Source organism: Magnolia sinica, chromosome 15, assembly GCF_029962835.1.
Source record: "Magnolia sinica isolate HGM2019 chromosome 15, MsV1, whole genome shotgun sequence".
NCBI lineage: Eukaryota > Viridiplantae > Streptophyta > Magnoliopsida > Magnoliales > Magnoliaceae > Magnolia > Magnolia sinica.
In genome coordinates this window covers 75,242,608-75,527,942 of record NC_080587.1, presented here as the reverse complement: position 1 = coordinate 75,527,942, position 285,335 = coordinate 75,242,608, and the positions used below count along the sequence as shown (strand labels likewise).

The 285,335-nt window shown below is 41.4% G+C and overlaps 10 protein-coding genes and 2 long non-coding RNA genes across 39 annotated transcripts; 7 read left to right on the top strand and 5 right to left on the bottom strand.

Annotated features, from left to right (window-relative positions):
• Nucleotides 1–34,570: 34,570 nt before the first annotated feature.
• On the top strand, nucleotides 34,571–35,270 carry LOC131227196 (uncharacterized). Its single transcript, XR_009162096.1, has 2 exons — nucleotides 34,571–34,644; nucleotides 34,783–35,270. It is a non-coding gene; the product is annotated as an uncharacterized LOC131227196 (long non-coding RNA).
• Nucleotides 35,271–80,445: 45,175 nt separating this feature from the next.
• LOC131227222 (S-formylglutathione hydrolase) lies at nucleotides 80,446–92,037 on the top strand. The gene is made up of 7 exons (XM_058222975.1): nucleotides 80,446–80,636; nucleotides 82,261–82,378; nucleotides 85,545–85,592; nucleotides 86,852–87,048; nucleotides 87,167–87,265; nucleotides 87,385–87,450; nucleotides 91,664–92,037. The coding sequence occupies exons 1-7, from the start codon at nucleotides 80,493–80,495 to the stop codon at nucleotides 91,844–91,846; spliced, it is 855 nt and encodes a 284-aa protein (XP_058078958.1). The 5' UTR covers nucleotides 80,446–80,492; the 3' UTR covers nucleotides 91,847–92,037.
• An 8,386-nt stretch (nucleotides 92,038–100,423) lies between these two features.
• LOC131227781 (peroxisomal (S)-2-hydroxyacid oxidase GLO4-like) lies at nucleotides 100,424–117,565 on the top strand. 2 transcript variants are annotated; one of them, XM_058223600.1, is made up of 12 exons: nucleotides 100,424–100,559; nucleotides 102,606–102,754; nucleotides 103,040–103,164; nucleotides 103,248–103,294; nucleotides 105,504–105,581; nucleotides 106,607–106,731; nucleotides 107,603–107,660; nucleotides 108,686–108,748; nucleotides 110,311–110,380; nucleotides 110,523–110,623; nucleotides 111,588–111,692; nucleotides 117,014–117,565. In XM_058223600.1, the coding sequence occupies exons 2-12, from the start codon at nucleotides 102,612–102,614 to the stop codon at nucleotides 117,191–117,193; spliced, it is 1,095 nt and encodes a 364-aa protein (XP_058079583.1). In that variant the 5' UTR covers nucleotides 100,424–100,559; nucleotides 102,606–102,611; the 3' UTR covers nucleotides 117,194–117,565. The 2 variants fall into 2 exon arrangements, with proteins under 2 accessions (XP_058079583.1, XP_058079584.1); XM_058223601.1 differs by lacking the exons at nucleotides 106,607–106,731; nucleotides 107,603–107,660.
• LOC131227779 (peroxisomal (S)-2-hydroxyacid oxidase GLO4-like) lies at nucleotides 100,425–144,530 on the top strand. 6 transcript variants are annotated; one of them, XM_058223596.1, is made up of 12 exons: nucleotides 100,425–100,559; nucleotides 122,689–122,837; nucleotides 123,152–123,276; nucleotides 123,360–123,406; nucleotides 123,701–123,778; nucleotides 124,541–124,665; nucleotides 125,452–125,509; nucleotides 125,911–125,973; nucleotides 128,649–128,718; nucleotides 128,878–128,978; nucleotides 140,350–140,454; nucleotides 143,976–144,530. In XM_058223596.1, exons 2-12 carry the CDS (start codon nucleotides 122,695–122,697, stop codon nucleotides 144,153–144,155), a joined length of 1,095 nt encoding a protein of 364 aa, XP_058079579.1. In that variant the 5' UTR covers nucleotides 100,425–100,559; nucleotides 122,689–122,694; the 3' UTR covers nucleotides 144,156–144,530. The 6 variants fall into 6 exon arrangements, with proteins under 6 accessions (XP_058079579.1, XP_058079578.1, XP_058079577.1 ...); XM_058223595.1 differs by lacking the exon at nucleotides 140,350–140,454 and adding an exon at nucleotides 130,417–130,521; XM_058223594.1 differs by lacking the exons at nucleotides 140,350–140,454; nucleotides 143,976–144,530 and adding exons at nucleotides 130,417–130,521; nucleotides 131,149–131,681.
• On the top strand, nucleotides 100,444–160,623 carry LOC131227778 (peroxisomal (S)-2-hydroxyacid oxidase GLO4-like). Of its 4 annotated transcripts, none has more exons than XM_058223590.1 (12): nucleotides 100,444–100,559; nucleotides 150,186–150,334; nucleotides 150,677–150,801; nucleotides 150,885–150,931; nucleotides 151,222–151,299; nucleotides 152,027–152,151; nucleotides 152,930–152,987; nucleotides 153,392–153,454; nucleotides 157,592–157,661; nucleotides 157,802–157,902; nucleotides 159,345–159,449; nucleotides 160,085–160,623. In XM_058223590.1, the coding sequence occupies exons 2-12, from the start codon at nucleotides 150,192–150,194 to the stop codon at nucleotides 160,262–160,264; spliced, it is 1,095 nt and encodes a 364-aa protein (XP_058079573.1). In that variant the 5' UTR covers nucleotides 100,444–100,559; nucleotides 150,186–150,191; the 3' UTR covers nucleotides 160,265–160,623. The 4 variants fall into 4 exon arrangements, with proteins under 4 accessions (XP_058079573.1, XP_058079576.1, XP_058079575.1 ...); XM_058223591.1 differs by lacking the exon at nucleotides 100,444–100,559 and adding an exon at nucleotides 149,146–149,162; XM_058223593.1 differs by lacking the exons at nucleotides 152,027–152,151; nucleotides 152,930–152,987.
• On the top strand, nucleotides 153,461–156,550 carry LOC131227782 (uncharacterized). Its single transcript, XR_009162493.1, has 2 exons — nucleotides 153,461–153,765; nucleotides 155,814–156,550. It is a non-coding gene; the product is annotated as an uncharacterized LOC131227782 (long non-coding RNA).
• Nucleotides 160,624–164,241: 3,618 nt separating the features above from the next.
• On the bottom strand, nucleotides 164,242–182,077 carry LOC131227523 (peroxisomal (S)-2-hydroxyacid oxidase GLO4-like). 9 transcript variants are annotated; one of them, XM_058223307.1, is made up of 12 exons: nucleotides 181,970–182,077; nucleotides 180,409–180,557; nucleotides 179,987–180,111; nucleotides 179,857–179,903; nucleotides 179,530–179,607; nucleotides 178,920–179,044; nucleotides 177,970–178,027; nucleotides 177,632–177,694; nucleotides 175,660–175,729; nucleotides 175,415–175,569; nucleotides 165,526–165,630; nucleotides 164,242–164,709 (listed from the first exon to the last, which is right to left on the bottom strand). In XM_058223307.1, exons 2-12 carry the CDS (start codon nucleotides 180,549–180,551, stop codon nucleotides 164,530–164,532), a joined length of 1,149 nt encoding a protein of 382 aa, XP_058079290.1. In that variant the 5' UTR covers nucleotides 180,552–180,557; nucleotides 181,970–182,077; the 3' UTR covers nucleotides 164,242–164,529. The 9 variants fall into 9 exon arrangements, 8 of the variants coding, with proteins under 8 accessions (XP_058079290.1, XP_058079291.1, XP_058079292.1 ...); XM_058223308.1 differs by having other exon boundaries at nucleotides 175,415–175,515; XM_058223309.1 differs by having other exon boundaries at nucleotides 175,415–175,494.
• A 10,258-nt stretch (nucleotides 182,078–192,335) lies between these two features.
• Nucleotides 192,336–207,817, bottom strand: LOC131227572 (uncharacterized). 8 transcript variants are annotated; one of them, XM_058223382.1, is made up of 8 exons: nucleotides 207,468–207,816; nucleotides 202,077–202,283; nucleotides 201,596–201,901; nucleotides 199,551–199,644; nucleotides 198,352–198,470; nucleotides 197,768–197,920; nucleotides 195,269–195,355; nucleotides 192,336–192,687 (listed from the first exon to the last, which is right to left on the bottom strand). In XM_058223382.1, exons 2-7 carry the CDS (start codon nucleotides 202,242–202,244, stop codon nucleotides 195,302–195,304), a joined length of 894 nt encoding a protein of 297 aa, XP_058079365.1. In that variant the 5' UTR covers nucleotides 202,245–202,283; nucleotides 207,468–207,816; the 3' UTR covers nucleotides 192,336–192,687; nucleotides 195,269–195,301. The 8 variants fall into 8 exon arrangements, with proteins under 8 accessions (XP_058079365.1, XP_058079361.1, XP_058079363.1 ...); XM_058223378.1 differs by lacking the exon at nucleotides 207,468–207,816 and adding an exon at nucleotides 195,801–195,920; XM_058223380.1 differs by lacking the exon at nucleotides 207,468–207,816 and adding an exon at nucleotides 195,831–195,920.
• A 2,280-nt stretch (nucleotides 207,818–210,097) lies between these two features.
• On the top strand, nucleotides 210,098–222,371 carry LOC131227571 (DEAD-box ATP-dependent RNA helicase 17). 3 transcript variants are annotated; one of them, XR_009162366.1, is made up of 11 exons: nucleotides 210,100–210,479; nucleotides 213,997–214,069; nucleotides 214,404–214,513; nucleotides 215,237–215,380; nucleotides 215,570–215,678; nucleotides 215,816–216,180; nucleotides 216,634–216,707; nucleotides 218,268–218,572; nucleotides 220,567–220,813; nucleotides 221,567–222,112; nucleotides 222,172–222,371. XR_009162366.1 is itself a non-coding variant. In XM_058223375.1 (10 exons), the coding sequence occupies exons 1-10, from the start codon at nucleotides 210,275–210,277 to the stop codon at nucleotides 221,807–221,809; spliced, it is 1,860 nt and encodes a 619-aa protein (XP_058079358.1). In that variant the 5' UTR covers nucleotides 210,098–210,274; the 3' UTR covers nucleotides 221,810–222,371. The 3 variants fall into 3 exon arrangements, 2 of the variants coding, with proteins under 2 accessions (XP_058079358.1, XP_058079357.1); XM_058223375.1 differs by having other exon boundaries at nucleotides 210,098–210,479; nucleotides 213,997–214,082; nucleotides 214,394–214,513; nucleotides 215,275–215,380; nucleotides 221,567–222,371; XM_058223374.1 differs by having other exon boundaries at nucleotides 221,567–222,371.
• Nucleotides 222,372–223,570: 1,199 nt separating this feature from the next.
• Nucleotides 223,571–237,159, bottom strand: LOC131227720 (protein PHYTOCHROME-DEPENDENT LATE-FLOWERING). Its single transcript, XM_058223523.1, has 12 exons — nucleotides 236,773–237,159; nucleotides 234,685–234,766; nucleotides 234,538–234,602; nucleotides 234,144–234,224; nucleotides 231,594–231,674; nucleotides 228,936–229,097; nucleotides 228,730–228,828; nucleotides 226,804–228,230; nucleotides 226,161–226,399; nucleotides 225,925–226,070; nucleotides 225,338–225,376; nucleotides 223,571–225,216 (listed from the first exon to the last, which is right to left on the bottom strand). Exons 1-12 carry the CDS (start codon nucleotides 236,932–236,934, stop codon nucleotides 223,768–223,770), a joined length of 4,032 nt encoding a protein of 1,343 aa, XP_058079506.1. The 5' UTR covers nucleotides 236,935–237,159; the 3' UTR covers nucleotides 223,571–223,767.
• Nucleotides 237,160–241,065: 3,906 nt separating this feature from the next.
• LOC131227096 (20 kDa chaperonin, chloroplastic-like) lies at nucleotides 241,066–249,530 on the bottom strand. 2 transcript variants are annotated; one of them, XM_058222805.1, is made up of 6 exons: nucleotides 249,366–249,530; nucleotides 248,961–249,137; nucleotides 246,479–246,658; nucleotides 245,484–245,627; nucleotides 242,775–242,852; nucleotides 241,066–241,546 (listed from the first exon to the last, which is right to left on the bottom strand). In XM_058222805.1, exons 2-6 carry the CDS (start codon nucleotides 249,129–249,131, stop codon nucleotides 241,373–241,375), a joined length of 747 nt encoding a protein of 248 aa, XP_058078788.1. In that variant the 5' UTR covers nucleotides 249,132–249,137; nucleotides 249,366–249,530; the 3' UTR covers nucleotides 241,066–241,372. The 2 variants fall into 2 exon arrangements, with proteins under 2 accessions (XP_058078788.1, XP_058078787.1); XM_058222804.1 differs by having other exon boundaries at nucleotides 245,484–245,639; nucleotides 249,366–249,529.
• A 3,810-nt stretch (nucleotides 249,531–253,340) lies between these two features.
• Nucleotides 253,341–262,959, bottom strand: LOC131227314 (3-ketoacyl-CoA synthase 10-like). Its single transcript, XM_058223089.1, has 3 exons — nucleotides 262,472–262,959; nucleotides 258,470–259,095; nucleotides 253,341–254,036 (listed from the first exon to the last, which is right to left on the bottom strand). The coding sequence occupies exons 1-3, from the start codon at nucleotides 262,880–262,882 to the stop codon at nucleotides 253,490–253,492; spliced, it is 1,584 nt and encodes a 527-aa protein (XP_058079072.1). The 5' UTR covers nucleotides 262,883–262,959; the 3' UTR covers nucleotides 253,341–253,489.
• Nucleotides 262,960–285,335: the final 22,376 nt, after the last annotated feature.

The following is a 285,335-nucleotide window of genomic DNA, read 5'->3' as shown; positions in this document are numbered from 1 at the left end:
TTAGACATGCGACCTGTTGATCAGGTCACGCGCAAATATCAACTTAATCCAAAACTTTTGTGGCCATAAGATGTTTTTAATGGTGAGTGTTCGATCACCATTCTCTCCTATGGCGTGGTCCATATGAGATTTTTATCTGACTCATTTTTTGTCTCGTGGAATAAAATATTATGAAAAAATGGGTGAATGGTGTTGAAATGACAGATACACCATGATGGGAGCCACAGAGCACTGTTTCTAGCCACCCATCCACATCCGGAAGCCGATTGGCTACTCCCCTTGCCACCAACCGATGGCTGATGGTCGGTGCTCTGCGAGCTCCACCATGATGTATGTGTTTCATCCATGCTGTCCATATATTTTTATAGATCATTTTATGTTATGAAAATAAAAATAAAAATTGAGGTATATTGAAATCTCAATTGGACCACATTACAGGAAATAGTGTTTAATGAACGTTGACCATTAAAAACGTTTTGGAGACTATAAAAGTTTTGGATCAAGCTGATGTTTATTTTTTCCCTTCATATGGATCTTCATGACCTAATCAACAGATTGGATGTCAAATAAACAGTACATTGGGCCTTAGGATGATTTTAATGGTGGATATCCAATCATTATTGTTTTCCTATGGTGTGGTCCACCTGAGATTTATATCCCCATAATTTTTTGTATAAATCCATAAAATGATCTGTAAAAATGGATGAAACAAATACATCATGGTGGGACCCACAGAGAACCGACCATCAACCACGGGGCTGGTGCCAGGGGGAGTAGCCAATCCGTCTCCTCCACATCCAGCTAACAAACAGTACTACGTGTCTGTCTGTATGTTATTAATGATTCAGAATGTTTGTAAAACGTTTTTAATCGTTGATATTAATTTTTGAGCATTTTAAATCATTAGAGCAAATGATATAAAGGCTAGATCATCAAAGCCCATCCATTTTCGGACTATTGTGGCTTTTAAGGTTGCTAGTCGTTCTCAAAAAAGCTGACCATTTCAAATCCATAAATCTAATCGTTCTCTGTAATTTATAAAATTCAGGCTTATCTCACACCCCCACACCACAATTACACCGTCTTTCAACGGTTCACCTAAGGTCGTGAGGGAGCGTTCACTCTACAATATGACGTGTAAAGTGTGTCATCTAGTGCCACTAGAGCCACTACAGTCACATTACCATACTGCCCACGCCCCGCGCCCACACTTGTGCCCGTGCTCGAACCCAAGCGCGAGCATGCGCAACCTATCAAAATATCTTTTTTACTCGATGATATGACCAAAGAAATACTGCACTTTTCATTTAAAAATTTCGACATCCTTTTGATAGGAAAATGAAATTTTCAAATATTTTATTTTTTTCATAACCAAATTTTCAACGGAAGCATGTCCACTTAGTCCATCCATTTTTGGACTACAATGCCGCACGAAGTTGCACCGCAATGTTTATTTGCCATCCAACCTGTTGATAAGGTCATACACACCTAGGATCAAGGGAAGACACAAATACCAACTTGATCCAAAACTTTTGTGGCCTACAAGAAGATTTTAATGGTGGGCATTCAATCTCCATTATTTCCTATGGTGTGGTCCACCTGAGAATTTGATCTACTTCATTTTTGGTATCATACTTTAAAATGAGCCTACAAAATGGATGGACGGATCGGATATACAGTAAATACATCAAGGTGGTCCCCACCCCGACGGCTAGACAGAACCCACTCTGGAGGTGAACTGGTGCAATCAGACGATCTGAATCGTTCGATCAACGTGCTTCGAGCTACAGTATCAGAAAGGACAGGAATGCAAATGCAACTAGCTAACAAGGAACTCGGATTGCGTACTGACAGTGTCAGTAGCAAGGTGGCAACTAGCAATGTTTTGTGGGCCCATACAATGTATTTGTATTATATCCAAGCTGTTCATCTATTTTTCCAAATCATCATAAAGCATGTGCCGAAAAATGATTCAAAATGTTTGTAAAATGTTTTTAATCGTTGATATTAATTTTTGAGCGTTTTAAATCATTAGACCAAACGATATAACGACTAGATCATCAAAGCCCATCCATTTTCGGACTGTTGTGGCTTTTAAGGTTGCTAGTCATTCTCAAAAAAGCTGACCATTTCAAATCCATAAATCTGATCGTTCTCTGTAATTTATAAAATTCAGGCTTATCTCACCCCCCCACACCACAATTACACCGTCCTTCAACGGTTCACCTAAGGTCGTGAGGGAGCGTTCACTCTACAATATGACGTGTAAAGTGTGTCATTTAGTGCCACTAGAGCCACTACAGTCACATTACCATATTGCCCATGCCCCGCGACCACACTTGTGCCCGTGCTCGAACCCAAGCGTGAGCATGCGCAACCTATCAAAATATCTTTTTTACTCGATGATATGACCAAAGAAATACTGCACTTTTCATTTAAAAATTTCGACATCATTTTGATAGGAAAATGAAATTTTCAAATATTTTATTTTTTTCGTAATCAAATTTTCAACGGAAGCATGTCCACTTAGTCTATCCATTTTTGGACCACAGTACCATACCAAGTCGCACCGCAATGTTTATTTGCCATCCAACCTGTTGATAAGGTCATACACACCTAGGATCAAGGGAAGACACCAATATCAACTTGGTCCAAAACTTTTGTGGCCTACAAGAAGATTTTAATGGTGGGCATTCAATCTCCATTATTTCCTATGGTGTGGTCCACTTGAGAATTTGATCTACTTCATTTGTGGTATCATACTTTAAAATGAGCCTACAAAATGGATGGACGGATCGGATATACAGTAAATACATCAAGGTGGTCCCCACCCCGACGGGTAGACCGAACCCACTCCGGAGGTGAACTAGCGCAATCAGACTATCTAAATCGTTTGATCAGCGTGCTTCGAGCTACATTATCAGAAAGGACAGGAATGCGAATGCAACTAGCTAACAAGGAACTCAGATTGCGTACTAACAGCGTCAGTAACAAGGTGGCAACTAGCAATGCTTTGTGGGCCCATACGGTGTATTTGTATTATATTCAAGTTGTTCATCTATTTTTCCAAATCATCATAAAGCATGTGCCGAAAAATGATTCAGAATGTTTGTAAAACGTTTTTAATCGTTGATATTAATTTTTGAGCGTTTTAAATCATTAAACCAAATGATATAATGGCTAGATCATCAAAGCCCATCCATTTTCGGACTGTTGTGGCTTTTAAGGTTGCTAGTCGTTCTAAAAAAAGATGACCATTTCAAATCCATAAATCTAACCGTTCTCTGTAATTTATAAAATTTAGGCTTATCTCACACCCCCACACCACAATTACACCGTCTTTCAATGGTTCACCTAAGGTCGTGGGGGAGTGTTCACTCTACAATATGACGTGTAAAGTGTGTCATCTAGTGCCACTAGAGCCACTACAGTTACATTACCATACTGCCCATGCCCCACGCCTACACTTGTGCCCATGCTCGAACCCAAACACGAGCACGCGTAACCTATCGGAATATCTTTTTTACTCAATGATATGACCAAAGAAATACTGCACTTTTCATTTAATTTCGACATCCTTTTGATAAGTAAATGAAATTTTCAAATATTTTATTTTTTTCATAACCAAATTTTCAACAGAAGCATGTCCACTCAGTCCATCCATTTTTGGACCACAGTACCACACCAAGTCGCACCGCAATGTTTATTTGCCATCCAACCTGTTGATAAGGTCATACACACCTAGGATCAAGGGAAGACACAAATACCAACTTGATCCAAAACTTTTGTGGCCTACAAGAAGATTTTAATGGTAGGCATTCAATCTCCATTATTTCCTATGGTGTGGTCCACCTGAGAATTTGATCTACTTCATTTTTGGTATCATACTTTAAAATGAGCCTACAAAATGGATGGACGGATCGGATATACAGCAAATACATCAAGGTGGTCCCCACGCCGACGGGTAGATCGAACCCACTCCGGAGGTGAACCGGTGCAATCAGACGATCTGAATCGTTCGATCAGTGTGCTTCGAGATATGGTATCAAAAAGGACAGGTATGCTAACGCAACTAGCTAACAAGGGACACGGATTGCGTACTAACAGCGCCAGTAGCAAGGTGGCAACTAGCAATGCTTTGTGGGCCCATATGGTTTATTTGTATTATATCCCAGCTGTTCATCTATTTTTCCAAATCATCATAAAGCATGTGCCGAAAAATGAGGGAGATCCAAGTCTCTTTGGACCGGAAAAAAAAAAAAAACACCATAGAGATGGAATGCCTACCATTAAAAACTTACTAGGGCTCGATGCAATGTTTATTAGGCATCCGACCCGTTGATCAGGTCACGCGCAAATATCAGCTTAATCCAAAACTTCTGCGGCCATGAGATGTTTTCAACGGTGAGTGTTCGATCACCCGTCTCTCCTATGGCGTGGTCCATATGAGATTTTTATCTGACTCATTTTTTTGTCTCGTGGAATAAAATATTCTGAAAAAATGGGTGACTGGGGTCGATATGACAGATACACCATGATGGGAGCCACGGACCACTGTTTCTAGCCACCCATCCACATCCGGAAACGGATTGGCTACTCCCCTGCCACGAACCGATGGCTGAAGGTTGGTGCTCTGTGGCCCCCACCATGATGTATGTGTTTCATTCATGCTGTTCATATGTTTTTATAGATCATTTTGTGTTATGAAAAAAAATTTTAGATATATTGAATTTTCAATTGGACCACATTACAGGAAATAGTGTTTAATGAACGTTGACCACTAAAAACCTTTCCGAAGCTATAAAAGTTTTGGATCAAGCTGATGTTTATTTTTTCCCATCATGTGGATCTTTATGACCTAATCAATAGATTGGATGTCAAATAAACAGTACAGTGGGCCTTAGGATGATTTTAATGGTGGATATCCAATCATTATTGTTTTCCTGTGGTGTGGTCCACTTAAGATCTATATCTTATGATGTTTACATTGAATGTTTAAAATGATCTGTAAAAATGGATGAACGGAATGGATGAAACAAATAAATCATGGTGGGACCCACAGAGCACCGACCATCAGCCACGGGGCTGGTGTCAGGGGAGTAGCCAATTCGTCTCCTGTATGTTCAGACGTGGCCATAAAAGCTTCAGGACTTTTCCGACAACACACGCAGTAAATACACAGCGGCCAAAGGGAGAAGAGAAAATCTTTGATACTCTGGCGGACTATGATTGATGATACACAGGCCCTAGAAATTAATTAGAAATCTCATGCGTTTGGGTACAATAAAGTCAAATCAAAACTTCTGTGATTATATTTCCCTGTTTACATGTATTATGAACCAAAAATTACGGTTATTTGGGTATCTAAACTGTCGGATTGGTGGACATTCATTGGACGGTTAAAAATAAAATGTATCCAATGGCTGTATTTCAACAAACAAGTGTCCACTAATCAACGATTAGGATTCTTCAACTAATGTCATTTTGGGACTGTGACTTAGAGACAGCGGGTTCCACATTTTACTCGGCTTAACGTACGCGATGGTACAATTTATGAGTACCCGCGTATCAGGCTTTATTCACTGCCAGAGTATCAAATAATTCCGCTGAAACTCGACATGCACCATCCCTGCCGTACAGTAGTCGTGTGGATTGTGATAGGGAGACCCACATAGTGGGCTACTAGAGGTCAGACCGAGCTGGCCATCCTAGCCGTTCGATGATTGCCCATTATTCCTTAGATGTCGATAGTTGAGAGCGGATTGGGCTGGTGACTCCAACACCACTCAGTGACCGGACTCCGCGGGGCCGGAGGCATTGACGTATGTGTTTTATCCACGCCGTTCATCTGTTCTGCTAACTCATTTCAGGGCATAGCTTGAAGTGAGATTAGTTGTATGTAAAACTGTCACAGAAGATGTGGAGATTAATTCCATTTTCCTATGGAAAGTTACGGGCGGATTGGATATGTAAAAAGCACGAGAAAAGAAATAGTATTTCTCAATAAACTTTATTTTTAAAAAATAGTAGGAAAATATACATAATTTTCCTTGTTTATTTTTTTATAAGATTTAAAAAATATATTAGATTTTTTTTTCAAATTTATTGTTTGATAAAATAAAAATTTCTTTTAAGATTGTACTGATAATTATCAAGGCGTGTCAAATTAGCACAGTTGGTATGTGGTGTTATTTTTGAGGTAGAAAATAGAAAATAAATCACCCTCCATTTTAAATTCAGAAGATGCTCCATTTATCAAGAAGTATTACCGTTCACACTAACAATCACTAAAGCCACAATCTTCTTTTTTTCAAAATAAAATTTCTTTTCTTCTTATTTTGAAAAAACTCAACATATGAGACACTAAAATATGAACAACTACACATGCAACATATTAGGACACTTGAAATTGAAATGTAGTAGCACATGTGATGTTCTTGGAGTGTATGGTGGAGCTTGTAGCATAAGAGGCGCATTTGTGCATCTCGCATGCTGCCACTTCAAACTAGATGGTAGCATTTATGGACATTAGTGTATTGGTACTGTAACATATATGGACCAACCAAAGATAGACAAAGGCAAATGTTTCATATCGGCATATGTCCGTTGTTTTGCACATGCAGGTGTAAGGGATGCCAATTACTAGCAACTCTGGCTAATGGGTCCCTTCTAACGTCCAACTGTACTATAATGAAAAGGCATCAAGTGATGGCATTAAACTTAGGTTGCTAGCGAGCGGCTAAGACTTTCTCATGTGAGATGATGATGTTCCCTTTCCACTATTGGGCCTGCATTTGACACTTGCATGTGATGTAATAATTGTATCATTCACGTGCAATAATTGTATCATTTAAGTCACACAACTTGCAGGGAGTATTCAATTTTTGGATAAAATAATGATTTTTATTTATTTATTTATTTTTGTGCAGTGAAAAGTTAAGTTATTCTATATTGATATCCCACGTACTAGAGATATAATATCATGAGTTTCAGGTCATCTTCATGAAATTTAATATTTTAACAAGGATTCTAACATCCTATGAGAAGATGAACTTGAACTATTCATTATACATGTGACTGCGTATCTTAATTGAATACCACACCTAAGGGCTCGTTTGGATGGACGGATTCGCCCGTATTAGGAGGGATTACACGGGATTGGATTGTCAAATCCAGCAGCTACCGTATGATAGCCCGTTTGGGCGATGAGGGATGTCTGGTGGATAGGGTATAGTGCTGGATTTAAGCTGATGAGATGAGGGATTCTTTGGTTTTCTCGATGCTGGCGATATCTTCTCGAGCCCATCTCTGGATCGTCCGCAGTCTATCGTACGGACTGCGGGATGGGATTGGAGGGAGTCATTTGCTAGTGGGAGTCATGGCGGGAGGAGGATTTTAATGCGAAATCCTCCTATAAGTAGGGTGCCTTCAGGTCGCGATGATCATATTCATCCACCGGTCGGAGCCATCTGAGCTGACGGACAGTCTGAGGGCCGAGGTAGGTCTTTTTCCTCGCCCTGGGCATGAAATACCCTGGTGTTCCTGTTGAGTAGTCCTGCATGTTCTGTATTGTTATATTTTTGTGGTTTCTACGAGGCCAAGTGGAGGGGTTTTTCATGCCTATGATGTACCCCTATTATCACTGGGCCATGGCCCTCCGAGATGCATCTGTGCTGTCTGGGAAGATGTCATGGCTTCCGGTTTTGAATCAAATAGGTGTGCATGTTGGATTTCTGTATCACACATCATATATACTGTCTTTTTTCTTCTCCATATGCTTTAATCTTTCTATAGGTCAATGGCCGGTTGTGTTTTCTGATATTTCGCATTAGGGTTTCGCATATTTGAGAGTTTTCTGAATCTTTTTCTTACATTTTATACCATATCAGAAAATTGGGGGTTTTGCGTAATCTCAATAAATTTGTGGATTTTGGCCATTTGAGTTTTCTGTGTACTGCTGTTCATGAATTCTGTTAACTTCTTCAAGCCTTATTTCGGATACATGGCATATGTCGATTCATTGGACTGCAAGTTCTGCTCTTTCTTGTTGTTGCATTTGTAGCCTGGATGATGGTTACTATTTGCAGCCTGTCAAGAGGTATCTACCATTTACAAAAAATGGTGGATACTAGAGAGGTTCTTTCCATTTTTTCTTTTCTGTTTTTTCTTTTTTGAAATCACGCCGGTATTGCTTTTTTAATTTATCCCAATGAGCTAACATTTGTGTGTTTTAGTTTTCACATTTCAAGTTATGGGGCAAAAATCATGCCACTAAGGTGATTTTAAGAATTTTGGATCCATCACAAATGGAGAACTAAGATTAAAGGAGAAATGAAATATGTTTATTCCTTAAATATTTCTTATAATTTTGAAAAAAACACCTTGGTCTACAATGATTTTTCAAAATTGTTTGCTCATGTAAAATAGATGGTTACAACAAATTGACTCCATTTAAAAGGCTACGATGATCTAATTGCACTGTAACATGACTCATTTTTGACACATTGCTCATAGTTTTGATGGCCAGCTGCCTGGACTTGAACCCAAACCAATTACTTGCTGGGTCCAAAATGACTTCAACCTATACCAGTTAGTATTTGGGAGGGTCCATTGTTTTTTCGTTAATGAATCATGCTATCGAAATTCTGGTGGAGCATACCCGTTAAAATCTAGGTTTGTAGAGGAATTTGTTGCTTATTTGTTCTCTATGGATCTCTGGTATGGTTACTCTTATCTAATTTGTTAGTTTGGTGTATCCTTTGGAGTCCAAATAGATATGTGCAGGTGGATTCCTTCTTTATACTTCAAATATACTGACTTAATATACCTAATGTTATAACCTTTTTATGGAAATCTATTGGTTACTCACAGCATGGTTTCATTGACATGAAGGTCACTGATCTCATCTCTTGGATTAGAGACAGATCTCTGGTATGGTTACTACAATCTATTTTGCTTTACAGTTACTCAGAATGTCATATAATCTGGTAATTTCTCAGAATTTGCATGGATTGTTCCTCATGTATTTCTCTTTACTTCCTCGGAGAGTTATTTTGTAGATATCATGTGTCTATCCATTAGACTTGAAATTCTGCCTTCTCTTCTTGTTACCAGTGATTTCAGATGGATATACTAGTATTGGTTTCACTTGGATGCCAGTTATGAAATCTTAGGTAAAGTAGGTATATTAATCTTTGTTGAAAATGAGCTATCTTCATTTGCTGAAAGATGCCCATGTGAGCTACGTTTGTTTCCCAGTATCGATAATTGGTGTCCATTTGTGGTTTGGTGTATCCTTTTGATTCAATCTATACATGTGTAGTTGGATTCCTTCTTCATACTCCAAATTTACTAACTTTCAAAACCTAATGTTGTAAGGTTTCTGTGGAAATCTATTGGTTAGTCGCAGCATGGTTTCATTGACTTGAAGTTCACTGATCTCATCTATTGGAGTTGGGACCGATCTTTGGTATAGTTACTCCCATCTATTTTGTTGTATTGTTTCAACAAATGTGGGTAGATGGTTTCTGTTTGTTAAATTCTATGCAATTTCAGCTTCACATTTCAAGTTCGGGTTCTCATGCCATCTTTGAATATGTTGTCATACTGTTTTCCTTCATAATGCATCAAGGTCACAGCTCTTATACTCTAGTGTTTTTTTTGAAATTGATGGTACACACATTCCTCATGATTTTCTGTTTTTTAATTCTCCGCAATCTCATCTTGCCCAATGTTTGGGTTCTCTGACTATCTTTGAATTTGGCATGGACTGAACTTCATGATTATCTGGTATTTATATTCTGTGCAATTTCATCTTACCCAAAGTTTGGGCTATTGAATATCAATGAACTTTTTGTTATATGGGTTTTGATTCAATATGCATGGAGGTGGCAACTGTTATACTCTAGTAATTTCTCTGAAAATCTGTTTTGATTCAACATCTGCTCTCATGCCATCTTTCATATATTTTGTCATTCTGTTTTGATTCAACATCTGTTTTTCTGCATGTTCTGTGTTGATGTGCAAAGATTGCTCAGGATTTTCTGCCTTTTAGATTCCTTGGCAATCTCATCTTATCCAATGTTTGGGTTCTCTGACTGTCTTTGAATTTGGCTTGGACTGTTCTTCATGAATATCTGGTTTTCTATATTCTCTAGTATTTAATCATACCAAAAGTTTGGTTATTGAATGTGAGTGAACTTTTTGTTATATAGATTCTGATTCAATATGCATGAAGGTGGCAAAATTATATACTCTAGTATTTTCTTTAAAGATATGTTTTGATTCAATATCTGTTATCATGCCATTTTGAATATTTTGTCATAATGGTTTCCTTCATTATGTATAAAGGAATTAGCTCTTATACTTTAGTGTTTAATGTTGAAATTGATGTTCAAAGATTGCTCACGATTTTCTATTTTTTAGATCCCCTAACAATCTCATTTTACGCAATGTTTGGGTTCTTTGACTGTCTTTGAAATTGGCCTGGACTGTTCTTCATGAATATCTAGTTTTCTATATTCTCTAGTATTTCATCTTACCAAAAGTTTGGTTGTTGAATATCAGTAAACTTTTTGTTATATGGGTTCCAATTCAATATGCATGAAGGTGGCAGCTGTTATACTATAGTATTTTCTCTGAATTTGGCCTGAGCTGTTCTTGATGAATATCTGGTTTTTTATATTATGTGCAATTTCTTCTTAATCAAAGTTAGGGTTGTCTGACTATCTTTGAAGAACAAATTTTTTTTTTTTAAATATTATTATTCATATGATCTTTCTTCAATTTGCATACAGTTGGCAAATATTATAATGCTGTTAGATGTCTGAAATTGATGTGTCCCATTCCTCATGAATTTCTTTTTTTTTTTTTTTTTGATTTAATCCTATGCAATTTCATCGAACCCAAAGTTTGGGTTATCTGACTATCTATGAATATTTTGTCATATGGGTTTTCTTCGATATGCATAAAGGTGAAAGTTCTTATACCCTCGAATTTTTTATGAGTTAGTTGTCTCGTATATGGTTAGTGGAGTGATCTGACTACCTTTTTTTTGGTTACCTAAAGCAATTCAAGAATCTAATGGATTAGGTCTACGAAGATAATTATTAGGAATGCTAATTTTTTTTCGGAGGTGATTTCAATATTGTGCGGTTTATTTATGATAAACTGAATGGCAATTGGGTGACATCTTCTATGAGGGGGTTTTCAGATTGGGTGAGCAAATATGAGTTGTTGGACCTTCCAATGGGGGATGTAAATTATGCACGATCTGACGATCATTCCTCCCCTGCTATGTGCCATGTGCTTTGTCTTTATTAGATAGATTTTTCATTCGGAAACTGATTTTATATTTCAGCCTTCCTGCATTTTTATTTTTATTTTTGAATTGGATCTGATTTTATTTTCTAAATCGGGTGGCCACCTTTTTTTACGATGCACTAATTGGGACATAATGACAGGTCTGTTGTGGAATTTGTAGCGGAAAAGATTACAGTCTGTGAACATCAGGTATGACCATTTTAAGTTTGTTTCGTACAACATTCGAGTTTTATAAGATCATTTATGTATTTTATCCACTCTGCCCATACATTTTATAAGATAATTTTAAGGCCTTGACTCAAAACCCGTAGATTATAAGGCTAGAACCGACCACACCAAAGGAAACAGTGTGAATTGAATTCGTACCGTTGAAAGTTTGTTCTCAGCCACAGAAGTTTTACACAAGATTATATGTGTTTTCCTGCCTTCCTTTCCTATTTTTTAATACTTTAAAAAGTTTGGATGAAAAATAAACATCACTGTGGGGACTGAAAAGGATTCAGCAGTGGAACTTATTATTTCCATTGTTACCTGTGGTATGGTCCAATTGAGATATTTTTAAGCTTCAATTTTGGGCTCATTGCTTACACTATGATGGAAAATTAGTTGGAAGGTGTGGATAAATCACATATACTCACAGTGGGTCAACCTAATGTTTCTCATTTGACAATCCGATTTCTTGGCCGAGTGGGTATCCGGATGATGTAAGATGCAATTGTGTATAAAAGAGCAGTTGGTACTTCCTATTTGATGTAAGAAGTCATTGTCCACTAGCAAGAACACAGCAGCACTTGAAATACCAAGTGTGAAGTTTGAAGCAGCCTTAACACAAATTTTTTAAATATAAAAAAGGTCCTGTTTTGGTCTCTTCTCTTTTCTACGGAACAACTTTTATCCTAAGTTGTGCTAAGGCTTTGTCAAGCTAATATTTCTAAAATCTGTTCGGCTGTTCTTTTAACCTAATAGCAGATGTATGGATGTATATATATAGACATATATAGTATATATACATATACCATATATCAATCCCGCCACTCATACCTCAAATCCTCGTGTGTATATGGATTGTCTATACTTCGAATACACACACACACACACACATTTGTACCCAGTCTTAGTTACAGAACGTTGATGTATGTGAAATTTGGAATCAGAGAGTGTAGGTTATTAGTTGACGATGAATTCTTCAGATGAGAATGAGATGGAGAGGGTAATTGTATTTCAAGCGGTATCAGCTTGTGTATAGGTTGTTGGGGAATATTGTCGCTCTTACATGTTCAAACAACCGGCGCGTTATGCGATGATGAGCAAGCGAGGTTTATCAATTCTATTATTCGGGCTAGCGACGGAGATTGTCTAGATCAACTTAAGATGAATTGAGATTCATTTTTTGAACTATGTACGCTGATACACGAGAAGACATGGCTCCGTGATACTCATAATGTTAGTCTTGAAGAACAAGTAATTATTTTTCTACACACATTGAGGCACAATGTTCGCAACCGGGTTTTAGGTCACAGATTTATTCGACTAGGAAAGACTGTCAGTCGACACTTTCATCGTATTTTAAAGGCAATTGTATCACTGCACCCTGACTTAATTAAACCAGCCGGAACAGAGACGCCGTCGGAGATCCAAACAAATCCAAATTGGTCTGCTTACTTTCAGGTAATTTTTCAATAGGTCTGTTTTCTAAGCCTGTAATTTTCAGTTCAATTTGACGTGCAGTCCTTTCACGATAAGTGATTCTTATGGTTTAGGATTGCATTGGTGCAATTGACGGAACACACATTCCCGCACATGTTCTAGCGGTTGACCAGGCGAGTTTTTGCAATTGTAAAGGGGTCATCTCTCAGAATGTCTTGGCAGCATATTTATTTGATATGAAATTTACACATATGTTGGTCAGTTTGGAGGGTTCTGCTTTGGATGCGAGGGTGCTATACAACGCAATGACTCAATTAGATGATCCCTTGCTTGTCCCAAATGGTACTGCTTATATGTTAAAACAGTGTCAATATAATTTATAACTATCACTGCATTCGGTTATTCACTTAATAGAACTATGATTTGAATGTGTAGGAAAATATTACGTTGTCGACGCTGGATACCCTTATTCACCGGATTTTATGGCTTCATATCGGGGTGTTCATTATCACCTATAGGAGTGTTGAACTGGGAGAGCACCCGCAAACATGAAGGAGCTGTTTAATTATCGAGACGCACAATTGCGTAATGTAAATGAACGTTGTTTTGGTGTTTTGAAAGACAGATTTCCCATATTGAAGAGCGTTGTGCAGTACGAATTTCAAAAACAAGTCCAGATTGTGATAGTCTGCTGTGTCCTACACAATTATATATTATCGAAAATGAGTCTCAACTAAACAGTGATTTCGTTGGTATATCTGCTGTCGATGGAGTGGCTATCCCAACGCCTATAGAGTTATTAACTAATGACGAGCGTCAATCGTCCATTCGAGTAACTCAGTGTGAAAAAGATGCTTGAAATCGAGTGCACGATGACATTACAGCCAGAATGTGGGCAGATGCTCAACACAATAGTAGGAGTCGATAGTCGATACTTCCTATTTCATTTCCATTACATTAATTGGTTATAGTGTATTTCAGGTTTGGCTAACTTCAAATTTTTGGACTTATAATCACCCAGTTACATACTTGGTGATTTGTTAGTTACTGATAATGATCAATGAATTTATACTGTGTTCGTATATGTTAATAGTTGTTGTTTTCACGATTATGATTGACATTGGTAAAATATCATACATACTATCATACATACTCCGTATTTAGGTAAAATGACAGACTCCTTCTTTAATGTTACATTAACACCAACCCAATCACCTGAAAAAATACCGCCGATGCCCACTCGAAGTTCTCCGCGTAGGAAGACGGTGAAATCTCTAGCGGAGCCTCTATCTCAAGCCGTGAAGATCAAATGGACTACTGTTATGGATCGGATTCTGTTATTGAACAAGTTGCATTAGGGCGTAAAGCTGATAATGGTTTCAAGTGGGAAGCGTATCAAATTGCGGCCGAAGAAGTTAAGAAACATACTGGCGTAACCATCCAGTGGAAAAATGTGTCGAATCAGTTGAGATATTATAAAAGAAAGTATAATGAAGTGAAAGACATGCTGGCGACGAGTAGGTTTGGTTGAGACAATGAGAGGATGGTGGTCATGGCTCCAGATGAAGTCTGGGAGGAGTATTTTAGGGTAAGTGTTATTGGTTTTTAACATCCCATCATACATCTCTATATAGTTTTAGTCCTTAATTACAACTGTCTTATTTATCTGGCAGTCTCACTCACGTGCTGAATGACTTTGTGGGAAATGCATCGAAAGGATGGATGATGTAATACCCCTGGTTTTCAGGGGCCGTGTAAGAACTGGGCTCCCGAATTCTCAGGTATCATGGGTGCCCTAATGGGCTTCATATTTTAATTACATTTGGATGATCTCATAAACAATGAAGGATTTAGTAAGGCATGAAGCAGAAGTACGTCATAAGCAGTATCAATTGCTACTAATTATAAAAATATCTAGACAATGAATCCAAAGTCATATAAATAGGGAACTAGTCCCACCCATACACGACCCAAAGCGACTAGGGCCCTGGTTCATACCCTGTGGTAGCTCGAATTCAACTAAACGTGTCCGTCAAAAGTCTGGAAGCAGAGAAGCTCCTCTTCCTTATCCTTACTCACCTCACTCGGCTCATCGAGCTCAGCCTCACTTACATATAGAAAAGGGTCTAGTAGGTGTTTTAAAACACCGTCCCAGAGTGGAAGTGAGTGATCAACTCAGTGAGTACTATTAGTCTTAAGTTGTAACAGACATTAATTATATTATGAATTTAATGAAAGACAATCATTCATAAACACCTAACTAATCTTATTAATGCGCATGCATGATGAATGATATGATGTATGGCCTCACCACAACACTCCCTCGAGCGACTCCATCTGACGATCGCGTATGACCAACACTCCCTCAGAGCGACCTCGACTGCCGAGTCGCCACCCTAGCTAATGCGATGCAATGATAATGTTAGCGGATTTATTAGTTAAATCCATTCATCTAACAGGTTGGAAAAACTGATACACCCCACGTATCAATGCCCCAACTGGTTGCAGGCCAAGGCTCCCCAACGTGTGAGGTCGAGACCCCGCAGTCCTTGATCCCATTGAGTTTTTCATCCGTGACTTCAAGCACATGGGGAGTGCCGAAAGAAAGGGATCGCTCGCGGTCACTATGGGGAGGCGCGACACTCCAGCGTAAAGCGACAGCTCGGACACAATGTCACATTCCACCATACCCGGCTTATGAGGCGGTGGACCAGTTTCAATTTGGTTATTGATGGGTTATAAAGTTGTAGGGTGTTCCAAGTTCTATACATATGTGAGCAAACAGGGTTAACAAACAGGGTTAGTCAGACAGTAGACTAGACCGCACAAGTCTAGGCAAGTACATGACGGAACGACATCAGGTGCAAGCGACCCATGTAGTCTAACTATTGTCGCCCACACTCACTCGCCCACATCCATGGGTTTAACTTCAAGGCGATCTTACCAACGGGGCCGCCTTTGCTCTCCTCGTATTCCTAACCAACCCAAGGGTTTAGGTGGTGATTCATAACATGTCAACTATCAATGTATCATCTAGCATAAACAACATTATGTTCTTATACTTCTTAACATTCAATTCTAAATTTCTACTAACAAGTAAAGCTAATAATATCATGAATAAGGTGCGTATGTGTTGTGTGGGTTGGTGAGGAAGTTAAGCACTTCCTACCTCCCTTAGAACCAAAATGCACAAAAATCAATGAATCATACATGTTATAGGGCACATCATATGAGAAAATCAAAAAAGGCATGAGCATGTAATCATTCATACACAAAATCATGTGAGAGGCAAGAACAACATCATATGAGAGCCAAACATACAATTCCATACAATCCCAACAAACATACAATTCATAGGGTTTCTTTAGATTATTCAAATATAGTATCTAAGCAATCAAAATCATTAAACTCATACTAAAATTGGTTTTAGGCTACCTAAGAACAATAGTCCATACCTTGTGACGTTTCGCCCAACTCATGGCGCTTCTTGAGTTAGAAAATTGGGAAAAATGATTCCTATATCAATTTATAAGCAATTAGGTAGGATTCATATAATTTATTTTAGAAAAACCTAGGTTGGGGAGTAGGTTTTGTTTCTTACCTTCCAATCGCAAATGAGGCGGATTCGGCGGAGGGAAATGATCGACGCTAGGGCTTGATTGGAGGAGACCGATGAAGGGAAGCACTAAAGCCTCCCCCACCTTACTCTCTCTTCTTCTTTTCCTCTCTCTCTTCCTCTTCTCTCTTTCTCTCTTTCTTTTCTCTAGGGCAAAAATCGTATGGGGAGAGGGGATGCCCAAATGAAGCCTTTTATAATGTCAGATTTGGTGTAAATGGCTCCAAGGGATAGGTTTTTACTATACTAGACCTATGGGAGGGTCTTTCTAAGTTATAGGGCCCACTATGGGGTGTGCATATTGATATATACCGTAAGATAGTTTGTAAGACCCGTGTCCTAATCCGTACCATTCCGTTGGCTTCCGCGGTCCTTCCGGTCAAATTTCGGCAACCTTCGCACCGAATTCGGTGTTTGCGCACGATCCTAAGCCAGGTCCCGCGCACCGACGTCGGCTCGATCTGAAACTTATGTCTTGACGATCGCGTCGTCGCCGCGGTTCCAACGCCGTGACTTGCGCACCGAACCGATACCCAGGTAAGAAGATGCCGATCAGCGTTTATTCCGAAGAAACACCGCGCGTTGCGAATTTCGAGGGAATCTCTACGCAATAAGTCCCATCAATCATCATTAAATGCAACCTTATCTCAAGTACAACAACCCATACCTCTTTCTTCACAAAGTCAACTCTCTCTCTCTTCACCCATCCCTCCTTTACTCACTTTTCAAACAAACCCATGCTTCATTAATTACACCCATCACTCCATCACCTCATATCACTCCCATCCTCTCATTTTCTCTCTCATTTTCTCAAATCTCTCCAAGCAACCAAGCCTCTCACGTCCAACACTCCTCTCCCAAACCACAAGTGTGGTCCACCTTCCATCATCCATCTACACCCTCCCATCTCTCATCCACACCATTAATCCCCCATCATCCACCATCCAAGGTATAGGAAAGGTGCATTTGAAGCCAAGGGAGCAAGGAGGAGGGTTAAAGGTGGGTGATCCACCGTCATTTCTCCTATATTTTTGGGCCACATGTGGTGGGACCCGTTTGATGTATGCATGTATGAAATGGAGGGCCCATAGTGGCGGGGTCCCTCCTCTATCTCACCGTGTAGCTCTCTCTATTTCTCTCTCTTTCCCTCTCTTTCTCTCTTCCTTAGAATGAAGTGGGCCCCACCAATATATTAAATCTACTCCATCCATCAAATAAGGTGGCCCACCTCATTTTAGGAAAGATCCACCCCCCCCCCCCTATTTAGAGTAAACGATATATTATAATATTTTATTAATATTTATATATATGGTAGGCCATGATCATGTGGGACCTACCTTGATGAACAAGGGCCACTCACGCGTGGGACCCACCATGAGGCAGTGTTTACCCAAACCGTCCAGCGTCCAGAGACGCTGGACGTAGGCATGGCTAGCAAAACAAAAAAAAAAAAAAAGCAAAGGAAGAAAAGGTTACTTTTTAGTGGACTGCTCATGCAGGCCCCACCTTGATGTATGTATGTGATCCACACCGTCCAATCTATTCTCCAGTCTTCTTTAGGCGTTGAACCAAAATTTTAATGCGATCTGATCATCAGGTGGGCCATAGCATCTAAAACTATGTAAAGACATGCCAGATCATAAAAAAATACTCGGTGGGACTCACTTGAAGTTCGGATGCAGGTGAAACTAGTTCTGGACGGGTAGAACAGTGGGATACACATGATGGGTGGGCTGGATTGTGAATCACATCTCGGTGGGCCTCAAAACAAAAAAAAATATAGTAATAAAATTTTTTTTCAAAGCAGCAGTGCTGCTGCTGCTGCAGCGACGAGCGGGCGGACGCTGGGGCCTCACGGCTCCAGCTGTGGGCCCCACGTGATGTGTTTCGAACATCAAGGCCATGCATTCGGTGGGTCCCCACGTACCACCCATCCATCTCAAAAATTAGCCGTAAACAGAACTCGGGCGGGCCATACCATCTAGAATCATGTGAAGACATGTCTAAACATATAAAATCGCTTGGTGGGGCCTACCTGAGTTTTGGATGTAGCTGAAACTTGGCATGGACCGTCAGTTAGGTGGGACTCACATAATGGATGGGCTGGATTTGTGAACCACATTTCGGTGGGCCCCACATCTGCCCCAAGGTCCAATGACCTCTTCAACAGGTTGGACGTGAAATAATTATTGCAGTGGGCTCGCTGCCCACGTGAACCCCTCAACAGGATGTATGGAAAATAAGTATTTCAGTGGGCCCTTGGCCCACACAACCCCTCAACACGTTGTATGGAAAATAAATATTTCAGTGGGCCCTATCCAGGCCCATATCACCTCATGAATAGTTTGGATGTCAAATGATCCAGGCCCACGTGACCTTATGAATAGATTGGGTGATAAATAAAAATTGTAGTGGGCCCTACCCGGGTCCACATGACCATATGAACAGTTGGTTGGAAAATAAACATTACGTTGGGCCCTAGGTTGCTTGGAAAAATAAACATTTCTGTGGGCCCCGATCTGAATGACCTTAACAATGGGTTGGATGGGAAATAAACATTATGGTAGGCCCCTCATGGGACCCACTGATGTATGTGTTGTAAACCATACCCTCCATTAGACTGGGCTCCATCATGATGCATGTGTTTCATCCAACTGTCCATCCATTTTTGGAGATAATTTAAGGCCCATTTTATGAGGCCCATTGTGATGTATGCAGGCCCATGTGACTAGGCCCACGTGGATGCATTTGTGGCCCGTCATTGAGGCCTACCTTGATATATGCATACGAGACCCATGCATGGGGTCCATTCGATGTATTAGAGGCCCAATGGGATGTACATGAGGCCCATTTCTTGATTTATGTGTTGACCCCTATAGCGATAGTGCCTTGGGAGCAATGTTGGTTTGATGTCCACATTGAACGGATAATGTTGGTTAAATGTCCGCATTATAACTCTCCCTAAGGCCCACTGATAGGCCCAAACTTGTGGTAAGTAGGCCGTCTAGGCCCATCTCCACTATATCTAGAGCCCATCCCTTTATACATGTTTAGTATAGATCCATGATTCATGATCATTCGCACCATATGTATGCTCGATGTGAGGGTGACCGATCATAGCATATATCTTTGGATAGACTATTTATGGGCTCCCCGATAGGCGGAGTTGCCTCGTATAAGTGCATGGTATATACAGGGATGTTGCATGAATGATAGTGTGACTCATGCATTTGCATTTGTGTGATTGTAGTTCTTGTATGCCCTAACGACATCGGGGCCATAGCCTCCATATAGACACATCGTGGATGGTCAGGTTGGATACAGGAAATATTTGGTTCTAGCATACGGGCGCCATGGACGTCCTGGGTGAAAATCCCTAAACCCGATGGTACTGAGGATGACTCCAACGTCGAGACCGAGTGGATGTACGAGCGCACGAGGGCCGAATACCGAGGAGGCCGCGTCTCCCACCGTGTCGTGGTCGGTTGGAAAGGAGTGTGGCCTTACTCGCCCGAGGATAGGGGCAATACTAAGCTGAGTTTGACCAGTTCATGAAGGGGTCAGCTATCGACGTGCCGGATAGGTATTGACAGACTATTGGCTAGGCGGATAGTGAGGTTTCTTACGCTCACTTGGACTGTGCGGCTAGGAGAGCGACAGTGCCATTTGGAGTGTATTGAACCCCGGTGATTATCCAGAATGAGAACTGTACTGATACATGATGAGGATTGGCATGCTTGAGTTGCATCTTGCATCGCATGGCCGTGTTATGGCCGATAGCATTCATATCTTGCACCGCATAGCCTTGGTACGGCTGATTGCATTCATGTGCTCATTACCATGATTTCCGCATTACTCTGACCTTGCATTTTGAGCACGTTTATATTGCGCACACACTTACACCACCCTCTAAGCTTTCCATAAGCTTATGCACGATTGATGCGTGCAGGTGACGCCAGGACGCAGCCGCAGCTATAGTCTCGCCGTAGTTGGAGCGTGCAGCTGAGCTTCTGGAGTTTTGCTTCTTTTGTTACATTGTATTTCCCCTTTCTGTCGCATTGTACTAAAAAGTTTTTGATCATAGTGGATTTTGTAGTGGTGTTCTTGTGCTTATTGTTTGTGGGTTATGCTTTTGTTATGCTCATTATGAATCAGACTAATGATTTGAAACCCTCCTTGTAGTATCCCAGGATCGGAACCTGGTAAATGGGTGTCGGGATCCGAGAATGGGGTTCTACGGAGGCTGTCGGCGCCGGATTCGGCGATCGGGAATTTTGTGAGCCCGGTTTCCGAGTTCGGGGCGTGACAGAAGTTGGTATCAGAGCATAACTCGGGAATAACCAAGAACAACATTACATGTCTGCTATGAATGATTAAGTCCTAAGTTTGGATAGCCTAGCGATCTTTTATTGCAGACCCTTAACGTGTGTGCCTTCGCGAGCCTTTAAGTTGATAGGCACCTTCGCTCTTTCCTATAGGACATGGCGCGTAGGAGAGTGACCCGATCGACTCCCGCACCATCACCGGATACTTCAGCTCCACCACCTGCGACTCCCGCACTACCACCTACGACCCCTGCTCCACCACCAGAGATTCCTACCGCTCAGCCTGAGGATGTCGCCCCTTTACCAGAGATTCATACTGTCCATCCTGAGGATACTGCTCCTCCGCCAGAGACCGGTGCGGACCCGACCGTATCTGTGAGTGCTTCTCAGTTGCAGGCTGTGACGGCCGCACTCCAGGGGCAGAGCAGACACTCGGTTGTTTCACCGGCCCAGGCAGAGCAGGAGCGCGCGAGTGCCCTACTTCGAGAGTTTCGACAGTTTGATCCTCCACGATTCCAGGGCGAGCCAGATCCGACAGCAGCTGAGAGGTGGCGCTCTGATGTGGAGAAGATTTTTGATACCATGTCATGCACGACCGAGCAGCGAGTTCGGTTAGCAGTGTTTCTTTTTCAGGGCGAGGCCGAGCACTGGTGGACCTCGGTTACCCGCGTCGCAGGACCCGACTACGTCTGGACATGGGATGATTTTGTAGACCGATTCGAGGAGCAGTACTTCCCTGACCACATTCGACGCCAGAGGGCACTAGAGTTCGAGACTTTGGTGCAGGGAGATATGACCGTGGCTCAGTACGCGGCTCGTTTCGTGGCGCTATCAAGGTTTGCGCCTTATATGGTTGATGATGAGGGGCGGAAGGCCCGCCGTTTCGAGAGCGGCTTACGTTACGGTCTTCGAGGCCGTGTGATTGGGCACGAGCTTCCGACCTTCAGTGTGTAGTGCGGAGGGCTCGGATCTACGAGGCGAGTGGTGGCGCGCAGCGACGAGAGATCGAGGGAGGGGACAAGAAGGCGAGACCCCTCTAGTAGCTCCCAGGCGGCGGCGGCGACCACGAGGTATAGGAGCCACCCGCACTGCTAGAGCACAGCAGCCCAGCAAAGACGTCTGCACCCAGGCGCCGTTTGCGGGGACTTGTTTTGGATGTGGTGGGTCAGGGCTGCCTGTCGAGTGCCCTCGCCCTCATCTGCGGCAGTCGAGAGGATCACAGCAGCCTCACCTACATCCGCCGAGAGCACCACGGCGGCCTCCCAAAAGGCGGCGACCTCGGCCGGCTCAGGCACGCGGCCCCCATCGGCCGAACGGCCACCTCGGCCCACCGAGGCCCCAGCGGCAGAGAGCAGAGAGGCGGTATAGGCCGCCGCAGAGGCGGCAGCAGCACCAGGGACCTCAGAGAGGACAGGCACCTCCCCAGCCCGGCTCAAGCTAGATTCTACGCGGCTCAGCGGGACCAGTCATCAGGAGGAGTTGTCGAGGGACTTTCCGTCTCTTCATCCATCGCTCGAGTATTATTTGATTACGGCGCTTCTCACTCATTCATGTCCGAGGGTTTCGGCCGATCGAATTGCCGACCGAGTCTACTAGTGAGGGATTGACCGTATCGACGCCCTTGGGGAGGACCGCAGTATTGGGCGTTTCTGTCCATCTTGCCGGTTCTTGTCGGTGATATCTTTTTGCCCGATGACTTGTTTGTTGCCGATGTCTGATTTTGACATTATCTTGGGCATGGATTGGCTTGCCGAGTACCACGCTATCTTGACTTACTGCGAGGACGGTCACATTACTGCATACCAGGCTTGCGCAGATTCGATTCATCGGGAGCCCAGGAGGAGCCGTTGTCTCGCTTGATGTCCTGCGCAGTGTAGTCGAAGAGCCTATTGCCTTGTGTATTGATCGGTTGCCGGTTGTTTGCGACTTTCCCGACGTATTCCAGGAGATTCCGGATTGCCTCCTCGCCGTCATATCGAGTTCAGATCGATCTTGTGCCATCGCGCCTATCTCGAAGGCCCTGCATCGTATGGCACCGATGGAGTTGCGTGAGCCACAATGTCAGTTGGGCGAGTTGCGTGAGTTGGGATTTATTCGTCCGAGTAGTTCGCCTTGGGAAGCGCTACTCTTCGTTAGGAAGAAGGATGGCTCGTTGAGGCTCTGCGTAGATTACCGCGAGCTCAACCGGGTCACGATTAAGAACAAGTACCCGCTCCCAAGGATAGATGATTTATTTGATCACCTGCAGGGTGCACAGCGTTCTTTTCGAAGATTGACTGCGTTCGGTTATCATCGATTCGTGTCCGAGAGGAGGACATCCGAAGACAGCTTTCGACGCGTTATGGTCATTTTGAGTTTGAGTCATGTCCTTTGGATTGACCAATGCACCCGCGGTCTTCATGCGATTGATGAGCGAGGTCTTTCGTCCATATCTCGATCGGTTTGTTGTGGTCTTCATCGACGACATTCTCGATATATTCGAGGACCCGTGAGGACCATATGCAGAATCTGGAGATCGCATTGCGACCCTCCGTGCCCACCGGCTATATGCGAAGCTGGAGAAGTGTGAGTTCTGGCCGGAGGAGGTGAGATTCCTCGGTCACGTGGTGACGAGGGAGGGTGTCGCAGATGGACCCCTCGAAGGTTGAGGCGGTGCGTCAGTGGGGTCAGCCACGAACGCATCCGAGATCCGCAATTTCCTTGGTTTAGCGGGATATTATCGGCGTTTCATTGAGGGCTTCTCCGTATTGCAGCCCTATTGACCAGTGACTCGGAAGGGCGCCGAGTTTATTTGGAGTGACGCCTTTGTGAGCGAGCATTTATGGAGTGAAAGGACCCTCACGGTCGCTCCTGTCCTCACTCTTCCCTGGGAGTGATGGATTCGTGGTATTTACCGATGCTTCGCGTATTGGATTGGGTCTTTGTCCCGATGCGAGGGTGGAACTGTAGCATTTGCGTCTCGTCAGCTCAAGGTCCATGAGTGAACTACCCCACGCATGACTTAGAGTTGGCAGCTCTTCGCACCGAAGGTGTGGAGACACTATCTCTATGGGGTTAGGTTCGAGCTCTTCTCGACCACAAGAGCTTGAAGTATTTATTCTCTCGGTAGCTGAACATGAGACAGAGACGCTGGATGGAGCTTCAAGGATTATGATTTTGACCTCCAGGACCACACCCAGGCAAGGCGAATGTAGTGGCGGATGCCCTTAGCCGTCAGCTACGAGGCCGGTGGCACATATGATGATTCAGGAGTGGAAGATGCTCGAGGATATAGCAGAGTACGACTTTGATTTTGGTCTCAGCCCCTTAAATGATAGTTATTGAGCTGTCGATTCAACCCTCTCTTGTCGCAAGGGTGATCGAGGCTCGGCAGACATCAGTCGTTGCGGGATTACCGAGCAGATGCGGCATCTGAGAGTCAGCAGATTGGCAGATTGGTGCCGATGGTGGACTTCGCTTAGAGGCCGATTGTGTGTCCGGATATTCCCGAGTTGCGCGAGATCTTATGACCGAGGCACATCGATCGCGATTTTCTATCCACCACCGGCTCGACGAAGATGTACCGTGATATGAGGCGATGGTATTTTTGGGATGAAGCGCCCGATTGCTAGTTTTGTGGCCGAGTGTGACACATGCCGGCGTGTCAAGGCCGATCATCGGAGACCCCCTGGTCTTTGCAGCCATTGAGTGTCCGATGTGGAAGTGGGAGCACGTATCCTGATTTTATTATGGGTTTGCCGAGGACTCGGCGGTCATGACGCCATCCGGGTTGTCGTGGACGTCCGACGAAGTCGGCACATTTTCTTGCGATTCGTGCGACTTGGCCTTTGGACCGGCTTGCGAGGTTATTCCTTGAGGAGATTGTGAGGCGCACGGCGTACCGGTCTCGATCGTTTCGACCGAGATCCGAGATTCACATCTCAGTTTTGGAGAGCTTTCAGAGAGCTATGGGCACCGATTTGCAGCTCGACACCGCGTATCATCCGCAGGCCGATGGGCCAGGCCGAAAGGGTCAACCAGATCTTTGAGGATATGCTTCGGCTGCGTGATTGACTTCGGTGGTACTGGGATGAGCATCTGCGATTGGTTGAGTTCGCATACAGCTATCAGGCGACCATTGGCATGGCTCCTTTTGAGGCATTATATGGCAGACCGTGCAGATCTCCGAGTTGTTGGACCGAGGTTGGAGAGCGGCGTCTCCTAGGTCCTGAGCTTGTGCAGGAGACATCAGAGGTTATTGATATTATCAGGCAGAACAGCTCAGAGCCGGCAGAAGAGTGTTGCTGATCGCCGGCGTCGTCCCTTAGAGTTTGATGTAGGGGACCGTGTGTATCTCAAGGTCTCGCCCATGAAGGGCATAGTTAGATTTGGAGCAAAGGGGAAGCTTGCCCCGAGATTCATAGGACCTTTCGAGATCACTGAGCGCATTGGCGCTGTGGCCTATCGGCTTGCCTTACCATCTCAATTGTCTGGCGTCCATAACGTTTTTCACGTCTCTATGTTGAGGAAGTGTGGGTCAGACATAGTTCCTGTTATCGATTGGCAGCCGTTGGAGGTTCGTGAGGACGCTTCTTACATCGAGCAGCCAGTTCGTATCCTTGATCGGAAGGAGCAGGTCCTCCGAACCAAGGTCATCCCCTTGGTGAAGGTTCAGTGGGGTCACCATTCTGTGGATGAGGCATCTTGGGAGCGCGAGGCTGAGATTCGAGAGCGCTATCCTCATCTCTTTGATGATTGATTGTATGTTGTATGTCATAGGTTGTCTCTGGTATTTATATGGCGATGCCTTGCTTCCTCTTCTATTATGATTTATGTTTTCTTGTGTTGATTGTTTAAATTTCGAGGACGAAATTTTTATTTGGTGGGGAGAGCTGTAAGACCCGTGTCCTAATCCGTACCATTCCGTTGGCTTCCGCGGTCCTTCCGGTCAAATTTCGGCAACCTTCGCACCGAATTCGGTGTTTGCGCACGATCCTAAGCCAGGTCCCGCGCACCGACGTCGGCTCGATCTGAAACTTATGTCTTGACGATCGCGTCGTCGCCGCGGTTCCAACGCCGTGACTTGCGCACCGAACCGATACCCAGGTAAGAAGATGCCGATCAGCGTTTATTCCGAAGAAACACCGCGCGTTGCGAATTTCGAGGGAATCTCTACGCAATAAGTCCCATCAATCATCATTAAATGCAACCTTATCTCAAGTACAACAACCCATACCTCTTTCTTCACAAAGTCAACTCTCTCTCTCTTCACCCATCCCTCCTTTACTCACTTTTCAAACAAACCCATGCTTCATTAATTACACCCATCACTCCATCACCTCATATCACTCCCATCCTCTCATTTTCTCTCTCATTTTCTCAAATCTCTCCAAGCAACCAAGCCTCTCACGTCCAACACTCCTCTCCCAAACCACAAGTGTGGTCCACCTTCCATCATCCATCTACACCCTCCCATCTCTCATCCACACCATTAATCCCCCATCATCCACCATCCAAGGTATAGGAAAGGTGCATTTGAAGCCAAGGGAGCAAGGAGGAGGGTTAAAGGTGGGTGATCCACCGTCATTTCTCCTATATTTTTGGGCCACATGTGGTGGGACCCGTTTGATGTATGCATGTATGAAATGGAGGGCCCATAGTGGCGGGGTCCCTCCTCTATCTCACCGTGTAGCTCTCTCTATTTCTCTCTCTTTCCCTCTCTTTCTCTCTTCCTTAGAATGAAGTGGGCCCCACCAATATATTAAATCTACTCCATCCATCAAATAAGGTGGCCCACCTCATTTTAGGAAAGATCCACCCCCCCCCCCTATTTAGAGTAAATGATATATTATAATATTTTATTAATATTTATATATATGGTAGGCCATGATCATGTGGGACCTACCTTGATGAACAAGGGCCACTCACGCGTGGGACCCACCATGAGGCGGTGTTTACCCAAACCGTCCAGCGTCCAGAGACGCTGGACGTAGGCATGGCTAGCAAAAAAAAAAAAAAAAACAAAAAAAAAAAAGCAAAGGAAGAAAAGGTTACTTTTTAGTGGACTGCTCATGCAGGCCCCACCTTGATGTATGTATGTGATCCACACCGTCCAATCTATTCTCCAGTCTTCTTTAGGCGTTGAACCAAAATTTTAATGCGATCTGATCATCAGGTGGGCCATAGCATCTAAAACTATGTAAAGACATGCCAGATCATAAAAAAAATACTCGGTGGGACTCACTTGAAGTTCGGATGCAGGTGAAACTAGTTCTGGACGGGTAGAACAGTGGGATACACATGATGGGTGGGCTGGATTGTGAATCACATCTCGGTGGGCCTCAAAACAAAAAAAAATATAGTAATAAAATTTTTTTTCAAAGCAGCAGCGACGAGCGGGCGGACGCTGGGGCCTCACGGCTCCAGTTGTGGGCCCCACGTGATGTGTTGAGAACATCAAGGCCATGCATTCGGTGGGTCCCCACGTACCACCCATCCATCTCAAAAATCAGCGTAAACAGAACTCGGGCGGGCCATACCATCTAGAATCATGTGAAGACATGTCTAAACATATAAAATCGCTTGGTGGGGCCTACCTGAGTTTTGGATGTCGCTGAAACTTGGCATGGACCGTCAGTTAGGTGGGACTCACATAATGGATGGGCTGGATTTGTGAACCACATTTCGGTGGGCCCCACATCCGCCCCAAGGTCCAATGACCTTATCAACAGGTTGGACGTTAAATAAACATTACAGTGGGCTCGCTGCCCACGTGAACCCCTCAACAGGTTGTATGGAAAATAAGTATTTTAGTGGGCCCTTGGCCCACACAACCCCTCAACACGTTGTATGGAAAATAAATATTTCAGTGGGCCCTATCCAGGCCCATATCACCTCATGAATAGTTTGGATGTCAAATGATCCAGGCCCACGTGACCTTATGAATAGATTGGGTGATAAATAAAAATTGTAGTGGGCCCTACCCGGGTCCACATGACCATATGAACAGTTGGTTGGAAAATAAACATTACGTTGGGCCCTAGGTTGCTTGGAAAAATAAACATTTCTGTGGGCCCCGGTCTGAATGACCTTAACAATGGGTTGGATGGGAAATAAACATTATGGTAGGCCCCTCATGGGACCCACTGATGTATGTGTTGTAAACCATACCCTCCATTAGACTGGGCTCCATCATGATGCATGTGTTTCATCCAACTGTCCATCCATTTTTGGAGATAATTTAAGGCCCATTTTATGAGGCCCATTGTGATGTATGCAGGCCCATGTGACTAGGCCCACGTGGATGCATTTGTGGCCCGTCATTGAGGCCTACCTTGATATATGCATACGAGACCCATGCATGGGGTCCATTCGATGTATTAGAGGCCCAATGGGATGTACATGAGGCCCATTTCTTGATTTATGTGTTGACCCCTATAGCGATAGTGCCTTGGGAGCAATGTTGGTTTGATGTCCACATTGAACGGATAATGTTGGTTAAATGTCCGCATTATAACTCTCCCTAAGGCCCACTGACAGGCCCAAACTTGTGGTAAGTAGGCCGTCTAGGCCCATCTCCACTATATCTAGAGCCCATCCCTTTATACATGTTTAGTATAGATCCATGATTCATGATCATTCGCACCATATGTATGCCTGATGTGAGGGTGACCGATCATAGCATATACCTTTGGATAGACTGTTTATGGGCTCCCTGATAGGCGGAGTTGCCTCATATAAGTGCATGGTATATACAGGACTGTTGCATGAATGATAGTGTGACTCATGCATTTGCATTTGTGTGATTGTAGTTACTGTATGCCCTAACGACATCAGGGCCATAGCCTCCATAGACACATCGTGGATGGCTGGGTGGATACCGGAAATATTTGGTTCTAGCATACGGGCGCCATGGACGTCCCTGGGTGAAAATCCCTAAACCCGATGGTACCAGAGGATGACTCCAACGTCGAGACCGAGTGGATATATGAGCGCACGAGGGCCGAATACCAGGAGGCCGCGTCTCCCACTGTGTCGTGGTCGGTTGGAAAGGAGTGTGGCCTTACTCGCCCGAGGATAGGGGCAATACTAAGCTGAGTTTGACCAGTTCATGAATGGGTCTGCTATCGACGTGCCGGATAGGTATTGACAGACTATTGGGTAGGCGGATAGTGAGGTTTCTTACGCTCACTTGGCTATGCGGCTAGGAGAGCGACAGTGCCATTTGGAGTGTATTGAACCCCGGTGATTATCCAGAATGAGAACTGTACTGATACATGATGAGGATTGGCATGCTTGAGTTGCATCTTGCATCGCATGGCCGTGTTATGGCCGATAGCATTCATATCTTGCACCGCATAGCCTTGGTACGACTGATTGCATTCATGTGCTCATTACCATGTTTCCGCATCACTCTGACCTTGCATTTTGAGCACGTTTATATTGCGCACACACTTACATCACCCTCTAAGCTTTCCATAAGCTTATGCACGATTGATGCGTGCAGGTGACGCCAGGACGCAGCCGCAGCCATAGTCTCGCTGTAGTTGGAGCGTGCAGCTGAGCTTCTGGAGTTTTGCTTCTTTTGTTACATTGTATTTCCCCTTTCTTTCGCATTGTACTAAAAAGTTTTTGATCATAGTGGATTTTGTAGTGGTGTTCTTGTGCTTATTGTTTGTGGGTTATGCTTTTGTTATGCTCATTATGAATCAGACTAATGATTTGAAACCCTCCTTGTAGTATCCCAGGATCGGAACCTGGTAAATGGGTGTCGGGATCCGAGAATGGGGTTCTACGGAGGCTGTCGGCGCCAGATTCGGCGATCGGGAATTTTGTGAGCCCGGTTTCCGAGTTCGGGGCGTGACATAGTTAGCGCTAATGATGATCTACGTACGTATATGATCGACCCGCCATTCGGATGCGCCGATCGACAGATATGATTATAAGTTTGTTCAACGGTCACTGATAGTCGATTAGAGCCGCGACTATACGGATATGAGAAGAAAAATATCCTTACTCCATGGGTAAATTTTAGTCGTAAACTGACGGTCCGAAATCCTCAACTTTGCATAAGAGTGGACGACCCAATTCACTTAAGTTTCAGCTTCTTCCTTTAGGGTATTTGCACTTCTCATGCACTCGTCCTTCGGCTCAAGTTGAGCGGTTCTACACAGTACCCTGGTCCAACTCCCGCAATGGGCGTCAAGCCTAATAAGATGGACATTATTCTATAGTTTTGAAACTAGTGGCCCACTAACGAGCGGTCTAGAGCTTGTTTGGAGAATCGGGGCATTTTTGAAATGAATTAGGTATTGAGATTTTTCGTGGGCACTGATTAGGATTTGGAATAACTATGTTTATAGTATGACCTAGTTATAACTAGTGAAGGTGGAGATTTGGTCATGACTACTCTAAACCGTCGGTTTTAGGCTAAAAGAGTAATGGGGTTGATTTGGTCTATTAGTTAAGATCCGGGCTTTATCTGACTCAGCTTCGGTTGGATATTTAATTTAGTTATACTTGTCTTGATTAGTTAATGATAGGTGGATTAGATTTGGGTCCTATGTGAGTAAATCATGAGGCTACACCTGATGTTCAAGTGATCGGGTGGATTCGTTGGCTTCTTACGGCTGATTAATCGGACTTGCGCGGTTTTTTACTGGTACCACCCTCGCTAAACTAACATTGAGTGTTAATGGTCATTAAGTGATATTATAAGTTAATTAAATAAAAATAAAAATAAAATTAAAGGAATTTCGAAAATCTAAAACAGTGAAAATTCAGGACGTTATAGATGACCTTGCAGTGATTTGCAGATCCGACCAGGCCACATGTAATGACCCGAAAAATTTTGTGCCAAGACCCGAGTACTACCTCTATTTTTCCTTAGAAGTTATTTGTGGGGTAATTAGCGCTAAACTCGATTGCTTGTGAAATTAGCATTAATCACTTTAAATTTGATTTGCAGGACTCAAAACCTATAGAATAGTTAGCGCTATGTTACTCTGAAATCTAGGATTCAACGCTAAATTTAGTTGTTCTTGAGAATTTTTAGAAGCTTTGGATCGGACCTAGACCGTGCGTCAAAAGTCCGATAGCGATGATCTTAGACTTTTATGGTTACCATGTTAGGCTTGACCATCACCTCAAAAATCAAGTCCAGATGATGTCCTGTGTCGATTTGATTAAGTCCGGAGTGAAGAGTGTGAGAACGGTGAGAAATTAAGTATATTTTTATGAAATCTGAGTCGTGTCGCTTGCGTGACGATTTTAAGCAATCTGACCGTTGGATTCTGACTCAATTTCATCCTCGGATCAGGGAAGGTGGCCCAGGCATGTCTTTATGCTTGTGGACCTGATTGAGTTTCGGTGACCGTTGAATTGAGTGTGGTCCGCCATGATTGATCTGTAAATCCGATCGGTACGAAAACTTAGCCTGACCTAGATCCATGGTCAGTGAGCTTAAGTCTGACCGCACGTGGAAAAAAGACCACCGGAAGTGCTCCGTTGGATTGAGAGAGGCCTGATTTGGTTATAACCTAAGTATACCTTGGCCCTGGGGCTATTTTCATCAATATTAGGCCTATATAAAGACCTTAAAATCCTCACTCTCTTTTCCATACGAATTTTCTAACCCTAGCTAAGAAAGAGAGATAAAAGAGAAAGTGAGAGAGAAGTTGGTGAATCATCTTCAGATTCCTTCCTGTTACTCTACATCCTTAAACCATCACTTTTGAATCGTTATTTCGGCGATTCTAAGTTCCTTCTTGGGTAAGTTAACCTAACCCTAATCTGTTTTAGAGCTTAGAATAGTCTATGTGTTGTTGTAGCTTATTTCTATTCTTGCTTTAGGTTATCTTGTCGCCGTTGACGAAAACATATCGTCTGAATCAGTTCGGTGTGCTATTTTTGGGTTAAGGTGCGGACTATATTCGTACAGGTTATGGTTTCCAAGGCTTTCAATGCCAGTTAATGGTTTATTCTTGTTATGGATGTAATTTCACATGCTAAATGTTATGTTTATATCGTATTCCTGATATATATGCCATGTGTTGAGATTTGTGTATTCTATGTATATGTAGGAAGTACCGTATACGTATAAAATATGAACATCTGTTTGACATGATTATTTGTCGTGTATTTGTGCTAGATGTATGTGTGTCAACTCCTTGGCAAAAGGAATTGTCCAAATGCGTGTATTTCAACATGCGTCATGTATGTTGAACTATGTATTTTAAGTGTTTGTAGAAATGTCTGTATGGTCTAAAGGGTAGCATACTATCCTATTTGCGGGCGTTGAGAAGCGATCCTCAACTCTCCTATTGGTGTGTATGATTACCCACATGCAAGTCACATTCCTTGTTGTTTAGTTTCAAGTACTACTTATGTTTAAATCCATGCTAAGTTGATATTCTGCAAATGCTCACATACTACATGATTTGAATTGTTGTTCCATTACTATTCTAAATTGTTGATATGAATATCTGTTGTAGCGGAATGTGTTTGGGACTAGGAAATAGTGCAGGAAATCGGTAATCGGCCTTGAGTTCGTGGCTGAGGTTGCTTTCGTCACGAAGGACGTGATTTGACGAACCCGAGTCGTATTAGAGTTGTCAGCAGTGGTTTGGTCACATGGAGTGTTTGCGCACTCTATGTCGTTCAATCCAACGTGCGCTTGTGCTAGTCGAGTTCGTCAAGTAACCCGATTGTCCGATATATGTTCACCATGTATGGACGCTATTGTTTGAATCTATGGTACCAAACTTACCGATGAAATCCCATTACCTGTTGTACCTTGATCCGCTAAGACTCATGAGTCGGACATAGTGGTATGGAACACCGTGGTCGAGCTGTCGGCCTACGCTAGGGTGACGAGCCTCCCCATAGTGACCAGTGAGCAATCAAACTCGTGAGCCGATTATGGTGGTATGAGACACTATATTCGTGCTGTTGGCCTACATTGATTGGTGATGAGCCCTTTGTAGTGACCTCGAGCATACCTGAATACTGCATTGAGGTGACGAGCCTTATTGTAGTAACGAAGGTATGATAGGCGTGCATTGATTGGTGACGAGCCCTTTGCAGCGACTTAAAACCATATGATCGTATGAGATTGTCTAGGACTGACGACCCTAGAATGGATCACTATGTGGAAAGTGATATGAGGAAGGTACCTTAGCTTCCCAATCCTGCTATATGAAAATGACTAATAACAACTTGGTAAGCATGTTCATGCACCGCATTGCATGTGCCTGGAAGAGGTGGAGCACTTGAGGTGATGCCATGCGTAACGTAAGATGAAGACGCTGAGGGTATACAAACGAGGGCATGCATCATTCTACATACATCCTTGCACTAACAAGAGTAATTAGGACATGTTTGATTATTCCGCTTTATCATTACTGCTTGATTGAATTGATAACATGTTAACCTTTGCTTTATTGTTCCACTGAGTTGATCACTCACTCTCATGTTCTAGAGTAATGCTTAAACACCAACCAGACTCTGTCTTAGTTGCAGATGTTGATGCTACCTCTGAGGCAGAGCAGGAGTTCGAGGATGATGAGGCCGTATTTTCCTTTATGCAGTTTTCAGGCGGGTCCTTGTGAGCCATGTCCTGATGTGCGGGGATTCTGAATTTTCTTCTGGGAATAGATAATGTCTTTTAATACTTGTATTTTCGATAACAACACTTGTAATATGACCTGGTATGTATACGTATTTCAGGAATTTACACATGTACACTTATGTTGCTTTAAGTCTTCCGCTTATGTCTTTCACTTATCCCTGAATTATGTTTGCAGTTTGGCTTAATCTATCCCATGTTTTATGTACTCATACAGACAACATACATCCATCATTAAATATGTTGTATAAGTAATGTTTTGAAACTCGGGAGCTGAGTTATGCTCGACCCCCGAATTTCAGGGCGTTACACCACAGGACGGTATGTGTAAGCCAATAGGAGTATGGCGGCATCAGCATCATCTTCTCGTCTTCAGCGAGATCTCAATGAAGCATGGAGAGAGATTGATGATACGGATGATACGATTGACTTATCAGAGGATTATGTGACAGACTCCACAGGGACCATTCCATTACCATCGGACAGTCCTGCGATGAGACATCATGACTCCCGCAGCACTCCCACTCGCACTCTTGATTCCGATGGCAGCCGAGGAGGGACAAGAATACGGAAACGATCGCGCCCTCTTCATCCCTGTGATGTACTGAGGACCTCTCTACAGACTGTTGCCGACTCAATGATGAAATTTGGGCTTGGCAAAGAGGTCAATCGCATAAGCAAGGTACTTGATGTGCTGGAAGAGGTGAAAGTCCAGTCCAGCTCTGAATTTCTCGAAGTTGGTCGGATCCTGAGTAATGACAAGTTACTGGTGTCGTTCTTTGTCAGTCTCTGACCTAAGCGTCGAATGGAGTGGTTAAAGAAAACACTCTGTGATCACTTTAGTGATAGAGGTGTTGGATCTATCTGACAGGGTCTGGTCATTGCGTTTCTTATGATTTTTTCTTTATCTGGGCATGTAATAACTTATATTGTTGTGATGTTGTTTATTTTTATTTGGATATTTTTTGGATGTTGATGTACTGCTATATATGCGTATTGTATATTATATGTGACTGATGTGGTCTTTGACTATACATGTTTGTTGACATCTTCGGTAAATATACTCACATGCTTGCACATAATGCTCTGAAAGAAGGAACGGACCACACACTTGATTTATCAGAGGAAGGGTACGTATATACAAGTTTTATAACTCTTGTAAAGGATTAGTAAGGGATAGTTGAATTCCTTCTGATTGTTATGCATCATTTCACAATCCGAATCCGACTTTCATATATGTTGTTCCTAATCCCTGCATGTCATTGCAGATGGATAAAGATAAGTACTATGTTGTGCTCGTTGGATGTCATCCGGGAATATATGTCACATGGGACGATGCTCGAGTAGAGGTGGAGGGCTTCAGTGGGGGCAGACATCGAGCCTTTCGGAATTGGAAGGAAGCTGTGGCTTACTGGAAAAATTATTTCGGTAAAGCAAGTCAACCGTCTAGACCTCTCACAGATTCTCCATATGTTGAGGTTGCCGCTACATCTGCGACGATGGACATCCATGACGCTACGACCTCGTCTATCCGGCAGGTGTCCCAGACCAACAAGGAAGTGGTGGAGAAGTCTACGTCAACTGACGATCTTGCCCCATCAAATGGCGAGAGAGTCGTCGCCATTTTGGTTGGCGTGTTGGTTATTTTCTTTACCTTGCTTATAATTTTAAAATTTTAAATAGTATTGGTGTTGTAACTTTGACGATATTTTTGTTGGATATTTGTGTTTTTTGTGGTCATTGACCTTGGGTTCAATCTGTAGCAAAATGTTTCTAATGATGGACGCTCAAACAACACTATTACTGGAATCTGGTATAAATGTGTTTGGGATATACTTCATTTTTTGGTATCATACCAGAAAATGATCTGTAAATATAGATGGCCTGAATGGATGAAAAAAATATACATCATGACGGGCCCCACAGAGCACCCACCATCGTCCATTGGACGGTGTCAAAGGGAGTAACCAATCCATCAAAAACCTGTACCACGGATGGTGTGGGTGCGGAATGAAGACTGACAAGGTCAGTAGCCAAATCGCTACTGACATGCCGTCGCCAATTTATGTGGACCCCACCATGATATATGTATTGTGTCCATACCGTCCAACCATTTATATAGATCGTTTTATGGTTTTTCAAAGAGATTAAGGTAGATCTAAATTTCAAGTGGACCCCACAGGGGAAAATGGGCTGAGGACAATGACATCCTCCATTGAAAACTTCTTATAGGGGCCACAGTAGCTTCCTTTAAAAGCTGATATTTTTGTTTTCACTTCAGCTATCTGTATGTTCACAATTGAATAGGATGGATCTCAAAAATACATGACTGTGGGCCTTGTAAATGTTTCAACGGTTGGTGTTACGGCTCAAGCGATTTTATGTAGTGGGTCCACTTGAAATTTAGATCTATCTTAATCTCTCTGAGAAGCCATAAAACAATCTCTAAAATTGGTTGGACGGTATGGATACAACACATGCATCATGGTGGGGTCCACAAAGATTGGTGACGCTACGTCAGTAGCGATTTAACTACTCACACAGTCTTCATTCCGTGCCCAGATGCAATTAAGCGTGCTTTAATCCCGCCCCACCTAATGTAGGCTTCCCAAACATGCCATCCATACGCAGTAGTTAGGATTGCATTCAATTCTATGCCTATCCAAACAGGACAACTGAAATGAATCCCTGGATGGATGACCCTTCCCAAACAGGCCACCTAAACAGACGCTGAATTTCTCTTTACAATGGGATTGCAGACAATCCACTGACAACACATTAATTGCATAGTTATCTGTGCAATCCAATCGGATCCCATCCACTACACTTCAATCCGCCCATCCAAATGGGCCCTAAGAGATTATTTTTTGGATTTCCACCATCCATCCCAAGGACCATGAGATAAACGGTTAAGATCATTAGAAAATGACACCAAACCAGAAGGTTAAAGTCTTGACATATCCTGATACATTAGGAAGCATGTAGTCTATCAAACCTAGAGTTGTACACAGTTAAACCTAATCGAGCTTGGCCTAGCTTGGCTTGGCCAACAGGCTACCCCATCTCAAACGCAGCTCAACTTGCTACACGAGCCTATTTGTGCGACTCAACTCAGTAAGCAGCTCAGGCCAGCTCGAGCTAAGTTCAAGTTGAGCTTGAGCTTAATCTTTTGAGCTGAGTTCGAGTTCGAGCTTACGAGTTGAGTTTGAGCTTAGGTTTTAAGATTTTAATACATATTCGAACCGAGTTAAGTTTAAGTCAAGTTCCGAGTTGATGGAGTCAACTCAAGTTCAGCCTCGTGTGGGTCCTTGCTCTTGCTCAGGTGGTAGACTCTCTGGAGTTCCAACTCCCGGTCAAGGGTTCGAGTACCCATAGGTGGTGAAATTCCACTAGCGTGAGTGTGTGTAAAAAAAAAAAAAAAAGTTTAAGTGCGAACTTGACTCGAAATTTTTTCCAGCTAAAAAAATTAACTCAAACTTAGATCTAACTCAGTTTCGATTCGAGTCCAGTTAAACTAGTTAACCGATCTAACTTGGTTCGTGTATCAAACCTGAGAAGTTGGTTAATGAGTAAATTGCGACTGTACAACCCATTTATGGCCCATTTAGGAAACTACGCCCACCTCATTTTCCTTCGCGAGAATACGCCTGAGCTGTACAGAAGGCTTGCCAAAGGTCAAAAATGCCCCTGCTTGTTCCTTCAAGCGGATATGTGGCGCTCGAAGACAAGCGCTGACACTCCTCGAACTCCGAGTTGTACGAACGGTTCAAAAGATATCAGAGTTACATGGGCCCCACAGTTACGTATTTATTATATCCACACCGTTCATCCATAGTTCGAGATCATTTCGGAGCATTATCAAAAAAAAAAAATCCTATCCAAAGATCAAATGGACCACACCACAAAGAGCAACAGGAAAATTGATTTTAACCGTTAAAAATTTTGTAGGGCCCACCATAACATTTATTTTCCATCCAATATATTCATAATGCCACATAGACCTGGATGAAGAGGAAAAACAAATTTTGTAATGGTCCAAAACTTCTGGGACCCCTAAAAGGGTTTCAATGGTAGACGTTCAATCTTCCACTGCCTTTTACAGTGTGGTCCACTTGATAGCTAAATTTGTCTTATTTTTCTTCCCAAGCGTTAGTACGAGTTCACAAAATAGATGGACGGTTTGGATATAACACATACCTCATAAAAGGACCCACAGAGGCGGTGGGGATTACAACAAGGAAATAAAAGAGCTGGTATCTTTGGCTACGGATTATAACCGTAGCGATAACCGCAACCAATGCTTTTTCAATATGTCCTCTACTATACATCGAAGGTCTTTCGATATATACTTCGATATATCGAATGTCTTTCGATTAATCGGAAAAGGTCCAAAACTGTCCAGCAACTTTGCATAAAAAATCCTGCAATTTTCGATTAATCGAAGTGTATTCGATATGTATCGAAGATATAGCTACAGATTATAGCTGTAGCCATAACTGTAGTCCGTAAAAGTCTATACAAATTTTTTTAATTTTTAATTTTTTATTTTTAGTTTTTATTTTTTACATGGAGAACTTTATTCTACCTACAATTTTCTCTAATACATATTTATATAAATATGTATATATAAGCATATAAAAAAAAAATTCTCTTTTTTTCATTTATTTCTCTATTCATTCAACAAGAATATCTTATAAACCAAAATTAGTTACTTGATGTACCCTATATGATTTTGGGGTAGGAGAAGATACTTTAGCCAACTAACCTAGTTATTTTCTAAGATTCCATCAGGTCGATGGTCGAAAATCCATTTCATTCACTTTGCGGTCAATTTCAATCAGTTCGTGGTCATTTCCATGCATTTCACCGTCAATTCCCTCCACTTCACGGACAATTCCATGCATTTCACGGTCATCCCAAACTATTTCGTGTTGATTCACGGTCGTTTCAAGGCATTTCGCGGTCAATTCCCTTCACTTCACGATCATTTGCATGCATTTCGCGCTCAAATCGCTTCAAACCATGATCAATCCCATGCACTTCACGGTCATCCCAAACAATTCCGTGTTGATTCACGGTCGTTTCGAGGCATTTCGCGGTCAATTCCCTTCACTTCACGGTCGATACATGACTACTGATCATGAATTGATGCGATTTGAGTGCTAAATGCATGCAAATGACCGTGAAGTGAAGGGAATTGACCGCAAAATGCCTCTAAACGACCGTGAATCAACACGAAATTGTTTGGGACGACCGTGAAATGCATGGGAATGATCATGGTTTGAAGTGATTTGAGCGCGAAATGCATGCAACTGACCGTGAAGTGAAGGGAATTGACAGCGAAATGCCTCAAAACGACCATGAATCAACACGGAATTGTTTGGGACGACGTGAAATGCATGGGAATGATCATGGTTTGAAATGATTTGACTATAAAATGAATGCAAATGATCGTCAAGTGAAGGGAATTAACGTGAAATGCCTCGAAACGACCGTGAATCAACACGAAATTGTTTGGGACGATAGTGAAATGCATGGGAATGATCATGGTTTGAAGCGAATTGATCGCGAAATGCATGCAAATGACCGTGAAGTGAAGCGAATTGATGCGAAATGCCTCGAAACGATGAATCAACACGGAATTGTTTGGGACGAGTGAAGTGCATGGGAATGATCATGGTTTGAAGCGATTTGACCGCGAAATGCATGCAATGACCATCCAGTGAAGGGAATTGACCATGAAATGCCTCGAAACGAGTGAATCAACACGGAATTGTTTGGGATGATAGGAAATGCATGGGAATGATCATGGTTTGAAGCGAATTGTGCGACATGGAAATGACAGTGGAGTGAAGGGAATTGACCGCCAAATGCCTCGAAACGATAGTGAATCAACACGAAATTGTTTGGAATGACGCGAATGCATGGGAATTATCATGGTTTGAAGCGAATTGACCACGAAATGCATGTAAATGGCCGTGGAGTGAAGCGAATTGACCATGAAATGCCTCGAAACGACGATAGTGAATCAACACGGAATTGTTTGGGACAAGTGAAGTGCATGGGAATGATCATGGTTTGAAGCGAATTGGCCGTGAATGCTGCAATGGCTGAAGTGAAGGGAATTGAGAGCGAAATGCCTCGAAACGACAGTGAATCAACATGGAATTGTTTGGGATGACAGTGAAATGCATGGGAATGATCATGGTTTGAAGCGAATTAACCGCGAAATGCATGCAAATGTGGAGTGAAGCGAATTGACCGCGAAATGCCTCGAAAGCGACCATGAATCAACACGGAATTGTTTGGGATGACAGGAAATGCATGGGAATGATCATGGTTTGAAGCGAATTGGCCGCAAGTCATGACCGTGGAGTGAAGGGAATTGACCGCGAAATGCCTCAAAACGCAGTGAATCAACACGGAATTGTTTGGAATGACCACGAAATGCATGGGAATGATCATGGTTTGAAGCGAATTGACCGCGAAATGCATGTAAATGACCGCGAAGTGAAGGGAATTAACCACGAAATGCGTCGAAACGATTGTGAATCAACACGAAATTGTTTGGGATGACCGCGAAATGCATGGGAATGATCATGGTTTGAAGCGATTTGACCGCGAAATGCATGCAAATGACCATGGGGTGAGGGGAATTGACCGCGAAATGCCTCGAAACGACCGTGAATCAACATGGAATTGTTTAGGACGACTGTGAAGTGCATGGGAATGATCATGGTTTGAAGCGAATTGACCGAGAAATGCATGCAAATGGCCAGGGAGTGAAGCGAATTGACGAAATGCCTCAAACGACCGTGAATCAACACGAAATTGTTTGGGATGACAGAAAATGCATGGGAATGATCATGGTTTGAAGCGAGATGATGCAAATGATGGAGTGAAGGGAATTGGCCGAAATTCACACAATGAATCAACACGAAATTGTTTGGAATGACCGCGAAATGCATGGGAATGATCATGGTTTGAAGCGATTTGACTGCAAGTAAATGACCGTGGAGTGAAGGGAATTGACCGCGAAATGCCTCGAAACGACAGTGAATCAACACAGAATTGTTTGGGACGACCATGAAGTGCATGGGAATGATCATGGTTTGAAGCGAATTGACCGCGAAATGCATGCAAATGACCGTGGAGTGAAGGGAATTGACCGCGAAATGCCTCGAAACGACCGTGAATCAACACGGAATTGTTTGGAATGACAGCGAAATGCATGGGAATGATTATGGTTTGAAGCGAATTGATCGCGAAATGCATATAAATGACCGTGGAGTGAAGCGAATTGACAGCGAAATGACCAACGACAGTGAATCAACATGGAATTGTTTGGGATGACTGCGAAATACATGGGAATGATCATGGTTTGAAGCGAATTGTCTGCGAAATGCATGCAAATGACCGTGGAGTGGAGGAATTGAAGCGAAATGATGCAAATGGTCGTGAATCAACACGGAATTGTTTGGGATGACGCGAAATGCATGGTAATGATCATGGTTTGAAGCGAATTGGCCGCGAAGTAGAATTATCCGTGGAGTGAAGGGAATTGGCCGTGAAATGTCGAAACGATAGTGAATCAACACGGAATTATTTGGGATGATCCGCGAAATGCATAGGAATGATCATGGTTTGAAGCGATTTGGCCGTGAAATGCATGCAATGTGGAGTGAAGGGAATTGGCGAAATGCCTCAAACGCGTGAATCAACACGGAATTGTTTGGAATGATGCGAAATGCATGGGAATGATCATGGTTTACAATGTGAAATGCATGTAAATGACCGTGGAGTGAAGCGAATTGAAAGCGACGACCGTGAATCAACACGAATTGTTTGGGATGATTTGTGAAATGCATGGGAATGATCATGGTTTGAAGCGATTTGATGAAATGCATGCAAATGACCGCGAAGTGAAGTGAAGGGTATTGACGCGAAATGCCTCGAAACGACCGTGAATCAACACGGAATTGTTTGGGATGACTATGAAATGCATGGGAATGATCATGGTTTGAAGCGATTTGACCGCAAAATGCATGCAAATGACCATACAACTTAAGAGACTAGAAGAAGCACACTATGAACACAACTTGGAAAACATGGAGTGTGTACCGACATGGGTGTGTACTAACAAGCTAACCTAAAAAAGTAAAACAAAAAAAATAAAAAAAATAAAAAAATTGCACTAAAAAAGCAGTTCGACGCTGGACATTTTCTGACAATTTTCGATATATTGAAATCTAGTCGATATATCGATACCTCGATATATCGACATATACTCGATTATATCGATAATACAATTTAAAAAGTATTTTGTCATTGTGACTATTTTCGATCAATCGAATAATAGTCGATATATCGGTCGGTTGTAAGGATGACTTACTAATATTATATCGACTAGATTTCGATATAATCGACAACTTACTCTACCATTAATCGATTAGGTTTCGATTATATCGAAGAGTTTCGATATATCGTGTTCTATTCGATATATCGAAGTGTAATTTTTCTGTTTTTTTTCTAATGTATTTTTTTTATTTATTTTTTATATATTTTTTTGTTTTACTTTTTTAGGTTAGCTTGTTAGTACACACCCATGTTGGTACACACTCCATGTTTTTCAAGTTGTGTTTAAAGTGTGCTTCTTCTAGTCTCTTAAGTTGCATGGTCATTTGCATATATTTTACGGTCAATTCACTTCAAACCATGATCATTCCCATGCATTTTACAGTCATCCCAAACAATTCCGTGTTGATTCACGGTCGTTTCGAGGCATTTTGCGGTCAATTCCCTTCACCCCACGATCAGTTGCATGCATTTCGTGGTCAATTCGTTTCAAACCATGATCATTACCATGTATTTTCCTATCATCCCAAACAATTCCGTGTTGATTCACGCATTTCGCTGCAGTCAAATGCTTCAAACCATGATCATTCCCATGCATTTCATCATCCCAAACAATTCCGTGTTGATTCACGCTAAGTTTCGAGGCATTTCACGGCCAATTCCCTTCACTCCACGGCCATTTACATGCATTTCGCAATTCGCTTCAAACCATGATCATTCCCATGCATTTCGCGGTCATTCCAAACAATTTCATGTTGATTCACTGTCCGTTTCGAGGCATTTCGAGGTCAATTCCCTTCACTCCATGCATTTTGCGGTCATTTCGCTTCAAACCATGATCATTCCCATGCATTTCATGTCATCCCAAACAATTCCGTGTTGATTCACTGCCGTTTCGAGGCATGGTCAATTCGCTTCACTCCACGGCCATTTACATGCATTTGGCAATTCGCTTCAAACCATGATCATTCCCATGCATTTCGTCATCCCAAACAATTCCGTGTTGATTCACAATGATTCCGAGGCATTTCATGGCCAATTCGCTTCACTCATGGCCATTTACATGCATTTCATGAATTCGCTTCAAACCATGATCATTTTCATGCATTTCGCATTCCAAACAATTCCGTGTTGATTCACTTTCGTTTTTTCTCGCTCAATTCCCTTCACTCCACTGTCATGCATGGGCAATTCGCTTCAAACCATGATCATTCCCATGCATTTCCTGTCATCCCAAACAATTCGTGTTGATTCACAGTTGCATTTCACGGTCAACACCCTTCACTCCACGGTCCATTTACATGCATTTCGCGGCCAATTCGCTTCAAACCATGATCATTCCCATGCATTTCGCGTCATCCCAAACAATTCCGTGTTGATTCACTATCGTTTCGAGGCATTTCGACCAATTCGCTTCACGGCCATTTACATGCATTTCGCGGTCCATTCGCTTCAAACCATGATCATTTCCATGCATTTCGCTCATTCCAAACAATTCCGTGTTGATTCACTATCGTTCCAAGCATTTCATGGCCAATTCCCTTCACTTCACTGGTCACATCGCTTCAAACCATGATCATTCCCATGCATTTCTCGTCATCCCAAACAATTCCGTGTTAATTCACGCTCGTCGCGGTCAACACCCTTCACTCTACGGTCATTTACATGCATTTCGCGGTCAATTCGCTTCAAACCATGATCATTCCCATGCACTTCACTCGTCCCAAACAATTCCGTGTTGATTCACGGCCGTTTCGACGCATTTCATGTCAATTCGCTTCACTCCATGGTCATTTGCATGCATTTCAATCGCTTCAAACCATGATCATTCCCATGCATTTCATCATTCCAAACAATTTCGTGTTGATTCACTATTGCTTCGAGGCATTTCGCGGCCAATTCCCTTCACTCCATGCATGGGCAATTCGCTTCAAACCATGATCATTCCCATGCATTTCTATCATCCCAAACAATTCCGTGTTAATTCACGGTTTTCGAGGCATTTCGCGGTCAATTCGCTTCACTCCACGGTCCGCTTCAAACCATGATCATTCCCATGCATTTCGTCATCCTAAACAATTCCGTGTTGATTCACTTTTCGAGGCATTTCGCATCAATTCCCTTCACTCCACGGCCATTTGCATGCATTTCACCAATTCGCTTCAAACCATGATCATTCCCATGCATTTCTCATCCCAAACAATTCCGTGTTGATTCAAGGCATTTCGCGATCAATTCCCTTCACTCCACGGTCATTTACATGCATTTCGCGGTCAATTCGCTTCAAACCATGATCATTCCCATGCATTTCGCGATCATTCCAAACAATTTCGTGTTAATTCACTGGTTTGAGGCATTTCGCGGTCAATTCCCTTCACTCCACGGTTAGCTTTCTTCGTCAATTCGCTTCAAACCATGATCATTCCCATGCATTTCCCTGTCATCCCAAACAATTCCGTGTTGATTCACGGTCGTTTCGAGGCATTTCGCGGTCAATTCGCTTCACTCCACGGTCAGTTGCATGCATTTCGCGGTCAATTCGCTTCAAACCATGATCATTCCCATGCATTTCCCTGTCATCCCAAACAATTCCGTGTTGATTCACGGTCGTTTCGAGGCATTTCGCGGTCAACACCCTTCACTCCACGGTCATTTACATGCATTTCGCGGTCAATTCGCTTCAAACCATGATCATTCCCATGCATTTCGCGGTCATCCCAAACAATTCCGTGTTGATTCACAGTCGTTTCGAGGCATTTCGCGGTCAATTCGCTTCACTCCACGGTCATTTACATGCATTTCGCGGTCAATTCGCTTCAAACCATGATCATTTCCATGCATTTCGCGGTCATTCCAAACAATTCCGTGTTGATTCACGGTCGTTTCGAGGCATTTCGCGGTCAATTCCCTTCACTCCATGGTCAGTTGCATGCATTTCGCGGTCAATTCGCTTCAAACCATGATCATTCCCATGCATTTTCCTGTCATCCCAAACAATTCCGTGTTGATTCACGGTCGTTTCGAGGCATTTCGCGGTCAATCCGCTTCACTCCACGGTCAGTTGCATGCATTTCGCGGTTAATTCGCTTCAAACCATGATCATTTCCATTCATTTCACTGTCATCCCAAACAATTCCGTGTTGATTCACGGTCGTTTCGAGGCATTTCGCGGTCAACACCCTTCACTCCACGGTCATTTACATGCATTTCGCGGTCAATTCGCTTCAAACCATGATCATTCCCATGCATTTCGCGGTCATCCCAAACAATTCCGTGTTGATTCACGGTCGTTTCGAGGCATTTCGCGGTCAATTCCCTTCACTCCACGGTCATTTACATGCATTTCGCGGTCAATTCGCTTCAAACCATGATCATTTCCATGCATTTCGCGGTCATTCCAAACAATTTCGTATTGATTCACGGTCGTTTCGAGGCATTTCGCGGTCAATTTCCTTCACTCCACGGTCAGTTGCATGCATTTCGCGGTCAATTCGCTTCAAACCATGATCATTCCCATGCATTTCCCTGTCATCCCAAACAATTCCGTGTTGATTCACGGTCGTTTCGAGGCATTTCGCGGTCAATTCCCTTCACTCCACGGTCAGTTGCATGCATTTCGCGTTCAATTCGCTTCAAACCATGATCATTTCCATGCATTTCGCGGTCATTCCAAACATTTTCGTGTTGATTCACGGTCGTTTCGAGGCATTTCGCGGTCAATTTCCTTCACTCCACGGTCAGTTGCATGCATTTCGCGGTCAATTCGCTTCAAACCATGATCATTCCTATGCATTTCCCTGTCATCCCAAACAATTCCGTGTTGATTCACGGTCGTTTCGAGGCATTTCGCGGTCAATTCCCTTCACTTCACGGTCAGTTGCATGCATTTCGCGGTCAATTCGCTTCAAACCATGATCATTCCCATGCACTTCATGGTCGTCCCAAACAATTTCGTGTTGATTCACGGTCGTTTCGAGGCATTTCGCGGTCAATTCGCTTCACTCCACGGTCATTTGCATGCATTTCGCGGTCAATTCGCTTCAAACCATGATCATTTCCATGCATTTCGCGGTCATTCCAAACAATTTCGTGTTGATTCACGGTCGTTTCGAGGCATTTCGCGGTCAATTCCCTTCACTCCATGATCATTTGCATGCATTTCGTGGCCAAATCGCTTCAAACCATGATCGTTCCCATGCATTTCACGGTCATCCCAAACAATTCCGTGTTGATTCACGATCGTTTCGAGGCATTTCACGGTCAATTCCCTTCACTGCACGGTCAGTTGCATGCATTTCGCGGTCAAATCGCTTCAAACCATGATCATTCCCATGCACTTCACGGTAGTCCCAAACAATTCCGTGTTGATTCACGGTCGTTTCAAGGCATTTCGTAGTCAATTCGCTTCACTTCACAGTCATTTGCATGCATTTCGCGATCAATTCGCTTCAAACCATGATCATTCCCATGCATTTCACGGTCGTCCCAAACAATTCCGTGTTGATTCACGGTCGTTTCGAGGCATTTCGCGGTTAATTCCCTTCACTTGACGATCATTTGCATGCATTTTACGGTCAAATCACTTCAAACCATGATCATTCCCATGCATTTCACGGTCGTCCCAAACAATTCCGTGTTGATTCACGGTCATTTAGAGGCATTTCGCGGTCAATTCCCTTCACTTCACGGTCAGTTGCATGCATTTCGCGCTCAAATCGCTTCAAACCATGATCATTCCCATGCATTTCACGGTCGTCCCAAACAATTTCGTGTTGATTCACGGTCGTTTCGAGGCATTTTGCGGTCAATTCCCTTCACTTCACGGTCATTTGCATGCATTTCGCGCTCAAATCGCATCAATTCATGATCATTCCCATGCACTTTATGGTCATCCCAAACAATTGCAAAATGCCTCGAAACGACCGTGAATTAACACGGAATTGTTTGGGATGACCGTGAAGTGCATGGGAATGATCATGGTTTGAAGCGATTTGAGCGCGAAATGCCTCAAAACGACCGTGAATCAACACGAAATAGTTTGGGATGACCGTGAAATGCATGGAATTGTCCGTGAAGTGGAGGGAATTGACGGTGAAATGCATGGAAATGACCACGGACTGATTGAAATTGACCGCAAAGTGAATGAAATGGATTTTCGACTATCGACCTGATGGAATCTTAGAAAATAACTAGGTTAGTTGGCTAAAGTATCTTCTCCTACCCCAAAATCATATAGGGTACATCAAGTAACTAATTTTGGTTTATAAGATATTCTTGTTGAATGAATAGAGAAATAAATGAAAAAAAGAGAGAATTTTTTTTTATATGCTTATATATAAATATTTATATAAATATGTATTAGAGAAAATTGTAGGTAGAATAAAGTTCTCCATGTAAAAAATAAAAAAATTTGCTTAGACTTTTACAGACTACAGTTATGGCTACAGCTATAATCTGTAGCTATATCTTCGATATATATCGAATACACTTCGATTAATCGAAAATTGCAGGATTTTTTATGCAAAGTTGCTGGACAGTTTTGGACCTTTTCCGATTAATCGAAAGACATTCGATATATCGAAGTATATATCGAAAGACATTCGATGTATAGTAGAGGACATATTGAAAAAGCATTGGCTGCGGTTACTACTACGGTTATAATCTGTAGCCAAAGATACCAGCTCTTTTTTTTCCTTGTTGTAATCCCCACCGCCTCTGTGGGTCCTTTTATGAGGTATGTGTTATATCCAAACCGTCCATCTATTTTGTGAACTCGTACTAACGCTTGGGAAGAAAAATAAGACAGATTTAGCTATCAAGTGGACCACACTGTAAAAGGCAGTGGAAGATTGAACGTCTACCATTGAAACCCTTTTAGGGGTCCCAGAAATTTTGGACCATTACAAAATTTGTTTTTCCTCTTCATCCAGGTATTTGTGACATTATGAATATATTGGATGGAAAATAAATGTTATGGTGGGCCCTACAAAATTTTTAACGGTTAAAATCAATTTTCCCGTTGCTCTTTGTGGTGTGGTCCAGTTGATCTTTGGATAGGATTTTTTTTTTTTTTGATAATGCTCCGAAATGATCTCGAACTATGGATGAACGCTGTGGATATAATAAATACGTAATTGTGGGGCCCATGTAACTCTGATATCTTTTGAACCGTTCGTACAACTCGGAGTTCGAGGAGTGTCAGCGCTTGTCTTCGAGCGACACATATCCGCTCGAAGGAACAAGCAGGGGCATTTTCGACCTTTGGCAAGCCTTCCGTACAGCTCGGGCGTATTCTCGCAAAGGAAAATGAGGTGGGCGTAGTTTCCTAAATGGGCCATAAATGGGTCGTACAGTCGCAAATTTCTCGTTGGTTAATTCCATATGCGTGCAAAAGCCGTACACATTCACAATTGGGGCACACGTGTAAATATAGAACAATTGTGTAAGATCGGAGCTTTCCATAAGATTGGAAATAATGATTAGTTATTGGCTTAAAAATCTGGACAGTTTCGTTCCTCAGATGGGCCACAACATTAAAAGTAAATTGATGGTTATGAGTAATTTCTAGCCATTCATTTGGTTTGACATGCTGTGGCCCACCTTAGGTATCAAATCGCCTGAATTTATCCCAAAACATCTAAAGAGTGTATCTCCCCATTGGAAAGCATAGATCTCATGCACGTGTCACTTGTGACCCTTGCACCCGCACGTGGATGTATATGGCTCCCACATGCGTGTGAAATTAGCAAACCTAATACAGAATACAGATTGAAATTGAAGTCTACACGCGCCGGCAACGTGAATGTCCTGATCCTTGAATCATGAAGGCTGGCTTGGGTCGACTGAGCCACTGTACACTTGGCATACACGCATACGACTCTAGGTGGACCGTCCAGATTGTGGGCCCCATTTGTGGATTGAGAATAGCCGTCCGTTAGGTATGTTCTAGCTTTGTTGGTATGTTCTAGCCGTCCGTTTGGTTGGCATGTGTGCTGGGTGTGGGACTCGCAAACGCCTCCTCATCGGGAGCGGATTGGGTGCTGAGCGCTTCCGTAGCCAAAAAGCTACCGAAGTGACGTGATGAAATTCAATCGGTTGAATGCCATGAGCGTGTCGCCTCACAAAACGCTACGTGATGAAATTCAATTGGTTGGATGCCATGAGCGTGTTCCGTAAGACCGTTCGCTCCGTTTGCCGGTGAACGTACTCGAACAAATAAGGGGTGAACGTTATTTTCAACTCATTTCTTTTCTTAGCTGACATCATCACTTTCAATGGGCGCCACCATGATGTATGTACTGTATCCACGTCGTCCATCCATTTCGTCGTATCATTTTAGGGCATAATGGAAAGGGTGAGAAAGATCCAAATTTTAAGTGCACCGCAGCATAGAAAACTATAGAAATTGAATGCCTATCATTAAAACCTCTTTAGGCCACATAAGCTTTTGATTAAGCTAATATTTATGCTTTACCGTATTCCATGTCTTTCTTAACTTATAAAAAGGTTAGATCTCAAATAAACATCATGGTCCGCCCCAGGAAGGTTTTAACGGTAGCTGTCACCTCCTACTGTTTTCTGTGGTGGGGTCCACTTGAGCTTTGGATCTGCTTAATTCTTTTGCTCACTCCCTAAAATGATCTCTCCAAATGGATGGATAGTGTGGATACAATACATACATCATGGTGGCCCCAAAGAACGCGGTGAGGTGACATCGGTAGCAAGACTAATTACCGTCTGGTTCGATGGCCAACCGGGCGTTCCAACTCTATTTAATTTAGGGCCCGTTTGGCCATATTAGGGTGGATGGAATGGATTTCAAGATAATGATAGTGATGTTAGTGGATTGTCTCAAGATCCATGGGATTGCTATATCCCAGGATTGTTATATCGAGTCTGTTTGGCATGCCCGGCCAATCACAGGATTAAACCTTTCATCCCTTCCAATCCCTCGAACCAAATACGTTCTTAGACAAATTTGAACGAATTCGGGTGGATTGGATGGGATTTAAGGGCGTGTTTAGGCAGTGAGATTAGAAGGAATTAGGTGGAATGGGATTCATTGGGTCCTGTTCCACTCCATGTTTGAGAGGAATGGAAAAGCTTGGAATTAGATTAGATGGAATTGCATTGGGTCCCGTGCCAATTTAATTCAATGTTAGCAAGTTGTGTAGGTCCCACCATCATGTGTGGGCTATGTCCATACTGTCCACCCATTTTTCGAGGTTGTTTTAGAGGATGGGCTAAAAAATCGGGTAAATCTAAAGCTCCAGTGGACCCCACCATAGAAAGCAATGGAGATTGAACACTTACCTTTGAAAACTTCTTTGGGGTAACATAAGTTTTGGATCTACCTCATTTTTAGGCCCATGCTATAAAATGACATTACAAAACAAATTAACGGTTTAGATATAACATACGTGTGGTATTCTCAGTAATTTCAAATGATGGTGGGTATATCCAATCAATGTACCACTGTATTACCAACAAACCATGGCATTAATCTTATCCCATGGCAACAGGTACAATCTCTGCAATGGATAATAATTATGTTTTTTGAATCACATCCCACCTAATCCCACCGCTATTGTCTTAAGATCCATGGGATTTCGGGATTAGATCACCCAGTCCTTGGCCAGTCTCGGGATTTAACTTCCAACCCCTTCCAATACCATCCAATCCGGCCGGCCAAACAGGCCCTTAAAGAATTAAAAGTCCCATCCTCTGCAAGTTACGAAAATGCAGTCACATGAGTATTAAAAGTAGTAACATGTCCAAGTGGCACCCACCGTAATGTTTTTGATAAATCTATCTCCGCCATCAATTTTTCTAGATTATGTTACAACATGGACCTAGCAATGATATTGATCCAAACTTCTAGTAGGCCACACAATAGAAAAAGGTGAGGATTAAGCTTCCGCCATTGAAATATTCAAGTGGCCACAAAAAATTTTGGATTATGTCAATGTTTTTATAATTTCAGTTCATCCCCGTATGAATGACCTCATGAACCATATGGATGACATATATACATCATGGTGGATCCAGGAAATTTTCAACCATAGGAATTCCCCCACTTATTGTTTCAAAGCCGTATGGCCCACATAAGTTTTAGATCTGCCTCATTTTTTAGCCTACATTATCAGATGATATGGAAAAATTGATGGACGGAGTGGATTTTTACAAATATCATTATGTGCTCCACCCAACTTGTCGTCGAAGGTAGTTCATGTAGATGACTTTGGCCGCAATTGGAAACGGAAGCGGGCTGGCTTCTGAACCAGACGGATGTTACGTCACCAAGTTCTTTGGGCCCACCATGATATATGTGTTGTATCCACACCATCCATCCATTTGGAGAGATCATTTTAGGGAGTAAGCAAAAGAATTAGGCAGATCCAAAGTTTAAGTGGACCCCACCATAGAAAACAGTGGGAGGTGACGGCCACCGTTAAAACCTTCCTGGAGCCGGCCATGATGTTTATTTGAGATCCAACCTTTTTATTAGTTAAAACGGACATGGAATAAGGTAGAGCATAAATATTAACTTGATCAAAAGCTTCTGTGGTCCAGAGAGGTTTAATGGTACACGTTCAATCTCCATTGTTTTCTGCAGTGGGGTGCACTTGAAAGTTGTATCTTTTTCACTCTTTGGATTATTGTAACATCCTGGATTTTCATTGTTTTCGATTTCCAAAAATCCTTAAAAAAATTTGGTGTAATTAACTTATAATGTCACTTACTGACCATTAGCCTTCAATGTTAGTTTAAACACGGGTGGAAACAGTAAAGAACCGTACAAGTTCAATTAATCAACCGTAGGAAGCCAACAAATCCGCCCGATCACTTGAACATCAAGTTTAGCCCCATGATTCACTCACATTGGACCCAAAAATCTAACCAACCTATCGCTAAATAATCAAGACAATCATAACTAAATTAAAGATCTAATCGAAGCCGAGTCAGATAAGGCCTGGATCTTGACTAATAGACCAAATTAACCCCGTTACTCTTGTAGCTTAAAACCAACGGTTTAGAGTAAACATGACCAAATCTCCACTTTCACTAGTTATAAATAGACCACACTATAAACATAGTTAATACAAATCCTAATCATTGCCCATGAGAAATCTCAATACCTAATTCATTCCAGAAATGCCTCGATTTCCTGAACAGGCTTTAGACTGCTCGTTGGTGAGCCACTAGTTACAATACTATAGAATAATGTCCGTCTTACTGGGCTAGACGTCCATCGCGGGAGTCAGACCTGGGTATTATCCAGAACCGCTCAACTTGAGCCAAATGACGAATGCATGAGAAGTGCAAATACCCTAAAAGAATAAGCTGAAACTTAAGTGAATTGGGTCGTCCAATCTTATGTAAAGTTTAAGATTTCGGACTATCGGTTTACGATCAAACTTCACACGTGAAGTAAGGATATTTTCCTACTTATATCCGTATAGTTGCTGCCCTGATCGATCATCGGCGATCGTTGAACAGACTTCTCATCATATCTGTCGATCGGTGCATCTAAATGGTGGGCCAAACATGTCTATACATAGATCATCATTAGGGCTAACTATCCTATGATGTATATCAATATGTGCACCCTATAGTAGGCTCTAGAGGCTAGAAAAATTCTCCAATAGGGCTAGTATAGTAAAAACCCAATACTTGGGGCCATTTGTACCAAATCTGGCATTATAAAAGGAGCTTCTTTTGGGCACCCATCTCCCCATATGAATTTGCCTTAGAGAAAGGAAAGAGAGAAGAGAGAAAAGGGAGAAAGAAAAAAGTAAGAAGAGAGGAAAGGAGAGTGAAGAGGGGAGATAAAGTGGGTCATAGTTAAAGTGGGGCCCAAGAGAGCTTAATCTTGCAACTCCTTACCTCTCCTTCAAGAAAATTCCTCATCCACAACCGGGAGAACCCCTCTCCGCCGTTTGGGAAGGTACATCTCTCATCTTTTGAAAACCCCTCATGTTGAGGGAGGGTTTGCATGAGATTCTAACATGCTAGTATATTGTCTTAGGGTTCCGGCCGATCGACACCGAGTTCGGCGCTTCTAGGTCGTTTTACGAGATCTCAACGATCCATAGGTGCGGATTATTATTCTTAGGTAGCTTAGCACTAATTTTACTATGAATATAATGATTTTGAATGTTTGGATGATGTATTTGCATGATTTAGAGAAAACCTAGGTAAGACTTTACATTTTTGACCCTTTTAAATTACATGGAATGATTATGGTATGTTGTAGTTCATCAACATGATTAGGTACGAATTTGGTGAGTATATGCTTATTTATTACTTAATTCTTATGTAATGTTCCTTGTAGCACATATGATTTATTAACCCTTGTGTATTTTTGTGTTATGAATTATATGTAATGCTTGGCCTCCTCATTAACCTACACCACACACATGCACATTAATTCTTAATATTGTTAGTAGTTGTAATTATAGAGAAATCTGAACTTATGTTAGAAGTGCGAATGCATGACATTTCTCGTATTAGTTGATGAATTCTGAGTTGTTGAAGCGTTATTGGACATCACCAAACCCCTGGGTTGGTTAGGAAACCGAGGTGAGAGAATGTGGTCCTGCTGGTAGGACCATCCTACGGCTAAACCAGCGGGTTCGGGCGGATGCGAATGGGCGACGGTAGTTGGACTACGTGGGTCGCTTGTACCCGATTTCATCTGTCACGTACTCGCCTGGACTCACACGGTCTAGCCCAATTACTGACTAACTGTAATTGTTAATCATGTCTGCTCAACGCCTGAACAGAACCTGGAACACCTTTCGCCCACTGAAGCCCATGTATAACCATTTGAAATTGATCCACCGTCTCGAGAGCCGGGCATGGTGGAATGAGACACTGTGTCTGAGTAGTCGGCCTACGCCGGGGTGACGAGCCTCCCCGTAGTGACCGCGAGCGATCCCTTTCCCAGCACTCCCTATGTACTTGAAATCGGAGATGGGGAACCCGATGGGATCAAGGATTGCGGGGTCTTGGCTTCGCGCATTGAGGGGCCTTGGCCTCGTAATTAGTTAAGGGTATTGATATCGTGGGGTGTACTAGTTTCCCCAATCTACTGGATGAACAGAATTAACTAAATACTCGGTTAACATTATTCATGCATTGCATTAACTAGGTTTTGGCGACTCGACAGTTGAGGTCACAATGAGGGAGTGTTGATCATGTGCGATCGTTAGACGGAGTCGCTCGAGGGAGTGTTGTGGCAAGGGCATACATCATATCATTCATCATGCACCTGCATTAACAAAATTAGTTAGGTGTTTATGAATATTTGTCATTCATTAAATCCATAATATAACTGATGTCTGATGTAACTTAAGATTAATAGCACCCACTGAGTTGATCACTCACTCCCACTCTGGGACGGTGTTTCAAAACACCAACTAAGCTCTTCAGTAGTCGCAGTTGACGCTGATTACAAGGAGCCTTACGGTGCGAGCCTGGATGAGGATGACGAGCTGTCCTATTTTCAGTTGATGGGCGGTTCGCCATAGAGTTCACGGGCGAATTTGGATCTCCTAGTAGGGGTTCAGCGCAACGTTCTCTTTGGACATATCATTTTTCTTTTTGTATTTTTGTTGGGCAACGCCTTCTGTGACCCGTTTGATATTCTTGTAGACTTGTATTTCTTAGGTGTATTTGTTTTAGTGGATTAGTTGTAGTTGTGCTTCACATTTCAAGTAATTCCATGCTGCGCATCTAAACCTGATTAAACGCAAATTAGTAAAAATCGGTTATAAGCGATACCCGGGAACTTGGGAATCGAGTATATACACGACCCACAATTTTCAGGGCGTTACAATTATGCCCTAAAATGATATCACGAAATGGATGAACGGTGTGGATACAAAACATACATTATGGTGGCGCCCATGGTAAGTGGTGACGTCACTTCGACAGGGGAGCAAAGAAAAAAAATGACTTGAAAATAAAGTTTACCATTGTGTGGTCAAGTGCGTGCACCGACAAACGGAGAGAGACATCTAATGGAACTCCAAGGAAAAGAGCATTAATTGTAAGGAAACATGTTATTAGTATTCAACCAATTGTATTTCACCACGTCACTTCAGTAGGTTTTTGGCTCCTGAAGTGTTCAGTATCCAATTTGCTTCCCTCCTTGTCTAGCCAGGTGGTGTGGCCCCGCATGTGGAGCCCGCCTTGATGTATATATTGCATTGTACATCCACATGGATGCGGATTGCGTCCTAACCCAGCCCGTCTCTAGCCTGGAACGGGCAGTTCTATGGGCGGGCCCACCGTGATGTATCTATTTATCCAATCCGTCCATCCATTTTGTAAGATCATTTTAAGGCATGATCAGAAAACTGACGCAGATCCAACGCTCAAATGGACCACCCCAAATAATAAGCTTGGTTACATTAAATGTAGGAGTCGAGCATGGATTTGGAACCCCTGGATTGACAATCCTTCCAATGTGTTTGGCACTCAAAGTGTGTATCAACTTTAATTTAAAAGTGCCTATTCATGGTATGTTTGCGGGGTTTGGGGTTTGAATTTAATTATTAAATCAATTTTAATATCATTAATTAGTGAGATATATAATTTTTGACACTATGGTTGTGATAAGCCTGCTGAAATATATGCTTTTCCGAAAAATGATGAAATTCCAAGTCTCGGATGAACAACAAGCACAATATTATGTTTGAGTGACTAACCAACGATTTTTAATCATTGATTAATATAGACAATGTTTGGATGGTGCTTATCATCATTAATGGGCTGTGTGCCCAACAGAATGATAGTGTATAGTGACACACATGATATACCTGCAACTATTAAAATGATTTTAGGTTTAATCCAAGCTCTCAGGATTGCAAATAGGGCTTTCACGAGTCGAGCTAGCTCGACTAACTCGCTCGACTCGGCTCCAGTTAGCTCAGATTGACTTTGCTTGAATGACCAACTCAGGCCGAGTCAAGATGATTTTTTGTAGCTCGAGTTGAGTTCGAGCCAAGTTTGACCGGGGGACATTTCAACTCGACTCAGCTCGGCTCGAAGCTTGAACTTGAGCTCGACTCAACTCGTTTAAGCATATTAATTTATTAAATATTATAAATATATATATATATATATATATATATATATATAAGTTATTCGAACACCACGCCTACCTGGCGCCCGACCAGCAGAAATCCACCGAACCATCACCACCGGCACACGACTAGCACATTGCCTGCCCGCTCGATCTCGCCAAGCGAATAAGACCACACGGCTGTGTGCCCAATCTCGACTCGGTTAGCACTTACCTGTCTCCTGGCACATCCATACATTTATTTTAAGAAATTGCTCTGTTTTTTTTTTTTTTTGGTTTTCCCATCTCATAGTTTCCAAATCATCCTCTTTTTTGCCTTTTTTCCAAATCATCTAATGCAGCCATGATTCGGATTTGGACATGGTTGAACAATTAGAGATGGATTAGGAGGATGACCGGCTGCTCTTGTTACAACACTGGGTCCCCTGTAACAAGGAGATGGAAATGCAATAGGGATTTTGAGAAAAAATAAAATTGGGTTTTCATTGAAAGTTAAACTTGAGGAATTATCAGGTTGGATAGTTAGTTTTTAAAAGTAGGCCCATGATTAACATATAAAAAAGCTCGAGCTTGACTTGAACTTAACTCGACAACTTTGGGAAACAAGCTAAGCTTCAATGTTAAGCTCGAAGCCGAGCTTGAACTCGAGTACAACATGGACAAGTAGAGCCGAGCTTGGCCCACCTCAACTCGACTCGACTCGATGCCCACCCCTAATTGCAAAACCTCCTCGAAAAGGGGATTAGAAACCCCACTTTGAAGAGGGGATTAGAAACCCCTGGATTTGAAACGCTCAATTACTTTATCCTACCAAACAACTGGGGGATTTGAAACCCCCTCCAACCCACGGTGCCAACCGACCCCTGTATAGTGTGGTTCATTTGAGCGTCGGATCCGCCTTAATTTTATGTTCATGCCTTAAAATGATATTGGAAAAGATATGAACGGCCTGGATAAACTGCCTGTTCGAGGCTAGAGACGGGCATGGGTAGGACGCAATCCGCGTCCATATCCACACCGTCCATCAGTTTTGCCAATTAAGATTAGGGGATGGCCCATCAGTATGGGCCCACGGTGAGGGCTGCACCCACCTGACTGACTTCGGGTTACCACCTAATCCACGTTCCTTGAAACTATTATTATTATTATTATTTTTTCAGAACATCGTGTCAAAAAAACGGAAACGGATTGGCTACTCCCCCTGACACCACCTCCGTGGCTGGTGGTCGGTGCTCTGTGGGCCTCACCATGATGTATGTATTTCATCCATTCCGTTCATCCATTTTTACAGATCATTTTATTGTTTGATCCCAAAAATGAGAGGGATGTAAATCTCAGGTGGACCACACCACATGAAAACAATAGTGATTGGATTATCAACCATTAAAATCCTCCTATGGTCCAATATACTGTTTATTTGACATCCAATCTTTTGATTAGGTCATACGTGCCCAGATGAAGAGAAAAAACAAATATCAGCTTGATCCAAAACTTTTATGGCCCCCAAAATGTTTTTAATGGTCAACCCTCATTCAACACTGTTTCCTATAATGTGTTCCACTAGAGATTTGGATATATCTCATTTTTGTACTTAAACTGTAAAATGATCTGTAAAAACAGATGGATGGAATGGATGAAACACGTACATCATAGTGTGGCCCACATAGCACCGACCATCAGCCATTGGCTGATGTCAGGGGGAGTAGCCAATCCGTTCCCAGCAAAAAACGGATGCGGATTTCCTGCGAAATCCTTTGGCAGCAAGTTCCTGCGCAAGGATGCTGGGTGGAGCCCAATGCAATTTATGTGATAAATCCATTCCGTCCATCCGTTTTTAGACATCAATTTACAGCTTGAGACAAAAATTGAAGTGGATTCAAAACTCAAGTGGGTCACACGAGAGGAAAATTTGGAAAAAGTTTCTCCAGCTCATGTTAGAACATGATCTCAAAAAAAAATTAGGAACATCAAAAACCCAAGTCGACCACACTACAAGAAATAGTGGGAGTGGAAAACCCACCCTCAAAACCTTTATGCGGACATAGAAGTTTTGGATCAGAATAATATTTTTGCTTTCACTTTATCCCAATTAAAATGACCTTAGGAATGTTTTGGATGGCATATAAACATCATGGCGCTACGGGAAAGTTTCACTACTGGGCATTTTCGTCCCACTTTTCCTGTAGTATAGTCCACTTTAGTTTTGGATCTGCTCATTTTTGCATCATGTCCTAACCTAAGCTAGAGAAATGATGGACGGAGTGGATTTCTCACCGACATCTTGGTGGGCCCCATGTACCTTACGACCATGGGTTTACAGGAGCTGGAGTGGCCAATCCAAAACTCAAGTGGGCCACACCTACCATTGAAACTTTCCTGGCATTATATTCCATTCAACCAATTCATGTTGTGAGTCTTACTAGGATAAATACAAAACACAAATATTAGCCTTCTTGACGCGAAAATTTGGTCATCCGTTGATAGGTTAAGGAGTAATTGCAAAAATAGCCAAATAACATAGGGACCTTAGTATAACAGGTGATCTTCTTATGCCAAAGTTAAAACATGCACGATAGGTCAAATCGAATTAAGGCCTCCTTGCATGCATTTTTATCGTAGACAATGTACTTATATAACCTTTCAATACATCTTCTGTGTTTGGTAATGAGCCTGGGAGCGTATGGTGCGCGGAATGTCTCATCCGCATAATTCACGATAAGGATATAGAAGGTAATACTTTTCAGATATGAATGAGACATCGATATCTGAGGAGACTGTGGTCAGTTTCTAAGGGACCTTTCTCTTAAATTATGTTGGTCGAGGTCTTACCGGCTGATGCTGGTTGCTAAAGTTGGTGACCGAGGTTGGTCTCGAATCCTGTTATCTGGTCCTCTGGTTGTTTGCTCTTAAGGTTGGCTTCCATAGTCGTTTGCCCGTTGCAATATTCATGTGCTACCTAGAGCCGAGGTCATTGCTTATGATTAGTGCTTGAGCTGGTTGTAGAGGTCATACTCGGTATTCTGGACTGATATCTCATCAAAATCTCCACTGTACAACTACTTCCCTTTATTTTCCTATCTCATCCTGGCCGTTTGGTACCCCATAACAAACCCGGTCTAACACTTCACTGTGCCCCATGAAGCTTTTTCATGTGATGTGGGTCACATGAGTTATAGTTCTGCCTCAGCCTAACATAGAACTTTTTGTTGCACGCTCATGGTCCTGTCCAAGTGCTGTAACGATGCCAGAGCAGAGCAACGGTTCAGGACCTCCCTCACCCCCTAGAACTTCACTGAACCATAAGAAGGTTTTTCCTGTGGTGTGGCCTACTTGACTTACAGAGCTCTCTGATTTTCAACCTCATGAGTTAACACAAGTTAATGTAACTGATGGACGACATGGATGTCACATAGTCACCATGGTGGACCCTACAGAGCTTTTTGTTGCACATGCTCCTTCCACAAGTGTTGTATAAATTCCCGTCCATCTACTCTCATGGTCTTGCCCCAAGTGCTGCAACAACGCCCGAGTAATCAGATCAGGTCTTCCCTCTCCCACCCATAAATAATAATAATACGAGGTGGGTGATCCACTGGTTGGTGTGATGTTGCTTGTTTGATGTAACATGTTATTGGATGGAAATCAACGGCTATCCTGTAGTTGAGGTGGGCCACTGCCACTAAATCATGTGGACGGTGATTTCAACTGTCCCACGGTACGACACGTGTCCACACATCAAAGCGGGCCGCCAGGTGGGTCAGAATATTAGAAGTAGGTGGACGGCTTAGAAGACTTCAGCCATATATTCGTTATGTAGAGGCAGATCTGATTAGTGGACTGACCTGATTTTTAATCCAAGGCATCTAAACAGTGGGACACGTGATGGATGGATTGGATCTCATAGACATGTGCCATGCTGGCACATGTGGTGGTATGTACACGAGCAGTCTTGTACTCGTGTGTGGGTCCCCCACTTTATAAAGAGATAGCGAGAGGTCGCTTAGCTGATCGGCTTCCTTTCCAGATTCCTTGAAAGATTGTCTATCATCCACTTATTATACATACATACATGGGAGAAGGTTCTATTCGGTCGAGCTCATGGGAACTTACCGTGAGGTCGAGCTGTGTGGGCCCACCGTGATGCATGTCAAACATCTACCCCATCAGTCAGATGCACCATTCCATGGTGGGTCTCGACCTTAAAATTCAAGTCAATCCGTGACTTGTGTGGGCCACACCACATACAAAAGTTGAGAGGGGTTACCCTTCCATTAAAACATTCATAATCATTTGTTTGGCTCACCGAGATGTGGTTCACAAATCCAGCCCATCCATTATGTGTGTCCCACTTGGATGAGGGGTCAGACCAAGTTTCAGATGCATTGAAATTTCATGTGGGCCCCACAAAGTGCTTTTATATGTTTTAGGCATGTCTTCGCATGATTTTAAATGGTATGGCTCACCTAAGTTCCATAAACGGCTGATTTTTGGGATTCCGAAAATTTAAAGGGGACCCATCAAATGCATGGCGTTGATATTCGACACGCATCACGGTGGGGCCTACACAGCTCCATGAACTCGACCTCATAGAACCTTTTCCATATATATATAGAGAGAGAGAGAGAGGTCATTAATAAACAATGGTTAGAACTGGACAATTCTAGCCATTAAATAAGTGGGGCTTTTTTTCAGCTGAAGGTGACTGATTTGCTTTTTGTTTGTCTTTTTTTTTTTTTTTTGTCCGTTTATGGTCTGCTTGTTTGCCACATGATAGAGGCTAGGATCCACCACCCCAATTGTCTATTGCTTATGAGGGCTTATTCACTATCAACATATCAAATGAAGAGTTTTGATCTGGTCCATTCATTGTAGGGCCGTCAATGCATCTGAGTTCGGGTGAAGATTAGACCCGGATCTAATTGGGTTTGGGCACCAGTCGGGTACCCATCTGGACTCTTAACCTCAGTTCCGAGTTGGGTCCTGATCAGGTTAGGTTCAAAATGAGAGAATACATATGGTTGGGCCAGATGACTTGACCTACTGGATGAGCCTAACACAACTTTGGCCTGGGTTTAGACCTATTAGCTTGGCATGTGGGCTGGGCTTAGGCTAAGCATGCATGGTTCAAACTGATCTTGGGCTTGAGTCATTTTAGCCTGGCCTAACCTGTTGTAGTTTTAGGTGTAAACTCAGTGGAAACTTTTTTTTTTTTGAAGATCCAATCAATCTTTTACTCCAAAAATTTCATTTTATATTTCTAAAGAGATCAAAACTTAAAAAGAATGGATGAGATCTTTACCACACGTGATTGAATTACGGGCGTGTTTTTTCATGATAATTTTGTTGATGTAAATCCTCTAATCAAAGTGGTCTTTCCCCGATGTTTGTAGTTGGAAAGAGCTAAGAGAAGCACTGTCTACAACTTTGGTATGAGCCAAGGAAGACATGAACCTTCCATTGAGCGAACCACACACACTACACGTGTGAAAGAGAGATGAATGGATAATAATTGATTATGTGAGAAGGCTCTCTCTCTCTCTCTCTCTCTGAGATGACACCAAGGGGAGAATGTCAAAAAGTTTCTCTTTCTTAGTGAACTCCTCTCACATTCAAGCAACGGGCATATGACTATCTATTGCATCATGATTGTCTTATTATGAAGCTTAGTTTGCGTTGGGCAATGAACAAATTGTCATCCATTAAGCCGATTGTAAGTGCCAGTATTATAAAAATCATTAATAGAATAATATTTTTGTCTTCTCTTCTTTCTCTATTATTGTTATTGTTGAACTATAGTTGCAATCACGCTGAAAGAGAAAAGTACTTGAGACGCAAGGAAAAACTAATCCATTAATAAGGACTAACCCCTGCCCTTCTGAAAATCGCCTGATCAATGTTACAATCAGTGGTTGAGAGGGTTACTGAGTCCTAGAATTCGGTCTTAAACGGTTCTTATCAACATGGGAGTACGAGCCTTCAATTAAACATCGAGTCGAATACAACTCTAGCATGCTCGCACTTTTCTAATCGGACATGAAAACTGAATACAGACTCTCACTAACATGTGTGGCATTGTGTTTGATTAAATACCCAAACATAATATTTGGTAAGTCTAGTGGGATGCATGTGCAACCAAAAGTTCAATAGTCTAACAATATAGTTTGAAGATCTAAACTCAAGAAAAAGTTACAAGATCTGGAAAGGCTTATGCAGAAGGATATGGCATTAAAAGGTAATCGTTCCCCAACACATGCAAATCCATGAGTCTATATCCTCCTCCCAATAATCATTTACTGAAAAGCATTATTGGGCACTTGGAAAACATGTTTGCTATTTTAAAACATACGAGAAAGCAAGTCATTGGCAGGTTGACAAATTTGTTAAATAGTCTTACAGAAAGAATATCACTTCTTAACAATTGGCCTAAAATACTCTTCTAATAATTAAGGCAGGTGTATGAAGAATAACAAAGTCCTAATCAAGGCTTGTCCGATTAGATTATATCATCATTTTTCAAATCAATTAAGGAATAATAACTGGTGGGTGACCATATGACCAATACAACTAGTATGACCACATATAACTCATACTTCGAGAGGCAATATTATTTTAGCGCTCACGATGGAAAACTTCTTGGGCATATGATGCCATACATTTCTGTACAGGTGTTGAATAGCTCAGGGGATAACCTCCTTTGTCGTTGACATCCCATAAAAAAAGGTAAAGTTGGTCATAAAAAGTAAAACAATTGATATACACTTGGGTATAAAGTGATTGATTGGGTGTAAAATGGCCAGGGCATAAAATGGTCACTTGAGTATAAATCAATGAATTGAGGTATAAAAATGGCCAATCGGGTGCAAATTGGCCAGGTGTAAAAACATCCATGGTATAAAATGGTTGGTCAGGTGTATAACAGTCAAAGATAATGAAAACGGTCGGGATATACTTGGCTGTAAAATAGCCATTGGGGAAGAAGAAAAAAGAAAAAGAAAAAAGGTATCAAAACAAAGACCAAAATTATCAAGGTTCCTTTATAATGAAAATCTTGTAGGGGTAACAAAAAAGACGTCCATCCCAATGGTTAATTAGACAAAAAAATTAACATTATCAAGAGCCATTTAATGTCACTTTACATTCTCCGAGTACATTATCCAAATATGTGAGAGGGCATTATTTATACCTATTTTTTTCATACCCTTGTGGACCAATGAGATGCCGCCACATATTGGCACTATATGCTAAATGATGGATGACATCATACTCGTGTATCGAGGATATCCTTCACCCTATACCCTTCGGTGCCACATCACCCGCCAAAAACAGATCAAATGATCAAGAAGACGTCACGTGACAGTCGTGCCATATATTGTGTAGGTGACTTCAAAAAGAGAAGTTAGAGACGTGCATGTGGGAGAAAGCATTAAATACTAGAGTTTTATAAAAAAATATACATTGTAAAGCAAGAGTTTCATTATAGCAAGTCTCTCTCAGCATTAAATGTCAAAATATCATCAAAGTAAACATATATCAAGCATTAAATGCTAGAGTCATACCAAAAGCAATTATCTACGAATGTTAAAATAGTGACATAAGGACTCCATCACTTTTTCTACGTGGAAATCCAGTGACGTGAGGACTCTGTCCAATACACGATTTGAATAAGTAAGAGTCTTACTCTTGTACACATAGCCGTATGTCATAAGCTATGCTTATACAAAGAATCAATGAGATTCGTATGAACAACTATTTAAGTATCTCACAATACAAAAGCTTATGCACGACCATCGCCTCCTAGAAAGCATGCAATGAATAATTCTAATGCTCACGCCATTGTAATCAAACCCACCTCCATGTTACTCGTCCACCATGGACATTTTTTTTTTTTTTTAAACTTTATTTTTGTTTAGCCCCCCATTGCTGCTCATAGCATGGGGATATAATTTTTAATACTTATTTTATCTTTCCACCATTCATTCACGGTATCCCACCGTATTATAAGGAAAATCGCTCAGTTTTAAACAAAAAACTACAGGACTTTCCTCTCATGTGTTAGGTGATTTCGCTGGTCATTTCATCATAAAGTTTGGTCTATACTAGCTGACGAACGGATAGTCGAATCATGACTTTATTGCCACGTGCTCGGTTTCCACTTAGACCAAGAACAAACTGTCACCTCACCAACCATCTCACCATGAAGCCTAATTTTGACCAAGTAATGAATAAATTGTTGAAGATCCGCTCTCCATCAATCATCTTGTATAAGGCCCAGTTTCCAATCGAGCAACTAATATATGAGTATCTCGCACATCACGACCACCCCACTATGAGCTCAGTCTGCACTGGGTGATGGACAGATTGTTGTCTCTTAAGCCGATCACAAGTACTAGCATTGCAAAAATTATTAATGGAATAATATTTTTGGCTTTTATTTTTCTCTTCTATTATTTTTATTGTTGAACTATTGTCATAACTACACTGAAAGAAAAATGCTTAAAATACAAGGTAAAAAATAAAATAAAATCAATTAGAAATGACTAACCTCTACCCTTCTGCAAATTGCCTGATCAATGTTATAACCAGTGGTTGAAAGGGCGACCAAGTCTTAGAACTCGGTCTTAAATGGTCAATTTTAACTCAGAGGCACTAGCATTCAATTAAACATTGAGTCGAGTACGACTCTGGCATGCTCACACTTTTCCAATCGCACACAAAAACCAAATCGAGACCCTCACTAACATGAGTGGCCTCATGTTTAATTGAATTGTGCAAACAATACCTCAAGGCCTGAGTGCGCACTGACACTTGAAATCTAAGGATGGTATCCACGCTACATAGGTCATTCACGCATGACCTAGTCTAATCATCAAGTGTGTCATTGTTGTTCAAAAGAATGAATGATTTGCCATTTCTATAAAGCAAGACCATAAATTTAATTATTTTCCTTACGTAGGCCCTCCTATGTGAACCAATACAAGCCCACCACAAACATCCCTTAGTAGATACATCGTTATAAGGTTCAATATAATGAATGCTAGAGTAAATGGGTCTAGGTTTAAATAAATATGCAGATGGACCATATGTAAGGCTTCATTCAATATTATATTGATTATGAGTGATCCATCTACATGTTATTTAAAAGAAGTCTTATTCATGTTGGGCCATGTTTGCATTTTCCAAATAATTCATACGACGTGACTTTTCTTACACCCGGGTGTAGATAGCGTCGATAAGCTTTTTATATTTAAAATACTTTAAAAAAATTTCATCGTATCAATCTTTTCATTATGAGGCGGACCCTCCAGGGGTACGGCTCAAGGGACCGTAGCCGAGCACATGGCCACACCCACGTCACGTGGATGAGGTGGTGTTGCCAACAGGGAAGCAGATTGCGTACTGAGTAAAATCTGTGGGGCCACCATGATTTATTTATTTTATCCACACCGTTCATCCATTTTATCAGATGATTTTAGGGCTTGAGTCCAAAAATGAAATATATCCAAAACTCCAGTGGACCACACCGCAGGAAAAATTTGTGAATTGAATGTCTACTCTTGGAAAATTCTTGGGGACCACAGAAGTTTTGTATCAAGCTGATATTTGTATTTTGCCTTTATCCATGTCTTTTTGATCTTATGAAAATGTGGACGACAAATAAATATAACCGTGGGCCTTAAGAAGGTTTCAACAGTAGAAATCATTATTCCCACTGTTTCCTGTGGTGTGGTACATTTGAGATTTATATATATTTCAATTTTGGTTTCAACCCTAAAAGTGAGATTTAAAAACGGATGGACGGTGTGGATAAACTAAATAATTTACGGTGTCCCGACAGAGTTTACTCAATACCCTAAAGCATTCTGAGTTAGCACGCGGTCGGATTTCGCCGACACCACCTTCGGCGGTGGTGTTTCGATGTGTTAGACGCCGTGGGCCCAATGTGATGTATGTGTTTTATATCCACGCTGTCCATCTATTTTTTCAGCTCATTTTCGAGCATGAGCCCCAACATGAAACAGATCTCAAGCTCAAGTGGGCCACACCACTAGAAACAGTGTGATTAAACGCCCACCATTAAAAACTTCTCAAGGGCAATAAAAGTTTTAGACCTGGCCGACATTTTTTCTGTCCTTCATCCAGTTCTAATCGACCTTATCAACATGTTGGATCAGAAATAAATACTACGGTGGGCCCTAGAAAGGTTTCAACGATGCGTGCCATTATCCCCATTGTTTCCAATGGTGTGGTCCACTTGAGCCTCGGATCTGGTTCATTTTTCACTTCAACGCCTACAATAAGGGGAGAAAACGGATGGACGGAGTAGATATAAAGCATATGCATTATGTTGGCTCCACAGCGCCCGACACATCAATACACCATTGCTTTGGGGTGGTCCACCTAATCTGGTTCCAAAATCAGGCCATTTCCAATCCAGGTCAAATCTAGGAAAAAAAAAAAGAATCTATTTTAACTGTCACTTTACTTTGTATATTGTGTCCACGTGAGTGGAAGTGACTGCCTGTTTAACAAAATATATTATAAGCATTGCACGTGTGGAAAGTTCAGATCTATGATGGAAAGTTCAGATCTAACATGTGATCCATGCTGACACGTGTGCCTGCATGTGGATGGTAAGGTTTCACGCGCGTGAGGAATAAGCAAACCTTTATCTAACAGAACTTTGCTAAGCCCACACGAGTGCACAAGTTAGTTCACGCACCACCACATCTGCCAGCATGGCAAACGGGTGCAACATCCAAACCATCCATCAGAAGGGTATCATCATCTTAATTCCATCTATCAAGAATCAGTTTCATCCACCTCTCAAATGGGCCACGATTAACTAAAAACAATTACCATTGTAAATCAATAGTTCCAAGTTTTTTAAACCGTCGACCTATTTCTAACATCATAGCACACGTCTAATGAGTGGACCTCATTTTCCTTTGGGCAATAACATCTAGCTTTGTGATCTGCCTGATGGATGGTTAGGATATTTAGCCTTTCTGCCATGCTGGCATATGTAGTACCACGTGCGTTGGCTGACTTGTACACGTGTGTGGGCTTAGGAAAGCTTTTCTAGAACTTGCTTCCGGACCACTGATTTGTGGGGCATGGACATATAGAAAGCTTGAATATGACATCACCCCGTCTATGTTAACGTAACATCAGCCATTGATTATCATTGATTAATGGATGGACCACAATCTACATTCAATATCATTTATTAACGGTGGTGATACATTATTGTCTATGTTGTTTTCCAACTACCGCGTTCGGATAGTAAGCCCACCTAACAGTGACGCTGCCATCAGCCAGGTGGCTAGTGGTCGGTGCTATGTGGACCCCACCATGATGTATGTGTTTTATCCACGCCGTCCATCCATTTTGAAAGATAATTTTAGGGCTAATCCCAAAAATAAGGTAGATAAAAATCTCAGGTGGATCACAGCATTGGAAAACAGTTGTGATCGAATGTCCACCGTTAAAAATCTCCGAAGGCCCGCTGTAATGATTATTTGACATTTAACCTGTTGATTAGGTCATACATACTCCAATGAAGGAATATATATATATATATATATATATTAGCTTTATCGAAAACTTTTGTAGCCCCCATGAAGTTTTTAACGGTGGGCCGGCGTTCAATCAACACTATCCGGTCTACTTGAGATTTGGATCAACTTCATTTTTGAGCTTATGGAAGAATGGGTAGATGGTATGGCTGAAACACATACATCATGGCTAGTGGCAGGGTCAGTAGCCAATTCGTTTCCACCTAACATAAAGCTAGTGGGCCTACCTTAATTTCCGTGTGATATCCAATCTGATGGCATATAAACATCATGATAGGATTTAATGGTGGGCATCCCATCCCAATTATTTTCTTTTGAAATTTTTTGTTAGCATTTTGACCTAGGGGATGGATCACACATGGCATTCATAATCAGATGATCCATTTAGACAGCTTGGATTGACATAATTAGTTTGGACGGTTTGGATGGATATAATGAGCATCCAATAAGCCCCACATAGATATTATATATTTTATAAGAATTTGAAATACCTTCAATTTGGTCACGTGGGGAGTAATAAAGTGAACCCTGGCTTTGAAATCCTCCTGGGGCCGTTTGGCCGGGTGGATCGGAAGGGATTGAATGGTATTAGGGTGAATGGCATGGATTTCAAGGTAATGATGGTGTTGTCAGTGGATTGTCTTAAGATCCATGGGATTGCTATATCTCGAGATCAGATCACCCAGTCTATTTGTCACGCCTAGCCAATCCTAAGATTTAATTTCCATTCCCTTCCAATCTGCCCGGCCATGTGAATCAACTTTAATCCAAAAGTAGTTATGCATGGTATATTTACATGGATTTGAACTTAATTACTAAATCAACTTTAATATCTCTAATTAGTAAGATATGACTTTTTGACACAATGGTTGTAATAATTTAGCTGAAATATATGCTTTACCCGAAAAGCATATGAGCAACTAACCAACGATTTTTAATTGTTGATTTACATGGACAATGTTTGGACCATGTGGGACAATGTTTGGATGATGTTGATCATCATTAGTGGGCCATGTGCCCGATAGAATGATAGTATAGTGACACATGTTACACCTGCAACTATTAAAATGATTTTAGGTGTAATCCAAGCTCTCACTGTGCATTTCAAATCCCCTCTTTGGGGGGATTTGAAACCCCCAATTACTTTATACTGCTAAACAACCACGAGATTTGAAACCCCCTCAAATCCCCTCGAATCCACGGTGCCAAATGACCCCTAAGTATTTCCTTCATAATTAAAGGTGTGGATCATAAGGTGAAAGATGTCGATTATGGGTAAATCTCTTATGGTTAATCTACCCATAGTGTTGGTCTCTAATTCATATGATGGTTTAGATATGGAGCTCGCCCAACAAAAAACTCATAAGCCTGCCTTGATGTCAGTGTGAAATCCAGTTCATCCATTGTTGCACTATCTCCTACTAGGAGCTAAGCCCAGACCAACCTGGAAGCCTTTTAGGTTCAAAGAAGTGTTAGGATAGGCCAATATTCGTGTTTCCCTTCATTACATGTGACTCACCTTTATAAAAGGTCCAGATGGCATATAAACATCATGGTAGGATTTAATGGTGGGCATCCCATCAGTCTTTCCTTCATAATTAACGGTGTGGATCGTAAGATGAAAGATGTCGATTATGGGTAAATCTCTTTCAGCCAATCTACCTATAGTATCAATCTATAATTCACCTTAATACGCAATCAATGTCCCATTGACATTAGGAACCCGAATTACAAACATTAAGAAGCATCATCTTTTCCTTTGAGGAACGATAATGGAAGGTTCGGATGTATCTTCGGTGATTGATCTTTATGATTTAGTGTTTAGTGAATTCTAGTATAAATAATGACAATTGATCAAAAGGTTACATGATATTTTGGTTTATGTCCTAACAATTTTTTTTAACACACGCACAGACACACCACCACACACTCATGTCGTAGTGAGATTTCACCACATACGAGTACTTGTACCCTTGACCAGGTGTTCAAAATCCTGAGCGTCTATTACCCGAGCAAGAGCAAGGACCAGTTTCATGTCCTAACATGGGTTAGTGCAAATATGGATAAAGTAGATTGATCAAAAAAATTATGTGACTCTTAAAAATGTGGGCCCCGTTCTTGATGAAAAATATCTCAAAAATTCGTTATAATTTTCAGTTCTTAAAAAATGTGGTGTGAAATATTCTAAAAATTCCTTATAAATTTTCAATTCTTAAAAAATGTTGGCACCCTTGTTGATGGAAAATATCCCAAAAATTCATTATAATTTTTCTGTTATTAAAAAATGTGGGTCCCCTTGTTGATGGAAAATATCCTAAAAATTCCTTATAATTTTTATGTTCTTGAAATTTGTTTGCCCCCTTGTTGATAGAAAATGTCTTAAAATTTCCTTATAATTTTTCTGTTCTTATAAAATTTGGCCCCTTGTTGATGGAAAATATCCCAAAAATTTCTTATAATTTTTCTTTTCTTAAAAAACGTGGGGCCCATGTTGATGGAAAATATCCCAAAAATTCCTTATAATTTTTTAGTGCCTGTGTATTAATTAGTGACACAGGCTGCATAAGTATGGCATAACTCCTCTAGTTATAATGCTCATGTGGACAGCCAATTATCAATCTGGCCTGTTCATTAATTGCTGACGTAGATATCACACCGGTGGTTAGCCTATAAAATGGATAGTTAAGATTATTTTTAAAAATTCATGGAAAAAAAAATCAAAGCCATTTAATTATTATGTGGTGGATCACATTTTAAAAATCACTTTTGTTACATTATGCTAGGGATAATGATTATTACTTTTCATAACTATTTGGAAGAGAGGGAAATTATGGAGTAATTATGCCTTAAAAACAAAGATTGCATTGGATGGGATTGCATACGGTAAAAATTGTGTGTCCCACCATGATGTATGTGTCTGATCAACATTATCCATCTGTTTTACCATGCCCTAAAATGAGCTAAAAAATGAGGTAGATTGTAAGTTCTAGTGGGCCACACTACATGAAACAAGAGGATAATGACGTCCACTGTTAAAAGTTGAAATTTGAATAGAGCCCATGGTTGTGTATCTATCATCCAACTTCTTCACAATGTTAGAAAGACTTGAATGAATCAAAAAAGCAAATATTAGCTTCATCTATAACTCTTGTGGCCTTAAGAAGTTTTTAATGACAGGCATTTAATGCCCACAGTAGCCCATTGTGTGGTCCACATGAGCTTTGGATTTGCCTCATTTTTGGACACATGCCCATACGGATGAACCTCATAGACACATACATCACACTGGGCTCCGCAAAATTTACATATCTTGTTCATCTCCTCCTAATTTTTATTGTAGCTGGCAACATCATAAGAGCGTCTTGCATAAATTTACCATGGTAAATTATAATTACCCATTCGCCGTAATTTATCATAGTAAATGGTGAAACAAACATGCTCTAAATATCTGATTGATGGCTTAGAAAATGGATGGTTGTAGAAGAGATCTGCATATGGTAAGGTCTTTGCATGGTACACCAATAACGTGTTAGACCATATAGACAGTCTGGATTAGTCGATTGGGGTATCCAAGTGTCTTTATGTACCTAGAAGAACTGGACCACTTCCTCATTAAGATGTACATGATGAGTGCCAAAGGGAGACATGTCAGTCCATTTTTTTAAATGGCAATAAAAATAACACCTACCAAGGCCTCCTACATAACTTCATGTAACCACAACTTCTTGGGACATGCAACCAAATGGGTCCACTAAAAGCAAGAACATCTATTCCTTTTAAATATTTAGAATAGGGTATGACATGTGTGACTCCTGTGGGGGAGAGAAATAGGGGAGAAAGGGTGAGGGCCACATGCCAAAGATAATGACATGCTGCAGGCTACAGGCAGAGAGAGAAATGGGTGCAGGCTACTACAGGCTATACGCGGAGAGAGAAATGGGTGCTATACGTAGAGAGAGAAATGGGAAATGGGTGCAGACTACTACAGGCTATAACGCAAAGAGAGAAATGGGTGCAGGCTACAGGCTATACACAGAGAGAGAAATGGGTACCGGCTACATGGGGAGAGAGAGAGGGTCCACCCAACAAGCTTGATGCGAGGAAGGACGTGAGGTCGAGCACCGTCTTTCTCAAGGGATATAACGTCTCCCAACACTTTGGACTCCTCACAAAGACTTCTCGAATCCACAAGGAAAAGATATAAAAATAATTTTAAAATATATAAAAGAAACTTGTTGATTGATTGATAAACGACTCTACGACCATTTAAATAAGAATACCAAGACTTAGAAGAAGTTTATAAATTAAACTATAACTAAAACTCCCTAAAATTCGTAACTTATTTATAGTTAGTGTCTTATGTGGCTTAACCACGTTATTTTCCTGATTATTCTATGCATTTTTCATGTTGGACACAACTCCTAAAGCCCAACGGATGAAGAATTATAACCAAACTAAAACTTATTAAAAATAGTAATAACGGAAATAAACATGGAATTCGACCGTTCATCTAATGGAATCTCGTAAATTTGGCATGGGACCGGGTTGGTTGGCTAAAGTAGTTAGTCCTACCCCAAAATCATATATGGTACATCGAGTAACTCATTCCGGTTTGCGAGATATGACGAATTTAAGGTTCTGACGATCTCGATGACTTCTGTCTCGTATCGGGCCTTATCTGATCCATCTTGGACATGAAAGTGTCCGCGACCCGCTCTACATCAAAGCTACACATATGGAAAAAATGTAGGTAGGTAGGTAGGTACAAAGAGAGAGAGTCATTGCAATGAGAGTAGGTGTGGCTTTTTGCGGCTAAAATCTAAGCCATTGAGTGACACACCTCCAAATTGCCTAAACAATCCTAGCTTTCATCTAATGATTTTCCATGTCTCAAAGTTCCACGTTCTCCTACAACTACATGGTGCGCCCATGCTCTTCTTAAAAAGTAGAAGTGGCAAGCTTGGTTCGCCCAGCATCGTTTTGTGCTTGAGCCGATCAATCTTTGGGCTGGACTTGAGATCAAGTCATTTCAGGCTGGCCCAACCCCGACTTCATTTATACCTATTTTCTATCCTACAAATATGTTCTTCTAATAATTTGTTAGACAACAAGGCGTCATGAATTTAAAACATTGGTAAATATCAATTTCTTTATGCATACGCCGGCCACTTGATCAACGGATGGATCAGGAACATTCATGTGGGAAATAGGGATTCGATCAATTTTTGGGCCATGTTCAATCGGGTATTGGACCAACCATTTTTTTCGGCTTTAGCTTGGGCTTGCTTTACTAGGCCCATACCGAGTTCAAGTTGAGTTTGGGCATGGGCTGGATCAATCCCAGCTCATTTCCACCACAATTAAAGTTGGGACCCATATCATTTTTAGTACCATCGAAGAGAGAGGAATTGTAGATCTATAGTGCACCCATTTTCAACAAGTGGGACCCATGATTCATGGATCCAGACCGTTGATATTCTCACTTTCATTTTCATACTCATCTTTTGAGGGGAAATAAGAGAGATAATCTCAATTTAGGCATTTGTGGAGGTTTTGAAAGCCAAAGCTAGTGAGTATGACACCTGATGTGAAATTTTGGATGCATCCTCAAAAGAGGTGTTTGATGCGTGAATGAGGTTTTGGGGCAAATTCCTTTGGTGTTGTGCATTATTGGCGCTGAAAATTGCAGTAGCTAAAAACTAGTCAGTCGAGCCCTTGTTTTTTTTTCCAAAGAAGTTTCATGCTTAGTTATCTTGGAGAACTTGAGAAGCATGTTGCCCATAAAATTCAAGTGGGTGGAAGAAACGAAGATGTGCCTATGAAATTTTATGTAATTATTGAGAACCACTTAAATTGTAAGGAAATTTTTATAGGATGGTTATAAGATCATCAATTTTTGGGACAAAATGTTTGGCAGTTAAGGAATAACATATTCATAAGATGAGTGAAGTTAAAATGAGGGTGTTGAGATTGATGAGTGGTAAGAAAATAATGGAAAGAAATAGAAATAAATGCATTTTGGAGAATTTAAATACCAATTAGTAAGACGAGGAAAAATAAGCTTAGGTGTTTTTTTTTTTTTTACACCTGGTCTGACACATCGACGCTCACACAACTCGCATGATCTCAATGCTGAAATGAAGTCTGTCTACTTACTGCGTCATGGAACCAGACCCACTTATATGGTTTGATCATTTGCAACAGATAACAAGAACTGCGTCAGTTAGAAGCAAGTTGGTACATGTTAATTAAAGGCTTTGAAAGGATAAGGAGAAGGCCACAAGGGACATGAGTGGAATGACAAAAAAAAATAAAAAATCATATAGCTAGCCTAATTAGTTAGGATAAAGCTTACATGATGATGGTGATGGTGATATAAGATCGATCTCACGTAACTGCATAACATGTGAGTTCTCTTCTAGATTGGGCTCCATGGCTAAGTGGTAGTCAAACTCTGTAACGCTGAGATCATGGGATTGAGTGCCAGTGTGGTGTTGGTGTGGGTAAATATCTTTCTTATCTCCTTATTTCTACTGATTTAAATGTCTCATTTTAAATGTTACGCAGAGTTGCAAGTCTTTTGCCAATGTGATCAATATTCCTTTAAATATTATTTAAGGACATTGATCAAATGGTTAGTATTGTATGGTATTGTTGGATTGTTTGTCAGGTGCACCTCTCTTCTGCATATATAAAGAGAACTCAAACATGAATGCAAGGAAGGGAAAGAGAAATTGAGAGAGAATTTTAAAGAATTGAGAGAAACAAAAGAAACTAGTAGCAGGTAAAATTCAAGCCATTTGTTTAGTTAGAAAAAGCTAAGCCATTGGTTTATAAATTAAGAGACTTTCAAATTTTCTATAAAAAAAAAATCTTTTATCTTAAAAATCTTATTTAATGTTCATATATTGCCTAGGTTTTAGTGTCCACCAAAGCACTTCCATTATGACAATTTCTTGGGACTTATCATGGTGTATATATGCCATCTAACCGTTCAAAACATGATTCCCACAAGGATGAAGGGAAAACAAAAATATCGGCATAATTCAAAACTTTTGTGGGCCCCAGTAAGGTTTCAATGGTGGGCATTTCCATCTCCACCATTTCCTGTGGTGTGGCCCACTTAAGCTTTATCTCTGTATCATTTTTGGGATCTCATACTAACATGAGCTGACGAAAATAATGCATGGAGTGGTTCACATGGACATTCAGGTGGGCCTCACTGGGCTTTGTGTTGCAGGAACTCCTTGCAACAAAGGAAACTCGCGTACAGAAGCAGCCACCGGTTTCATATTTCCCTGCGAAATAGCAAACTAAGAAGTGTTAATTTGGACGGCTGTCATACCTCATACGGTGCCCACATGCATCACTACATCTGCCATCCTTGCACATGTGCTAAATGCAAACTGTAGATCAGATGGACCCAATATCTACCGCATCTGGTCCAAAATTTGTGCTATTCTTATTTCTAAGGGCCAGCAATTGGACGGTTTGGATTGACTGCGTGTATGCCATAATTGGCGGCATGACTTCTTCTTTCTTCTTCTTATTTTTTACGCGGTCGACCTCATGGTAACTTCCCATGAGGTTGAGCTGTGTGGCCCCACCGTGATGTGTGTCGAACATCAGCACCATGAGTCAGATGCAGCATTCCAAGTGGCCACATTTATTTTTTAAAAAACCAATCCATAACTTGGGTGGGCCACACCACATACAACAGTTGACGAGGTTATCCTCCCATTAAAATATGCATAATCATTTATTGGGCCCACTGAGATGTGGTTCTCAAATCCAGCCCATCAATTGTGTGTGTCCCACTACGATGAGAGCTCATACCAAGTTTCAGATCCATACAAAATTCAAGTGAGCCCCGCCATGTGCTTTTATATATTTTAGACATGTCTTCACATAATTTTATATGGTATGGCTCACCTAAGTACTTTATACGGGTGATTTTTGAGATATCCCATAATCTAAAGGGGACACATCAAATGCACGGTGCTGATGTTCAACATACATTACAGTGGGACCCACACAACTCAGCTTCATGAGAAGATCCCATGAGGTCGACCTCATAGTACCATTTCCCATACACACGGTTGATGAAAAGACTGGGACTAGAAATAATAATTAAATTAAAATTTTACAATGAAAAGACTGGGACTAGAAATAATAATTAAATTAAAATTTTACAATGAAAAGACTGGGACTAGAAATAATAATTAAATTAAAATTTTACAATGAAAAGACTGGGACTAGAAATAATACGTAATTTAAAATTTGTAAAATTAGCGAAAAAACTGTGAACACTATTTTAAAAATAATGTATTCTTGGGGAATTAATATTAATATATAGTCCATCCATCAAGCATCTAAAATATAATTGTACCATCTCATGTTGGTCTATGTTCCATCTAAAGCGGACCCATTATTCAGATGGTCTAATTTGAGTTACATGTTTCTCATGTGTTTGGTTTGTGATCCATCTAAAGTGGGGCCCACTATTTGGATGGTTTCATTTTGATTTATGTATTCCTAATGTGAGGTTACGGGCAACGGTAGCAATTAGCCGGGTGGTCGGATGAGCTCGACTTAGCTCAAGCTGGCCCATGTGTTGGGCTTGGTCTAACATGCATGGCCCAATCAATGATTTAAGCTAGACTTCGGTTCAAGTCATTTTAGTCTGACATAATCCGGCATAACCGCTTGATCCAACTTCATATGTACGTCTTATATCCTATAAATGTCATATTAATATTTAATTAGGCAACCCATGCATGTGAATATAGACCATTAATTTGTTTCTATTAAATGATTTTTGTGTATGTGTGGCCCACTTCATCGCTGAATAAATTAGGAACATTTATGTGAGAAATAGAGATTTTACCAATTGTCCGGTCGGCCATGGTTGGTCATGGGTCCAGCCAATTTTTTGTTTTTGGGCTTGATCTTACTATGCTAGGTCCATGGTAGGCAAGCTCGTGCATAGGGCCTTAACCGGACCCATTGCCACTCCTAGTCGTATAGTTCTGGGCTTGAGCCCTTTGAGTTATAGTGTCCCATTAGACCGGGCCTAGCTCTGTTTTCTTCATCTGGTGGGCCCTACTAGGATTTTATTTTTTTATTTTCCCCAAAAATCAGGCTTATTTACATATGAAAAGGTTGGGTCTGCTTTATTTTTGTGCTCCTGTCTTAAAATGATACGAGAAAAGTGATGGGCGGCATGAATAAACAGATATCCCGGTGAGGTAAGGTAATGGATGAAGCCCCTGAAAGTGGGGCCATCTTTATATATGTGTTGTAGTATATACACGCCGTCCATCCGTTTTTCCAGATCATTTTAGTGCAAGTACCCAAAAATGAAGTAGATAGAAACATCAGATGGACCACACCACATGAAAAAGTCGTGATTGAAGGCCCACCATTAAAAACTTCCTAGGGTCCACGGTAATGTTTATTTTCCATCCTGTTGATAAGCTCACACAGACCTGACCTGGATGAAGGAAAAACACATAACTTTCGTAGCTCATAAAAAGTTTTTGATGATAAATCACCTCTGGTGTAGTCAACCTAAAGCTTGGATGTGCTTCATTTTTCTTAATCATGGTATAAAATGAGCTGGAAAAACTGATGGACGGCATGGATATACATATACACATCAATGTGGGCCCCACTTTCAGGGGTCTCATCTAGCAAGCTGTTACTCACCTCACGTAATCCGCGCTCCCGTCCTGCATCTCCTGAATCGTCACCCAGATGCGCTGGGACTTGGTCTCGGATTCGGTAGTGAACCCTCCATTTCAGAGATCTCGTTACTGGTTGGTGCTGTGGGACCCACCAAGATGTATGTCTTTCATCCACTCTGTCCATTCATTTTACCAGCTAATTTTAGGATCTGATCCAAAAATGAATAACATCTAACTCTCAAGTGGACCACACCAAGAAAACAGCGGTGATTGAATGACCACCATTGAAAACTTCCTAAGTCCCACTATAATGTTTATTTGCTATCCAACCTTTTTTATTAAGCTATACATATCTGAATTAAGGGAAAACACGAATATTAACTTGATCCAGAACTTTATAGCCCTAAGAAGTTTTTAACGGTGGACATTCAACCACCACTCTTTACTGTGGTGAGGTCCACCTGAGATTTGAATCTGTGTCATTTTAAGCTTGTGACTTAAAATAAGCTGGCAAAATGGATGGTTGACATGAATAAAATATATACATCATGCTCGGCCCAGAGTTTTTCGGGCACCCTCTTGGACCGGTAACTACCTCGGTTGGATATCGAATCCGAATCCCGGGACTTGAGCCGTAGGATGAGAGGGAGCGGATTAGGTGCGGCCTAACCTCATCCAATATGATTGGGCCCTTAACTTTGGGCCCACCTTGACTATGTATTCCATATCTACATTGTCCACTCATTTTTAAAGATCATATTAGAGTATGAATCTAAAAATGAAAAAAATTCAAATCTCAGGTGGACCACATAAGATATTGTGGTGATTGAATGCTCCACTATTATAAAATTTTTAGGGCCCATCATAATGTTTATTTGCCATTCAAATTGTTGATAAGATCATGTAAGCTTGGATGAAGAGAACGGATAAATATCAGCTTAACTTAAAACTTTTGTGGCTCATTAATGATCAATTACCGTTGTATCCGGTAATATCATCTAGTTGGGAATTGAATTTGCTTAAGTTTTTGTACTCATGCTTTAAAATTATCCAGAAAAATGGATGAATGATATGGATATATAATACATATATCAAGGTGGCCCCACGGTAAAGTCCTGGATGTGATTTGTCCAATTACCCAACATCAACAAGCTAATTAGTGTGAAAGTACTATGGACCCCACCATGATGTATGCGTTTTATTCGTGATGTCGGTCCGTCCATTTTAAAAGGAAACGGATTGGCTATTCCCCGTGGCACCGGCCAATGGCTAGTGGTTGGTGCTTTGTGGGCCCCACCATGATATATGTGTTTCATCCATGCTGTCTATCTATTTTTATAGATCATTTTAAGGTATGAGACCAAAAATAAGATATATCACAATCTTAAGTGGACCACATTAAAGGAAACAGTATTGAATGAGTGTTGACCATTAAAAAGCATTTTGAGGCCATAAAAGTTTTGGATCAAGCTGTTTTTCGTTTTTTCCCTTCATCTGTGGCCTGTATGACCTAATTAACATATTGGATGTCAAATAAAAAGTACAGTGGGCCTTAGGAGGATTTTAATGGTGGATATCCAATCACTACTGTTTTCATGTGGTGTGGTCCACCTGAGATTTATATACCTCTCATTTTTGGGATCAAGCCATGAAATGATCTGTAAAAATGGATGAAACACATACATCATTATGGGCCCCACAGAGCACCGACCACCAGCCACGGGGCTGGTGTCAGGGGAGTAGCCAATCCGTTCCCATTTTTAAAAGCTCTTTTAGGGCATGAACTTAAAAATGAGACGGATTCAAATTTGGTAGACCACGCTACAAGGAAAACTGAGAATATAAGTTCAGGTCGAAACTGATATTTGTTTTTACCTTCATTTAGGTACGTGTGACCTTATCAACAGGTTGGATGACAAATAATCATTATAGTGGGCCTAAGGAAGCTTTTAACGGTGGATGTTCAATCAACATTGTTTTCAACTGGTGTGGTCCACCTGTGGTTTGTGGTTTGGACATGCCACATGCCCTAAAATGAACTGTCAGGAACAATGGTCGGCATAGATAAAACACATAAATAAATCATGGTGGGCCTACGGAACTTTGACACCAGCTAGCTGGGCAGTGCTTGGGTTAGCAGCCAAAACCCGTCCGAAGAGAGTGGATTAGGTGCTGCCGGCACACCGTAGACGGTACGGCCCTTATTGTGGGGCCCACATTGATGCATGTATGCTATATCCACTCCGTTCATCCGTTTCTCCTTATCATTCTAGCATATGTGCATAAAAATGAAGAAGTTCTGATTCTCAGGCGGATCATGTTATAGGAAACAGTGGTGATTGAACACCCTATTATTAAAAACTTTCTAGGGCTTACCCTAAGGTTTATTTGTCATTCACGCTGTTGGTAAGTTCAGGTAAATCTGCATTTAAAAAAAACAAATATTGTTTGTTCCAGAACTTTTGGGGACCATTAGTAGTCAATCACCACTATTTCCTAAGGTGTGGTACAGTTGAAAATTGGATCTGCATAATTTTTTTATCACATGGTCTAAAATGATCTGGAAAACGGATGCACGAAGTGGATATAGAATACATGAATCAAGGTGGGCCCTACTGAAAATACCGCACCTAATCAGCTTCATGGAAGAAGGTGACTCGGATTACGTATTTGCCCCTCCATCACCGATCTCAGTACCGTTATGTGCGATCTGTGGGCCCCACAATAATGTATAATAATGTATATGTTTTATCCACACTGTCCATTCATTTTCCATATGATTTAAGGGCACGGATTAAAAAACGAGGCACGGTACGAAACAGTGTTGATTGAACGCCCACCGTTAAAAACTTCCTAAGGGCCACAGAAGTTTTGGATCAAGATGATATTTATTTTTCCCCTCTATCCAGGCCCATGTGACCTAATCAACAGATTGGATGACAAATAAACATTACAGTGGGCCCTATGACCTTTTTAATGGTGAGGGTTTGATCAGAAATTTTTCGTGTGGTGTGGTCCATTTGAGACTTAGATCTATCTTATGTTTCGTATTATTCTATAAAATGATCTGGAAAAATGGATGGACGGAATAGATTAGATATATAAATCATGGTGGGGCTCACAGACGTTTTCAAGCACAGATCAGTACCGAGCTCGGTACTGTAGTATCACTACCGAAACCTAGCCCCGTACTCCGGAATCGCGATTCTTTGATATGATTAAAGAACCCCAGAGATATCGAGAGAGAGAGAGAGTGAGAGAGAGGAAAAATGGAGAAGCCAGAAGAAGTAAGCAGCTCAAAGATGTATGGAGGATACAACAAGAGATACAAGCACTTCAGTCCAACGCTCGGCTGCTCCATGACCTTCCACATTTACTTCCCACCTTCATCTTCACCACAGCTCAAGCTCCCTGTAACCGATCTCTCTCTCTCTCTCTCTCAATTTTGATTTTAACGCATTCTTTCCTGAATTCATGACTATTTCATCTAAATTCTAAGTTATGTAGGGCTTCACTCCAGTGATCCGCTGCTGGATTTATCTTTTGGTATTGTGAAATCAACTGAATGTAATTCATCTGTCACGGATGGATAATTGTTGATCTGGACCGTCCGTCCGCCTAGTATAGATGTACAGATCAGGACTCAGCTCAATCGCCACGGTTAAGAAAATTATTCTTCTTTTTATCATTTTTTTAATGTTTTATTGTAAAATATAAGGGAGTGGATTAGGTGCGGTCCTTACTTTGGGGCCCACCTTGATTATGTATTCTATATCCACGCCGTCCATCTGTTTTTTCATATTATTTTAGGGAATGACGCCAAAAATGAGCTGATCCAATTATCAGGTGGACCACACCATAGGAAACAGTGGTGATTGTTCATTAATGGGCCACAGAAGTTTTGGATCAAGCTGATATATATTTTTTTTCTTTTCATCCAGGTTTATGTGACCTTATCAACAGGTTGGATGGCAAATAAACATTATGGAAACTTTACGGTGGGACCTAGGAATTTTTTAATTGTAGGGCGTTCAATCACCACCGCTTACTATGTTATGGTCCACTTGAGTTTCCGATTTGCTTCATTTTTGGGTTCATGCCCTAAAATGATCTGGAAAAATGGATGGACGGCGTGGATGTAGGATACATATATCAAGGTAGGCCCCACGGCAAGGGCCACACTGTCTTGGGTGAGGCCGGGCGCACCTAATCCACTCGTAGAATATAAACCTTCATGGGATGCTAACAACATTGCGGCAAGTGGATTAGATGTGCAGCACTGACCCTGGGGCCTACCTTGATGTATGTATTGTATATCCACACCGTCCATCCGTTTTGCCAGCTCATTTTATGGCATGACCCCAAAAATGAAGCAGATCCAAATCTTATGTGGAACACACCATAGGAAACAGAGGTGATTGACCATTAAGAATTTTGTGGGCCACAAAAGTTTCGGATCAAGCTAATATTTGTCCTCCCCCTCAACCGGGTCGGTATGACCTTATCAACAGGTTGTATGGCAAATGAACATTACAGTGGGCCCTAGGAGGTTTTTAATGGTGGGCGTTCAAGCACCATTGTCTACCTCATTAGCTTCACATAGCATGTGCCTAAATTGAACATCTATTGTCTTATAATTGTCCAATACTTGTGATTAAAGAAGCTAATCTACAAAAGCCTCTGATTTTTCTTGTTTTTGTCTTTTTGATGATATTGCAATAGCCGAATCTCCTTACACTGTTATTTTCTTTGAACCTTGAAGAATTCCTCTTACCTTGAATCATTTGAATCTTTCGACCCATGGTTCAGTGGTAGACGGAGTGCATTTCGACATTGAGGTCATGGGTTCAAGCCCATGTTACCTTTCAATTAAAAAAAAACCATTTAGATCTGAAAAATGTCTGTAACACAGACTCATGGTCCTTTATCATCTCCTAACACTCCACCAATTCCTACTGGGACCAGATTATTATCAAACTGATATTAAGTTTTAGTTTGGTGAACTGGCTCTTTACTAGCCCTCGAATTTCTTGACAGGTCCTTTACTGGTTGTCTGGCCTTACATGCTCAGATGAAAATTTTATTGTCAAGTCTGGAGCCCAACGTGCTGCTTCTGGTGAAGGAGTTGCGCTAGTTGCCCCTGATACATCTCCAAGTAAGTTATAGACTGTTTCCAAGCTATTACCTAGCATAATTTGTAATATCCAAATAAGCTTTTTAGTTTTGTTGCTAGTAGTGTACCTTTTATTTTGTTTATTATTATTATTATTTTTAACGCACACACCCTCACACCCTCACACCCACACACACCAACATGAGTACTTGAACCCATGACTTTAGCGTCGAAACTCTTGTGAGTCTACCACTAAGCCATGAGTAAGGACCCAACTAATATTGTAACTGACTGTTAAGAACCTAACCAATACGCCCAAAGCCTTAGGACTGATGGAACGTGTCAAGTTAGGCTATTAAACCCTTAGGATCTTAACATTACACCATGCTCCATGGCCTACGTCTGTAGTAGTCTACTCTGTGCCAGCACTCACTCTGGCCTCTTTTCCAGGTAGCCCTTTCCATAGGTTGCCCCTTTATGACTTGAACACAAGATGTGGTGTTGGCTCTGATACCAATTGTTAAGAGCCTAACCAATAAGCCAAAAGCCCTAGGACTGATGGAACGTGTCAAGTTAGGCTATTAAACCCTTGGGATCGTAACATTCAACCATGCTCCACAGTTGACATCCGTGGCGGCCCACAATGTGCCAACACTCATTCTGGCCTCTTTTCTAGGTTACCCTTTCCATAGGTCGCTTCTTCCATGACTTGAACACAAGACGTGGCGTTGGTTCTGATATCAATTGTTAAGAACCTAACCAATGTGCCAAAGCTTGGGACTGACGGAACACGTCAAGTTAGGCTATTAAACCCTTGGGATTGTAACATTCCACCACGCTCCATAGCTGACGTCCGCAACGACACTCACTTTGGCCTCTTTTCCAGGCAGCCCCTTCCACAGGTTGCTCCTTCGTGATTCGAACATAGGAGATGATGTTGGCTCTGATACCAACTGTTGAGAACCTAACCAATATGCCAAAAGCCCTAGGACTGATGGAACATGTCAAGTTAGGCTATTAAACCCTTAAGGTCAGAACACCAACTCCTTTGCTTGCTACCACTAGTCAGCTTCTGTTCTTTTCTCATGTTTGTACCACACGTGGGTATTGCATGAAATGAAGTTGGTTCATGTCTTTCAAAAGAACTTCATAGGTACTAGATGACTGATTTGTTAAGAGATGATTTGCACTATTGTGCTATGGTGGCGCACATGTAATTTTCTAAATGATAGCATTATTGTAGTTTTGAAGATATTCTAGTGTGTGTTCGGACTGGAAATTTATTCTTAATGCTAGTTTTCCTAATTGCAAAATCTTATCTTTTGGACTAAATAAGTTTGTGTTTTCTTTTTTAGCATTTCTAGATCGCTTGTAAAGGCATAAAAAATAACTTTGTTTTTATTTTTATTTTTTTATGTTTTCAGTTTCTTCCATGTTCTGCTAGCTGTTCAAAATTTACAAGTTTGCAGTAATATGTTAATCTCATGATGGATAAATAAAAATAAAAAAATTGTGCAGCGCATGACTTACCTAAGTGACACATAGCATCATCTACGAGCTTGTCACTGCTCATTGGCAGGCTCATCATGCATGGACCGTAGATGGAAAACCACAGCATTGAATGAACCTAACCGCTCAGTTCGAAACACTAACTAGTGATTTAATCTTTTCCATTTTATTGATGGCCGGCTTCATTTTATAATGCCAATTTAGCATTTAGGATCATCTAATTTAGACTATTTAGTGGATTCATCACATCAGTTGCAAGTATTTTGCCATTCGAATGCCCTGATTATTGGTCGTTTTCTAACGGTCTGTATTTTGACTCATACATGACACATGGCATACCAAACAGTCTCAATTGTGGGCCTCATTGTGGATGGACACAGTTTTCCCATTATAACATACAGTCTCACAATCTTGGGCCTCTTTGATAATGGGAAAAGAAAATCAGAAAAAAAAATGGACGACTTTTCCCATGATGGGACGTTTCACTACGTTTAGATAACAAAAGAAATATTCCATTTCAAAAGACAATCATTACCTAAATACCATAGACAAATTTTCATGCGCAAGATGTGAGGTGACTATTATAATTGCTTTATGAGTTTTCTATTTTATTATCCAAACAAGACCCTCCAAAAATGAAATTCATGGGAATACATGTTTCATTATTGGCCATGGAAAATCTTGAAAAATCATCATTAGATAATTGTTGCAATTTTCTTTTCTTTTCCCACTATCCAAACAGGCCCTTTATGGTCATCAATTGGAATGTTTGAATGATTAATAGTGCCCACGATTAGGAGGTTAGGATTATTCTTTCAATCTGATTTCCAAACATGCCCTATTTAAAGTGGGGTCCACTATTTGGATGCCACATATATGTGTGCATCCCATTGGATAATCATAGTTTGCAAGTAAGAATGTTTTCTCTTACTAAGAAAATGCCTTCCCATTCATGGGAGATAATTGAGTGTGAGAACCATATCATGCACTCAACCATTGCACATGTACTTATTGAGGAAATCTTAACTGTCCAAAATGTGGGATCCATTGCAAGGCGTATATGGGGCATTTGGTTCCAAGCATTATTTTATTTTATTTTATTAAATTGTTCGGATCCCACTCGAATTCTCCTAGATAGTCTTGAAAGTCAACAAATTACCTTGCTCTTGTACTTCTTCTTCACCAAGTAATATAATTCTTTTGTTATTTTACATGGTATTGATATTAGATCTATCCTTTGATCTGGCTTAAAGATTTTGTCTAAACAAATCAGAATTATTGAGGAAATCAGGATATTTTAAAGCATTCAACAAAGTAGTCTTTTGTCAAGTACTGTTCTGATTTAACATATCATCATCATTGTTGTTGCCAACACCATCATCATTGATCATTTGTCATATAGAGCCAATCGGCATTGGATTCAAGAGTCTGTACTTGTGCTTCCATGCATGGACTAAACTCATATAGACTTCCAAATATAAAAGACCTTCATGGATAATGCTTGTGCATATGCATATAGTTGCATGCCACGTGCATTTGCTTACAATTCTGTACTACTGATCTGTTATGGTGCTTATACCCTGAGAAGCATTTAATTGTGTTTTTTCATGTTTGTAGACCCTAATTACAAGAAACTATAATTACAAGCAGATATGGTTGATAATGTCTTTACATTATCTTTTCCTTTCATGCACTGTAGGAGGCCTTAATGTGGAAGGAGAGTCAGACAGCTGGGACTTCGGAGTAGGTAAGCAACTGTTATGGAGCTGTGTGCAATTTAATCTTTTGATTGTTTTACGACATTTACTGATATACCTCTACAGGAAATATGGTGCATGCAATAGTTGATCAGGAACACTGGTAACACAAATAAAAGTTAGGTTACATGCTATTCACAAAGATTGGTACATGACACCAAAATTTGAAAATATATACCAAAAAATTTATGGTTTCTGAGTTCCATGATGCCAGCAGTTTTTGTTTTGTTTTGTTTTTGTTTTTTATTCTCTCTCTCTCTATATATATATGTGTGTGTGTGTGTGTGTGTGTGGGAAGCTTCCTACGTGGTTGAGCTCTGTGTGGCCCACTGTGATGTGTGACGGACATCCATCCCATTAATCAGATCCACCCTTCAGCCATGGGCCTAAAAATCAGGCCAATCCTTGACTTGGGTGGGCCGCATGATGAACAAAAGTTGGGAGTGGATGCCCGCCCATTAAAATCTTCCCGATTGTATATAGGGCCCAGTGAGATGTGGTTTAGACATCCAGCCCATTCATTGTGTATGTCTTAGGCCAAATTTTAGGCCATTTCCAAAGCTCAAATGGGCATTAGCAAGTGCTTTTAGATGTTTTAGGCATGATTTCAGATGGTGCGGCCCACTGCTCACCTGATTTCTGGATACAGCTGATTTTTTTGCACATCCCATAACCTAGAGGGGACCTACCAAATGCACTGCCTGGATGTCCATCACACATCAGGTGGGGGTCACAGAGCTCGACCTCATTGGAAGCTCCCATGAGGTTGACCTTATAGTTTCCCATATATGACACGATGCATCTAAATCTGTCTGGTCAACAACTCCTTTCTGAATGTAGAGGCTTTCGTGATGAAGTTGTGGTTTCTGAGTTCCACCATTCAATGCCAGCAGTTTGTATTTGATTCGATTCCATTGCCCTGCAATAGGATGCTCTATCTAATTCTGTCTGTTCAACTTCACCTTTCTGCCCTCATGGATATGCATGTAGGTCTAAAAATTTTCTTACGCATGAATATTCAAATATGTTTATTCTATACAAGCCCTTGCCACCCCAGGACTTGGCAAACTAATGAAAAGTAATGTTCTTGATAGTTGCATAAAAGCAACGAGTGTGGTTTATTGGTGATTGTAATAAGCAACAGATGCATATCCATTTTTTTGAAAAGCAAAACATTATGTTTGCCAAGGAAAGTTCTGGCCCTTCACCTACATCTTAATTGTCATTCAACTTGCATTTCTTCGACCAGGTGCTGGATTTTATCTAAATGCTACCCAAGAGAAGTGGAAAAATTGGCGTATGTATGACTATGTTGTCAAGGAATTGCCAAAAGTTCTTAGTGAACATTTTCAAGAGCTTGATACTTCACGTGCATCCATTTCTGGACATTCGATGGGGGGACATGGAGCCTTGACAATTTACTTAAAAAATCTTGACAAGTATAAGGTACTCTCTTGAGTTTGATCTTCATTTCAAAGGATTTCTTGCAATGCACTAATTCAAAATATTTCATTTAGATGTTGGCACTAGCATGCTTTACATTTGCTTTTTCTATGTTATCCAGTCAGCATCTGCCTTTTCACCAATTGTGAATCCTATAAATTGTGCTTGGGGTCAGAAGGCTTTCTCGAACTATTTGGGTAGCAGTAAATCTGATTGGGAGGTATCTTTTTATCCTTATCATATTGCATATGATTTTCAATGCCCTTCACATTTTGTTTTTTTAATGGGTTTAAGCTAATATGAAAGAGGGAATATATATTTTAATTTATGAACATGCAGGAATACGATGCCACTTGTCTAGTTGCGAAGTTCAGCAAATTTTCGACTCCCATCTTAATTGATCAGGTGAGAGCATGACCTCAATTTCTTAGATGATAGTCAATTTGTCAGATGATAGGCTAGTGTAAGTAGGAATTGTGCTCCTCTTGCTGCTTTGTAGTAAAGACGAAAAAAGTAGTATATTTGAGTGTAATTTACATGTGGGAGGATGTCTTCCTAAATTGGAATATGCTGTTATAGCGTAATTTTCGATGGAGAAGTGTTCCAGTGCTCTCAGAGCAGAATAATCATAGTGCTCCTAGCTGCAGTGGGACATGGACTGTACAATCCATTGATCTAGACTGTTCACTAGGTCCAGCACACATTTTATGGGCAACCATGCAAGCATCACATCAATGCTCTTTAGTATCGATGGTTAAGATCTGTAAACATATGAGAAATATGGGCTTTACCACCTAATGTATATGGATGTGGGCCGTATAGCTGTACGGCCCACCTAGCTCCCTCTCTTGTCTGTTCTTTAGTTAAATTGTATTAGGATTCCTTGGTTGGGACTTTAGGGGAATGTTCGCTTTTGTTACTTAAAGGTGTTTGTCTTTTTTACTAGCTTATTATTAATATAAGTATCTTTAAAAAAAATTATTAATATAAGTAGGAGGAGGGGAGATGTTCAGCCCAACAATCCTCTTTTCCTTTCTTTTCATAACTCTTTCTTCTCTCTTCTCTTATTTCTTCTTTCTTCCTCTTCTAGTTTACAAATCTAAATGTTATCAGAGCAATCTTGTTTCTGATTTTAATCCATCTTTCTCCTATCTACTTTATAATTGTTTCCTCCTTTTATTTTTGGGCTCTTCCATCCATCTTATGCTAAAATCTTTTAAGAAACCTAAGAGTTCTTTTCTTTTTGTTGTGTCGGGGCTTTTTAATGGTCCATGTGTGAGAAGGGGATGAAGTGTTCGTGATCATCACCTCTTGTGGGATGCGTGAACGTGTGGGCTTGATTGCCTTCGTCGGATGCCGTGTTCGTAAGGATCTTATCAATAGTTGCTGCCCAAAGTTTTGCCTTGACACAATCGGTAGCACAAGTCCCCTACACGTCTGCCCATAAGGGGTATTTGGGTCTTAATTAGGTAGAACTCCTTTACGAGTCTCTTAGAAGAAAAACATTTTTGCATGGAGAAAGACCAAGATAATTTCTTTTCGAGTGGCTAACAATCCCGGATCCACCCCAAGAGGAAGACCAAGATAATTTTTAGGGATTAATGTCGCTCTTCATCCCAAAATTGAAGCAAGCTTCTTCACTCTCTCGTGATTCCAAAATCCCACAATCAGACTCTTGCTAAAGTTAATCCAAAGATAGGATGAAACTTCAAACCAATCATGTATATATGTGTGCAAGAGATGAGATTTCTTCCATGTCATCAATTTCTTTTCAAATTGTTCGATCACTAGGTCACAAGTGGCTAACAATCCTGGATCCACCCCATGAGGAAGACCAAGATAATTTTTGGGGATTAATGTCGCTCTGCATACCAAAATGGAAGCATGCTTCTTCACTCCCTCGTAATTCCAAAATCCCACAATAAGTCTCTTGCTAAAGTTATTCCAAAGATAGGATGAAACTTCAAACTAAGCATGTTCATATGTGTGCATGCATGGGTGGATGGACGGATGGATGGATCATGCATGTGTGTATATATGTTTGTCATTGTATGCACGCATAGATGGATGGATCCATCATTTTCCCCATGTTTCCACAATGTCTACCTCGGTCAATGATACATGTTTTTCAGCCCCCATTAAGGGAAACTTATTATTTAATTCCTGAATATGTAAACATTCACCTTTTTTGCTATTATGTGATTCTTAAATAAGCAAATGTGTTTATTTTAGCATCTCCTGAAGTATCATTGAAAAGTTCCACAATTTCCCCATGTCTCTCCAATGTTTCCCTAAGTCAGCATTACATACTTTTAGGCCCCCATTAAAGGGAAACTTATTATGTGTGCGTTATCTTTGCAATTATTTGCAATATGCAAATATGTGTATATTAGCATCTCCCGAAGTTTGATCTAGAAATTCCACAAAATTTCCCACGCTTCTCCAATGTTTTCCTCAGTCAGTGATACATTTCCGGGTATTGGCAATATCGATATATGCTTCCATATCCTCAGCCAATGATACATATAACAATACTAATACTACAAACATTGGATGCATATGGTTATCCCTATCACATCCAATCTCTCTCTCTCTCTCTCTCTCTCTCTCTCTCTCTCTCTCTCTCCCAAAAAAAAAATAAAAAATCCAAATCTTCTCTTTCGTTTGAATTTAAATTCAAATTCGAGCTTCGAGAGAAAATGGAAAGAGGGATATCTACTTGGAGATGTTCTGAGGAAAAACCATGTGGGACCCACCCACTAGTGGGGCCCCACATACGCATATCCTACAAGAGCGACGCACATGATACTACCCTTGGTGTTGTATTCAAGAAAGCAGCACACTGTGTGCCCGTTCCTGCACTATGTAGCGGAGTGATCTGGATCTTGTTGACCTTGAATTAGATTGGCTGTGGCATTTCTGTTGCCACCTTTAGTCTCCTGATTCTCACAAATGTGAAACACCAATTGGGTGATTAGTGCCTGTACTTGGGAATAATAACATCCACAACCTCACCGAACGTCTTTTTTTTTTTTTTAACCTCACTGAACGTCTTGAAATATCAGTAGAAATCTGGTGAATATTATTCTCCATGGAAGCTCTTGACCAAGCAAGAAGACATCCCTGAGAGCTCTTGGTCATTTATGATTTGTACTTCTGCTTCCGCTACTCCCTCTTCGTAATGGAGTCCTAGCACCTCATCAATGTCCAACATCATCTTCACCATGCCCACAATAATATACCATTTGGATGTAGAAAACACACTCCAAAACACCATCTACTGTTCCAGTTTCTCTTCTATTTAGCGAAGATTCTCTCTCTCTTTTTCAATCCGACATTCAGAAAAACCTCGTTGTGGCCCTTGGACACCGGATTTTAGCAGACAATCCAATCCACCAGAACCTCAGATTCCTTTGTTTCGGAAGGAATCTTAGTACAGAAGGTAGTCCCTGGGTGTTTTCAAACATTCGAATCTGAATAGTGAATCCAAGGTATTCTGTATCCGTAACGGAGGCTGTAACAGTCATCACCATTACCGATACAGGTATTGGCCATAACAGCCGATACGGGGGCATAACGACCGTTATGACCCCCGTAATGGTCGACAATTTTCTTTTGCTCGAAAAATTCTGAAAAAATATATAGAAAATCCAGAATAATATAAATATTCCAAATATGTGTTCATTTTTTTTGTTTTGAACATGTTTATGGTAGTATAATGGTCCACTCTTTGCTGAGAGTGTTGTATCGGGTTGTCTAGTGAATTTGTGAACAAGATTATATGTCTCTAATGTTTATACATCACAATCAAGCATTAGAACTAGAAATCATTAAAAAAAAACATAAATACTACTTTCTTCAATTTTTTGAAAAAAAGGCCCTCAAAGCTTCTATTCACTCAAATCACTTCAATCTACAGTTTTAATCTTAAAGCTGTAGTAAGAGTGGTCGAAAGCTATTGTAAAATTGTATACAAAAGTTTTTGGAATGAGAAAAGTGAAAAGAATGAAGAGAAAAATGGATTTAAATAGAAAAAAAAAGTGATTCAACCGTTACGGGGCCTTGCAGGGGTAATGGTCATTATGCCCCATAATGGCTTTTATGGCCTCCGTAACAGCCGATACGATCCTCAAAAGCCAACTGGCCCGTCTCACCCCCATATCATGTAACAGTCATAGCCGTTACCTATACATATCGGCCTTTACAAGTGTATTGTAATGGATATGGAACACTTTGAATGAATCCACAATCATCCAGAACCTGTTTCGTTAAATAATGTGCTGCTGATTTCTGTAGCATTTTTGTTTGTGCCAGCATCTTGTACAGGCAGCACCCCCATTTCAGCGACCAAGATTTTTCGTACAGTAGTCCTATTAACATTGGAACACATCAGATAAATGGTCTGGATTGCTGAAAGTGGATTTTACCTGTACGGAATTCCACCCTGAATGAATCTGTTTACGGTATGTGTTTTGCAACTGAGAATATTTTAAAAAATGAAAAAAATAAAATAAAATCATGGACCCTTATATTTTTTAATATCTTAGGACATTTCAGTAAGCATTTCTTTTTGTATTTGAGATTTGTGGGTTCCTAGTGATGTGTTGTTTCCTGGCAGGGGGAGGAGGATAAATTCCTGCATGATCAGCTCTTGCCCCAGAAATTCGAGGCAGCCTGCAAGAGCGTAAATGCACCGCTCATCTTGCGGATGCAGCCTGGGTATGATCACTCCTACTTCTTCATTGCGACCTTCATCGACGATCACATCCGTCACCATGCCAAAGTTCTTAATTCCAAGTAAATTATAAATTCGGGGATTACTTACATGAAACCTCGCGTGGATCTTGGATTGCAGCATGTGGATTCTCCTGTTTTTATTTTATTTTCTTTTTTCTGGATTTAGAACTGTCCAACCCATCTAGATATGTGCTACTCGGTTCTACTTTAGACCATGATCACAAGTTGAGAATAAACTTATGGTGATTGCAATAATATCATGTTAATGTCTTCCATCCCTTCAGGTGGCAATGTGGATGAGTGGATGATAATCTTGATTCTCCACTTGGTGGGCCCCACTCTAGATAGGTTATGTGGTGAAATTGCACTGCTTGATTGTTCCACATGCTGATCGTGGATTCTTAACAACTTAATGCGGCGGTTGCCGTTGTTTCTTTTAACCAATGTTACCTAAACTGCCAACCCCCCTACATTTTTCTGTTTTGAATCCCCCATGATAGTGTGGGGTTTGCCTTTGTTTCTTTTAACCAATATTACTTGAATTGATATATATATATATATATATATATATATATATATATATATATATATATATATATATATATATGAATGCTCACATGCGCACCAGTGCTCTGGAGAACTCCTGATAACTTTTTGAGAACTCATTTCCCATGATATGAGCTCAAAATCTGAACCATCCATGAGATACACACACACACACTGGGTTATCAAAAGTGTTTATTCATTCATGGAAGTAGGAGCAAGCCGTGGTGCAAAAATCATGCCAATTAGGTGATCCTAAGCTGCTGATAAATAGCATAGAAATGGACAATCAATACGACTCATTGAAAATGGATGGCTGTAACAAATTGGCCCCATTCAAAAGGTTAGAATCATCCAATCGACATGATTTTTTCACCGGGGCTTACTGCTAGTTGTATGAATGAATGAATGGTTCAGATTGATGATGGTTCATTCCCTTTGCCTAGTTGCATGAATGATTGAATGGTTCGGATGGATGATGGGTAATTCCCTTTGCCCTTTAAAAGGTTTAACGACGTTGTTAACATTCCGTGAAGGTGGAGACATTAGCAAACAACCCCCCACTTAGTGGGTCTCAAGTCTGACCGGTTGAACCACTGGTTATGGTCTGCCCTGCAAATAACTTCTAACTTGCCAGGCGCATGGGGCATCCAACCCGTCTAATGGATTCACCCTACCATGAGGAACACTTCATGTAGAAAATCAGACCTATCTACTGGTAAAGGGGACCACATTTGTATTTTGCTATTTATCAATGGCTATACACTGTTTTCTATTATATACACTTGATGATTGGATGGGCTGATTTTTTCACTAGGTGATCATGGTGGTGGGGCCAACCTATTAGGAGGAATTGGATGTCACAAGCACGTAACTGTTGGAAGTTATCCACTATGTGGACTGTAATTGTGGCACAACCAGTTGGACTTGAGACCATATGTGGGAAGCGGATTGGCTGGTGTACCACACCACCAACCTAGCTGGTGTGGGTACTTGCCGTCTGAAGACCAGCGCTGAGGCTCCTCGAGCCTAGTTTTAGGAACGGTTCAAAGGAGATGAAAGTTACATGGGCCTCTGGGTCCTTACTCTTACTCCGGTGGTAGGCTCCCGAGAGTTTCAACACCTGGTTGAGGGTTCGAGTACCCATAGGTGGTGAAATTCCACTGCGGCGTGAGTGTGTGGTGGTGTGCGTGCGTGTGCTTATCATATCCGCACCGTTTAATCAGTTGGCGAGAACATTTAAGATCTTGATCCCCAAAATTAGTGATACCCAAATCTGAAGTGACGTCACCACATTCTGTGGGCCCTACCATGATGTATGTGTTGTATCCACATCGTCCATCATTTTAGGGCATGAGCCAAAGAATGAGGTAGATCCAAAGCTCAAGTGGACCCCATCACAGAAAACAGTGGGGATTTAATGCCTACCATTAAAAATTTCTTTGGGCCATAAAAATTTTCGATCTAGCTGATACTTGTGTTTTCCATTTGTTAACTTATAAACAGGTTTAGATCTATAATAAATATCATGGTGGGCTTAGAAAGATTTCAATGGCTGGCATCATTATTCTCACTGTTTTCGAGTCCACCTGAACTTTGGATCTTCCTGGTGCTTTGCATTATGACCTAAAATGACCTCTCAAAATGGATGGACAATGATACATGATGTGGAGTAGGTTGCAGACACTTTCATGTCCAAGATTGATTAGAGAAGGCGCGATCGGAGGCAAAAGTCATCAAGACCATCGGAACTTTAAAACAGACATATCTCACAAACCGAAATGACTTACTTAACGTACCATGTATGATTTTGGAATAGGACGAGCTACTTTACCCAACCAACCCAGCTACTTTAGCTATAGTTGAAGTCCTAAACTTATTCCAAGTCTTGGTATCCTTATTTAAAAGGGGTTGTAGACTCATTTATTTCAGCTATCAATATTCAACAAATTTATTTCGACTTTTTAGAATTATTTTTAGTTTCTATTTTTTGGTTTCAGTTTCTGTGAGGAGTCCAAAGAAGCTATGTGGATTTGAAGTAATGATCCCCCTAAGGAAGATGGTGATTGACCTCATCACTTTCATCCCTGCGTCATTACAACACATATATCATAATGGAGCCCACATAATGTGGTCACATCACTTTAGTAGTGATACTTGCCATTGTTGGGTTCAGTAGGTAAGTTCTTACTTTGGGGGTGGAATACACGTCTCCCTCCTTATCCCGAAAAAAAAAAAAAAAAGACCAAAAAGTAGTGTTCAAATGCACATCAACCAGCAAAAAGTCCAAGAAATATTGCTCAAATACACATAAATCCACTCCCATTTCTTTATTTATTTTATTTTATTAATGCACCCATTACACATTGCTTCTGTCATGGAATGTAACCTTTTTTTGGGAGGAGTTATTAAAAGGTTTTTCTGACTGTACTCTTCACTTGTAAGCCATCCACCCTTTTCTTCAAATCCAAACTTACTTTACCAAACAAAGCCTCTGCTGTAAGGTCGCACTTTTCTGGACAAAAACGCCCTTGGTTTAGGTGGCACCGTGTAGCCGATGGCTACGAATTATAACCGTAGCCATTGGCCAGCACTCCACTCTAGAGTCATTATGTTTTCCAATGGCTACGGTTATAACTGTAGCCATAGCTTACGCGGTTCCCCTCCAACTATATCATTTTATTTATTTGATATATATCATTAAAATGACCATTGAAAAAATAAGAAGAAGAATAAAAGTAAGATATTACATGAAATAAAATTTACAAAGAGTAAAATAGAGGTGATTATATATATGAGAAATGGTATTATGAGGTCCACCCCACGAGAACTTCCCATGAGGTTGAGCTGTGTGGGCCCCACCGTGATGTGTGTCAAATATCAACACCATGAATTTGATGGGTCTCATTTAGGTTATGGGATATCCCAAAAATCAGCAGTATATGAAACTTATGTGGGCCATACCATCTAAAACCATGTAAAGGCATTCCTAAAACATATATAAGTGAAAGAAATTCACTGCGAATTGAATGTAATTCACCACAAAGTTAAGGAAATTGACTGCGAAGTGTCAGAAATTGATCGCGAAGTGAAGGAAATTGACCGTGAAGTGTAAGAAATTGACCGCGGAGTAGATTAATTGAATGGAATTCACTACGAAATGAGTGAAATTCATCACGAAGTGAAGGAAATTCACCGGGAAGTAAATAAAGTAAATGTATTGACCACAAAGTAAAGGGAATTCACCACGAAGTGATGGAAATTCACCGCGAAGTAGATGAATTGAATGGAATTCACTGTGAAATGAGTGAAAATCATCGCAAAGTGAATGTAATTGACCATGAAGTAAAGGATATTGACCGCAAAGTATATGAATTAATGGAATTCACTGCGAAATGAGCGAAATTTATTGCGAAATGAGTGAAATTCATCGCAAAGTGAATGCAATTGACTGCGAAGTGAAGGAAATTCACGGCGAAGTAGATGAATTGAATGAAATTCACCGCGAAGTGAAAGAAATTGACCGTGAAGTGAAGGAAATTGACCGCGAAGTGGATGAATTGAATGAAATTCACCGCGAAATGAGTGAAATTCACTACGAAGTGAATGAAATTGACCGCGAAGTGAATGAAATTAACCACAAACTGATTGAAATTGACCGCGAAGTGAATAAAATGGATTTTCGACCATCAACCTGATGAAATCTTGAAAAATAACTAGGTTGGTTGGCTAAAGTAGCTTCTCCTACCCCAAAATCATATATGGTACATCAAGTAACTCATTCTGGTTTGGGAGATATGCTTGTTAAATGAATAAAAAGTGAGAAAAATATTTTTATATGCTTATATATACATATTTACATAAATATGTATTAGAGAAAAATGTAGGGGGGAAAAAAATTTCTCTTTGTAAAAAAAAATATAAAAATAAAAATAAATAAAATAAATAAATAAATGGACAGACTACCATGGCACTACCGCTGCATGTAACATGAAGTGGATTGGTTAGTGCAAGTTTTGTGGGTCTTATCATGAGGTATGTGTTATATCCAAACCATCCATCCATTTGGCGAGCTCATATTAAGGTTTGAGATGAAAAATAAGATAGATCTAACTATCAAGTGGACCACACTGTAAAAAGCTGCGGGGGATTGAACGTCTACCATTGAAACCCTTTTAGGGGTCATAGGAGTTTTGGATCAATATGAAATTTGTTTTTCCTCTTCATCCAGGTCTTTGTGACCTTATGAATAGATTGGATTTATGGTAGGCCCTACGAAATTTTTGATGATGAAAATCAATTTCCCCGCTATTTGTGGTGTGGTCTAGTTGATCTTTGGATATGATTTTTTTTTTTTTTTTTAAAGCTCTGAAATGATCTCAAAATATGGATGAACTTGTGGATATAATAAATACATAACTGTGGGGCCCATGTAACTTTGATCTCTTTTGAACCGTTGGTACAACTCGGAGTTCAAGGAGCATCAGCGCTCGTCTTTGCACACCAACCAATCCGCTTCGGAAAGGAAGGCATGGGTATTTTAAATGTTGGTGGGCCCTGCACCTATTGGAATAATTTTGAGGGGCCCCACACATATTGAATTGTTTGTTGGGCCCCACACCGATTGAAAGTTTTGGTAGGCCCCACACATATTAAAACAAGTCTCTCTCTCTCTCTCTCTCTCCCTCCCAGGATTAGATAAAGTTGCTAAGAGCTACTTACCATTATGAAAAAAAAGTTACTAATAGATTTCTTTAATGGTCCCTTGATTGACTGCGTAGTGAAGGAAATTCACCGCAAATGAATTTGACCACGAAGTGAATAAAGTAATGGAATTGACTGTGAAATGAATGGAATTCAGCGCGAAGTGAAGGAAATTGACCACGAGATGAGTGGAATTCACCACGTAGTGAAGGGAATTCACCGTGAAGTGAATGGAATTCACCGCGAAGTGAATGAAGTGGATGGAATTAACTGCGAAATGAACGAAATTCATAGCGAAGTGAATGGAATTCACCGCAAAGTGAAGGAAATTGACCGCGAAGTGAATGGAATTGATCGTGAAGTGAATGGAATTGACCGCGAAGTGAAGGGGATTCACCACGAAGTGAAGGAAATTGACTGCGAGATGAAAGAAATTCACTACGAAGTGAATGAAATTTATCGTGAAATGAGTGAAATTCACGGCGAAGTAAAGGACATTGACCAAGAAGTGAAGGAAATTTACCACGAAGTAGATGAAATTAATTAATACATGAACAAATCACCATTCATAATAAAATCACTATTAACAAGATATCATCTTATACAAATTTACAACAAAATATACAAGATATCATTTACAACAAATTACATCATTTCACCTTGAATGTTTTACAAGATATCATTTATAACAGATTACAACATTTCATAAAATTGCAGGGATGTATTCCACTCAGTTCACAGTGATTTTCACTCACTTCGCATTCATTTTCTCTCACTTTTAGGTTAGGTTCACTCACTTCGCAATAAATTTCACCCACTTCTCGGTTCTAAAGTGATTGAAATTAACCGCGAAGTGAGTGAACTTGACTGCAAAGCGAGTGAAATTGACTGCAAAATGAGTAAAATTTGACCACGAATTGAGTGAACTGACCGATGAGTCGGTCATATTTGAGTGAAAATAATGGATAAATGTGTAAAATTTACCGAGAAGTGAATGAAATTGACCAAGAAATTCATTAAATTTACCGCGAAACATCGCAAATTGATCATTCACTTCTTGAAGTTGACAATAAAATGCATGAAATTGATTGAGTAGTGCATGAAATTGACCGATAAATTCAATAAATTGATCGAGAACTTCATGAAATTTACTGTGAAACTTTGTTAAATTGACCACGAACTTCTTGAAGTTCATGAATAACCGCGTGAAATTAACTTAGAAGTGTATGAAATTGACTGCAAACTTCTAGGTAAATTCTTCAAATTTTAAACATCCTTACCTCCCACAGCTACCATATCAGTGAAATCTGTGTTCGAGAAGAATAAGAGTACATTGATATGAAACAAGATCTTTGGAGAAAAGCTTTCAAGATTTCATGTTTATCAATGTATCCATGTCCTCTCAGAAAAAAAATGAAGATAGCTTTGTGTAGGATGGAAGATGAAAGATATAATGTCATAGTAGAATGGCAATACTACGTGGAGATTTAATGAAGAAATTGAGTGAAAAGAAGAAATATGCATGATAGAGATGAGTTTGGATGTGGTCCGTATGGCAGGGGAGTATTCGTGGAAGCTACGTATGGAAGGGCTTTGTAAGGTGCGTGGCTCAAAAGTGAGGATGGAAGGGCTTTCTAAGGTGCGTGGCTCAACAGTGAGGAGCGCCTGTTAGTACACACCATGTGTGTACACACACTCCATGTTAGCCACCCCCACTAGGGATCGATACCAAGACCTCAAGTGATGAAACGGGGTATCTCCACTCAGTCTACCAGTTGAGGATCTGGGTGTAATATATTTTATTTTTTTTTACACACGCACACACGCCCCACACACTCGGTTATTAATACTTGTCTGAAACTTGATATACAGGCACCCAGAACCTACCACGTGGCATGCACTAACTCAAACTAAACCGTTTAAACTATGGAACCCACTGTCTGCAAGTGACAAAACCAAAATAGTATAATTTGAAGAATCGAAACCTCTGATTTCCGGACAGTTGTATGTTGAAATAAGACCATTGGATACTATTTATTTTCAACCGTCCAATAAATGTCTCCCAATCTAATATTAATATAACAAAATAATATTATTTTTTGCTTATTTTATACATATAAAATTTATCTCATAATATTGACAGTTTAATTTTGCTTATTTATATTCCAAATATGCAATTTATAAGTGCCTGCGTATCGCCATCACACTCTACTAGAGTATCATTTTTTTTTTAAAAAAAACTTTCTTTTTATTTTATTTTTTGAGTTTGAGCATTGTGATGATACAAGCTCTAGTGATATGCACGTTACACAGGCATTTAGCTACATCCACGCGCGTGTGCCAATTAGTTAATGTTGACGCCACACATGTGCCACCATGCACATTGACAAGATCCGGTCGATTCATCAGTCTTACTATTGTTTAGATTCTCAGATATCATATTTTTTACCTTTCAGGTGGGCAATAATTTAAGAAAAAAATGTATGGCTGGAAAGGGCTTACCTAAAGTTTTCATACCCGTCCAACTGTTTCTAAAATCACATCCCACTTTTTGAATGGACCAGATTTATTTTGGTTACTTAAAATGTTCGAGGTCAGGAGCACCTGGTGAACGGTATAGATACTACACCTGTAGGCCACGGTGGCACATGTGGTGGCGTGTACACGAGCTACATTGTACACGCGTGTGGGCTTAGCTCAAACTAAAGCGAGGCAAATGGAACAGGTAGCACGGTGGATCCCTGACTGTGGGGCCCACCTTGATGTATGATCCTTACATCCACTCCGTCCTTACGTTTTTAAAGCTCATTTTAGTAAAAAATAAAAAACATAAATAATATCCAACTCTCAGGTGGACCACACCACAGGAAACAGTGGTGATTGTATACTCACCATTAAAAAATTATTGGAGGACTAATGGAATGTATATTTTCCATCCAAACTTTTGATAAGGTCAAAAATACCAAGATGAAGGGACGACATAAATATCATATTGATCCAAAACTTTTGTGGCCCAAAAAAAGTTTTTAATGGTCAATCACTACTGTTTCCTGTGGTGTGGTCCATCTAAAATATGGATCTTCTTCATTTTTTGGTTCACACCCTAAAATGATCTGTGAAAAAGGATGGACAGCGTAGATGTAACTCACATGCATCAAAGTGGCCCCCACTATCAGGGATCCACCCACCTCTGGTCTACGGAGATCCACCGAAGCCGAGCCCATTCCTAACCAGCTCGAATTAGTAAAAACAGTTAACGGCTTTAATTCAAGACGGAAAGGTGGGAGAAAGGGACGGATACGACTGTCGTGTCTTCTGATTTTTGAATCATGGACCATCAATAGCAGATCCTATTACATGAACGGTTCCGATTGAACATCTGCCTTCAACTTGTACGGCGGGAGGTAGCTCTACCATATAATAGTAGATTCGTCTCAATCGTATCATATCTCCTTTTCTCTTACAAATATCAAGACCCTCGCCTGGCATCTTGATAGGAGAAAAGTGGCCCATTTCTTCTTCAATCAAAGGTAAGATCTCCCTCTCTTTTTGGTCCATCTATTTCCAATGGAGGGTTTAAATTGTATGTATTTAGCTTTATTTTCTCAACCATTGGGGGGTTTAAAGTCATTTTTATGTATGATGGTTTCAAATTGTTGGGTGGATAAGTTTCAACTTCGGGGTTGAGATTTGAGGGCTGTTCTCGCGTGGGGCCCACTGTAGTGAACGTATGACATCTAACCTTTTCATCAGTGTCTCCACACGTGAAAATTAGATGCCTCAAATACCACGCCGATCCAACCATCTTGTGGGCCACTAAGGAGATTTTTGGATGGTTGTCCATTGATTCCTTTGGCGTGGCCCACCTAATGATTTTTAGGGCTTATGTTTTAGGACATCCAATCATCATGGCTGGGATTATGAAATTTACGGATTGGATGGAATATGAACAAAACGGTGGGGCTAATCCAAGAAAAAAATGGACAACCACCCAAAAATATCCAAAACATATGGTGGCTCACTTGATGGTTGGATCTTCCTGATTTTTGGAGCGTGTAACTTTCACGGTGGGGCGACCCTGATGGACAGTTTGGATGTCATCCAAACCTCGGTCGGCCCCAGTCCCAGCACTTGTAGAATAAGGCTATTGTACGAGGAGTTGTAGGGGAACCGACATCTAGGAAGAAGAGGGAGCGGATTAGGTGAGACCCCTGAGTGTGAGGTCCACTGTGATGTATGTGACTACATCCACGCCGTCCATCCGAATTGAAAGCTCATTTTAAGGCGTGATTAAAAATAAAAAAGCAGTTCCAAATCTCAGATGGACCATAGTACAGGAAAATTAAAAACTTCTTGTGGACCACAAAAGCTTTGGATCAAGATGATATTTGTGCGGTCTCTTCATGTGGGTGTTTGTGACCTTATCAACGGGTTGGATGTCAAATAAACATTCTGGTGGAATCCACGAAGTTTTTAATGGTGGGATTCAATAACGGTTGTTTCCTGTGGTGTGGTCCACCTAATATTTGAGTCAGCTTTATTTTTGGAATCATTCTCTAAAATGAGCTTTCAAAATGGTTCGACAGTGTGGATTTAAGGAATAGACATTACTGTGGGCCTCACAGTCTGGGGTCCCACTCACGTGGGTGGATCCGGGGTCTCACCTAATCCGAATATCCGATAGACACGTGCTGGAGATTCTGAGACGCAGAACAGGGACGCGGATTTCTTGCTAAAGGCTTTCGCAGGAAGTTCCTGCGCAAGGATGCAAGGTGGGGCCTGCCGAAATGTTTGTGAGAAATCCACCCCGTCCATCAGTTTTTCGAGATTATTTTAGGATGTCCAACTAAAAATGGGATGGATAAAACACTCAAGTGGGCCACAAAATAGGAAACAGTGGAAATTCAGTGAGCACCATTGAAGCATTCTTTCGACCATAAAAGTTTTGTATCAGGTTATATTTTCAGTGTTTTCACTTAATCCAGTTGTGAATGATCTCATAAATAGTTTGGATAAGCGTATAAACATCAGGGTGGAGCCTAGGAAGGTTTCAACCGTAGGAATTTCTTTCCCCAATTTTTCCTCTCGTGTGACCCACTTGAATTTTGTATCCATCTCATTTTTGGTCTGATGTTCTAAAATGATCTCTCAAAACAGATGGACAGAATGGATTTCTCACATACATTTCAGTGGGCCCCACCCAGCATCCTTGCACAGAAAATCTGCGTGGCCCATAGCTTTTTGTTCCAATCGGGTCCTGGGCCTGAATCTCAGAGTCATATTTCAATGGAGGGCTGCGGGCCCAGACCCGTTCCTATAAATCCAGTCATGTAATGACAGTAACTGTATTAACGAGAATGACACTAGTGTATGAAATTTTAAGACTCAGCTATTCATCCCAACTCGTTCGGTCCGAGTTGAGTCACGACCCGCCCGAGTTGGGGTGACTCGAACCAGATCGTCTCAGGCTGAGTCTGAGTCGACCGAATCAACCAGGACGAGTCTCATCTGACTCAACTCAGACTCTAGCCGGAGTAATTAATCCATGAATGTACATGATGGGAAGAGATGAACAGGAAGAAATGGCGGGTGACCCGGTTAATATCAATGAGTTCCAAGAACTAGCCCGGCAAGCTCTGCCCAAGATGTACTACGACTACTACAGCGGAGGAGCTGGGGACGAGCTTTCCTTGAAGGAGAATGTTGAAGCATTTCAAAGAATCACGTACTGCTAATATCTTACCATTGTTGGATAGTCAGTTTGTACAAGTGGAGCCCGGTTATGCGATCTGGACTGTTAATCTAATGGCCATCAATATTGGTGGACCATTCCAAAGAACTTCCTTGATCAGACAATCCAAACCATCCATTCAGGAAGTATTGCTATGGTCTACATTTATTTGAAAAGAGGCCAAAGATTGGTTGGCTAGTACTTCATGTTCCAATCCAGATTGCAGAACTGTGGCCCCCAGTTTTATGAAACTGATCATATGTATGCATGGATTTTCAGGTTTCAGCCAAGGATTCTTGTAGATGTGAACAATGTAGATGTTTCATCGTTGATATTGGGGTACAATGTTTCAGCCCCGATCATGGTCGCCCCGACCGGAATGCATAAACTGGCCCACCATGAAGGTTTGAATCCAGAGTTCTGATTTCAATGGTGTGGATTTCATGTGTGATTCTGATTTTCTGATTGCGGTTTTATCTTGTGTTAGGAGAGGTCGCCACTGCTAGAGCTGCTGCAGCATGTAACACCATTATGGTATCAAAATCTTACATTCTCTGGCTTCTTTATCTGACCATGTCCAGCAATCTGGACCGTTGATCTGGTGAGCTACAATTAAAATCCACAAGTGGCCTGAAGGAAATGTAGCTGTGAACTGGAAAAAAAAAAAAAAGGAAGAAGAGAGCAACTGTCCACATGCAGTGGGTGAACCCCACTATGATTGGATTGTCAAATTTGTGCAAACACTGCCATTTATCCATGTGATGGCCCGCTAGATGATCGGTTGCGAAAAGGGTCATGGTAGCATGTTCTGTTGTGAGTCCCTCCTCATGCAGAGGTGGTACCCACATGTCTGAGCTCAAGTAACCTATTTTTTACCACGTGTGCGGGGGTATTTTGGCCCAATAAAGTAAAAGGTGAAAATGGCCTTTTGCTTAGAGAGAGTTCTAGCAACATTTTGGGGTTTTTCTTTCTTGGCGAAAAAGAGGAGAAAGACTAAGAGAGAAGGGTTTTGTAGAAGGAGAAGATTAAGAGCCTTCTACCATTGAAATTTTCGTATTTGGGTTCGTGAGGGTCCATCCACAACTTCGGTTTATTCGATTGTCTTCTAGAAGGGTCGTGTTGGGGGTTTTCTACAATCCTTAGTTGGTGAGAAATTCCTTTCTTTCAATGTTGCTTGTAATCTTCCTTTGAGTGATGTAGTTGGGACTTGGGATATCCAAGAGTGGTCTCTTGATGATTGTACTTCCATTATTTCTATTATAGTAGATTTTTGCCAACTTTGATGATTTATTAATTGTGCTGCATGGACTTGTACGCACCTGTAGAAGGGGTTGGGGCAAAACCGAAAGATATAACCGATGATGAATAGAAGAAAGTAGATCAGAAAGCTGATGGGTTTATTTGGCAATGATTGGACGATAACATCTTTCGTTATGTGTCTATAGAAACTTCGACATAATCACTTTAGAAGAAATTGAAATGGTTGTATGAGAGGAAGACAATGAGAAATAAGGCTTTCTTGATTAGAAAGCTTGTAAATTTGAAGCATAAGAAAGTCCACATTAGGGTACATGCTTACATTTGTGGGGCGAGCAGTGTTATAGCAGTCTAAGTTACAAAAATGTGTGGCTTTTTCTTGTACAGAAACTGAGTGTTGTAGTGACAGAAGCTTGTTAGGAAATGTTGTTGAAGAAGAGGTTCTTTCAAGAACTTGGCTTTATGCAAGATAATTATATTGTTTATTGTGACAGTCAGAGTGTTATCCACCTCAGTAAAAATATAAGTCTCCATTCTAAGTCTAAGCAAAGAGATGTAAAGTATCATCGGATTTGGGATGCTCTTGAAGAAAAGTTGCTATAACTTAAGGAGATTCATATCGGCAAGAATGACTTGAATATGATGACCAAGGCCTTATGTACAGAAAAGCATGAGTTTTGCAGAAGCATGGCGGGTTTGGGCATGGTGGAGCTGGTGGAGCCCTCCTCATGAGTTGAGAAAGGGAGATTGGTGGGGGTCCCTCATGTGGAGGTGAGACCTGCGTGTGGGCTAAAGTAACCTGTTTTTCACCACATGTGTGGGGATATTTTGGTCTTTCGGCCAAGCAAAGTAATGGGTGAAAAGGACCTTTTTCTTAGAGAGAGTTCTAGCAATATTTTGAGGGTTTTCTTTCTTGAAGAAAAATAAGAGAAAGAAGGAGAGAGAAGGGTTTTGTAGAAGAAAAAGATTAAGAGCCATCTATTTCCGAAATATTTGCATCCGAGTTCGTGAGGGTCCATTCATAATATCGGTTTCTTCAATTGTCTTCTCCAAGGGTTGTATTGGAAATTTTCTACAATCCATAGTTGGTGAGAAATTCATTTCTTTCATTGTTGCTTATAATCCACCTTTGGGTGATGTAGTTGAGAAATCCAAGAAAGGACTTTTGATGATCATACTTCCATTATTTTATTATAGTGGGTTTGTGGTCTTTGGATGATTGTACTTCCAGTATTTTATTATAGTGGATTTATGCTAGACTTGGTCCCATGGTTTTTCCTTCACATCAAAAGGTTTTCCATGTAAAAATCTCGGTGTCTCTTGCACTCTACATGTTTGATGATTTGCTTGCTTATGTTGGAAGTAATTATCATCCATTAATCACTTATATTGTTAATCCCATTGATTTGCACATAGAAGGGAAAGATGTGTGGTTTCCCAACATGTTCTCGTATGTGATATGGTGTTAGAGTTGTTCTGTTTCCAGGTGCTATCATTTGGATCTAGTTGCACAATTGAGGAGGTTGCTTCCAGCTGCAATGCAATTCGTTTCTACCAGTTATATGTATGCTTCTATTTCTTACCATTATTGAATTCCTAATATATTCAAATTTCATGCCACGTTTGGATGTTTGGATGTCCAATTGATCAAATTGCGGTAACCCAATTCACTAAATGGCAAATAACCAAAGTGGGGCCAGCCACAACTTGATTTGTGATGACTAATGATAGGGTCGCCCTCCAAATTGCATTTACAACTGTTTCAAATGTAGGTTGTGGGGGTTTCGTTGTCATCATGAGTAGAAAGAATTGCAATTCAGTTCAATCCAGATGTCTTTTTAGGTAGCCTAATATATTCAAATTTCATGTCACGTTTGGATGTCCAATTAATCAAGTTGTGATAACCTATTCACCAAAGAGCAAATGATAAAAGTGGTGCTGGCCACACTTGGTTCATAAGTATAGAGTAACCTTCCAAATTGCATTTACAACTGTTTCAAATGCAACTTGCGGTGGTTTCATTGTCATCATGAGTTCAATGAATTGCAATACAATTCAATTGAGATCCAAACATGTCTTTCGTTAGCCTATTATTTTAAATTTCATGTTGCATTTGGATGTCGAATCGATCATATTGCAATTACTCAGTTCACTAAAGAGCAAATGACAAAAGTGGGGCTGGCTGCACTTGATTCATGATTATGGACTAGCCCTCCAAATTGCATTTACAGCTGTTTCAAGCATTGTCATCATGAATTGCAATTCAGTTCAATTGAGCATCCAAACACGTCTTTGGTTAGCCTAATATTTCAAATTTCATTTTTCATTTGGATGTTGAATCAATCATATTGCAATAACCCAATTCACTAAAGAGCAGATGACAAAAGTGGGGCCGGTTGCACTTGATTCATGATTATGGACTAGCCCTCCAAATTGTTTTTACAACTGTTTCAAATTAAGCTTGTGGTGGTTTCATTGGCATCATGAATAGAACGAATAGCAATTCAGTTCAATTGTGCATCCAAACATGTCTTGGTTAGCTCAACTCTTAAGTACTCATTTAGTTGTTTGGCATCCCTCTAAGAGTAGGTATGCCAAAGACGAGATGTTTCAGCAACGTTAGTACAGAGAGCCGAACGGAATGGATTCAAGGCTATCGTTCTCACCGCCGACACTCCAAAGCTCGGCTGGAGGGAAAGGGACATAAGGAATAAGTGAGAACTCTCTGATATCTATTGTTTTCAATCTCTCTCTCTATTTTTTTTTCTGTAGAGAGACGGCGAGGCAATTTGTGAGGACATGTGCCAACACTGCCTGGTACACGTGCAGGATCCAGACCACTCATCTTGTGGTGCTGCCTTGAACATTCCCTGGGCAAAAAAATCTCAGTAAAGTTCATTGGTCAGGCAGTACCCCTGTATATTGAATATAGACGCTTGGTCGTCTTTTTTTTTTTTTTTTTTTTTCTAACCCTCCATTTTTCTCATCCATGTGTGGGGTTACCTGATTTTTGGGCCAGCGCATGTTCATGGTGGTCCCCACCTCATTAGTCATATGTGCCGCGGATTCATACACACATGCCACATTGGCATGTTGTGCGGATTGCCACCTCAATTTCTCCTTGAGAAAGTCATCCTCTGGCTTCTCTTTTCTGTTACTAAATTCGTTGCAAATAACTGATTGGTTGTTCTCCTGCCTGAGATTTCGTGGCAAACTAACAAATTTCAAAACCCAAATTGAAGTTACATTTTCTCAAAGTATAGTGTACTCTATTTTTTGGTTTGTACAAGTCCGTCCCATGGTCTAGTAATCCAGATCATCGATATAATGGTTCCAAAGGTGATGGACCATGCCACAGAAACGTCCCAATTAGGAAGATCTTGGTTATCCAATGTTTGGCCCTTCTACAATTGAATGTGGACTTTCTATATGCAGTCCACCGATCAAAGGGCTAGAATTGCCTGATCAAGAGAAAATTTTGGGCCCATCAAGTCAATGGTATGGATCACTCAGCAATGGGCGCTATCGAATTGGAAATGTTTCACTAGTGGTGATCAGAGAGTTTTACATTGATCCCCTTTGCAGATTGGTTGTGCCTATGTCAAAGAATCTCAAAGGCCTCTTATCGGTGGAAGTCAATTCTGTGAGTAGAATGCATGCTCTAAGGGTGTGTTTGGTTGATGTAAATATCATGAAATTTCATGGTTAATCAGTCTAATTCGTTGCAGAATTTCATGATATTTTGTGATATTTGGTGCAACCAAACACATCCATCATGATTGTTGGTTATCAAGACTATTTTCAATCCTTAACTAAAATGAGATGAACTTATTTAAGTGGGCATCCAAACAGGCCTTGTGTGTGTGTGTGTGTGTGTGTGTGTGTGTGTTCAGGGCACACACACGTAATCGGGATGTCCCGTATATATATAAAGAATTTTAGCTGTTGAAAATGATGAAGTGCTCTTGAAAATGTGTTGTCATTCATATCTAGATTGAAAGTTTGTAGTGAAAAGCCTTATTCCTGTAGTGTGCTCGAAGAAGTTTTCAATGCTCGAAGTCAAATTCCCACTGTTTCCTGTAGTGTGGTCCACTTGAGCTTTGGATATATCTCGTTTTTTTGGACCATTTTTTAAAATGATCTGGCAAAATGGATGGACAGTGTGGATCTGACACATACATCATGGTGGGGACTACAGAAGTTGCACACGTTGAAACTTTGGTTGCTATGCCAGAGACTCTTGAACTCCTCTCCCCATACTTCTCTCCTTGGTGTGCAAATAGCCCACCAGTGCATAGGAGAAAATCTCTCAATATCCCTCTCTCTCTCTCTCTCTCTCTCTCTCTCTCAGAGAGAGAGAGAGAGAGAGAATTTTAGCTGTTGAAAACAATGCAATACTCTTGAAAATGTTCTGCCATTCATATCTAGATTGAAAGTTTGTAACGAAGAGCCTTTTTTTATTTTTATTTTTATTTTTTTACACAATCAGCAGTATGGATCACGGAAGTTGGACCACACCCAATTACTGATTCCTATTGATTGCTTCGTCTTCGATGTTAGGACTAGAAGTGATCAGAACTCCGTTTTCTTCTAACGAAATGATAAGGGGTTGAACAATAGTGCTGAATTTGCTACTCACTTTTTTCTTTTTTCTTTTGGTAAATACAGGAAGGAGGCTCGAAGTTTGAAGCCTTTATATCACAGACCATGGATTCTTCTTTGAGTTGGAAGGTATTTACTGATCGATGATGTTCTTTTCTGGAATAAACAGTTTGGATGCTACCCATTTTTCATTTTTCATTTGGGGTGAGTTAGGCCTTGCTTGTCCACTTATCTCGCATATGTTAAAATATGAGATGTTTTTGAAAATCTGAACCGTTCAAAAGCCTCACTGTCACAAAAAACATGTAGGCATTAAATTTGAGGCCAGTTGGATACTTGAGTGGGTCACAATCTCATATTTATTCCAGCAGTCAGTATGTGAACCCTTGTGAGAGAAAAATGCATTAAACTACAATTTTAGTGCCATCCAAACATACCCTTACATTCCAATGTGCCATTGCCATTAGCAAGAAATAGGCATTGACTAACTTACCTTTGAGGGGCATGTTTGGGTGCCACATAAGATGAGCTCCATCTCATTTTAGTGAACATCAATTATGCATTGGAGATCATAGATCAGGGTGCATTTGGTTGCACCAAATATCGTGAGAGTTTTGATTGGCGCCCAAACGGTCCCTAAGGCATGGATTGGTCAATCTCTTTATCATCTATCTTTTTTTTTTTCTTTTTTCTTTTTTAAATGCACTTTCATTTCTGTTGATGGCTCCTGTTGCGAACCAATGAATTAATGTGTGTTTCGATGTCAGATCTACTTCTTTTCTACATTTCGTTTTGAGAAATTCACTATTTGGGCTACTTTTGTTATTTTCAATTCTGGTAGGAGCTGTTTTTCATCCCCAAATAATGAGTGGCGAAGGTTTAATGTTCTCTGATCTTAATTTGGACAAAAATGCATCCAATCTTTCATCATTTAAAATCCACCCAAACAGGCCCTTTTATATGTGCGCGCATGTGTGCCCGTGTGCGTATGGTTTTGCTAAGGTCCCCACCGTAATGGGGCCGCTAGCAACATGCCCAAATATTTTGAATGCCACGTGGGATGCCCATTCATCGATTTGGATGGTTCATTCAGTAGTACTGTTGGGAGAAATCCATGCTGCAAGAATGATGCTTATCAGATGATCCGAGTGGGGCCAATTTGTTACAACCATCATTTATGAGCCATAGATTGGTTAGAATAAACAGACCAAAATGCTATTTTGGAATCATAAGCAATACAAAGCGGGATCTGTCTACTAGATGTTTCAGATGATTAGACCTATTTTGTTTCTCTGCTCAATCTTAACTGTCCATTTCCATGCTATTCATCGGATGCTTGGAATCACCTGATGGGAAATTTTGTATGAAAGGATGAAGTACTGCAAACGTTTCCACAAAAATTGTGGTGCATATGGCCTTTATGGGCCTCACCATGATGTATTGATGACATCCACTCCAACCCTTACGCATGCCCTCCCATGTTTGGCCTTGGGCCCAAAAATCATGCCAATCCATGATTTAGGTGGGCCATACCAAAGGGAACACTGGAGAAGGCATGTTGTCCCCCTCCCAACTGTTCCTGCTTGTGTTGCCTACCTGAGTCATGGATTGAATGAAAACAGGCAAGAAAGATATTATCTTCGAATCAACTCTCATGTTCTTGTCGATTTATAGTGGCATAATCTTTTCAGGACATCGGATGGTTGAAATCTATAACGAGCTTGCCGATTCTTATCAAGGGTGTGCTAACTGCAGAAGATGGTAAGTTGATGCTGTCCATTTCGTAGTAGATTTCATAGTAGAAATGTTCAACTGGTTTTTGAGTTTTGACTGGCTACGAAAGAACGAAACTTTGTTCATGGCCGAGTGGGCAAGTTGGCAATTTTCTCTGCTGATTTTGCAGCTAGAATGGCGGTCGACGCTGGTGTATCTGGGGTGATTGTATCAAACCATGGTGCTCGCCAGCTTGATTATGCGCCAGCTTCGATATCTGTTCTTGAAGAGGTGATGATTTGCTTGTAGTAACTGAAAAAACCGATGGCTCTTAACGAGTCTTGCTAATCACACATGCATGCACCAGTGTGGTGAACATCCAAGCTTTTCTTCAGGTGGGCCCTGCTGTGCACATAGTATAAATACCCTGGCCTGAAAATGAGGTGGACCAGGCTACAGAACAAATGAACGGCTAGAGAGCTTGTTTGAGCCACCTTCCATTTGTTTTGTATCCTGGCCCACCTCATGAGTGGACAGTGGATATAGAACTTCCGGCAATCTTCCATCTATATGCGCGCACACATGAGAGAGAGAGAGAGAGAGGGGTCTCACATTATGACAGTTGGATTGTCCAATCTATCAACTGGAACTGTCCATTAGGCCTAGAACATATTTCAATGGTCGTCATCCAATCCATTTCTAAGTTGGCCTTATTATTTTGGTAGCCATCCGCTGCCAACCCATCGATAGGATGGTTAGGATTGCCTGATGGAAGTGATTCTTTAGAACCATCTGCAGTCCATGATTGGTCCCAATAATAGAGAAACTTTGAGTTGTTGATTGAACCTATTTCTCCATAAATGATCTTGATAGGATCCTTGCTCTTGCTCGGGTGGTAGACTCTTAGGAGTTTCAACACCCAATCAAGGGTTCGAGTATCCATAGGTGGTGAAATCCCACTACGGCGTGAGTGTGTGGGGGGGTGTGTGCGTGTGTTAAAAAAAATAAAAATAAATCTTGATTGTCTATTTTTATAGGCTATTGTTTTGACGGTTGGAGTCATCCGATCGATGTAATTTTTGCATGGTAGCCCATGAAGTGTGTGCTAGACCTAACTGAGAACCCAAATTGATTGATTGTACTCTCCAAGTGTTTGGATGCAACTAGGAGTACTATAACTTATGGGATGAGTAATCAATCCATGCTTTGAAAGCATATAGTCAGCTTATATGGTTTTGACACGTTGAGATGGCAGGTGGTTAAAGCTGTAGAAGGAAGAGTTCCCGTTCTCCTTGATGGAGGAGTCCGGCGCGGAACGGATGTTTTCAAGGCCTTGGCTCTTGGAGCCCAAGCTGTTATGGTAAGTGTTACATTACATTTCCTTACATACACGTAATGCTCAATGGATTTATAGATTGTCGTTGGTTCGCTAGTCCGAATCCATTACAAAGCTCTCTATGTACATTGTTCTTAAGTGTATCTGAGTGCATGTAAGTACGTTGTGCTTACATGAACTTAACACACTTACGTTACTATACAAAGTTTTGTTAGCTAGATCCAATATGATTGTTTCTACTTTAACCTTAATGCACAAATCAATGTGTAGGGCCCACCATGATGTTTCCATGACGTCCAATCCTTCCTTCATGTGCACCCTGTTAGACAGGTTGAAACATACCTTGTATAGCTAGCATACCTTATATAGTTGGTTTTCCATAGGTAGATGATTCTGAAACATGTAATCTCTATATATTCAACCCCTTTGGGTTGTCTCAAATACACAAAAAGCTTTCAGCTCGTCTCGGTTTACATGTTATAATCCGGTTTCTCGTCGTGTTCGGGTTTCACGACATGTTGTTTTTCTTGAGCACATTGCTTTTCATTCATCTCTTCCTCCTCCGCACACTCCCAACTCTCCTGGTCTAACTGCCTTTCCAGAAATTCCGTTTGCCTCAAGTACTCTCCCTCGTCCGTTGCAGGTTTACTCACGTCGATCACGTACAGATCCACCACCTATTACTCAACCCGAACCTACTGTACCCGTTGCTGATCCCGAACTTACCTCGATTCGTCGTTCCGCTCGTGAACATCGAGCGCCTGTCATTAGAGCGTTAAGTCCATGCTTTAAGCACCCTTTTCGGTCCAGGCTCGTACATACACTCTGCATTATAAACACGATTAATCAGGCCATTAAGCGGTATCATGTGTGTAAATCTATGTAATAAATGGGTCTGATATACAATATTTAACCCTCAACAGCTAATTGGTAGCAAATGGATTTATTCGGTCAAACTCAAGTCTGATGGATCATTGGATCGATATAAGGCTCGACTTGTCGCTCAGGGATACAAACAAGAATACGAAATTGATTATGATGAGACTTTCGCTCTTGTGGCCAAGATGAAAACTGTTCGTACTCTTCTGGCTATATCTTCTGTTCGCTCATGGCCACTCGCTCAGATGGATGTGAAAAATGTCTTTCTTTATGAAGATCTTCAAGAAACCGTGTATTTGAAACCTCCTCCTGGCTCCTTAATCCCTGACAATAAGGTATGTCGCCTAAAGAAAGCCATGTACGGCCTCAAACAAGCACCTCGGGCATGGTTCCAACGCTTTCACGATGTTGTTACGGGTGCTGGCTTTACTCAAAGTGGTCATGACCCATCCTTATTTTTGCGCATCACTGCTCACGGAATTGTCATTGTTCTGGTCTATATTGACGACCTCCTACTGACTGGTAGCGATACTGCTGGCATCTCGGCTTTAAAGGAAGTTTTGCAATCCTCCTTCAAGATGAAAGACCTCGGCCATCTCACATACTTTCTTGGGCTTGAAATCTCACGTTCTAAACGTGGGATCCTGGTCAGCCAGCGTAAATATGCCAAGGATCTTCTCGCTTTGGCATCATTGACAGATCAGAAAACAGTTCAGACTCCCTTAGAACTTAACATTCATTATGGCCGCGACGATGGTGATCTACTTGCACAGCCCGACTTATACCGTCGTTTGGTTGGGAGTCTGGTTTACTTAACTATGACTCGCCCTGATATTGCTTTCTCTGTTCAACCAATTTGTTTTCGCTCCTCGGACTCTTCATATGATTGCGGTGTTACGCATCATACAGAACTACGTGGAACTCTAGATCGATCACGTTCTTCTCCTCCACGGCGACTCTAGACCTTCGTGCTTATTCGGATGCCGATTGGGTGGTTGCGCTCTCACACGAAGATCTACCACCAGCTCGTGTTTTTCTCGGCACTTCTCTCATCTCTTGGAAGTGTAAGAAGCGTGCCACTGTTTCCAAATCAAGCACAGAAGCCGAGCGATGTCTGCTGCGTGTAGTGAGCTTGTTTGGTTACGTGGACTTCTTTCCGACTTGGGCATTCCTGTGCAGAATCCTACTCCACTCCATGTTGATAATCTCAGTGCCATTCAGATTGCCTCTAACCCAGTTTTTCATGAACGGACGAAGCATATTGAAGTTGACTGTCACTTTATCCGTGAGAAATTTCAGTCTGGGCTCATTTCTCTACCACATGTTGCATCCCATGATCAGATTGCAGACATTTTCACCAAGTCCTTAACTTCTGCACGTCACTCATTTCTCGTTGGCAAACTATTACTTGTCGATGACCCGCATTAGTTTGAGGGGGGATGTTAGACAGGCTGAAACATACCTTGTATAGCTAGCATACCTTATATAGTTGGTTTTCCATAGGTAGATGATTCTGATTTTATTTCTTTCCTTGTATAGATGCTGTAATCTTTATATATTCAACCTCTTTGGGTTGTCTCAAATACACAAAAAGCTTTCAGCTCGTCTCGGTTTACACACCCACTCTTTCTTCTCCTTGGATCCTAAAAATCAGGTCGATTCAAAATTTAGGTGGGCTAAGCCTAGTGATTTAAATAGTTACTCTAGGTAGCATGTAATTCAAGGTATTAACAACTGTTACGTGACAGTAATGGCCATAACCGTTACGTGTTGTAGGGTTGAAGTGGTCGTAACAGCGGTTACAGAAAAAACTGCCCATAATGGTTCCCTAATGGTCTCAAAACATGTTTTTTCCAAGGAAAAAAAGAGAGGCTAAAACAGTGATATGGGCTATTACGGGCAACATTACAGTTATGGAACACATTGGTGTAGCTTACACCACACAACGCAACTTGGCCTTAACACTACATAGCTCATGAAAATAGCTAAAGTTGTGTGTAACTTACACTTAGGGGGCGTTTGGATCTTAAGTTACTCGAGATAAGCTACTTATGCTACCAGTAGCTTATCTTGGTTTCTCCATATCGAGGAGATAAGCATGTTTGGCACACAACATACTTATCAACCAAAAAGTAGGCATGTTTGGTTTCCAACAACACAAGTATTTATCCCTCAAGTATGCTTGGTCTCCTTTACATCCACTGTCTATCATGTTGGGCCAACCTTTGATGTGGACCGTTCATTGTGTGGGTCCACCTGAGACTGGAGTTCTTACAATTTTGGGTTGTACCATAAAGTGAGCAGGCAAGAAAAGGAAAAGAAAGAAAAAGGAATGGCGAGCTTGGTCACACAACACATACAACAACATGGGCCCAGGGGGGTTTCAACGGTGTGGGTTTAAATTTTTATTGTTTTTCTGTTGTGGGGTCCACTCACTAGAACCCGGGAGTGTTTCAACGGTAGAGATTCTATCCTCATGTTTTTCTGTTGGTGGGTCCTACTTAATTAGCTCGGATGGCAAACACATTACAGTGGGTCCCGGCTATGGGCACCATTTCAGTGGACCGTAGGGTGGTTGCAGTGGTGGGCATCACATAAATAAGAAAATAGATGGATGGCATGGATATACAACACATACAGAGAGGTGGTCTATCAGGGCACGTGGAACTGTGGGTGTCATTGCTTCCCTGTTGCTGGTGGTGGGGTTAATTTGATGGACAGTGTGGATTCCTCGAAATCATAGTGGGTCCCACTGTCTTATGTGGTGGGACCCACACTCAAAAGGATCTGACGAAAGGGGTGGACAGTGATGATTTAACACATATGGCAAGGTGCTACTCCAGAGAGAGGTTTCATTAGTAGGTGCTGTTGGGATATGGAGTTTGGAAAACTATTTAGACAAAATAAATTTAAATTGAAAATAAGAGAAAACTTATTGATTTATAAAAGTCGAGGCATAACGTGAGTCACTCGGCTTGAAATTGAATTTGCTCCCCTTCGACAGTGTCTCAAGTGCAACAGGTTTCTAGAGCAATCGACCTCCAGTATACAACGATTATGACCCTGTCTCAGCGATGCACTCACTTACATGGGCTCGACCACTTATAGTCTTAATCCGAACTAGAAAATACTTAAACTATATTTTTAACGTAAAACAAACTTTTTATTACACACTAAAATAGATGAGAAAAGTCTATTCATAGATTTTGTGAAGATACCCTTTAAAGGTATAGAGACATCCTTTGAAAAACGGTTGTGATTATTGGGTTTAAACCCAATTGGTGTGACTATTAAGCTTAAAAAGATACAACTTTTCAAAACAAAATATGAAAGAATGCAATCTTTCAGACTTGACACATTCATAGGGCACATGCGCACCTATGGCCACGGCCACTGCCTGTCCCGACGGATATTTTGAAACACTAAATTATTTTAAAATAATTTAAAATACAACAGGTGCTTGGTCACCACTGTTTGCAGATGGTGGGGCCCACGTCTGATATTTAAATCTGCCACAGTTTGGGCCTGAAAGTGGATGGACGGTGTGGGCATCACACATGTCAGTGGGGTCCACAAACTGGTGGCCCATTGATGATACATTAAGCTGGTGTTAGTGTTCACGTCAATCGGGTCTATATGCCCAGCAACAGGTTGGGTTGCAATCAAAATGCTGTGTCACCAACAAAAATACAGGAAATAATTTACTTTTGGAAGGAAAAAACACCAATTGAAATAAATAAGTTACTTTTTCTTAAAAGCCACTTATTTAAGTTAAATGACCAAACTAAGTTAATTAAAAAAATAACTTATTAACTTACATAAGTTAAAAAAGTTACTTATTTGGTAGAATCCAAACATGCCTACATGATAATTTACATATGTTTAGACACTACATGACTAACGTTACAAGTTATTTTTATTATTAACATTAAAATCAATTGATGTTTTCAACGATTTGTTATATTTTTCTATTTTTAATAAAAAAAAAATAGTTGTCATTCAATGCTTTTAATAAAAACAATATAAGTAAAAGTATTAAATCAGTTTCATTACTCTTTCCTTACCTTTATGCACAATCATTGCCCTTTTCCATTATGTTGCGTTTGGTTGCACCAAATATCATGAACTTTTGTTAAATTCCATTCGGAATATCATAACATTGGTGCAAATGCAACTAAGCCCAACCTTCATTGAAATTTAGGAGTACATGCTATGTGGATTATGAGTGAGGGATGTAAAGAAAAACATCACGGTGGGCCCCACACCTAGATTTGTAGGTTAAGCTTAACCTAGAAACATTTGCATTGGATCCAGATATGGCCCTTGTTGGAAGATATGATTCTTCCAATTTTAAATTTTCATGGATCAATTCAAATCCGCGTGACTCCGGATTGATGGCCAAGGATACGTGGGCAATAAACCTTTTTTTATTCTTTCATTTTTCCGACTTTCACTCATGACTGCAGGTTGGGCGGCCAGTGATCTACGGCCTAGCGGCAAAGGGAGAATATGGCGTGAAGCGGGTCTTAGAAATGTTGAGGGATGAGCTTGAGCTGACCATGGCACTTAATGGATGCTGCTGTGTGAAGGATATTACTAGGAGCTATGTACGAACAGAAGGCGACCGGTTGAGATCCTTGCTTTGATGTTGTGGGTGAAGGAATCAGACAATAAGCAATTAAAAGATGTGGGTCCCTCAATTCCTTGAATTAAATTTGGAACCGTTGAGTATGTGACCGGAGCGGCCCACTTAAGTTTTATAATGGGTCCCGGTTTTCGAACTGAATCGGAGTTCATGTGAGCATACTTTTCATTCGGGACTCAAAAACTACATAGAATTGTAATGCTAAGCTTGCTATGTATGTAGATATATTAGAAGAATTGTAATAGAACAGGACTGGGTTTTTGTGGGGTTTGGATTGAGATGAGACGGTGGGCCGCTGATCATTGTAACCGTCGTGTAATCTCATACGCTGAAATTGAGAAACCTGATTGTTATCGGGTGGTTGGCATAACCATTTAGACCGTCTTTGGATGCGCAAGTGTATTGCGAAAATCCAATTTAGCCCATGAGGAATGACAAAGATTAATGATGTTTCCTTGTATTCATGATAAGTGCACTTGAAGGTGGCAGTGAGCCAGCCGACTTGCCTGGCCTGATGATCTGGCGCAGGGAGGGATGTGATGAGGTTGATCACCATCTTCCTCAAGGGGGTAACTACTCCGAATCCATGGAGCTCTTTGGACTCCTTGGGGGATAACTACTCTGAATCCACAGAGCACTCTGGACTCCTCGAGCTTCCTCGAATTCATAAGAGATAAAAGCATGAATAATTTCTAATTAATTTGAAATAACTTGATTGATGATAAAAATGAAATTACAACTTTTTAAATAAGAAACTCAAACTTATAGGACAGAGTTTTAGACTTAAGACTCCAACTCAAACACTCTAAAAATGTGATTTACTATAAATAGTAAACATACTATTTATAGACAACCTTTGTTTCTACTAGACTTCATTGTTGTTGGCCAGTGAGTGTCCAATTTGGCCCAACCACGTTAAACTCCTTCAATGTTGGGCAGACTTCTACAACTTAAAGGATCATAAGTTATACTTGAATTAAAACTTACCATTTGTAGTAAAAATGAAACTAAATAGGATTTTTGACGGGTTGGTTGGCTTAAGTAAGTTCTCCTACCCCAAAATCATATATAATATTTTGAAAAACTCATTCCAATTTACGAGATAAGTTTGATTTAAGGTTCTGATAGTCGGATCATTTCTGCCTCCAATTAGGCCTTCTCTGGTCTGTCTTTGCAATGAAATTGTCTGCAACCTGCTCTACATCACGACAGACCCAACTTTGGACTAGCTTGTGCTTGTTAGCTTGGCCAATGGTCTCGCCTTGGGCTTAGGTTGAAGTCATTTTAGCTTGTTGGGCCCAACCTGGCCCACCTCACCCAACTTCATATGTATACCTTGTACTGGCAACCCATGCATTATGAATGAAGACCATTGATTTTGTTCCTCTAGGCATCTATTTCGTTTTGCTTATGTGGCCCACTTGATCAATGGACAGATTAGGTGTGGAAAATGTGGATTTTATTAATTTTTGGGCGGGTTGGGTCTGGCTATGAAAATTTTGGGTGGGCTTGCGCTTGTTGTGGTTATGGCTGTCCACGAACCGAGTTAGCTCGGTTAGCTCGCTCGACTCCACTCGAAAAAGCTCAATTCGACTCGGTTCGAAACTGAGTTTGAGCCGATTCATGCTGATTTTTTGAGCTCGATAAAATTTCGAACCAAGTTCGAGCTTGGCCGAGCTCGACTCAACTCGGATCAAACCTTAACTCGAATCAAACTAGTTTGGTGACTCAGTTACTTTGATATTGATGTTGCTCACCAAGTATTTGATGAAATGACTCAACGAAGTGTTGCTGGTGCAAGGAAGGTATGTATATGAAAGAAATACCTTTTTTTATTTTTTATTTTTTATTTTTTTATTTTGACCTTGCTTACAAGGTATTTGATAAAATACCTGTAAAACTGTTGTGTTGTTTTGTATACAGTGAGAATTTGAATGTATAGTCCATGTGTTTGTGAAAATGTTACACAGGTGAACTCGGCTCAATCTTAGCTCGAACTTAACTCGAACTAGCCCGAGCTACTGATCGAACCGAACTAAGCTACCCCGTCAGGCTCGAGGACTGAGTTGGAGCTGGGGTCAGCTAGTGATCAAGTCGAGTCGAGCTTGCTTGGCACAAACTCGACTCGACTCGACTCGTGGTCTAAATGTGGGCTTGGGCCTTGGGCCTTAAGTCTCAGCCCTAGACAGGCCCATTGCTACACAGAGCTCCATGAAACCAAGCACATGTGCAAGTTAGATAATGCACATGCCGCCATAAACACATGTATGAAGGCAAAAAACAAAAATCAGCTTGATCCAAAACTTTTGTAGCCCCAAGAAGTTTTTTACGGTGAGAGTTCAATCACCACTGTATGGCCCACTTGAGATTTTAGTCTACCTCATTTTTGAATTCATACCATAAAATTATCCGGAAAAATGGATGGACGGCATGGATGAGACACATACGTCATGTGGGTCCTTACTCTTACCCGGGTGGTAGACTCCCAGGAGTTTCAACACCGGGACAAGGGTTCGAGTACCCACCAGTGGTGAAATCCCACGGCGTGCGTGTGTGGGGTGTGTGTGCGTGTAAAAAGAAAAAGAAAAAGAGGGGATTAGCCAATCCGTTCCCGCCGTCGGTAGTTGGTGGCTACTAACAGCGACAGCAGGCGTTCTTCCAAAGGTGTGCCGTGTACGTCACGATGATACAAGATCCAGTGGACCCACGTCAAATTAGTTCACATTGACGCCACACATGTGCCATCATGGCACATCGATGCAAGATCCAGTCCATTCATCAGGGTCTAACCACTGTTTAGATGCTCTTTGCGAGATTTTTCTTTTTTTACTTGTCAGGTGGGCCATAAATGAAGAGAAAAATGTATGGATGAAAAGGACTATCTAAAGTTTTCATACGCGTCCAACTGTTTCTCAAATCGAATCCCACTCTCTGAATGGACCAGATTTATTTTTGGTAGTTAAAATATTCGAGGTCAAGAACACCTAATGAACGGCATAGATACTGTACCTGTCGGCCACGCTGGCACATCTGGTGGCGTGTTCATGAGGTACATTGTACACACGTGTGGACATAGCTCAAAGGGAAATGGTTGCAGACATGTGACGGACGCGGATTTCCTGCGAAAGCCTTTCGCAGTAGGTTCATGGGCCGGTATGCTGGGTGGGGTCCACCGTAATGTTTATGAGAAATCTACACCGTGAATACACTTTTGAGAGATCATTTTAGGACATACGAAAAAAATGAGGTAGATCCAAAACTCAATTGGGCCACACTTGAGGAAACAGTTGGGATTCAGTGACCACCGTTTGAAACATTTGTATGGCCACAAAGTTTCATATGACACTAAGTTTCTGGTGTTTTCACTTCATCCCAGTGGGAATGACCTTATAAACGGTTTGGATGGTATATAATTATCAAGATAGATGCCAGGAAGGTTTTAACGATAGGAAACTCTTTCCGCGGTTTTACCTCTCGTATGGTCCACTTGAGTTTTGGATTCATTTCGTTTTTGGTCTCATTACTTAAAATGAGCTCTCAAAACGAATGGACGGTGTGGATTTCTCAAAAACATCACTGTGTGCCCCACCGAACATCCCAGAGCAGGAACTTCCAAATCCGTGTCCGTCATGTGACGGGCAACATGGATGGCCCACGTTGTAGTACCCCCCAAAAGAAGAAAAGAACGGCCCACGTGGCAACGTAAACGGTGGATTCCCACCATGCATGGAGGAAGGTCCACCAAAAAGGCCATCTATGGCAGATTCTATTACGTGGACGGTTCCAATTGAACATCTGCCTTCAACTTGTACGGTGGGAGGTAGCTCTACCATATAATAGTAGATTCGTCTCATTCGTATCATATTTCCTTTTCTCTTACAAATAGAAAATACTTGCAAGACCCTCGCCTGGCATCTTGATCGGAGAAAGCTGGCCCATTCCTTCTTCAATCAAAGGTAAGATCTCCCTCTCTTTTCCCGTGGATTTTGTTACCTTTTGGTACATCTGTTTCCAATGAAGGGTTTACATTGTATGTATTTTAGCTTTATTTTCTCAACTATTGGGGGTTTAATGTCATTTTTATGTATGGTGGTTTCAAAATGTTGGGTGGATAAGTTTCAGCTCCGGTGTTGGGATTTGAGGAAAGGTTCTCGTGTGGGGCCCACCGGAGTGAGTGGATGACAGACAACCTTTTCATCGGGGTCGAATATCAGGCCGATCCAACCATCATGTGGGCCACGATGAAATTATGAGATTTTTGGATAGTCGTCGGTTGATTTCTTTGGTGTGGCCCACCTAATGATTTTATAGGCCTTATTTTCGATAGAATCCCATCATCCAAGAAAGCAATGGACAACCGCCCAAAAACATCCAAAACACATGGTGGTCCACCTGATGGTTGGATCGACCTTATTTTTAGGGCCTGTAACTTTAAATGTGGGGAAACCCTGATGGACAGCCTGGATGTCACACACACACACACACCATGGTGGGCCCCACTCCCAGCACTTGTAGAATAAGCTAAATGTACGAGGGCTTGGAGAGGAACTAGCCTCTTATCCATCTAGGGAGAAGAAGTTTTGCCTACATCGCGTTGCAAGGTCATCAACATGTGTCGATTCACTGGGGCCATTTGCAGAGATGGTCGGCTGATCAGAACCGTCCATGTTTTGGGTCATTCCCAGACGGGACACAGTAAGAAAATTAGGCTGAATGGATGGTTCTTATAATTGATTCTTGTAGCTGAAATGGCTCAATAAATCAATGGTCAGGATCACTTTTCAGCGTTTTTATTGGAACGTAGGCCGCTCAAACAGTTCTCGCACGATGGACACGTGCTAGAGATGCTGAGACGCAGCACAGGCAAAACACTCTCAAAGAGGGATGCTAACTTGCTACTCAGCCACGTGGCACATGCGAGAGAGAAAGATCTTGTCCGGTGGGCGTCGCATCCCCACCGTTTGCTGTGGGACTCGCCTTATGAACGGTGGGCCCGAGCAAGGTCTCAATCGGATCCGTCCACATCCGCACTGGTCCTTGTGGTGTGGCCCACTTGACTTTTGGATCGGCCTGATTTGTTACATTCACTCCTAAAATGCTGCACACGTGATGGATGGATTGGATGTCACACACACGACAAGGTGGGCCCCACAACCTTCTGTTGCAGTTGGGCCTGGGCCTGGGCCTTAATCAATGGTGGGCTGTGGCCCAGATCCGATCCTACATCCCACACGTATGGTGACCATAACCGTTTTAACGAGAATGTACATGGTTTTTATACGCAGAGACCCATCCAAACTCGTTTGGGTCCGAGTCGAGTCACGACTCGCCTGTGTTGGGTTGACTCAAGGTGTCGAGCTAGATCATCTCTGGCCTAGTCTGAGTCGACCGAGTCAACCAGGACATGAGTCTGATCCGACTTGACTCAGGCTCTTGTCTAAGTCGTCAATCCATGAATGTACATGATGGGAAGAGATGAATGGTTGTTTTTAACAGGAAGAAATGGCGGGCGACCCGGTTAACATCAGCGAGTTCCAAGAACTGGCCCGGCAAGCTCTGCCAAAGATGAACTACGACTACTTCAGCGGAGGAGCTGAGGATGAGCACACCTTGAGGGAGAACGTCGAAGCATTTCGAAGAATCACGTACCACTAATATGTTACCATTGTTGGATAGTTTTTACAAGTGGGTTTGGTTAGGTGATCTGGACTGTTAATCTGATTGCCACTGATATTGGTGGAACATTCCCAAGAACTTCCTTGACCAGACAATCCAAACCATCCATTCCCAAGAAATACTGCAGTGGTCTGCATTTAACAGAAAAGAGGCCAAAGATTGGATGGCTAGGACTTCATGGTGCAATCCAGATCACACAACAGCGGGCCCCAGTTTTATGAAACTGATAATGTAATTTCTCAGTGTTTGCTGTTTTACCATTTATGCATGCATGGATTCTCAGGTTTCAGCCAAGAATTCTTATAGATGTGAGCAATGTAGATGTGTCGTCGTCGATATTGGGGTACAATGTTTCAGCCCCGATCATGGTCGCTCCGACTGGAATGCATAAACTGGCCCACCCCGAAGGTTTGAATCCAGGGTTTTGATTTCAATGGTGTGGATTTCATGTGTAATTTCGATTTTCTTATTGCAGTTTTATCTTGTTTTAGGAGAGGTCGCCACTGCCAGAGCTGCTGCAGCATGTAATACAATCATGGTATCAAAATCTTACATTGTCTGGCTTCTTTGCATGGTTGTGTCCAGTGATCAGGACTGTTGATTTGGCAATCTACAAAGGCCATCAGTACTGGTCCGAAAGAAATGTAGCAGTGACCTTAAAAAACGAGCTACCGTCCACATTCGGTGGGTGAACCTTGCAACCGTCAGATGGTCAGATTTGTACAAACACTACTATTTATCCATTTGATGGCCCACCAGATCAACAGTTGGAAAAGGGTTGTAGTAGCATTTTCTTGTATGTGATATAGTGTTAGAGCTGTTCTGTTTTCAGGTGCTATCATTTTCATCTAATTCCACCATTGAGGAGGTTGCTTCCAGCTGCAATGCAATCCGTTTCTATCAATTATATGTATGGTTCTATTTCTTACTAAAAATCAGATTCCCGATATTTTCAAATTTCATGCCACATTTGGACATCCAATCAATCAAATTGCGGTAACCCAATTCACTAAATAGAAAATAACCAAAGTGGGGCCTGCCACACTCAATTCATAATGACTAATGACCGGGTATCCCTCCAAATTGAATTTACAACTGTTTCAAATGCAGCTTATGGGGGTTATGAGTTGAAAGAATTGTAATTCAGTTCAATCCTGATGCCTTTTTAGTTAGCCTAATATTTTCAAATTTCATGTTGCGTTTGGATGTCTAATCAATCAAGTTGCGATAACCCTATTCACCAAAGAGCAAATGACAAAAGTGGGGCCGGTTGCACTTTTGTCATAACTATAGACTAGCCCTCCAAATTTCATTTACAACTGTTTTAAATGCAGCGTGTGTGGTTTCATTGTCATCATGAGTTGAATGAATTGCAATTCAGTTCAATTGAGATCCAAACACACCTTTGGTTAGCCTAATATTGTCAATGTTGCATTGGGATGTCGAATTGATCATATTGCAATTACCCAGTTTGCTAAAGAGCAAATGACAAAAGCGGGGCAGGCAGATTAGCCCTCCAAATTGCATTTACAACTGTTTCAAATGCAGCTTGTGGTGGTTTCATTGTCAGCATGAATCAAATAAATTGTAATTCAGTTCACTTGTGCATCCAAACATGTCTTTCGTTAGCTCTAGGTACTCATTTAGTGGTTTGTCATCCCTCTAAGAGTAGGTATACCAAAGACGAGATGTTTCAGAGAAGTTAGTACGGAGAGCCGAGCGGAACGGATTCAAGGCTATCGTTCTCACCGCCGACACTCCAAAGCTTGGTAGGAGGGAAAGGGACATAAGGAATAAGTAAGAACTCTCCGATATCTGTTGTTTTCAACCTCTCTATATATTTTTTCTGTAGAGAGATGTTGAGACGATTTGTGAGTACACGTGCCTACACTGCATGGCACGTGTGGAGGATCCAGGCCACTCATCTTCTGGGGCCACCTTGAACACGCCCTCAACCAAAATTTTTTAGTATGGTTCATTGGTCGTGCGGTACACGTGTATATTGAATATGGATGCTTGGTCATCTTTTCTTTTCTTTTTTTTTTCGAACCGTCCATTTTTCTCATCCATGTGTGGGGCTACCTGATTTTTGGGCCAGGGCATGTTCATGGTGGTCCCCACCTCATGAGTAGTAGTATGTGCTGCAGATTATACACACATGCCAATGGCATGTGTTGTGGATCACCGCCTCAATCTCTCCTTGTGAAAATCATCCTACTGCTTCTCTTTCTGTAACTAAATTACATTTTTTCAAAGTATAGTGTACTCAGTTTTTCAGTTTGTACTAGTCTGTGCCATGGTCTAGTGATCTAGATCATCGATCTAATGGTTCCAAAGGTGATGGACCATGCCCCAGAAACGTTCCAATCGGGAAGATCTTGGTTATCCACTGTTTGGCCCTTATACAATCGAATGTGGACATTCTACATGCAGGCCACCAATCAAAGGGCTAGAATTGCCCGATCAAGAAAAAATTTTGGGCCCATCATGTCAATGGTCTGGATTACCCAACAATGGGCTCTATTGAATTGGAAATGATTCACTAGCAGTGATCATAGAATTTTGCATTGGTCCCTTTTGCAGAATGGTTGTGCCTATGTTGAAGAATCTCGAAGGTCTCTTGTCAGTGGAAGTTAATTCTGTGAGTAGAATGCATGCTATAAGGGTGCGTTTGGTTGCTCTAAATATCATGAAATTTCATGATTAATCAATCTAATTCGTTGCAAAATTGCTTGATATTTCATGAAATTTGGTGCAACCAAACACTCCCATCGTGGTTGTTGGTAATCAAGATTATTTCAATCCTTAACTAAAATGAGATGAGCTCATATTAAGTGGCATCCAAACAGGCCCCATAATCACCCTATTCCTTTACTGATGGGTGGACCACACCCAATTATTGATTCCTATTAATCACCTCGTCTTCGATATCTGGACTGGAAATAATCAGAAATCTGTTTTCTTCCACCAACGAAATGATGAAAGGGATATTGAATCACAATGCTGAATATGCTACTCATCATTGTATTTTTTTCAATACAGGAAGGAGGCTCAAAGCTCGAAGCCTATGCATCACAGACCATGGATCCTTCTTTGAGTTGGAAGGTATTTTACAGATCGATGATGTTCTTATCTGAAATAAACAGTTTGGATGTGTTTGGATGCTACCTATTTTTCATTTTTCATTTGGGGTTAGCTAGGCGTTGCTCCATCACCTATCAGTCTATCACAAATATGAGGTGTTTTTGAAAATCTGAACCATTTAGAAGACTTGCAGTCACAAAAAAAAATACAAATGTGTCAAATTTGAGGCCAGTTGGATACTTGAATGGGCCACAATCTCATATTTTATTCTAGCAGTCAGTATGTCAGCCCTTGTGGGGAGAAAAATGTGTTAAAACACCTTTTTAGTGCTATCCAAACATGCCCTTACATTCTGATAGGCCAATGGCATTAGCAAGTAATAGGCATTTGACTAACTTATCTTCGAGGGGCATGTTTGGGTGCCACATAAAATGAGTTCATCTCGTTTTAGTGAACATCAATTACACATTAGAGATCATAGTTCAACCAAACACACCCTCCCATAAATGGTTGGTTATATTATCACCCCTAACATAAAAAATGATCTCCAATACATAATTACAATTAAATGAAAAAAGATAAACTCATTTTTAAGTGGTGCCCAAACAGGCCCTAAAACATTGATTTTGTCCTATGTTTTTCTATACGGTTGTGAACATTAAAAACCAAGAATCTCTCTCTCTCTCTCTCTCTCTCTCCCTCTCTCCCTCTCTCTCTCTCCTGTCGTGTACTAATGTGTGTTTGGATGTGCACCCAAATCATGATCCGGGCTGATCTACCTCTTTTCTACATTTTTATTTGAGAAATTCACTATTTGGGCTGTTTTTGTTTTTAGTATTTTTTTTAATAGCTATATTTCAACCCCATGTGGACACCCAATCATTGATAGGAATGGTTCATTCAATAGAATTGTTGGGAGCAAACCATGGTGAAAGAATCACGCAATCAGATAATTCTAACCCTCTGAATGGGGCCAATTTGTTACAACCATTTAATGAGCCATAGATCACATGGTTAGAATAATCAAAACCAAAGTACTACTTTGGAATCATAAACAATACAAAGTGGGATCTATCTACTAGATGTTTCAAAATGATTGGACCTAATTTTGTTTCTCTGCTCAATCTTGATTTTCCATTTTCATTGCTATTGATCAGATGCTTAGAATCACCCAATTGACATGATTTCTGCGCCATGGCTTTCTCCAAGTTGTATGAATGAATGAACGGTTCAGATTGATGATAGGTCACCCTGTGTGTCATTTAAAACGTTGGGGGACATTGTATGGAAAATGATGAAGTGCAAATGTTTCCACGAAAATTGTGGTGCAAACGACCTTTATGGGCTCCATCATGATGTAAATGGCTGCTAGCTTGTTGATGGGTAATGGGGAACTAGCAAATGTTTTATTACCTTTAACCAGTGTTCGAAATATCGGTATAGTCAATCGTGTCATGTATCACACCCTTGGGATACGGATACGTATCGGTTATCGCATGGGATATATCGGTTGTATCGCGTAATGTATCGCTGTTATTGGAAACATGGGAAAACATTGGAAATTGGTCGATTTTTTTAATGAAATTTCAATTATTGTTAAAAAAGACATCAATACACACTTACAAATCAAATCATTACAAACAACAAGTGCACATGATAGGTTTCTTTGTATGGGGTCCTAATCTATGCGTTGTCTAACTAAATTGATGCAAGTAAATTAAAAGTCTATTCATATAATTTATAAATGTAAGAAGACATGTGGAAACACAAGCAATACATTCAAAAGCAAAAGAAAAATCACTAGATTAGGTTACATACATGTTTGATTTTGATTGTTTTTCAATTTTCCACAACTCGGTCCTTCTCCAAATCTCAAAATTGAAGTTCCAAATCCATGATTTTTCATACAAAACAAGAAAAATCATGGATTTGTAACAATTTGACACTGATTTAACATGATTTGTAGAAAAAATGATCGATTTTTTTTTTTTAAAATGCTCTCGGATCAAACATGGGGGATATATCCCACTACTTGTGTGTTTCGTATCGCACAGGTGGGATACAAAATATATCGTGGGATATATCGGTCGATATCATCGATATTTAAAACAGTTTAAAACATTGCCTTTAACGGTTCGTATTTCGTTCATTCCATCAGTATGCTCCCGGGTACTTGTAATTGTGATCTGTTTGCTAGAACCAACGGATCTTTTTGTGGAAATCTCCACAAGGGCTTTGATGTAACCTTACTAAGTCATAAGCCTTAGGAGTAGCCCCATCCTTGTCAATTTTTTGGACTTGACAGGGTCTCTTGAGAAGAAGAGACATTCGAGCGTCGATCTTATGCTAAGGTAGAATTGAGCGAATTCTTCGAGAATCTCATTTGGCACTTATGATAAAGTAGACAATGATTGCTTCTTATAAGCAACCTCAGGTGGGATGACATCCGCTCTGACCATCATACACACTGCCCCATGTTTGTCCATGGGCCCAAAAATCATGCCAATCCATGACTTGGGTGGGCCATATCAAAGGGAACATTGGAGAGGGGGTGCCCTTCGCCCCCCAACAATTCTTGGTCATGTTGCCCACCCGAGTCATGAATTGAATGATCACAGGCAATATAGATATTATCTTCGAATAGTACGAATCACCTTGCATGTTCTTGTCAATTTCTAGTGGCGTAATCTTTTCAGGACATTGGATGGTTGAAATCTATAACAAGCCTGCCGATTCTGATCAAGGGCGTGCTCACTGCAGAAGATGGTAAGTCGCTGCTGACCATTTCGCAGTAGATTTCACAGTAGAAATGTTAAACGGTTGAAATGTTAGGACTGGTTTTTGAGTTTTGACTATGCATGAAAGAAGGAACTTTGTTCATGGCCGAGTGGGCAAGTTGGTGATTTTTCTCTGCTGATTTTGCAGCTAGAATGGCAGTCGACGCTGGTGTAGCAGGGGTGATTGTATCAAACCATGGTGCTCGCCAACTTGATTATGCGCCAGCTTCAATAACTGTTCTTGAGGAGGTGATGATTCGCTTGTAGTAACTGAAAAACCGATAGCTCTTAACGGGTTTTTCTAATCACACATGCATGCACCAGTGTAGTGAACATCCAAGCTTTTCTTCAGGTGGGCCCTTCCGTGCAGATAGTATCGATACCCTGGCCTGAAAATAAGGTGGGCCAGGCTACAAAACAAATGAACAGCTAGAGAAACTTGTTTTAGCTGCCTTCCATTCGTTTTGTACCCCGGCCTACCTCATAGTGGGCAGTGGGTCATGGAACTTCTGGCAATCTTCCATTTATCGCAGGGAGAAAAGCTAAGCCGATGATATAAGTACACACGCATGAGAAAGAGAGAGTTCTCACATTATGACACTTGGATGGTCCAATCTATCTACTAGGACTGTGCATTAGGCCTAGAACACATTTCAATGGTCTTGATCCATTCCATTTCTAAGTTGGCCTTTTTTCTTTTTCTTTTTTTTGTAGCCATCTGCTTGCCTACCCATGGATAGGATGGTTAGGATTGCCTGATGGAAGTGATGCTTTAGAACCATGAGCAGTCCATGATTAGCCCCAATAAATAGAAAATGTTAGCTGTTGATCGGACCTATTTCTTGTTGGGGAACTGCAAAAGCACACAAAGATGAATCAAGCAAAGTACTCCAATCGCACAACCAAGTTTGAATACAAACAAACCCAATTTTACGTGGAAAAACCTTTGTGAGAAAAAGCCACGGTACAAAGCAACAATAATACACTATGAAAGCAGAAAATTACAAGAGAATAGAGATTACCAATTTGAACAAGCCTCAAATTTTCTGCACAAGCCAAGCTATGCCCTTGAAACCCTTAGGGACGAATTTAGAAAACCTAGAACACCTCTCTTGCTACCCAAATCCCGATTACACCTGATATATATAGCATAAAATCGTGTTACAATTGGAATAGCACGCTCGATGGCACCTTCGATGGGACTTCGATGGCATCGACAGTCTGTCGATGGCATCAAACTCCTTCAATGGCATCGAGAAAACACCAAAACGTTCCAGCGTTAAAACATGGATTTTCTGGATTTTTCTAATAGCATTGACATCTGCTCGATGGCATCGAGTGGTCTGTCGATGGCATTGACGTCTCCTCAATGGCATCGAGCATCGACAGACCCTGCTGTTTACAGATTTGGGACATCAACAATATTTCTCCATAAATGATCTTAAAATCAATTTTTATAGGCTATTGATTTGACGGTTGGATTCGTCTGATCAATGTAATTTTTGCATGGTAGCCCATGAAGTGTGTGCTAGACGACCTAATTGAGAACCTAGATCGATTGATTGGACTCTCCAAGTGTTCCGTTGCAACTGGGTGTACCGTAACTTACTCGAATGAGTCATCGTAAATCCATGCTTCTAAAATGTCTAGTCTGCTTGTATGAGTTTTTACACATTGGAGATGGCAGGTGGTGGATGCTGTAGCTGGAAGAGTTCCTGTTCTCGTCGATGGAGGAATCCGGCGTGGAACTGATGTTTTCAAGGCCTTGGCTCTTGGAGCCCAAGCTGTTATGGTAAGTTATCGCACTTAAATACACTTAGACAAGCTCTTGTACCATACAAAGCTTTGTAGGCCGGATCCAATACAAATGTTTCTACTTTAACCTTAACGCACAGATCAATGCATAGGGTCCACCATGATGTTTTCATGACATCCAAAACTTCTCATGTGCTCCCACTCCTATTTTCCTTGGATCCTGAAAGTAACTCAGGTCGGTTAAACCATGCATAATCATGCTTAAAACCTCTGAAATCATGTTTTGTGGCCCACCTGAGACTTGGGATGGTCTTATTTTTTTGGATAGAGATCTTCTTAATAGATTAGATGGCACGTACAAAATACGGTGGGCCCCACACAATCTAGAATTTTTTAGTGGTATATCTGACCATCCCAACTGTTCCCTGTGCTTTGGCCCACCTGAATTTTAGATCCATGTGATTTTTGTGCACCCTAGACACATTGGATGTACAGAAAACATCACAGTGGGCCCCACACCTAGATTTGTACATTAAGCTTAACCTAGAACATTTGCATTGGATCTGGCCTAAGCTTTGTGGCACATGATGGCCAAGGGACCTTCCAACGAATGCGATAAGCCGTTTTCTTTTCTCTTTTTTCCCACATTTGCTCTTGACCGCAGGTTGGGCGGCCGGTGATCTACGGCCTGGCAGCAAAGGGAGAATACGGCGCGAGGCGGGTCATAGAAATGTTGAGGGATGAGCTTGAGCTCACCATGGCACTCAACGGATGCCACTGTGTGAAGGATATTACAAGGAGCTATGTGCGGACAGAATGCGACCGGTTGAGATCCTTGCTTTGATGTTGTGGGTGGAGAAATCGAATGATAAGCAATAAAACATGTGGGCCATTCAATTCCTTAAATAAATTTGGAACCGTTGAGTATGTGACCGGTGTGGCCCACTTAAGTTGTATCACCAAACATTTGATTGGACTGTAGTCTCACCAAGTTCATTTGTGTACTCCCAAGTGATTATATTTCTCATTTAGGACGATTAGAATTGTAATGCTAAGCTTGCTGTGTATTTGGATATTAGTAAAATTGTAATAAGGCAGGACTGGGTTTTTGTGGGGTTTAGATTGAGCTGAGTGGGCCGCTGATCATAGTAAAGGGCGTGTAATCTCATACGCTAAAATCGAGAAGCTCGTTTGTAATTAGGTAGTTTGCGTGCTCGATTAGGCTGTGTTTGGATGGAGTAAAAGTTATAATAAATGCATGTGTAAGGTATTGTCCCTGGATTGGGTGTATTGTATCCCATGTTGGATTGAGTATATCCCATGTTTTCTAATACTATGTTTGTTGCATTAAAAAATAAATAGCAGGATTTACTTTTAAATTGCACTTGAATTGAACCTGGATGAAGGAAAAATCCATCATCCATGGGATTAGTAATCACATCTCACACTTTCCACCACAAGGTTTCCCAAGCCTACAAAGTTAATTTTAATCCCATCTCACACTCCTTCCAAACATGCCATTTCCAAATTCAAAGTGGGATTAGTAATGCAATCTCATTTAATACAACTTAATACCACTGTCCAAACAAGCCTTGGGAGGATTTCAAATCCTGGAGGTTCGGAATCCAGGGGGTTCCAAATCCACACTCCCAAACAGGCCCTAAGTAGGACGAGGGGCATAGTGGCAGTGACCCTGACTGTTCCTTTAGTGGGTCCCAAAACTATGTTTAAAAAAAAATAAAAAATAATAATAATAATAATCTGTGCAAGAGGCCTATTGGCCATCTTGCATGTGCAGTACCACATGTGCCAACATGTACCCATATGAAATGCAGCCTTCATCTGTAACCACTGGTTTTCCAAGCTACCGATGAATGGTTACCATTGTTCTATTAAAGTGATTCTTGGTAACTATGAGCAATCCAAGTTGGGTCATTGAAGGGATGTTTTAGATGATGATTGCATTTAATTGTGATGGATGACTTTGCAGGTGATTTTTCAGATGGATAAGATGCTCTGAGTAATGTGTGCTTTGAACAATCTCCCATGATGAGTGTGGGCTGGGCTGAATGGGCAGTTCAGATTTATTGGTTGAACTATTCATGTACAAATTACCTAGTACCCATTTCTAGAAATTTAGAATAGCTAGATTGGAGAATTCCAGAAAATGATAGTATAAAACTGATTGAAATAAAGATGGTCTCGGCAAACCAAAATGGTTATAGCTAGTGGATGGAGCATGAGGAGCTTTAGAAATGGGAGCAAGTTATCTTAGTTGAAGGATCAAGAAATGGAAATTTGATTGATTAATGAAGATTTACATAGATATAATATTCAACAATGGTAAACCACATTGTTTATACCTTTTATTGATGATTTCTTATAAGTCAGAGACTCATGATCTTGGTTTTAGATATTTATCATTATGTGGCCGTATCTTATTTGTATTGCCCCACAACTATCCACGATACTTAGGTAAACTGGTATGTTTCAAGAAAATGGGCTGTATCAATGGATGCCAGGCTAGTAAAGCCAAAATGGCGCCAAAAGAAATTTTTTTTTTCTTCTAACTTCTCTCTATTTTTAAAATTTGTTTCTTCATTTTAACTACGTAGGAAGAAAACAAAAACGTGGTATATTAACATATACTTTTTTTTTTTTTTTTTTTTTTTTTTTTTTTTTTAATGTGAACATTTCTAAATGTTCTTGGTTGCCCTTTGGGCCTACATTTAATAGCTGGGTTTGGGGTCAAAATTGGGTGAGACCATGTGGCCCTATGAGTGGTGTCAATTTGAGTCTCGCCAGTTCCCAGTGGTTTGATAAAAGTGAAGGGTAATTTTTGATGGGCAGTCGATCATAAAACTTTTGGGATTGGGGATTCAAACTAAAACAAGAATGTCAGATTTAAAAGATGAGGAAATATGCTCCTGTTGTTCAAAATTTTGGTTCTAGGAGATCTTACAGGAGATTGGGTCCTGCTATGCCTTTGATTTTGATAATCGCCTTATACCTATGGGAAGAATAACAAGCCCAACTGAAACTAGAAGAGAAAGAGAGAGAAGAAAGATAGGAATAGTTGAAGAGGGATAGAATTGTGGACTCTAAGAAGGAATATAGGTGTCTCACCTTATATCCTAGAAGAGTTGCTTAAATAATCATTCCAATCTCAATAACTTGAGAAAGGAAAGGCCCTGATTCAATTGTAATTAGTGTCATCAATCCCATATGTACAGTTGTATTTGTAGAGCCTATACAAACTGTATGGAGGATTTCAAACCCAGTTTGGACAATGCTGTTTTGGTAATGAAAGGAACCAAATTATTATTTTTATAATCATAAGTGAAATGTATTGTTTTTCAAAATGTACATTTTAAATGGTTATCTCTTTGATATTGTTTTAGGTCTGGAAAGATGACCCTTTCTGTGTTTGGGCTGTGCTGCCAGATTCTTTGAACGACTCTCATATACTGGAGCTCCTGCTTGGGCACAATTTAGGGCAAGATTCGTCTGTGTCAACTCTAGTTATGACCACTGTATCCATTTTGGAGCCTTTTCTCCCTGCGTACTATGTAATTAATTCATCGCAGCTTGAAACACTACCCTCCTTTAGAGGTCCTATGCGATGCTCATCCTATTTTCAGATTCACAGCTAGGGCTTGTAGTTCAGCAATCCAGAACGTCAATTTGCTGGGCGCCATCATGTAAGAACACAGCTGTTGAATCTCTGGTCTTTGTTCGATTGAATGTGGACTGCTGCAAGGGTTGATTTGCTGGTCACCAATTGAAGGGCTAGGGATTTTCTCATGTTGGACAATAGTAGTGCATTGGCCTTTCACAGTGGAGTGAGAATCCTATAAGGTGGGCCTTATTGATCAATGGTCTAAATTTACCAAAAGGTTGGATTCGTGAAGCATTCAAGCTTTGTGATATAATGCTTCAGAAAAGAGTTTAGTTGGTCCATACTTGGTTCAGGCAACCTCAGAAAAGATAGATATCATCAGGCGTCGACTCTGAGCTGCCTAGTGTAGACAAAAGAATTACGCCGATTCCGGACAGTTTTCAGCGTGACCCTGCCGAAATTTTGTGTCCTTCTCAGCGTTATTAGCATTTCAAACCTTTGAAATATCTTAGAACTTCCGTTTCTTCCTTCCCTCTCGAAATTAATAAAAACGAAGCATGCTTTGCTCATAACCCGCTAGCCATAGGATCGAAACTGCAACATACAAATACAATCTTAGGCTCTTGGAAACCTCTCTGAGATAATCGTTTAATCATAAGCATTGTGGGAGACTCATCATCCACTAAATTAAACATGAATTAAACAGAATACTCCTTGAAAAGACCCGATAGACAATCTTATAAATGTGAAACTTGAACTTCTTAATAAATTTTGATATCTTCCAAATGTTAAGAATAATTGGACTACGGAATTATGGAACCATACACTTGCGAAGTATTCGCGGCTTAACCTAATTCTCAATCCTGGGTGACTACCAATGGACTCACTGCTTTGACCGAGCAGAAGACTCGGATTCACAGGACTACGAAGGGATATAACAAGCTTTTTGCCCTGGCCAGGTGGAGGATCGACGTATCGGATCAAAGCCTACCATAAGTGTCTTTCCGTATTAGTCCAATCATGAAAAGTAGAATATACCACCCTTAGGTAAACTTTATCATCAAACACTTAGTACGATAACAATGATTTTGACATTTATTTTCAAACATCAAAAGTGAAAACTTTTAAGGAGAGTAGAATATAATAAGCAAGGCTAGTGTAGTTAGTATGCACTTTACCACACATATAAACCTAAAATTAATAAAACTTAGGCAAACGAAATAATAATATCTTTATTTATTACCCTTAAGCAATTTCGGGGATGAAATTATTTTTAAAGGTGGTAGATTGTAACATCCAAGAGTTTTGCTATTTTGGATTTTCAAAAACCCTTGAAAGTTTTCATTATAATTAACTTATATTGTCATTTACTGACTATTAACACTTGATGTTAGCCTATACGTTAGTGATACCAATAAAGAATCACACAAATCTGATTAATCAACCGTATGAAGCCAACGAATCCAATCACTTAAACAACGAGTTTAGCCACATGATTTGTTCACATGGGGCCTACATCTAGCTGACCTATCACTGACTAATCAAGGCAACCACAACCAAATAAAGACCACCTAAAGTCGAGACAACTAGGGGTTGGATCTTAATTAATAGACCAAACTGACCTAGTATCCTTTTAGCTTAAGAATCGATAGTTTAGAGTTATTATAATCGAATTGTCATTTTCACTAGTTGTGAATAGGCCACACTGTGAACTTAGCTAATCTAGACCCTAATCATTTCACACAACAAATCTCGTTAACTAATTCATTCCAAAAATGCCCTGATTATCTGAACGAGCTCTAGACCGCTCATTAGTGGGCCATTAAACCTAATTTTATATAAATACGTTCGTCTTAGTGGGCTTGGTGTCCATCGTGAGACATCGAGTCAAGATCCCGTATCGAATCGCTCAACTTGGACTCATAAGGTGAGTGCTTGAATTGTGCGAATACTGTATATGAAAATTCGAAACTTAAGTGAAACTAGTCACTTTGTTCTTTCATGAAATTGTAGCTTTCGGACCGTCGATTCATGGCCAAAGTCGGGGTACCGACTAAAGATATTTATCTACACATATTCGTATAGCCGCAGCCCCAGTCGACCATTGGTGACCATCAAATACACTTCTGATATACCCCTCGATCAGCGCATCCAAATGGCGGGCCGATCATATCCATATGAAGATCATCATTATGACTAAGGGTGCACATCGAACCGGTAGAACCGTGGAACTGGACCGGAACCGAGTAAACAGTCCGGTTTGGTTCGGTTCTAGAGTGCATCGGTTCCGATTCCAAAAATTAAAGAACCATTTAGTTCGGTTCGGTTCCAGTTTGGGGGTATGTAGAACCGATCCGAACCGTGGATCCGATCCATGGAACCGAACTTGGAACCGAACCTGGAATTGTGAGTTTACAATATATTTTAGTTGTATATTTGACTCATGATTTATGGTTTACAATGCACCCTTTGCTTGTTTTCATAAATGTATTTTTTCACACCATATATAGTATCTAAACCATTCATCAAGTGGATCACAACATTAATGGACATGGGCTAAATTATAAAATAGAACATGCAATTGGGCCAGATTATAAAAAGCCCAGAACCATGGAACCAATCCAGAACCGAACGGGTTTTCACGGTCCGGTTTCGGTTCGGTTCTAGGGTGCTAACGGTCCGGTTCCGGTTCTGAAAATCCTGGAATCGTAAGGAACGGTTCGGTTCCGGTTTCACCTTAGAACCAGACCAACCCAAACCGTGTGCACCCCTAATTAGGGCAACTATTCTACGGTGTATATCGACATATACATCCTATAATGAGCCCTATAGGTTAGAAACATTCTTCCATAGGAATAGTATAATGAAAACCTAGCCTTTAGGGCCATTTTCACTAATTCTGGCACTATATAAAGCCTTCATTTGGGCACCCCATCACCCCATACGAATTTACCTTTGCCAAATGAGAGAAAGAGAAAGAGAAAGAGAAAGAAGATGAGAAGAAGAGTGAGACTAAGAGTGGAGAGGTTTTGGTGCTTCCCTTTATTGGTTTCCTCCACTCAAAGCCCTAGCCTCAATCGTTTTCATCCGCCAAATCTACCCCACTCACGATTGGGAGGTAAGAAACAAATTCTACTTCCCAACCTAGGCTTTTCTAGATTAAATTACATGAATCTTACTTAGTTGCTTTTAAATTGGTATAAGAATTATTTTCCTTAAATTCCTAATCCTAGAAGCGCCTGAATCAGGCGAATCATTGCAAAGGTGCGGACCATAAGTGCTTAGGTTGCGATTTATCAATGCTACTGCTCCAGTTAATGATTTATGATTGCTAACGTAATATGTGCATGATAACTTACATCTATTTCAATTTATGTTCAATGGATTGCAATTTGTAGTATAGCGACACATACGTGTTTGATAAAATACCTGAATGAGTAGATTATTAATTTTAATGATTGAATGTAAATCCAATCATCTTTAATGTTCGTTGATTTGATTAGATTAAGAAGTAAGACTACAAAAGTAGTCTAGTTAGTCGGCAAATTCCCGAATATGGGTTGACCAAATTAGATTGGCCACCTCGGACATGTTCGATTGATCCGGGTCGAACACGGACGACCGACAGTGGCTGGGCCACGCGGGACGCTTACACACTCCATGCCGGTTATGTTGGTGCTCGCCCGTATTAATTGAAATTGTCCAAAGAACTGGCTAACTCTATATATGTTCACCATGTATGATCACAACTATTTGAATCTGGGACAACCCCTTTACTAATTGCAAAGGTCTAGTATTAACCATTACCATCATGATCCTCAAGACTCGTGAGCTTGACATGGTGGTATGAGACACCGTGTCTGTGTTGTCGGCCTATGCTGGGGTGAGGAGCCTCCCCGTAGTGACCGTGAGCATTACTTTTACAACTTGCCTTTCGTATGTATTCAGCTGGGAATGACGAACCCAGACAGATTAGGGATTACAAGCATAAGATTGTTGTGGTCGTCCTACGTCTAATGATTTAGTTGAGGCCAATGACTAAAAGGGAGGTGTCCTAGCTTTCCCAAATTGCTGGATGAATGGACATAATTAATTACTCGGCTAACATAATTATTCATCGCATTGCATTAGCTTAAAATATGGCGAAATAGGCATTGGAGTCGCGTGTTTATGAAGTGTTGTCATTTGCGAAATAGGTGGTTGGAACCGCGTGTTGAGGGAGTGTTGTATGGTGAGGGCATGCATCATTTTATAAACTCCATTATTCGCATTAAAAAGAATAACTAGAAAATGTTTGTTTTACGTTGTTTTATCATTCCTGTACTGATAGACTTGATAACATGTGTAACCCATGCTTTCTAGAACTACTGAGTTATCACTCACTTCCACTCTGGGACAGTATTTTAAAACACCAACCAGACGCTGATATAGATGCAGGGACCACTGAGGCCGATGCATTGGATCAGGTGGGCATGGATGAGGATGAGTTCTCTTTCTTCCAGCTTTCTGATGGGCCGATGTAGGCTGCGCACTTCTCGACAGGGAGAGTTGAGCGATCGGGCTTAACTAGACGACTCCATTTCACATTTTTGTTGATTTTGGAATTATATATTAGACCCAGCTGGACCCATACTCTAGATAATCATACTACATGTGTTTCAATTTAATATTCTTCTGCTTTAATTGTGTTTATTCTGGACTATGATACACTGTTTAGTATAATCCTATACATGCTTGATTGCCTAGTATAGAAGTACTTGAGAAACCAGCTTCCGCAAAGCATAATTGATGTTCGGAATCTTGACAATTGAGCTTTGCTCGACCCTTGAAATTCGGGGCATTACAAGGTAATTGTCTTGCATCACCTTAGGCTAAAAAATCATGCCAATTCATGACTTAGGTGGGCCATGCCAAAGGGAACACTGGAGAGGGCATGTTGTCCCCCTCCCAACTATTCTTGCTCGTGTTGCCCACTTGAGTCATGTATTGAATGATAACATGCAATAAAGATATTATCTTCTAATAGTATGAATCAGCTTTCATGTTCTTCTCAATTTATAGCGGCATAATCTTTTCAGGACATCGGATGGTTGAAATCTATAACGAGCTTGCCGATTCTGATCAAGGGTGTGCTCGCTGCAGAAGATGGTAAGTCGATGCTGTCCATTTCGTAGTAGATTTCACAGTAGAAATGTTCAACTGGTTTTTGAGTTTTGACTGGCTTTTAAAGAAGGAAACTTTGTTCATGGCCGAGTGGGCAAGTTGGTGATTTTCTCCGCTGATTTTGCAGCTAGAATGGTGGTCGACGCTGCTGTAGCTGGGGTGATTGTATCAAACCATGGTGCTCGCCAGCTTATTATGCGCCAGCTTCAATATCTGTTCTTGAAGAGGTGATGATTCGCTTGTAGTAACTGAAAAAACTGATGGCTCTTAACGAGTCTTGCTAATCACACATGCATGCACCAGTGTGGTGAACATCCAAGCTTTTCTTCAGGTGGGCCCTTCTGTGCAGATAGTATAAATACCCTGGCCTGAAAATGAGGTGGGCCAGGCTACAGAACAAATGAAAGGCTAGAGAAACTTGTTTGAGCCACCTTCCATTTGACTTCAGGCAATCTTCCATCTATAGTTTGGAGAAAGGCTAACGGATGATATATGCGCGCGCACATGAGAGAGAGAGAGAGAGAGAGAGAGAGAGAGAGAGGCTAACGGATGATATATGCGCGCACACATGAGAGAGAGAGAGAGAGAGAGAGAGAGAGAGAGAGAGAGAGAGAGAGAGAGAGAGAGGTCTCACATTATGACAGTTGGATTGTCCAATCTATCAACTGGGACTGTCCATTAGGCATATAAAACATATTTCAATGGTCATCATCCATTCCATATCTAAGTTGGCCTCATTTTTTTGGTAGCCATCCACTGCCAACCCATGGATAGGATGGTTGGGATTGTCTAATGGAAGTGATTCTTTAGAACCATGAGCAGTCCATGATTGGTCCCATTAATAGAGAAACCTCGAGTTGTTGATTGAACCTATTTCTCCATAAATGATCTTCATTGTCTATTTTTATAGGCTATTGATTTGACGGTTGGAATCGTCATGTAATTTTTGCATGGTAGCCCATGTAGTATGTGCTAGACCTAATTGAGAACCCAAATTGATTGATTGTCTATAACTAATGGGATGGGTAATCAATCCATGCTTCTAAAGCAGCTTATATGATTTTTACACATTGGAGATGGCAGGTGGTTAAAGCTGTAGATGGAAGAGTTCCCGTTCTCCTTGATGGAGGAGTCCGGTGCGGAACAGATGTTTTCAAGGCCTTGGCTCTTGGAGTCCAAGCTGTTATGGTGAGTGTTACATTACATTTCCTTACATACACGTAAAGCTCAATGGATTTATAGATTGTACGTTGGCTCACTAGTCCGAATCCATTACAAAGCTTTGTCTATGTACATTGTTCTTAAGTGCATCTGAGTGCATGTAAGTACATTGTGCTTTTTTGAACTTAACACACTTAAACTGTATTTAGTCGACAAACTCGTATACTATACAAAGCTTTGTATGCTGGATCCAATACGATCGTTTCTACTTTAACCTTAATGCACAAATCAATGTGTAGGGCCCACCATGATGTTTCCATGGCGTCCAATCCTTCCATCATGTGCACCCACTCTTTATTCTCCTTGGATCCCGAAAATCGGGTTGATCCAAAATTTAGGTGGGCTAAGCCCAGTGATTTAAATAGTTACTCTAGGTAGCGTGTAGTTCATGGTATTAAAAACCGTTACGTAACGGTAACGGCCGTAACCGTTATGCATTACAAAGTCGAAATGCCGTAACAGCCATTACAGAAAAAACTGCCCATAATAGTCCCCTAATGGTCTCAAAACAAGTTTTTCTAAGAAAAAAATTGAGGCTAAAACAGCGATATGGGCTATTACGGCCACTGTTACAGTTATAAAACACCTTGGTGTAGCTTACGCCGCATAACGCAACTTGGCCTTAACACTACATAGCTCCTGAAAATAGCTAAAGTTGTGTGTAAACACTTAGGGGAAGTTTGGATCTTAAGTTACTTGAGATAAGCGACTTATGCTACCAGTAACTTATCTTAGTTTCTCCTTATCAAGGAGATAAGCATGTTTGGCACACAACATACTTATCAACCAAAAAGTAGACATGATTGGTTTCCAACAACACAAGTATTTATCCCTCAAGGATGCTTGGTCTCCTTTACATCCACTGTCTATCATGTTGGGCCAACCTTTGATGTGGACCGATCATTATGTGGGTCCACCAGGGACTGGAGCTCTTACAATTTTAGGTTGTACCATAAAGTGAGCAGGCAAGAAAAGGAAAAGAAAGAAAAAGGAGTGGCGAGCTTGGTCACAAAACACATACAACAACATAGGCCCAGGGGGGTTTCAATGGTGTGGGTTTAAATTCCCACTGTTTTTCTGTTGTGGGAACCGACCTTGGGAGTGTTTCAACGGTAGAGATTCTATCCTCATTTTTTTTCCTGCTGGTGGGACCTACTTAATTAGCTTGGATGGCAAACACATTACAGTGGGTCCCGGCTGCGGGCACCATTTCAGTGGACCCTAGGGAGGCTGCAGTGGTGGGCATCACATAAATAAGAAAATAGATGGATGGCATGGATATACAACACATATAGAGAGGTGGTCCATCAGGGCATGTGGAACTGTGGGTGTCATTGCTTCCCTGCGCTGCTAGTGGTGGGGTTAATTTGATGGACAGTGTGGATTCCTCGAAATCATAGTGGGTCCCACTGTCCTATGTGGTGGGACCCACACTCAAAAGGATCTGTCAAAACGGATGGACAGTGATGATCTAACACATATGGCAGGGTGGTACTCCAGAGATAGGTTTCAGTGGTAGGTGCTTGGTCACCACCGTTTGCAGATGGATGGTCAGTGTGGGCATACGTCAGTGGGGTTCACAAACTGGTGGCCCATTGGTGATACATTAAGCTAGTGTTAGTGTTCACGTCAATCGGGTCTCTATGCCCAGCAACAGGTTGGGTTACAATCAAACTGCTGTGTCGCCAACAAAAATAAAGGAAACAAGTTACTTTTGGAAGGAAAAAAAAATAAAAAAATGACTGAAATAAATAAGTTACTTTTTCTTAAAAGTTACTTATTTAAGTTTAATAACCAAACTAACTTAATTAAAAACATAACCCATCCACTTACATAAATTAAAAAAGTTACTTTGTTGGTAGTATTCAAACAGGCCTACATGATAATTTACATATATATGCTAGACACTGCATGACTTACGTTACAAGTTATTTTTCATTATTAACATTAAAATCAATTGATGTTTTCAACAATTTATTATATTTTTTTATTTTGAATAAAAAATAGTTGTCCTTCAATGCTTTTAGTAAAAAAAATACCAGTAACAATATTAAATCAGTTTCGTTACTCTTTTTTTTACCTTTATATGCAATCATTACCCTTTTCCATTATGTTGTGTTTGGTTGCCCCAAACATCATGAACTTTTGTTAAATTCCATTCAGAATATCATAACATTGGTGCAAACGCAAGTAAGCCCAACCTTCATTGAAAGTTACAAGTACATGCTATGTAGATTACGCCTCAAGCTTGAGAGGAGTGAATGCTACGCTATACACCATTGCTACTCAAAACACCAGCTAAATCATGCCTAAAACCTCTAAAATCATGTTTTGTGGCCCACTTGAGATTTGGGATGGTCTGATTTTTTTGGATGTCCATTCATCCCGGTCAAACATGTGTTCTTGATAGACAGGATGGCACATACAAAATGCAATAGGATCCACGCACAATCTAGAAAATTTTAATGGTTTGTCTGCCCATCCCAACCGTTCCCTATGGGGGTGGCTAACATGGAGTGTGTGTACCGACATGGGTGTGCACGGTGGGCCCTGACGCAAGGATGGACGTGATGAGGTTGATCACCATCTTCCTCAAGGATAACTACTTCGAACCAATGGAGCTTCTCCGGACTCCTCAGAGAGATTTCTCGAATCCATGAGAAAAAATAAGAAAATAAAAATAATTCTAATAAATTCAAAAATAGATTAATTGATGATAAAAATAAATAAATAAATAAATTTACAATCCTTTAAATAGTGATATGAAAGAAGTTTCAAAATCAAACTCTAACTCTTAACTCCCTAAAAAAACGCGACTTACTATAAATAGCAAGCTTACTATTTATAGACGGTCATGATTTATACTAGACTTCATGGTTGTCGGCCAAAAATAGTAAGTGTCCAATTTGGCCTAACCATGTTATTCTCCTAATTTTTCTAAGCATTTTTCATGTTGGGTACGACTCCTAAAGCTCAAAGGTTCAAGAGTTATAATCGAACTAAAAGTTACTATAAATAGTAAAAACGAAATTAAAATGTACTTTTGACTGTCGATCTAATGGAATGTTATAAATTCTGCATGGGCAATCCGGCATAGTGGGTTGGGTGGGTAGAGCAGCTTCTCCTAACCAAAATCATATACAATACGTTAAATAACCCATTTTAGTTTGCGAGATATGCTTGTTTTAGGGTTCTGACGGTCCTGACCACTTTTGCCTCGATCAGGCCTTCTTTGGTTCATCTTGGACATGAAAAGTATCCACAGCCTGCTCTACATCAGCCCCACACCTAGATTTGTTTGTTAAGCTTAACCTAGAAACATTTGCACTGGATCTAGATACGGCCCTTATTGGAAGATATGATTCATCCAATTTTAAATTTTCATGGATCACTTCAAATCTGCATCACTCCTGATTGACGGCCTAGGATACATAGGCAATAACCCCTTTTTACTCTTTCATTTTTCCAACATTCGCTCATGACTGCAGGTTGGGCGGCCAGTGATCTACGGCCTGGCAGCAAAGGGAGAATATGGCGTGAAGCAGTTCTTAGAAATGTTGAGGGATGAGCTTGTGCTGACCATGGCACTTTATGGATGGTGCTGTGTGAAGGATATTACTAGGAGCTATGTACCAACAGAAGGCGACCGGTTCAGATCCTTGCTTTGATGTTGTGGATGAAGAAATCAGATGATAAATAATAAAAAGATGTGGGTCACTCAATTCCTTGAATTAAAATTGGAACCGTTGGGTATGTGACCGGTGCGGCCCACCTAAGTTGTATGATGGGTCCCAGTTTTCGAACTGAATCTCATTGAGTTCATGTGAGCATAATTCTTATTTAGGACTCAAAACTACTTAGAATTGTAATGCTAAGCTTGCATTGTGTGTAGATATATCAGTAGAATTGTAATAGAACAGGACTGGGTTTTTGTGAGGTTTGGATTGAGCTGAGCGGGTGGGCCGCTGATCATTGTAACCGTTGTGTAATCTCATACGCTAAAATTGAGAAACCTGATTGTTATTGGGTGGTTTGCGTATCCATTTAGACCGTGTTTGGATGCGCAAGTGTATTGCAAAAATCCAATTTAGTCAATGAGGAATGACAGAGATTAATGATGTTTCCTTGTATTCACGATAAGGGCACTTGAAGGTGGCAGTGAGCCAGCTGTCTCGTGCGGCCTGCTGAGCTGGCGCAGGAGGGACGCGATGAGGTTGATCACCGTCTTCCTCAGGGGATAACTACTCCAAAGCCATGGAGCTCTTTAGACTCCTTGGGGGTAACTACTCTGAATCCCCGGAGCAGTCAGGACTCCCCAAGGAGCTTACTCAAATTCACGGGAGATAAAAGCATGAATAATTTCTATTTAATTTGAAATAACTTGATTGATAATAAAAACGAAATTACAACTTTTTAAATAAGGAACTCAAACTTAGGACGGAGTTTTAGACTTACAACTCCAACTCAAACACTCTAAAAATGTGATTTACTATAAATAGTAAACTTACTATTTATAGACAACCTTTGTTTCTACTAGACTTCGTCGTTCTCCACCAGTAAGTGTCCAATTTGGCCCAACCACGGTAAACCCTTTCAATGTTGGGTACAAGTTCTACAACGTAAAGGATCATAAGTTATACTCGAATTAAAACTTATTATTTATAATAAAAATGAAACTAAACAGGATTTTTGATGGTTGATTTAATGGAATCTCGTAAATATGGCATGGGAAACCTAGTGTAGTAGGGTTGGTTGGTTTAAGTAGGTCCTCCTACCCCAAAATCATATATAATATTTTGAAAAACTTAACCCAGTTTACGAGACATGTTTGATTTAACGTTCTGATAGTTTAGGTCACTTCTGCCTCCAACTAGGAGTTCTGATAGTTCAGATCACTTAGGCAGAAAGTATATTGCGTGAGCATTTGCAAAGACCATTGCAATGCTTTGTTTTAATTAAATAGTTGGATTCCCCTTGTCTGTACCAGTTCTGAGTCGATTGTTTGGCGACTAGGGAAGGCTCTCGAGGGGGCCATTCCCCGTCCGTTCCCCGACTGGCACACAGCGACCTGCTCTTGCTGCAGGAGCTGCTTCAGCAGTCCATTGATAGCTGACGGGTTTGGGACTACGACCCTCGTGGTCCATCTTAGCAATGAAATTGTTTGCAACCCGCTCTACATCACAAGCCAGACCCAACTTTGGACCAGCTTGTGCTTGTTAGCTTGGCCAATGGTCTGGTCCTGGGCTTAGGTTCAAGTCATTTTAGTTTGTTGGGCCCACTCTGGCCCACCGGACCCAATGTCATATGCACATCTTGTACTGGCAACCCATGCATTATGAGTGAAGACCGTTGATTTTGTTCTTCTAGGCGTCTATTTCATTTGGCGTATGTGGCCCACTTGATCAAGGGACAGATTAGGTAGATTCAAGTGGAAAATGTGGATTTTATTAATTTTTGGGCGGGTTGGGTCTGGCTACGAAAACTTTGGGTGGGCTTGAGCTTGTTGTGGTGATCTAAATGTGGGGTTGGGCCTTGGGCCTTAAGTCTCAGCCCTAGCCAGGCCCATTGCTACACAGAGCTCTGTTAAACCAAGCACATGTGCAAGTTAGATAGCGCACGTGCCGACATAAACACCTGATGAATGCAAAAAACAAATATCAGCTTGATCAATCTAAAACTTTTGTAGCCCAAGAAGTTTTTTATGGTGAGAGTTCAATCACCACTGTGTGGCCCACTTGAGATTTTGGTCTACCTCATTTTTGAATTAATACCATAAAATTATCCGGAAAAATGAATAGACGGCATGGATGAGACACATACATCATGTTTGGGTCCACACTGCACCGACCACTAGCCAATGGGCTAGTGGCAGGGACCGCTGATTGGATACTGACAAGGTAAATAGCCAAATGGCTACTGAAGTGACGTCACCAAGCTCTGTGGACCCCACCATGATGCATGTGTTGTATCCATACCGTCCAACCATTTTTAGAGATAGTTTTATAGCATTACAAAAAAAGCAAGATAGATCTAAAGTTCAAGTTGACCCCATCATAGAAACTAGCGGGGACAGTGACATCCACCGCTCAAAACTTCTCAGAGGCACAGTAGTTTCCGATGAAGCTGATATTTTTGTTTTGACTTCATCTACCTCTATGTTAACTTATAAATAGGATGGATCTCAAGAATACATCACTGTGGGACCTGTAAGTGTTTCAACGGTGGGTGTGACGGCTCCCACGATTTTCTGCAGAAGGCCTGACTTGCCTGAGTCACGGGTGACTCGTATTGTTGAAACGGATCAGGTCCGGCCAAGTCCTAGTCGCTTCAGCAAAAATTTGAATGGCATGTTCAAACAATCAGCGTCGAAGATTTGCTCGAATACGACCTGTGCAACACGCAACAACACTCGCTTGTGGCTACATCGTGTCTCAAAGAAAAAAAAATCATATATTTCAACCAATCAAGACATACCTACCACGTGGCGATGATGATGTTAAAGATGGGCAACAACCAACCCATCTAAAGCTATAGCTGCTGTATTAACCTTAGCAAGTTTTGTAGGTTCGATACTGAGGTATGTATTATATCCAAACTTTCCATCCATTTGGTGAGCTAATCTTAAGGCTTGAGACGAAAAATAGGATAAATTTAACAATCAAACAGGCCACACTGCAAAAGGTAGTGAGAGATTGAACATTTACCATTGAAACTCTTTTTGGGGTCAAAGAAGTTTTGGATTAATATAAAATTTATTTTTACTCTTAATTTAAATATCTGTGAACCTATATACAAATTGGATGGAAAATAAACATCATGGTGAACCCTACGAATTTCTTAAGGATGAAAATTTTCATCCGCGGCCACTCGTAGTGTGGTCAAATGATCTTCGGATATGATTCTTCTTTTAGATAATGATTTAAAATGGTTTCTAAAAATAAATAAAAAAGATATAATAAATACATTACTTTGGTGCCCATGCAACTTTGATATCTGAGCTCGAGGAGTGTCGGTGCTCGTCTTCGCACGTAAACACGTATGCCATACAGCTGATGTGACGTAGACTAGCCAATCCGCTTCCGGGCTCCAGGACCCTTATCTTTTCCCGACCAACCACGACCACCCGCGAACGGGAGCGGATTGGATACTGAACGCTTCAGTAGCCAAAACGCTACTACGGTGATGTGGCAAAACGCCATTGGTTAGATAACAAGGACGTGTTCCCTTGGTATAAATGCTACTCCGTTGGATCAGTTAACGGATCTTTCTCCCTTTACGCCGTGCACCACTCGGCCATGAAATCGGATTGTTATACTGAGAAAATTCAGTTGGGCCCACTATGAATTTATGTGATTTATCCACACCTTTCATCTGTTTTTCCATCTAATTTTAGGCGTTGAGCCCAAAATTAAAGCTTATAAAAATCTCAAGTGGACCATACCACAGGAAACAATGGAAATAATGATTTCTGCCGTTGAAACCTTTCCAGGCCCACAGTGATGTTTATTTTTCATCCAAACTGTTCAAAGGATAAATAAACATGGATGAAGGTAAAAAAACAAATATAATCTTGATCCAAAACTTTCATGACCCCAAGAACTTTTCAACGGTATAAATTCAACTCACACTGTTTCCTTTGGTGTGGTCTATTTTAGCCTTTTATATGCTTAGGTTTTGAGCTAATGCTATAAAATTATCTTATAAAATGGATGGACAGTCGTGATAAAATATATAAATCATGGTAGACCCCACAGAGTTTATTTACGCAATCCGCTTCCCTTGGCCACGTACCGTTAAACTCCGCATGCATTTTTTCCGTACGCGGATTTCTTTCAGCTCTGGGAACCCAGGCCAACTGTGATGTTTATGAGAAATCCTCCCCTTCCACCCATATTTTGAGTTCATTTCAGGACATGATACCAAAAATGAACCGTATGCAGAGCTCAAGTGGTCCGTACTAAAGGAAAATGCGGTTAGGGAAATTTCTACTGTTAAAATTTATCTGGGTTCAACAGTGATGTTTTCAAGCCATCCATACCGTTAATAACTTTATTCCTATTGGGATGAGCTGAAATAAAAAATATTAGCATGACTCAAAACTTCTGTGGCCCACGAATATTTTTAATGTGGACGTTCAATTATCACATTTTTGGCTCACTTGAGCTCTAGTCAAGGTTCATTTTTAGCTTAAAGTTTGAATTGAACTAAAAAAACAGATGGACGAGTAGAATTTCTCACAAACATCACAATGAGCCTCACCTGGTTCACAGCGCAAGAACTTCCTGGAATCTCTTTTGCAGAAAATCCACGTCCGGTTTTTTCTTAAGATAAACAATTACTGGTACGTGGCCGAGTGCGTCCACGGCCTAAACGGAAAAACATCCCAAACATCCGCTAACGGATCTCGTTGAAAGAGTATTTATTGAAAGGAAACAGCAGCTTGGCATCAACCAGTGGCGTTTTGCCGCATCACTTCAGTAGCGTTTTGGCTACTGAAGCGTTCAGTATCCAATCCGCTCCCGGAAAAGGTTCTGTCTACAGCGGTCATTTTCTCGTTTTTTAAGTTGGCTTATTAGTACACCCCAGTGTCACTTCACACATCACTATAGCAAGACCCCAGTATCTTTCACTTAGTCTACCCCTCGCCTGGCAGCCCATTTCTTCTTCAGTCAAAGGTAAGATCTCCCTCTCTTTTCCCGTGGATTTTGCTACGTTCTGGTACATCTGTTTCCAACGAAGGGTTTAAATTGTATGTATTTTAGCTTTATTTTCTCAAATGTTGGTGGTTTAATGTCATTTTTATGTATGGTGGTTTCAAAATGTTGGGTGGATAAGTTTCAGCTTCGGTGTTGAGATTTGAGGAAAGGTTCTCGTGTGGGGTCCACCTGAGTGAGTTGATGACAGCCAACCCTTTCATCAGGGTCTCCCCGTCGTGAAATTCGAAGGCCTGGAAGATCAGGCCGATCCAACCATCATGTGGGTCACAATGAAAATTATGAGATTTTTGGATAGTCGTCGGTTGATTCCTTTTGTGTGGCCCACCTAATCATTGTATAGGCCTTATTTTTTAGGGAATCCCATCATCGTGGCGAGTATCATGAATTCACGGATTGGATGGAAGATTATCAGAACGGTGGGGCCCATCTAAGAAAACAATGGACAACCGCTCAAAAACATCTAAAACACATGGTGGTCCACGTTATGGTTGGATCGACCTTTCGAGTCGAGCTCGGCTCGAAATATTTTCGAACTAAAAAAATCAGCTGGACACTGTCATTTCATCAAACACTTGGTGAGCAACGGAAATATCAAAGTAACCGAGCTCGGCTCGAAATATTTCCAAACTAAAAAAATCAGCTCGAACTCAGTTTTGAACCGAGCCGAATCGAGCGAGTTACCGAGCTAACTCTGCTTGTATACAGCTACATCCGACACATGAGGTGACCGCAACTGTTTTAACGAGAATGTACATGGTTTTCAGACGCAGCGACCCATCCAAACTCGTTTTGGTCCGAGTCGAGTCATGACTCGCCTGAGTTGGGTTGACTCAAGGTGTCAAGCCAGATCATCTCTGGCCTAGTCTGAGTCGACCGAGTCTATCAGGACACGAGTCTCATCCGACTCGAATCAGGCTCTTGTCTGAGTCGTCAATCCATGAATGTACATGATGGGAAGAGATGAATGGTCATTTTTAACAGGAAGAAATGGCGGGTGACCCGGTTAACATCAGCGAGTTCCAAGAACTGGCCCGGCAAGCTCTGCCGAAGATGAGCTACGACTACTTCAGCGGAGGAGCTGAGGACGAGCACACCTTGAGGGAGAACGTCGAAGCGTTTCGAAGAATCACGTACCACTAATATGTTACCATTGTTGGATAGTTAGTTTTTACAAGTGGGTCTGGTTAGGTGATCTGGACTGTTGATCTGATGGCCACTGATATTTGTGGAACATTTCCAAGAACTTCCTTGATCAGACAATCCAAACCATCCATTCATAGCCTGCAAATTGGCGGATAAGAGAAGAAATACTGCAGTGGTCTGCATTTGACAGAAGAGAGGCCAAAGATTGGATGGCTAGGACTTCATGGTGCAATCCAGATCACACAACCGCAGGCCCCAGTTTTACGAAACTGATCATGTAATTTCTCAGTGTTTGCTGTTTTACCATTTATGCATGCAAGGATTCTCAGGTTTCAGCCAAGAATTCTTATAGATGTGAGCAATGTAGATGTGTCGTCGTCGATATTGGGGTACAATGTTTCAGCCCCGATCATGGTCGCTCCGACTGGATTGCATAAACTGGCTCACCCCGAAGGTTCGAATCCAGGGTTTTGATTTCAATGGTGTGGATTTCATGTGTGATTCTGATTTTCTGATTGCAGTTTTATCTTGTTTTAGGAGAGGTCGCCACTGCCAGAGCTGCTGCAGCATGTAATACAATCATGGTATCAATATCTTGCATTGTCTGGCTTCTTTGCATGGTGTCTAGTGATCGGGACCGTTGATTTGGTGAGCTACAAAGGCCATCAGTACTGGTCCGAAAGAAATGTAGCAGTGACTTTAAAAATGAGCTACTGTCCACATTTGGTGGGTGAACCTTGGAACCATCAGATGGTCAGATTTGTACAAACACTACTATTTATCCATTTGATGGCCCACCAGATCAACAGTTGGAAAAGGGTCATAGTAGCGTTTTCTTTTATGTGATATGATGTTAGAGCTGTTCTGTTTTCAGGTGCTATCATTTTCATCTAATTGCACCATTGCGGAGGTTGCTTCCAGCTGCAATGGGATCCGTTTCTATCAATTATATGTATGCTTCTGTTTCTTACCAATATCAGATTCCTAATATTTTCAAAGATCGTGCCGCATTTGGATGTCCAATCAATCAAATTGTGGTAACCCAATTCACTAAATAGCAAATAACCAAAGCGGGACCCACCACACTCAATTCATAATGACTAATGACCGGGTATTCCTCCAAATTGAATTTACAACTGTTTCAAATGCAGCTTGTGGGAGTTATGACTTTTTAGTTAGCCTAATATTTTCAAATTTCATGTTGCGTTTGGATGTCTAATCAATCAAGTTGTGATAACCCTATTCACCAAAGAGCAAATGACAAAAGTGGGGCCGGCTGCACTTTTGTCATAACTATAGACTAGCCCTCCAAAATTGCATTTACAACTGTTTTAAATGCAGCGTGTGTGGTTTCATTGTCATCATGAATTGAATGAATTGCAATTCAGTTCAATTGAGATCCAAACACACCTTTAGTTAGCCTACTAGTGTCAATGTTACATTTGGATGTCGATTGGATCATATTGCAATTACCCAGTTTGCTAAAGAGCAAATGACAAAAGCGGGGCAGGCAGATTAGCCCTCCAAATTGCATTTACAACTGTTTCAAATGCAGCTTGTGGTGGTTTAATTGTCAGCATGAATCAAATAAATTGTAATTCAGTTCACTTGTGCATCCAAACATGTCTTTAGTTAGCTCTAGGTACTCATTTAGTGGTTTGGCATCCCTCTAAGAGTAGGTATACCAAAGACGAGATGTTTCGGAGAAGTTAGTACGGAGAGCCGAGCAGAACGGATTCAAGGCTATCGTTCTCACCGCTGACACTCCAAAGCTTGGTAGGAGGGAAAGGGACAAAAGGAATAAGTAAGAACTCTATGATATCTGTTGTTTTCAACCTCTCTATATATTTTTTCTATAGAGAGATGTTGAGACGATTTGTGAGTACACGTGCCTACACTGCATGGCACGTGTGGAGGATCCAGGCCACTCATCTTCTGGGGCCACCTTGAATGCCCTCGACCAAAAAATTTTAGTATGGTTCATTGGTCATGCGGTAAACGTGTATATTGAATATAGATTATAGATGCTTGGTCATCTTTTTTTCGAACCGTCCATTTTTCTCATCCATGTGTGGGGCTACCTGATTTTTGGGCCAGGGCATGTTCATGGTGGTCCCCACCTCATGAGTAGTAGTATGTGCTGCAGATTATACACACATGCCAATGGCATGTGTTGCAGATCACCGCCTCAATCTCTCCTCGCGAAAATCATCCTACTGCTTCTCTTTCTGTAACTAAATTACATTTTCTCAAAGTATAGCGTACTCTGTTTTTCAGTTTGTACTAGTGCGTCCCATGGTCTAGTGATCTAGATCATCGATCTAATGGTTCCAAAGGTGATGGACCATGCCCCAGAAACGTTCCAATTAGGAAGATCTTGGTTATCCAGTGTTTGGCCCTCATACAATCGAATGTGGACATTCTACATGCAGGCCACCGATCAAAGGGCTAGAATTGCCCGATCAAGAAAAAAATTTGGGCCCATCATGTCAATGGTCTGGATTACCCAACAATGGGCTCTATCGAATTGGAAATGATTCACTAGCAGTGATCATAGAATTTTACATTTGTCCCTTTTGCAGATTGGTTGTGCCTATGTTGAAGAATCTCGAAGGTCTCTTGTCAGTGGAAGTCAATTCTGTGAGTAGAATGCATGCTATAAGGGTGCGTTTGGTTGCTCTAAATATCATGAAATTTCATGATTAATCAATCTAATTCGTTGCAAAATTGCATGATATTTCATGAATTTTGGTGCAACCAAACACTCCCATCGTGGTTGTTGGTAATCAAGATTATTTTCAATCCTTAACTAAAATGAGATGTGCTCATTTTGAGTGGCATCCAAACAGGCCGCATAATCACCCTATTCCTTTACTGATGGGTGGACCTCACCCAATTATTGATTCCTATAAATCACATCGTCTTCAATATCTGGACTGGAAATAATCAGAAATCTGTTTTCTTCCACCAACAAAAAGATGAAAGGGATATTGAATCACAATGCTGAATATGCTACTCATCATTGTATTTTTTTTTAAATACAGGAAGGAGGCTCAAAGATCGAAGCCTTAGGATCACGGAACATGGATCCTTCTTTGAGTTGGAAGGTATTTTACAGATCGATGATGTTCTTATCTGAAATAAACAGTTTGGATGTGTTTGGATGCTACCTATTTTTCATTTTTCATTTGGGGTTAGCTAGGCGTTGCTCCAACACCTATCACAAATATGAGGTGTTTTTGAAAATCTGAACCGTTTAGAAGACTCGCAGTCACAAAAAATAAAAAATAAGAAAAAATACAAATGTGTCAAATTTGAGGCCAGTTGGATACTTGAATGGGCCACAATCTCATATTTTATTCTAGCAGTCAGTATGTCAGCCCTTGTGGGGAGAAAAATGTGTTAAAACACCTTTTTAGTGCTATCCAAACATGCCCTTACATTCTGACAATGGTGGTGGGTCGAGAGAGAGACAGGTAGATCATTGAAGTGCATCCACACTGACAATGGTGGTGAATACATTAGCGACTTTCATGAGTATCGCAAGTACCTGAGTATACGGCATGAACAGACGGTTCCCAAGACCCCCCAGCATAATGGTGTAGCTGATCGAATGAATCGCACCATTATAGAGAGAATCAGATGCATGTTATATCAAGCGAAATTTTATGCTTTGATTTTACGTGTACGGTTAATTTATGGCCCCCAGGCCATGTATGAAGTTTCGAGCCGAATGGATGGTTGGAACCATGTGATCTTGCATTCTGGACCAATTTCGGGCCATCTTTAATGTGAATGGCTTGATTTTCTTGGATCTTTGGCGTGTAAATTCATCAATCTTGGTCTCCTGGGGTCTGTCCCTTACTTTGGTGACTTCGGAGCGTTAATTCCATGCTTTTAGTATCGTTTTTCAGTCTAAGCTCCTAATTACACCCTACATCACAAACACGATTAAAATATGACGTTAAGCATCATCATGTATATAAAATTATGTAATAATTGGGGTCTAATATGCAATATTCGACCCTCATCACAGGCGACATAGACTCCAGGAAGTCTACATCGGGGTTCATGTTCAAGTTTGCAGGGGGAGCGGTTTCTTGGCAGAGCAAGCTACAGAAGGCCGTAGCATTGTCGACGATAGAGGCCGAGTACATTGTAGTCACAGAGACATGTAAAGAGATGCTTTGGATGAAGAGGTTCTTACAAGAACTTAGCCTGAAGCAGGAGGAGCACGTGGTTTATTGCGATGGTTAGAGTGCTATACACTTGAGCAAGAATCCAAGTCAGCATTCCAAGTCAAAGCACATAGAGATTCGGTATCACTGGATCAGGGATGCTTTGGAACAGAAGGTGTTACAGCTTGAGAAGGTACACAGACGATAATGGGTCAGACATGATGACCAAGGCTTTACTCAAGGGCAAGTTTGAAGTTTGTAAAAACCAGGCTAACTTGAAGAAGGTAAATCCCTCCTGGGTAAAAAAGGGAGAGATTTGATGGAATTTTTTTCCTCGTGCTCGATCAGTCATAAGCCTTACACGACTAGTCGATGGCTAGTGCACGACCAGTCGTGGAGTCAAGCCCTGTCTCGACTCAAAGTCCAGCGCCTTTGAGCTATTTTTTTCAGGGGTGTTCGACGGTCAAGGGAGGTGCTCGACTAGTCGAGGACTCGACTCGACCAGTCGAGGTCACGCAAATTCGTTCCGCGATTTTGTGCGGATTGCGGAAATCCGAGTCCTTTCGTAATAGGAATGCGAAAGGGAGTTTTCTAAACTATAATGGGGGTCCCTAGGGTTTTTCTAGGGTTTGATGAAAAAGATATAAGAGGGTTTCCTAAAGCTTTGCAAGGGTTTGCTAAAGGGTTTAGGGCTATCAAAGGTGTGAGAGAAAGAAAGAGAGAGAGAGGAAGCTTGTGGAAGGGAGGTTCTGCTCGTAGAGGTGATCTACTGTGCACTTGATATCTTAGCGCTTCTACATCCTCATAATCAGTTAGATCTCTCCGTTTTTTTAATTCTCTTACTATTTATCCACTCCTGTGTGAGTGAAGAAGGTTGTAACGTTCTACTTCATAGTAGATTGTTGATTTAGACGAGGTTCTATGGTTTTTACCTCTTTGAGGGTTTTTCACCTAAAAATCTCTTGTGTGGTGTGTGGTTTATGCTTTGATTTACTTCATTTCTTTATTATTCTATAATTCTGGTTTATTTCGGGAGGCTAGATCCTAAGGTTTTGTGCAAGGCCCCCAACATCTCTCTCTCTCTCTCTCTCTCTCTCTCTCTCTCTCTCTCTCATGTCGTGTACTAATGTGTGTTTGGATGTGCACCCAAATCATGATCCGGGCCTATCTAGCTCTTTTCTACATTTTTATTTGAGAAATTCACTATTTGGGCTGTTTTTGTTTTTAGTATTTTTTTTTATAGCTATATTTCAACCCCATGTGGACACCCAATCATTGATAGGGATAGTTCATTCAATAGAATTGTTGGGAGCAAACCATGGTGCAAGAATCACGCAATCAGATAATTCTAACCCTTTAAATGGGGCCAATTTTTTACAACCATTTAATGAGTCATAGCTCACATGGTCAGAATAATCAAAACCAAAGTACTACTTTGGAATCATAAACAATACAAAGTGGGATCTATCTACTAGATGTTTCAAAATGATTGGACCTAATTTTGTTTCTCTGCTCAATCTTGATTTTCCGTTTTCATTGTTATTGATTAGATGCTTAGGATCACCCAATTGACATGATTTCTGCACCGTGGCTTTCTCCAAGTTGTATGAATGAATGAACGGTTCAGATTGATGATAGGTCACCCTATGTGTCATTTAAAACGTTGGGGGACATTGTATGGAAAATGATGAAGTGCAATTGTGGTGCAAACAACCTTTATCGGCTCCGTCATGATGTAAATGGCTGCTAGCTTGTTGATGGGTAATGGGAAACTAGCAAATGTTTTATTACCTTTAACCAGTGTTCGAAATATCGGTATAGTTAATCGTGTTATGTATCGCACCCTTGGGATACGGATACGTATCGGTTATCGCATGGGATATATCGGTTGTATCACGTAACGTATCGCTGTTATTGGAAACATGGGAAAACATTGGAAATTGGTCAATTTTTTCAATGAAATTTCAGCAATTGTTAAAAAAGACATCAATACACACTTACAAATCAAAACATTACAAAAAACAAGTGCACATAATAGGTTTTCTTTGTATGGGGTCCTAATCTATGCATTGTCTAACTAAACTGATGCAAGTAAATTAAAAGTCTATTTATATAATTTATAAATTTAAGAAGGCATGTGGAAACACAAGCAATACATTCAAAAGCAAAAGAAAAATCACTAGATTAGGTTACATACATGTTTGATTTTGATTGTTTTTCAATTTTTCACAACTCGGTCCTTCTCCTCCAAATCTCGAAATTGAAGTTCCAAATCCATGATTTTTCATACAAAACATGAAAAATCATGGATTTGTAATAATTTGACACTAATTTAACATGATTTATAGAAAAAATTATCGAAAAAAAAAAATCTCATCGGATCGAACATGGGGGATATATCCCACTACTTGTGCGTATCGTATCGCACAGGTGGGATACAAAATATATCTTGAGATATATCGGTCGATATCGTCGATATTTAAAACACTGCCTTTAACTGTTCGTATTTCATTCATTCCATCAGTATGCTCCCAGGTACTTGTAATTGTAATCCGATTGCTAGAACCAAGATGTCTTTCTGTGGAAATCTCCACGAGGGCTTTGACGTAACCTTACTAAGTCATAAGCCTTAGGAGTAGCCCTGTCCTTGTCAATTTTTTGGCTTGACAGGGTCTCTTGAGAAGAAGAGACATTGGATCGTTGATCTTATGCTAAGGTAGAATTGAGCGAATTCTTCGTGAATCTCATTTGGCACTTTTGATAAAGTAGACAATGATTGCTTCTTACAAGTAACCTCAGGTGGGATGACATCCACTCTGACCATCATACACGCTGCCCCATGTTTGCCCATGGGCCCAAAAATCATGCCAATCCATGACTTAGGTGGGCCATATCAAAGGGAACACTGGAGAGGGGCCGGGCGCCCTTCGCCTCCCAACAATTCTTGCTCATGTTGCCCACCTGAGTCATGAATTGAATGATCACAGGCAATATAGATATTATCTTCGAATAGTACGAATTACCTTTCATGTTCTTGTCGATTTCTAGTTGCATAATCTTTTGCAGGACATTGGATGGTTGAAATCTATAACGAGCCTGCCGATTCTGATCAAGGGCGTGCTCACTGCAGAAGATGGTAAGTCGCTGCTGTCCATTTCGCAGTAGATTTCGCAGTAGAAATGTTCAACGGTTGAAATGTTAGGACTGGTTTTTGAGTTTTGACTAAGTTCATGGCCAAGTGGGCAAGTTGGTGATTTTTCTCTGCTGATTTTGCAGCTAGAATGGCAGTCGACGCTGGTGTAGCAGGGGTGATTGTATCAAACCATGGTGCTCGCCAGCTTGATTATGCGCCAGCTTCGATAACTGTTCTTGAGGAGGTGATGATTCGCTTGTAGTAACTGAAAAACCGATAGCTCTAAACGAGTCTTTCTAATCACACATGCATGCACCAGTGTGGTGAACATCCAAGCTTTTCTTCAGGTGGGCCCTTCTGTGCAGATAGTATCCATACCCTGGCCTGAAAATGAGGTGGGCCAGGCTACAGAACAAATGAACAGCTAGAGAAATTTGTTTTAGCTGCCTTCCATTCATTTTGTACCCTGGCCTACCTCATAGTGGGCAGTGGGTCATAGAACTTCTGGTAATCTTCCATTTATCGCAGGGAGAAAAGCTAAGCCGATGATATATGTACACATGCGATGATATATGTACACATGCATGAGAAAGAGAGAGTTCTCAGATTATGACACTTGGATGGTCCAATCTATCAACTAGGACTGTCCATTAGGCCTAGAACGCATTTCAATGGTCTTGATCTATTCCATTTCTAAGTTGGCCCTTTTTTTTTTTTTTTTGTAGCCATCCGCTTGCCAACCCATTGTTAGCATTGCCTGATGGAAGTGATGCTTTAGAACCATGAGCAGTCCATGATTAGCCCCAATAAATAGAAAATGTTAGTTGTTGATCGGACCTATTTCTTGTTGGAGAACTGCAAAAGCACGCATAGATGAATCAAGCAAAGTACTCTAATCGCACAACCAAGTTCAAATACAAACAAACCATCATGTGGAAAAACCTTTGCGAGAAAAAACCACGGCACAAAGCGATAGTAATACACTATGAAAGTAGAAAATTACAAGAGAATAGAGATGACCAATTCAAACAAGCCTCGAATCTTTTGCACAAGCCAAGCTATGCCCTTGAAACCCTTGGAGACGAATTTAGAAAACCTAGAACACCTCTCTTGCTACCCAAATCCCGCTTACACCTGATATATATATATATATATATATATATATATATATATATATATATATATATATATATATATATATATATAGATATATATATATATATAAAATCGTGTTACAATTGGAACAGCACGCTCGATGGCATTGAGTGGTCTGTCGATGGCATTGACATCTGCTCAACGGCATCGAGCATCCACAGACCCTGCTGTTTACATATTTAAGACATCAACAATATTTCTCCATAAATGATCTTAAAATCAATTTTTATAGGCTATTGATTTGACAGTTGGATTCGTCTTATCAATATAATTTTCGCATGGTAGCCCATGAAGTGTGTGCTAGACGACCTAATTGGGTCCTTTCTCTTGCTTGGGTGGTAGACTCTGAGTTTCAACACCCGGTCAAGGGTTCGAGTACCCCATACGTGGTGAAATTCCACTAGCGTGAGTGTGTGGGGTGTGCGTGCGTGTGTTAATAAAAAAAAAAAAAACCTTGAATGAATCGTCGTAAATCCATGCTTCTAAAATGTCTAGTCTGCTTGTATGATTTTTACACATTGGAAATGGCAGGTGGTGGAAGCTGTAGCTGGAAGAGTTCCTGTTCTCGTCGATGGAGGAATCCGGCGAGGAACTGATGTTTTCAAGGCCTTGGCTCTTGGAGCCCAAGCTGTTATGGTAAGTTATTGCACTTAGATACACTTAGACAAGCTCTTGCACCATACAAAGCTTTGTAGGCTGGATCCAATACAAATGTTTCTACTTTAACCTTAACGCACAGATCAATGCATAGGGCCCACCATGATGTTTTCATGATATCCAAACCTTCTCATGTGTTCCCACTCCTTTTTTCCTTGGATCCTGAAAGTAACTCAGGTCGGTTAAACCATGCATGATCATGCTTAAAAACTCTGAAATCATGTTTTGTGGCCCACCTGAGAATTGGGATGGTTTTTTTTTAAAATTTTTGGATAGAGATCTTCTTAATAGATTTGATGGCACGTACAAAATACGGTGGGCCCCACACGATCTAGAATTTTTTTAATGGTATATCTGACCATCCCAACTGTTCCCTGCGCTTTGGCCCACCTGAACTTTAGATCCATGTGATTTTTGTGCACCCTAGACACATTGGATGTACAGAAAACATCATAGTGGGCCCCACACCTAGATTTGTGCATTAAGCTTAACCTAGAACATTTGCATTGGATCTGGCCTAAGCTTTGTGGCACATGATGGCCAAGGGACCTTCCAACGAATGAAATAAGCCGTTTTCTTTTCTCTTTTTTTCCCACATTTGCTCTTGACCGCAGGTTGGGCGGCCGGTGATCTACGGCCTGGCGGCAAAGGGAGAATACGGTGCGAGGCGAGTCATAGAAATGTTGAGGGATGAGCTCGAGCTCACCATGGCACTCAACGGATGCCGCTGTGTGAAGGATATTACCAGGAGCTATGTGCGGACAGAACGCGACCGGTTGAGATCCTTGCTTTGATGTTGTGGGTGGAGAAATCGAACAATGTGGGCCACTCAATTCCTTAAATAAAATTGGAACCGTTGAGTATGTGACCGGTGTGGCCCACTTGAGTTGTATCACCAAACATTTGATTGGACTGTAGTCTCACCAAGTTCATTTGTGTAGACTCCCAAGTGATTATAATTCTCATATAGGACAATTAGAATTGTAATGCTAAGCTTGCTGTGTAGGTGGATATTAGTAAATTTATAATAAGGCAGGACTGGGTTTTTGTGGGGTTTGGATTGAGCTGAGTGGGCCGCTGGTGATCGTAAAGGGCGTGTAATCTCATACGCTAAAATTGAGAAGCTCGATTGTAATTGGGTGGTTTGCGTGCTTGATTAGGCTGTGTTTGGATGCGCAAGCGAAATGAATTGTGAAATCCAATTTAATCAATGGGGAATGACAAAGATTAATGATGTTGCTTAGTATTCATGATAAGTGGTACTTAAGGGTGGCAATGGGCCGGTGGACCCTCCTGGGCCGACAAGCCGGACCTGGCTTTGGACTAGCTTGGCCCTATTAGCTTGACCCTCCTGGCATGCATGGTCCAAGAGCTGGGCACAGGATGACTCAACTTGGTGGCAAACTCGACTCATTCGTACCCGACTCGATTCGAACCGAGTGGGTGAGTCGATCCGAATCGAGTAGACTTCGTCCAATCTGAACTCAAACCAAGTCGAGTTCGGATCACCCAATAACTTAACTCGACCTGAAATCCAACTCAATATTGACTTGACTCGATCCAAAACTCAACTCATATATATGTATATGTGTGTGTGTGTGTGTGTGTGTGTGTGTGTGTGTGTTTCAGATCCGAGATGCTGTGTAGCTGGTGGAAAGGCTGCAATTCTGATAAGTGCACTTAGCTTTTGAGTTGTGTTCAGCTCGTGGATACCCACTGCACCCGACCTGACTCGATGACAACTTGCCCCAATTCGGTACTTGTGACTGATTCGGACTTGGTTTGGATTAGTCACCTGCACTTTGGATCGGGTCAGATGTGCCTGACTGGGTATCGAGTCGGGTCGAGTTCGGGTTAGGTCTATTTCAAAACCGGATTAAGTTGGGTCAGCCCTAACACGGTCCAACTTGACTCAATGCCTAGCTCTACATGGTCCCATCAATATTTCGGTCGGGATTGGTCTCAAGTCCAGCCCAACTCAACTTCATATTAATGACTTGTGTTGGGAGAAAAATAGATTTACTTATGGAATGGACCAACTCTACGAACCAGCACAGACCTAATAGAGTTAAAACTACTTAAGAGGCATCCACTAACAAGGAGAGATTGACTTTCAAGTAGGTCGATGCAATTGTCAGGCCACTCAAATAAAATGCAACTGTGAGACCACTCAAATAGCCGATTGCCTACCTCAACCATAAGTCGGCTATAGTTCGGCCTAAACTATAGGTCGGATATACCTCAGTCATATGTCGACTACAGGTCAACCTGATATAGCTCGGCCATAGATCGGCATAACCTCTTAACAAGATAAATACTAATCTAATGGAAGGCTTAGTATTACTTGCGTCTACTGTACTTGGCACCTCTATCACCCGACCTTTTTCCGAACTAACAGTCAGGGAATTCCTCCAACAGCCTAAAGATCTCTCCATAATCTTCAGGAGATAATCAGATCCTGAGGATCTCAGAGAACCACAATCTCAGGAAGATCCCGGACGGATCTAGAAACCTGTGCAAGAAGATCTCTGACATATCAGGAAAGACTTCCTACGGCATGGTCTTCCTTCCCTTTTAAATAAAGATACTTCTAACTAATGTAAGGTATGCATACTTTATCACAAAATACGACTGGTAATTCTTTTTCAAGAGTTGAAAGACCCATTAGGCATTGGAGGGTCCCTTGCATTAGCCAGGGTCTCCTTTGTTTTTTACCTTCTTCTATGCAAGTCCTAAAGGGTTAACCAAGGAGGGCCGGCTAGAAAACTACGTCAACAACTTGTATTAGCAACCTATTCATCATGAATATAGACCTTAGATTTTGTTCCTCCATGTGTCTATTTCATCGTGCGTGTATGGCCCACTCGATCAACAGACGGATCAGAAACATTCAAGTGGAAAATATTGATTTTATCAATTTTTGGGCTTGTTGGGCATGGGCCATGGACCTTAAGTCTCAGGCCCGGCCCGGCCCATTTCTACCAGAGCTGTTTTAAGCCAAGCGCATGTACAAGTCAGCTAATGCACATGCCACCATAAACGCCACCTTTGCAGGCAGATGCAATATCCAAGCCATCCATCAGAAACGTATACTGTAGATTTCCTTTCCCAATTATCACGTCGGTCCACTAGTTTGATGGACGAAAATTGATTGCACAAATGTACGGTTGTGAAAATTCAACCAAAAGTTCCCCTACTGGATGGACCGCTTTTATCTTTAGGTAGTAAAATCTACACAGTGTGGCCCACCTGATGGATGGCTTAGATATTTCACCTGTCTGCCACGCTGGCACATTAGGTGGCGTGTGCGTTAGCTGACTTGTCCACGCGTGTAGACTGAGCAGAGCTCTAAATATTAATCACAAGTGGGTGTAGACCTCGATCCATCTTACATGCAAACATACGTGCCAGTGTAGCACATATGTGAGAGATCTAATCCGTCCATTAGGTGGAAAACGTTGTTTAGATCTTCCAGCAAAATTATCACGACAAATCAATATTCACTTGTGGTACAGTGTAGGTGACAAATGGACGGGTAGAAATGAAATTCACCGCTCATCGTAGGTGCCCACTTGAGGACCCAAACAACCGGATTTTTTTGCCAGAAGATATAATTAGTGTGGCCCAGGTGATGAAAAGCTCAGATCTCGCCCGAGTCAGATGAGACCCATCCGAGTCGACTGGGACGAGACTGAGTCTGATCCGGTTTGGGGCTGTGAATCAAGACTAGAGGGTGACTCATCCGTCAACTCACCTGAGTCACAACTCGAGTCAGTCCGAGTTGCGAAGTCAAAAAACCATGGTTTAGATGGGTGGGGCCCTAGGTTTTACTAGGTTGTTGGGAACGTTGATTTGAGTATGTTTCTGGCCATGGCCCATCAAAAATATCATCATCACCACCATCGTCTAACCTTTATCCCAATTAAATTGGATTTTTGCAATTCATTTTACTTGCATATCCAAACACAGACTAAAAGATCATATCATCTATTAAACGACTAATAATCCCATTAAAATCAGGCTTCTCGTTTTACACACTAATTATAATGATTAGTGGCCCCACTTTGTAAGAATTCTATAAAGTGGGCCTTATTGATGAATGGTCTAGATTGCCCTAGGGGTTGGCTAGTGCAATCGGGAGTATTAGTGAACCTCGCAAAGTTGTGATTCATCTAGAATCGTGCAAGGAATCAGGTGCTACAACTCCGTCACACTCACAGTGTTCTAGTTGAACTATGATACTCAAATTCGTGTGGAGCCTAATGATTCATTGTGTGGGATGGCGGAACTAATGAGGAATATCGTTTGAGCTTTTCCTGAGTGTGTAGCATGGGTTACTTCAGCGTCGTAGCATCTACAACTCCAACATTGGCTCGAAGCATTTTCTCTACTCCTTACCTTAGCTTGAAAAACCAATGTCACCTTGCATCCTTGAACTGATAACCATCTTTCGGCTAACCTAGCTTCCTTCATCCCTGGAGACCAACTAAGATACTCAAATTCAATGGGTTTCAAACTCCTCGACCTTCTAAACTATATAAACATAGTTATGCCCATGAGCTTACAAACGACCTAAGCTTTTCATCCATTACGGTGCTTCTCTGAAGGTGCAAGGTGAGAAAGATTCCGGCCATCTCGACTAGGTACATTTTTCATACAACTTCATTGATTGATCTCCATGCTCCATGCATAACATGGTCCTTTATAATTTCACATATAGTTTACAATCTTAGCTCAATCTAAACCGCACAAAAACTGAGTCTCACCCAACTTTGAATAGAAATCCATTTCCGGAAGGATCCTGGCTTTCGTACTTTATTGAATCATTCCAACAGATATACAAATCAAAGAGATCTACTCACATTTGTAACAATTCTTATGAATTGAGATGTTGCTTATTTGGAGTTGCACAATGAACTTGGTGCAACTCAGTTTGAAAAATGGGACCCATCATAATCTAATGCTTGATTATGAAACTTTCACAAGCCGGTTGGAAATTTATTTAAGAAATTGAGTGACCCACCTTTTATTAATTTGGACGATTTCTCGACCGAAAACATCAAAGAGACGATCTCAACCGTTCGTGTTCTGTCCGTACGTAGCTCCTAGTAATGTCCTTTATGGAGCGGCATCCGTTGAGCGACATGGTCAGCTCAAGCTCATTCCTCAGCATTTCGATGACCTGCCTGGCGCCGTGTTCTCCCTTCGCTGCCAGGCCGTAGATCACCGGCCGCCCGATCTGCAGTCACAAATGTAAAATTTGAAAATGAGATTAAGTAGAGAAGCAAGGACCAAAAAAAAAAAAAAAAGAAAAAAAAAAGGGCTAATTGGATCCAATGTAAATGTTTTAGTCTAAGGCTAATGTACAAATTGACTTGTGGGGCCCACTGTGATATTTTCATTGCTCCCAAACCGTCCATCATTTGCATGCCTTAATCTCTACTTGGTGTCAAGTAATTAAGCTGGCCCAAAAACTCATGTGGGCCACACATGAGGGAAGAGTTGGGATGGAGACACCCACCATTAAAAGTATTGTAGATTTTGTGTGGCGCCTACCATGTTTTTTCTTTCTATCTTATCTAATCTATTCAAAAGATGCATCTGACCAGGACGAATGGACATCTAAAATATCAGACCATTCCAAGACTCATGTGAGCAATGAAACATGGTTTTAAATGGTGTGGCCCACCTGAGCTCTGGGTCAAACTGATTTTTAGGATCCAAGGAGAAAAGGAGTTTACACACATGATGGACGGATGAGATGTTATGAAACATCACTGGATCCAGCCTACAAAGCTTTGTATGGTACAAAAGCTGGTCTAAGTGCATGTAAGTGTGTTTAAGAGCATCTAAGCATATTTAAATGCATCTAAGCTTGTCCAAATACAGTTGTAAGTGTGTTTAAGTTCATGTAAGTGAAATGTACTTAAATTCACTTATACACATTCACAAACATTGTACACATACAAAGCTTTGTAATGGATTCGGACTTGGGAATTGACGACAATCGATAAATCCATTAAGTGCATGTATGGAAATGTAATGTAACAATTACCATAACAGCTTGTGCTCCAAGAGCTAGGGCTTTGAAAACATCAGTTCCACGCCGGACTCCACCGTCGAAGAGAACAGGAACTCTTCCGTCGACAGCTTTAACTACCTACGGTCTCCAATATGTAAAAATTGTGAGTGTTCAGATCCTCTGCTTACTACAAGTAAGAATTTTCTGTTCGTTGTAATGTCATTGGGCTACATCATCAAAGACTGCATTTAATGCAGTAGTGCTGATAATATAAGTAATGACGTAGACCAATTACAATGCAGGAAACAGGAAATCTCTGCTTGTGACCAGTAAAGGATCCAGATTCAAAAATTATATAAGTGGACCAGATGTTTTAGAAGCATGGATTGATCACTCGACTGAGTCAACTTGATCCAATTCCTCACCATGAGACAGTATTGAGAATAGAGTATGACTCCACCTGAGTCACATCGGCTCAACCTAAGACTAAACGAGTCAATCTGAGTACCATGCAAAATTTAGACCAGTCGGGCGGCAATTTCAACTGTCAAATTAATAGCCTATAAAAATGGACGATCGAGATTATTTAAGGAAAAATAGGTCCAAGCAACTATACGAGTTATCTAGTTATTGGGGCCATCATGGGTTGCTTATGGTTCTAAATTATTACTTCCATCAGACATTAATCCTGACCATACTATACATGGAAACCATTGAAATGTGTGGTAGAACTAATGGACAGTCCCTATTGATAGATTCGACAGTTCTAGTACCATAGTGCAAAACCTCTGATTCAGACTTTCTCTGGCAAATGTGTGTCTGCATTTATCATCAGCTTAGTTTTCCAACCATAAATGGTAGATTGCCAGGGCCAGTTGTATGACCCATTGCCAGCTCACTAGGTGGGCCAGGTGGGCCAGTGTACACAACAAATGGAAGCAGTAAAAAAAATGTTTCTCCAGCCATCCACCATTTGTTCGGTACCATATGTTGTGTGGATGTCTTCAACTTGTACATGAAATAGGGTCTTAAGCAATCGAGTGAACTCCGGATTATAAAGATTGGTCTCTATACAGTTTTGGACTGGTTCGGTCGATTGACCTATGAGGTTTGAGCGACCGACTATTTTTGGAAAATACGTATAAATTCTTTGGACCTTTTTGAACATGTTGGAGCGATCGAATATATGTCTATCTATCGATCGAGGGTTGCTCAATCGATGTCGATCAATCGTTGCTTAGATCAATGACACGAGTGATTTAGTGTAGTTGCGCGGATTGTTTCCTATAACAGGTGTTATGCTGTAAATATAATGCGGGATTAAGGAATGATTAGAATGGCTTAAATGTTTCTAAGAGGGTGTTGAAGGGAGATGTAACGCCCCGTACTTTTCAGTACTCGAGTGTTACCATGTAATCTAATTTACTATGGATACAAACCTAACCTACTTAAATATTCACGTTCATTACGGTTTAAATCTGATCGTTTAAAATAGTCCCCGTCCATATGTTAATCCATCCATCCGTTGATGTTCGAGACGAACCATCATATCATCAGCACAACCCATTGTTAGGACTTCAATCACCTCAATAGATGAATCAAACCATCTAGTAGTCACATAATATTTAATAAGTATATTATTTTTTATTTATTATATTATAAATTTTACAAAAACGTAGATAAAAAAAATTATAGATGTATTTGATAATTTATTTATCATATAATAATGTATGAAATTGTATTGTAATAGAGTGTTATATATATGTGTGTGTGTGTGTGTGTGTATTTAATGTATATAAAATATTATGAAAATAATATTATATTAAATAAACATAATAAATAATAACTTTACAATATATAATTGAATTATAAATATTAATGTAGCATTAAATATCTTTTATAAATATGTATACAAAAATTTATTAGATATTTAATAAAATTGTATATTATTTAACAATATTATTGAATACAAATATGATTTTAATTAAATATGATATTGTACAATTTTCAATTCATTTATATGTATAATATAATATTATATATTAATAAATATGTGATCAATAGCATGTATATAGTAGTACATTAATATTGAAATTATATTTATGTGTATGAGATTTTAATCATTATAATTATAAGTAATATACAATAGTATAACAAACATATTGTAGTAAATCCGACCTGCCAGATTCGAACCAAGCAATCACCGTGTCCTAAGCCCCCATTTAACCGTTGAAACCCGTTTTCAAGCCAATCCGACCAGTGAGTCAGTGTGCACTGACCAATCAAGCCCTGAGACATGTGATACGGCCCACCAGGGCCTCACATCCGCCCCAAACTAGGCTAGGAACCCTAGGTGAGGCTTTCAAGGTGAATGGATGGTGTGGATTGGTCACAAACATCATGGTGGGCCCCACACGAAGTGTGTGCACCCCGTGTGCCCGTGCACGACTGCACTAGTCGAGCTAGGTGGGTCAAACTGGCTTTGACTGAGCCCATTTGCAAAAAGCGAATTTCTCTCCTGCCTGTTTGAATATTCAAATCTGACGAGCATCAGCTCTCTAGGTGGCCCGCCCTGGCCACTATCTGACCAATCCAGCCGTCCATCGAACTCGTGGGGCTCGTCTGACTAAAACCCTATAGGCTTTCGAACCCATGCAAAGGAACGACAATTTTGGGATGGAACCGATCAAAAGCTCACGTGCGGCTGGGATCCAAAATGTGTTGGAACATTTGGTTGAATCAAATAGACTATAGAAAATCGAGAAGCAAAAAAGAAAATAAAATTTTAAGAAAGATGACTTATTGAATTGAGTCGAGCCGTGATTGAGTCACTCGGCTTGAAATCGAATTTGCTCCCGTTGGACAGCGTCTCAAGTATAACAGGTTTCCAGAGCAATCGACCTCTAGGATACAACGACTATGACCCGGTCCCAGCGGTGCACTCACTGTACGTGGGCTCGAGCCACTCATAGTTTAACCCGAAAGTGCTGAGTTAACTCAGCGATGAACTCAGCAATTAAAATTCTTAAAATAGTATCAAAGAGAGTTTTATAAAAGAGAAGGATTTTCGTATTTGCAAACATAAATTGGAAGTCTTTATATAAACTCCAAAGTGGTGCATAAGCACCCTTTACAAAGGGTTAGGTCCGTTGGATTTAAACCCAACAGGTGCAACCAACTGGAACGGATACATCTCTCTGGTTTAAAACGAAAAGGTACAAGTGCGAGTACACTCTCGCAAATAAAGTCTCGCAAGTACCCATACACACACACACACACACTCCCACGCGAGTACACTCACACTGCACCCGCACCTGCACCCGCGCCCAGCCCGTCACGTCGCGCACGCACATGTGCACATGGACTCGGACTCGGCTTGGCTCGGCACGACTCGATGCGCGCGTGTGTGGTTAATGGTATAGATTAGAGCTTTAGCATAGCCACCCCCCCCCCCCAAGACCAAATTCACATGCCCCCTGAATGGAGCTCAAGCCCCAAGGTAAAAAGCTTATCTTATATACAAGAGGATTTACTTTGTCAAATCCGATGTGGGACAAAACCCACACCTTAAAAACACCAAAATTTAAATGCGGAGGGAAACCACCGAAAATTTAAAAATTAAAATTTAATATTATTTTAAAAGAAAATACAACAGAATGGTGGGCCAACCTATCGCCGCATGGGCGGCCCATGATTGGTCTGATCATGTCATCCCAACCATCCATCTTCCAGCCGAAGCCACGCCCTCCCATTTTCGAAAATGGTCGAACAATAGCCTAAACCAAGAAAAGTAAAAAGGAGGATTTTCCTTCTAGAAAATGGGTGTTGACATGGTTCCAACTGTTTCTTGGGCCACATGGGGCAATCCTAGCCCCTCACCTTAGGGCGGTACAAGATAATGGCGAGAAATGCTCCATCTCTTGAGAAATCGGCAAGAATGAGAGTATCTAATGAAAGTTTCGAAAACGCACGTTAGGGGTCCAAAAAGTGGGCCCTGCAGTGATTAGCAGCCCCATATGGTCCGCTTAAATGAACCAGATCATGTGGAAGTACCTTGTACAAAAATCTACTATAAGTGGTCGGGTCATCTTCCCCATTAACCCATCAGACCCATGATCATAAGATGGGCCCCACCAGGGCAAAAAACATGCTTTTTTGGTGGGCGAGGGTAGCAGCAATCCATCCCCGAGAGCGGATAAACCCCATGCATAGCGGATTGTCAATCGTGGTCGTTGTAAGTGGAGTTTTTTTCCTAGCCATTGGTAGCCTCTCTCCCACACCTATAAAAGGGCACTGTTGCCCTTGGGATTCGCACCAGAGAGAAGAGAGAAGAGGGGAGAGAGAGAGAGAGAGAGAACGAGTGAAAGAGGGAGGAGAGCAACCAGCTGTGCGACTCGGTACCACACTGCACCGAGTCGACCCATTTGTTTTGGGTTGAGTCGGGTCAGTGAGGGCCCTCTCACAGACCCTCCTAACCGGTGAAACCAGTCCTGGTCAGGGCCGTTGGACGTGCTAACCATCTTCCCCATTACGAAGTGGGACAGGTACGTGGGTCATCTCTTTCTCGACCTGGCAACATTACAACTGAGTTTGAACTCAGCGGGCCACACCATGCACGGTGAGCCACAACTGAGTTTGAACTCAGTGGAAGCTCGGCGGGCCACGCCCTGCAGCAGCATTATGGGCCACAATCAGGGCCGAGAGCAGGTCTTCATCAGGCCGTGCATAGGGCTGAGACTTCTCCAACCAGGGCTCCAGCTAGGCCGAGGTTGGACTGCAACCAAGCTAAAAACAGCCCTTTAACAGAGCCTTGATTCGGGCTGCAGGCACCCCACCAACAAGGCCATGAGATGATGAAAACTGGCCCCTAATGGGCCATACAACAAGCTGAGAACCGCTTTCATTTAAGTCATGACCAGAACTGAAATCAGGCCTCTGACTGAGCCGTGAAGCCCGCCTTCTAATCGTTCAATTGTTGGGTCTCAACCTCAAGCTGTGGGATGAAACCAGCCTAGAAGAGTGGGCTGAAAGCACCCTCAGGCAGGGCCCTGATTTGAGTTGAAAGACAGGCCTCAAATGGGCCTTACTTTGAACTAAAATCAGGCTTCCAGTCGGGCCATGATCCGAGTTGCAACGGACCTCTATTTAGGCCCTGACACGGATTGAAATCCGACCTTCATCAGTCTGTGCAAAGGGGCTAGAAACTGGACTTCATCAAACCGTGTAGAAGCCCGAAAACTGGATTGAAATCGGCCCGAAACCAGGCTCTCATTAGGCTGTGTAAAGAAGCAAGAAACGACTCTCAACTGCTGTATGTAATGGGTCGAAACCAGCCCTTATCTTGGGCTGAAACTGGTTCAGAGAATGGGCTGTAAGATGGGCTCAAAACGCCTCTCAGATGGGCTGTGGAGATGCAGAAAATAGGCCCTTATATGGACCGTAAATGGAGCTTCAGACAGTGGGCCTCACCTTAAATCCCCGTGGGCTGAGCTACAAGGCAACGCACCACATCGAGCCTCGTCGTAAAACAGGTGGGCCGCACCCTGCAAACAGGTGGGCTAGACCATCAACCCATCGTCCATCTCAATGGGCCGTAGTGGGCAACCACTGCCGAGCCTAGTACAAGCCCAGTTCAGGTCCAGTTCGGGCCTTATCCTAGAACAAATTCCAGGCTCAAATAACCTTATTTATGGGACCCTTCAAATCCACACAACTTCAATGCATTAACCTTGGTGATGTTTGACTATGACCTTAGGTGGTCGTTTGCGTGATTTGGGCTACAAGGTGTATACGGGGACGTGAATCAAGAACGGTTATACGACCCTACACGGTGATGAATTTTCCTCTTAAGCTTTCCATCTCTAAATTAGATCAAGGATAGTTTTTAAATTGATTATAAATGATGCCCTAGAACTTGATTAATTATATGAATATCTTACTTGGATACATGCTTGAGAATTGATCATGAACATCAGATGTATATGCTAGACCTTGATTCATTTAATAATTCTTGATTCGTATTTACATTTGTACCTGAGTTGCACTTTATTAGAATGGTATCCTAGTTCGATGCTTGACCTCTATGTCATTTGGACATGCTATTGTACTGCTTGCAAGACACATATGAATCGAAATCTCTCTAGTCTGTGAGGTAAACCTCTATTTAAGAAAAAGAGTCCGTACTCAGGGTGTAATGAGATTGATTATACTAGAAATAGACCCTCAATATGGAGGTTATGTTAGTGACATTTTATTCATGGGACTTACCATCTATGGGGTGATTCCACCTATTGATTATGAGATGAACCATTTGACGTTTTTATCACCGTTGCTTATTCGTGTTTAAGGCATGCCTACCGACTCCTTTTTAATCGTGCATTTAGTATCTTGACGTTCATTCTCACTCAACATACGATGGTAGTTCCCCATTCATTGAGAATTGATTAGCCATGTGTTGATAGGTTCTATCCACACCCTAAGACAATAGACTCATGGGCCGGGGATGGTGGTCATGAGACACTATGCCCGAGCCATCAGCCTACACTGGTGACGAGCCCCCATAATGACCTTGAGCTTATTTAAACCAGCTGATTGTAATTGGATTAACAATGGCTTGGCTAATCATGCATATATACACAGACCATCGTCTATCGATTTACGTACTTGATGTACGATAGACAGTGGTTATGCGGTACATGATGTATGCACGTGATGTGCTTCGCTAACGGCCAGCCTTTGCATGGGTGACGAGCCCAACTTCCGAACGGATAAGCATCCCTGAGTCGATGATGCATTTACACATCCATGCATATAATAAGACTGCGTTTTGTTATGTTTTGATTACCTTGTTGCTTTCATGCTATACTTGTCTGAGGCGGTGGTGTGTAATCTTGAGAAAAATTCACACTGAGTTAGCCACTCGTCCATCAAATATATAACCATACAGGTAGCACAAGTGGCTTTGATGGTATTCAGGTTCAGACTTGTGAGGAGCAGTTATATCGTCAAGAATGCATGGAGGTACCTACTACGAGAAGCTGCGCAGTCTCGCGGCTTTCGTTTATAAGCTTTTAATATTTCTCATGTATTAAATCATGTAAATCCTGTATTTGTTAATTTCAAAGACAATGGTTTGTATAAGTCATTATCGGCAGCCTCTTGTATATTCTAAATGTAAATGCAAATTTTCTTTTATGTTGATTTGTCCATCCTGTGCTAAACTGCTAATTTTGATAAAAGAAAAAAAATATATATATATATGGAATTTGGCTCTTCTTAAATTAACACTCGAATTTTTGGGAAACGGGTTGTATACTTGGGTCCTGAAAACATGGGGCGTTACAGGAGGTTAGAGTTTTCTGAAGGGTTTTACATCTGTAAGTTCATCTATCTCTTATAATTTGTTCTTCTATGATCGGGTCACACATAAGATCACAATTAACCGTGACGTCAGATTTGAAGTGAATTTCTTGTTTTGTAGGGATGAACATAAGGAACTATAAAAATCAGCGGTTATTGATGTCGAAGTCAAAAAAGATGAGACATAGGAAGAAGCCAAGCCGCATGAAAAGGTACATGACTAGGTGGAGTAGTCACTTTAAAAGAGAAATCCATCGAGAGATAGTAGATTACCGGTGAGATACAGAGATGAATTGAATATTATATTCGCTCTCATAACGAATGAGGGGGGTTCCTCTACGTTACAAAAATTACTAGATTACTCAGATGCTGAGAAGTAGATGACGGCGATGCAAGACGAGATAGACTCTTTGTATAAGAATGAAACGTGGGAGCTTCCTGTTGGGCATAAAGCGATAGATTGTAAGTAGATCTATCGGAAGAAACATTATACATATAAGGCGAGATTGGTAGCACAAGAATATACTCAGAAAGAATGTGCTAACTTTAATGAGATCTTTGCGCCTATTATCAAGCATGTATCTATCAGATTTGTATTGACATTGGTTGCTCAATACAATCGGGAACTAGAACAAATGGATGTGAAAACTACTCTCCTACATGAGAAATTGGAAGAGATGATTTACATGAAGCAACCAGAGGATTTCAAGATGTAGGGGTTAGAAAATAAGGTTTAATTTGCAAGTTGAAAGGGATGTCGTACGGCTTGAAACAGTTGCCTAGACAGTGATATAAAAATTTTGATACTTTCATAGTAAGTCAACGGTTTACTATAATTGAATATGATCATTGTGTCTACTTTAAGGTACTGAATGATGGAGAATTCATTATACTTATATTATATGTTGACGATATGCTTATCACCACTCACCAGCTATAGCATCTCCGAGATCAATATATTGAAGACTCGGTTATCAGGTACATTCGAAATGAAAGATGTAGGGTTACAAAAAGGATTCTCGGCATTGATATACATAAAGATAGGAAGAGGAGCATATTATAGTTGTCTCAAGTAGAATGCATTGAGAATGTATAGGTGAAGTTTAGGATGAATAAAGATAAATCAGTTAACACACCCCATGCTACTTACTTTCGACTTTCTCTAGAGTAATGTCCCATTACAGATGAAGAAAAGCGATTTGTCTTGTGTGCCCTATTTGAGTGCAATTGGCAATTTGATGTATGTCATGGTCTCTATGAGACCGGATATTCCACATACAATCGATATTGTGAGCAAATACATTCCAAACCTCAGCAAGTAGCATTGGAAAGCAGTGAAATGATTACTTCATTATCTACGAGGTACAAAAAATTATGTTTTGACATTTGAAAATTTTGAGAAAAATTGGTAAGCTATGTGGATGTCAATTACACGGGGAACGTGGACAATAGAAGGTCAACTTTTAGTACTCGTTTGTGCTAGCGGGTGGAGTGATCAATTGGATGTCAAAGCTTCAGTCTGTGGTTGCTCTTTTCACAACTGAAACTGAGTATATAACAGTGGTAAAAGCTTTCAAGGAAGGTGTTTGGTTGTTTTAAATGATGAATGAGTTGCGTCTTCAACAAGAGGCTTTGTCGGTTAATTGTGACTGTGAAAGCGCGATCAACTTAGCAAAGAATTCGATTTACCATTCTAGAACTAAACATATTGATGTTCATCATTGTTTTATCCGACAAGTGGTACATGAAGGAGGTATTACTTTTGAGAAGATCCAAAGTGGTTCTCATAGAGAAGTTCAAATTATATTCGACTTTTCTAGGTCTGGAAAAGGTTTAATGAAGATGGAGTGTACATGAAAAGCGACAGTAATATATGGTAATGTTATAATGAAGGCGATTAGAGATAGAGTTGTGGTTCATAATGATTGAAGCCATGATAGATATTATTGTTTGGATGTCTTCAATTTGTACATGAAACAGGGGTCTCGAGCGATCGAGTTAAACCCAAATTATACAGATTGATCTCTAGACAACTTTGGACAAGTTTGGTTGATCGACCTGGGAGGTTCAAGATATCGACTATTTTTAGAAAATACTTGTAAACTCTCTAGGCTCTTTTGAGCATATTCGAGTGATCGAACACGTGTTTGTCGATCAATTGAGGGTTGCTTGATCGATGCTTAGATCGATGACGAGTGCGATTTTGCGTAATTGCACGGATTGTTTCCTATTCCGGGTGTTATGATATAAACATGGGTGTAATTCAGGATTAGGTTATAATTAGGACTTAAACATTTCTAAGAGAGTTTCGAAGGGAGGATAGGGTTTTCTGAAGGGTTCTACATCTATAAGTTTATCTATCTCTTCTAATCCTTCTTTATAGTAGATTTGCTCGTCATTTCGTGCAATAGTTTTTTCCTGTAAGATTTTTCCACACAAAATCATGTGTTCCTGTGCATGCTTTGTTGCGTTTATCACCATACATGTTTGCTGGCGCATGCGTATGTGATTATCAAAATTCATTAAGAGCCATTGGTTTTTTTTTACTAAAGCAAATGGTCACCTCTTCAAGAACAGATATTGAAGCTGGCACATAATCAAGCTGGCGAGCGCCATGGTTTGATACAATCACACCTGCTGCACCTACATCGACCGCCATTCTAGCTGCGAAATCAATAGAGAAAATCACCTTGCCCGCTCGGCCATGAACAATGTTTCCTTCTTCCACACAAAGTAGAAAATTTATGTTTTCGACTTCCGAACATTTCTACTGTGAAATCTACTACAAACTGGATAGTATTGACTTACCATCTTCTGCAGTGAGCACACCTTTTATTAGAATCGGCAAGGTTGTTATAGACTTCAACCAGCCAATGTCCTGAAAACATTATGCTATTATAAATCAATGAGAACACAAAAGTTGATTCCTACTATTTAAAGATAATATCTTTCTTGCTTGTGGTCATTCAATCCATTCCTCTCAATTGTTCCTTACAGCGTGGCCCACCTAAGTCATGGAGGCATGCATGATGGTCAGAGTGGATGTCATCAACACATCATGGTGAGGCCATGGAGGTCATTTGCAGTTGATCATGTTCCATATGTATGTATGTATCTATCTACATACAAGTGTGTGTGGAACATGATGAAGTGCAAACAACTTCTGTGAAGGTGAAGGGGCCCGACCTTTTAAATGTAATAGAGGGTGACCTATTGTTAATCCGAATAGTTCATTCATTCATACAACTAGGAGCAAGCTATGGTGCAAAAATGGACAATTAAGATTGATTGGAGAAACAAAATAGGCTCAATAATCATATTGAGATATCTAAGTAGATAGATCCCACTTTAAATTTGTATTTCTTATAATTCTAAAGTAACATTTTGATTTGATGATTCTACCCATCCAATTTATGGTTCATAAACAATGCATGATTGTGACAAATTGGCATCATTCAAAGAGTTAGGATCATCTAATCAGCGTGATTCTTGTACCAGCTTCCTCCTAGTTATGTGAATGAATGCAAATTGATAGTATTTCACATTGTGTGCCGTTTACAAGGTTCGGAGACATTAGCAAAACTATGTATACACAAAGACACACATGATGCATGTGCATATATTGGAATCACACCGACACGCATCACCAAATAGAAAACCTTCACCTTGTAAGGATTTAAGAGCCTAATCTTCAGAGATGTATTGTTCATCCAGCCAGCAATGTCGCAGGTCAAGGGCAATTTCATAATTTCAAATAATGTTTTATGCAATTCTTAGTTTGTTTGGGATAGTATATATATAGTTTTTTTGTTGTGTGTGTGTGTGTGTGTGTGTGTGTGTGAGAGAGAGAGAGAGAGAGAGAGAGAGAGAGAGAGAGAGATTGATTGCATTGTATCGAGAAATGCTTCTTCGTTTTTTGCCTTTGAACATAATGGATCAGTGAGTCGGTGGACATATCGAAAGAGAACCACATAAATTTGTGATTTAGTTTGCATCATTTTATTTTTTTTGTTATTCTTTTGATTTTGATATTGTTGTGCATGCAGTTGAGAAAGGTTCTTTCTCCCAACATACTGCTCATGATCTAGGGTTAAAATGCAGCTCTTCATATTTGCAAAAAACCAAAGCGGCCCAAATAGCATATTTTGGAAAAGAAATGTATAAAAGTGGTAGATCTGCCCGGATCATGATTTGGGTGGACATCCAAACGGGCATTAATGCATTGGTACACAACAGGAGCCACCAACAGCAATGAAAGTGGTTAGAGAGAGAGAGAGAGAGAGAGAGAGAGAGAGAGAGAAGATAGATGGCTAAAGAGATTGACCCATCAAAAGTTTCTTAGTTTTTAATTTTCACAACAGTAAAGAAAAACATAGGTCAAATCAATGCCTTAGGGCCTGTTTGGGTGCCACTTAAAAATGAGTTCAACTTATTTTATTCAATTGTAATTATGTATTGGAGATTTTTTTTTTTATTATTATTCAACAATTTATATAAGGGTGTGTTTGGTTTTTTGGAGTGTAAGGACATGTTTGGATGGCGGTAGCAAAAATGTGTTTAACACAGTTTTTTTTTATCTCGACAAACACTGACATTCCAACGGCTAGATTTACATATGAGACTGGCCCACTCAAGCATCCAACTGGCCTCAAATTTAACTAGTATGTATTTTTTGTGACCGCGAGGAGGGTCGAATTTCACTTGCAAATTTAATGAAAAATGAAAAATTGGTAGCATCCAAACATTATTTCAGATAAGAACATTATTGATTGGTTAATACCTTCCAATTCAAAGAAGGATCTCTGGTCCGTGATGTAAAGGCTTCAAACTTCGACCCTCCTTCCTATATTTACCAAAAAGAAAAAAGTGTTAAGGCCTGTTTGGGTGCCACTTAAAAATGAGTTTATCTCATTTTAATCAATTGTAATTATGTATTAGAGATCAAACGGATTGAAAATATTCTTCATAAAGAACAACCATCATGGGCATGTTTGGTTGCACCAAATTTCACAAAATATTATGAAAATTTGCATTGGATTTGATCAAGTACTCATGAAATTTCATGATATTTGGTGCAACCAAACGCACTGTCGTACTTAGAGCCTTCAATCTACTCACTGAGTCGACTTCCACTGACAAGAGACCTTCAAGATTCTTCAACTTGGGCACAACCATTCTGCAGAAGGGATCAATGTAAAATTTTATAATCGCCATCGCATGTGAAACATTTCCAATTTGATAGAGCCCGTTGTTGGATGATCCAGACCATTGACTTGATGGGCCCAAAAGTTCTTCTCAATTGACCAATCCTAGCCCTTTGATTGATGGATAACTCGACCATGGGATGTTTTTGGGACATGGTCTTTGGAACCATTAGATTGACGATCTGTATCACTCGGCCAAAAACTGAAATCGCAACACTTCTCACACATGGATTAACGACTTAGACAAGTCCGAGTCGACTCGTATGAGAGTTGTCTGAGTTGACTCAGACTCGCCCAAAGATGATCTGGTTCAACACCCAGAAGCCAGAGTCACCCACTACTGGGGTGAGTCGTGACTCGACTCGGACCGAGTTGCCATGTCTGAAAACAATGACTTCTCATGATTCAGTGACCTGGGTTTTCGAAATTTTCTAGTCTTAGCTGAATAAATGGTGTTGATCATCTATAACATGTGGCCCAAGATCTAGACCGTTCATCTATTGGGGCACAGCCCATCAGGGATGACTTATGAGTCAGGTACGGACGGGTGGTTTGCAGCACATGCCAATGTCACACGTGTACTAGTTATCAGGTTGAGAAGAACATGAACATGCCTCAGCCCAAGAACCAGGCAGCCCCACACATGGATGAGAAAAATGGAGGGTTAGAAAAAGATGATCAAGTGTCCATATTCAACATAGATGTGTACGGCCTAATCAATGGATCTTGCTGATTATTCGGTCCAGGGACTGTTCATGGTTGCCCCCACAAAATGAGTGGGCTGGATCCTACACAAATTACCTCAGCTTTCCTCTGCAGCAAAATATAGAGATTGAGAATGACAGATTATCAGAGAATTCTCACTTATTCTTTATGTCCCTTTCCCGACGGCCGGACTTAGGAGCATCGGCAGTGAGGACGATAGCCTTGAATCCGTTCTGCTGGGCTCTCTGTACTAACTTCGCCGAAACATCTCGTCTTTGGTATGCCTACTCTTAGAGGGATGTAAAACCACTAAATGAATAAATATGGTTAATTAAAGACGCGTTTGGATGCACAATTGAAATGAATTGCAATTCACTCAATTCATGATGACAATGAAACCACCACAAGACAATTGTAAATGCAATTTGGTTGCTTTTTACTGAATTGGGTCATTTCAATTTCATCAATGGGACGTCTAAATGCAGCTGAATTTTGGAAATAATCAACATACTAAGATGCGTTTGGATGCTCAATTGAACTGAATTGCAATCCATTATGACAATGAAACCCCCACAAGCTGCATTTGTAAAAGTTGTAAATGCAATCTGGATGGCTACTCCATCGTTACAGATCGGGTGCGACCAGCCCCACTTTGGTTATTTACTATTTAGTGAATTGGGTTACCGCAATTTGATCGATTGGATGTCCAAACACACCAAGAAATTTGAAAATATCAGGAATCTGATACTGGTAAGAAACACAAACATACATATAACTGATAGAAACGGATTGCATTGCAGCTGGAAGCAACCTCCTCAATGGTGCAATTAGATGAAAATGATAGCACCTGAAAACAAAACAGCTCTAACACCATATCACATACAAGAACATGCTATTGTGACCCTTTTCCAACCGTTGATCTGGTGGGCCATCACATGGATAAATCATAGTGTTTGTACAAATCTGACCATCTGATTGTTGCAAGGTTCACCCACTGAATGTGGACGCTTGCTCATCTTTTAAGTTCACCAAATAAACGGTCCTGATCTTAGGACACAACCAAGCAAAGAAGCCAGACCATATAAGATTTTGATACCATGATTGTGTTACATGCTGCAGCAGCTCTGGCAGTGGCCATCTCTCCTAACACAAGATAAAACTGCAATCAGAAAATCAGAATCAATCGTGAAATCCACACCGTTGAAATAAGAACTCTGGATTCAAACCTTTTGGGTGGGCCAGTTTATGCATTCCGGTCGGGGCGATCATGATCGGTACTGAAACATTGTACCCCAATATCGACGATGATACATCTACATTGCTCACATCTACAAGAATCCTTGGCTGAAACCTGAGAAATTATTATGATCAGTTTAGTGGGGTCCACTGCTTCTTTGATCTGGATTGGACCATTCAATCCTAGCCATCCAATTTTTGGCCTATGTTTTGTTAAATGTTCACCATTTCAATTCTTCTTCTCTTTACTGCCTATTTGCAGGCCATGAATGGATGGTTTGGATTGTCTGTTCAAGGAAGTTCTTGGGAATGGTCCACCAATATCAGTGGCCATCAGATTAACAGTCCAGATCGCCTAATGGGCCCCACTTACACAAACTAACAATCTAACATGGTAAGATATTAGCAGTACGTGATTCTTTGAAATGCTTCGACGTTCTCCCTCAAGGTGTGCTCGTCCTCGGCTCCTCCCGTGTAGTAGTCGTAGTACATCTTGGGCAGAGCTTGCCGGGCCAGTTCTTGGAACTCATTGATATTAACCGGGTCGCCCGCCATTTCGTCCTGTTCAAAATGACCGTTGATCTCTTCACCATACATGGATTGACGACTCCCACGAGAGTCTGAGTCGACTCGGATTTGGGTCTGGTTCAAGACCATGAATCACCCCTATTCGGGCGAGCCATGACTCGACTCGATTCGGACTCGAACGAGTCGTCGAGTCGGAAAACCATTTATGCATGTATCACGCATGTACATCCAACCATTGTAATAAAAAGCTCTGTGGGGCCCACCGTAACGTTTGTGTGTCACATCCACTGCATCCATCACTTGTGCCAGCTCATTTTAGGAGTAAGCTCAACAAATCAGGTCGATCCAAAATTTAAGTGGACCACACGATCGGCAGCAGTGAGGATGGGACGGCCACGATTGAAACCTGGCTGGAGCACATACAGTGGAGATTGAACGCCCACCGGACTGGATCTCTCTTGCGTGTGCCACGTGGCTGAGTTGCAAGTCAGCATCCCTCTTGAAGAGTGTTTTTGCCAGTGCTGCGGCTCAGGATCTCCAGCATGTGTCCACCGTGTGAGTGTGATCCAGTGAAAACGCTGAAAATGATCTTGACAACTGATTTATTGAGTTTATATATTTCAATGGGTCTAATTCAAGCTACAAATATCAATTGCGAGAGTCATCCGTTCAGCCTAAATTTCTTAGAGTGTCCCGTACTGTCAGATCCCAAAACATGGACCGTTCAGATTATCTAAAACCTCTGTATGTGGGCCCCAGAGAGTCGACATACATTGAAGTTCCTGCAGCGCGATGCAGGAAAAAGCAACTCTTCTACTAAATAAGCTTACTCTAAAAGCGCTTCGCGTGGGCCCACGTGAGCGTGTGAGCGACATCCAACCCGTCCATCATGGTTGCACAATATTGAAATTCGGACGCCCCAAAAAGTAGGCTGATCCAACCATCAAGAGAGCTGCCATGTGAATATGGATGTTTTTGGACGGTTATCCATTGTTTTCTCTGGTGGGGCCTATCATGTGTTTTATATACCATCCAACCCGTTCATTTAGTGGGCCCCGATATTATGATGAAATGACCACAAAATCGTGCCGGTGGGCCAAACAGTAGAAGAACAGTGGACAGCCATCCAAAAGCATCAAAATTCACGTGGTGGCACACACCACGGCTGGATGGATTTTTGGGGCTGCCAATTTTCATGGAAGGGAGATCCCGATGGACAGAATTAGATTGTTGTGGGCCCCACGAGCAGCACTTGCAGATTAACCGTCCGCAAATCTAAAGGCGGAAATTGAACTATCCACCCAACATTCTGAATCCACCATACACACCCAAAAATGATATTTGACCCCCAAAAGTTGAGAAAACAAAACGAAAATACACACTTCATCGCAGAACTTATACCCAAAATTACCAAAATTCTCCGAAAAAAAAGGGAGGGATCATACCTTCAATTGAAGAAAGAATGGGGCACTGTTTGCAGATCAAGGTGCAATCCTGGGGTCCTGATATTTGTACCCTAAAAAAAGGAGATGTGATATGATAGGTACACATTGAAAAGTAGATGTTCCATCAGGACCACATATGCCAGCAGGGCAGACAAGTGAAATATCGAAGCCATCCATCAGGTGGACCCCACCATGTGGATAATACTGCCAAAAGATAAAGGTAGTTCACTCAGTCGGTAAGCCATGATATGGGAAATAATTTGATTGGTTAAGAGAGTTTTGCTAAGCCCTGCAATAAAGCTCATGTGCAAACCACACATGTGCAAGAATGACACAATATTTCTGAGATCCAACCATCCATCAGAATGTTACCACTATATTTATTGTCTGTACCAAAAATCAGTTTGATTTATTGGTTAGGTGGGCCACACATTCGAAACAAATTTAAGTCAAATCTGGGGCCTGCATTCTTCTTGGACTATATCATTTTTGAGGAAATATGTGCAATGTCCAAAAAACATGATGGATGGATTGGATCTCGCACCTGTCTGCCATGCTGGCACATGTGTGGCGTGTGCACGAGGTTTATTGCACACGTTCGATGAGCAACGGTCTCGTTCTGGTTTGAGAAGCGGGAGAGAAGTCGGTGGATTCGGTAAAACTGGGATGGACACGGATTGCATACTGACGCCGCCAGTATCGATGGTGCTGTGGGCCCCACCATCATGTATCTGTTTCATCCACTCCGTCCATACACTTATTCAGATCATTTTGGGTTATTTACGTAAATCATAAAGATCAAAATATCGTCTGGACCACACCGCAGGAAACAGTGATGATTGAACGGTCACCATTAAAAAAATTCTTGAGGGCCACAAAAGTTTTGTATCAAGATGATAATTGTATTATCCCTTCATCCAGGTCTTTGTGACCTAATCAACAGGTTGGATGGTAAATAAACATTATGATAGGCCCTAGGAAAATTTTAATGGTGGTCGTTCAATCACCACTGTTTTCCTGTGGTGTGGTCCATCTGAGATTTAAATAAATGTAATTTTGCGATCATAAACTAAAATGATCTGGAAAAAATAGACAGACGGCGTGGATAAAATGCATACATTGTGGTGGGTCCCACAGAGCACCCCACCAGTAGCGACGTCCGTACTGGTGGGTTGAGTCCGCAATCCACGTTCAACTGGAGTGTGCTTGAGCCATCTGTCCATATCATATATCGCAGAGTGAAATATCAATCAGGACCGTCCAGATATTCCTCGTACCTTGGATGACCGATGATTCAAACACACATAGATGGGATGACCCTGTACATCTGATCGACGGGTTTTAAAGTGACAGCAGAAAAAGGAGATGGTTACTGGTCAGTAGTCGATGTAACATCAGGTATTGGCATTTTCTGAGAAGTCGTTGATTTTGAACCGTGGGCCGTCCAACACATGGACTGCTAAGCAAACGGTCCACATTGATAGGTCACCTTCCTGCACGTGTTGTCGAGAGAAGGTCCTAGAGCTGGGCATTGAGTCGAGTAGGACCTAGGTCTGACCCGATCTGGTTTTGAAATAGGCCTAAGCCGAACTCGACCCCACTTGATACCTGATCCAACATGCCTGACCCCTATCCGAGTCCGGATCTAACCTGGACCGAGTCCAACTCAGTCACAAGTATCGAGTCAGGTTAAGTCGGCAACGTATTAGGATGGGTCCATGAGCTAAAATCACAACTCAAAACCTAAGTGCATTTGCCGGAATTAACACCTCTCTATCAGCTACATGGATCTGGAACAATGTTAAATCTGAGTTTTGAATTGAGTTAAGTTAGTATTGAGTTGGACTTCTGGTTGAGTCGAGTTGAGTTACTGATAACCCCAACTCGGCTCAATTTGAGTTTGGATTGGACGAAGTCTAGTCTATTCGGATTGGATTAACTCACCCACTTGATTTACATTGAGCCGGGTTTCAACGAGTTAGGCAAGTCAAGTCGTCCTGTGCCCAACCCTAGCCCCACCATATTTTCATTCTGCTCCTGCCAGATGCGAATTGGCTAGTAACCCTACCACTAGCCAATGGCTAATGGTCAATTCTCCATGGGCCCCACCATATGTGTTTCATCCACGCTGCCCATCCAATTTTCTAGATCATTTTTTGTTTTGATCCCAAAAATGATGTGTTCCAAATCTCAAGTGGACCACAACTGATATTTGTTTTCCCTTCGTCCAGGTCTATTTGACCAAATCATCAAGTTAAATGTCAAATAAATATTACTTAGGGCCTAGAAGGTTTTTAATGGTGGATATTCGATCATTACTGTTTTCCTTAGTGTGGTACACCTGAGAGTTATATCTGCTTTCTTTTTTATTTTTTTTTCAGCCCTAGAATGATGCGGAGAAATGGATGGACGGCGTGGATAAAACAATACATCATGGTGGGGCCTACAGAGCAACGACTACTAGCCACCTGGCTAGTGAAAGTGACATTATCCAAACAGCGTCCACTCTCGTCGATTCTACTGTTAAGACTTTTGAAAGGGAATGATCCCATGCGTTCGTTTGAGCTGTGTGGGAACATCCGTAGTGTGCATTTAAAATCCAAACGGTGCATCGGTTGAGGCTCCTCATGGGAACCGTTCATCCTAAGAATCATCCCTATAAAGAACTCATACGGGACACTCCACAGATAGAAATGTTCGATCACGCCTAAAACCTATACTTCCACTTGTTGTGGACCACCTGAATTTTGAAATGGCTTAAGTTTTAGATTGTCCCTCAATTGTAGTCGATAGAACCTGATCAGTGGTGTGGATGACATGAAAACAACAAGGCAGACCCACATTCTACCTGGAATGTCCCAATTTGGTGTGGCCCACCTGAGCAATGGATCTGTCATGGTTTTGAGATCTAGGCCTACCATGTTGGGAGTGTCTAATGGATAGTTTTGACGGCAATCAAACAACACAGTGGACCCCACACGAACGTATGCTAATTATCATGCATTTTCATGCACGTGCCATAGCTATCAAGTGGCCAAGAATAGATGACGTGGTAGCCACGGAAACGCTTGTTTATTTCATATTTTGTACCTTAGCTAGACAATATTACAATATCATTGAATCATCAAAAAAATCAAAATCACATCAGGCCTATTTTAAGATGCAACGATTCCAACGATGAATCTTAGCCGTCGAATAAAAAGGCACCACTACTTAAAGAGAAACCAGAAAAGGCTGTGTGGCCCACCTTTACCGAAGTCCTGGAATGAAAAGCTTTCCCGTGATATTACAAAAACAAGAACAATAATAGGTATCGATAATTGAAGTGGATCGGCTGGTGTACCACACAACCGATGTGGCTGATGTGTTGACGTCACCAAGTTTTTTGGGTCCCATCATGAGGTATGAGTTACATCCAAACCGTCCGTCCACTTGGTGAGCTAGTATTAAGGTTGGAGTCGAAAAATAAGACAGATCCAAAAATCAAGTGGACCACACTGTAAAAAGCAGTGGAGAATTGAACGCCTGCCATTGAAACCCTTTTGGAGTTGTAGAAATTTTGGACCAATATGATATTTGTTTTTTTCTATTCATTGAGGTGTATGTGATCTTATGAACAGATTGGATGGAAATGAAACATTACGGTGGGCCCTACTAATGTTTTAACTGTAATAATCATTGTCCCACTGCTATTTGTGGTGTGGTCAATTTGATCCTTGGAAATTACTAATTTTTGGGTTCAAGATCTAAACTGATCTAGAAAAATGAATGAACGGTGTAGATATGATAAATACATCATTGTGGGCCCACGTAACTTTGATCTCCTTGTGAACTGTTTGTGCAACTCGGAGCTCGAGGAGGGTCAGCACTAGTCTTAAGACAACACGTACCTACACTAGCTAGATTGGTGGTGTCTAGTACACCAGCCAATCAAATGAGTGTACTTTATAAGAATGCGTCGCATCGCTTGGTAGATGGAAGCGGATTGCGTGGTGTGCCACACACCACTGACCTTGGTAGTGTGTTGACATCACCAAGTTCTGTGAGCTCCACTATAATTGGGTGATATATCCTATCCGTTCATTGCGCGAGATTATTTTAGAACTTGAGCTAAAAAGTGAGGTAGATCTAAAGCTTAAGTGGACCACACCAAAGAAAGTAGCGGGGATAATGATGCCCATTGGCCAAATCTTCTAAAGCCCACTGCGATGTTTATTTTCCATTCCACCTAATGGTAATATCATATAAACCTAAATGAAAGGAAAACACAAATACTAGTTTGATTCAAAACTTCCACATCCTTCAAAAAGTTTTTGATATCCTCGGGTGAGTTTTTCATTTAGGCCTATCAACACGTAGACCTAAATGAATGGAAAACACAAATTTTAGCTTGATTCAAAACTTCCATGTCGAAGTTTTTGATGTAGGTGTTCAATCTCCATTGCTTTTTGTGGTGTGGTTGACTCTAGCTTTAGATTTGACTCAAGTTTAGGCTCATGCCATAAAATCATCTCTAAAGATTGATGACTGGTGTGGATATAACACCTACACCATGGTGGGCCCACAGAACTTAGTGACATCAATACACCACCGAGGTCAGTGAGGTCTGTTGCACACCACTCAATCCGCTTCCTCGCTTGAGTGATTTCAATGACATTACAACCGCCAGACTCATCAATGACTGGCTTCCATAGTTGAATGTGTGAACTCAAACATCAAGATAGTTCTTCCATCAGCCACTGGTTTTAAGGCTCTGTGAGTTGGACCAGCTGGGTCGGTCCTGAGTCGAGTCGTAGTAGATGAGTTTGGGCCGAGTCACCCAATATTTCCAATTCCGACGGGTGGGCCATGTTTTGGTAAAATCCAAACCGTTGGTTTGGTTGGCATCTTGGATGGAGCATATCCCAATTGGGATACTGGCCACCTATGGACAGATTCTCGATGAAGATAAATACTGAAATACAGCAACGGTCTGCATTCATCTGCGAAAACAAAAACCTAATATTGGTGGTTAGGATATTCCTTTAGAAATTGTTTTGAAGTGGGCCCACCACAATTCATAATATAAGAACCGTCTGGGTTGTGGAACAATGGGCCCTACTTATCATAAATAAAAATCCAAGTACATTGTATAATTCTTGGCCTACTTGTCTGAGTCAGCCTGAGTCAACCCGGGTTCACCCAAGTAGGGCAATACACAAGCCAAGCTAGCTCAAAAAGCTCGCTTGGCTCGACTCGATCTAGCTCGACTTGACTTGGCTTGAACAAATATTCTAGGCGAGCCAAGCTTCATATAACCCAGCTCAGTTCGAAAACAAGCCGAATTTGATTATAGTGGATCTTGACTCAAACCCGGCTCGAAGCTCGACCTCGGCTCCACTCAAATATAATATATATATATATAAAGTTAAAACTTAAACACTATTGTACCCATTCGTTCATTTCTTACCATTTTCATTCCTTAACTTGTCGCAAGCTCCACACACACACTCTCTCTCTCTCTCTCTCTCTCTCTCTCCACTTGACCACTCACCAAAGCTCGATTCAGTGTCTGTCCGACTCATCTTAACCATATGGCCTGCACTCGGCCACGCACCCAAGTTCTTTCTCTTAGCACCAACATCAAGGAACCTATGTGGCTCTATCTAATACATATAGTCTCGGTCTCCTACGCACAAGGCCACATGGAGCTTAAATGAGAGCTTGTATATGAGTTGTTAGATCCCCCTTATCGGCTGGGATTCAGTAGCCATGAGAAGAGAGAGTCTGCGAAAGGATGACTCGCTCGGCAAGATTTTTGGCATCTCACGGGACTCTTACTAAAGTGACATCACCAAGTTCTGTGGGCAACACCATGATGTATGTTTTGTATCTACACTGTCCATCCATTTGGAGAGATCATATTAGGGCATGATCCAAAAAATGAATCAGATCCAAAGCTCAAGAGGACCCCACCACAAAAACAATGGGGAGAGTGACGCCCACCGTTAAAAAGTTCTAACGGAGGCCCGTTATTTTAAGGATCATATCTTAAAATGATCTGACAAAGGCGATGAACGGCGTGGATAAAACACTTACATCACGGTGGGCCCCACAGAGCCCTACTCGGATGGATTTTCATCCGGGCGGGGGTAGGACGTAATCCGCGTCCGGGAAGGTTTCGTGCACGAGGACGAGGATTGGATACTGACAGGTTGGCTACTGAAGTGATGTCACCAACTTCTTTGGGCCCACTACATTTGGAGAGATCATTTTAGAGCATGATCGAAAGAATGAGGCAAATCCAAGGTTGGGGTGGACCTCGCCACAGAAAACAGTGATGAGAGTGATGCCCACCATTGAAACCTTCCGAAGGTCCACCATGATGTTTATTTGAGATCCCACATGTTCATGTGTTAAAGCAGACATGAAAGAAGGAAAACACAAATATTAGCTTGATCGTAAACTGTCATGGCCCTTAGAACTTTTTAACGGTGGGCGTCACTCTCCCCACTGTTTTTTGTGGTGGGGTCCTCTCGAGCTTTGGATCTGATTCATTTTTTGGATCATGCTCTAATATGATCTCTCCAAACGGATGGATAGTGTAGATACAAAACATACATCATGGAGTGGCCCATAGAACTTGGTGACGTCACTTCAGTAGGAGTCCTGTGAGATGCTGAAAATCTTGCCGCGCGAGTCATCCTTTCGCAGACTCTCCCTTCTCACGGCTGCTGAATCCCAGCCGGTAAGGGGGATCTAACGGCTCATATACAAGCTCTCATTTAAGCTTTGTGCGGCCTTGTGCGCAGGAGATCAGGACTATATATATATATATATATATATATATATATATATATATATATATATATATATATATATATATATATATATATATATATATTGAATATTTGATTTGGGAGTTGGGTTGGGTGCGGGTTGGGTCATTTGGGTCGAGTGCTCGGGTTGAATCGAGTGTGGATTGCGTCGGGTTGCCGAGTTGAGTCGGGCACAGGTTAGGTCAGGTTAGGAGCAGTCTCGACGACTCAAGGTTAGCTCGCCTCGAGATCGACTCGAAAGGTTTGTCAAACAAACCAAGCTCCAATGGTAAGCTTGAAGTCGAGCTCGAGCTCGAGGAAGGCACCGACGAGTCAAGCCAAGCTTGTCCCACCTCGACTCGACGCGACTCGATGTACAGCCCTACACCCAAGGTTCCAAGACTCATGGTATCAACCCTCAATGGGTCTGATTGAGTCCGAGTCAACTCATACGAGTTGAATTCAATGTCTGGGTGGACAGTCTCAATCTTAAAACCATGACGAGACTTCTCACGCGCAAGCTGGGCAGGGGACTACTTGACCCGAACTAAATGGGTGAGTCAGTCCGAACCAAGTAGGTTTCTCCCAATACGAACTCAAACCAAGTCGAGTTCGAGTTACCCACTAACTCGATCCGGTTATATTCGACTCGATCCGAAACCGACTCAACTCGGTTTCAAGTATATATATAATAAAAAACCCCGACCCGATCCCAAATTCTATCTTCCTCCCTCATCCTCCTCTTCCAATCCCGGCAACTACCCACCTCCATCACTATCCTCCTCTCTCTCTCTCTCTCTCTCTCTCTCTCTCTCTCTCTCGAATCAGTGCCAACTCGAACCGACTTGATACTTTTTACTGGGTCAGACTCGTTTCGAATTAGTCCAGGCAAGACCCGAATTTGGATCAGTTTAGGCATGTTAGACTCGTACCAAGTCAAGTCGCTCCGAGTTCAGGTCAGGCCTATTTAGGCCTATTTCAAAACCGGATCGAAACGGGTCAGCCCTAAGTCCGTCCAACTGGACTATGCCCGGCTCTAACTAGTTTTAGTCGAAAGGTTTGTCAGCTAGTTGCATGTGGGGCCCACCATGGTGCGTGTGCATCGCATCCAACCCATCATTCAAGCTCGATCACCACGAAAATGGAACCTACCAAAAATCACGCCCATCAAACCATTAAGTAGGCCACAATGTGGAAAATAATGGACAACCATCCAAGAACCTCCAAATTCACGTGGGGCTGACCTGATTGTTTTATTCATCTGCTTTTTTGCAGTGTCCCATCTTCGTGCTGGGTGACTGTGATGGATGGGTTGGATGCCGTGCACACGCCACCATAGGCCCCACATGAAAGCAGTTGCACGAACATTCCATCTAGAGCCAGTTGCACAAGGCATCCATTTAAAATAAGAATACATCCCATATCTATTTTTGTCGAGGCACTCTCGAGTCCAAATACAACAAATTCCAAATTTACTAAGAACACATTCCATCTACAGCCAGTCTAAATGAATACAACAAATTCCAAATTTGCTGAGAATACATTCCATATACAGCCAGTCTAAATGAATAATTGTAAATACATGGCAAATCCCCTTGTATGTTTGGCACCGTAAAGCAACGAGGAGTTTCAAATCCCCTCAAAGAAGGAGTTTGAAATCCTCTATGAAAGCTTGGATTACATCTAAAATCCTTCCAAGAGTTGCATGTGTAACATGTGTGTCACTAGACTATTAATCTATTGAGCACATGTCCTACTAATGATAACCCAAAACAATTAGATTATCAATTGCATCACTATAATTACTTTAATATGATAATATGTGCCGTCCAAACATTATCCATGTAAATCAACGGTTAAAAATCGATTAGTCACTCGAATGTGATCATGTGCTTGTAGCCCCTTCAAGACTTGGAATTTCATCATTTTCATGCAAAGTATATATTTCATCGAGCTTGTTACAACCATTGGGTCAAACATTACATACATACATTAACTAAATCTATTAAAGTTGATTTAATAATTAAATTTAAACCTCTATAAATAAATTATACATAGCTACTTTTGGATTAGAGGGGATTCTAAATTCTAGGCACCAAACATGAAAGAGGATTCCGAATCCAAGGACTTTCAAATCCAGGGGGGTTCCAAATCCACGCTTTCGGGCCCTTACCATATGATCTTTTATGCATCTTAAATCGAATGAATGCAATACCATAACATCTAATATATGGCTTCGTAATAGATATTAAAATTTTGTTCCAATGTATGATATTGCACACGCCCTCATCATGGTTTCCACATCCGAAGCCTCATCCTCCTTCACACCTCCCTGATGAGGGAGAAAACTCTTCCATATACAACTCTTCTAAAAGAATTGTAATATGATACTTGATGCAGGACAATTAATCAGTTGCTCTAAAAGCTCGAACTGTTAGAGTATGGCGAATTAATCCCTTTATCTCATATAGTCCAGGCCCCACATCGCACGGGTTAGGACCTCAGCCGAACCCCCTTCGCAGGCCCCAAATCACATGGGTCGCCTACCCTGAGTGTGTCCCCGCATCCTACCTCACTCGAGTCTAGTGTGAAATGCGCATTAATCACCCCCGGTGAGGAATTTCGAACACGAGACCTCTGTAGGCCGCACCCACCTCGAGTGTGCCCCTGCATCCCACAAGCGACCCCACTCAAGTCCGGCGTGAAAATACCCCTGCATTAATCACCCCCACTAAGAAGACTCGAACACGAGACCTCCTACTCTGATGCCAATTTGATGGAGGACAATTAACCACTTGCTCTAATTGTTAGATCATGGCGAATTAATCTGTTTATCTCATAGCCCAAACTCCACATCTCATGAGTTAGGACCTCGACCGAACCCCCCTCGTGGGCCCCAAATCACATGGGTACCGCCTCACACGAGTCGCCCACCCCGACTATGTCCCCCATCCCACAAGCTACCCCACTCAAGTCGGGTGTAAAATCCGCATTAATCACCTCGAGTGTGCCCCTGCATCCCACAGGTGACCCCACTCGAGCCCGGTGTGAAAATGCCCCTGCATCAATCACCTCCGGTGAGTAGTCTCAAACACGAGACCTCCCGCTCTAATACCAATTTAATGCAGGACAATTAACAAGTTACTCTAAAAGCTCGAACTGTTAGAGTATGGCGAATTAATCGCTTTATCTCATAGCCCAGGCCCCACATCGCATGGGTTAGGACATCAGTCGAACCCCCTTCGCGGCCCCCAAATCACATGGGACGCCCACCCCGAGTGTGTCCCTGCATCCCATGGGCTACCTCACTCGAGCCTGAAGTGAAATACGCACTAATCACCCCCGGTGAGGAGTATCGAACAGGAGACCTCCTCTGTAGGCCGCACCCACCCCGAGTGTGCCTTTGCATCCCACAAGCGACCCCACTCGAGCCCGGTGTGAAAATGCCCCCGCATTAATACTCCACGGTCCATCATGGGCTATATAGAACTTATTGATGCGGACCCCACCTAACAAATGTCCCAATGATCCAAACCTATCATGGCGCTACTCTGATGGCTAATGTCATGTGTGACCCACTGATTTCTTACAAAAGATTACCCACTGATTTCTTACAAAAGATCCCAACCATTCAATCAATGGCCTATGACCAGACGATCCACAACCTCATAGAACAGGAAAAGAGCAAGAACCAGATTACAGGATCAACAACAATACATGAATAGGTGGATATACCTCTCTGATCAGAGAGATATTGAAATACAAAAATCCAACCGTCCATCAAGAACGACCACTATTGAGCTAACTTTGGTGTGTAGACTTAGAACTTGACAAGGCAACAAGAAGAGCACGCGAACCATCGATTCCAAACAGCAATTCAAAGCAACTCTGTATTAGGGTCAATATCACTCGCTTGATGTCCTGCGGGAGAAAAAACAGAGATCCAAGTCAACCTGATGAGCTACTAAGAGATAAATCCAATCCAATCAACGCATGATAGCCTTGAAAAAATGGGTAAAATTTTGGGGTGATTTGAATAACCAAAAGTCGCTTCCTTGATTGGGCAATTTACATATGGAGAGCTAATCTTGCCTCAAGAGCAATCAGAGGCCCAAAATTCCTTACAAGTGGCAGGTGGGGCAGAGGATTAAGATGGGTCATCTGATGGATCCTTCCATAAATGGTTCAGGATGGAAATACACATGGGATGATCTCAGCCATCACCTTTCCCAGTTGAATTTGACTAGTGTTCATTTGATTTTTACCATCTGTTTGAAAAGTAATTCGGTGTGGGAGGAGGGAAGCGTCTGTTGCAAAACATAAACAGATATATCTAGGTAGGAGATCCTGCAACTGAGGTTTGAACTTTGGAGGCCACCAACCAGACGGCTAGGATCTACCCATCAGTGTGCTCTTCAATTTGTAGGGCATCCGAGGATAGGACCAACTACAGGGATGGCTGGCACCAATTGTAAAGTTTCATTCGACATGATTGAGGGAACCACACTTTTACAACCTGACAGATAAGTGGCGGATCTCGTTCTCAGTAATTTCTAGGCCTAGAAACTTTTTGGGAGATTTTCAAAATTTGAAGTTTTTCTCGAGATTTCATTGGAAAAATCTTACTGAAAATAAAAATATTTACAATATTTATTTTAAAATTTAAATATATTTATAACAAATAAGATTTTTACTATTTTAGAGTTAATATCTCAAAAAAAGAAAAAGAAAAAAAAAAACAATATTTTAAAACCTAGGATAACTTGAAAATCTCACAATAATATCACTTAGGGGATGTTTGGATTTTAAGTTACTTAAGATATGCTACTTATGCCACAAGTAGCTTATCTTCGTTTCTACTTATTAAGCAGATAAGTATGTTTGGTAAACAACATACTTATCGGCTTCTCCTCTCTTTTGTCTCTCCTGATGCCTTTCTTCAGCAATTTATGAAAAGTAGAAAAGTAGAGAAGTTGAAAAAATTAACTAAATGATTAAGTAATTTTAAGAAAAAAAGTTACTTATAACTAATCATAAACCAAACTTCCTTATCTGAAATAAGTTTCTTATCCACTGCTGTAAGTAGTAAAAGTAACTCATTTGGTGGTATCCAAACAGGCCCTTAGTATATTTTCGCAATATTATTGTGAGATTTTCAAAATCTCGACGATATTTGTCACATTAGTACCGAAAGACATAACAGTGAACATTTGAAAATTGCTGTAGTTGAGTTATGTGGAATTGTCATTTTGGTCTGAGTCGGACACTAGCCGCATTGCGCTTGCTTGCCATTGTTAGCTGTTTTGACAAACTTTCTCCTAGGAACGGATTTTCCTGACTTCCCAAATAAACAAGCATTCAAACGCACAACTTGGTACCATTTAAATGCCATCAAGTGTTCTTTTGCACTAACTGCAAACTAGGCGTAGAGAAAAGTGTACCACTGTTACTCATTACTGATACACTGGTGACCGATCTGGACCCTCCCATTAGTAGACCACTTCTTGGATGACCCATAGCCCAAAATCCATGCTTGTGGAAGTTCACTACTGTCCAGTCCATCGCCCATTCTCGGACAGTCAAATGATAGTTTAGAACAACAGTCCGAGGAACAAGTCAATAGGTTGGATGGTTAGAAAAGCTGACACTACAATTTTTTTTATTGCCCTAACCATGAATTGGTCCATCTACTGGTCAGTTCAGATCGATCACATTCACTGATCATGTTGGTTTTGGTACCATTCGCCCTATGATATCGTTCGCCCTCTAGATCCCACCTCTGAAGAAAATTAGGTATCAGAGTTAGGCAAAATCCATGTCAGGGACACTTTCTTTATATTATTTTATATTGGAAATGGTTAGGTCTGGATGAAGATATGCCCGGTTTCTTTCATTGACAACGACGACGACAGCAGCAGCAGCACCGTGGGTTTGCACCCTATTGGGGTGGGTTCGACTCCCCTGCCTGGCATTACCCGATGCACGCGGCTGTGGATGATTGTGTGCATTCACAGGAAATAGTCTCACCTCAAAAAGGAGGTGGGGCACCCTGTGTTGTAAAAAAAAAAAAAAAAAAGACAGCAGCAACAGCAACACAAGCATGGCAAAGGGTATGACTACCTTGAATACAGGATAGGGGTGCAACTCGGACAAACTGGGTCGGGTTGAGGGTCAACCTGAGCCCAACCCAACCCACAATCTGACCTGATCCAAAATCCAACCCAGGGTTCCCAACCAGAATCCCTCTGTACTCTAAACCTAACCCTAAACCTAAACCGTCCTGACCTGACCCAAATACATGAGAGATTATTCCCAAACAGACTTATAACCTGACCCCACTTTGCCCAACCCGACCTCAAATCGGGTTGGTTTTCCAACCTGAGGACCCTGACAATTCGGGTTGATCCAAACCCAAGATGCAGCCCTGGTACAGGATTAAAAGAATAAGATTACATTGCATGCTAAAAAACACCAATGGGGAAAAAACCACATTGATTCAAACCTGGATCAACATTGCGATTTTAGTTTGCTAGCTTCAAACTATAGCTTCTGATGCTTGAGAGTGGCGCTCGATTAAACTCTCGACCCTCTGCAGCATTATGGATAATAATGCAAATCCTATGATTAGAGGAGATAAACACAACAAAAGGGAAAGGAAGGAAAAGGTATTATACAATACTCAGCCTGAGATTGCTCGGGTTTTGAGTTCATGCAAGTGAACACATGGTTTAGTGCTCCAAACCATTGGTATGAAGGGCTTCACCATGGATCTGTGAACCCAAAAAAAAAAATTCCCCAGTTGGATCTTTGGCTGTTTTTCAGTTGAATATGGGCCTTTGCTGCATTTCATTTGTTAACCATCTTCTTGCTGGCCACCAATTGACAGGGTAGGATTTTCCCACCTGGGAGACTTTTGGTGCATAGTGAGGTACCATCAGAGCGACCATTTGGATCACTAAATCATGGACCCCGCTTGTACAAACTCAAATGCTGAGGGTACAGTAGATATTCCCAAGTCAACCGTTGTATAATACCTCAAAATTGAAGCCTCGACACCAATTTACCTTCACTGATCTTCCAACCTCCTCCAATTTCTGCAATAATAGTTCTGGAGGATTGATAGAATCCTGCCGGAAATATCTTGACGGAGACATCTGAAATATACAAAAGGAATAAAGAGAAGGATTCAGCAGGCACAAACTGTGGCTGTAGTTACTAGAATCAGAAGCATGCATGACAAGGACATTCATAAACTCGCCGCTTGAGTCATAACTCTGCTGAGTTAGACTCAGTTCGGCCAAGTTTCAAATACACAATCTCTTTCTTGAAAAGGCAATGAAAATTTATTAAAGAGCACAAAAGGCTCAAAAGAAACAAAACAGAGCTACAACCAGGCCAAAAATGACTACCCACTTTGGGCCATGTCATTGGAACACAGTACCAACCCAATTACATCCAATTTAGCCCTCTTATATACAGACTCTTCCAATGATCAAATACATAATCTGATCTACTATTTATAAAATCTCAACCAAATCAAATTATTGTGAAATCAAATCAGAGAGTTTCGTATTGCCTCAGCCAAGTTGGACTCAGAAATTGAATGACCAATTCTAAGTCAAGCATGGGTTCTTGAATATCCTATATATATATATATATATAAACAACAACAACAACAATAATTTAGAGTTGTATTTGCAGGAATACTCACATGAACCTCAACGGATGGTAAGCTACCATCCACCTTGCACACACATGCCAATGTGTCAAGTGTATATGACATCTGAGATTTCCAATAGGTGGCCCCAGCATGAAGATCATCTGGCCCAGAAATCAGGCAGATGCTGCACTCATTGGGTTGAACACATCATCTGAGAAGAAAGGCTGGCCAAAAGTCCGATTCAGCACCACATGTTTCACCCACCAAAAGAGTGAATAGTCTCATTTTTTGTGCTGGGTGTTCTTCGTTGTGGGCCCACCTTTTGGATGGCTCAGTTGTCCTAAAGACATGGCTTAGTTGTCCTAAAGACATGATATGTTGGCATGAGTGCACAACATGGTGGTAACTTCCATCCAATGAGGTGTATGTGTACATTCCTCCATATAACCAGTGAACAAGGATGCTCCACTTTTTAGAACTGGTATGTAGAACGCATATGTGATGACATGTTGAAATGGACATTTGGAACCTTGGACATAACCTTATTTATCTTTTTGTTTACACTCTGGAATTACTTGGAGACTTGTGTATTGTTTAATGTAGTTTTGTTTGTTTACAAATATTTTATTCCTAAGCAATCTATTATTTATATAAGAGTTTTGCCAACATCCAAGCTTTTAAATGACACATGAGAATTGGGTTGACCTATCGTCAATTTGAACAGGTCATTCATTCATACAGCTGGGAGAGCCGTGGTGCAATGTGGATGATCCTAAACATCTAATTGATAGCATGGAATATGGACCGTCAAGATTGAGCGGAGAAACAAAATATGTTTAATTATTATCCCGAAACGTCTATCTGATAGATCCCACTTTGCAACTTATGATTCCAAAGTAGCACTTTGGTTTGATTATTCTAATCATGTGATATATTGCTCATAAACAACAAATGGTTGTAACAAATTGGCCCCACCCAAATGGCTAGGATCACATGATTAGCATGATTCTTGCACTGTGGCTTGCACCCAATAGTACTATTGAATGAACTGTCCTGATTGATGATTGGACATACCACATGTCATTCAAAAAGGTTTGAGGATGTTGCTAACATCCCCATAAAGGAGGGACACTAGCAAAAAACCTTTATATAATAATAGGTCATTCAAATAATCATCATGGAATTGTTCCCTCAGGGTTTGTGTCGAGAACTCTCATTTCCTCACACATTGTTTGCAGGCGAGTCAACTGATGCCATACTCCTGGTTGTAGCAAAAAGCTTAGGAGCAAAACAGCACAAGGCAACAAAAAAGTAATAAATTATCGTGCCGAGCATTCATACCAGCTGGGATGTCAAGACTGTTCCAACACTGTGATGCCCCCACGCTGCGTGTGGCGATGAGTAAACGGCTCCATAATTTGACTGATCTTCACTGGTGGAAACTTGCTGAGCAAAGCCCTCATTCCTCAAGGTTGAAAGATGAGCCAGGACAGCCTAGACAAACAGCATTGTAAAAGTGATTATATGAAAAATTTTCTCCTATGAACCAGTTCTCATGAGAACCCTTTAAAAACTCATCCTACGTGTGTGTACGCAATCCAGGCCCATACAGACCCTTCATTTGGCTTGGATGAAGGGTCATGCAACATATCAAGCTGTTTTGCAACATAGGTGGCCCAGTGAAAATCGAGGGTAGGTGTCCCCTCCCACTGTGTTCCTTTTTGTGGCCCACCAGAGTTTTGGATTGGGCTGATTTATGGGCCCTAGTGTTTCATGAAGTGACACACCTGATGGACAGATTGACTGTTGTGCACACATCGTGTGCGATGAGTTCTCACGGACCAGTTCCTAGGAGATCATTACTTGTGATTATATATACTCTAAAAATGGAATTGCATAATCGAAGCTTTTGTTATTTAGACCACCTTCCTAAAATCACTCGGATGAGAAACTCCTTGGATTTGAACATCATCGCTTGCCGGCCTTCGAACGCCTGCATTCTCGATTCTGACAGAATAGATGCCGAAAAGGGACTGAAAATATCCTGATAACAATGGTGAAGGTTTTCTAAATGTACTGAAGGAGGAACACAAAACAAGAAACAACATGGTACATTTCATATATGGACCATTGCAACAAGTGTTGGAACCAAGCAGCATTGGATTTAAATTATATGAGAATAAAGAGTGTTGCTTAGCCCACATGCATGGACAAGTCATCTAATGCACACACCATCACATATCCCAGCATGGCAGACAGGTGAAATATCCAAGCCACGGATTAGGTGGACCTCATCGGGTAGATGTTACTACTCAAAAGATAGAGTTTGTTGATTCAGTAGGTGAGCAATGCTAGTAGAATTAAGTTGACAGGTTAGAAAGCTTCGGCTGATTTTGTCCACAACACTACATCTATTCAGTTTTGTAGCCCATCTCACTGGTGGACCGACCTGATGTTTGAGATAGGGAATCTACATAGTGGTATCCTTCTGCTGGATGGCAAGATATTGCACCTGTCTGCCACACCAGTGCATATTTGGTGGGGTGTGCATTAGCTGACTTGTACAGGTGTGTGGGCTTAGCAGAGCTTGAGAATAAAAACCTGAGTACATAACAAACAATACAGTCACAGAAGCATCAGACAAGCACAATTGCATCTGCAAAATATTCTTCATTTAGGAGTAAAGAACCTTAAATCCAATAGAAAACCTCTTTTGGTGGACTAATCTTTTAGGGAAGGCAGGATGTGACAGTATCTCACCTTCCACCGATATATTTTGTTTGGTGCAGATAATGGCATAAATAAGCCATTCAAAAATTGGCGTAAATAATAAATCACTGAAATATTCCACCTTTTTGATGATTTTTCTCCTGAATTTCTTTCCCCCATTTGGTAAGATGCCACAGTTACATCTCATGGGAGTAAACATGCAATAGAATACTGCACTCTTTCCCAATGACCAAATAGTCTCTTAATTGAAATGCAATTTTACAAGCAACGAATGTTAAATACGAGTTAATGAATAATTATATCACGGAAATTTTTTTTTAAAAAAAAACAGCGTTTAGAGAGTACAGATCATATATGCTTGGAATGCATTTCTAGCATTGAATTGTTTTCTTACCTTGTTCAACAACAATATCTGCCACTGATGGTAATAGAACATGCTTTTCTTTCTTCAGAACCCCAAAACAAGGGAAAGGTACAGGTCTTGCATACTGCACCAGAAAAACACATTCATGATGCAACTTCAGAGAAATTATGTATCAGTAAAATCTCTGTCATTCTTATTTCAAATCCATCAAATTTATAACTAACCATACAAATAAGGTTGCAATTTGATTAGATTAGCCAGCATCCACACCAAGCTTAGCCCATTTTGGGCCTCGTTAGGGCTCTCCCCAAGGCCCACTGGTTATGCCCGGGCAGATTTGTCCAGCCCAATAGCTAATCCATCATGCCTGTGCTTGACTCTACCTTATGACCCAATAGGTTGGCCTGGCCCAAGCTATTTAACATCATTGGGCTGAGTCCTTGCCTAGAGGCCTGGATGCGGCCTAGTTCCTTCGCTCACAGGATGGGCAGGCTTGGACTCAACTCATTGGCCAGGCTTGCTGATGATTCGGCCCTGTCCGGCCTGTTCTAGTTGCAAAATCATATGCAAATTTCACTACAGATTATTCGTACAAACAAATCACATTACAGCAAATATGATCACTAGACACTCGCTATTCTAAATCACAAAGTAATTCATCAACTGAAATCAATATACCAAATCCAAAGCACCTCATTGTAATCATGTTATGAATCTTAATGTCACGTTATATATCAAAACTACCCTAAAAGTATTCTCATCAGCAACACTAACCAGAATATCTCACGTTAGTGATGAAGAAGAAAGATGCCATCTATCACAACTGTGGGCAGAGAAGTAAGGAATAGCAACTTAGAAGCAAGTTTGTCTTATAATGTAAACAAATAAAATAGAAAAAGAGAAAGAAAAAAAGACGACTGCAGCATGTTTGGATAAACCAAAGCCATCCTCTACACTCTGCATATGATAACTTAGGAGATCTCTTTGAACACAATCTAAGAATATCATTTAATGGAAAGCTACGCAACTTGGATGCAGACACAGGTTGTCAGTGTTGGTCACAAACACAAGAAGTCAGACATTAGGACGTTGAAAAACCTGACAACCAACACCTTGATACAGCTATATAACGATAATTAAAATTATAATATTATTGTTATAAGTTTTACTTGATACATGCATGAGATATGGAAAGTTGTATCTGCATAACCAATAATTACTTAGAAAAAGAAATAACTTAAAAGGTTTTCAGCCAACAAGCGCGTCCAACATGAGGTATCTGACACAACAACTTTTCTAGAGAATAGAGTGTCCTTGTTACATACTCATTAAGTGGTCTTGATAAGGTAAAAACCATGATGCTGGGCATGGTTTTACAAGCTTGAGTAGCTATCCTTCTTGGCTTCCTTTTATTTTGAAAAGTTTTCAACTGAATACCCAATATGATTAGGGAAGACAAGCTACTGTCATCCAGTATGACCACTCAAAGAATCCAGATATGCAGATAAAAGAGGTATATGAAGTTTAAAATTTGTGTACTGTTCCTTCTACAGATTGAAAGAATGTATTTAGAAGTGACGAAATTGAAAATAGCAGAAAAACAGCATGCTTGTAAACTATCATGTAATCATTTTATAAACAGAATAAAGATGGTTAGATTGCATGTTCTGTTTGCCACTTATGCAACCATATGATACTAGTGAATGGTCAGGTTAGGTATTACTCTGGTCCAATTACTCTAATTTTTGGCCTATGGATTGTTCATGGCTGTCCTGGTGAATTCACAGTATGGATCAACACAGACATGCCACATGTGCAGTGGATCAGAATATTTGATGGTGGTGACGACTTGGTGCAATCCAACAGCTTATGAGAGTACACGACTCAACCTGACGAGACCATTCCGTATGCCGTACAGCATCTGGCTTACAAGGACATGCAAGCTAACATCACAACCTAGAGGGCACACAAGCTAACAACACAACCTACAACATTATAATTTATAACCATATTATGCAAAATTACAGTAGTGGCACTAGCAATTGATGAAAATTGATGGGAGCTGTAGGAGTTACCTTGTAAACTATGGCATTAGGAGTGACATAGAGCTTTCTAGACTGGAATTCTTTCCGCGAGATATATCTTCTCACAGGCAGATAAAACAACATGAACAATCCAATGCCCCATGCCAGAATCAAAAGTAAAGAATAAAGAACCCATTGAGCTGTTTGATATTTAACATAGTTATCTTCCATCTCTTTGAAGGAAGCATCATACACAATTGTTTCATCTTCGGCCTCACCGTCATCATGAGAAGCAGTGTCTGACAACAAGTGCCTCTCCAAGACATCGATTTCTATGGCCTCATCTGTGGATCCCATCTACAGCATTGAATTCATCCATCAACGTGACAAAAATTAGCATCTCATGCTGTTAAGCTCCACAAATATTGAAATGATTTGGAAAATGCATGTCGATTGTCACAAACATGCCTAGTTGCTTTAACAAAAAGAAAAGATAATATAGCATGTCTGGTCCTAGATTATTGGAACTCACCACTGTAAACATTAATATGGCTAGTAACTCCTGACCATCGATGTGCTGGGCCTGACATCGAATGGCCCATGGTAGAAAAGCCACACAAATTGAACCATCCAAGCTTTCTAATGGATCAATGTTGTCCTTTGAATGGGGACCATGACCTTTTCTGCTTTCACCATTCATTTCCAGCTACAAATTGGCCAGCTATGACTGCCTGGCAAGCTTTTCAAACCAATGGTCATCCATAATAGGTCCACTAGTGTACAATCTAGATTGATTGACCATACAGTCACATATACAGTGGTAAGCAAGATATTCCATAACGGTAACAAATGCCATAATGGCCACCACCATTACTGTTACAAACTTATAATACGGGCCATAACAGTTTTTTTTTTTTTTGTTTAACTATTTGGCCCCGTAATGGACTGTTAGGGGGCCGTCACAACCCCGTAACATGTAACAGTTACCACCTTTACAGCTACATAATGACTGTTATGGTTGGTACGTGGCTATTTTAGGATACCTTAGTGGTAAGTGCCAACCAAGACTACTTGCTCATGGTGAACCAGAATCAGCCTCATGTATAAATATACATATTTTCTGTGTGTGACATGCATAATATGTATCCACGTAATCAATCTGCTTTGCCCATTTCATGCACATTCAAGGAAAATGACTAACTGGGCACATGTGAGACATTCACATGCAAACAGATGCATTCTATCATAGGTCATATTTCTTTCCATATAATCTGAATTAGCCTAGTTGCGACATGCTCACATGCCCGCCAATCCCCCAGCCCCTATAAAGCAGATCTTAGGCAGGCAACCGGTCGTTGAAGTTTTGCTAAGCAAATCCCAAGGATTCCTTAATCGTAAAGCTGAAACCAAATAGCTTGGAGAAGGTGGCCACAGTGATGATAGCGAGGATGATGATAGGAACGAACAATAAGAAAAACAACAACAGGCACTCTGTGGTGTAATTTTTGGCCCATGCTAGCTGTCCATTGCACAATTGGCACATATTTTACATCAATCAAACACCCAAACAATGGACCTCATTGTGGAAGAAGTATAGCCCAAAACCCACAATGATTGTGGATGATCTTAACAAATCTGACTTCATTGTTGCATTGACCTCGATTTCCTTCTCAACTGTTCAACTTATGCCAGCAATTTGCCAATTAGGGTTGTCAGATCAGTGTGTTTTCAAGCCATGGTACACAATTTGGGTTGTCTGAATTGTCATGTGTGCATGCCGTGGATACTGTCAATATTTTGTCACTGCTTAATAAATGGTGGAAAAGGCTCACCACATTCAGCTCCATAAGAAAGATTGTATACATAGATGCAAATGAATTTGCTTCTACATACGGCCATTGCATCATCATCATCACCATCATCTAAGCCTTATCCCAACTAATTGGGGTTGTTAGATAATTCCTTTTTCCGAGTCGTAATATTGAAGCATCCTCGGCGCTTCACACCCATGAAGTAGTTCGGAGACTGAACGAGACTGAAGGAGTTGGCACTTCACATACAGCCATTGCATGCATACGCATCTAATATACTTCAATCCCAGTGGAAGCTACAAAGTTGGATAAGTATCTATATGTATATGTGAGTACACCCTCATCATCATCTAATATCCCAACTAACTGCCATTAGCTACACGAATCTGGTTACACTATTCCACCCTATCAAGGACCATATCCTTGGATAAATCATAAGTCATCAAAAATCTTTTCTTAATACCTCTACTATGTCCTTCTTGGCCTTCCCCTGTCCTTTTAGTGCCTTCACTTGAACTAACTCACACAGACAATCTACTTTCCCTCTTATTATTTTTTGGTGCTTCGCCAAAGTTCCCTTGAATGCATTCATGTCTAGTTTGATCCTTCCTCATATTGCCACTCATACACCTCAACATCCTTATTTCAACTTTGTTCATCCCATGAACATGATCTTCCTTAACCGCACGACATTTTGTCTTCTAAAGTATGGCTTATCTTATAACTATCCTATAAAATCTCCCTTTCAGTTTGATTGATATGTAGCAATCATATAAACTCCGGAAGCACATCACCACTTCATTAGCCTAGCTAATTGTATGAGCAACATCCCTTTCACTCTCCCTGCTTCATGAATTGTTGATCCAAGGTATCTTAAAGGGTCATTTTTTTTTTCTGCTTCTTGGTCAACAATCTTAACTAATTCCTCATGTCGATTCTTGTCATTACTAAAATTGCATTTCATATATTTTGACTTAATTTGAATAATTTTAAAACCTTTAGATTCTAAAGCATCCCTGCATAGGTCTGGCCTTGCGTTTACCCCCTCCTTGTCTCTTCAATCAAAACTATGTCATCTACAAACAACATACACCACAAGACCTCTTCAAGTAATTGCCTTGTGAACTCATCCCTAACAAATATAAAAAGAGACAAGCTCAACGCTGACCCTTGGTATGAGCCTAGAGTAATTGGAAATTCATTTGCCTCTCCACTAGTAGTTAACCACTTATCACTCCCTCATGCATCTACTCAATGAATGCAATAATCAATGCCACCCCTATTCTCAGTCCCTGTTTATCGCTCCCTCTTACATGTCCTTAATCATGTCAATATATCCTCTTGAGACTCCTTTCTTGCCCAACATCCACTAGATAATCTCTCTAAGAAAGAATGCCACCATATGCTTTTTTTAGTTGATAAAGACCATGTGTAGACTCTTCATCCTCTCCCCATATCTCTCCATCAGCTAAGTAGGAAAATGGCATCAAGGGTTGACCTTCCTAACATTAATTGAAACTGATACATTCATCACATGCCTTAATCTCCATTCAACCACTCCCCCAAAGTCTCATAGTATGATTCATAAGTTCAATATCGCAATAGTTATTATACTTGTAATTATGAGAACATCAAGGGAAGCACATGATAGTGTTGAAATGACTGGCATCGATGACAAGGTTGATAATTTAAGCATGATCCTCTGTTATTTTGAGGTGGTCTCGGGGCAAAAGGTTGATCTAGCAAAATGTGAAACGATTGGTATTCATTTGGATAGTGTCAAAATTGGTCACCTTGCAGGCCTTTTCACTTGTAAGGCATGACCTTTCCCTTCCTCCTATTTGGGTCTTCCCCTTTGTATCAGAAAGCCGGTCAAGCATCTTTGGGACAAAGTGGTGGAGAGATTCAAGAAGAGATTGACAATTTGGAGAGGGAGGTATCTATCTCTTGGTTGGTCGCTTTTTAAATGTCCAAAGATGGTTCTTAATCACATCAATAAGCTTAGATGGGATTTCCTTTGGAGGGATTCGGACAAGAAGAAAAAATTCCACCTTTTGGAATGGGGTGAAGTATGCAAACCCTATGAGGAGGGTGGTGCTAATATCCAATCCTTGGAGCTAATGAATGGCGCTCCATTAGGTAAATGATGGTGGCACTTCAGCACGGAGATGGATGCCCTTTGGAGAGACGTTATTGCTAGTAAATATAGTTGCCTGGTAGGAGGATGGTGGACAAAGGAATCTTCTCTCTATAGAGCCTCTTCGGTTTGGAAAGGCATTTTTAGAATGAAACCCATCTTTTTTAGAGGTGTAGAATTCTCTCTTGGTAATGGGGAGAATTAGATTTTAGGAAGATGTTTGGAGGGGTGATCTGCCTCTGTCAATTCATTTTCCAACAATTGCTTCTCTAGCGTCAGATTGAAGCATCATGATTGACAAATGTTTCGAGACTTTGGGTGGTTCCGTTGTTTGGGCCCTGCCATGTAGTCGTCTCTACATCGGTCTATTGGAGTGGCTTCATCTGTCCAACCTATCAATTCATGAAAGCGATACTATCATTTGGACTGAAGATAGAATTGGGTCTCAATAGGAAAATCGATGTTTTACTACCAATCACAAGTTTCATGTTGGCATTTCTCGGTTAGATCGTTTTATTCCTTACTTTGGGGAAAAGGTCAGAGCAAAGCAAACGCGTCCTATGCTAGTGGGAAGAAAATAATTCTTACAATCGACAATCTCCAAAAGCATTCTATGCCTATCCCAAATATTTGCCTCCTTTGTATGGCTAACGTTGAGTTTGTGAACCACCTCCTTATCCATTGCCCTTTTGCTAGCCGCATATGGGCTTCCATCCTATCAAGATTTAACCTAGTGTAGCTCTGCCTTACGACATCAATGGCCTCCTTCTTGCTTGGCATGGGGTGGCCCTCCGTAAGAGCTCTCGCACGTTATGGAGACTCTATTCTCCCTGGTTTTTGGGCAATTTGGGGCAAAATGAATGGGAGGTGCTCCTGTAATGTTATCCGGAACGTCAATTGGGTTGCTAATTATATGCGGGATAGTGTAAACGATTGGGCTATGGGTTCGGGTCGTTTGACCTAGTTGTTTTTCTTATGTTTTTTTTTTTCCTTTTTCCTTTTGTTTTTGTTTCGGTTCCCTTTTGGCACTACCTCAGCACTCTTTCGATGAAAGTTCTAGTTACCTTTAAAAAAAACAACAACAACAATGGAAGCACGTGATGGACAGATTGGATGCACTTTACACATCATGGGTGGGCCCCACACTTAATGAGTGTGTATCAACCGTTGTGTTCTACTATGTATAATGTCCTTTCAATTCTAAAGATTTTTATTTGTAATCTAAAACATGGTTTTCCTACCTGTAACCCCTTCGTAGCTAAGGATTTTACAGGCATCCAAACAAACCTGAGGTTTACTAGATAAACACGTAACCACAACCAAATAATCAGCTAAGATTAAAACAAAAAAGGGACCCGATTTCAATTTGTTGGCATTTAGGCCGCGTTTGGTTGCACTATCGAATTGAATTGCAATAATCTGTTCGAAATGCAATTCGGTCACTACCACTTAAGATATCCTAGCTCTGCGAGTGGGACTTTTGTGCTCCCATTAGCCTGGTAAATAAAGACTGTGTCAGGTTGCCAGCTGGCGCCAAACTTTGGCCACGGCTTTTTATCATGAACCATGACAATCTGATACACACGCGTGCGTGCACATGTGGACAAGATTTCAATACACACTGTAAGCACTGAGAATCTGCATGCACATCATCCCCTGCCACTGAGAGAGGGTCCGCAGTCGGCAGGAACCAGACATAAATTTCAGGAAGTGAATTTTCAACCTGTCAGCATTACCATGCGGAGCTATTGGATGGTGAGAGATACGTGTGCACAGACACTCGGTGAGCGCCGTACGCACACGAGCTTTCCCTACATATCTATACATGTATGTAGAAATCGACAATATCTAGAACAAGGACGGAAAACTAGACCTAATTTCCAAGCCCTTGATCGAAATTTCTCGACTGTTGGATCGAGCGATCTTCGAAAATGGGGAGGGGAGAGATCGATCGGAGGGTCGAATGAAAACGTACCTGATTTCGATCTTTCTTCGAATTAGGGAAGACCGTGAAAATTCGGACTGAGTTAGGGTTTCAATGCATCTTTTCTGAAAACAGAGTCGCTTTCAGATTTGAATACGAGAGAGAGAGAGAGAGAGGGCTCTCCTGTTTTCTGCTTTTTCAGGTAGGGATCAGCTAAAATGCGCGGGTACTGTTTAGCGCTCTACGGGTCCAGGCAATCTCAGTCGTTGGATTCGGCGGCGAACGATGCGAGGAGATTTTACGCCGTGGAGCGCAGGTTAGACTTTCCCGCCGTCCCGAAGCCGCAGGTGCGCTCTCGTATACAGGGAGATGATATGGTGGGTTTGGAAGAACTGGAAAATTGTCGAGCCATCTGCTGATTGAAGTGTCAATCTGGACCGTACATCTAGCTTCTCGTACAGTGGATGCTAATTTTCTCATAATATACATCCTGATTATAGGCATCTGATTATGGGCCTTCAAATCGACGGCAGTAAACAAAACTAGTTAACGGTCACCGTTCAGCTCAGGAAAATGAAGAAAATTGATGGATGAGATTGTATAATATGGCCATCTACGGTACGTTTCACTAGATGGACGGATCAGAATGATGCATCATGCTGCCACGTGTAGTGTGGATGGCTCTGTCCTGTACTGGTTCTTCCCTACCATTCTTCCCTGGGATATGATGACTGGATGAGTGGACGACTGGTTGGTGGCGTTTACGAACCAACCGTATGCACGGTCGGACACGGAGTCCCTGCGAAAGCCTTCCACGGAAAGCTCCTGCTCTGGAACTAGGTGGGGTCTACCGTGATGTTCAGGATGAATTCATCCTGTACATCCATTTTTTGAGCTCATCTTAAGATATGAGACCAAAAGAGAGCAGTATCCAATACTCAAGTGGGCTCAAGTTACCTGGGTCGAAATTGACGTTTACATGCCATTTATACAACTCATAAAGTCATTCCTACTAGGATGAACTGAAAACAGATATTAGCCTAATTCAAAACTTCCGTGGCCCCGCGAACATTTTAACTATGAGTGTACAATTCTCACGTTTTCAGCCCACTTGGGTGTTGGATCCACCTTATTCTTATTTTTTACTTAAAGTTCTGAAATAAGCTCAAAAAATGGATGGACAATGCCCATTTGCCACTAACATCATGGTGAGCCCCACCTAGGAGGAACTTCCTAAAGGCTTGCATGGATACGGGTCCATGCATTTGGACGTGGACTTCCGATTAAAGCATTCCACGATAGGTTCCTGTGCTGAAAATTTAGGTGGGGCCTACACGATGTTAAAAATTTAGGTGGGGCCTACACGATGTTGCTGAGACATTCACCCGTCCATGCATTTTTGAGCTAATTTTAGGACTTGATACCAAAATTAAACAGGATATAGGACTCAAGTGTGCCGTACTAAACGAAAAGGTAGGTAGGGAAATTGCTACTGTTGAAACCTCGCTGAAGTTCATGCCGTTAAAAACGCCATTCCTACTTGGATGAACCATGAATATTTTAACAGTTAATGTTCAACTGTCACATTTTCAGCCCACTTAAGTATTGGATTTGACTCACTATTTTATATAAGTCTTAAAATGAGCTCACAAAATACATAAATGAAATAAATTTCTCAAAAACATCACAATAGGCTTACCTAAGTTCTCATAAATCCTTTCAACTTTTGCAGGAAATCCACGTCCTGTGTATTACACTCACGAGAGGACAAGCACAATGAGTATCAAAGACACGAGGCTGGGATCACGGCCTTTCATTTGGCAGGACACGCAACGCATGAGCTCCTACCTCTAACTTCATCATGTCTATTATATCACGTGGACCATGAGTTGTATGTAGCCACTAAAACGGAAGCGGATTGTGTAGTGAGGCTCTCACCACCCTTATCGTGGAGGGAAGACTTGTGGCCCATCATGATATATGAGTTTTATCCACACCGTTCGTCCATATTTTAAACTCATCTCAAGGCATGAATATAAAATTGAAGTATATGAAAAGCTCAAGTAAATCACGTCACAAAAAATATAAAAAAAAAGTGGGATAATGACATTCCGTTGAAACCGTCTTGGCCCACAATGATTTTATTTGCCATCCAACTGGTTAATAAGTTCACATATGCATAATGAAAGTAAAACACAAAATATCAACAGTTAAAAGAATGCTACAACAATTATATAAAATTCACTCTAACTATTAAACTTTTATAATAAAATATAAGTTTAGGCCTTAATAAATAAGACTTATCTAGAATTTACATGGGTATAATTAAGCATTATCATACACTATCTCCAATCATATGGTCCAATATAGAATGGAGCCGATTTTTGGGCCATAGGCTCACATGGGCAATGCACTCGGGGCTCATGATGAGTTTTATTTAAACATCATGATAATCTCACTTCATCCTTTGCTCAAAAAGCACAATCAGCAAAGATTAAGAAATATGGCCGAAGGTATTCCAATGATAGTTACTCGAATTAATGTGATAGCTTACTATTTTTTTTTTGAAGGTATTGAAATATAAATTTTATAATAAGTATGTATTTATTTTAAAGAAAAAGAATCCCAGGGGTTTCTATTAATATCGCGCATGATGGGGGAACACCTGACAAACGGCCCGGATCCTGAACATATGTGGTTGTCGGGGGTGGGCTCGGGCGTGTTTGTTTAGGCCCGCATAGGTTTTGCTTTCGGGTCCGAGCTTGGATAGATCCGAGCGCGGCCCGTGACCGCCCAATTACTGAGAAATAAAAAGCGCGAAAAAAATCAATGGTAGTCCAGATTCCTGCACCCTGAAAATGGGAGTTGTCAGATCTTCAGCTCCGCGTAAAACCCTAACCCTAGCCCTAACCAGCGACGGAGAAGACGAGGAGAAATCCTCCATTGAAAACCAGAAGCAGCAGCAGAAGAAGAAGAAGGAGACGGAGAGAGAGGGGGGGATATTCGCTTCATGCTCTTTCAGCGATCTCGGCATCCATCCCACCTTGTCCGAACAGCTTCGAGGTCTCTCTCTCTCTCTCTCTCTCTCTCTCTCTCTCTCTGAAATGCTAATCCTGTTCTAATTAGCTGTTACTGATGATAATCACTGTTCACTGTCTATGGAAGATAAAATACAATTATCACTTGAAATTTTATTTTATTTTTTTTTCAGAAATTTTCGGAATTTATCCAAAATAATGCTTGGAATGGTATAAGTATGCTTCTAAATCCGGTATTGAAATTCGTAGACGAGAACTGATGAACTACAACTTAACATAAAAACCAAATGTCTGAAGGCATTTTAAAGAAAGTGGGTTGTAGTGTAGAACCAGCTGTAGGTGTATAAAACCGATAAAATATCTTTTTTATTAGACACACATGACTAGTTGGACAACAGTGTTATTGCCAAACTAGTGCACAATTTCGTCCGCGTCATGCTTATAGGACATCCAACCCATCAACAGGTTGCCCCACCATGATTGGACTGACTTTTGTGCTAGGTAATCTCAAGGTGGTGACTTATTGTCTAACCAGTTTCACATAGCTCTCTCTCTCTCTCTCTATGGCAGGCCCTGCACTGGATTTGGGGGTTTTAGGTGGTAGTGAATTGTTCTCATTGGTGTGATTTTGGGGCATAACCACCTAATGATGAGAGAGAGAGAGAGAGAGAAGCTTAGTTGCGTACATGGCATACAATTAATTCAAATTAGACTGTCCATATTATTGGTTTAAGTTTAGATGCATCATGAACCAAAAAATGTCTATTTGATTATTTGACTATAGGATTGGTGCACTTATACCTAGATGGTTAAAAATGAAAAATATCCAACAGTCCTATTTCAACTCTCCAAAAATCAGAGTTTAGAATGGTTCAAGCAATCTGATTTCAGGATTGTGACTTGGTGACAGTGGATTCCGCAATTTAGTCGGTTTAGTTTGAGTTAATGCACACTGCATGTATGATCTTTGAGTGATATACAACCGTCCAATAGGTTGGCTCCACCCACACGAATTTGGGGGATTTTGGGTTGTAGTACATTGTTCTCTATGGTCTGATTTTGGAGTGTACCCACCTAATGATTGGAGATAGAGAAAGAGAAGTTACACCTAATGATTGGAGATAGAGAGAAAGAGAAGAGACACCTAATGATTGGAGACAGAGAGAAAGAGGAGATGGAGATTTCTTGATCGAGAGAGAGAGAGAGATAATTGCGTACATGGCATACAATTAATTTAAATTAAATTGTCCATACCATGGGTCTGATTGGAGGTTAGAACTGTTCAAACAATCTTACTTTCGGACTGTGACTTAGCTGCAGTGGGTTCCACAATTTAGTTGGTTTAGTTGAGTTAATGCATGCCCCGTGTACAATTTCTAAGCGAGATCCAACCCTTCCAATATGTTGGCTTTTCCATGAGGATCACCTTGTGCAAAAATTTACCCAAACCCACTCATTAGGTGGGCCGCACCATAAAAGACAATGCATAACCACTAATATAATAATAAAATGCAGGTGCAGCCCAACTGATTAGTGGATCAGGCTTATTTTTGCATTAGGTGATCCTCATGTTGAGGACAACCTTTTAGACAGGTTGGATGTTGCACATGCATGACTAGATGGAAATTATCTGCGAGTTGAATGGTAAATTAGCGGTTGACCAAGTTGGACATGTGCATCACACATAGAGGTGGGCACGGGACGACTCGATCCGGCTAACTCGACTCGTTCAAATCCGACTCGACCCGGACCGAATGGGTGAGTCAGTCCGAACAGAGTAGGCTTCGCCCAATCTGAACTCAAACCAAATCAAGTTCGAGTTACATAATAACTCAACCCTACTCGACCCAAAACTCGATCCGAAACCTGACTCGACTCGGGTTTGGGTATATATATAAAATAATAATAATAATAATAATAATAATAATTTTTTTGAGAGATAACGCAGAGGATTGTATTAAAAAAGGAGGAGAAAAAGAATAAAAGAATCACTAATCTACTGAGATAGCAGATTAGTTAGGCATGTAAAAACGCAAAGTTACAGACTAGAGGTTTAACGGAGTAGGTGGCCCACTCAACCAAATAGTGAATCGCCTTAAAGAAAGTGACGTCTGCAAAGTTGGCTCTGTCATTAAAACATCTGTTATTCCGTTCGACCCAAACAGCCCACTAGACAGCAAGGAGAGCCATCCGCCATAATGGAGAATAATAATAATAATAATAATAAAACCTAATTTCTAACATTTCTAACCCTACCCGCGGCACTCTCTCCCCCCCCTCATCCTCCTCTTCCAAGCCCGACAACCCCCCACCATCATCACCCTCCTCCTCTCTCTCCTCTCCACTCTCTCGGTCTCTCCGTCCGTCATCTCTTAATCCGACTCGGTGCCAACTCGACCTGACTCGGTACTTTTGATCAGATCGGACATGGTCCGGATCAGTCCAGGCCAGACTGGACTTGGATCGAGTCAGGCATGCTGGACTCGGTATCGAGTCGGATCGAGTTTAGGTCAGGCCTATTTCAAAACCGGATTGAGTCGAGTCAGCCCTAACTCTGTCCGACTCGACTCGATGCCCAGCTCTAATCACACACACAAACATACCTATATAATTGGACAAATGGAACTGTCAAGTCGGTGCAAATTTTGCACGTTGGGCCATCCACATCGTGTTCCAATCTTCTAGGGCAGGCCTCATGTGCAGTGGTCCTACTGATTGCAATTTTTTGGGTAATCTATGTAACCTAACAGACTACTAAACTGGTAGGAAGTAAATTTTACATACAATGCAACTCTGTTGGAAAAGAAAATGCAATGGAAATACACAGGATGAAGTATTTTGTGTCTCATGTGCTTTCCCTAATGCTCATAGAATGTTGTTTATGATTCTGTAACTTTGGAAGCTGATCCGCTGCCTTTGGATGAGCGGTGTTTTTATGCATCTGGATCGTTTTCCATACATGTATTGTGTCTTTACAATGATCCAAATCAGGCAGCTTGCAGACTCCACCATTTAGTGGTTTCTAAACCGAAATTGGTTTGATTGGATTGTCTTAACATCTGATAAGTGAACATTTTCCTTCTGATTGTGTGCTGTTGCTGTTTTTACCTTTTGCTGTCCCTTTGTATGCCTCTGATCAAAGGGTTAGCATTGTCCAAACAATGTGATTTTTGTATGATGGCCCATTCATTATTTGACCTACCAAATGTTTGCCATGCATGCAACAGTAACATGGAGGTATGAGACTTCCTGTGCCTTCAGAGTCCAGGGCTACTGGATTGGGCCCCCATAAAACACATATAGAGTCTGCAGTCGATGCGATGATTGCTTTCTGGTGTTTGCATGATGCCTTTTTATTATTATTAAGTAGGTTGCTCTACTGGTTATATGACCAGAAAATCTGTTTCTTCTTGTTTTTTCTTCTTCAAATCCTCTGCTATGCAATACATGCATATACATACATTCATACATATAATGAACTATGAGATGAATATTGCCATATCTTTTGCATTGATCCTAACCTTGGCTGCATTTCTCAACAGAAAGGTTGGGATTTGAAGTTCCAACGCTCATTCAGGCTGAGTCGATTCCCATTATTATTTCCGGGCGACATGTGTATCCTTTTCGGGTGTGCTTCTAATTCTTGATTCATATTGCCTAATATTATATAAAAAAACATTATTTTTCTATATCATAATGCCATTATATTTTAAGAAGAGTATCTGACGTAGATAACAACTGTTATTCCATTATATGGTGGTTGTCATTGAGAGGTAATTGCTGTCATTAGTAGTTGTTATTGTTTTTTTACCAGTGTAGAGTGACCCTTCCTGTTATGACGGCTGTTATAATTGGTATTATGGCTTATCTAAAAGCTTGAATTTATTATGTTAGAAATGTTCTATTGTTATCCCTTGTCTTTTGCATTTTCTTTGACAGAGCTTTCCAGACTTATCAATGCAGCTACTGGTACTGGCAAGACTATTGCGTATCTCGCTCCAATTATCCATCATCTGCAGTTGTATGTTCCTCGTATCCAACGATCTGATGGAACATTTGGTATGCCCTTCTGTTTCCACAAATAGGTTCCTTTCGTTTATCATACATCACATTAATTAAGGGAATGTTTGGATTCATTAGTGGACATTCAGTTAATCAAGTGGATATGACAGAAAGTAACAATGTCCCCAAAGCTGCCCTCAATAGCAGTTGCAGTCCTTTCATTTCTAACTCAAAAGTAACATAATTGCAATTTAGAGGGCAGACCATCTGTATGAATGGTAAGGTGGGAAATAATAGTTTCGTTATTTCCAGCTTATTAAACTACTAGCTGCAAACTAGTGATTCAATTTGATATGGAATCCAAATGGCAACCAAGTGTAATCTTTCTCTGTTTATCAGAAGTTATGAAGTCTTCACCATGCACAACTGAGTTTGTATTAGTTTCATCTTTCAAAAAAAAAAAAAAACAAAAAACAAAAAACAAAAAACTGATTATGTATTAGGTTTTTTTTTTTAATTATTAGTATGGTAAAAGCACCAAGAATTACTCATGTCATGCATTTTGCCTATCAAAGTCCTTCTAAGCTACAGTTTGAAGTTTTAGCCTTGGTCATGAGAGAAGAAAATTAAGCTGCTTATTTTCTCATGGCTTATTAGTTTGAAGCATGTTCAATGTTACAGCAAGCATTCCAATCTAATGTGATCTTTCATTTGCTTAGTACCATTGGATTGTTTTCTCAAGCTGGGCATTAATCAATTAAACTGACAGTTTTGTATCAGCGCTGGTGCTTGTACCAACGCGTGAGTTATGCATGCAGGTTTATGAAATTCTGCAGAAGTTATTACACCGCTTCCACTGGATTGTTCCTGGGTACATAATGGGCGGTGAGAACAGATCAAAGGAAAAAGCCAGGTTGCGCAAAGGTCTGATGCCAGCAAAAATAATTTACACGTTTTGATTTTCAATGTTGGTTCTTCTTCTTCTTTTAAATGTCATAGTTGAGTTTGGTAGTATTTTCTTATTGAAGTGTGTCACATGCCAGATTTTACCCCTTGATCATTGCTAGATATTCCGACTTTTTATTTTACTTTTTGACATGGAGACATTTCCAGGAATATCAATTCTTGTTGCAACTCCCGGACGTCTACTGGATCACTTAAAGAATACATCGTCATTTGCTTATGCAAATCTTCGCTGGATTATCTTTGATGAAGCAGATAGGTACAAGTTACTTTTCAATGCTGCAGAAGTAACTCTGTAATTATTTCAGATTATGCGTGCCTTAGCGCCAACTAACAGCCATCTGTTTTAGCGTGTCTTCACGGATCCGTTAACTTTTGTCTTTTTATCTTGAACAGGATTCTCGAATTGGGGTTTGGGAAAGAAATAGAGGGGATACTTATCCTTCTGGGTTCAAGGCAAAGTGAGTCCGTCGGTGTTGAGGCAGTACCAAGGCCTACTGAATTTCAAAGGCAGAACTTACTTTTATCAGCAACTTTGAATGACAAAGTGAATCATCTTGCGAAAATGAGCTTAGAGAATCCAGTTATGATTGGTCTTGATGACAAGAAGATTTCTGCTGAGCTTCCAACTCCATCAGGTGAATATTTGGGTACAATAGCATCTGATGGGAACGGGGAATCAATATATTCAGATGCATTGCCAAGCTGCTCAGTTGAAGACTATAATCTTCCTGTGCAGTTAGTTCAGAGATATGTAAAAGGTAAATGTCCATAGAAATGCAGTGACTACTTGTGAGAGTAGCCATCCAAATCCTACTCTCCTGTTTGCCACATTGTGTGACATGCGGGTTCATCTGGTGGGCTCCATCATGGATGTCATGCAGCCTGAAAATCAGGGTAATCCAGTTTGTGGACACATGTATGGGAAGATTGGACTTGCAACATGATGACTGATGGTCTATGTTCAGCATGCACATCTGGCCCTCCTGATGAACATATTTTTAGGTCACATAACACAGAGATGGTGGGTCCCACCTGATGAACAACACATCTTGCTCACACTTGCTACATTGTGGAGAGTATCATTCCAATTGCTGCTCTTGCAAGTAGCCCTGGGGCTGCTAAAATGGCTGGCCATGGAATGATTGTCCATGTAATTTGAATGCTGTCCATATGACATCAAAATCATTCCAGCTGTTAATTATCATCTGCAGTGTCCTGTGGTTCACGGCTGGTGGTGCTTCTTTCCATTCTTAGAAGTCTGTTTGAAAGAGAAGTTCACCAAAAGGTAAGGCTGAGGTTTGAAGGCATGTTGTTCAAGTTTTGCTTGATTTGATAATCTTTCATATGGGCCTGTGCCATTCAATTTTGATGGACTGAAACTGGTTGCTTGACTTTATATTTCAATAGCATTGAGCACCATTCCCTTTCGATTTTGCTTTACATATATATATATATAAAATAGCGTGGTGTTTGGCCTTCTATAGCGTGTAGTGTAAGCTACACAATCCTTAATATTTTTTAATTAAAATATTAGAAAATATGATAAATTTTACAAAATGCATAATTTCTTTGTGTTCTCGACTACGAATCCGAATCATCAACCACGTATTTCCATGCAAAATCTCTCTCTCTCTCTCTCTCTCTCTCTCTCTCTCTCTCTCTCTCTCTCTCTCTCTGCCTTTAGACATCTCTAAGTGTGACCTTTTTTTTTTCATGTATTGAAACATCACAAATTCATGATATAGACCACAATTTGGATGGTCCGGATTGATCTAAGTGCTCTATCCATGATATGGACCACAATTTGGATGGTCCAAATTAGTTTAATGTAGTGCACGTGTCATAGGTATAAGTCATCACCATTTAAAAATAGGTGTTAAACTAACATAGAAAAAACACTTGAAAATGAGATTTCAGGTAGCTTACGCTATCTATGCTACGCTACATGTACTGTAGCTTACGCTACCTAGGAGTTATGCTACGTAGCGTTTTCGCTATGCTACAATGCTGATGGATGGATGGGTTTTATGAGTGGCATACAAACGGCCAAAGATTTCATGGCTAGGATCTTCTGATGTGGAAGTTTTTTGGGCATCCCCCAATCCATCAAGGGGTCCATCTCATCTACGGTCTGCATCACAGATCAATGGACCCCACCTGTAAATCCTGAGTGTGACCCCCTTTTTTTTTTTTTTCATGTATTGAAACATCACAAATTCATGATATAGACCACAATTTGGATGGTCCGGATTGATCTAAGTGCTCTATCCATGATATGGACCACAATTTGGATGGTCCAAATTAGTTTAATGTAGTGCACATGTCATAGGTATAAGTCATCACCATTTTAAAATAGGTGTTAAACTAACATAGAAAAAACACTTGAAAATGAGATTTCAGGTAGCTTACGCTAACTACGCTATGCTACATGTACTGTAGCTTACGCTACCTAGGAGTTATGCTACGTAGCTTTTTCGCTATGCTACAATGCTGATGGATGGATGGGTTTTATGAGTAGCATACAAACGGCCAAAGATTTCATGGCTAGGATCTTCTGATGTGGAAGTTTTTTGGGCATCCCCCAATCCATCAAGGGGTCCATCTCATCTATGGTCTGGATCACAGATCAATGGACCCCACCTGTAAATCCTGATGCACCAGGACACTATTCACCCCCTTGCATCAGTACACAGTAATTCCTCTGTTTGGCATCATGCTCCTCACCTGGCCTTAATGTTGAGACACTTGTTTTAAACCAAAACTCAAGTGTTAGCTGACTGGAAGTTTTTCTTGCACTATTTCTTTGATTTAAGTACTCAAGTTTTCTCACAGGTTCATTCTACAGATTGTGGTTTTCTTCTCGACATGCGATGCTGTGGATTTCCACTATTCACTTATTGGTGAATTTCAATGGTCCTCTGATTCACAACCAGAAGTGAAGCAGAAGCAGACATTTGTCAAATGCAGAACTTTCCGCTTACATGGAAACATGGAACACGATGACCGGCGGACTACCTTTCAGGTCTTTAATGCTGAAAAATCAGCTCTTCTTTTATGTACGGATGTAGCTGCAAGAGGGTTGGACTTTCCAAAAGTTAGATGTATCATTCAGTATGATTCTCCCGGGGAGGCTACAGAATACGTGCATAGGTAATCTATGTTTATCACATGCCATTAGTCTTTACAAGTTTCTTAACATTTGGCATTACCTTGAAATTGTCATTGATGGGCCTCCTAAGCAACCTTGTGTTAATTGGTGTTTGGGGCTGGAAACAATACCTGCATTAAACAAGCCAGCGTTTCTCAATCTGCAGTTGATTTGGGAATGGGAAGGCTCCTTTCCTATCTCAACCTAAAATTTGGTGCTAGTAAATCAACTCAGATTTGCTGACAGCCACCACTGAAACCTACCTTAGTCTTCTTCCCAACAGATGTTTATCTCTATGTTTGCACATGTTCTTTTTTTTCTTTCTTTTTTCCTTTAGGGTGTGCTTGGGAATGTGGAAATGGGAATTTATTTATTTATTTGAAAAACCCACAATTCTTCCTTTTCATCCTATATGAATCATGTTCCACCATTCCACTCTATCAAGGGCCGTATTCCCAATTAAACATAGTGTCAAGTCTATTCTTACTATCTCCACTCACATCCTGTTAGGCCTTCCCCTTGCCATTTTAGACCCTTCAACTTGACCGAACTCACTCCTTTTAACCAATGCAGGCCTTAGTCTTGTTGCACATGGCCAAACCATGTAAGTCTACTTTTCCTCATCTTATTACCTATTGGTGAATTTGATAAGAAATGATATTTTATTAAAAAGGCGTTGAAGCAGTGCACCAAGCTACAAACCAGACAAAAGGGAGAAATTGAACCCCTTAAGGGATTTAATCATGAGTCCATTCTATGTGGTTGCATATGATATGACAACATTACGCCAGCGGATTAATTCTCTAGGGACCCTAGATATGCTTTCTCTAATTCAACAAAGACTGTGGAGACCCTTCATCCTCTCCCTGTATTTCTCCATCAGCTGTTTAAGTAGGAATATAGCCTCATTGGTTGACCGCACGTGGAATCCATGTAAAATTGGAAACCAAAGCGAACAACTAAAGAAATTGGAATCCATGGTTTGCCATTTCGTGAGTATTCCAAACTTAATTGTAATATATCATTGCAAGAAGAAGAAATATAGACCTTGACTCTGTCTTGATCTTGATAAAGTGCAGTGTTAACATAAACTATGTATGCTTCCTTAACCTCAATGGCACTGCCAATCAGCTCATTGACTCGAATCAATTGTGCAACATCAAGCCTGGATCATTAAGTGGGCCAGTCCTTTATGTTTATATATATATATATATATATATATATATAAAATTAAAGGACACTCTTTCAAAATTTGTTGTGCTGTCACGCATACTCAGTTCACATATTGCACAGATGCTGAAATCTCTTTGATTCCGATCAACATTGAGAGATCCTGTTTCCTCATTAAATGCACCTTTCTCTTTTCCATGAGTGGTATTGACTTCCAATGATGATTAGTTGGATGCTATATTTCATCCAATAGTTGCCATTTCCTGTTGCTGCTTGTCATTCATGGCATCCTATTCATATGTATCTTTTCTTGCCTTCCAAATTCTATCATTTTTTAAGGTGACATGTCATATCATTTCGAAGTGCAATGTCAACATTCTTTAGAATGTTGTGGTGCTTCTCTTTTTTTTTGTGTCATTTGCCACCTCTTTTAGGACATGGAAGTGCAGAGGTGTGCTAATCCCACGCGCTTGCATTAGGGCAACCCATTACAGGCCACCACATGTGCTCACATGGCGCAAATGTGAGATCCAAGCTGTCCATCCAAAGGACCCCCCACCATGTAGATGCATTGGCCAAAAAATCAATGTGCTTCACTCATCATGTGGGCTAGCGTTATAAGCAAATGGACGGTCTAGAAGAACTCGGACCTGGACACGGGGGGACTGACCTGCTGGACAGCTTGGATCTCACACCCCTGTGCCACATGAGCACATGTGGTGGCATGTAGGTGGGCTGCTGTAAACTGCAAGGAATGAGCAAACCTCTGGAATGTGTATATAAGCTTTAAAATTACACTGTTAATGCATGTACGTCATTTTGGTAGGGTTGGAAGAACCGCTCGATTGGGTGAAAAAGGAGACGCATTGCTATTCCTACAACCAGTCGAAACGGATTATTTGCAAGACTTGCAGAAACACAGAGTGTCATTGAAGGAGTTTCCGCTTCTCAAGGTTTTTGACAGTTTTTCTTTGTATGATCAGAAGCACCATAACAAGAAGCTTTTGTCTCTGGAGATGCATCCCTGGGTGTTATCTCTGCAGAAGGCACTCGAATCCTTCATTTCGTCAGAGGTGGGGATAATGTCATTCTTGCATTCATGTTCTTTGTATCCATCTGAAACCTGATTGCCCATCTCACAGTCATCCAAAATGTACACTCTGTGGGCCGTTCCATTTATGGGCCATAGATCAAAGATATTCTTTTGTTGAACAATATCAGCTATCTGGTCGGTGCACCTTTTCTTCTTGTATTTGAAATATTGGCTCTATTTTTCTTTTGAACCATCGGTTTCATGCCAGTTATCGGATGCTTAGGATTGTCTTATGAGGGAGTTTGTTGCTGAGCATGAAAAGGACCATGGGGGATGGTTTTTTGTTTATTTTAGCAACTTTCATTCGATGTAAATTCTCGAAAATGAAGTGCCATCACGAGGAATGCGAATTCCAAATGAATGCCATGCAAACACCCACACATGCCAACATGCTACTTGTGCAGGATCCAGGATGGTCATGGGGTATTCACAATGGTGAATGTTCCTTAACTAAAAATCAGGCCTGTCCATTTATCTGGTGGACCACACATGTAAGGTGTAATGAAAGTAGGAAAAATGAGAACCAACAGTCCACATTGAACATGTACGTGTTTCTTACAAGGGAACAGGTGTACTGTGGGGATCACCCTACGAATATGCTGGATCCAGCACTTGTTGAACATGCAGGCATCTATAATCACCATACCTCATGTCATCATATAAGAAATGCTTTTACTGCTCCCTCTCAGAAAAAATTCTCAATATTGACATGGTGCCGATTTTGGTGGTTTAGATGAAGCTGAAGAATCTGGCCAAGAAAGCATTTCGCTCATGGGTCCGTGCATACACTGCCCACCGTGGTGAGCTAAAGAGAATTTTTGTGGTAAAGAAGCTCCACTTGGGGCACGTCGCGAGGAGTTTCGGGCTGAAAGAACAGCCTTCTTTGGTTGGAAGATCGTTCCATACTCAAAAAAAGAAGAGGAAAAGGGACCACAGGCCAACCGGATCATTGAAAAGGAAGCGGGCCGCCAAATAGAACATGAACATTTCATCATCAGTCCCATCCTGTCATCCAAGGACGGATTCCGTTAACCTCGTTGTTTTGTTCCAAGTACTTGATTTCAAGGAAGCGGCAGTTTGAGATGGATGGAGAACCTAATGTCACTGAAGTCAACCGGATTTTGGCAGGCCTTTCCGTGATTGAGCATATGCATGTACGTCCAATGTGTGCAAGTCATTAAGCCTTCCGTGATTTTGCATGCGTGTATGACTGACTGCATATGCATGGCTAATGACCGCGTCTGATGTAAAGCATGCAACGATGCCTTTGCTTGTCGGAGTGGCATTCAAACATGCATCCCTATTTATCTATGTGGGTGTTCATGCATGTGTTCGTAGGGGCATTGGTGCATGTTCTTTTACATCATTTACTTTTGTACATGGTCATTTTTGGTGAGGAAAACAAGGATTATTTTCAATGATTGAGAGCATGTATTGTTTATTAGTTTCAGTATAGTGCAGGAAACCTTCTTTGGATGGGAGGATTTTCCAAAGGGACTTTTCAGTGGAAATGATATTTGCAACCCATGTTTTTCTTACATTGAGTAGGCTCCTATGTTAGTTTTGCACCACTTAAAACATGCCGGTAGTTCATCAAATGTGTACAATCCTTATTGTCCAAATTGCTGACCGAGTGTGGAGGGTGCATAATCAAAAGATTGCACCAAGAATGCAATATTTCTAATAGTAACCATCTGATTTTACCCTTTGAATTTTGACCACTTGGATTTACATTTCACTATCCATCTGATGGCTAGGATGGCTTGATCAGTGTGATTTTGGAGATATGCTCCCTCCATAACAAGCCCCACAATTTGGATGGTCTGGATGGCTGAACATCAGTGCCCTAAGTGAGAGAAGAAACAAAAGCAAAACCAAGAGAAACTATTAAGAGCAAAGATTGGAAATCATTTTTGGTATACTGTATCATTCTCTGCTGAAACCAGACCATATCACCGCATTTTGAACCTGTATTGGGACGTATCCTGCTTCGTATGGTTTATTGCCCGAAACTGGTATGTATTGGGTGATACGTACCTCAGTTTTCGGACTACATTGTAAACATTGTGTTAAGGGCAATGTGGCTATGTTACAGAAACATGGGATGTATTGTTCATTGGCCCATTTGCTGCATTCCGATGTGAGTTCACCGGCTGATTGTTCATTGGGCCAGCCCTGGAGCTTGCCTCCATCTAATAGGCTTGAAAGATGTGCTTCTATTGCATAGCTAGAGTTATGGCTCTAGGGTTTGTCAAAGGCCTGATCTGACCCATTTAAACATCACCAAGCCGTTGAATCCTAAATCCCAATTTCAGTGTTTGCAAAAGTCATTAGAGATCAAGTGAGTGTTACCATCTTTGGTGGGTCCGTCCAAAGATCAAAATTCTACACTAGTGTTTCTGGCTGCAATCGGAGACCTGTTTATTTAAATGGGCCACATTTTCTAGTTCATGCCTGACTAGCTGCCCATTTACCATGGCTCAAACCTGGCTCTAAAGTGGGTTGGGTCAATAGCCAGTTGACTGCTTGGCGGACCCCACCAGCCCCCAACCATAGATGCATGCTCGACTAGCCAGCGCTGACCTGACCTGAGTCCTTAGTAACTCAGTCAGATGGGCAGGGCTGTTTCTAGAGCCCTGGTAAAAGAAAGCTGATGCTTGGTGAGCCGCCAATCCTACAACTTACCAATCTACCATTTAAAAGCCGACTGCAAATGCATTGGAGACGTCTGAGATGATGACCAAATAAAGAAACTGCATATTGACTTATATTACATCTCATTCATCAAATATTATAAATGAAACCAACAGTAATAATACATTGGCATTCTATTGAATATTGGAACAACGGCCCACCAGTAGAAAAACTATCGGGCAGCGAACACAACCGTCTGATTATTCTCACCAAGCAGGCTTCCATAGCCAATTTTTGTGTCTAGACGTTATTAATGGAATTGCCCTTGTTGACGCCTTGTAGCTCCATGGGAGAGCTCGAGATGCTGCCAACAGAGCCGAGAGTCTGCGAGCTCAGCTGGGGGCTAGCAGGGCCTGCAGCCGCATTGCCAGCATTCATCTGCTGCATTGCCCCTGAGCTCAGTTGCTGTGGACTCAGAGGATTTTGCTGGCCTGCTTGGGGCGGGCTTATTTGTGGCTGCTGCTGGCTCAGTTGCTGTTGGATTGCCATTGCTGACGGAGAACCAGCCTGCTGATGCTGGAGAGGAGAGCCTATCTGTTGTTGCTGCATCTGTTGCTGCTGTAACGGAGCGCTCATCTGCTGCTGCTGTAGCTGTTGTTGCTGTTGCTGCTGCAACTGCTGATGCTGCTGCAACTGAAGCTGCTGCTGCTGCTGCTGCTGCTGCTGCTGCTGCTGGTTCATGTAAAAATTTGCCCCGGGGATTTTCGGGGGGCCCATGGATGCCATAGCCGTCCGCTGCTGCAATGGGTTCATGTTAGCCCTGTTCAATGTTTGCCCCAGCACATGCATCTGGTTGTTCCCCGACATGCCTGTGATACCGGATTGTGGGCCACCCAACAGGCCCCTGTTCTGGGCAATCCTGAGCTTCATGTAGTTCGCTTGTGCTGGTGTCAGTGTACCAGCACGTAGGTGCTGGCTTAGTACATTGCTTATGTTGGACACCTGGCTCGGGTTCATTGGACTCTGGCCCATGTTGCCCAGGCCAGACATGGCCCCCATCGGGGACGAGATGCCAGAACCCATCCCCCTCACACCCCCCATGCCGACGACATTGCTCAAGCCACCAAGACCGACCATGCTGTTGCCCATGTTGCCCATGCCCATGGTTGCTGCACCAAGCCCCATCATCATCTTCCTCTGCATCTGCTGCTGCTGCTGCTGCTGCTGTGGCTGCTGCTGCTGCTGTAATATCTGAAGCTGCAGCGGAGAGGCCTTGTTGATCATGGGGTTGCCCATTTGCAGGTTCGGATTCTGCCCCATCGCATTCAGGTGAGAGAGAGGAGACGGATGTAGCAAAGATGATCTCTGCATCTGAGGATGCTGCTGCTGTTGTTGCTGCTGACTCTGGGACTGTTGATTTTGCTGTTGCTGGAGCGACGTTGTCTGGTCCAACTGTTGTGACCTAGCAGCCATCGCAGCACCGGACATATACCCCTGCGGCATCTGCAGTGCCTGGGAGTTTCCAGGCGGCAGCATCCGTGGGCTAGGTTGAAGATTCTGGGATGAGTTCAAGGGTGGACCGCCGCTGTTCGGTGGAGCTACAGAGGTAGACGGCTGACCTGAAATGGCTTCTGGGTATTGTAGCTCAGTTGCAGCACTATCAGAGATACCAGGAACAGAAGATGGGCCAGCAGCTGTTGACATGGGACGAGTTAGATCTTCTGTCAGTTGATATCCCTCCCGTTCCATCTGCAGAGATCAAAAGGCAGCTCAAAATAAAATGCAGTAGAAGTCTTTTATAAAATAAAAAAAAAAAATTGAATGGCATAGAAATTTAAGATTGAAAAGCTAGTAGATTGATTTAACATACCAGTAAAGAAAACTGAGCAGCAAGCAAGTCTGCATAATTCTGACAAAAGCAAATGATGATTTTGGGTGAGAGATCAGGCAAAATCAAAAGAGGAAATATACTTGCTGAAGTCCTAGAAAAGCCCTGCTACAGCTACTGGCGGGATGATTTGAAATACTACTACTCTTCCTTCATGTGCCAATGTGGCACGACCATGCAAGCACAGGCAGTTCATAAGGTGAGCCTGAGAAAGCCATTGGTGAGCCACATGTGCACATCTAATGGGGAATGGCAGTTAACTGTTTAACCATCCATTTATTTCACGCAGGTGTGGACCACCCGATGACCAGACTCCATGGCTATTGGGCCAGGAGAAATACAGGGCGGCACCCAACTGACAGACAGCCCAAATCTCGCACACAACTGCCACATGGCCCGTGGGTAAGGGGGGCAATTGTTGGGTTTGGACAAGTCTTTAGGCCCTACATTTGAATTGCAAATCTCAGCCCGGCCCATTCTCCATCCTATATGTCAAGATAGGCATGAGCCGCTACCACATTTCTCATCTAAGAAAAGAGAATATGCAGTTTTGAATGGTAGAAACTTACAGTATTTGGCAGCCTTGGGCCATGTTCCTGAACAGTAGTAAAATCAATGTCATCTATATCTCCAAGCTGCATTGCTACCATGCCATCAAGAGGCCTCTCTGACAGGATTAATTTGTTCTTAGAGTTGGCAACAAAGATGGGATTTCCTATAGGAATGAAGCACGAGAAGTCAGTGAGAAAGGTTTTTTTAAGCTGTTAAAAGGTGGGGAATCCACTTTTCTGCAAATACAACCAACCTTGATGGATGGGCCCTGCACGCATGAAAGTCATGACTCTGCTCTTACAGACATTCATGCTCCCGTGAATAAGCGACTTTGACATCGGCTTCAAGCTGGGCATCAGCTTCAAGCTGGTTGCATCCATGTGATCATCTGCGTTCAGCGCAGTAGTGAGGTGTAATTGCTGAGTCGAATATGATACGGGTTTCTTTACATGATTATCGGCAACCTTGCCCTTTTTGCAGTTGAGCTGGTATCTGGAAATGTCAAAACCCATAAAAGACAAACCATCGAAACAGGATTAGATTTACAAAGAGGATTTGCCATGCAAAAAACTGTAGGCTGATGGAAGCCATCTGAATGATACTCTCCCCACATGCCCAATCTGGCATGGGTACAAGATCCAGGCTGTTCATCAAGCAGGTCATGCCATGTGCTGTGACACAGGAGGGGTGGTCCAGTAATAACGCGAGCCAAAGGTGCATGTTGAATGTGGACCCTTCATCAGTTTCTTAGGCATTCTTTTTTCTGTTTTTTTCTTTTTATCCATGGCACAACAGTGGGGCCCACCATGAAAAACAACCCAGAACAGTATGATTCAGATGTCTACTCTCAAGCAGCAATCACACTAATTCTGATCACCATCCAATTCATCTTATACCTCTGGGTCAACATGTCAATCTTCGAGAACCTCTCAAGAGTAGCTGGATCAGCCAATGGAGGTGTCCCAACAGAAGGGCTGTTTGCATTCAATGGAACACTCATATTGCCGACGCTTGCAGGAGATCCAACTCCAGTCATTCCACTTATTGCCTGGGTTTTGGGGAGGGAATTTGACCTTCGTTTTGCAGCCGCTGGTGCCTGGTGCTGCCGTTGCATGGAATCACTAGGGCTGGAAGCTACAGAAGAAGTTCCGACTGCTGCAGCACCAGACAATCCTGCCGCTTTCTCCTTTTGCGACCCAAGTGTGGAAGCTGTTGCAACTGCACCAAAGTGCGGCCCTAATGACCCACTAGAAATTTCACCAGATTTTGATGATGCAGGGGACTGTACCAAAGGCCCTGATGATACCCGGGGGCTCTGTACAGATTTCCTTTTCTGGGCCATGTCGTCCTTCCTAGGATCCTTCTCTGAAAGTTGACTGAGATTTTGCCACTGTGTCTGCGGTGGGAAGTGGGATCTCATGAATTGCTGTTGGGGTTGCCGTTGCAGCCGCTGCTGCTGTGGGTCCAGTTGATTACTTTCTGGTCCCAGCATCTGTGAGTTACTCTTCTGAAGATCCGTATCAGTCCGCTCTTCCTTCACATACCTCATCACCCCATGCGGCTCCAGATAAAAGGACATTGCCGCATCCTGGTTCGGAGCCCCTTGAAGAATTGCTTGTCTGGCATCATTCATCACCTGCGGGGCATACTTTTGGCCACCAATACTTGCTGCATATTGGTTTCCTCTGGCATCAGATTGCTGGTGATGAAACATTGGGTTTTTCCAATGCATATCTGCTCCTTGGAGGCCATCCAAGGGAGGGCCTGCTTGTTGTTGCTGAGGGCTATCTAGGCCCCCCATTGGTGTTTGCTTCGATCTCTTAATACCAGATATAGGTGTTAGCTGTCCATCTTGGTTTTCCCGCTTTCCCTGAAGAGAAGAAATGCCACAACTCATGTTGTCTGTGTACGAGTTGATCAGGTCAGCCCCAGAAGCAGAAATGCTATTTGTGTTTAAAGTTGATGCATTAGCAGGGAATGCAGATACACGATCGTGAATGATTCTTGGGTAGCCGACTCCTGATTGAAATCTAGGCTGCGATGAGGAGAAAAGCAATGCTGATCCAGGACCCTCTTGCCCAAAGTTTTTGGGTCTTAAACCTGGCATGCCACTTGGGACAACATATTGCGCTGCATTCTCACGGAATTGGTGCATGGCTGCATCGGCTGAAATAGGGCCTGAATCTCCTGAATAGCAGTTGGCATTCTCGGGTACCTTGTCAATGGAGACTTTCTTCCCATGCATCTGATTGTTAGATGTAATAGTCACCTCTGCCGCTTGCCTCATTCTCTTCCTTCTTCCACTATAAATCCCCAAATCGAGCTGCAAATAAATGTCAGTCCTAATAATCTTCCATGATTTTCTTGAGTACTTCAAGAAAGCAATTCCCTTTTTTTAGGGGGGTGCTGCTATCTATTTGTGCCCATGGAACTTCCGTACGGTCACCAGCACTATCTATTTTGATGGATCACCAAGTGGATGCAACATATTTCAAAAGACAATGTGGTCGGAGTCGGAGCAACCATCCAACCTGTAACCCCAAAAGTTAATGCTAACTCAAAAAATTAGCAATGGTCCACATCCAATGGAAATGCAACAAATTGGATGGTCGTAGTTGTCCGATAATGATGATTTATCGCTTATATCCTATCCATGTCGTGAACCACAAGATCAACAGTCTCGATCACCTTATGTGCTTGCCACATGGCCAGATGGGATGGCATTTCATATAACTTCTATGAAGTATGCATCATAATATCCATCGTTAAATAATTTGAGCAAGTTCCACCTGAAGTTAATAGAATATACGGAGACTGAATACCTTGTTGGGAACTGGTGTACCACAAAGTCTGTCCATCTTCGGTGTAGGATCTAGACAAAGTTGTGGCTGCAGTGCTTTCAATATTCGAGACTCCACTTCCTACACCATAGAGATTTGAGACATAATTACTAAATGACTCCACAATTAACATTCTTGAGAAAATATCAACAACTCATGGACCAGGCTTGCAAGTCACTTATACTGACCATTAGATCGCTGTAAGTCCAAGAATCATCTGAGATTGAAGGGATGTCCTTGACGACATTCTCCAAGGACATCCGAAGAGGCACTTTATTGACAATAGGAAATCCATCCACAGAAGAAACAGTATTTGCTGGTTTAGACATACACTTCCTGTAATCCCGAACCTGCACAGAACTTTCTACATGTTATATAAAAGCACCGAAGGGTTCAAATATTCCTGATAAAAGGAAGGGCAAGGATATTCCTACACAATAAAATTATGCATGCCAACATATCCAGTAATGATTTCACAATTCATGAGTAATGTGTGTTTCTTGTTGATATTTTGATATATAGCATTTTCTCCCGTTGGATACTAATGGGGACATTATGCGCACGCGCACGCGCCCCCCCACCCTACACATGTACTCAAGGAGGAGGAGGGCCCTACTATCGATCTGGATCGACGACGACATCTATGAAGGACCTCTTAATTAGGGAGCCGTGCTATGGAGCATTGGAGTGAACCCGATCATCATAGGGATTCCACCATTGGATCTCATGATCGTGGCTCACTACCCTAGATGATCTAGGATTTTGAGTTTTGGTTATTGTCGTTATTAGAAACATTATGAACGGTTTTGATTGTGTTGATTAGTTATTATTTTTGTTACTTCATCTCTAAGTAATAGTGTGTGCACATAGTGTGACTTTTGGGGTTTAGAGTTTTCTTATAAATAGGCAACCCCATGTAGGTTTTTTCCGTTGAAGTTTATGAATAAAATTTTGCATTTTTTCTTCTCTATTCCTCGGAGTTGAAGAAGTTAATTGGGTGCGAAACCCTCCCTTCCTCGAAGGGCTAACTACCTTGTTACAAAGCTACAACCATCCCAAATCGTCCCCACATCCATCATCTCCCACACACTTCCCATCTTCAGATTTATCTTTTCTTTGCACCCAAATTTTTCTTTACAACAGATTTTCAAATTCTGACCCACCAAGGGGCTGAAACTTCGGTAGAGCACTACGCACACACCGGACCGCAGATCGACGTGAAACTTGGCGTGAGGGTAGACCTCCGCTGGCCGACCAATTCCTAGCTGGCCATTTCCAGTTTCGTGGGCCCTGCACACATGTGGACAGGAACCCATGCATGTGCATCTGGACTGGGCTGCTGTCCACACGTGTGGACTGTCTCAAGTTATTCTCTCTCCTATTTCACTCCTCTCTCACCTTAAATCCCTAACCCTAACCCTATATAATCCCAAATTCCAACTTTTGTAAACTCTAGACTTTCCCCGAATTAAAACATGATGAATCTCTTGAATTGGGGAACAATACTTTGCAAGAGTGGATGAATCTTACACTCCTTTGGGCATTGTTTGGTTTATAATTTTATTTGATCCAGCCCTAAACGTGTGTAGGCTTGGACCCCTGTAGATTCCCCTTGTTGAATATTTGATCGAATTTGGGATGTGGAATTTTGTGATTGTTTAAAATTGATATGATTTAAAGCTTGAAATCTTGCATGTCATTTAATTTCATGTCTTGCATCAGATACATACCCATTCATATGGAAGTTTTTCATCATTAATTATTTCTTCACTCATCAGATTAATATGTACTTTCTGCATCATTGTATTGTCCACGAAAATTTCTTTGTTGATGAGAATTCTATGTTTCGTACTAGTGATTCCCTCCACGTTGAATGTTTGATCATATGTGGGATGTGGAATTTTGTGATTGTTTAAAATTGGTATGATCTAAAGCTTGAAATCTTGCATGTCATATTTAATTTCATATCCTGCATCAGATACATACCCATTCATATGGAAGTTTTTCGTCATTAATTATTTCTTCACTCATCAGATTATTATGTACTTTCTGCATCATTGTATTGTCCACGAATATTTCTTTGTTGATGAGAATTCCATGTTTTGTAACAGTATATATATCAAGAAACATAACTGAAACTGGGATGGGGTCTCAAAAAAAAAACTGAAATGGGGCAATGGAAAGCCCTTTCCAAGAGGAGGGGTGGCCGGGAATAGACCAGACAGTTTTAAATTTTGACAGGAAAATAGGACAGGACATTGTTATAGGGATTTGAGAAGCATGTGGAACTAAAGTTGTCAAAAGGTTTTGCCTTTTTTTTTTTTTTGTTTTTTTGGAGAGCTAAGTTTCACAAATTTTAAATTCCGTCATGTTTAGATTCATTTCTCTTGTATCATAGGCTTGTAGCATCCATTCAAATGAATTTAAATTCATTTCTCTTGTATCATAGGTTCGTAGCATCCATACAAATAAATAGAAATTATAAAACAAAAGTGAGTTTGGAAGAAAAGATAACCCATGATTTTCAAATATTCGAACTTCATAAATATTGTCACTGAGAACTTTTCTTTTATGAATAAAAATTGGCGCATAGAACTTGTGGATAGTCATATGATAATTAGGGTCCCCAATGCAAGAAAGGCCTGATTATCAGGCAATCAACTATATTCACAAGTCCACTTTGGTTCCTGCAACGATTAGAGAAACTCACACCTCTTCTACTAGCATCCCACATGCCAATTGTATTGCAAAAGCCAAGAAAATAGAAATCATAATTAAAATGTGAATTAATGATAAATGCAATTTCAATTATGATCACTAAACTTGTTCAGGTTCCAGGAACTCACCTCGCAAACGATCGTCCCATCAAAATACTTGCCAGGTATATCATCCAGAATATCTCCAGGCAACCGGCCTGACTCAATTGCCTCCAAATACAAACATACACATTGCAACAAATAATATGTATGGTGTCAGTCACATAAATAGGTGAAAGACAGAAGAATCTACTGTTTAGACTACATGTTATCCAAGCAAATAGACTGCAAAACTCAGAAAAACTACGAGTACTTTACTAAATATCAAAAGTTCATTTTCAGTCAAATACAAATGGGAAAATGGATCTCCCTGAGAAAAAAAGGGGCTATCTAATCAACTTATTTTATCAACAAAATGTTTTTTTTTTTCAAATGAAGCAACAAAATGCTACCATCCAAGTTGTCCACGCAGACATCAAATCTAATAGGAAATAAATATCATCAATCCACCGACTTAGATGTCAATGTTAGACATGCTTCATATAGTCTATTAAGGAGAACCCAAAAAGATCTGGTCGTGGAGTCACTCAGAATATCAATTATCAAATGATTTCATTCACAGTTCTGAAGTGTTTCATGGAATATGATTAGGATTCCTAACCTTGTGAATTGTTGGTACCACTCCTAAGTCTAAACAAGGCAAGGGAAAACATCTAAACTCAAATCTTAACCTAATAACTTTTTCCTTTTTTTTTTTTGATAGGTAAGTTGGGTTAGAATCCTGAGAAGATAACTGATAAAGTCCTCTGTAAATGAATTTAGTAACAAAGCTAAAAATAGAACGGAAAAAAATGGAAAGGGTGGGATGAAAGGTCTTAAAACATTCAAAATTTCCTTTGTTTCTTTAGACATGTTCCAAGAGGCGAACGAACTTGCCCACCCTCTTGCCACGGAAGGAATGTCAAGAGCAACTTGTGCAGTGAGCATGCTTTGCACTACACATGCTTTATCCTGTGCACTAAACCTTATTATTTATTAAAAAGAAAAAAAAAATCTTAAGAAAAATTCCACTCAAGTACATTCCCCTAATTATTTGTAATACAATTGAGCTTTCATGATTTTTTACCCTTTAATCAATCCATTGTATGCCCCAAGCCATTTTAAGAATCTCTCATGCTTCGACTTACGAATAGTTTTACAAGATCACTCAAATTGGTGGCATCAATGCTGATTTCAGAAATAATTTAATTTACCGCATTCAGTATAGTACAGAAGACTATATGCCCATTTAATTGAAGTAATCAATTGATAGGTTCAGCACCAAAATTTCGAGAATCCATCTCATCATAGTTTAACTAAACACCCAAATGCAACCTATATGAGATCCTTAGAAAAGAGACATGGACAAACTAAATGTGTTTAAGGCGTCCATTATCAATCTATTAGGTGTCATTGTGCCTCCATGGTCAAGGCTTTCAATAATTCCACTGCCTCATCATCAGCTTTTCTCCCAATAAATCAAGGTTTGTGGTGTGACATTTGCATCCTCCATGGTCCATGCTTAAGCCCCAAGTCATAGCAAGGTTTTCCTATCACCAAGAAGAAAAACGGACAACTAACAATTTCAAGGTGCCTGTGTTGGTCAGTTGGCAACTAGCGCCCATTTCCCAAGTGCTTGCAATCTTATGATATTAAACACGGAACTGAGCAACACATCAAACAGTTACTAAACACGAGGCACTCAACTAAATTGCAAACATCTATTTAGAGCAAGATAACAGGTTCAGCACTTTCCATGAAATGGATTCAACCAAAACGATAGTGAAAGTGGTGTGGCAATTTGGGGGGAAAAAATCCAATGATGCAGCTCAGTTGGAGTATTGGATAGGGCTGAAGTTGGGCAGGTTGAACCCGACCAACCCGTGACCGACCCGACATTGGGTTGAGCTTGGGCAAGATGTATCGAGTCCGATCTCAGGCTTGGGCCATACAAACACCAACCCGATAAATCTTGGGTCGGGCTCGGGTTGAGGTCTTGGGTTGCCCGACCCAACCCGAACCCGTTCAATATATAAGTTACTTATAAATTATAATTGAGAGTGGATCATATGAGTTGAAGACATAGGAAATTCTGGTGTTGTCGGGTCTCATTGGTCCACATCATTTCCGACGACTCAAGCTAACAAGAAATGTTGGATTTCTCTCTCCCAAATAAATTGTGTGCTACACAACACGACTTTTAAATGAGTAGTTATCCTATATTTTAGCTTGTTTGTTTAGAATAAATGAAGTTCTTTACGATAAATAACTACATATATAATTAATAAAATCATAAATATAAAAAATAAGACGTGTATTAAAATATAAAAAACTAATACAATCATTAAAATATTAGCATGTATCCACCCGGTCAACCCGACCAAACCCGCGTGGGTAGGGCTTGAGTTGAGAATTCCCAACCCAAGGTTGGGTTGGGTTGGGTTAGGGTTGAGGTACAAGAACCTTGGGTTGGGTTAGGGTTGAGCACCAACCCGCCTAACTTTCAGCCCTAGTATTGGAATGCAATGAGAAGCTCTGGAGCACTAGGTCAGTGTCAAATGAACCATTAAAGATATATGCTAAGCATTACTAGGAACTTACAGAAAAAAGAGTCTCGCATGTCCTATCATATGGATGCAACGACTTTGGGACATCTTGAAGCAAAGGCTGAATCTTCCCCTTCTGAAAAGAAATAATTTCATATATATATTAGATAATAATATCAGCTCATGCCAGTAACATACACATACTCCTTATGGCTAATCAATGGCCTGATAAGTAGAGGGGAAGAAACTAATCAAGCAGCAAGCAACAAGCTGAAAAATGTAAGTGCCAACATGCGTTTTACTATAGACGCTTTTCAGCTTGCTTCAAAGGATGGCCTTTTAAGTTAAGACCGACATTCAAATTTAGACCCCCGGTATGGTCATCATTTGGGTAATTACTAAGATGGTGTTCAGGTTTTCAAATTTCGAGGTTTCCTGCGTGAACAAACCTCAGTAGGCTTTCCAATAGTAAATCCATTTGGGAAGACGTTCAATGTAAATGACACTTCATGCTCTGTCGAAAGAAAAGAAAAGAAAAGGTTAAGATAGGTTGGTTGATAGGAAAAAGCAATTGTACGTCAATCATTTACTCTTACCTGGTGAAACAAGATGCCCTCCAGCAAACGTCGAAGAACCTGAGAAACCACCACTGTTGTCACCCTCATTGTTGATATCAGTCTAGATCAATTGACAGTTAAAATTATCAGAAATAGGGAGTTGAAATTTCATGCCTTGGACTAGCAGCAGTCACAAAGGTCTTTGTATTGGAAATGATTTTAAACAATAAAGTATAGAGATACATGGTGTGCAAGTAACAGATGGATACAAGATGTCAACGTTCAACATGATCACGTTTCTAGGCCCCAAGAAAAGGACTCAGATAACGCAGGAGGAGCATTTTTAGGTGTAATGGTTTTTATGCCATTCAAGTATGAGGCAACCTGTGTTGGTTGTGGAATTTAGGCGCACACCCATGCAAACATGGCACACTTGTGCAAGATGTGGGCTCTTCATCAAGCAGACCCCACCATTAACATCCCCTGGCCCAAAAAGCAGGCCAGTCTGCTCATCAGGTGGGTTTTACTGGTAACTGCACATGTTTTCCACACCTGAGTTCCCTGGCCACCATTAACGTTAACTGTGAGTGTTTTCCGGAGACACATAGGAGTTTCCAGATATCTGGAGTGCTCATCTGATGGGGTCACTATGTACAGGCCCTGGCCAAAAAATAAAAACAAAACAAAGGCGCGCTGGCCCCAGAAACATCTTGTTGCCATCTTTATTCTTCAAATCAAGTGGTTATGGTTGTCCAAGCAGCTAGTAGAACGGGCGCAAGCAGCTAATGTTTTAGCTTCTACTTAGTTTCCAGCTAGCTGGTTAGAGTTGTAAGGCTGTAGTCTTTTGTTTTTGTTTCTTTCTGTACTCTTTGGCCTTTGTCCTTTCTTCAATAAAACTTGTTATAATTGCTTCAAAAATAAAAAAATAAAAAAAAATGGTTGTCCAATCAGTGGCACACACCAAACGAACAGCAAGGTCTTGTGCAGGCCTGCCAAATGTCCCATGAGAACTCGTGCATGACAAGTTATTTGCAATTAACTTCACTTCATTAATTTGGAGTAAATGACGGATACACGTACGTGATAAGTCATTTGCAATTAACTTCACTGCACTAATTTAGAGTAAATGACACATACACGTGTGTGATAAATCATTTGCAATTAACTTCACTGCACTAATTTAGACTAAATGACACATACACCCTAGGTAAATAATAATTAAACTCGCTTGAGGGCACTTTGAAAGAGCTGTCATCTCACGTGTGTAAGATCAGATCAGCTTGTCAGCCGATCCTCACTGTGTAGATTCCATGCATCTAAAATCAGGCAAAAGTGATCACTACTCACTAGGTGTCACTGTGCAGATATCAGTTTCCTAATTTAGGTACACCAAGAGCAATGTTAAGTCCTTATTTTCTTCTTATCCAAAAAAAGAAAGATTTTTGAAGAGCTATGCCAGCATAACTCACACTAGGTACCTCTCACACCGAGAGCCACGAGGGTGGAACTTTCATGAGATCCACCCCCGTCCGTCAGGTACGCTGCATCATGTTCACCTCGGAATCCTAAAATCATGGCCATCCAGAAGTCAGGTGGGCCACACCCTAGGAAAAGTTAGCATGGGACGCCCACCATTAGTTTTTTGTTGGGCCAAACCTTGGGGTTTATATGCAATTCAATCCATTCTTCTTATGTGATTTGTCAGGATGCAAGAACTACCCAAAAATCACAGTATTTGAAAAGTCAGGTGGGCCATACCACATGAACTAGAGGTTTTTGGGTAATTTTATGGGGTGGCCCACCTGAGTGTTGAATCATCGTGATTTTGGGGATCAAGGCCAAACAATGGGTGATGTACCTGATGGACGGGGTGGATTTAATAAACATCAGTCCGTTTCCCCCACGTTCGAGAAAGCGGATCCAGTAGGTGCCTACAAGGCAAGTTTTCCGTTTTTGAAGTACAAAATTGCATTTTCAAAATTCTCAAAAACCCTAAATTCTCAAAATTCGCGGGCAAATGCAACACGACGGAAGCAGAAATCACAAAAATCGCGAATCTTGCCAATACTGCCTCCGCAAGAATGGATCATAACTACAAAAAGGAAATCGAAAAGACAAAAAGCCTACCTCTAGCTTCCGCTTCACACCGGAAGATTCGTTGCGGGGAAGAACCTGGGAATTCTCCTTCGAATTCTCGGCGGCGGAGTCTCCGTCTGCTGAAATTTCTAGATGAGCTGGTTTTGGGCGAAATCGAGTCCCGGTCTTGGAGACCTTGAACGAAATCCCCATTTCATCTGAGATCTGTTACAGTCGGACGCTTCCCCGTCTTTCCGTCAGACGCTCTGAAGACGGCCGTAGAAGCAAATGATTTTTCGAATTCCCGATTAGATTTTTATCAGAAATCTCGAATTCGTAGATCTATTTTCGAATTCTTGAGGGGTTTTTTTTTGTCTCAAACCCTAGAAATGGCGATTTCGAAGTTCTCTCTCTCTCTGAGAAAGATTCTTTTTGGAGAAGAACATCTTCCGGGAGTGTTTGTACCGTAGAGTTATGTCATGCACTGACGGACTATGATAATCTGTGTACATGCCCTTAGTCAGTACAGGTAACATATGTGTAACAAAATCAAACCGTCCAAATGGTTGGACCTCTTTCATCAATGGTTTATTTGGAAAATAAGTTTGATTAATAATTACTAAATTCTATTAATATACGTTTATTTAGTGAAATTTTATAGTTGGCTATTATTCATTTATTTGTCTATTATGTTTGCATCAATTTAAGTATTTAATTTATTTTTTACATAAATATTACTTTTTCACAGTAATCTAATACTTTGGACGGCTTGGATTTATTTTTATAGATACCTAAAGTGTACTTTTTTCGTATGAATGTGCACAAATAATCTAGCCCCTTAGTGTCAATGTTTTTCATACTTTGCGATCAGCTCCGATGCGACGGACGCAGATTGCGTACTACCCCGACCCATCTCCACCTGAGAAAGGGCAGGAGCTTTGAGTGGCCACTGTGATGTATGGGTCTTATCCACATCGTCCATTCATTTTTTCGTATAATTTTAAGTTATAAGATAAAATAACAAGGCAGATAAAAGGCTCAGTTGGACCACACAATGGGGATTAAACTCTTACGGTTGAAAACTTATTGGGGGCCACAGAAGTTCTGGATGGAGCTGACATTTGTGTTTTCTTTTCATCCGGGTCTATGTAATTTATGAATAGGTTGGATGGCAAATAAAAATTACTGTGGCCTCTAGAAAAGTTTCAACGGTGATAGTCATTATTACTGCTGCTTCCTTTGGTGTGGTCCATTTGGGACTTTAATCTGCTCATTTCTTGCCACATACTTTAAAATGATACCAAAAAAATGAATGAACGGTGTGGATAATACCCATACATCACGGTGGCCACTCAAAACTCCTGCCCGTTCCCAGTTGGAGACGGCGGGGGTAGGACGCAATCCGCGTCCCCGATGCGCGGGTGCAGATTAGTACCACCCCCGCCTGTTGGGAGCTCACGAGATGGAACCTCCGAGGGCCATGGAGGGGCCACCATGATGTATGACTCTTATCCAAACCGTCCATCCTTCTTTTCATGTCATTATAGAGTAATTATCCAAAAACAATATAGATACAAGTCTAAATTGAACCACACCATAGGAGACTGGTGCTAAGGACGCCCACCGTTGAAACCTTCTTGGGCCCCATTTTTTCATTTATTTTCCATCCAACCCCTTGATATGTTCATATAAAGCTGGATGAAGTGAAAAAAAATAAAAATATCATCTGGATTCAAAACTTCTGTGGTCCCTGATAAATTTTCAATGGTAAGAATTTAACCACACCTTGTGGTCCATTTAAGAATTGGATATTCACTATTTTTGGAATAATATTCTAAATTAATATGAAAATATGTATGGACGGTTTGGATAAGAGTCATACATCACGATGGCCCCTCAGTGGCCCTCAGAGCCTCCGCCTGTCCTGAGCTCCGAACAGGCGGGGGTAGTACCCAATCCACGCGCCCGATGCGCACCTTAAGAAGACTCCCGATTGGGTCGTAACCCCGACATCACCCAGCTAGCTGTGTGGGTCACTGTGGGGCCCACATTGATTTATTTGTTTTGTATCTATGCCGTCCATCCATTTTTAGATATTATTTTAGTCAATTAATTAAAAAATGAAGAAAATCTGAGGTTTAAGTCGACCACACCAAAGGAAACAGTGGAGATAACGTCAACCCCGTTGAAACCTTCTTAGGGCCCACCGTTATGTTTATTTGCAACTATTGATAAGGTGGCACGGACATGGATGAAGGTAAAATACAAATATTATTTTGATTCAAAACTTTCGTGGCCCTTAAGAAGTTTTTAATGGTGGATATTCAATCACAGTTGTTTCCTATGGTGTGGTCCACTTAAGCTTTTGATATGCTTCATTTTTGGGCCCATGTCGTTAAATGATCTCGAAAAACAGATGGACAGCGTGGATATAAATCAAGGTGGACCCCACAGCAACCAACACCACTGACGCTGATTGCCTGAGGTAAAACTTCCTGCCACAGGAAGCTAGTGGGGCTCGCCGTGATGTTTGTTAGAAATCCACCCGGTTCATCCGTTTTTTCAGGTGATGCTATACCATGGGCTCAAAAATCAGGCAGATCCAAAGCTCAAGTGGGCTGCATAAAAGGAAACACTGAGGTTGAACATCCACCACCGTCCATCGTTGAAACATTGGTGAGGCCACCGAAGCTTTGAATGAGGCTATTATTTTTGTGCTTTCAGTTCATCCAATAGGAATGAACCTTATGAATAGTATGAATAGCCAAAAAACACATCATGTGGACCCAGGGGTTTCAACGGTAGGCATATTTACCGACCCCACTTTTTCCAATCTTGTGGCCCACTTGTGTTTTAGATCTGCCTTATCTTTTTTCCCCATGTCATAACATCATCTGGCAAAATGGATGGACGGGGTGGATTTCTCACAAACATCACGGTGGGCCCCACCTAGGTTCCTATCGCAAGAAGTTTCTACTGGCTAATATACTCGAGATCACGAGCTGTCAGTGTGATATCCAAGCCGCTCTGGCCGTACTGTTGGATTCCTGAAATAAGGTGGGCCACTCATCTTGTGGGCCAATGGAGCACTATCAATAAACGGTTCGTGTCATTGATAGAGATCAAAAGCAAACGGCTAGAATCGAGATGTACCGTATTGTAATACGTGGCGGATGCATAACAGCTAACCTCAACACGTAAAGCCTGGATGTTTGTGTTATATCCACTCCATCCATCCATCCATCCGTTTGTGGGACCCACCGTAATGTTTGCGTTATATCCACTCCATCCATCCATCCATCCGTTTCACCACATGTTGCCAAACATGAGGGAGATTAAAATCACAAGTGGGCCCCACAACATGAAACACCACCGTTGAAGTCATCCTGGCCCCACTGCGTGATGTTTGTATGCATTCCAACACGTGCATAAGGTGATCCCCACATGGATGAAGGTTTTAAAATATATCAGACTCATGTTACTTTAATCATCTGTGGGCCTATTATCTATATACTCAATGTTTGAAATTCGCATGGGTCCACTACTGGGGCCCACTTCCAAGGAAGGTTTGAGCCAAGCTAGACAGATCGTGGGTCGGGTTCGGATTCGGGTTCAGGTTAAGAAATGCCCACATGCCAGGTTATAAGACCCGACGCAAAGCAGGTGGCAATTGACTTACAAGGAAATCATTTACACTCTTACATCTGTAAATGATTTAGAGCATTTACACCTAACAACTCATTTACAGGCAAAAAAGATGGAAATTCCTTTACAGGCTCACCATTTACAGCCTAATGGCTATATTTTCAAAGATTGTCTCTCCATCTACATGACTTTAAACAATTTACAGGCTATCCAAACACAATCATTTACAGCTTACAGCCAAACAGGGCAGGCTGTAAATGGTTTACACCTGTTAATCATTTACCACTAACCCAATTTACAGGCATCCAAGCGACCCCTAATAGACAATAATTAGATAGATACATGCACATGATGTATGTTTGTATGTATCCCCACTGCTATTTGGACCAGGTTAGTGTAACTTTAGCCCCATATTCCATTCTTAAACCTGAGTTCATGCCAGGTCCAGTAAGGTCGGTCAAGCGCAACCTGATTACAACTAAATGGGTCAGGTCAGGCTCGGGTTTGATGAATTTCAAGTGGTTCAGGTCACGCCACAGGATGCTAACCCACCAAATCCGTCGATCATTGTAGCAGTTTTCTCCGTATTCTAGTAAAGAACCCATGTATAAAAATGGTATTTCTTCATAAAAGTTCTTCTACGTTTAAAGAAAGAAACCTGAATTTGTGCTAAGCAATAGTGACCTGGACTACTGAATGTGTCACATTGGCAAATACACCAGATGTTGCCTATTCAATCTCTCACACAAAGTCGCCACACAGCTTCTCTTCAAATCTTTGTCAGGTCCAGTTTGGTGGGACACGGTCACTCCACATACCAACCATATAATGAGATCGAACCAGCCGCCCAAGCAATGCACAAAGCAGAAACAGATGCAGCTTAAACTACAACAAAAAGCCGGGGAGATAACAACTATCTAGCAGTGTCATTACATACTGCAAAAATACTTGCCTGAAAACTCTGCAAGATGGTGTATATGCTACATCAACGAAAGGCTCATGGGTCTCAAGAGAGGACGGCCATCACATCCGATGCCCTCAATGCAATGTACTCAGAACCGTCGATGCCTTTGAAGTCATTTCCAGCATACTTTGAGTACAGGACTGTGTTCCCTGGGGCAACCGAAAGCGGCTTCCTGTTGCCTTCCCCGTCCAACAGACCAGGCCCAGCAGCAATCACCTGTTTCCAACAGCATGACCCATCTCAGATTAAGGACTAGTAAGATTCCGAACATAGCTGGTTTGTTTTGGATGCAATTGAATGGTCCTAATACATTTGGACTGTTAGTTGGACATTTCCTAGCCGCCCATTTGTAATGCAAAGAGTATTCCAATCAGCAGCTAAACTCAGCTTATTAGTTTACTTCCAGGAACATCTACCGCAGGGCCCAAGCACGTGCATGGATATTGAATGCTGGATAAATAACTTACAGGGTCATTTGGATGCCAGGCTGAAATCAATGAATACCAAACCATGCCTGCCAGAAGATGGATGGTCCAGATTCAATGTATATATGCGACTTCTTTAGTACGGCAGCAGCTTGATTTCAGGTCATGGAGTTGCAATGGCAGACCCATCCAATGAATTGTTCGGATAGCAGTCACACATGTGACTATGTTGGCACTGTGCAGTGAAGAATGAAATTCCCATTCCAATAAGGGGCATGCTCCAGTGGCAACGGTACAAATGTGGGGCCAACGTGATGTGTTCACGACATCATAACCGTCCATCAGATGAATTGACCCAAAATACCCACAGGACCCAAAAATCAGGCTGATTAAAGACTTAGGAGGGCCACAAAGCAGGGAACAAGCAGGGAGAGGACGCCAATCCTTGATTTGCGTGGAGGGCCTCGTCATGTTGTATATATGGAAACCAGGCCATTCAGGGCGTTAATCTAGCCTGGATGAGGGGTGAGGCCAAAAATCAGGTTGTGTTGCAACTCCAATGGGCCCCTGTGAAAATCAAGGGTAAGTGCCATCTCCCTCTTTGTTCCTTATTCTATGACCCACCTGAGTTTTTTATGAAGCTGAGTTCTGGGCCTTGGGCGATTATTGAAGTGACACATCTAAAGGACAGGTTGGATGTGATACATACACCACACGAGCCCCACATCTATCCATCACTTCCGTAAGCTTACAGTGGTACGGGTGGCCCTAGAGCACACCTCTTCAGAAGAATGAGCTCCTCTCCTGGAAAATGCTCAAACTTATGGCCTTTCAAATAATCATTTCACCTTATATCGCACCAGGCCACTTCATGGCACAGGTTCATTGGAAATGAGTCTGGCCCAACATCCGAATGGGCCCCCTTAGATAACATTGATAGAACCTGACCTTCTCTCTTTGAAGGTGATTTGGCATATAATGTGAAATTATTAAAGAACAGAGTTACAAATAAATCTCACCGTCCCTATGGAAGGCTTTTCCTTCGTTGCCTCTGTTAACAACAAACCGCCAGCAGTTTCCACCTCAGCTTCAGCAACCTGAAATTAAAGTACATGCAGAATATATTAAACCTGAGGGGGAAAATCCAAGACAAGAAAATAACAACCGGAAACTGTGCTATTTCTTTATCAGGTGGTGGGGAATGATCCAATGGAATCCACCAGAGCCTCTGTTGGAGTGCTGCTCTATGGGGGCCACATGATATGTGCATGACATCCAAGCCATCCAAAAGGTGCACACACACACACACACACACACACACACACACACACACACACACAGAGGAAAATGAGCTTTGCTAAGCCAAGAAGTGCGTGCAATAAAGCTAACATACACACTGCACATACCAGCAAGGCATGACAGGTTTCAGATTTAATCCATCCATCAGAACGGCAACATTGTATTGGTGCCTTAGCCCAAGAATCAGGTTGATCCACTGGTGAGGTGGGCCACAGTTTGCAAAACAAACATAGGGCTCCAAAAAAACTTGCCTGAAGTTTTCCAACCCATCTACCAATTTCCAATATTGGGTCCCACATGCTTATTGGACCAGATTTTATTTTGGGAAAACATGTTCAAGGTCGGACCAACCTGATGGATGGATTAGATCTCACACTTATGTGCCATGCTGGCACATGTGTGGCATGTACACAAGCTTTTCTGCACACGTGTGTGCTTAGCAAGAAAAAAAATCCATTTTGCTCCATTAGAAAGTAATCTTTTAACATTGTTAGATTTCCTGCAACATCTTTCCAATATGGCAACTCTTATCAAATGATATGTATAATAATGCAAATTCACTGTACGGGCACCTACTTGGGTATATTCCCACTTCCAACCGCAGATGGGATGTGCTCCTTGCAAATCAACATTAGTCTTCTTTTAGTCCGAGGAAAAGGTGGGTAAAAGGAATCCACTTAGTGCTGATTCCATTTTCACTGGCACCCTAAATACTTTCAGTAGAATGGTTCTTCCAGAGAAGCCAAACCAAAACAAACTTGGAGGTACACCCAAACAGACCGTAAATCACTTGTTAGATATGCGGACATGGTAATCTCTATGACTCTATCATGTATTTTCTTGTGTGAGGGCATATTTTTCAGCATGCCTTCTTAATAATATGTACTTGATACATATAAATTTTTAACATTTTGAAACATGACCTAACATTCTCTATGGAGGCAGTTGGTGTTACATTGACCAAGCCCTACAACTGAAATTTTCTTTTTCTTTTATGCTCAAGGTAAATTGGAAGAACAAAAAGCTAATTTAGAAATCTTCAAATTTTTCTTTAGGGTCTGTTTGGATAATGGGGAAAAAATAACAAAAGAAATCAAAACAGTAATGATCACCCATTTATGATTTCTCAAGATATCCATGAGACGGATTCCATGGATTCCACTTTGAGGGGCTTGTTTGGATAGGAAGTGAAAATCTGATAAAGCTCTCACATTGGTTACCTCGTATCTTTAGGGACTGTTTGGATAATGGGGGGAAAAAAATCACAACAGTAATGATCACCAATTTATGATTTCTCAAGATATCCTTGAGACAGATTCCATTGATTCCATTTTGAGGGGCTTGTTTGGATAGGAAGTGAAAATCTGATTTAGGACAGCACGTTGTGAAAGGCCCCACCATTGGAAAAGTCATCCATTTTCTTCTTCTTTTCCTTTTTCTTTTCCCAATCCAAACAAACTGTAAATCACTTGTTAGATATGTGGACATGGCAATCAGGAAGCTCTGAGCCTTGGATATTCAGGGTTCTCTATCATGTATTTTCTTGTGTGATGGCATATTTGCCAGCATGCCTTCTTTTCATATATATACTTTTTTTTTTTTTTTTGAAAGATAACTGATTATATTAAAAAAGGAAAAACAGAAATACATCTGATAGAATCTGCTGAGGGAGCAGAAACTAGTTAGGCCCCTAGAAAAGCAAAATCATCATCCTTAAGATCTGATAGAATCACTTCTTATCATATATACTTGTGACATATAAATTTTTAATGTTTTGAAACATGACCTACCATTCTCTATGGAGGTAGTTGGTGTTCAATCGACCAAGCCCTACAACCGAACTCTTTGTTCTCTTTTTCTATACTAGAGGTAAATTGGAAGAACAAAAAGCTAATTTCAAAATCTTCAAAATTTTCTTTAGGGCCTGTTTGGATACTGGGGGAAAAAAATCAAAACAGTAATGATCACCCAATGATGATTTCCAAAGATATTCGTGAGACAAATTCCAGGGATTCCATTTTGAAGGTCTCGTTTGGATAGGAAATGAAAATCTGATAAAGCTCTCATATCGGTTACCTCGTATCTTGTGAGTGAGAATTTGACTATGGTACTTGGGTAATGATTGCTCCTTGAAATCCAATATTTCTTTGCTATCCAAACATTGTGAAAGGTCCCATCATGGGAGAAGTCATCCATTTTCTTCTCTCTCACTTTTTTTAAATTTTTTCTTTTCTTTTCCTACTACCCAATGAGGCCCTTAAGGGTGTGTTTGGTTGCACTTGCAGCAAACTTCATGAAATGTCATAAAATTCTACAACAAATTAGACTTGATCAATCATAAATATCATGATATTTGTGCAACCAAATGCACCCTAAGAGAAAACAAGACCAACCATGACTCTGCAAACATGAAGGGAAGAAGAAAAAACCTTGATCAAGACTCGGTCATTGAGAGGCTTTAGATCCTTCACATCATCAGTCTCAAGAATGCCAACTAGATCATCCTCCTTCAACAAAAGATGTTTCGATCCATTGAACTCCAACTCCGTGCCTGCATATTTGGAGTATACAACCTGGGTACCAGACTACCACCACAAAGAGTCCATCCATCAGCAAAACTTAGTTCAACAGATTTCCATCTAAATAAAGCAGTACAGCCAAGACGAAACTCAAGGTATAGGCAATAGTGTGAAGCTTCTGTTTTGAGAGATGAGGATTGAACTTTTATTTGTCTTTTAAATAATAATAATAATAATAATAATAGTGAAATGCGTATTGGGGCAGTTAGACTTTCCGAGCCATTGATTTAGACTGCTCATTAGGTCCAACTCACATTTTATAGGCAAACATGCAAGCATCAACCAATCTGACAAATATCAACCATTCGATCATTGTCTTTAATATGGATGGTCAAGATAATTTACATAAAGGTAGGCCCAATCAAAAATTTGATCCATCTGTTTGTTAGAGACCATCATGGACTACTTATGAATCTCAGGCATCACTTTTTTTTTTTTTTGAAGGTTATCTAAGGCATCACTTTTGTTAATAAATCATAGCATCCCATCCATGGTGAAAAAAGGATGGCTACAGAAAATAAGGCCAAATGAAGGGTGGATTAGATTATCTAGTCAGTGCAGTTCATGCGTGGTCATGTGAGAAATATGTTTTGGACTTAATGGACAGTTCAGATCAATTGATTGGACTGCATAACTGAACTTAGGAAACTGGAGCACTATAATTTATGTGCTCTGAGAACACCGGAGCATTTCTCATAATAATATGGAATTAAAATTGAGACCTTGTGCATGATAAATTTTATGAAGTGCAAAAATCACGTATTCCGTTAAAAAATTCAGACCCACAACAGTGTATTGACCCTTGCCTACCACATGAGAGAGAGAGAGAGAGAACTCAATATCACCTGGACACTGATGTCAACTTTGTTATTGCCAATGGTCTTACCCTCTCCAACAGCAACAACTTCACCTCCTTGGGGCTTGGTCTGGACAGTTGTGGGAAGAAAAATACCACCAGTAGTTTTCTCCTCAACGGTTTTGATTTTCACAAGCACTCTATCGGCCAGTGGATTAATTGAAGTGTACTGCAGAAACGAACAGTGTATTAATACAAAGCAACAAGAAAATGAAAAGAACAAGAAACATAAAAACCCACAAGCACAATCACCAAAAACCACCTGTCACATGAATCCAAGAGAAAGCCCAATACCGTAAAACATAATCGCATGGGGAAGTAAGATTCTACCAACATACAGGACTCTAGCCAATCCAAATCTTCAAAAATCTACATGGCTTATCAAATTCATTTGTGACCCTAGAATTCCCAAAAGGAAACAGTTGTGCAGGAAAATGAGCATGAAGCCAGAAACTTCCACACATTTTGGAAACGATTATTGTCGTATAAATACTAGCTCACTTTATTCTTTTAAATAATGATGAAAATTTTAATGGCAAGCAGAGAGAGAGAGAGAGAGAGAGAGAGAGAGAGAGAGAGAGAGAAACAAAATAAGAAGGAAGCAAAATACACGTAATAACAATGGGAAGGTCCCACCTGCAACTAGATGTAGATGAGAAAACCATGCAACAAGCTGTGTGGGTGCCCACCATGGTTTGTGTATGGAATTCAACGTGTTCAGAAGGGTTTTCCCCACCGTGAATAATGGGATGCCCCCGAAACCAGGCGGGTCCAATCATCAAGTGGGCCACACCAAAGAAAATAACAAAGAACCACTCAAAACCTCCAAATTCATGTGCTGGCCCACCTGAGAGTTGAATGGCCCTGATTTTCATGGTGGTGAAACTCTGCTGCAAGGGTTAGATGCCATACACACCACAGACAGCTAGTTCAACAGCTTTCTAATCAACAACTAGCTGCAGGTGAGATATTCCCATTAAGAAAAAGGAACTACGAGACTGGATAAAGTAGTAAATATTTGTTAAAGCAGTTTTGAAACTCCATCTTATGCAGATTGACTCCACTTTCCATTGCCTCCTGAAGAATGCATCCACCTGAATTGACTTGTGTTCAGTTTACTCCTGGTGATCTGAACTGGACCCCAGTTAAATTGAATTGTACAAAATCTGATAGACTTAGGGGTCATTTGGATGCCTAAAAATGATTTACACCTGTAAATCATTTACAGCCTGTCCTGTTTGGCTCTAAGCTGTAAATGATTTACAGGTAAAGGATTGTCTGTGTTTGGATAGCCTGTGAATTGTTTGAGTCCTGTAAATGGAGAGCCAATCTTTCCATTTATAATCGTTAGGCTGTAAATGGAGTGCCTGTAAATGAAATCCGAACTTTTTACATTTAAATGAAATAAGGGTAAATGCTTGATATAATTTACAGAAGGCCATCCAAATGCAGAGTGTAAATGATTTACCTGCAAATCATTTACAGGCATCCAAATGACCCCTAAAGCTGTGTTTGGACATCTAATGAATTGAATTTTGTTCAGTTTACTCATGGAGGAATGACACACACACACACACACACACACACAAAAACTAATCATTCTCTAATCTTACTAGCATTCCTAATAAGAAAGTAGCCCTTGAATTGCGGTTAGATCTTGCTCAGGTCAAAATCGAAAATAACGCAATTGCAATTTGGAGCACGGATCCAACAGGAATACCAAGGAAGGTATTTGCAATTTGATCATTCCCTGCTTCATTTTTTTTAACCTTTTGGAAGGTGTTATTCCCAGATTTATAGAACTCATAATTGCAATTCAATTCGATGGCACAGCCAAACACACTTACAATCTCAATGTTAGTAGAGGCCGCTTCCTCTACAATCCATGTAGGAATAGGATAAGCTTATTCTATAAGTACTGCATGCGAGGCCCACCTGGGTGTGTCTATGGAATCCAAACTGTCCAGCAGAGTCCTCCCACCATGAAAGTTAGCCACCCAAAAAAATAGGCTGATCCAACCATGACATGGGCCACCACATGAATTTCAATGATTTAGATGGTTGTCAATTGTTTTCTATGGCGTGGTCCACCTAATGATTGTATAGGCGTGATTTGGGGCATCCCATCATCATGGTGTGGATCGTGTAATGAATGGGTTGGATTGCATATACACAACACAGAGGACCCCCACCATAGAAAACAACAGACAACTTTCCAAAAAACCTCCAAATTCACGCTGTGCCCCACATGATGGTTGGATCGGTCTGATTTTTGGGGCCTCCCAGCTTTCACTGTGGGGTGAACGTAATGAACGGATCGGATGCCATGCCCACACTCAGTGGGCCCCATGCGCAGCACCTGTAGAGTACTCTACAAGAACTAGTAGAGGAACCAGCCTCATGTAAATATCCCTTCAGATTACAATTTCAAGATAGAACATGTACTCCTCATTCTTCAGTGAGAGTAATACCTTTGGAGCGACAACGTTGGCGGCCTTGACGGTGAGTTCTCGGAAACTCCTCTGGTTGACAGCCACGTTACAAGGTCGAACTGAAGAAATCCTAACCGTCGATGGCCTAAGCCCATCAAACGATTGCAAGCTCCTGCTTGTTACAGAGCCAGAGAAATGTACGGTCGCCATGGATTCCTGCAGGAAGTAGCTCAAAAATACCAGAAAAAAAATCCAATCATCCAAAAACTGAAGAAAAAAAAGCTTCAAAAAGCTAAGAAAATGAGATTGAGAAGAAAAAACGAAGAATCGTAGCATTTGATACGAAGTCAACGACAATGGAATCGAAAAAAACAAAATGAAAATCGGAAATCGAGCCATGGATTTGCAGATTTTTCGAGTGCGGATGGATCAAAGGATACAAACCTGAAATGAGATCGGAGATCGAAAATCAGCTCAGCTCAGCTATTCCTCTCTCTCACTCTCTCTGTCTAGCGAAGAAGATAAACCCTAAAAACCCAGGAATGTTTTGATCCTCCACCCGAGGCTTTGCACGGTGCACTCCGGTTTTCGTTTATGATGAGTGGGTCCTACTTTTGAGTAATCCACACCATTGATCAGCTGGATCTGGCCCTTTTTAACATGAAAGTCTTCACCCTTCGATTTTTTTTTCTATAAGTATAGATGTTTATGAAGATAAATACTACAATGGACCGTATTCAATTGAAAAAAGGCCCACCATTGATAGCCACCATCTTCCATTCTTAAGAGAATTTTAAGAAATGGTCCATCCATGGACGGCTCCGATTTATCAATCGTCTGGACTAATGACCCCTGAGCCTCTGCCGATTCCCGCTGAGAAGTCGGAAAACCATTGATACTCTGGCCGACTGTGACGGTTGATACACGAGCACTTAAAAATTACCTGCGACTTGCATACGCGGCATACAAATAATTCAAATGAAACCGTCCAAACGGGTACCAATTTCGATGTATCGTGAACCGAAAATTAATATATATTTGATTATCTGACTATCAGATTGGACGGGTGGGATGGCACTCAAACATCACAGTGGGCCCACACAAACGGATCATTCCTGGGGCTGAAAGTTGGGCAGATTGCGTCGAATTGGTGCTCAACCCTAGCCCAACCCAAGGCTCCTATACTTAAACCCAAGCGGGCTCAGTAAGCTAGATACATGCTAATATTTTCATTATTACACTAGTATGTTACATTTCGATACATGTATTATCGTTCGTACTTATAATTTCATAAATTATATATATATAGTTATTTATTATAAAGAACTTCATTGCTTTTGAACAAACAATCTAAAATATATAATTAGAAGAGAGAAATCCAGCATATCATATTAGCTCAAGTCACCGAAAATGACATGGACTAATGAGACCCAACAACATTAGAATTTCTTATGCCTCTGACACAGATAATCTGCACTCATTATAATTTATAATTTATATATCATTGGCCGGCGGGCAACACAAGATCTCAACCCAAGCTTGACCGGACTTTTAACCAGTTAGTGTTTATATAGCCTAAGCTTGAGACCAAACCTAATATGTCGTGCCCAGGCCCAACCCAATGTTGGGTCGGTCTGGTTGAACCCACCCGACTTTCAGCCCTAATTATTCCCCGTAAATGTGCCGTTTGTTAATTGTTGAAGCATGGTTGAGTAATCTGGACCGTCTATTCTGATGGTCCTCTCCTGGTCTCAGCCTTGAACAGGAATGATCGAAGAGGTTTCCGGATTGGAAGATCGGGACCCCTGAGAGATCTTCGGGGCGTCCCCATCGACCATAGGTGCCATAGGACAAACGGTTTGTATCATCAAATCAGTAATCACATGCCCTACAATGAGCCGAATTTAGGGTCTTATCTTAGGCCCAGTGCTTGAAAATGGCCCCGTATCTGTTAGGCATCAGTACCAAAAACTTACACTCCTACTGCAGCCGTGGTTATGGTAATCAGTGTGGGGTCCACCAGATGCACGGTTCAGATCATGATATGCATGAGCCATGTGAATGTTATACCATCTGAACCCAATGGGCAAATGATTTAATGGGCCTAATTTGATTAAAAAATCCAAGGATCATCCCATCCACTTAAGGGTTGCAATGGGGCATGCCGGGGATGAGATGGACCCATTTTGAGTTGGGCTTGGACCTATTAGCTTAACCCATGGGTTAGATTTGGCATTACATTCATGGATTGGGCTTGGGCTCAAGTCACTTTAACGTGACCTCACCCAACCCACTCAAGTCACTTTAACCTGTGCTGACCCAACCTGACCCACTCTAATTATAACTGCGAGCCATGTATTTGGGTTACACCCATAATGAAAGTGGGCAACACACGATGGATGGGCCATATCAGAGGTGGGCCCCCATGATAGACAATTGACATTGAAGGTGATCCCACCTGATAAACAACTGATATTGAAGATGGGCCACATATAATTAACTGACAACATCAAATGAGGAGCCTACATGATAGATGGTGGACATTGAAGGTGGGCCATGCATGATGGACGGTTTACATTGATGATTTGTTTACATGATAAACGATTAATATTGACGGCGGACCACACACAATAGATGGTCCACATCAAAGGTGGGATCCACATTATGGATAGTGGACATTGAAGGTGGGCCCAAATGATAATCGCCTATATGAAAGTGTGGCCTCACATGATAGATGGCCCACATCAAGTAAGCCCCCCCTAATGAATGGTCCACATCCAAGTTCTTGCATGATGGACAACTCGTATCCAAGGTGTCCCAACGTGATGGTGAATATTGTGTCAGTTGTCTAACATGATACCGCTTTGCATAGAAGTTTACGGAGCTTAAAATTATTGCTAAGTCATGGGAGATAGGGCTACAAAAAATATGTGCCAATTAAAAGCAATTAACACTTAGGCTTTATAAACGAAGCGGGTCCAAGTATATAGATTACAATTGATTTAACTAACTAAGCTACTAGTATATGATAATAAATGTAAAATACTAATTGCATGTGCTCCAATTTAAATGTCTAGCATACAATTTATTCATGCATCCACATGTATTAACAAATCACGAGCACAAGCATTATAAAATTGGATCCATATAATCAATTGCAAGAGTTGAGCTAAGAGTCTTGGATCTAGATATGAATGGCTCAGGCGGATTTGGATTTAGTTGGACCTGGGTTGAACTGTTTCCTATAACTCTTTTATGTCCTTAATTGAGGGATGAGGTAGCTAGGCTAAGGGATTAAGGGATGAATGAAAATGCTTAAAATGAGAGTGGATGTGAATTTGTGAATGCTTGAAATGTGAAAGGAATATGAGTATTTATAGCCCCAATCTGAAACAAGGTGTAATTTTAGCTCGAATGAGGGGTTTAGAGTAACTTTAACACTCTGCACATCCATAGGACTGAAAAAAGGTCAGTCGCATATGAGTGAGCAACTGACCAAAGTACAACCAGTGCCACATGGCAAGCGGCCTATTATGCACAACTCGTCCCTCAAGTTTGCTTCATCTTCGGAGGGTGGCTCTTCCCATACATGTGGACATCTTTGGTCATTTGAAACTGCTTTGCTATCTTTTCCTGTATATTGATTGGGCATTGGAATGGGCTTAGGCTAAAATGAGTTTATGGACCTATCTTGACAAGGCGAGTTAACTGGGTAAGGTTACGTGGGTTGACCGAGTTAGTTGACTTAATGAGTTGACTCATGGGTTGACTTGAGAGATTAGGTTTTCCTAGAATATGGGTTTAGGGTTAAGTTTTTGATGAATTTTTTAAACTGAATTAATTGGGTTTAGGGTTAATTTCTAAGATTTAGAGTTTTTAGAGTTTGAATTTACGGTTTGAAATATGGCTCGGAGTTTTTTTAGAATGGATTAGGATTTAGATAATGGATAAGGGTTTTGTTCAATCACAATCAGCTTATTAGGTCTCATCATGGATGGCTTATGATTCTAAAAAAATCATCTTTAATAGGCAGTAATGACCATCCCATCCATAGATCGGAAAACTGGACGGCTATAGAAAGAAGGCCAAATCCATGATGGATCGGATCACCCAATCACTGCAATCTCTGGATGGCGGCCCATGAAATGTGTTCTGGATTTGGCTGGACAGTTCAAATCGATCGATTGATTGGACCGTCCAAGTAATCCAATGTAACTAGAAACACTAAGAGCATCTTTCTTACTTGTATACCATATAGGAAAATTTCAAGTGCCAGTGTATCATCCACTACACTCTACCAGAGCACCAAACTTTTCTCATTTAACCCCTTGATGTGTACGGTCATGGTCGATGTGATGTCCAATGAGGGGGTAGGCCCACATTGTCAATTTAAGGGCCAAGATCATTCCACAACCAAAAGAATAAAACCTACCAATCTTGTGAATTTCAAATATTAATCTTAAAACACACAGAAAATGATTTAGAAACAATTACAATGTCTTAATGAAAATAGCACCATTTCGGGTCCTACTTGACCCGATAAGAAGAACCACCACCCAATGGCCTTCCTAAAGATCAGCGACCGGGTACCGATCAAGGCAATCGAGCCACGGGTTCCGGGTAGGCCTCCTGATCTTCCGCACCGCCTGCCAGACTGCACTGTTGCACTTAAACCCAGACCCGAACGCAAGTTGCCAAACCCGGTCTCCCGATCGGACCCGCTCCTTAGCTTCCAAGTAAGCAAGTTCATACCATATGCTGCTGCTGGAGGTGTTACCGAACCGGTGCAACGACATCCGTGAGGGTTCGAGGTTTCGGTCGCTGAGTTCGAGGTTCTTCTGGAGTTCGTCGAGAACCTTCTTGCTAGCGGCGTGGATGCAGAAGTGCTCGAAGGCTAGCTTGTATTTGGGAATGTATGGTCTGGATTCGCTGGACCCGCCGAAGAGGTGACGCCGCACGAGTGTGGTGAAGAAGAGGAGCTGTTCTGAGAAGGGGAGGACGAGTGGGCCCAGGGTAGTGATGTTGGCTTTGAGTGCGTGCCCACCGACTTCCAAGAGGTCGCGGCTTATTGAGAGGCCTTTGAGCCGTTGATCGTCCTCCTCTTGGTAGATGCACCTGCGGCCGGTTATCGTCGCACGTGAGAAGTTTGGTTGCGTGGCATTTCAATGGTCGCACATGTGTGATGTGAGGATAATAAGGGAATGATGGATAGTGAGTACTGTTGTTTCAGGACCCGAAAAAACTGGACCCGACTCCCTATAGTGGATCCGACTCGAGTAGATTGCAGTTGCACCATGACTCGAGAAAAACTTGATCTGGTCATGACTCGTCCGAGTTTTTTACTTGACTCATCACGTCGAGTCGAGAGTAGTTTGTGTTTTTAGACTATGATAATAAGCATATGACCGTGGTTTGGGGCCCACCTGTGAGATATTTGTGGAATCCAAACCGTGCATCTGGTGAGATTCCTCTTGTTCACTGTACAGAGAAAGAATCATCCCTATCCAAAACTTAAGTGGGAAACACCGTGGGGAGTAATGTAGAATTATGCCAAAGCTATATATATTCAGGTGGCGTGGCCCACCTGAGTTTTTTAATAGGCTGATTTTTGGTGTGTGACTTCATCCTGGTGGGAAGAAGATGATGGATGGATTGGATGGAATATATATATAGAGGCATGCTCACCTACGCACCTAAGCAAGTGTGCACCTTTGCATACGTGTCATGGGTGTCGAATCCGAACGGTTCATAAGATGCGTAATCCCATGAATCCTTAGGGCGTGAATTTTCACCCTGATCTAAATTCATATGGGCCATAGAAAAGATAAATTCAAATCAAGGGAAGAAACTGTTTGCATTATTCATGGCCCACCGAAGTTTTGGATCAAAGTAAAAATTTTTACCATTAGGTTTGATGAGGTTCTGCTTCATGTGGACCGTTCAGATTTTCGAGACTCATCAGATATGATGAGTTCTCAAAAAAGTTCGTATGGAGTAGGTGGGAACTGGTTCGCAGGTGAGCGTTTCCGATATATATATATATATGACACGGTGGACCGCACATTCCATCTGCAAGTGTGTATTTAGGGTTCGCCCTCCCTATGTCCCCATTGCTGTCTAGGGTGTGGCCCACCTGAGCCCAACGTATCTAATGGACCGTTGGATGATACTCAGACATCACGGTGGGCCCCCACGCAGCTCAGACGTAAGTAGTCAGCAGGACTGCTGAGAATTTTGGTCCACGTGATGGTCAATGTAGATGGAACTCAACTTGGTGTTCCGAGTCATTCATCTGGTGGGTCCTGGAATCAGTAATCGAGTAGGCCCTTTCAAGGAAGTGGATTGGATGATGATCCGGTACTGTGGGGCCCCCATAATATATATGTTTTATATCCATGCCGTACATCCATTTTGCGAGCTCATTTTAGAGCATGACCCCAAAAATGAAGCAGATCCGAATTTCAAATGGACTACACCACAGGAAACAGTGGGGATAATGACCCCTACCATTGAAACCTTATGAGGGCCCACCGTAATGTTTATTTACCATCCAACCCGTTTGATAAGGTCCCACGGACCTGGATGAGGGGAAAACACAAATATTAGCTTCCAAAACTTCTCACCCACCCGTGAAATTTTTAATGGTAAGTGTTCAATCATGACTCTTTCCTATGGTGTGGTCCACTTGATATTTTGATCTTCTATATTTTTGGGCTCATGACCTAAATTGATCTGAACATTCAACTGGTGGTCCCTACAGTGGTTAGGCTGTCCCACACTCATCATCAAATTATCCTAGCCATGGATTGGAGGACTTTTCAGGATTTCAAATGGACGAGAATGTTCTCCAGCCGATGCTCCATATTCAACTTGGAAATTCCTCCATTTAGTGGTCACGACGTATCCCATGCTTCAACTTTCTTGAAGTGATTGTCAAGACCCACAAGATGAATGGTCTAGACCTCACACATAGTGCCACGTGTAAGCAAATAGTGTGCAGACGTCTAAAGTTTAAAAATAAAATTTAAAAAAAAAAAAAAAAAAAAAAAAAACAATTGCCAGGATACCTTCTCATTCCTAAACGTGGGACAATTAGGGGTGTACAGGGAACCGGTAGAAATGGTAAACAGGACTGGAATAGATAGCACGCGTTTCAATTCTAGTTTCGAAAATCAAAGAATCAGTTGGTTCCGTTCGATTTTCGATTTGAGGTTATGTGGAATCCTAAACTATCCAGCTGAACTCTTGGTCCATATATATATATGTGTGTGTGTGTGTGTGTGTGTGTGTGTGTGTGTGTGTGGGGGGGGGGGGGGGAAGAAGGGGGAATGGTATTATGCCCTCGTTCCTCGTCCTCACCAGTTCACCCCATGAGGTTGAGCTGTGTGGGCCCCACCGTGATGCGTTTCGAACATCTAACCCATCAGTCAGATGCAACATTCCATCATGGGCCTAGATGTCAAAAATCAAGTCAATCTGTGACTTTTGTGGGCCACACCACATACAGAAGTGGGGAGGGGCCGTGCACCATTAAAACATTCATAATCCATTTTTTGGGTCCACCGAGATGTGGTTTGAAAATCCAACCCATCCATTATGTGTGTAACACTTGCACGAGGGTTTAGACCAAGTTTCAGAAGCATTCAAAACTCAGGTGGGCCCCACCAAGTGCTTTTATATGTTTTAACGGTGTTTCACATGATTTTAGATGGTATGGCTCACATGAGTTCCGCATACGGCTGATTTTTGGGATATCCCATAATTTAGAGGGTACCCATCAAATACACGGTGTTGATGTTCGACACGCATCACGGTGGGGTCCACACCGCTCGACCTCACGGGAGCTAATAGTGACGTCGAGCGCATAGTACCTTATATATATATAAACATAAAAAATTAGAGTATTCATCAAATCGATCCTAACGTGAATAGACATTGGTAATAAAATCATTTTGGAAAACAAAAGGGTCATGAAAACAAATCATGAAAAGATTAACCTCTGTGAAAATTTTCAATAGAGAAGCTTAGGTTGGATTAAAAAAACAAACCATGCAATTGGGTTAGATTATAAAAATAAACCATGCATTTGGTTTGAATTATAAAAAGCCTGTGATCGAAGCCGAACCGAACCGGTTTTTTACTGTCCGGTTCCAATTCGATTCTAGGGTGCAACTAATCCGGTTCCGGTTCTAGTTTTCTTGTAACCGTTAGGAACGGTTTGGGTGTTCCTGTTTCACCCCAAAACTACACCAAGCTGAACTATGTGCACTCCCAAGAACGATAGCTGTCAATGGCCGAATTCATTTCGGGCCAAGATCTCCACAAGCCCGGCTCAAAAATAAAATTGGGCCCATCCCATATAGAGTCTAGTTCGAGAATCTTTGAAAGATCTGAGCCGTTCATTAGGCGTGCCTCACTATAAAAGACCCGGAAACCATAATCGGGCCAGTTTCGAGCTTGATCGATGGGCTCTTAGAAACAATCTGATGCAGCTTGGATTTATTTGATCCACAAGCCCAGTCAATGGATTTAGTATTCCAGCGCAAGACCGGCCCAAAGCAGGCATGGACCAGAAACTGGCCCGGTTAAGGGCCAATGTCCCACAAAGTTGTAGGCCCGACCCTGGCCCGATCACAGGCAGATGGGCCCAAGCCTGGCAACCCACTTTTATAGGAGATCTAGTCCATTCATTAAGGGCCTGTTTGGCTGGATGGATCCCATGGGATTAGGAGGGATGGGATGGAGGTAATGATGGTGGTGTAAGTGGATTGGTTTAAGATCTATGGGGTTGCTATATCCCATGACAAGTTCACCTGGTCTGTTTGGCACGCCCAAGCATATTTCGGGATTTTACCTTACAATCCCTTCCAATCCGTCCAACCAAACAGGCCCCAGGCACGATTGAACGGGATTACAGAGGGATGGGATCAATTTTAAGGTAATGATGGTGATGTCAGTCGATTGGTTTGAGATCCATGGGTTTGCTATATCCCGGGACAAGTTCATCAGGTCTGTTTGACTTGTTTGGCATATCCCGGGATTTTTCCATCCCATCCCTCCTAATCCCTCTTAATTAGCCCGGCTGGCCGGGCGGGTTGGAAGGGGTGGGATGGATTTTAAGGTAATGATGGCTGTGTTGGTGGATTGATTTAAGATTTCTGGGATTGCTATATCCCGGAACAAGTTCACCGAGTTTGTTTGGTACACCCAGCATATCCTGGGATTTTACCCTCCAATCCCTTCCAATCTGTCCAACCAAACAGGCCCGAAGCAAAATTTGATCAGGATTAGGAGGGATGAAATCAATTTTAAGGTAACGATGGTGATGTCAGTGGTTGGTTTAAGATCCATGAGATTGCTATATCCTGGGACAAGTTCACCGCGTCTGTTTGGCACGCCCGGCATATCCGGGGATTTTACCATCCAATCCGCCCGGCTAAACAGGCTCCCCCAATCACGAGCCGGAATAAAGGGCTCTTAATCAAAACCCTACCTTATGACCAAACTACCCTCACTAAAAATTTTAAAATCGCAGCTCGAATACGCACCTGAAGCTTCGTTCATCAGACCCTTTGTGAGTACGAACAATATGCTCGAGCTTGTACTTGGCCCTCCGAAAATCGCGCCTACGGTTCGATAACAGAACAGCAGATCCACCCATGCGAAAGAAACAGTTAGGAATCAACATCGATCGGTTCTGGCCATTATACCAACTGAATGTAATCATTTCAGTGCTGACTACCACAGCGAAGCTACTAGGGTTCGCTTGCAGCATGTCCTGGGCTAGATCGAGGGCGATGATGCTTGCACTACAGCCCATGCCGCCGAGATTGAAACTTAGAATATTTCCCCTCATCTTGTAGTGATTTACGATCATGGCTGAAAGGGATGGTGTGGGATTGAAGAGGCTGCAATTCACGACGAGAATGCCGATGTCTTTTGGCCGGATGCGGCATTTCTCGAAGAGTTCGTCGAGGGCGCCGAAAATGACGGCGGAGGCCTCGGCGCGGCCTTCTTTCATGGTGGCGCAGTTGTCGGTGGACATGATTGCTTTTGGAATGCATGTTTCGTCGCCGATGCCGGAGGATTTCAGGATTCGGTGCTGGAATTCGAGGCTTGCGTCGGTGAATTTGCCTGATTTGCGGGCGAGGTTGATGAAATCCTCCCTGGAGACCTGATGAATGGTGCGTGGTCACATGTTAGAGAGTTGGGGAGGGATTTGTTTTTTGATTGAGGGTATTTTCGTCATTTGTGAGGGAAATGAATTGTGGGGCCCACTTTGATGGATGTGGGTCTATATCCATGCCGTTCATCCGTTTTGACAGCTCATTTTGGGACACGAGGGCAAAATCTCGGAAGCGGATTGGCTGGTGTACCGCACACCAGCAACCTGGCTGATGTGTTGAGGACACTGAGTTTTGTGGGGCCTACCATGAGGTAAGTGTTATATCCAGACCGTCTGTCGATTTTTTGAGGTAGTTTTAAGGGCTGAGTTCCAAAATAAGATAGATTTAAAGATCAAGTGGACCACACTACAAAAGGCAGCTGGAGATTGAACATCTACCATTGAAGGGTTGCAGAAGTTTTGGATCCATCTTATATTTATTTTTTCTCTTCATCCATGTTTTTGTGACCTTATGAATATATTGGATGAAAAATAAAATATTATGGTGGGCCTACGAATGTTTTAACGGTCGGAATTATTGTCACACTATGTTTGTGATGTCGTCCACTTGAGGTTTAGATACGACTCAGTTTTAGTCACATGTACTAAAATGATCTCCCCAAACGGATGAACGGTCTAGATGTAATAAATATATTATGATGGGCCCCACATAACTTTAATCTTTTTCCATTGTCCATGAAACCTTTACAGGCGCTTCCCAAAATCTCAGAGGGACCACACCATGGTGATTAAATACACAGAAACGAATTGCCTGGTGTGTTGACGTGGCAAGGTTATGGACAACACCATGATGTATGTGTTATATCCACACCGTTCATCCATTTTGTGAGATTCTTTGGGGACATAAATGCAAAACTAGGCAAATCCAATGCGGACCACACCATAGAAAGCAGCAGCGATTCAACGCCTACCATCCAAAACTTCTTGTAAGCCACTAACTTTTGAATAATTTCCGTTCATTCAGGTCTATGTGATCTTATCAATGGTTTGGATGGCAAACCATCCATAAGAACATTAACCCTACATTGATTCTCCATTCCAATAATCGGGTAGATCCACTGGTCAGGTGGGCCACAGTTTGTACAACAAATGGACGGTTCTGAAAAACTTGGCTGAAGTTTTTCTAATCCATCCTCTCGTTTCCAATATTGCAACCATATTTCATGAAAAAGGTTGGACCAACCTAATGGTTGGATTAGATCTCACACGTGTGTGCCATGTTGCCACATGTGTGGCGTGCACAATAGCTTTATTGCACACGCGCGTGTTCTCAGTAAATCTCGACGATTTAATTCACCTACGTGAAAGAACTACATCTATGTTAATTTTATAACTTTTACAAATGGTGTGGACTCTTCAAACGTACACATGGAATAGTTGCACACAATCCAGACCGTACAAATCGCTGTCCCAAGTGGAGAAGAATCAAGATCAACCGAGAAGATCTTATTAACCGTCAGAATCTTTTCTTCAAATAGGACCACAAAATTTACTTCTTTTAACCGTCCATTTCATATCCAACAATCGGATGGTTAGGATGGGCTTAGAAGTGTAATTTTAGACATATAACCTATCCACAATGGGACCCGAAATTTAGATGGACTGGATAGATGACATATGTGCTACAATCAGGAGAATGAGTGGCCACCATTTTCTAAACAGTGCAAAACGAACATGGGAGCCTTCAACATCAAATTGCTCTGTATTTTAATTTATTTTTTAATACCAAAATACCCTCTCTGGAGAAAAAACGTGCGAAGATGTAGAGCATGTGCAAGATCGGAGCTTTCCATTTGTTTCTTAATAATATTTAGATCTTCGTCACAAAAAATTAGGTATTTTTACGCTTTATTAAGGGCACAAAGGACAAATAAATCTGATAGTTAGAGTACTTCTTTTCTATCCGTTCATTCTCTTTGAATGCTGTGGCCTACTTAAGGAATCAAATAGCCTTATTTTTTGTTCAATAGATCTAAGCAGTATATATCACCTGATGGAAACATCTGATCTTGTGCATCTGTTAGATACTGGTACGTGCCTGCATCTGGATGTTTACGGCTACTAACAACTCCAGGGGGTGGAAATAAATATATGAGTAAATTTCACGTGCAGGCAGCGTACTGTCCCATAACTTCTGATGCCGTACAGTTTTCCCGCCAACATGCTACCTTTGCAGAGCACCAGTACCATGAAAAAAACAGATCCCAGCATGAAGGTCATCTTCACAAAGACGAATTTCTGCTTTCTCATCCCCACCGTTGGAATCAAAAGAAAACCGTATATATGACTCTACATATAGTTGTAGCCTACGTAGACGGTGGATGGTGTTGATTTTCTAGAAAGATGATCTTCATGATGAGTAATACTGTTATCATGGTAGCGATTTTTTCCAAAGGAGCCATGATGGCTGGAAAGATGGTACAGTACCACAAGAAATGGTACGGTTGCATGCAGGCGATCCAAACTTCTTGGGCCCATCACGTTTTTGGGTCAATCTGTCATTCATACATTTCCTTGGGCCCACCAAGTTTTTGGGTCAAGCTGATACTCGTACTTTTCCTTGGCCCCACCAATGTTTTGGGTGAAGCTGATTTGACTCACCTTCGATGAGCCAGGAAGTTTGGGTCCCATATCTGTTGTTTCATGTGGTGTTGTCCACTTGAGCGCCAAATCTACCTAATTTTTTTTTGGCTCAATTGGTTCAATATTATATGAGCCCGCAAAATTGATGGATAGAACAGACGTCACCAAAAAAAATCATAGTAGGCTAGAAATGTTCTATTAGAAGATATCTCTATCCCTGTCATTTTTTGTGTCGTGGCTTACTTGAGTCTTGAATCTACCTTAGTCGGAAGAGGCGGAAGTTTGCACCAGTAACTTAAGTGGAGCCACTGTAATGTTTGTGAGAAATCCAAACTGTTTATCCATTTTGCGAGCTCATTTTATGACATTTAGATAAATACGAGCCCGATCCAATATTCAAGAACTTCCACGGTTAAAATATTCATAGGGCTATAAGAGTCTTGAATCAAGATAATATTTGTGTTTTCAGTTCATCCCGTGGGAATGACGTTATGAATGGCATGGATGACATGTAAAAATCACAGTATGCGTAGAGAGGTTTCAACTGTAGTAATTTCCCAACCCACTTGAGTACTGGTCCTGCTCACTTTTGGACTCAAGTCTTAAAATGAGCTCACAGAACAGATGGACAGGGTGGATGTCTCACAAACATAATATTGGGCCTAAGTTTCCAGCGCATGAACTTTCAGAGAATCAGCACATTCGTTCATGCACTCATATACATGATCTACGTAAAAAATAAAATAAATAAATAAATAAAAATGCATGCAAGTACACTCACCTTGAGTTGATCATGCGGCTGATAACAAGCGAAATCAATCAGATAGGTGGGCCGGGGACGTGACATGAAGAAGATCAAGGCCGTGAAGATGAAGATTGCGAAGAACGCAACGACAGACTCAAAATCATAGCTGGATCCATCCCATAGCTTCTCCCACATATGTTTATTACTCAAGCTGCCGATTTCGGCACTAAAGACGACAATGAGGACTGGTATGGTAAGAAGGTAGATTGCATGGTTCATGAGATAATGATATCCTAATTTCACGTACTTGAGGTTTACAGATTGCACAAAGTCCGGCAATCTTCGACGTACTCTTACGGAGAAGGTCATGGAACCGGCATCGGGTCCTGAAGACTCGATGCCCCGGTTCACGATCTCCGTTGATAGAAGTGTGTGTTCTTTTGCCATGGCCCACACACTCACATATGCAAATGCACGTGTGGGAGAAGGGGGGAGGAGAGGAGGGGAAGGGAGAGGGATGGTGATGAATCGGGAGATGGGGTTTTATATTGCATGGTGAGAAAAAGAAATGGGGAGATTTTGAAAATATCGGGATGTTTTGTAGATCGTATTAGATAAAGTGAATTTCGCCGTAACATTCATTGGGACATGGACTTTTACGGAAGAGTGCCATGAGGATTCTACTATTTTGGAGAGGAAATTACATTAATGCCCTCTTCTTTTCTTTTTCTTTTTTAAAAAAACAAAATATAGAATGGAGAATTGTGGGGCCACGTGTGTGTTCAGAGGAATGCTCACCATTGTAACTTCTTAGAGAGCACACGTACACTACCTTTGCAAGCGTGTCATGGGCATAGATAGAGCTGTACACAAACCAAGTTAGCTCTGTCTTGACTTGATTCGAAAAAGCTTGATTCGACTTGGTTGGAAATTGAGTTAGAGCTTGCCAGGGGTCAACTCGACTTGAATTGAACCCTAACTCAATTCGAACTTGGATTGAACTAATTTGGTGACTCGGTTATTTTGATATTAATGTTGCTTGACCGAGTGTTTGATGAAATGACTCAACGAAGTGTCGGCTGGTAGCGAAGAATGTATGAATATGAAACAAATACCATAGTATCTTGATTTTAATGTTGTTTATTGAGTGTTTGATGAAATACTTGTACATTGTTGCTGCTGTTTTACATGCCATGAGAAATTGAAGGTGCACTTCATGTGTTTGTGAAAATGCCACATAGGCTTGATCTTGGCTCAAAATTGAATCGAACTAGCCCGAACTGCTGACCGAATCGAGTTGAGTTGGCCAGTCAAGCTCGAGGACCGAGCCGAGCTGAGTTCGAGTTGGGTCAACTAGTGGCCGAGCTGAGTTCGGGTTGGGTCAGCTAGTAGCTGAGCCAATTTGAGTTGTGCTAAGCTCGACTCGTGTACAACTCTAGGCATAGAATCTTAACGGTCCACATGATGCAGCACCCCTTGAAACCTCACTAACCCAACTTTCAGCCCATTATAAAACTCTGGTAGGCGATGGTAAAATGGAAACAATTTCCTCCCTTCATTTTCATTTCTCTTTTCTTTGGCCAACTAGAGTTTTGGATCATACTAAAAACTAGACTAATAGAATTTTAAGGAGTGTTGCATCACATGGACCGTTCGGATTTTATATACATCACACACGTGTGCAAAGGTGCACATGGGTGCTCACATAAGAAGGTGTGCATGTGAGCATTCCTCATATGTCTCGTATCCAAGCTATCCATTAGATGCACACTATTATTATTATTAGATGAACCAAATAGAAGATGGGTCAACCGTATAAAATATCATATACTATTCAAAATATATCAAATTTAAGTGTAGTCCATTTGATAATTAGATGGCTTGATATTTTGTTCATAGTATCATCACGTGGGGATGCACATATACATTGGACAGGTTAGATGTTATACATGGAAGCAGATTGCGTGGTGCGACACATACTACAGTAGTGTATTAACGTGGTAAAGTTTGGTAGGCTCCACTATGATGTATATGTCATATCAACATTATCTATTCATTTTGCCATATCATTTTATACCATGACTTAAAAAAAGAAGTTTATTCAAACGTATTACAATAAGGCAAATCTTTAGCGGACCACGCTTCAAAAAGTAGTGGGTATTGAACAACTACAGTTAAAAACTTCCTTCAACCATGTAAGTTTTGGATCATGTTGAAATTTGTTTTTTCTCTTCATCCATGCTCACGTAACATTATAAAATAGTTGGATGGCAAATAAACATCATGGTGAGCTCTGAGAATGTTGGAAATTATTATTGTTGTAACTTTCTGTAGCGTGGTTCACCTTAGGGTTTGGATCTACTTCATTTTTTTGCCTCAGGCTCTAAAATAATATTGTAAAATAGATGAATGAGCTGAGGTAAGCTTACATAACTTTGCCACGTCAACACACCACTGAGGTCAGTGGTGCATGGCACACCACGCAATCCAGTTCTGGTGTACATATGCCAAATGGGCCCCACAAGTCTTGGATTTCACTGGTTTTAAATAAATGAGGGCATTTTAGTAATAACATTCCTTGCGAGATTTTCCCTATAATATCGTGAGAAAATTCAGAACGTTCGATTGCCGAGAAGGAATATTCGTAGCTATGTTGCAAGGTGGGTGAAGGATAGTTAATGTGCGCACCCAACGGTGGCGTTTATGGTTGGAAGCGCCATGAATTCTCTATTGAATGAGAGGGGTTCAAATTCAAGGAGTTTGGTCAGCTTTTTTATAACTTTTTCCCTGAGCGGTTCAGATTTACTGATTACCACGTCAGGAGCTTGTCCTAGCTCCAGCTGGTGTAGGGAGACCGTTAAACAGTAACAGCACTGTGGGGTCCACCTTGATGTTTGTGTGATAATCCATTCCGTTCATCATTTTCTTCATATGATTTTTGTGCATGGGTCCCAAAATAAGACTTATGGAAAACTCAAATGGCCACAACAGAAGGAAGCAGTAGGGATTGGAATGTAGACCATTGAAACCTTCCTGGCCCACCGTGATTTTTATATGCTATCGATCTATTTCATAAGGTGAGTTAATCCAGTATGAAGTGGAAAATACAAGTACAAGCCTGATAAAAACTTCAGTGGGCCCCATTAAGTTTTGGATGGCAGGTGTCTCCATCCTACTTTTCCCTTTGGTGGGGCCCACATGAGTTTTGGATCGGAGTAATATTTTAGTGACACATTATGATATTGTCTGGCCGAAATGATAGACGAAGTGGATGCCACGTAGATATTACGGTGGGCCCCACAGAGCTTTGTGTTGCACGGACTTGTAGGAAATGGACGTCCGAGAAATGCATCCCAAGGAAGCAGTGTATTGGGACTTTCAGAAACAGCCTCGACTTTCAGAAATCCATCTGTCATGTCTGTACGAAATCTGATCCGTTCAAGAGATGGGCCACACCATGAATACCACCCCCTACGAAACGAGGTATCTACGCCGTCCATCCATTTTTCCGGATCATATCAGGGCATGAGCCAAAAAAGGAGGCAGATCCAGTGCTCAAGTGGACCACACCAAAAGAATCAGTGGTGATAACGACTCCCACGGTTGAAACCTTCCTAGGGCCCACCGTGATATTGATTTGCCATCCAACATGTTCATAAGGTTCGTGTAACTAGATGAAGTGAAAACACAAATATCAGGTCGATCAAAACTTCTGCGGCTATAGAAGCTATTAACGGTAAGCAATCTATCCCCATTGTGTGGTCCACTTGATCCTAGGATCTTCCTCATTGTTTGTCGTATGTCCTAGAGTGATATGAAAAAATGTTTGGACGGTGTGGATTAGATAAATACATTACTATTGGCCCCAAAAATCCCCCGCAAGGTCCGAGTCGGACCAGGGTCCTGGCAGGTGCAGGACGCAATCTGCGTCCGAAGCGGTTGTACCATGGTCACCTTTTTTGGTTTTCTTTGGTCCATTACAGTTGGCGAAAACTGATCCCCGGAAAATCTGGATCGTCCATGCCCAATGTGTCAGATTCGTTTGGGTGGGGCCCACTTTGCAGAACGGCCACTGGTTATAGCTGTAAACTTTTTTCACGGAATGGCTAGGATCATCTGACAGTGGAATCTTGGTCCCCCCAATCTATTACGAATCTAGTGATCCTAACCCTCTAATCTAGCATCCGGAGTAATTTGATTCGTGGGATTTTTGTACTGTGCCCCATCAATCGGACGGGCAAGATCAAGAGGCATGTGCAACGATTGGACGGTTGGGTTGCTTGCCCACTGACCTTTGACGGTGCATTATACTCTGTGATGATCATATACGTGGGAACCTGTGGGGCCTACCAGGATGCAATCCGAACCGTTCTCAGATTGCACGTTGAACCCCACACCACCGAGCTACGTGGTGTAACGACTCTGTGGGCCCCACCGTGATGTATTTGTTTTATCCATGCCGTTCATTAAATTTTTAATTCGAGGGCATGATTTCAAAATTAAAGTACATCCAAATCTCAAGTGGACCATACAAAGGATATTGTAATGATGCCGTGGAGGCTTTGGATCAAACTGAAATTTCCTTCCAGGTCTGTGCCGTCGTGATTGGGTAAGACGATAAATAAACATCATGGTGGGCCCTAAGAAGGTTTTAATGGTGGAAGTCGTTATCTCGTCTATGTAATCGTGCACGTCATTACTCCCAACATCAACTCCATGGTGTTGCCATCCACCCTGCAATTTGCGTCCCATCCATCCAAACTTGAATCGACTTCAGTAGCAGCTTCTCTAATCAAGGTATTCTTTTACAGTAATTGTAACTATAATGGTTATCACCGTGCCCTTTATGATACATGGAATAATGACAGACTCTTAAAGGGAGCGTTGGGCGCATGGTATTTGACGATGTTAGGTGAGATGGAATTGCATTTGGTCCCATGCCAATTCCACTCAATGTCGGGCAGAATGATTTGAATTAGGTTGGATGGAATTGCATTGGGTCCTGTGCCAATTCCACTCAATATTAGCAAGTTGTGTAGGTACTACCATGATGTGTGTGTTATATCCACACCGTTCACCTATATTTTGAGATCATTTTAAAGCATGGGCCAAAAATTCAAGTAGATCTAAAGCTTAAGTGGAAAAGCAATAGGGATTGAATACTTATCATTGAAAACTTCTACGAGGCTACATAAGTTTTAGATCTGCTTAGGTCCATGCTATAAAATGAGGTTACAAAATAGATGGACAATTTGGATAGAATACATGTGTTATTATCAATAATTTCCAATGATGGTGAATGTATTCATTGAATGTACCACTGTATTACAAACATAGCATGGAATGAAGTTTATCCCATAGTAATGGGGCAAACTCTGCCGCATGTAATAATTATGTTTTTTCTAATCTCATCCTACCTCATCCTTCACAGTACCATGCGCCAAACACCCTCTTATTATCTTTAATCTTTTGTTATTGTTTTTATTTATTTTCTGGTTTTTCGAAGAAAAAAAAAAAGAAAAAATCGATATTAGCCCAATAACAGACTCTCAATTGACCTTTCAAGCTTTTATGGAGGACGTACCGAACCGTTAAGATGGCAATAATAGCCTTTAGCGGTCTTTTTTTCTTGACGCCTTTGGGAGTCGTCTTTTCTTTTCTTTTCTTTTCTTCTTCTTCTTTTTTTTTTTCCCGTAATAACGGTGATTTCGACATTTACGGCTCCGTAACGTGCAAGGTTGTAACTCTTATGTTTACCTAACAGCCTTTATGGCACATCGTGGCTCCAATGTTACTAAAATCTCCTTATTGAAAAAGCCTAATATGCATCTTTATGTATTATTATCTAAGGGCATGAGTCAAAAAATGAGGAATATTAAAGTCTTAAAGTGTACCACGCTAAGGAAAGCAGCTTAAAATGTTCCTAAGGCCTACTGTAATGTTCGTTGATTAGGTCATACAGACCTTGATGAAAGGGAAACATAATATCAGTTTGACCCAAGTAGCCCTAAGTTTTCAATGGTGGGCGTTCAACCACCATTGTTTCCTGTGGTGTGGTCCACCTGAGATTTGAATCTGCCTTTTTTTTTGCACTTTTTTGGCATGATGGCCTAAAATGAATAGGAAAAATGAATGAACGGCATGGATAAATGCACACATCATTGGTGGGGCCCACGTACGGAGGTAAGTACTGGAGGAGTCACATGACAGCTCTTCGTCATGAATGACCACATGGCCCCCACTAAATGCTGATAATGAATTCATTGTTATAATCTGGTATGAATTCCTGCCAGTGCCTCCTTATGGTTGGAATTTCCAGTGGGGCCCATTCATTTTCAGTGTGGGACTAATTAGATTAAGGGTTGCACCGTGCATCGCATGTAGCCCTAATACGACACTGTTTAGGTGATCACAGCCATTAAAAAAAGGCCTTTAAGGTGGACGATAAGGCCATTACAATTCTCACCATTCATTTCAGATGTACTAAATCATGTGGCTGTTATTATCCAAACATTGTTGTTTCGGAATTACGTGCGATCTACGGTAGATTACTCCTATCCAACGGTAATCGTTGATCCAAGATGGCCCACTTGGGCCCCACACAAGTTAGGAAGAAATCGTACGGGATGATTTGGCCATCAACTTCACTACAGCACTTCATTTTTTTATTTTTTTTTGCTCACATTAAAATCAGATTCGCAGATATACGTGCCAACTGGCACATGTGTGCGGGATCTGGGTCGTTAATAGTGGGTCCTTCAATGGATGTTCCTTCCTCAAAAGATCTGATCGGTCCATTTATTTAGTGATCTGCACTTTTACGAAGAGATGGACCGTATGAAACGTGCGTTGCGATTGTGTTTGGCGCTTGAAAATTGGGAATACGAGACAGAGGGTAACCATGTAATTTCACGGAGAGCGGATTGCTGTGACCTCGGGCACAAAGATATCTGTGTGCCAGGACCTGTGTGGGGCCCAGAGAGATGTAGGTGATAAATCTACTCCGTCCATTTGTTTTTAAAGACTAAAATAGTATAGTATATTAAAATTCAGGCATATCCAAAACTTATGTGGGCCATAAAAAACGAAACTGTGGAGATTGAATGCCTGGTAGTGACAGAAGTTTTGTATCAAGATGATATTTATTAATAAACTTTATCTGAGTGGTAATAATTCTATGAACGGTTTGGATTTCTTATAAACATCATGGTCATCTCCAGGAGGTTTCAACGGTGGGTGACATTGCATCTCCTAATGTTTTGTTGGTGTGGCCCACCACAGTTTTAGATCTTCCTGATTTTTAGAATCATCTACTATTGCGATGTTTGAAAACATATGGACAGAATGGACTTTTCACAGACATCTCTGTGGACCCCACACAGCCCCGACCACATAGATATCTCTCTGCCCGGGGTCACAGGCAATCCGCTATTTCACATCTTCACACGGATCTGCATGCACTTTGATGATCTGGCCGAGTGTTTTGGATAATACAAAGCCAATTATTGCATGTTTGGATTAACACTAAAATATTTTAAAATCAGATGTCCAATTTTTTATCTAACATGAAATAAAAATTAAGCTTATCCGATGAATTTATTATTGGATTGGTGGACATTTATTGGACGGTCAAAATGAAAAATATCCAGTGGTCCTATTTCAACAAACACGTCCCCACGAATCTGTGGTTGGTATTGCTAAAAAAAGATATGATTTTTTAAATGTAGCTTAGCGACACTGAGTTACAACATTTAGACAGATTATTTTAAGTTTATGTATGCCACACGCATAATTTCTGAGTGTCTGTATATCAAGCGTGATACCAAGCCAGAGTATCAATTCACTCCGCTTGCGGCCAAATAGAGCCACGTGGGTGGAACTTTCACGCAATCTACTCCGTCCATCAGGTACGCTGCATCATGTTAACTTTTAAAATCTAAAATCATGGCCATCCAGATGTTAGGTAGGGTACAGCCAATGAAAAGGTTGGAATGGGACGCTTACCATTAGTTCTATGTTGGACCCACTGAGGTTTTTATATGCAATCCAATCCATTCATCTGGTTTTCCTTGTCCGGATGAAATAATTACTCAAAAATCACATATTCTAGGTGGGCCATACCAAGTTAATTTAGATGTATTTAGGTATAATTTTATGTAGTGGCCTACCTGAGCGTTGAATCGTGTTGAATTTTGGGATCAAGAACAATAAACTGATGATCTATCTTATGGACGGTTTCGATATTATGATCGTTGAGACCTTTCCCTCACATTAGAAGTACGAAAGTGTTTTCCCTTGCAGGAGTGATCGTCTACGTATTAAAAGTGGCGTTTTCCTTCTAAAGAAGAACCGTTGCTTGTTGAGATATATCGAAATTCGTGGCTCTGACCCGCCAGCTGTAGACGTAGGCGGGAAATTGACAAACTGGCGACTCAACCTTTATTCAATGGGAAGCGGCTTGGCTGGTGTACCTCATACCTGACGTCGGCAAGCCATGTGGGTTTGATCATGAGGTATATGTTGTATCCAAACTGTCCATACATTTGGTGAGCTCCTCTTAAGGCTTGAGATTAAAAATAAGACAGGTCTAACTATCAAGTGGACCACAGTGCAGAAAGCAGTAGGAGATTGAACGTTTACCATTGAAACCGTTTTGGGTCACAGGAGTATTGGATTAATTTGAAATTTGTTTTTACTCTTCATTCATGTCTTTGTGACCTTAAGAACATATTGGATGGAGATTAAATGTTATGGTGGGCCCTATGAATTTTTAAACAGTGAAAATCATTATCTCCGCTGCTATTTGGGTGGGCGTGCCAGAAAGGGTAGTTGGCTCAGGCGGGCCCCATTGCGAAGTTTATTTAGGGAGTTGGTATCCTCTGATAAGGTCAACAGAGAATTCCTGTTATCCTAATGGTTTGGTGTCCGAAGCTGTTTTTATTTAATTTTATTTTTTTAATGAGTGGTGATGTAGACCAATGAGAATTAGGGTATCGGGAATTATCTGTTGACCTGATAACAGAGGATCCGGACTCCTATTTAGGACGTGGATTAGATACTGAGAGATTGAGTAGCCAGACTAGCTACTGAAGTGATGCCACTAAGTTTACGTGAAACACACCGTGATGTATGTGTTGCATCCATACCGTCCATCCATTCAGAGATATCAATTTAGGGCATGAACAAATGAATGAGTAAGATCCAAAGCTCGAGTAGACCCCACCATAGAAAACAGTGGGAAGAGTGATGCTTACCGTTGAAACCTTGCTAAGGTCTACTATGATGTCCCCACTCCAGCTTTGGATCTGACTTATTCACTTATTCTTTGGTTCATGCCCTAAATAAATATCTCCAAATGGATGAACGGTGGGGATACAACACATACATCATGATGGGTCCCACATAACATGGTGACGTCACTTAGGTAGAGAGTCTCGCCAGTCAACGTGTCAGTAGCTAATCCACGTCCATTTATTTAAAATCCAACCGGACCACGAAAGCTTATTAGCTGGTGTACTACACACTACCAATGTGGCTGGTGTTGACGTCACCAGCTTTTGTAGATCCCCCATGGTGTATGTGTTATATCCAACTCGTCCGTACATTTGGCAAGTTGAAGGCCAAGACATACACGAATACCAAGTGGATGAGACTGCAAAATCTAGTGGGGATTGAAAGTCTACTGTTAAACTCGTTTGGGGGTTATATAAGTTTTGGATAAATATTGAGGTATGTGAGACCTTATTAGTAGATTGGATGGAAAATAGACATTACAGATAACCCTATAAATGTTTTAATAACGAGGATCATTGTCCCCATTGGTATTTGTGGTGTGGCCTACTTGAGCTTTGGATATGAATCATTTTAGAGCTCATGATTTAAAATGATCTCACCTAATGGATGAACGAGGGATATAATAAATACCATGTAACTTTGATATCCTTTGAACTGTTCGTACAGTGACAGTGATCATCTCCCCCGACACCTGCCCACACCACCCATGTTGGTGGTGTATTGTACACCAACCAATCTGCTTCCCCAGACCACCAGGCGAGTCATCTTATTAGGATCAAGACCTAAAATTCAGCTCCATTCATGATTTAGGTGGATAAAACTATTAGAAATATGTACAGAGTAAATTCTCACCTTCCAAACTGTTTCTCTTGATGTAACCAACTTGAATGATAGATTGGCATGAATTTTAGTCCATGAACCTAAATTTTGATATGACATCTAATAGTTGGAGTGAATATCATATATTTATAATGGTGGTCCTATATAAATTAAAGGGTGTATGTCTCTATCAATTATTTTCTTAAATGTAGCCCACTTGAATCATATCTCAACCTATTTTTTTAAGCCTAGCCTTGACTAGCGATTGCATATGGATTTCACTTACACATCATGGTAGGCCAGGCGGACTTCCCTCGCCCCAACTGTTCCCAAAAGACTCCACCTTTGAATTTCAATGGGCCCACCATAATGTGTATGTGAGATCCATTGATATCATTAGATGTGTAATCCATACTAGGCCTAAGCTAAAAGAAGCAATCATGGGAGATGTGCTTTAGCTAATCCACCCTTGATTTTTATAGGGCATACCATAATGGTTATATGAAGTCCATCTTAGCAATTACATGACACACTAAAATTTCCTGAAACGTCCATAATTCATCTAAGCCAGAAAAAGAGGAGCAATTTGGAGTGTAAATGTTGCCTTATACATTATTCCCAATTATGTGGTCTACCTAAACCATAGATGGAGCTTAATTTTAAGTCTTCTGCTTAATATAAGCCGAACCACGTAATGGTCAAGGTAAATTTCACATAAACATCATGATGGAAGTGGGGCTCATTTGAGCTGCCAACTACCTTGATTGCATGACCCTCTTATACCCGGTTCATAAATATATGAAAGATGCTATAAAGGCTTGCTATTCCTATCGTAAGTAAAAGTATTGTTATTATGATTTATAATTAAAGCCAACATAGGAGTAATTGACAAATGCAAATATATTTAAGAGAAAGGTAGACTAGTTTGTAATAAATGTACTTTTCCATGACTTTCTCCTCGACGTGAGATAGTCTTCACGATCGATCTGACTCCAGGAGCCAAGCCCATCTCCTTACCTACATATCGCATGCCCCCATGTGAGATGGAAGAGCTAAGGTCTCAAATTAACAAGTTGCTAAAGTCAGGCTTCATCCGGCCTAGCGTATCGCCATGGGGAACCCCGGTCTTATTGGTGGAGAAAAGGACGGCCCATTGCGCTTGTGCATAGATCACAAAAGGTTGAACCAACTGACGGTTCAGAACAAATACCTATTGTCCAAAATCAATGACTTGTTCGACCAGCTGAGGGGTGCTCAATACTTCTCAAAGATCAATCTACAAGTAGGGTACCATCAGCTGCGAGTCAGGGACGAGGATATACAGAAAACGGCTTTCAGAACCTGTTTTGCCCATTATGAGTTCCTAGTTATGTCGTTCGGGCTCACCAATGCTCCAGCGGTATTCATGGACCTCATGAACAGAGTTTTTAGGCCGTTCTTATACAAATTCGCCATCATGTTTATCGATGACATATTGATTTACTCAAAGAGTCGTGAAGAGCATGAAGAGCATCTAAGGGCAGTCTTCGAAACCCTCAAGAAAAATCAGTTGTTTGCACAATTTCGAAAATGTGACTTCTGGAAGGAGGATGTCAAATTTCTGGGACATATAGTGTCCAAAGAAGGAATATCGGTGGATCTCGCCAAGGTGGCGGCCGTGCAAGATTGGAAGCAACCGAAGTCGATCACGGAAGTGAGAAGCTTTCTCGGTCTCGCTGGCTATTATCGAAGATTCATTAAAGACTTTTCAAAAATAGCTCGGCCGCTATCCCAGCTGACACGGAAGGACCTCAAATTTGCCTAGAATGAGAAGGCGGAGGCGGCCTTCCAAGAGTTGAAGGAAAAACTGACGTCGACACCTGTGCTTGTGCTGCCTGAGCAAGGGGTCAAGTACATCGTCTATACTGACGCCTTTCGAGTGGGTTTGGGTTGTGTACTCATGCATAATGACAGGGCAACTACTTACGCATCTCGGTAGTTAAGGAAACATGAAGAGAACTGCCCTACCCATGACCTCGAACTTGCGGCGGTAGTATTTGCTTTGAAGATATAGAGACACTATCTCTATTGTCACGCCCCAAACCCGGAAATCGGATTCACAGGAATCCCAATTACCGAATCCGGTGTTGATAGCCTCCGTAGTACCCCATTGTCGGCTCATAACGTCCATACGCCAGATTCCGATCCTGAGGTCTTACAATGAGGATTTTTTTTTGTACATTTAACTCGTAATAAGCATAACCACAAGATTACCCAATTCACAAAGGCAACTTCATCATCACATATCCACTAATATAATCATTTGAGTACAATACTGAAAGGGAAATACATAAATCGAAAATCAAGCACCAGAAGACCGCTGCACGCTCCAAGCTCAACACTGCTGCAACCTAACATCACCTGCACGCATCTATCGTGCATAGGCTTATAGAAAGCTTAGAGGGTGGTGTAAGTGTGTGTACAAGGTAAGTGCCAAGTATTCAATATCAAAGTAATCAGATTAAGCGGAAGTACTGACAAGTCCATGGATCATACAATATCAAGGTACACAATACAAATCAACTATGCAAAATGAGGAGTTAAAGTGAGCCAAATATTAGATGCCGGGGATACAATGCCATAAATCACACAATATCGAAAGTACTGGTAAACCATAAATTGTATAATGTCGAAATAAACAGAAATGCTAACAAAAGCATGAATTATCATAGTAAACAGAATATTGACAAGATCATAAATCATACGATAACAAAGTAAGCGAAAATACGGACAAGTCCATGAGTTAATCAATGTCAGAACATGCAATGTAGAACAACTATGCAAATGAGGAATCATAGATAGCCAAATATCAGATGCAATACAACATACAATCCTGATGAGTAACACAAATAGCGTTAGCCGTACCTAGGCCATATAAATGTAGAGACACAATAACCCAAAATGCCGTATGCCGCGGATGTTATGCAATATGCGGTACGAATGGAATAAACATACTGGAGTGTGAAGTCGGGATGATAGTACGTAATATCGCAGGCTATGGGGTCCATCACAAGAGACTTCTATCCAAACCAGTCCCATACCTAAATTTGGATAGTTAGACTCAATGTTGTAAACTCCTGATCTCAGGTTAGTCGTGCGCCCCAACCGAAATCCTGGCCATTGCGAAGGCACACGTAACAAATAGTTGCGCACCACCAACCCGAGTGGATAGTGAATAAATGAATGCATGAATGAGTATGCAACTCCTGCTCACTAAATCCACATATCAGTACAGTTTATCTCTGGGATCATCACCGGGATTTAGTACACTCCAAATGGCACTGCCGCTCTCCCAGCCACACAGTCCAAGTGAGCATAAGATACCTCATTATCCGCCTAACCGATAGTCTGCCAATACCTATCCGGCACGTCGATAGCGGACCCATTCACGAGCTGGTCAAACTCAGCCTAGTAATGCCTCCTACTCTCGGGCGGGTAAGGCCACACCTCCTCCCAACAGACCACAACACAGTGGGAGACGCAGCCTCCTGGTATTCGGCACTCGGGCACTCATGTATCCACTCGGTCTCAACGTTGGGGTGTCTCCTGACCTCGGAGGTTTAGAAATTTTCACCCAGGAACATCTATGGTGCCCGTATGCTAGAACCAAATATTTTCGGTGTCCCATCTGGCCATCCATGATATGCCTGTGAAGGCTACGGCCCTGATGTTACTAGGGCACACAATGCAAGATGCATGAGTCATACAATCCAGTTATGCATCAATCCTGCGCATATCGTGCGCTCATGTGAGATAACCTCCGCCTATCAGGGAGTCTCATAACAACATGCCCAATGTTATATGCATTGGTCAACCACATCTCATAACAAACATGCAGATGCTGCGTATGGGCATGTATCGTGATGCTATGTTGTCACATACTCATAATCGGTATCAATAACTGGCACCGACAATCGGCATCAACAATCGGTCTCGACAATATGGACATTTAACCAACATTGCCCCCGAGGAATGGCCCTCATAGATCCTAACATATAGTAGGTCCATGACCTCACACAAGGGCTAAATATACAACACCATGAGCCTCACTCAAGAGCTTAATACACATCACGATGGGCCTAACGTACATCACAATAGCCCTCAATTACGAGCCGCATATACACCATATAGGTCCCGACAATCAGCCTCGACCATTGAAATCGGCCTCGATAATCGAAATCGACACTCGGCCTCGACAATTGGAGTCGGCCTCAATACTTAGCCTCGACAATCGGAATCGATCGATAATCAGAATCGATAAATTGGTCACGACAATCGAATCGATCGATAATAAGAATCGGTAAATCGGTCACGACAATTGGATCGATCAATAATCAGAGTCGGTAAATCGGTCACGACAATCAGATCGATCGATAATCAGAATCGACAAATCGGTCACGGCAATCGGAGTTAGCAATCGGTCATGACAATCGAATTGATTGATAATCAGAATCGGCAAATCGGTCATGACAATCGGATCGATCGATAATAAGAATCGGCAAATCGGTCACGATAATCGGATCGATTGATAATCGGAATCGGTAAATTGATCACTGCAATCGGAGTTGGCAATCAGTCACGACAATCAGAATCGATCGATAATCAGAATCGGCAAATTGGTCACGACAATCGGATCGATCGATAATAAGAATCGGCAAGTCGGTCACAATAATTGGATCGATCGATAATCAGAATCGGCAAATCGGTCACGGTAATTGGAGTTGGTAATCGGTCACGACAATCGGAATCGATCGATAATCAGAATCGGCAAATCGGTCACGACAATCGGATCGATCGATAATAAGAATCGACAAATCGGTCACGACAATCGGATCAATCGATAATCAGAATCGGCAAATCGGTCACGGCAATCGGAGTTGGCAATCGGTCACGACAATCAGAATCGATCGATAATCAGAATCGGCAAATCGGTCACGACAAATCAGAATCGGTAATCGGCAATTGGCCTCGACAATCGATGATAATGGCCTAACAAGGCTTAAGGAAAGGTCACAATGTAGGCATTCAACCACCATTACCCATCAATGTGGACATTTAACCAATATTATTCCCAAGGGGTGGCCCACATTACAAAATCACTTATCACATCGGGCCTCGCCAAAGGTCACGAACACATCACGATGGGCCTCCTTACATGGGCTATATATATACATCAATGTGGGCCTCGCCAAATTGGCTGAAAATACATCATAATGGGCCTCATCATATGGGCCGAAAGAATATCACAATGGGCCTCACTAGTGGGCCTGATATACATAATAGGTGGGCCATGCACATGGGCCTCAAATACAAAGCATATGGGCTCTACACATGGGTCTCATATACATCAAATGGGCCCTGCACATGGGCCTCAAATACATCACACGTGGGCCCTACAAATGGGTCTCATATACAACACATCGGGCCTCATACACGTTACAATGGGTCGCATCACGGTGGGCCACATACATCACAATGGGTCGCATCACATGGGTCACACTAATGGGTCTCATAGATGGGCTACAAATATATCAAGGTGGGCCTCACATATGCTCCACAAGTATATCAAAGTGGGCCTCTTGAATGGACCACAAAATATACATCAAAGTGGGCCTGACAGATGGGCCACAAAAATACTCCAAGGTGGGCCTCACAAATGGGAACTTGGATTACATCTAAAATCATTTCAGTAGTTGCAGGTTCAACATGTGTATCACTGTCTATAATCATTCCATGGGGCACATGGCCCACTAATGATGATCAGCACTGTCTAAACATTGTCCAGCACCGTCCAGATGTGTGGGCGGTGTGGCTGAAATGCATACAACTTGGTGGGGTCCCACAGAACTGTCTAAGCATGGACGGCTTGGAACACAAAACATACATCACGGTGTGGTCCACGTCCATGGACTAGACAGAGCGGATAAAATATTTACATCATGGTGGACCCACGCCCATTAGCTAGATGAATAGATGGACGGTTGGGATAAACACACATACGGTGGGTCCCACAGAGCTGGTGACGTCACTACAACAGGTATATAGCTGGTGTGAGATGCACCAGTCAATCCTTTCCAGGCAGGCGGGTCCCACGTGGGGTCCACCACATATAATAATATATTTTATTTATGATTATGATTATTATTATTATTATTATTATTATTATATTAATATACACACACACACACACACACACACACATATATATATATATATATATATATATTTAAACTACTCCAGCAAATCCGTTTGTAGCTGTGCATCTCAAAGTGGGCCCCACCCCCACGTGGATGGCTTGGAGAAAACATGTACATCACGTGGGGCCCATGTACGGACGGTCTAGATAGACCAAAAACATCAAGGTGGCCCCACATGTATGGTATAGATGCAACACGATCAAACCCTCTGATCGTTCTATAATCAGTACAACAGCTATTAGTTGTATAGGTACATCAGCCAATCCACTCAAACGGTGTGGATTTCACATGCAGATGGACTCCACCATCCACGGACGGTGGATGGCTCGGATGAAAGACATGTCAGGTGGGTCCATACAGACGAGCGGTGTGGATGCAACCCATGTAACTTGCTGATGTCATACAGCAGTGGGTCCCACCTAGCAAAACAGATAGACGGTCTAGATACAGAATAAATACATCATGGTGTGTACCACCGTCCAACAGCTGGACGGTGGATACAACATATATATCAATGCAGGCTCCACCGTCCACGGACAGTGGATGGTATGGATGACATGCAAATGTTAGTGGGTCCACACGTGTGGCCCACCTGCTCCAGACAGGCTGATATTTATGCCTTTCCTTCGTCCAAGCGGTCAGCAGGGGACGACCCTGCTGCTACTGCTACGGCGCATGCCACAACCTGCTGTTGATCTGAACCGTTGAAGCAGTAATACATCACAGTGGGGATAAAGCCCATATGTTGCAATGGGGTCCACGAGGGTCGCCCACACAGTTTTGGCTCAGCTGATATTTGTGCTTTCCCTTCACACAGGCTACTGGCAGGCTGGACGGTCTGCATTGCTACGTCTGTCCAGACCGTGGGCCCAAGCCTGAAATGATCTCTCCACATGGATGGCGTGGATCTACTCAGATCCTCAAGGTGGGTCACATATCAAGAGAGAGAGAGAGAGAGAGAGAGAGAGAGAGAGAGACAAACATGAGAAAGAGGAGGGACCCCGCCACTATGGGCCCTCCCTATACATTGCATACATCAAGATGGGTCCCACCATATGTGGGCCCTCAAATCATCAGAACCTCATAATCAAATCATATAAAACAAATACACCCACCGATCGGTCTTCTTCTTTAGCTCCTTGAACTCCTTAGCTCCTAAGCTCCTTCTTTAAGGGTGGATGATGAAATTTGAAAGGTGGAGATGGGAGATGAGAGGGGTAGAAGGTGGGCCATACATGGCTCTTTAATCTCTTTGGAAGCCATGGACGTTTGCTCTCTTGGGAGTTGCTTGAATGGGGTGAAGAGAGAAATGAAAGAGTGATGAGAGTTGTAAGGATGGATGACATGGAGTGTATGGGTGAGGGATGAGGCTAATTGACTTTTTGGGCATGAGATGAGATGAGGTATGGGTAGCATTGCCTTGTTGGCATGAAAGGTATGGGAGAAGTAAGGTCTTGGTTGACTTGGTGGAAAGCGGGAGTATGGGTAGAGATTCCATTCTCTCAACCAGGAATCTTTCTGGAAATGGCGCACACCATTCCCGCGGTGTTTCCTCGATCTATTCTCAGGCCCACAACTCCTGGCCTGGGTATCGCACCGGCGAGACACGGCATCGGAATTGCGACGATGGTGTGGTCGTTAAGGTGCAAGTCTCGGGTTGAGCCAACTCTGGAATACGGGATACGACTCAGGGATGCACGCAAATGCTATTTACATATCGCGGGTCGCCGAAATTCGACCGGGAGGACCGTGGAAGCTTACGGAATGATACGGTATAAGATACGTGCCTCACATCTATGGTGAGGAGTTTGAGCTCTTTTCTGATCATAAGAGTCTCAAATATATCTTCACTCAAAGGGACCTGAACATGAGACAACGTCGCTGGATGGAAACGCTGAAGGATTTCAAGTTCGATGTCTCATATTACTCTGGCAAGGCCAACTTGGTGGCGGACACCTTGAGTCACAAAAAGACAATTCAATTTGTGACCTCGCTAATGGTGAGAGAGTGGGACATGGTGGAATTTGTACGAGACTTCGACATGAAGTTGACTGTGGAGGAACCGTACGAGGTCGTGCCCACATTCAGGCCCAGCCACTAATTAATAGTAAAATCATTGAAGCGCAGGAGGGTGATGAGCTATTGGGAAAGATGAGAGAGAGAGCAAAAAATGATGTGAAGTCTGCGTGGAGAGTTGGCACCGATGGAGGATTACGGTACACGAGGCCGCTTTTGCGTCCCAAACCTTTAAGGACTACGAGAAGAAGTCTTAAATGCCGCTCACAGCTCCAAGCTGGCAATGCATCCTAGTAGTACCAAAATGACCGGGATCTGAAGCGAAATTATTGGTGGGACAACATAAAGAAGGAAATAGCGGAGTATGTGTCCCGATGCCTCATGTGTCAACAAGTCAAGGCCGAATACTGCTGACCACCGGGCCTTTTACAACCCATGCCCATAGCAGAATGGAAGTCAGACTTCATATCTATGACTTCATTTCCGGCTTGCCCAAGACTAGAAAGGGGCATGATTCAATATGGGTGATTGTGGACAGTCTAACCAAATCAGCCTATTTCCTGCCAATCAAGACTTCTAGCTCCGCCGATGATTTGGCCAAGTTGTATATCAATGAGATAATGCAGCTCCATGGCGTCTCGTTGGTAATTGTGTCGGACCGGGATACTCGATTCATGTCAATCTTCTGGATTCGCATCCAAGAAGCCATGGGAGTGAAATTGAAGTTTAACACCTCATTCTCCCCACAGACTGATGGGAAAACTGAATGGGTAAACTAGATATTGGAGGACATGTTGCGAGCTTGCATTCTGGACTTTCAGGAGAGTTGGGACGATTGTCTCCCATACATTGAGTTCGCCTACAACAATAGCTTTCAGGCTAACATCGATATGGCGCCTTACGAGGCTTTATATGGACGTCCGTGCCGAGCCCCGCATTGTTGGAAATAAATTGGCGAGAAAGCTTGCTAGGACCGAATTTGGTGGGGATTATGACCGAGAAGATTGGAATTATCCGGTGCCGCCTCTTGACGGCTCAAAGCAGGCAGAAAAGCTATGCCCACACGAGGCGGAGGGACTTGGAATTTGAAGCTGGGGATCACGTATTTCTCAAAATTTTTACAATGAAGGGCGTTTTACGCTTCAGCAAAAAGGAAAAGCTCGTGCCACGGTTCATCAGGCCCTTCCAGATTTTGAACCGTGTTGGTGCGGTTGCCTATCGTTTAGCCCTACCCGCTCCTCTCGCCGGAGTACATAATGTCTTTCACGTATCAATGTTGAAGAAGTACGTCCCCGATCCTTCGCATATCATCAAGTGGGAGTAGGTGGAGCTTAAAAAAAATGCCACATATATTCTCCGACCCACTAAAATTCGGGATAGGAAGGAGCAGGTCTTATGCAACAAGGTCATCTCGTTGGTCAAGGAACTATGGACCCATCACAATGAAGAAGAGGCCACTTGGGAGACGGAAGTAGAAGTCCGCATGCATTACCCAGCCCTGCTTCAGCAATACGAATAGGTACAAATTTTGGGGGCAAAATTTATTTATAAGGAGGGTAAATTGTAACGTCCCGTCCAAACCAGAACAATGTCTCAGGGCGTCCACGTAGGATTTACCGCAGGACTGTTCATTTAAACTACTCGTGATGAGGTACCGCAGGTAAATTAATCAAGGATTAGTCCGACTAAGTAGACCAGACGGGTCACGAGAGGACCTGGTGCGGGCTGCTAAGCCAGATGGCCGTTTATACTTAGCAACAGCCCGTGTAGGCTATACCGCCACGTGGGAAGGTCAGACAGTTATAAAAATTTAGGGAAGCATAGACCTCACTGGGCTTGTAGACCTTCATGGACCATGGACCCAGTGGACACCCAGAATTGGAATCTGACATTTGCTAAATGCACCCCACCAATGCCAGAATTAGAATCTGGCACTTGTAAATAAAATCAAGAGACTAGACTTTTCAGCCGTCGAATCTCTTCTACATTTACGGTGAAGGCCTAATGTATATTTTTACGCCCGTCCATAAAATCTGAGACTCGATCGTGGCACTGTGACCGTTGATCGTAAATAGGACCCGTGCGACCAAACCCCATATCCGATCGTTCTCAAATTTTGCATGGCCCTTCATCGGGCCATGAAGCATCTACCCTATGAGTTTCAGGAACAGAGGTCCACCAGAACCACTCCAATCATCGGAATGGACCCCACAAGGCCATTTAAAGATCGGAACCGTATGATCAAACCCAATATTCGTTCATCCGTTTGTTCCTAAACTTTGCATGACCCTTCATCGGGCCATGAGATACCTACACACTAAAATTTGGTGGTCAAGGGGGTGTTAAGGCCGCCCCAACACCAATAGGGAGTCCTAGAGGGCCATTTTGGAAAGTTGTTAAAACTTAAGGCCAAAGGGCCCAAGTCTAGGGAATAAACCCTAGCTCCCTCCCTTATAACTTCCACCATCCTCCAAACAACCAAGCTCTCTTCCCCATAACTTCCATCTCCAACAACCAAGCTCTCTCCCCCATAACTTCCATCTCCAACAACCAAGCTCTCTCTGTCATAACTTCCACCATTCTCCAACAACTAAGGAGAGTAAAGAGAGGAAGAGAGTGTGAAGGAAGAGCAAGGTGGACCCTAGATCAAGGTGGAGACTAAGGAAACCAATATTGCATCTCCCTACCTCTCCACCAAGGGAAACTCTACACCACAACTATAAGGATCGTTCCGTTAATCGTCTAGGTAAGACTCATCCTCCATTTCCTTGAAACCCTTGGGTTGAGAAGGGATTTGCTTGGGAAGCTAACACACAAATGATTGCTTTAGGGATTCCGGCCGTTCGGCCCCAAAAATCTACATTCTTAGGTCGTCTTCCAAACCTTCAACGATTTGAAGGTGCGGACTATTATCCATAGGTGGCCTAGCACCAATTATAGTATGAGTCTAATGATTGTGATTGCTTTAATGATGTATTTGGAGGATTTAGAGAAACCCTATGAATTATATGTTTGTTGAAATTGTATGGAATTATATGTTTGGCTCATATGGTGTTGTTCTTGCCTCTCATATGATTTTGTGTATTGATGATTACATGCTCATGCCTTGTTTCATTTCCCCACATGGTGCTGCTTCATAGTATGTATGATTCCTTACTCTCATGTATATGCTTCCTTAAGATGAGGAAGTGCTTAACTTCCTCACAAACCCACACAACTCACATGCACTTTGTTTCATGATAATGATATCTTGCTTGTTAAGAGTACCTGATTCGTATGATTGAGATGCATGAAAATATGATATTGTTATACTAGTTGACAACCTAGATAGTTGGCATGTTATGGGCCACCATCACACCCTTGGGTTGGCTAAGAACATGAGGAGAGATGGTAGTCCCATTGACAGGATTATGCTAGGGCTTGACCCGTGGGTTTGGGCGGGTGTGTACGGGTGGCAGTAGTTCGACTACATGGGTCCCTTGTGTCCGATGTCACTTGTCATATGCTCGCTTGACTCGTACGGTCTAGCTTTCTTACTGACCAACTTTATTTATTAACCCTATTTGCTCACATATGAATGGAACCTGGAACACCCTACAACCATTGTAGTCCATTGCTAACCATGTGAAACCGATCCACTGCCTCGTGAGCCCGGCATAGTGGAATGAGATACTGTGTCCGAGCTGTCGGCCTACGATGGGGTGACATGCTTCCCTGTAGTGACCGCGAGCTATCCCTTTCTCTTGGCACTCCCCATGTGCTTGAAGTCGAGGATGAAAAATCCGACAGGATCAATGATCAATGGGTCTTGGCCTCACACGTTGGGGGGTCTTAACTTCGTAACCAATTCAGGGTATTGATACGTGGGGTGTACCAGATTCCCCAACCTGCTAGATGAATGAACTTAACTAAGAATTCGGCTAACACGATCGCATTGTATCGCACTAGTTAGGGTGGTGACTCGGCAATCGAAGTCGCTCTGAGGGAGTGCTGGTCATATATGATCATTAGATGGAGTCGCTCGAGGGAGCGTTGTAGCGAGGGCATGCATCATATCATCCATCTTGCACATACATTAATAAGAATAATTAGTTGTTTATGAATGGTTGTTTTTCATTAAATTCATATTATAACTGATGCTTGTTACAACTTAAGAATAATAGCACCCATTGAGTTGATCACTCACTCCCACTCTTGGGCAGTGTTTTAAAACATCAACCAGACTCTACTGTAGCTGCAGGTGACGAGGTGTACGAGGAACCTATCGACGCGAGCTTAGACGAGGAGGACGAGCTGTCTTATTTTCAGTTGATGGGCGGCTCTCCATCGACTTGACGGGTGGAATTTACATCGCTGAGTTGTGGACTCAGTCTTATTCTTTTTGGACATAACATTCTTTTTTGTGATTTTGTTGGGCGATACCTTGTGTGGCCCGTTTACATTCTTTTGGACCTGTATATAATTGATCTTTCATTTCAGTAGACATCTGTGGTTGTGCTTCATGTTCCAGAAAATTTCAGGCTACGCAATTAAAT

What these genes read in the sequence shown, in the direction of transcription:
- LOC131227222 (XM_058222975.1), top strand. Translation starts at nt 80,493, where the DNA reads ATGGAGAAGCCAGAAGAAGTAAGCAGCTCAAAGATGTATGGAGGATAC. An exon ending in CAGCTGGGACTTCGGAGTAG is followed by an intron (nt 85,593 to 86,851) that starts GTAAGCAACTGT and finishes TTCTTCGACCAG; the next exon opens with GTGCTGGATTTTATCTAAAT. An exon ending in GCAGTAAATCTGATTGGGAG is followed by an intron (nt 87,266 to 87,384) that starts GTATCTTTTTAT and finishes ATGAACATGCAG; the next exon opens with GAATACGATGCCACTTGTCT.
- LOC131227781 (XM_058223600.1), top strand. Translation starts at nt 102,612, where the DNA reads ATGGCGGGTGACCCGGTTAATATCAATGAGTTCCAAGAACTAGCCCGG. An exon ending in ATTCTTCTTTGAGTTGGAAG is followed by an intron (nt 108,749 to 110,310) that starts GTATTTACTGAT and finishes TAATCTTTTCAG; the next exon opens with GACATCGGATGGTTGAAATC. An exon ending in TTGGAGCCCAAGCTGTTATG is followed by an intron (nt 111,693 to 117,013) that starts GTAAGTGTTACA and finishes TCATGACTGCAG; the next exon opens with GTTGGGCGGCCAGTGATCTA.
- LOC131227779 (XM_058223596.1), top strand. Translation starts at nt 122,695, where the DNA reads ATGGCGGGCGACCCGGTTAACATCAGCGAGTTCCAAGAACTGGCCCGG. An exon ending in TCCGTTTCTATCAATTATAT is followed by an intron (nt 123,779 to 124,540) that starts GTATGGTTCTAT and finishes CTCTAAGAGTAG; the next exon opens with GTATACCAAAGACGAGATGT. An exon ending in CGTGCTCACTGCAGAAGATG is followed by an intron (nt 128,719 to 128,877) that starts GTAAGTCGCTGC and finishes CTGATTTTGCAG; the next exon opens with CTAGAATGGCAGTCGACGCT.
- LOC131227778 (XM_058223590.1), top strand. Translation starts at nt 150,192, where the DNA reads ATGGCGGGTGACCCGGTTAACATCAGCGAGTTCCAAGAACTGGCCCGG. An exon ending in CAGCATGTAATACAATCATG is followed by an intron (nt 150,932 to 151,221) that starts GTATCAATATCT and finishes TTCTGTTTTCAG; the next exon opens with GTGCTATCATTTTCATCTAA. An exon ending in CGTGCTCACTGCAGAAGATG is followed by an intron (nt 157,662 to 157,801) that starts GTAAGTCGCTGC and finishes CTGATTTTGCAG; the next exon opens with CTAGAATGGCAGTCGACGCT.
- LOC131227523 (XM_058223307.1), bottom strand. Translation starts at nt 180,551, where the DNA reads ATGGCGGGCGACCCGGTTAATATCAATGAGTTCCAAGAACTGGCCCGG. An exon ending in GAAGCATTTCAAAGAATCAC is followed by an intron (nt 180,112 to 180,408) that starts GTACTGCTAATA and finishes ATAATTTCTCAG; the next exon opens with GTTTCAGCCAAGGATTCTTG. An exon ending in CAGCATGTAACACAATCATG is followed by an intron (nt 179,608 to 179,856) that starts GTATCAAAATCT and finishes TTTTGTTTTCAG; the next exon opens with GTGCTATCATTTTCATCTAA.
- LOC131227572 (XM_058223377.1), bottom strand. Translation starts at nt 202,244, where the DNA reads ATGAATGGTGAAAGCAGAAAAGGTCATGGTCCCCATTCAAAGGACAAC. An exon ending in ATCCGAGTGATTTTAGGAAG is followed by an intron (nt 197,921 to 198,351) that starts GTGGTCTAAATA and finishes CTGTTTGTCTAG; the next exon opens with GCTGTCCTGGCTCATCTTTC. An exon ending in AGGTTGGAAGATCAGTGAAG is followed by an intron (nt 192,688 to 195,830) that starts GTAAATTGGTGT and finishes TTTCTCCCGCAG; the next exon opens with GACATCAAGCGAGTGATATT.
- LOC131227571 (XM_058223374.1), top strand. Translation starts at nt 210,275, where the DNA reads ATGGGAGTTGTCAGATCTTCAGCTCCGCGTAAAACCCTAACCCTAGCC. An exon ending in AGTTCAGAGATATGTAAAAG is followed by an intron (nt 216,181 to 216,633) that starts GTAAATGTCCAT and finishes TATCATCTGCAG; the next exon opens with TGTCCTGTGGTTCACGGCTG. An exon ending in AATCCTTCATTTCGTCAGAG is followed by an intron (nt 220,814 to 221,566) that starts GTGGGGATAATG and finishes TTGGTGGTTTAG; the next exon opens with ATGAAGCTGAAGAATCTGGC.
- LOC131227720 (XM_058223523.1), bottom strand. Translation starts at nt 236,934, where the DNA reads ATGGGGATTTCGTTCAAGGTCTCCAAGACCGGGACTCGATTTCGCCCA. An exon ending in CATGCGAGACTCTTTTTTCT is followed by an intron (nt 231,675 to 234,143) that starts GTAAGTTCCTAG and finishes TTGTATTTGGAG; the next exon opens with GCAATTGAGTCAGGCCGGTT. An exon ending in GTACACCAGTTCCCAACAAG is followed by an intron (nt 228,231 to 228,729) that starts GTATTCAGTCTC and finishes ATTTATTTGCAG; the next exon opens with CTCGATTTGGGGATTTATAG.
- LOC131227096 (XM_058222804.1), bottom strand. Translation starts at nt 249,131, where the DNA reads ATGGCGACCGTACATTTCTCTGGCTCTGTAACAAGCAGGAGCTTGCAA. An exon ending in CCAACGTTGTCGCTCCAAAG is followed by an intron (nt 246,659 to 248,960) that starts GTATTACTCTCA and finishes TCGTTTCTGCAG; the next exon opens with TACACTTCAATTAATCCACT. An exon ending in ATGACCGAGTCTTGATCAAG is followed by an intron (nt 242,853 to 245,483) that starts GTTTTTTCTTCT and finishes CTTTAATTTCAG; the next exon opens with GTTGCTGAAGCTGAGGTGGA.
- LOC131227314 (XM_058223089.1), bottom strand. Translation starts at nt 262,882, where the DNA reads ATGGCAAAAGAACACACACTTCTATCAACGGAGATCGTGAACCGGGGC. An exon ending in AGCCGCATGATCAACTCAAG is followed by an intron (nt 259,096 to 262,471) that starts GTGAGTGTACTT and finishes ACCATTCATCAG; the next exon opens with GTCTCCAGGGAGGATTTCAT. An exon ending in TCTGATGAACGAAGCTTCAG is followed by an intron (nt 254,037 to 258,469) that starts GTGCGTATTCGA and finishes AACCGGCCGCAG; the next exon opens with GTGCATCTACCAAGAGGAGG.